The sequence below is a fragment of the Antedon bifida genome, chromosome 2, assembly GCF_963402885.1.
Source record: "Antedon bifida chromosome 2, ecAntBifi1.1, whole genome shotgun sequence".
Taxonomy (NCBI): domain Eukaryota; kingdom Metazoa; phylum Echinodermata; class Crinoidea; order Comatulida; family Antedonidae; genus Antedon; species Antedon bifida.
In genome coordinates, this window is record NC_136227.1 from 18,165,128 (window position 1) to 18,453,485 (window position 288,358).

Genomic DNA, 288,358 nt, shown 5'->3' on the forward strand with positions numbered 1-288,358 from the left:
TTTCTGGGTTTTCTTTAAACAGGTGAAAACTAAATAAATAATGTATAGAGGGAGACATATCTATTATTATGGCGTATTACCGTATCGAATTTTCCTAAATAATCTCCATCACTTTAATATTAACATTTGTTACTGACTAGAATATATAAGGGAAACATGATGATAGTTAGCATAAAGTTATGTATCATAGTTTATTTACTTTGTGGACCTGCCATAGAGTTTCAATTCAGTTTCATTGTTTATCGAGTTTAATGTGATTTATTATTATAATATAATGTATACCGGTATAGTTTGATATTCCCATCTGATATATATTATAATGTTTTAGAACGAAAAATAGGCTAACCTTCTTCCAATATTAAGCCTCCAGGGTTTTTTTTTTACAAATCGGTATCAGCTTCAACTGTGGATGTATTGTTATTATTACATTGCATTTCATGTGTGCAATTTCTTTAGTCAACCTTTTCTGTTCGTAGATGTTTTATTTTTGCGAAGACCAGGAGATATGCAAATGAGGTGATCATTAATCTCAGGTCATGAGACATGTGACATTACAATCAATCGCATGCGCATATCATTTCCCGTGACGTCCTTCTAGGTCCGGGTAAAACAAACTAAAAAAACCTTTGTAAATGATGTTCAACAAGTAATTTGGGCGGTAAGCAGGAAATATTAAAATGCAGTTTAATGAATCCATAGGAAATAGCAAATTAGTTAAAATCAAAGGCAATCAGCAATACAATCTTAAAACAAGCTTATTTAACCTATACACGTACATATCTTACAATTTCCAAAGATTATTGCACGTAAGAAAGTTATGACCATGTATTTTGTATCTACGCAATGAATCACCAAAATAAATAAAAATAATAATACATCTTCAAAACTGTGAATATCCATGATATGCTGTCACGAACAAAATGTGTGTTTTGTAACTACTATTTTGTTTTTATTAATTATTAGCTTTCAAGTTCAATGAAAAATAATAATGTTTTTTTTTATTTCTAGCCGAAATGAATTTTTAATATTTTAAGAACACCATTATTTTAATCATTTTTTAGACGATAAAATTCAATATTAATGCATGAAATACTACTACCGTTTACTTCTATTAGGCCTATATTATAAATCCAAAATGCTGTAGGTATCAGTGGCTGGATCTCAATGGATATATAATATAATAATTAACTAATTTGAAACAACGATAAAGTTGAAGAAATCTGTGAGAATGAGAAAAGAACACCCCAACTATACAATGAAAGCCCAATGGTTTAAACATCTGCATAATAAGCAGAAGGTCTGGGTTCGAATCTCGGTTGGAGGGACTTTTTTTTATTCTCACAGATTTCCTCATCTTATTCTTTTAAATTAATTAAATTTCAGTATATTACCGGGCGGTTTAGAATTAATGCTCTATGCCTAATGGGTCTTCTAATTGTAACCCTGGGTTATTATTCTTTGATTACTTTTTAAGGTGGGTCATTATTAGAAGGGAGAGGGAGGGGGGGGGGGGTACTATTACAGTAGTGGGTTACTATTACTAATCTTAGTTAGGCACCTGAATAGTAACCCACCCCAATTTTTCCGGTCAGCAACTCATAGCAAAATAATAAAACAGTACGAATAAACACATTTTGAACTCTAACTTTATTTTATAAACTCAAAAACACTCAATACTCCGCCACTCCCGAGATCAACATGCATTATCTCCTTATTTTCAAAATACGGCTGCATCATAAACGACCAGTCTTCATAATGTCATTTTGTCAATAGTTTTGTGACTCTAATAATAACCCCCATGTGTTACTATTAGAGTAGTGGGTTATTATTATAGATTGACTTATAAGGTGGGTTACTATTAGAAGTGGGGTTACTATTAGAATAAGGGTTACTATCCGTAGATCCCGCTTCGTGGCAAAAAACACTGATAGTTGATGGCGTATCAATTTAATCTTAGTGTTGACATTTTTTAAAGATACATTTTACTTTATAATACAAATATACCGGTAATACTTTTTGATGCTTCGACTTCTTAAAATAATATAATGATGATATAAATGTATATACTATTATTATATACATTAATATAATAATATCATACGTATTTCTTAATATTACTTAAAGATGTATTGTCCCCCAAAAACATGAAAAATGAAGATTAATTAAATCAGACTTTGAATATGTTATTTTGTAGTTTTAATAAAGTTAATCACTTCCATAAAAAAAAAACGAAAAAAAATTATGTTTTCACTTGTAAAATGACAAAATAAATGGTTAAATTCAACCAAATATCCATTGGCTGGCAGCCAATTTGACCATTTTTTGCTTTAAATTACATTTTTTCAGGTAAATACATTTTTTTTCCAATCCAATTTTTGGTGAAAGTGGATAACTATTATGTTACATTAAAATAGAATATTCAAAAAAAAATGTTTTAAGAATTATTTTTTCAGGGGGACAATACATCTTTAATATTCAACCTTTAACTTGTTAATAAATATTCCTAAATACGTTTATATAAACAATTCAAATTGCAACTAGTTATGTTTCGTATATTGTACTTTTAGGTAGGCTTAGTTTCGAGGTGTTGTGTGTATGTGTTGGCTGGATTCTGATCCGTTGTAAATAAAAGTTAAGATAATGGGAACTATTAATAGAAGCTAGGTGCCAACAAGTAGTGAAAATCATCATTTTAATGAAATGAATATTTTAAAACCAAATTTGAAGTGAACAATTCAAGTTTTAGATTTATTCGTTTTTCTATTGCTCTCTATCTCGTGCTTTCATCTTTATTCTGTTTTTTATGTTGGACTCAAGTAAAGACAAATTTTGAGAAAAAATTTCCATTCTTGAATTGTGTTAAAGAATAAACGAAATTCAAATAATGATGATTTTAACTGCAAAGATGATATATGTATGGTAGAATGTTTTTGTTAGAATGAAGTTTAGAAATATCTTCTAATCAAGATAATTAACAAGAAGAGCGAGTGAAATGTTTAATAAATGCCAAGTGTCCACGAAGACCTAACAGATAATCTATCAACGACAAGGTAATGACCTTATTGCGAACTCACACCAAACTTTGATGCTACCAAATTCCATTACATATGATTCACAATTCTGTATATTACAATATTTCACCTTTTTCTTAGTATTATGACCACCTACTACAGTTACATCATAAAATTACCAACTTGTGATTCATTGAGGTTTTTCTTAGAACATGTTTTTTGCATCAAGATTTTTTAATGAACGAAATATAATTGTTATATTTCGTTTTATATATACTTATATTATGCCTATGCCTATTGAAAACTTCATCAGATGTCTTAATATTCTTTAATTGTTTTGGTTTAAGACGTAAAAACAATGAAATTAGAAAATCATGTATTAATTTATAAGAATTCGTTAATAACAAACTAGCACGTAATGCATGTAATGTTAAACTTGTAATTACAAATGTACACTCCAACATAGATAACATCTGTACACTATTAGATAGGTTTAATAGTTTATTCAAAAGAGGTTTTATATGGGTTTGGAACGAATACAATTAGGCTATATTTCTTAGACCCCTTTATATTAGTTTTGTTTTTCAGCAACGAAAAACCTTCGCATTAAGGTTGATGTAGTTGTTGTAATTTAGCGCAATAAGGACGTGATCTTGTAGACAACAGTAACACCACGTAATGGAGAAGATGAAAGACAACCATGCTTGTGCGAATGGTCATGATCTTACCAAAATTTAGAAACCATTTTGTTGTAAATCTGTCAAGTGCAGAACAGAGGAGTGCTGATGTTTATATTCCTGACACTTTGTGCATAGTTTCTCAGTTCACAAGCTCTAAAAATGTTGATACGAATTTATCGTTTACTGATTTTGTACAAACGAGCATTTTTATGCTGCATTCTCTATCATTATTTAAGATGGAGGCCTGTATACTCTAGTGCTACTACAAAAGCAAAATTTAAATGTTAAAAAAAGGTGTGTTATTATTAAATGAATTAGTAACCGAGTACAGTTTTGTATTTAACTAACGAGCATAAATGTATATAAAATCAACATACAATGAAAATCAAAACTATCGAATTAGGAATTACTTTATGTCTGCATTTTTAATTTCATAACACATTAATTGAGTTTAATTGTATCATACAGTAGTATCATTTCTTTTTTCTGAGATTGTTTTAAACTCAATCCTAACCCAATCTTTCATTAGCAATTAAGAATCACCCACCTTCTCGAACTAGTAGACCTAAACATCATATTAATGATATCACTAGAAATTTGTATTTTATAATGTATATTTGTGTTAGTTACGTCGACCTGAAATATACTGTAATCATCTTCTTGTTTTGATTCGCTGGCTAATACAAGTTCACCTTCTACTAAAACACACGTTTTTATAGTCAGTTTTCTGTCATTACTTGAAACTCAGATGTGTTAACCTATTTGTTTTAAAGTTATCAATGTTTCTGTCATTACGTAGGATTTAGATAACCTATTCATAAGTAACCAGTGTTATTTGATTTACACACTGTAATGTTTCTTTAACATAACATGTAGGCCTAGTCAATGTAAAATGATGTGAGAATGAAATGTTTAATTCTCCTTAATACTTTCGTGTACTTTAAAATAATCTCCCGTGAAGCAATGTGTAATGTTTACTCAACCAGTGCCGTAGATAGAGAACGGAACAACACTGGTGTAGACATGTTCGGTATTTCATAAGAACAAGCATCATCATGTTATTTTATGTAGGCCTACATTATTTGTTAAAACACATTTATAAAAACAAAGTAATAATGGTTAAAAAAGGTATATTTAATCTTTCTGAAAGTGCAATACCCGGATTGCTAAAAGGAACATAAAGGAAAAACTGAAGCTGAACCCGGCCAAAAGGAACGTTTAAGCCTGTTCTGGTAGTTATAATAAAAACATGCTTTTGTTTTATTGATTAAAATTATTCAAATATACACATTTTTGCATGTCTGTTATCTAAAAATGATAAAATAATACACTATTTTAATCCTACTTTTTTATTAAAGTTGTTCTAAGTATTTTATCTTTAGCATTGGACGTCTTTGTTGTAATTATACTGAAAATGATAGACAGACCACGTAAAATTGTACAACGTATCATTTAACGCCATGTTCACTGATTTACGAGAAGTGTATCTTAAGGAAAAGTTAAAAGTACTAAGAGAGATCCTACGCACCCGCTACATTACTGTTACAATTTTAATAGATCTGACATTAGACGCCAAACGCCAATCTATGTAGAACAGACTAACTGTAGTGAATGAATCAAACAAATTTAGAAGTCCTTTGTTGTAAATAGCATTAATATGTACAATTCTAACGTTCGACGATAAATATTTGTTGTAATTTTTATTTTAAATTTTAAAGATGTATTGTCCCCCAACAATATGAAAAATGAAGATTAATTAAATCAGGCTTTGAATACCTTATTTTGTAGTTAATATAAAGTTAATCACTTCCGTAGAAATAAATAATAATAATAATAATATTATTTAATTAATTAATAATAAAATTAATAAATAAAATCCATTGGCTGGCAGCCAATTTGACAATTTTTTGCTTTAAATTACATTTTTTCTAGGTAAACACATTTTTTTTAGATCCAATTTTTGGTCAAAGTGAATAACTATTACGCTACATTAAAATGGAATATTCAACAAAAATGTTTTTAAGAATTATTTTTTCATGAGGACAATACATCTTTAAGCATTTTAACAGTATTTTACAGAGCCTATGGCGTTTTTCAATCTGCATTTTTTAATAGTTTTTAACAGTATTTTAACATTGCCTTTTGCAATTTGATGTAATTTTAATTTTTGGTTTTATTGTCTTAATTATGCCAAGTAAAACGAATTTCCATTTTAAAATGGACCAATAAAATGTCTTGAATCTTGAATATTTGCACTAAATGTGTAAAATTATTTCAAATTTACTATTATCAGTTTTACTCAATTAGCTGGCTGTTTTGTTGGAGTTAGCAGGTAATTTTAGAACTTTCTGACTAACAAAAGTTATATTTACTGGAGAATATCTTATATAACAGCTTTAAATCAAATGTTAATGATTCATTCTTGTCTTGATTCGTAATATCGATATTTTAGCAATTTTAACACATTTTGTACCAGATAGTACAACATAGTTATGCTTTGAGATAATGAACATAAACCAGCAATAGACGTGTGACATATTTATTAACATAATTCGATGATAATTTAAATTAACAAATATCTTCAAAAAATAGTTTAATGGAAAAACGCAACTACTATAACTATATTTAAATTCACTTTTTAAAATAACAATACTATAAAAGATGTTACAACTTGTTTGTCATAATTAATACATTGAAATACGTTCCAGTTTATTATGATATCCTTATCCCATACAAATGATCCTAATTCAATATACATTTGAAGAAAAGAATCTAAACTTTGCCTTTGCTAAATTACAAGCCTTGTAGAATTACAATATCTTCGTAACGTCTTCGATTGACGTCCAGTAGTTGATATATCTATGTTGGTCCTTCTATATGAAAGCAAACACATTAATCACAATGATATATTAAGCTCAGGATTATCTTACTGATTATTAATATACTTGATGAATTGTCGAACCTCTCGGAAGCATAATAAATCGTTAAATTATAAACCTTGTTTCCGTACTTTGATTTAATATCCAAACCATAAAAAAATAAGTCCCAACGGACCTATTTCAAAATTGTGAATCTACGAGTTATTACAAATTGCATAACGTAATATAGTTTATCGACAAAGTATAACTAAGCTAACCTAATAGAGTTACATACTTTCGATTATAGTCTTTCACTTTTGTGTCCATTTCATCAACTCTGTCTTGTTTTCTTTTCACTTTATTTGTAATCATGAATTTTGGAAATAGAAGAAAAACTGTAAGAATATGCCTAACGTTTTGTTTCATACGCGTTTCCTCACATGATATATTTTAAAGTATACTGGTCATGTACCCATGAAGGATACCCGACGTCGTTCATTGGATCAAATCACTATACGAAAGCCATACTTATTATGGTCTCTTTCATTTTCCAGTAATACTGTTTGTCAAAAAGTTCGACATGAATCCGATCTTTGTGGAACGTATCTTGAAGAGGATCTTTAAGTTTAGTATCGTTATAAATACCATGAAGGTTGAGAAGTATCAACTGAGTTTTAAAATGTTGGTATTTGGTGATATAGGCATGTAATATTTCTAATTGGTTTTAGTAGCTTTCACTATTAATCTCTAAGTCTAATAACGGAACAAATTAATTATTTGTATTTACTTTAAAATAAGTACTATTTCCATTAGAATGTACTGCATTACTGTTTTTTTTTATTATGCCTACTACTCTCATGTTGATGTTGAAACCATCTTACTTCACCAAATTTAAATTGTATTTATATGTTTGCACATTTTTCTTTAGTCGATTCTCGTAATGTTCTCTATTCAATTGAGAATATAAGATAAACTGTATTACAGAAGGTTGACGTTGTCACCTATTTCGTTTTCGTTGTTAATAAATAATTCTACTTGAACTTGGAGAAACTGTCTAAAATCATGATTTTTCCATCTGACCTAACTGCCTATAACTTGTATTTAATCTACGTCAGAAAAGTGGATGTGCCCTTTTTCCTACAATATAATTTCATTATTTGTAATGAAATGTCAAACTTTTCACGAATGATATATCTAGTAGCGCTTACTTGTCTTGTTAAAATAACTAATAAACGCAAGAATTATTGCTTTAGTTTAATGTTTTCTCTTTTAAAAACATTGCAGTTCGACTGGTTTAACCAATCAGTTCTAGCTTTAAAGCAACCAATATAAATACATTTGCAAAAGCCAAAGATTGTGATTTCAATCAACATACAACATAAATAAATAGTTTCAGAAGCAACATTGCTATATAATGATTGACTTGATTTTGAAACATCTGTCAGGTCAATTAACCTATGGAATAAAAGTATTTGGAATCCAACTCTGAATGTTGCGATTGTACATATTATAGTTAAAGATATATTGTCTCCCTGAAAAACAATTTTTTAAACTGTTTTTGTTGAATATGCCATTTTAATGTCACAAAATTGGATCGAAAGAAAATTATTTGCCTGAAAAAACTGTAATTTAAATCTTAAAAACGGTCAAATTGACTAGAAGTACAAATGGGGTTTTGGTTGAATTTAACCGTTTATTTTGTCTTTTTATAAGTTTTTTTTTTTACAGAAGTGATAAACATTCATTTACTGGGAATGATTCTCAATCTTATAAACTTCACTCATCCAATCTTTACTTTTCATAAAACAAAACAAATGAAATAGCAGATTTGTTTCTGAATTTAGAATAGATTTAAGTTGTAATAAAAAATAATATTAAATTTTGGTTATTAAAGTAGTTGATTGTTTGACTGTGTTGAAGGATCCTTCCAAAACGGAATTAACTTTAACTTATATCACAGAACTGTTCAGAAAAAAAAAATTAAATTAAGTTACAAGACTAGGAATTCGTGGACATAAGCCCAGGGGCTTAAAATAAGTTATAATGAAAATGTAATTAAGTTAATTCCGGCCAAGTTAATGTTTGCCCAAGTATTTTCTGAAATAGTCATTAGGGATTCATAAATGAAAGAAAACATTTGAGACTGCTTTCAAACATGCTGTAACATGTAATTCAAATTTGCTGAATGTTATAGGTCAAATGAATTTGGACCATGTTTATTTAGGCTTATTAAGTGTTCCTAACTCACTTAACCTTCTATTATGAAGTTTAATTATTAAGTAAATTGGTAAATAACATTCGAAATAATAAATGTTAAAGGCCTAATGTTTGCAATAATAATTCACATACTCCAAATAGTGATGTGAATTTTTACTATTTCCTAAAACTGTTATGAAATATCTTACAATAGAACACAGATATGAACATTACTGACAAAGTAAGTAAATAATAATTTGATTGCTCATGAAATATCTTAATAATGTTCAGCAATATACAAACCAGAGGAAGGCTTTAAGCTGATAAAACTCTTGACTCGCTTACGGTATAACACATCAATAACAGCAGTTCCTTGTTGTTATAATTGACACTGTGCGAGAATCGTTTGTATAACAGACATTTTGGAATGCAAATCTTAAATTCAGCCATTTTAAACGTATTTTTGTAATCAACAACCACCGTTGTAAACTAAAAGTAAAAAAAAGCTACCGGTTTAAAAATATTTTCCTTTTTATTTTAATTATGTTTATGCTACAATGTTAAATTAAATTTTTATTGAGTTTACTTTTGCAGGATTTTTTTAAACCCGAAGTTCATATTGATTAGTATTACAAATTTTAATTAAATTTTAAACTGTAATACACTGTTATTACATATTAATGTTCTAAAGAAATGTACGGATTTTATGTTGAGATCATGCTAACTTAGCTTTATTAATTTTTCCTAAACCATTTAACCTTATTTTGTTAAATATAATTAACCAAGTCAGGTCCAGTTTAATATTAGCCACAGTTTTCAAAAGTGCTCTTTTGGGATTTATAAATGAAAGAAAACATTTGAGACTGGGTATAGCATTATGTACATGTTATTTAAATATGCCGAATGTTATAGGTCACCGTGGAATAAGACTACATGCAGTAACATTTAATTGTCCGTATTCATAATCTTTTTATTTAATTTGTAATCTGCATACACCATGGGACAATTTCAAATCTAATATAGTCAGATTATGATAATTATATAAAATACAATTTCAAATTGTATTAAATTTGGTATTCCTAATGTGACAAACAGGAATTTATTTAAGAGATATACGTTTGTCATTAATTGAACTTGATCGTGGCAACGTGTCTGTCGATACTCGTGGATATCAATGTCTCTTTTCATTACCTAAAACATATCATTATACTAAATAATCATGAGTTGTTTGATCTCTTAAACTCCCACTGGACATTTACATTAAAGGAACATATCATAAATGTAGTAGGCCTAATCATACAATAAGTTAACCAATGCATTATGCGACTTAATAGTATGAATAAATCAAAATAATTCAACTTGTATTTATTCTAAAAGCGATTTTAAAAGATACATACGCCTTGTTACAACGTCATCGACAACCAATTTGGATGTCACTCTTGGGCAGTTAAACAAAATAATACATGTGTTTACATTTAATTTTAAGTTAAGTTTATATATTGCATCTATTGAATGTCCTAAACTGGTAAGTCCTATTAAAAATAATAAAAATTACTGGATAGATAGAAGAACAATAAAGTGTATAGCTTTTTATTATTATTGATTCCATGCTTAGAAACTTGTACTTAACAAGAGACTATTTAGTTAATTTAGATTGTGTTGTCATCAACTGTGTATCTGCTACAGCTGACCACTCTAAGTTAGTAGTCATCTATAAGGAACGACATATTTTAGACGATAAGAAGGGAAATTGGTTTTGGATTGAATACCGTTCCGCATTGTCACAAGTTATTATATTGAACACACGCCAGAAAGTGATTTGGGCGCTAGAAATATGACTGACTGTCTGCCTATTACAGCTATTTCTCTATAGTTTCCTTGAAACCACTGCTTGTATCACTGGGAATTTATAATTTTCTTTGCAAGTTTCTAGCCAAGAAAATATATTAACCTTTACCCTCGTCCTTATTTCACCAAAGTCTAAAGTTACTTGTATTATATATTATTTCTTTCTAAATACTTACTACCTGCAAATAATAGAAGATGTAAGTTGTTGAATACTCTACTACATTGTGTATTGACTTTCTTGACAAAGTTTAATATAATAGATAACTTGATGTAACTTTTAGAACACATGTTTGTATATAGTCCAGCATGTTTAGTTGTTACGAAATTGTTCGAGTGTAATTTGATATTGTTAAAACTACACAAAATTAACTAATATTCACTAACTAACACTAAATGAAAAGAAAAATGTGCTTACCAAATAAAACTACATAATTCTGAAAAGCGTACTTTTCTAAAGTTTTCAGTAAAGTTTACTTGAAAGCCCATTCCGTTTTAAACAAAAACATCGTAGTTGTGTATAACTTTGATACTTAATTGATCAATTTATTTGAATTCTTAAAAATTAGTTGTCTAAATAATCTTCGTTCACTGTACTTTTATTTCAGTGTACTGATTACATATGGCATATCCGTCAAATACATTGCCTTTTTGGATGAACTGGAGCGTAGCAAATTTGTTATCTTCCGCCGGTACTTTGTAGAAGTGATTGCGACTAGAATAGACTCACTCAACAATCTAGTGAATTCACATGTGTAATCTATACAGTCATTGATTAACATACAAGTGCATCAGTCTTCTCGTTAGAGAATCAAATATGTCTAATTGCTTCGATGAAGGAGCTTCAAGCCCACAAATTACTAATACATTTATTTGTTTTTTTTCTGTTTTTTTGTTGTAAAATGTTGATTGTGTGTGAAAATGAACAAGTTATGAGTCAAGCTAGACCGTGATAGTTGAACCGAAACATTCTTTTACGAATGTTGCTACATCCTGCGTTGTTATTGTATTTCTATTAAACTGACAATTAGCATTAAAACAGGTTATTCAAGTGTAAGGCAACCCTCAGGATTGTTTTAATTTGTTTCATTTTTTAAAACATTTCAAAACATAAGGTACAAAATCAATAATAATACAGACATTTCATTTTCAATCAATAATTGAACATGACATTATTGATCTAAATCTCTAAATATTAAAAAAGAAATAGATTTGAACATAAGCATGCATATTTTGTGGAAAAGTTGTATCGAATTTCACTTAAATTAAAGTTCATAATTAAGAGGTAAATCCATTCCTTCCCGACGAAGACAGGTGGTGGACAAAACCTGTCTAATTCGTCGGATGAAAATCGTTAAAGTTAGCACCTAGTTATTCTGAGTCTTTAATCTATTAGATAGGCCTAAAGACTTTGTTGAACATGGTTCTACACGGTTATTCTATGTACCACTTTTATGAGATCATTACAGTATGTATTATTAGTGGTCTTGGAATGGAAACAATTCTTAGTTTATTTAACAATGATATGGAAAATGACTAATCAATAGGGTAAAAATTAGTTTGCCTAATATTTAATGTAAACAATCTAGCAACATAATCTACACTGTAGAACCTATAGAAGAATTATGCCTTTTTTCGTTTAAATTATCTTTGTTAAGTGAGAAACAATTAATGACTACGGTATTCACAGGTATTTAATTGCTTAACCTATAGACCTATATTAACGATATACTAAAACTATATCTGTTTTTTTATGATGTTGCATGACTCTAAGTTTCTATTTTTGTTAGAAAATTTAGAAGTAAAACTTTCAGTTTTATAAACAGAATGTTAGGAATTCTGTGGGTGATATCTATTGCAACTGAAGCGATTCATTCCAAAGCTATACCTATGCCATAAAGCATTCAAAAGTTGCCACACATTGAACCCGTGAATGAGCCCAAGAGACACTTCGAATTTAACAGGTTCAATTAAAATCAACTAACAAAAACTTCAGAAAATCCACTGTTACCATAATGAAGATTGTTAGCTTTTAAATAATTAAAAGATGATCTGTTTATGTGTTGTGTTTATACATTATTTGTTTTGTAATTATGGCCTAAGCTCTGTGAACAAATTTCATGTAAATTTTATGTGATAATATATATATATATCAATTTTACCAACTATATGTTTCCTTTTATACTTTTATAAAAACAAATTGAAAATGGATTGATAAGTTTTACAATAAAAGAAAAGAAAATCATGTTAAAGCATTTATTAGCGATTTTGTTTCTCTTTTGTGATAAAAAATGGATATGTAAATAATATTACAGTCTGAGGTCAATAACGTTAATAGATAATACTTTGACATTTTATTAAAAATCTCTATGTCTAAAACATACATTACTTTTATGATAATAATAATTTTAAAATAATGTGAAATATTCATATTGCGTTGGCAGTGATTGATGTGTTAAACATCGTATGTTCACTATATATAGTATTATTAGGACATTTGGTTTTGCTGAATTTGATCTTTGCCTATACATTTATAACTATACAACGTAAAATAAAATTACTTTTAACATATATCAGTCTGTTTTTAAATGTTATAATTATTCTTTACAGGTTAGAAATATAGAGTGGAATCCTGAAAGATAAGATGGTCAACATGCCACCGGCGCCAAGTCAATCAATGTTTCAGATAAGGTCAAAAACAAATTACTATGAAAGAGGGTCTTTGCAGGGTTTCACCACTCAAAAAACGAGCTCATAAATAAGTGACATCTATGAAGACCGACGTGTCGTACTTAATGGTATATATGAGTGTATTGTATATGCCTAATGACAGAATTCACCATCGGTTTGTTTTCTTTACTCTACTATAACGAAACTTGGACACAGCTTGTTAAACTGTTCGTGCTATCAATATTCTTATCAAGACACATTTGAAATACCTTAAGTCCACGCTCTCGCACGCCAATGTAAACCTTAGTGAAAGAGGCCAAATAGAGGCATTTCTTGTAAAATACAAAAAAAATGTTCCAAATTTCAATAAACGAATGATCGAAATCTACTTTGATGCTAATGATATTTTAACGGGTATCAGAAAAGAAATGTATTATATTATTTTAAATATATAATAGGCCTGTAAAACACACAAAAAAAATACGTTACATGAACAATAAACTGTTTACTTTTAAATAAAAAAATATCAATAACTGATAACATTATTTGATCATTATTATTGATATTTTTGTTATTCTACAGATATGTCCTATAAAGTATTATGTCTCCAACGTGCTTTATTTATGCTTTGAAATCCACTTTTAAAAGTAGATTTAGTATAATAAAACGGTAAAAAGACTACTACGAAATGTTTGTAAATTAGACTAAAATAAAATAAAATACGTTAAAAAAAAGAGCAGTATCCCATGTAATGTTATATTTCTTTAGAGAAATTGCAATTGCGTTGCTGCGATCCAACGCGTTAAGGTGTTAAACTAAACTGGTAATAAATGTCAACGGTATTATTACAAAGCAAGAAAGTGGGTGCTGAAATACATAGATTCATTCTATAAGTAAAAACGACGTTACCTTACAAAGAAAACATGTACATTTCAACAAGTAAATAGGTTTAGTAAAATACATAATGTGTAACTGGACTAAGCGTTGATAACTTTAAATTTGATTGTTTTTTTTGTTCTTCTATCACGTCATTGTCGGTCGGAACGTATTGTACTTGGAAGATATTGTTAACGGAATGTAAATAATAACTTCATTTATGTTTGAAACATTTGGTGGTGGTGATGTTGATGGTTGGTGTTAAGGCTAAACTTATGTCATGTCTTGTCGAAAAATTAGCAAAACGTTTATAACAAATATCTCTTCACACAATAATTTGATTTGTAATAAATGCCCTTAGCGTCATTGGTAAAATCATAGAAATTCCATGTCTGCAAATCTACTTTGGGTTTTTTCATTTACTATATAAATATATCAAATAAAACCTTCTTTTTTTTAAATGTAACAACATCGAAATCACGTTTGTTTTGCTGTTCCGTTCAGCAATTTCTTTCTTGAACTGACCTAATAGATAATCATTTAATTATGTGTATTATAGATTTATTAATACATTCTTTAACTAATTTGACATTTATTAAAAAAGAAAAATCAAAACTACAATACAATATGACAAACTCCTAAATATTACAATACAAAGTGTTCGTTAAGCCAGTGTTCCATTACCGAATATATTTGCGCGAATCGAACATTCTTGAGTTATGATTTGTTGCGCATTTTTCCACGTCACAAAAAGTAGATGAAAATATTAATACGCATACGCAGATTCGCGCCAATGAAATCGCTTAAGCCGATTTTCCACTAGGCGAATTCGTATTTGGAAGATGAAAACATGAAAACGCATGCATTAAATTCGTGCGAACAAATTCGCCTAGTGGAAAACCAGCCTAAGATGGATATTAAGTCTTTTGACTCAATACTGTAGTGTATTCTAATTCTGTACTGTTTTGATATTTGTTTTTTTGATTATTTTAATATGTAGGTTGAGATCTTTGAAATGGTTAATGGTTTTGTTTGCATCACCTGTGATTGTGAATACCTCCCCTCAAGTACATTAAAAGTATTAAGGTTCAATAAATATCACCTGTTTAGATTAATACAACTCATGGACAGTCGGTGTATGTTGAACTTACATCAACACCTTGTCGGGGTTTTACAACTGCTCTACCACAATCACTGAACTCTTAATTCGTGGGTTATTGTATTATCAATTAAAACGAATTCCCAATTAAACCGTAAGGTAATAATTTATCATTGATATTGATTGTAAGAAGGACAGTTCCGTATATTCAAAGATAGCAATTCATCTACAAATGTAAGTCAAGTGTAACCGTCTTAATTGACCAGAAGTAATAACTGTCTATAATTAGATTTGTAAGTTACAACATCAACAATTATTGTATCGATATAAAAGAAAAGATTCAATTGCATTTGTTTTATTACCCAGTAAACTTTTGTCAAAAATCAGATGTTGTTATTTTGTTTGTAAGCCACAAAATATCTAGTATATAACTGGGTGTGTCTCTATGCCTGTGTTAATTTGTTCGGTTTTCATACAATAGATAGGCCTGCCATATTGAATATAGTGAATACTGAAATACTTATATACTAATTTGTCCACCATCTTCACAAAATAACAACATTGTCAAATATTAGCACGATATCAAACAAATATATGTATAACCAATAACACAATAATATATAAAATACACACACATTATTGTACCAAACTCAACTTGTAAAATGCGGTTAAAATAGCAAATCGCATAAAAGATGAAAAAGTTTAATTTTACATAGTCTTATATTATAATTTGTAGCATGTTATCGATGGTGAAACATACTTAAAACATGAAATGCCTATTCATCTATCACGAATTGTTTGTGTGTATTGAGTATTATATTTTTATAATCTTTTTTCTTAAGCTAGATTTCTATTTCAGCATTTTTGCACAAATAAGACGTTTCTATATAAAATAGATTATTAACGTTGTATCGACGGGTCGTATTTTATATTATTCAAGTACGTTGTGATAATCCTTTTTTAAAAAGAATGCAGGACATCTTTATGGGACAAAATGTTAAATCGTGAACTCGACCCAGGGTCATTAGCGGGTAGCAATTGCTGTGTTGAATGATATGAATGGTGACTTCAACTTGGATTTGTTACTGGTTGTTTATATGAGGTTGAATTAATCAGGTCTGGTTTAATCAAAACTGACTTTTAACCCTTAAGAAACCTTCAAAATATAACAAAAAATAAATCCACCCATTGTTAACTGTTTTTAGAATTTTCTAAGCAAGGTGTTGACATAAACACAGCAGATTGTATATCTTGAAGATAATAATTGTCGACAGCATCTTAGACCTACAATTAACAGAAAACAAGTGGGTAAAATAAGGTTTACGCACTAAACAACTGTAATCATTTATTATACTGTAATAAATGCATTGTATAATTTATCTATTTTTTACTTTATAAATGTAATCGAAATACATTTCCTATCAATGACTAGAGACATGACACTGTGCTTATGTTTCTTTAGATTGATATTATATCATAAATCAAGTATGGTAAGCCGTACTATTATCGTCACGTAAATATATGAAAACAAAAGAAGTTGGACAGTTTCCATATAATCACTACATTAGTGACATAGGCCTGAAAGTTATAACAAAAGAGCGTATTGTGAAACGCCGACTCTCATTGTTTGTCGCTCCAGAGGCCATGTGAGCGCTAAAATTACTGGATCTTGCCCTATATGAGGTCTTCTTCCAATTAAAGACCACTTTAGTACGGCCCGGATGGTTGCTTTTTTACCTGCCTTCTACATTTAAAGACTCCCTAAGGGTTTAGGTGAACTCAATTGAACATTTTCCATTACATTTTTAATGACCACACAAAATGTATGCATTCGACATAATATAGTTGTTATTATGATTATACATAGAAATATATTTGTACTGAGATGTTCATGTTTTGTGTAGACCTATAATAATGAGCAGTAATAGTAATATTATTACTATTATTCATTTTATGTATTACTTGAATTAAAGAAAACATTTTGCTTTTATTTTCTTCTTACATTTATTTTAAATAGGGTTAATACTGCCATTTCATTGTTGTCTTTGGTTTCACTGTCATCCTTAATTGTGTATAGTTGAGAAAATACAGTATAGTGATTATGATCCAGAACAGATACACTTGAGGACTGAACCATGGGTACACACAAATTGACACGACATGCCGGATCATCTAGATTTCCCCCTAGTATAATTTAAAGACACTTCTAGTGCCTGTCTTTAATTAAAGGGATTCTAATTAAAGACCAAACCTATATTTAAGACCTCTAAATCTGGGTCCCAAAAGTGTTCTTTAACTGGAGGGAGACCTTGCTTTTATATATGTTTTAGAATGGAGGGATGTGCATTAAGAAACCGTGGTGGAGGATATTAAAATGGGTAACTATGTTTACTATATGCAGTCCAAAACAAAAATTGATATTTATTTGTTTATTTCAACATCCTTATACAGGATATCTGTAATTAAATGCAATCCGTTTGGCATCAATTCTTTTGACATTTTAACATGTTTTCCCTAATTTTTTAAGCTTAATTAACATATAGTTTACATTAAAAATACTCTCAAAATGGGAGATAGGCCTACATAAAAAAACGACGATAAATTTGGTTTTATTTATTTTCACATCCAGAGATATTCAGCTTTAGAGTTTGAGATTTAAAAAAAGTTATTATGGTCGAATTACCAAGTTCATTAACCTTTTGAAAATACGACTACAGTTGAACCTCGGGACCGGGAAAAGTGGCCGCTGATAGAGGGCCAAAATCTCAAAGCTATGCACGATATTTTTCGGCGTTCTTAACGCAACGGGCCACTAAATTCTGCAGCTAATTGTATTTTATTGTTTATGATCAGCTGGTTTAGTATTATTTATGATTTTCAGGCAAGTTTTAAAGCTTTTATCATATGAAAATGGTCTGTCAAAATATGTGTAGTTTTTCTTTTCATCTAGTAATAAAAATATTATAAAGCACAATAAGTATCAAAATTGTATTTTTGTGGTCAAAATTCAATACGAATTTTCCGGGTGGCCGCTTACGGGAGGTACCGTAATTTACCATACAAAAAAAAATGTTTAGTTTTAAAAAATGGCCGCGGCGGCTTACGGGAGGTACCAAATGCACTAATTTGATAGGAAGAACAAACGGGGTTTTGAAAGTACGGCCGTTAAGAGAGGTGGCTGCTATGGGGAGGTGGCCGCTCACGGAGGTTCAACTGTAATTCTAATCAAATACCAGATGTAAATAATATTAATTATCACTTTAAAAATAATTATGGTTTTGTTATGTACATATTTGCTGATTGATAACTGTTAACTGTTCCATTTGTGATCAGAGCATAATGTGAAAGAAAAAGAAAAAGAAATAAATAGAACACTGAAAAAATATAAACCAGTTAAGATCTTCAAATGTTACCTTATACACTAAAAATAATAAAAACTACAACAGTAAGTTTGAGAAGGAATTGTATTATAGATGTCATTTCGTGTGTTCCCATGCCTTAGTATTAGTAAGTTGTGAAGTTCATAATATCCAGCACCGGTGTAAGATCCTTTACATGTGTGACTACATTGACTAAATATTTAACGTTGTCGTTCTTTGTAATGGCATGGATATATAACAATACATGCCTCTGGTACCAAAGATCCACCTTTACTGCCACCTAGTACGCCCTCTAGACTTCGGCTTAATGTTATCCCTATGTTGAATTAAATGCTAACTTTGATAGGCTATGCTTTAAGTCCGGGTTGAATACACATGCTTTCCTTAAAAATATTGAACGAATTATAATGGAATATTGGTTTATAGATCATTTTTATTAGCTCATTAAATTTTTAAAGTAATGAGGTTCATTTTAAAAGATACTTACAAACAACTGACATCATTATAATGATTGTATTGTGACAACATAAGGCGAGTAGAAAACATTCTCGTTCTAGCATTTGACTATCTTGATAGATATTTGATGTCCTAAAAATAAATAAATCCTCAGATACAATATGTATCATATGGTGATGGATATCCGAAAGGCCATACTTCGTTGAAACAACGGTTCTCGTCAGATTACCGAATTTAAGTTGCTTAAAGGTGATTGTCGAGAACCTAAACAAAATTGGTTAAAGAGACACCAGTACCAGAGGTATGTATTTTAAAATCTCCTTGCCTGTACCAAGAACGTTGACGTTTGAGCTTTGAACGCCCGGTTGCGTTCGGGAGACTGCCTGGGAATACTGCGTCGGGTGCTGAGACGGGAAGGGAAACGGACATGCATGTGATAAGCATAGGTTCGAGCATTTGTACTATACTTGATTGTATCAAGTTAAGATGCTTAACTGTCATTGCTTCGACCTTCGGATGGGACGTAAAGTCGTTGGTCCCGTGTACATATAGTGCAAGTTTAAGAACTCATAATATTCGAAAAAAGATTAGGGGATCATCTCCAAGTGTCCTGATCTGGTAGGTGCTGTAATCAGCTGGTTGCAGTGGGTTCATAGATAACCTTCTCCAAATTTCATCAGTTTCCTTAAAGCTTGAAAATGATAATTACTATATTTACGTTTACCTTTAATGTGTTGTAGAAGGGTTAATCCACAAGATAAATTGACTGTTGTTATACCGTAAACAGAGAACGTGTATGAGCACTGTAACAATTGCCACATCAACGCGAGACGAAATAAGTTTAAAATATAAATTTCGTGAATATGAACTATATAGTAACATTTCTGGCCTACAATTAAATAAAAGTAAACACAAAGGTATGTGGATAGGTTCAAAGTATGGTAACGATACATCTTTCAATATTACTTGGACATAAGAAATAATCACAAAAAACTCGGAGAGTTTGTGCGACAAACAGGAGAAGATTCTTGGAGATGGCTTAGGAATGATTTTTTAAAGAAGGAGACAGAATGTTTGATACTAGTAACTCAAGAACAAGCTTTTTAAAGAGAACGAATGCGATAAGATACAATATGGATAAGACTTCAAAAACACCGTTATGTAGATTGTGTTGAGACTCTACTGAAACTGTAAGACATAATTATCAGTGGATGCAAGATGAGAGTATAGAAAGCATCATGACAAGGTAGCATTGAGGGTGCACTGGAAGATTTGCAGAAAATTCGGAATAAAATGTACTGACGATTGGTATGGCTATCAGCCATTAGCAATCCCAGAGAATAAAAACATTCGAATTACTTGGGACATTACAGTTTACACTGATAACAAAATTAAAACACATTTGATATTACTATAGTAAAGGAATGTAGGCCCAAACATGAGTGGACATTGGTTGACATAGCTGTGCCAGCGGACCAAAACATCATGAACAGAGAGAAAGACAAGGTAGAAAAAACCCCCAGAAACTGGCTTTTGAAATCAAGAGAATCCACAGAGAAAAAGTTATTCCCATCGTAATTGGCGCTCTTGGAACAATTAAAAAAAATGCAAAAACATGGAATGAAAAATTAAATGTACCGGACATTGTAGGGAGCGCTCAGATGTCGGCCACCCTAGGAACAGCACACATATTGAGAAAGGTGTTATGTCTCTAATCTGCGGGAATCAGTTGAGACTTGACCAACAATCCAGAAGAACACTGGAGATAACCAATAAAATATCATCACCACCGAAAGTGAACTGCCATCCAACTTTTCTAGACTAGAATTTTCCGTAGATTACGAGTGTGGTAATCGGTCAGGATAGGAAGCGTTTTCGAGATTATAAGGGGTCAAAGTTCAAAATTGACCAATTACAAAAATGTATATGTATTATAAAATCAACAGGCAAAGAACATTAATTCTAAACCGCCCGATGATATACTGAAATTTAATTAATTAATTTGAAACGATAAAGATGAGAAAATCTGTGAGAATGAGAAAAAGTCAAAGTGATTGGTCAATATTGACATTTGAACTTTAATTGCAAAGTATTTTTTTTCTCTCCATATATTTAAATTAACTACTTCTTTGGTGTGTTACATAGTATATATTTTAAACATTTTATTTTGACATTTTCTTTTACATAACTACTATTATTGTTTTGCATAGTAACAATTATATGTTATTTTTGCCTATTAACGTTTAAACGTTTCTTTTACTTGATAACATTAAACATTTTTTTAAATTATAAACATTGTAACATACAAATAATAATAATTATATTAAGGGAAGGGCTAAAAAGTAGTTTAAACTAATCAAGTTCATTGAACATTGAAATATAATAGTTATATAAATAAATTAGGGCTACCTTTCTAAAAAATTATTATACATAAAACATTTTTATTTTATTTTTAAACACCATCAATATTATCACTAAAATATCACCCATATCTAAGCTCTAACTCATTTAAGAAATAATTGAAAAGGTCAGGTTTTGAAGCCTATTCATAAAATGTCAGTCTAAATTTGTAACTAAAAATGTGTCAATCTTTGTGTTGATTAATATGAGTGTACAAGGAAATAGCAATATATAGCAGTTTTAACTTGCGTAAAAACAAGCTAAATTTTCTCTACCTCCCTACATGAAACAACATATGATTATAATCATCTTCCTTGTTACAGAGTTTACATAAGGTAGTATTAGATCATTTCCATTTAAACAAATTTTTTTGACATAGTATAAAATTCATCAACTTTCTTTGGTAAAGCTCCAATAACCATACATCCAATGCAAAGTATTTTTTACAAGATGACTGAATAAATATTTATAACCATACAAATGTATTAAAAGACCAAATTGAACCTCAATAAATTTGTTATTTGTTTGAACTGGATGGCAATTTGTCTCCCTTCGGGTGGTGATTCCCCCTCGTGCCACCGCACTATTATTGCATCTTAGGAATAGTAATGAATAAGAAACATAACCTAGCCTAGTGTTATCACTGCATTTGGTGTTTGGAAAAATGGTAAAATGGTGCTCAATCTTATGTTTGGCAGGAGCGGTGTGCATGAGGTAGAAACATGAGCAGTAGTGTACTTACCGCCCGTGAGATTAATTTAAAATGGTGGAAGCACTGCGCTGATCACATGTGCTGCTGTCTTGATTAGCTAATGACCCGATTGACAAAATTGTGACGTAGGAAAATGGCCGAGGAGTACTGAAAAATTGATCTAAAAAAAACCTTTTCGTACAAACTTGCCGTTCTAATATAGACTAATGGATAAAGATAAATTAAAAGGTGCTAATATCGGACTTGCGGTTTAAAAAGAGATAGAGGAACACATTTTGGCTTAGTGCTATTGTATTATAGATAATAATAGAACGTAAAAGTTTCAAAAGAAAACTCTGCAACATGAAAATATAATTTTATAAACACACTATAAACTTATTGCTTATCAGATCCTTTAAAGCACACTTAATTGTATTGAACTATCGTTAAAACCTCGAAAAAAGGCCAATGGGCTTCCACTTTTAGGACTCTTGTGTGGGCTACTTTTCAAGATGGGCTTCTTTCCAGATAACGTTTGCAAACTGAAATGAATGCTGTACATTTTGTGAATTGCTATTACAATAAATATGGTTTTTGAGACATTCTCTGCTAATTTTACATATTTGCCAAGGAAGCAGACAAAAAGAGGATAAAAGATGCAATTTGGAAATATTTAGAATAAATATATAAGAATTGTTTTTCTTTTCGATTTAATATGGTTGTAAAAACCTTTTTACTGTTTAATAGTTCCACAACATCATTTTACCATACATTTTAATTCATTTTATCATGGACATTGTGGCTAAAAATATAGTGATATAATAAAAGCATCTTATAATGAAATGCAATACACAGTAATTACGTTCTTACAAAATAAACCTTTTTTATATGTATCGATTGCCAGAAGTTTAAGTGTTTTTTTAGCATTCACATTAATTTCAGCGTAAAAAAATGTTTTTTTTTTAAATGCACGTACTGCAGGACTATAATAGTTATTGTCGTTTACAGAAACGAATAAATAGACACGATGATTTATCTAGTCAACTAAAATTAACACCCTGGGAATTACTTCCGAAAGAGAAACTTGTCACAAAATGAGTCTTTTTATTTGGACTCATTTAAACAAACCCAATTTGTGTTTTGTGTGTAGCATTAGGGTTGAGGGATGGGGAAGAGGATATGGGTACAAAGAAGAACAATTTTTAAATATATTCTTTATCTACTCAGTAACGAAATATGTTTTCATGTTTTATAGGCCTATAAACAATATACCACTTGATACAGTAACACATTTGCTATTTATTAATTTGTTAAAACTGTCACTGTCATAGTCGATTGAAATAGTATAGTACATGTAACGATACACCACTGCAACTTTTATATTTTTGGTAATTTTAATTAATACAAACATTGAGAAGCAACTGTCAGTAATAAAGTTTATTTGTATATTGTGCGTTTATGTAATATAACAGTGAGCCTACTCACACAGTAATACGTTTATTTGTACATTGATGTGTTTATATATCTAACACGAACAGAACCCACACTCACAGTAAATTCAAATGGCGACCAAAAATGGTTAATATGTATTTACAGTAATGTCCAAGTATTGCAATACTGTATCGAAAGGTCTATATAGGTTTTAGGTTAATTCCCCAAGGGCCAATACATTTACCTACAGCCGGATTTCAACTATTTTAATAAAAAAAAACTATTATCGTAAAAGGAGATAGGTAAATGTGAAGCATCTTCGTATTATTTTGTGCTGGTATATTTCAAGATGGATATCCATTAGACAGTCTATAGCACGATCGAAAATCGCCCCTATTTGGGGCAAATCGTTGAACCTAAAATCGTTTTAATTGTCAATAAATAATTATCTAACTCAATTTAATTAGTAAACAGGGTTAAATCAGGTGGTTAAAATACCGAAAGTACGAACCAACTTTATAATAATATACATAATAGTAAACATTCTAGAAGTAACGCGCGATTTACCGAAATTTGCCCTACGTAAATTTATATATAGATTAACAGACTACATTGATACAACAGATTAAAATTGTCAGTATCAAGAAATCGCTGAGTTTTCTTTTTTAAATTCAACCTTATGCTATCGAGTAAATTAAAAGCATCAACCGTCAAAAATGTTTATATTCAATCACATTATTAAAACGATTCGAACTTAAGCGCATGGCTTAAAATATACATTATGAAATTAAAGGCTTCTGAAGATTTACTTTGAACATTGAATGGATTTCATATAAAGGTATTGCTTACTGTAAGCTATTAGGCCCGTTTTGAATGTACACACATTTCCAGAGTGACATGCTTCAGAAAACATAGACATTCACTTAATTCTTTCATTTCGACAAAAGTTATGTGATTAGGCCTATGTTTCTTATATTATCTCTGAAAATCCGGCTAATTATTACAACTCAGCATGTTGTGTTGATGATGATGATGATAATGTCTTGGTATGTTTAGCTAACTAATAACGAATTTACAACGAGTGTGTAAACTCAAGTATAAGTTCTTTATTATTAACGATTTGTATAATAATCGTTTAAATTGAATAAAAGGTTTTTAACTTAAGTTTTGTCATTTTTCTATAGAAATTGTCAGAAACAGTTACTCGGAAAAAATTACATCATTTTAAACTCAAAACAGTTCGGTGAACTATTAATACTATTATTTGTTATGACCTTTTTGTTAAATGACCTATATTTTGGTTGTCTGGTTAGCCAGGACGCAACTAGTCGGGAAACGGGGGTAATTTTCTTTTCCGAGAGCTGCCACAGGGTTTGTATCTAACTGGACTGTTGTAGGCATTTCGGTAAATTGCGCTTAAAAGTTCGAGGAAAAAGTGAACACTCGCATAAACACAATTGTCGAAAGTAGTACGGTATTCAGGGTCTGGGTTAGTAATGCTATTTTACAACATTTTATAGTACCAAGTTTATTATCTAAACAGCAGTCAAATTGTAGAATTGTTGTCATTTGTTTAAAGCCTAATGAGCCAGCTTGGAAGTGACAATTAATGAATAATTTCCAAAATCCCCATTGAAAAAAGATAAAGTAAGTTAATATTATAACGTCTGCTTCTGCCAATTCTTCTGTTTGTATTTAATTGGCTGGAAACCTAGAAGCTGTGTTTGGTCAACAATATTCATCAATATCAAGCAATTGTTCGATGTTTGTTTGTTGTATTTCTTTATAATTGTTTAATTTTTATTCTTTTTCTAAACTCAACAATCTCAACTTCTGTTGCATTTTGAGTATCTATACTGAATAAATAAAATATAAATTAACAAATTTACATTTTGTTCAACATTATACAATTATATGTGTCTCTTGTGGTATATCGCAGTGCAATTTTTATATTGTATTTGAAAACATAATTATACCAATAAAACTTACCACATACATTCTTAATGGCAGAGGTGGATGGAGAAGAAGATGCAGAAGAAGCCAATTAGGTTCTCCGGGTTTGTATAAGCTTGTAGAAGCTCCCTTTCTAATTTATATTGGTAATCAAAGAATCGGTAATTGACAAATGATTGTGGGCCCAGGCAGACCAGAAGAATGTTTAACTTTATTCTTCTGGTCTGTCTGAGTCTGAGTGAGTGGCCGAGCGGTTAAGACAGTGGAACCGTAATTACGTAGCCATAACATCGGCAAGGGTTCGAGGCTCACTCACTCTATGGTTCTGGTGGTAGAACGAGTTTTCTCGGATCGATAATGACTTCAAAAAATGACTTAAAAAGTACGTTTGGGGAGATCAGATACAACCTGGAGCATAGCAAAATAGATCGCTGATATATTGTTATGTTTACAACGTAGTTAGGCATGCTAGACTAAATAAATTCCATATAGAGGATGTCCACTGTCAAAATCTTGATATTGATAAGATTGGATTGGATAGCTACTTTAGTACAAGAAATAGGAGCAAGTGAGCATAATTCCTGCTGTCATAAACGATTTGCCAACAGGGCGTGTAAAGGCTCTTTTAACCAATGGGGTGTGCCTAACTTAACGCTGATTCATCTCATTCGGCTCATAGTTCCCCATCAACGTGCATTTTTTAAGAATTCGTCATCGTTTCAATAAATTCAACCGAATGAAAATTGAAAATATCTTCACACTTGTTTTGGTACGACCATACTAAACCATTTCACTTAATTGTTACGGATGATTTAATGTAAGGAGTGCACATTGGCAAGAATAAAACTTTGGATTATTTATTTAATTATTAAAACTATATTTGAAATAACTATCAAAAATCCAATGATAGCATCAGCAGAAATCACTGGTACTGTAGATTTAGTGTGGTTAGTTCTCTTAGAAAACAGCAACGTAGAAATTGACTAAAACAATAGTAAAATCCGTGATACATTTCAGTAGCATTTAAGTCAATTGCTATTCCTACTGTTTACATTTACTTTTCTTTATGGTTACATATAAATATAATAATGATCAGTCATTAATCGATGTTAGTGGATAAGTAGGCAGTTTTTGTTCTCATTTGATTTAGAGATAATAGAGATAGTTAATTATAATGAATACCGTAGTCATTATAGTGTTGAATCATGTTGCGTCATGTGTCATAAGAAACAAAATGCCTACGTGTTTAACGTTTCATCTGAAAAGACAGTCTTGTCTGCATGTCCCTATGCAATATTATTTTATTTAGTATAACCGGGGCTCTTCAGCAGTCTATATTTCTGACATTCATTTGAGGGCGTTGTAAGTTTCAAGAATGTTGGTTTGAGGAACAGCAAAGTCAAGATCAGAACACATGACATAAACAATGACAGGAAGTTTAGAACAAATTTGGGTATTTATAATTACTACACAAGTTATTTGAATAGTAGAAACAAAAACTGCTCAAAATACGTTTTGACAGGAGATTAGAACATTTTCATTCTATTATGGGATAACCATTTATGTTATCTTCGAAAAAAATATTTTGTGTTTTTAATCCAATCAATTTGACGTCATTATCAATAAGAACAATAAAATCATTGTATCTTTTGTTTTACGTAAGAAAAATGCATAATTTCTAGTTATAATCGATACTTATCGTGCTATTGTTGTATACAAATCGTTTACCTTGCAAAGCCCACATTGTCTTTCTCTAGTCCCCAATGTCTATCGATATGTCCGTTTTTTTAAACAAATTTCAAAAGCCTCCAGTTTTGTTATATCTTATCCAGTACTTGTTTGTTCTCCTCTCCATCTACGAAATCAGCAATATTCGTCGGTAAAAAGAAGATAAAAATGAATTTTACACCCCACCCTCTAACAACAAAAAACAGTTTATTTAAAACAAAATGGCATAACAGGCGTACACTACGTGATTCCATTTATGTTGATTCGATAAGGTTAATCACTGTATTTTTGGAATTTTTCATGGGTTTGGAGTATACGAAGTACGGCCTATTCTTACAAGTTCTATCCATTTCTCGTTTAGTATTTCCACGGAGAAATAATTTTGTCCATCGTATTTCAAAGCAATTTCTTTTTGTGTGCTTGAAGTTACGTTTCAATTATAGTTTCGTAAGAATAATTCATTTACCAAGCCGTAAATGTTTGGTTATCGCAAGATAAAGTACTGTATGGATTCTAAATGTGAATATTATTATAATGTGTTTTATTGCGATTCCTGTGTGGTGCACGACGAAACCCATTTTATTGCGATTCCTGTGTGGTGGACGACGAAACCCATTTGATTGTGATTCCTGTGTGGTGGACGACGAAACCCATTTTATTGTGATTCCTGTGTGGTGCACGACGAAACCCATTTTATTGTGATTCCTGTGTGGTGGACGACGAAACCCAATTTATTGTGATTCCTGTGTGGTGGACGACGAAACCCATTTTATTGTGATTCCTGTGTGGTGCACGACGAAACCCATTTTATTGTGATTCCTGTGTGATGCACGACGAAACCCATTTTATTGTTATTCCTGTGTGGTGGACGACGAAACCCATTTTATTGTGATTCCTGTGTGGTGGACGACGAAACCCATTTTCTTTTGTGTCCTTTTTATAAGGAACTGAGAAAGCTATCCCCAACCTAAAATGATTTTCATGTTTATAGAATACTTGTATATTATTATTAATTTATTTAGATAAAGCATTTTAAAAAAAGAACATCCTAAAAAACAGATTAACGTACATAGAGAAAATGGTTTATTAGCAAAAAAAATATAGTTTCTATTCTACTTTACCTACATATCGTGAGAATTTTTAAATAATATATTAAATGCAATTCTACTTGATTCAGCCCATGGAGCTGTCAATGTATGCAGGTCTGAGTGGATGCAGTCTTCAAGGTACCGGGGTAGTGGTAACCAGTCTGTAAAACTTTCTCTATGAATTGGCATAGGACGTATATTACGACGAATGACACATCTACATAGACGCTGTAAAGAAGCTGGTTCTTGCGACTCTTTTAACAGGATTGTTTTAAGTGCTTTCAGCATCGGTGATTGCAGCAAAGGAGGAATGTTCCCTTGGTGAATGTGAAATTGTGAAGTGTCATTCATTAAATCAATAAGTAAAGTAGGTTTTTGTATATTACAAGGATTGTTAAGAAACGCTACAAATGGACTAACACCATAACAGTCTTTAATCATGACGTCACCACCAAATTGCAGTAACAGTTCCGTAGTAAAATCAAGTCCTTTTTCTGCTGCAAAATGCAAAGCTGTCCTTTGATAAATATCTTTAGCGTTTGGATCTAGTCCAAATTCAAGAAGTAACCCGACTATATTTTCCTTGTGACTAAACGAGAAGTGGCAGATGTAGTGAAGTGCTGTCCATCCTTTAGACGACTTTGCCATTAAATTTGCATTACACTCTATGAGTGCTTCAATGGCGGCAAGGCTGCCATTTTGAGCTGCTACAAGAAGAGGTGTCTGTCCATCTTCGTCATCAATTCGGTACTCTAAGTCTGCACCGCATCTCTGTAATGTTCTGATGGCATTAGGCACGTTGTACTTACAAGCCCAGTGTAATGGTGTGTACTTTCCATCAACTTTGGTATCAAAGTTTGCACCATGTAAACATAGGTGTTCAACAGTTACACAACAACGACGGTCTATAAGTCTCAAATACTCCACGTAATTTAACATATCCGGAGAGCAATCCTCAGGTATACTGTCGTATGATATAAGTCCTCGTGGCCAATAGAGAACAGCTAAATGCAAAGGTGTTCTTTTATGTTTATCCAATGCATTTGGATCTGCACCTTCCTGAAGGAGTAGCTTTATGATCTTTGGACGACGGTAGACAACAGCAACATGAAGAGCTGAACTTTCACGAACACTTTCTGCTGTTGGTGAATGGAATCCAGAAGGTCCAAAACATTCTTCATATTGACTGATCTTCTGTGCCGGATCAGCAATTCCGCCAAGTTGATGCTCATTGATATTTATTTTCCGGTGGTTTTCAAGAATGTGCTTGCATTGTTTAAACTCACCTTTGATTATAGCAATGCGAAGATGTTCAATTGAAGACGATTTAAAGTTCGGCTGTTGATTTCTTTTCTCGATTTCGTTTACTTGTATTTTTTGACCGACACCATCGAATCGTTGAAATGCCATTTTATATTCATAGGATTTTGTAATGTTCGTTTCTTTTGCCGTTGAAGATGGAACATCGTTGTTCTTGTTGCAGATGAGTAGTCGGTAACATAGACAACGTGTTGCCAACGACGTCATGTCTACGCGAGCGTTGGCTAATAGGTTCCTAACGCAACGTACGCGCGTATACAGCTTCCACCAATGAAAACGTTAAAGAGGGTAGTGGTTAATAATAACAGCAAGATGCTTTTCTTTAATATCATGACAACATCTAAGAAATATTACAACAAAACTATTAATCTATCAAAAGGAAGTATCAGTATACGAAAATTAGTGATATCCTTCAGATTACAAGCAAGGCTCACTACTGGATGGAATATGGATCAATAATTATTCATCATTTCCTAATAATATTCTCCACAAATTTGAACATGAAAATTCAGATTGCTGATACAGTACTCTTTATGCAAAATAATTATACAATTACAAACATTTTTGAAAATCATGAAATAATAAACAATAATGTATATTTATCTGGTATGTACATGTACTTTGTTTTATACATTTGTAACTTATGATATGCAAATTATTTCTTTCCGCTTTTCTTTTTCCCCTTTTTTCCTTTCTTTTTGTTCTTTGCTTTAAGGGCTTTTCTGCATTTGTATGATCTCCAGAAAGCTTGTACAACAGTTGCTGCTTTGATCATCAAAGACAGCTCTCGTTCCTCTCGTTCTTTTTTCTCTTTTGCAATTCGTCGCTCCTCTACAATTGTGTTGTATTCTGCCTCAAGTGTTTTGAATCTCTCTTCAAGTTCATTCAGCTGCGATTTTTCTTCTGTATAAACAGCATCTACGTCTTCATATTCATCCTACAATAATAACAAATTAAAAAATAATAGGTTTGGCCAGAATATCAGGATTAAGGAGCTTTTAATTTGACCAGAGTCATGTTCAATACATTTATAGGGTCACTATAAATCTGATAAACTACTTTAAAACTTAAAATTGATTTTAAGTAAGGAATTCAATCTTACGGTTTAACTACGGTATTAGAATGTAAAAATGCCATTAGAAGTTATGTTTATGTTCTATTTTCTTTATCAAAGTTAAATACAGTAAATCAATTTGTTTAACTTCTTCATTCAAACATTTCTGGTATAATATGCTACATCAGAATACTGTATCTCTAAAAACATAAGTTTTATCAAGTTTTAATGACAGAGGAAAAAGTGTTCAGTGATCAAGTGAGCACTTGCATCATGCATAAAATCAAACTGATTAGATTTTCCATAGCAATGTTTGCAGCACTGTTGCGTCATCAGTTTCCACTTGTGATTACGCAATACGGCAACTTGAGTCTATATGTCACTGAGTTCTAGTGGAAACCAAGCTTTAACTCCAGTGCATGTGAACACAACCATAACAAGGGATTTTAAGACTAATAGCTACACTATTTTAAAAGCTGCTGGTAAAAGAAAGTTGTTTCATCCTAACTCACCTGTCTCTCTCCCATATCTTGATCATATTTTTGAATCCAATTCTCAACTTCAGTTTCAATCTTATATTTTCTCTGTAATAATATAGAAATGTGTGATTTACATTACAATTTTGTGAAAATACAACATAAACACAAGAGCAATTTTTAGATAACTCACAGTTTATAGAAAAAAACCACCATCACTAAAAAATAAAAACACTGCAAACTAAACTGATCGGTTGTGAGAACTCTGCGTCAAATAAAGGCAGAGGTTTAAAAATATGAATGAAAGCAGATTGTTGTTGTGCATACAGTAGGTTGTACACTAACAATAGAACATTGTGATCAGTGTTACAAACCAATCAGTGTAACAGTGTTCTGATAGCTTCTGAGTCTATGACAAATTCTCAAACAGTAATCACTGACAAAGTCAACTGGTCTGTAGACAGCTGCAGCGGAGGATCATATAATTACGATGCATCTACATTTGAATCATAGAGCATTAAAGTGCATGTTAAGGTCATATATTGTTTTATAACATACCCAAGTAGATTCTTGTTATTTGATTGGAGGATTGTGGGTCATGTGATATTCAATAAATGTTCTATTATTCTCCTCTCTTAATTACCTTATCGAGAGTGCAATGTCATCATGCGAGTATTGCATTTTGCGTGTTCATTTTTGTTAAGCAGTAAGCAACCATACACACATCATAAGGCTACTGTATGCTGTCGTTGACTGATTATGTTCAAACAACCTGTAGTGTGCGCATTGTTCTACTACAGTATGTGTCCAAAATTGAAGTGCTGCCTTTATTAATGGTTTAAGTATTTGCCTAGCCTCTTGTTAAAAGCAGTTGTATTATAAACAAATAATGAATGTTTTATGTTTTATATAAGATAAAAATTTGTTCTATTTTTAGTGGCGTGCAGCGCGACTCTACAGCTCACTATGTCGGTTGGTCGATCGATCGATCGATCGGTACACACTAACTTGAGCACGCGCTTGCAGCCATGTATGGCTTTGTTACCTTTTTTATTTGTACCATTGCAGTCATAAACATTCATTATTTTTACAGTATATCATATGCATTACCTTTCGTAGTGCAAGCTCACTCTTGCGATGTTCAGCTGTCAGATTCGTTAACTGAGTCTTCAAACCTTGTAGTTCACCAGTTAGCTTGGTCTGTTTGCCTTCAGAGTTCTTCATATCAGCTTGCTGTTGCTTTTCAGCTTCCAGTTTGGTTCTCCTAATATGCTCCTCGGAGAATTTCTCTATTTGGTGTAGATCTGATTTCAGCTTTCTGATTTCATCATTTCTTTTCGTAATCTATATGAATTTAAAATGATTCATTATTTTCATTGATACAGTACTGGCTGTATCTTAAAGTACAGTCACAGTAATTTAATTTTTTTTTTTTTTACTGTAGTTGGCACTACTAACTATACTTTCGCACCTCTTGAAATCACTGGGCAGCGGGTGAATGTTTCTAAATTTTGTTTAATAAGCTCAAGAGATTGAGGTGCAAAAGTACAGTTGAACCCTGTAGTCCACATAAAGAAAATACCAAGTAAACAAATAACTAATAATGACGTCGCATCAATTAAATTAAACTGTTATAAATTTTAAATCAGTCAAAAATTTTCACACACAGTAAACCAACCTCAGAATCTTTTTCATCAACTGCTTTGTTCAGATGTTCTTCTAACTTCTTGATCACTTCTGCATTCTTCCTTTCTCTAACGGTTATTTCTGTAACATATTCTTTTTTCTCTTTATCTTCAAGAGGAGTTGTGAGCAGTTTCTCAAGAATGAACCCTTTTAGTTCTACCAAATGAGTGATCATTGTATCCGACATTTCATCTCTAAACTGTCCTTCAGAACGTATGCTTTTCACTGCAGCAGGATTCATACTGAACAGTCGTAAGATGTTCTTACATGAGAAGTGTAAATGTTTCTCCAGAAGTTGTACAGTATGCACAAGCTCATCGTCTGCTTGTCCTGTTACTTCATAACCTGCTTCACTCATCGTGATATGGTCAGGAGAACTTTCATTATTTTCTAATTTTGAATGCATGCTTTGTTGAGATGACGTTATGCTTCTCTGCGAAAATGGTGTAGATCGCTCACTTTGTGGGGACGAAGTACTGTCAATTGTTTTTAGAAGTGAAGATTTCTCCAAATAAGAATCTTGTATCTGTGCATGTTCTCTAATTGCATTCACCAATTCAGAACCAAGAACAACACTAAATCTGTCAATTTTTTTCTGAATAAAAGGTAGCAAAGTAACAATTTCAACTCTCTTGATACTTTCATCAAGTGATGCCAAAACACGCTGAGACTCAACTGTTGTAAGTTTCTTTTTGGCTGGATCAAGAACACGCAATGGATCAACTTTATGGTGTTTTTCCTTTAGAGGTTGCCTAGGTCTAGAAGCTGGTTTAGCATGTGGTAGCTCAACACTCTCTGCTGTACGTGGTCCCTGAGACCGGACTTGATTTAATAGTTTGAACGTCTCCATCACTGCCATATCTGCAAACGACATCTTGCTTCTTCCCTGATGATAATAATAAGGTTAAAATATCATACCTAGGCTAGGCCAAATAGATTAGTTTGATTAAACAGAGTATCTAGACTAACTTTTAATCTAGTAGGGCCTAACTACTTACCTTTTGTGTTCAAAGAACGGCTAAAATGAAATACAGTTCACGAACCAAACCGGCAGCCCTCTCCGAGTTTTTGGAGGCCGATTTGTTTACAAAAAAAAAGGTACGCCTAACAACTTTCTTACTTACGCGAGAACTACTTTGTATTTTCTTTAAATAAAAGTCACTTTTATAGTACGAAATGTTTATAAACATGACCTAATGCACCCATATACATACCTTTAAAATTATAGACCTATGTTAATTTAAAAAACGATAATATAATAATGATTTAATAGTTTTAAATGCCTAGGCCTGCTAGTTATACAATTGTAAAAAGGCATCTCTTGGTGATCAGTGGTTGCTAAGGAAGTAAAATGTAGCTAGCTAGATAGATAGAGGCCAAAGGTTAAGATCTGTCATTGAACTTTTGATTACGCGATTATCTAGGAGCCTCAGTAGTGTGTACTGACGTGTGTGTACGTACTGCAGTAAAACTTGAAAACACACACACCTCAAGCTGCCTAGGGCCTAGGCTATCATTATATGCCTCCTAGTTAGGCCGCTATATAATTTATATTAAAATGACAAGGGCTGAAGAAGAACGCGAAATAGAAAGTCCATTACTTGAAAGAAGTAATGGTGTGTTTGGTAGGTATTTGTGACAAAACAAACGTCATTTTTTTATATAACTCCATGGTCCATGGACCATGCATGGGCTAGCTAGCTATCTAGCTATGATATAGGCCTAGGCTAGTATAGTAGTACTAGGCTAGTAGCAATAATAATGCCAACCAAAGGCAAGGAAGGGAAGACCTAGGGCTAGACCTCTACACTACACAGCAGGGGGAGCGAAGTAACCCAGCCAGCAGCAGCAGACCAGCAGAGGCCGGGCATACAACCGGGCATACGATGATGATGCCCACCACCATCCACCTGCATGATATTTGTAATAATAATATGATGATCTAAGCTAGGCTATAGCCTATAGGTCTATATAATATACAGGCTAGCTAGGCCTCCTAGCCCTACCTATTGCTACCTATCTATTGCTAGGTTCTAGCTAGCCTGGTGTAACAACGCCATTAATTAAAATTAATACGCACTCTTTTTGTACGATTTCTGTTTTACAACCTTTCTTTAAATTAATAATTTCATCATATTTTATTCACTTCATTCAAATCGAAAATTGTGTTATACGAGCACGTCAAAAAAAGTGACAGTCTACGCACATGTAAGTTAACAGAATGGTGAAAATATAATTTAAAATTAATATAGATCGTCAGAATGCTTAGGAACCCCTGTTTTCAGGGAATTCCCTGCTATTTTGCATTTCATTTTTTTTTATGTATCGTATGTATGATTTGTTATGAAATTAAGAGAAAGTCGGCATTAATTGCAAAATAAATTTTAAAAAAATAATTTCGACAATCAAACAAACTATGACATTTTCCTGTGCCAAAATAACAAACTTAACATTAACTTCTTTGAAATGTTCATATATTAAAAGTTAAAAGTATATACTTTGACTGTGCATAATTTTTTTAAATTTTTAAAGATGTGATCATCAAAAATTATAATTCATTGCAGTATGTAACAATCCATCTGCACCAAAATGGTTACTGCATAGTAAATACATGGTGGAATCTTTCTTCAACTTTAAGTCAGTTGTGTATGGCTCGGTGGTCTGTGCTCGTGTCTATGGCATTCAAGATAGACTTGACTCGATAGAGATCGACTCTCACCTTGGGAAACGAAATAAGATTTTTTTATGATCCGTATTGTTTGTTCAATTTTATTTCTTAGTGTATAGATTATACACATGATTTATAATAAAATGTAGATAAAAAGTAACTAACTGTATGTCATTATTATTATTATGTATATCTACCCCTATATAGCGCCCCGTATGGGGTTGATAAAATACTAATGTGCTATTATATCGGTGCATTGCAAAGTGGTGGGAGGGCTGAAATTAAATCATTAAAACTGAAGCATATGATGAAAACGTGGTTTTAGTGTAAAAAAATGAAGGCACTTAGAAAACTTGAAATGCATTATGGGAAGGCTAAGACCCCTGTATAAGCAGCTGGAAAGAAGAATACTCATTTTATTGCCAAAGGGAGACCTCTCAAAACACCATAACATTACTTTAGGCCTAAGGAACATCAACAATTGCAATATGGAACCAATTTTGCAATGAAATTGTGTCAATCTTGTTTGTTCATATGAATCATATACAGTATTATGATGTGGGAAAAATTAAGTTTGGATGGGATGCTGTTAGCGAATTTCTAAGCATGCTAAATTCTTTAATAGTTATTTTGAGGTTGGGAACAGAACATAAATTCGCAATAATGGAACCTAATTTTGCAATGAAGTTGTGTCATCTTGTTTGTTCATATACGGTGTGGGAAAAAGTTTGGATGGGATGCCGATGAGGTGAGCGAAATTCTAAGCAAGCTATTAATTAAACATAAAATTTATTACTTCAAAATCGTAAACATTATAATTTAAATTCACAACTAGACATGAAACTCGTCACTTTGACGAGTTAGTTATCCGCACCACGACAAACGCCACGTGCACGTCATACGTTGGAATATTGCACACAGATAAAGATTATGGCATTATGACAAGAACTGAAGAATATGATATGCTGTTAGTGCTGAATTCTGTCAATTTTGTGTCATATAGTATATACATGCAAACAGTATAAGCTGTATACATATTACATACAGTGTAGAATAGGTGAAATTACGGGACCCGCCATTTATTCCAATTTTTAACATGGCGACGGTATCAAAATGAAACACTTAGATAGCAATTTCAGAAGGAAATTATCTCAGGAACAACACATTAACGCGTAGAAGAAATTTGAATACGTAAAATATAGATGCGCACCCTTTTAAATGTGATGAACTATTACGCAAAATATGAAAATACGACTTTTTTTATTCAACTGGCCATATGATGACGTCACAACATCCGATTGGAAAAATGTTTACATGAATTCGTATCTACAATCCAATAGCTTCCAGAAAACGTTTTAATCGTGATTATCACATTTTATTCTTACGAGCTATTACAGATTAAAATTTACTGTAAAGATCAAATTAATGACCCACGTAATTAAAATTTTTAGGCATGATGACGTCATAAAAATTAAAATATTTTAATCTCATGCTAAAGAAAGTTGATTGACCTACACAATATATAAATGTAGGAGAAAAAGGAATACAGATAAGCGTGATGCGCTCCATTGAATGTGATGAGCAATAACGAAAGAGACAAAAATCCTATATTTTACATTCGTGTGGCCATACGATGACGTCACAATGTTTTTTTAGCCTTATTGATGCATGATCCGATATCTACAACTCATCAACTTCTAGATTTTGTAATAAAAATAAACGGTTAACGGTTTACTTTAGAAACTATGACTGTTTAAAAAAAGACATAATTTTGACGATTTTTTAAGCTTTTTCATAAAAAACGCGCACGAATTGTCTAATTCAACGTGTTCGTATGGCGTTATTTAAACTGGAAAAGGTCTAAATTGTTTTCAAAATTACTAGGAAAGGCTTGAAAAATATAATTTAAGAGAAAAAAATATGTTTTTAACGCTACGTGCGCACCGCGCGCGTAAAAAATTGCGCGCCCGTGGGAATTTTTGACATGCTCAAAATGACAAGAAACGCGTAAAAAGTTGATTAGAAATTAATTTTGCGCATTTTGAAATTTTAAATGCGCGTGCGCGCGTAACTTCTTGTGAAACATGCCATTTTTAATCCGTAGAAAGTTTGCCCCTGATATGACTTAAATTTTGTCAAAGTGTCAATACTAAATGACTTTTGGTTTTTAATCTATGATCAATCATTGAAATTCATAAAATTGCGCGTAAGTCACGTTGCGCAACTATGACGTCATTCAAAAATAGGAGGTGCACAACTTCACGTAAATGCCCATATGTTGTCAAAGTTATGAAATGTTATGTTTACACATTTTAGAGGAACACGACTCACAAAAAGGAAGGAAGGAAAGAAGAATAATACAGAAAAAAAATATTGATCTCATACAATAACAAGGAGTTATCCGCTTGGTATACCAAGCGGATAACTAATAATGTGATGGAACCTAATTTTGCCATAAGTCGTGTCATCTAGTTTGTCATGATGTGGAAAAAAGTTTGGATGGGGTGGATGAAATTCTATAATACATAACACTAACTATGTGAAGTCGGGAACATTAGAATGTACTGTAAATTCGCAACTATGGAAAATAATTTTGCAATGAAGTCGTTTGTTCATTCACAAAAACAAAATTTGGATGGGGTGGACGAAATTCTAAGGAAGCTATATAACTTTGAGGTCGGGAATATTAGACCTAAATGGAACCTAATTTTGCAATGGAGATGATTACATGCATTAATTTCATCTCAGTTGTTCGTTTCATCTATTCATACATCGTACATAATGTGGAATATGTATGCTCTTATACTTTGTAAGTTGTGTTAATCAAGTTAATATATTATATTTAATATGTAATAAGATGTACGTTTTATATTCCAAAATCCAATCGTACGTCAATTTTTCTTTTCACGCGGCTACTCGCATAACGATTGGCGCATATCCGCGTGAAAACGACACATTGATGTTCGATTCGCCGGACCTGGACCGTGCCGGAACAGGTGTGAAAAGACTAGACTAAGCTTAATAATAATCCTTTCACGATTTTAACAATTTGCGCACTTTGAATAAGGATTTCCATGTGCAATTGGAATCAAATACAGCTATAGTATAGGATCTAGGGTTTATAATAAGCTATTAATATTTTTCAACAATCAATGCTTGTTCATGATATCATTTTTAAGCGTTCTTTTCTTTTTAATGACTCCATTCAATTTAACTATTGCATATTCCTATACCATGTACAGTACCAATGCCTTGGTGTTTAACATTTGCTTCAGTCGACCCAAATGCTGGAATAATAGTCCTGATGAAATTTGTGTTATATCTAACAAAAAAAACGTTTTTCTTAAAGTTAAAAAAATACTTTTTTCTATATATTAATTTCTTTTAATAATTTAAGAAAGTTTTTTTATATACGTAATTTTATATTTTCTTTTTTTACCTTTTTAAACCTTATTATTACATTTCATTGTTATAGATTATGTTTCTATCTTTGCTGCAATTGGAGGAAATACATTTTTATTTTATTATTAGGTTATATGCATTAATGCATATAACCTCTTGATTCTGTCAGGATCTTTATTCATTTATTTATTTATTTATTCTTTCCTTAGCACTATTTTGTCCGTGAATTATCTTGGCATCAGTTTCATCTAGCTAAGTCAATTTTTCAGAGTATATTCCTTATGGCCAGGAATCGATGTGGTTATGTTTTCACGGTGCGCAATCAATCATTACGCGGTCTACGCGCGATTTAACGAAATCACGTTTGTAATCATATCTTCACAAGCATGAATCACAATTAAACAAAATTTGGTACTTATAAATGTCAGATCATATTTCATCATATGGCAATACAATTACGTGCGTAGCGCATATAACGCTTGCGTACGCGCACTTAAAATGTTCAAAATTGTCAAAATTTATTTTCGATGAAATTAGAGTACGTTTCATCCAATTTTAGGCGTTTAAAAAATTGCCATGAGTGCGCAGATTTTTGTACGCGCACTGCGCGTTAAACGTTAATGCGCACTCTTTTTGCCCGATTTCTGTTTTACAGTCTTTCTTTAATAATATCATCATATTTGATTCACTTTTCAACTCGAAATTGCGTTATACGAGCACGTCAAAAGTGACAGGCTACGCACGTATAAGTTAACAAAATGGTGAAAATATGCTAAATTTTTAAATTAATATATATCGTCAGAATGCTGGGGAACACCTATTTTTTATTTCATTTTCTTGAAGTGTATGTATCATATATGTATGATTTATTATCAAATTAAGAGAACAAAAGTTGATTAAGTCTTCATTAATTGCATATTAAATTTTAAAAAAATAATTTCTACAATCAAACAAATAATGACATTTTCTTAGGCCGAAATAACAAACTTAACATTAACTTTCTTTCTTAAGAAGTTCATATATTAAAGTTAAAAGTATATAGTTTGACAGTGCATCATTTTTTTACATTTTTAAAGATGTCATCATAGTAAAAAATAATAATTCATTGCGGTATGTAATAATCTATTTGCACCAAAGTGGTTAACCTGCATAGTAAATACACGGAGGAATTTTTCTACAGCTTTTAGTCAGTTGTGTATGGCTCGATGGTCTGTGCTTGTGTCTATGGCATTCAAGGTACCGAGATCGAGTCTCACCTTGGGAAACAAAATAAGATTTTTTTTTATTATCCGTATTGTTTGTTCAAATTTATTTCTTAGTGTATAGATTATACACATGATTTATAATGAAATCTAGATAAAAATTAACTTATGTCTTTATTATTATGTAACAACAAATGTGGTTTATGACATTATACGCATATGGATCTTTGATCGGATTGTGATACCGGCTATGGTGTTCGCGTTAGCAAGGTCCTACAGTATCATATATTATAAATAATTAAAGATTCTGAGAAAATCAATCAATCAATATATCTTTTAAAAATCAATTATCTTTATTTAAATCAATGCATATAACCTATAATTCGTCATAGTGACGAATTAAATCTAGTTATATTTAAATTCTTCGCGATCATATATGTTTAAAGGCAAATAAAACCAGTAACACACAAATCTTTTAAAATTAGATTTGATTTAATTTAATGTTTATTCATATTATTGATTATTTATAGGTATTTTGGAAGATGAAGAAGATGAACCAAGCGTAAATAACAGAGTTAAAGCTATCAAAAACCGATGGGAACTAAACTATCAAGAGGCAGCAATTTATTTACAGGAAGGAGAAAATAACGAAAGATTTGATACTCATCCTCAAACCCAAGATGCACTGCCTGCATACTTAATTGTTCATAACATTTGGTTTTATATTATTGATATGCTTGCTTCTATTTTAATAATGGGACTTGCTTTATGTGAGGCTCCTGCAGTAAAAGTCTTTGAAGTTACTGAGTATGTAAGTCAAGTAGTAAATAATGTATATTTTTTCCATTGACAATATGACATGGTTATGACTTGTTTCTTTTGCTTATAAATTTCCTTTCAATTGGTATTATTTTTTTTAAGGAATAAACTACAAGTTTGTTGATAATCCTATAGTACTGTACAATGCATTTGCAATAGTGGATGTTAATTAAATGGGTATTAAGCTATCAGCATGGTCAAGCGTGCAAGTATTAGTTTTATATAGGTACCAAAGACCATGCATGTAGTATTTACTATTGGCACTGTTGACTGTGCAAATAGTCAATAAGGTTATCAGCATGGTCAACTGTGCATTCAATTCTTTTTTAAAAATTATTAATTGAACTGTTATCTATCAAATAGTCAACCGTGCAGTATTTACAAATTTCCCAATAGTCAATTTTTGGCAAAGAGTTTTCAGCATTCTCAACTGTGCATCTAATTCCTTGTTTCTATTTATGTTGTCTATCAGTACAGTCAGATAGAAATATTTACAGGTGGTAGGTTGTATGTGCCGAATAATCACTTCTCATAGCATTGATAAAAAATTAACATTTTATTACATTATTGTATTCTTTTAGGTGCATGGTTCATTGGAACTTTTTGGTTTATCAATAATTGCTCTTGGTTTGGGGATGAAAATAAGATGGCTGGGATGGAAGCAATTCTTTACTCACAAGCGAACAGCTGTTAAGGTACAGAATTTTTAATTTAATTTATCTACCAGAATCATACATGGGAGACCCCCTTACATTTATGCATTTTGGCTTGGATCCGGCTCCTGCCAACCAGATGTTATCAGTTTGTATTAGAATCTTAAAATATAATTTAAAGAATATCAGTTTAAATGTATCATTCGTACGGCTTGGCAAAAGCCAATTTGTTAACGACCTATGACCATACTTGCTAGTTTACCTCTTTTTAAAAGAAATATTAAGTCCAATTGTATTATTAATCATATTTAATTTATATTCAATTAATATAATATAAGCCAAGCCATGTGGTCACATTATTACGTTTTTTCATTATGCATTACCTTTTTGTTTTGTATTTCGTTTGTTTTGTCCATAGGGCCCTCATGAGACAAGGTAATAGGGACTTTTAGATTTTCATGTCAACTGCTAACCTATTACGTCATTTTTATGATATGCGCATGCTCTAGGTGACTGGCACATCAACTGGCAAATTTGAGCACTTGTTCAGTGGCATTTTGGCTTAGGGTCATTCCATGCCAACTCAACAAATTTTCTGAAAATCATGGTTGGGTACCCCCTCAGATTTTCTTGAAACTTTCATATAATATGCAACTATATGTCTCACGAACACACCAAAAATTTCAGTTGCCAACTCCAAGTCGTTAAAAAGTTATGGCCATTTGAAAATGTGTCATCTGTAGAATTTTTGGTCTTAATAAATTACCTTTTTGTAAAGTTACATTTTTAATTAGCCATATTTTAAAAACTATTAAAGCTAATAAGCTGAATATTGATACACTAACATAATTTTGATCATAGATTAAAAATATATAAAAAAAAAGGCTGTATCTCAATTATAGCCATATTTTAAAAACTATTAAAGCTAATAAGATGAATATTGATACACTAACATAATTTTGATCATAGATTAAAAATATATAAAAAAAAAGGCTGTATCTCAATTATTTTCCGAGATTTTGGTCCCTAGAGACCCCAATTTATTTTGTTGCAAACAGTTTCGGCAATTTTTACCCCTTATTTAAATATGAAAATACATTTTTAAATTGATTTTTTCCTATACAATGTTAATATATGGTGCTAAATGTATCCATACAAAAAAGTTCATCATATTAAAAATTCATCCAAGGGGTACACTGCGCATCAAAAAGTCACTCGGGACACAAAATACAAAAAATCATTACTTTTTCGCTTTGAACTTTGACCTTGTGGGCAATTATTCCCAAAGTTGAAACTCATCATATAAGTTCATCAATGCATGATTCAGCTATGTTCCAAATACCAATTTGGTGTCTTTATTCCTTCATGTCCAAATATGACTATTAAATTAGGGCATTTTGTGTATATTTATAGCAATTTCAATGTAAAACGTGCTCGACAATTTTCGGAAGATCATAATTTCAGTATTTTATCTCCTAGTGCTTTCAATACATTCAATTTTAGACAATTTTTGGCCCTGAATCCATTTCTGCAACATTCAAAGTAACAAAATGAATAGTTTAAAAGATATACATGGTCAAAAATGGCTCAAGTGCATAAATAGTGTGCACATATTGCTACCATCGCGATATTTAAATGGACATAAGTTTTATACTGAAACCCCTAGAACATCACAACTTGTTATCCTAGCAAAACTTTTGATCCTGAATCCATTTCTGCAACATTCAAAGTAACAAAATGAATAGTTTAAGAGATATACATAGGCAAAAATGGCTCAAGTGCATAATTAATTTGCACATATTGCTACAATCGCGATATTTAAATGGACATAAGTTTTATACTGAAACCCCTAGAACATCACAACTTGTTATCCTAGCAAAACTTTTGATCCTGAATCCATTTCTGCTTCATTCAAAGTAACAAAATGAATAGTTTTAAAGACATAAGTGCTCAAAATGTGCACAAATTTGATCATTATCAAGTAATGTATGTCACGTCTCTCTCTCTCTCTCCGCATGTATACTGAAACACCTGTACAGTAGCTGCTCCTCCAAAATGATACAATGTTTAGTTTTTAAGATAATACAGTAAACCAAAAGAATGAATCAAATGCAGGAGGTACATTATTTATTGAAGTATTCATTAGACTGCTGGTGGGCTTCTTGGATGTTCATGAATTTTACATAGACGTACGTCCAGGCCATATTTTCTTCTGATCTTTCAAGTATTGTTCCTCTAATGTTCCATTCTTTATCATAAGTACTTTTATAAAAAGATGACTATATTTGAGAGGGAACACCACTACCTATATTAACATTGATGTATACATTTTGTTAGGAAATTTATCATCTCAGCCCGTTCAACTAACGTTATGGCGTACTGTTATGTTATACATAATGTACGTCCATATAACGACAAAAAGAAAAGAAAATTAAATGAAATGTTCATGATTTATGAATTATTTTTTATTCATAAGGCTAAAAAATTATAGTTCAGCTAAAAAAATGCAATTACGCAACTAAGAAAAAATGAGTTGTTGTAATTTTGTTATGGACGTACACGTCACACCTAAAATTTACAAATTTTGCACAGCCAGAATTTTTTAATTTCTAAGGAAAAATTATAATAATTATGCATTTCCTTTTTAAAAACATTAAAATAAATTGCCCTATCATGTTAGAAAAATCATTTTACATTATATGTTTGTAAATTACATTATATGTTTGTAAATTTAATTTTTGGCAAAATTCAGAAAAAAAATGGGAAAAAAACAAATGTACGTACATTATTATTCAACAGACAAAATATTTGTTTTTTCTGATTATAATTTATATATAAAAAAACAATTATAATTAATAAAAGTTCAACTAATAATCTTTAAAATGACACCATTTATGATTTTTCAATGTCAATTTAAATTTTTGTTGCACTGGGTGACATTTTGCTGCAGTATAAAACTTATGTCCATTTAAATATCGCGATTGTAGCAATATGTGCAAATTAATTATGCACTTGAGCTATTTTTGCCTATGTATATCTCTTAAACTATTCATTTTGTTACTTTGAATGTTGCAGAAATGGATTCAGGATCAAAAGTTTTGCTAGGATAACAAGTTGTGATGTTCTAGGGGTTTTCAGTATAAAACTTATGTCCATTTAAATATCGCGATTGTAGCAATATGTGCACACTATTTATGCACTTGAGCCATTTTTGACCACGTATATCTCTTAAACTATTCATTTTGTTACTTTGAATGTTGCAGAAATGGATTCAGGGCCAAAAATTGTCTAAAATTGAATGTATTGAAAGCACTAGGAGATAAAATACTGAAATTATGATCTTCCGAAAATTGTCGAGCACGTTTTACATTGAAATTGCTATAAATATACACAAAATGCCCTAATTTAATAGTCATATTTGGACATGAAGGAATAAAGACACCAAATTGGTATTTGGAACATAGCTGAATCATGCATTGATGAACTTATATGATGAGTTTCAATTTTGGGAATTATTGCCCACAAGGTCAAAGTTCAAAACGAAAAAGTAATGATTTTTTGTATTTTGTGTCCCGAGTGACTTTTTGACGCGCAGTGTACCCCTAGGATGAATTTTTAAAATGATGAACTTTTTTGTATTGATACATTTAACACCATATATTAATAATGTATAGGAAAAAATCAATTTAAAAATGTATTTTCATATTTAAATATGGGGTAAAAATTGCCGAAGCTGTTTGCGACAAAATAAATTGGGGTCTCTAGGGACCAAAATCTCGAAAATTAATTGAGATACAGCAATTTTATTTTCATATTTTTAATCTATGACCAAAATTATGTCAGTGTATCAATATTCAGCTTATTAGCTTTAATAGTTTTTAAAATATGGCTAATTCAAAATGCAACTTTACAAAAAGGTAATTTATTAAGACCAAAAATTCTACAGACGACACATTTTCAAATGGCCATAACTTTTAAACGACTTGGAGTTGGCAACTGAAATTTTTGCTGTGTTCGTGAGACATATAGTTGCATATTATATGTGAGTTTCAAGGAAATCTGAGGGGGTACCCAGCCATCCCATTTGTTGAGTTGGCATGGAATGACCCCTTTACTCTCTGGCACTGTAAAAGTTTACCAAAATCATGGCGGAGAATGATCTTGCGATGATTTTCTGAGAATGTAGTACAGTAAAATTATATTATGAAACTGTGAATTATTGATTTTTATTGGTTATTTTAAATGAAGCTTTTAATAATACAGGTTATGGCCTGGGTTTTATCACTAGGACACCAGTCTTCGTTTAGGATCTAGGCTAGGCCTAAGCTACACACTTAGCCTGGCCTAAGTCTGTGTACTTCCACCGGCCCAGCACAGTGGAATAACTCCACGGTCGAGCGCTACTAGAGATTGCAAGGTCAGATGAACCCAAGGTCATTACTTCATACGTTCAGTTGGACTTAATCTAAATGTTCATATATCTGTCGACGAGTATCAGTTGACTATGACCCATGTGGTTCATGTTCACTAAAATCTAAACCTCCCTACTGCCTTCTAGTTAGTGACCCCTATCGACAGTTTTTTTACTATTATTTTGTGTATGTCATGCCCAGATTTATCCTTTAAACTTTACATTAAACAAGCAACCTTCTGTTTTTGACTTGACTTAAGGCATCGGCACTGGTGGTAATTTAGTCTGCATTGCCATCTGTTTCATGAGAGAGAATAATGTGTTTTTTTTTCAGGCAATGTGCTTATTCATCATGTATTTAGAAGCTATCGTTGTTATTATAAGGCAAGCATCACATTTTCGTGTAACACGAGCATTGCGGCCAATATTTCTGATTGATTGCCATTTTCTTGGTGGGGTACGCCGCGTGCTGAGGCAGATTTTCCAGTCACTTCCTCCAATCGCTGATATGTTGGTTCTTCTCTTCTACTTCCTTATCATCTTCTCTGTTCTTGGTGAGTTTCTTTTCTTGGTTTTTAAATATTTATTTAATTCTAAATAATCTATGTTAGTTTTGTATTGTGATTAATTGGTTCTATCAAGCAATATCAAGCCCTACCAAGCGCTACAGTATAAAGTTGAAATTATATGCAATAGGATATATTAGGCATTGATTAACTTTATTTGTCATACTTGTAAAACCATATACAAAAATAATAGATAATAAATACAAAGATAATAGAATCTTAACTTACATTTAAGATAGTTTAAAATACTCATAAAAACAATATATGTTGAAATATTTAAAATACTGAATTAAAAAAGTTTTCTTGAATTTCAAATTAATGTGGAAGAACACATTTTGTTGTGAATGAGCCTCCATTTTGAATTAAAGATTACAATGCTAATGCATATTTTTATCAATAAATCCCACTTGACTTTTTTGATTTTCATGTCAATACATCATGTCTGTTTTCAACATTTTTTTAATGACAAAATCAGTTTAGTTTAAAGGAGGATTATATTTCCTATAATAATTTACACTTTACACTGGTATTGCTTGTTGCTGCTTTGTTTATTTGATTAAACACAGGTATGTGCAGCTCATGTGTATGTTAACATACACAGTAATTAAATAGTTTTGAATTTTTCCTTCATCTGCCCAATTCACAAGGTTAACATTACAGTCAGCTGTGGTGTCTAAAATTATATCTGTCCATCTTCATAATATTTCATATTTAAGTGAGTAAAGCTGCAAAATGAGACAGTAGAGAGGTTGGATGCGAAAATATAATGCTTACAATACAAAATAGTGGCTTTGCCATGCCATTTCTAAAATGGTCAAATATTTAATAAATAAATAAACACTACACATTTACCTGTATTATACATAGCTAAAAGTCACCAGCTCTTATAAATATACTAGCAATTATACCCGCCCCAGGGCGGGTTTCAAAATTAGTTTAAAGCCTTCTCAGTGCACCCTATACCATTATTTCCCCCACAATATTTTGTAAAAACAAATTCTTCCCAGGACAAATTTCAATTCAACTTGAGAGGGGTATACATAGCTATGATAGGCCTATGGTTTAAGTACGTTGTAAACTGTGTAAATGAATAGTTGTCATATTGGCTAATTAAAATATTTAATTTTGATAATGCGTCCACCAGCCTTCTTTCTCCTCTCACCATCCCAGCCACAATCAACAACCTCCACTGGACAGTTCAAATGTAGTCTTTTCTTTTTTTGTATAGGATTTTACTTATTTGCTCCAATGCCAGGTAACCACTACTTTAGTACAATAACAGAAAGCATTATCAGTCTGTTCGTTCTTTTTACAACAGCAAAGTAAGTAATATGTCAAACAGTAAATGTTGCCTAACGTTTTCACATTAATTGATAGATTATCAGGATAACATTAATCCCATATTTGTTTTTAATGACTTCAATATTCTGAAATATTGTTGAAGTGAAGTTTGTGAATATCGAAGGTTATCAACCATTATCACCCAATTCAGTCCAGACATCCAATTTAGTTTACCTTTTTTATAGATGTTCTCATAAATAACTCCCTCTATTTGGTTATAAAACACAAAAGGGATGAACATTTGTAAAATTTTCTGGTTTTATAAGAGTGTTAAACATTTTTCTTTTCTTTCACTTAATATTTTCACTTTCAATTAGGATGAATTTTAAAATGTTAAGGGCGTTTCCTTTAGCTTTAGTGGATGTATATTCACATTGTTTCAATTTGCAGTTACCCTGATGTGATGATGCCAGCTTATCACCATTCACGTTGGAGCGTCATCTTCTTTGTCATCTTTCTTGCTCTTGAACTTTACTTCTTGACAAACTTGGTAAGAATTTAAAGATATCGTTTATGTAACTAAATTAATAAACATGCCTCTTGCCTACATAAATACTATACGTACTAATACAAATGAAGATATTCTTAAGGCCAATTTACACAGAAGAGCGGTAACGGTAAGCAGTAATAATAAGCGGAAAACCGCACACGGTATTTTCACAAGATCAAATCATAGATTCTATGTTTTCGTTTTCCGCTTATCGTTACCACTTACCGTTACCGCTCGTCTGTGTAAATTGGCCTTTATTGCTTTATTGACAAGAAACATTTGTATCCATGCATGTAAGTTACAAAATGAATTTTATGGCTTTTATTTGTTCAAAGATTGAACAGGCACTTTTCCCCACATTAAACACATGTGTACACACCTTTCAGAAAGGAAAAAATTATTATTTTCCAATATAAGTATAGTGCATGTTGTTATGGTGATCTTGATTCACATGAACAGAACATGCTGAGCATCTTTCATTAAAGTAAGGGATTATCCTGGTGTACTTTTTCATCCCGGCTCCTGTCGTGGACTGACAAACATAGAAGAAAAGTTGTTTGTGATATCTAGTCCGCTGTGCTTTATATAGCGCATTATTATATCAATTTTGGTGAAGTGCCTTTATTTAAAGCCCTATACCAACATACAGTAGAATCCTCCTTTGGGACACCTCTATTCAAGGGACACTTTCCTGTGAAACAACCAACCATACGCAGTGGACACCTCTATTCAGGGGACACTTTCCTGTGAAACAACCAATCATACGCAAATATGAAACAATATATATTTTAATACTACGACCAACAATACGCAGTGGACACCCCTATTACGGGGACGCTTTGAGTGTGCTAAATGACAATACAATTTAGGTTTTTTGTATGTCCCCTTAATAGGGATACCCTATTCTGGAGCACTCTTATTTAGGTAGACAATTTTTTTGGGTCCTGAAAGTGTTCCCTTAGTAGGGGTTGTACCGTAATTATATACAGATACCTGTCCAATGTACAGGCATCATCTTATCAAAAATAATATACTATATAGTACAATGTATGCACAAATCTATAAATGGATATATAGTGCCGAGAGACATTATACAGCATTTATATTAGAATGAAGAGAAAGTTAATAGGCATACTGTATTCTTTATATTTCAGTGTCTCTTGTTTTAATTCTAAAAGCAATCAATTTTAAATTCAAATTTGCAGAGTCATTGAAAATAATATTTGTGCTCACTGTAAAATGAATTTTTTAAAAACATGTAGTAAAAAAAAAAACACATCAGAATCTCGTTAATATATTAGTTTGTAATAGACATTTATTGTTTATTGATTAATAGTATTATGTCAGTCGTCTGGTAAATTGTCATATTTTGTAAAAGCTTCCAAAGTATGTTAATATCATTTCCGACTGACGAACAGTGTCTTAGTTGAATCTGGTTGAATATTCCTGCAGTCTTCTGTTGTTCAGTTGAATGTCTTAATTTATGGTGGTAAGAATGTTTGGGGGTTTGTCTTTAAGATGAACAGCAATGTATGTTTTCTGGTGGTGTAGGCCTAATTAGAAAGAAGTAAATATGATTGCAACTTCATCCTCCTTATTTGTACCTCCTTGTAGGCCTACACCCCTTGAAAATAAAGTACATAAAATGAACTATTAAAAATCAACAAAAATAACAAAACATAATGTTAGCATAATGTACTTCACAATATTTTATATCATAAAAACCTACCAGGAGCTATTAAGAAATTAGAAGCCTCTCTTAGTCAGACATTATGTCGGCCTAAAAGTGAGCCGATTCATCCCATTACACCTGGGCAGAATCATCCTGCATTCAGCTATTGCCTATATAGCAGCTTAGGAATAGTAATTAGTAAGAAACATAACCTAGCCTAGTGTTATCATTGCATTTGGTGGTTGGAAAAATGGTGCTCGCAATCTTATGTTTGGGAGCAAGAGGTAACATGATTTAAAAGAATACTTACTTACCGCGCGTTTTATTTGAAATGGTGCACGGCAGCACTGTCGCTATACTATAACTACAGCTGCTGCGCTGATCACATGTGCTGCTGTCTCGTCTTGATGTTCTAATTCGGCGTTTGGCAGTTGCAAAGAAATTGTCCTAAAAACACATTTTTCGTACAAATTTGTCGTTCTAATATAGACTAATGGATAGAGGGGAATTAAAAGGTGCCCAGCTCGAACGGCGCTAGTATCGGACTTACGGTTTATTAGAGGAGATAGAGGAACAAGTTGTGGCTTAGTGCTATTATATTATAGATTGGCTGATACTATTAGTGTAGGTAATGTAATAAAGTAGCGATAGGCCTGACTTTTATTCTAAAATGAATATAAATGTTTAGTACCCCTGTATACCCTACAAGTAAATCTAGATAGACAAATACAAACAGCTTTTTTACCCTAATATTTCAGTTGATTTTTGTTTTGTTTTTTACATCCAAAAAATGGAAGAAATTGATCACAAGTTTGTAAATTACATACACGATGAAGCAAACTATGTATTAACAGGTCCTTGTAATAAAACATATTTATAGTGGTACCCTTTTTTACCCCAATATAAATAATATACCAACTACTAAAAACAGTTACCACAACATTTATATTAACTAAAATATCTCATCAGCATGCGGTGTAGAGATATTCAACTGGTTGTAAATTCAGAGAAAGAGTTATGAGTTTAATAGATCTCCTCAAAATAGGTCATTGAGTAGTTTTTTGTAAAAGTTTTGTTTTGTTTTACTGCTCTTTAACCATTATCTTTTCAAAATGTGTGTTGATGGGAAAATATTTAACAACAGACCATTGCAAATTTCCTCAAATTAGGACGTCACTCAACAGCCCCTTACTGATGCTCCTCTAGACCGCCGTCCACTTCTAGTATGGCCTGACATGATTTGATTTGGTTGCATTTAGACCAATTTGGTCAAGGTTTTATTAACTGGAACTGAGAACTGGTGAGAGAAACCAGTCAAAAATTGGCCAGATAATGTCTATTAGTGTCAGATCCACTAAAAACTGGTATGTTGAGGAGAGATATATTTATTAGGAATGTAATTGCGTTTAGGATTGTACTTTTTGTAGTTAACAGATTACTGTATTTATTTTCGTTTTTATAATTAGTTATCTTGTCTATAAACATTTGCTATCAGAGAGCTTTCACTATCTTGATTGAGAAAGCTAAGCTAAGCTAGGTAAGCTGAGAAATTTCCGTTCTCGCTCTGTGTACATGGATAGAAATGCTCTAATGCTCTTTTTTTTTTATTGTATATACAAATTATTTTTATAACTTATAAATATTATCTGTACTTTTTTATTGTTTTTAATATTGTTAATGTATTTTAACTGCAGTGTATTAACACAAATTTTTATTTTTATATAAATTAGACCAATAAAAGATGAATGAATAAATAAACCGGGCAGACCTAGCAACCTACTGCAAGTATACACTCACTAAATTCCCTAGAGTTTGCAATAATGTAACAAATTCCACAAATAATAATGCTTTTAATGTGTGTGTCTATGTGAGTATTTTGTGAATAATTTACCTGATGAGAACTAGCATTTGATTGACAAACAGTATCCTATTTTGTTATTTTTACAAATTTTCTGACCAAGCATGAAAAAGAACAAAATACATCCAGAAATTAAAAGAACAAGTTCTGAGAATGTAGCAAACTAGTCAAATCAATATTGCAACATATCACACTTTCCAACTCAAATTTTCAAACTTGCAACTCACATGTTTAAACTTGCAACTCACATTTTCCAACTTGCAACTGGCATTTTCTGACATGAACATGGTTTCTCCCTTGAAACAACATCTAAAACAGGTAGATTAAAAATACCAACAGTATTGTTTAATAAAATTATGTAAAGTGACGGATCCAGGATTTTTCAGACATGGAATAATATATAATATTGATAGTCTGTCTAAAAACAATAAAGTTCGGAGCAAATAAAATGTCACAGTTTACAGATGACATTTTTTATATGGACATGTATTTGATATCTTACTTTTTATGTTGGGACATTGCCCTTCTTCACATTAAATGTTGAAACATTTGCCAACTTCAGGTTATTCATTCACACTTAGTTATTTCCTATGTTCATTTATTTCCAATCATTCATTAAATTAATTATCTAATTAGCTTTAAAGTGTCGTATCCTTTGTGGATGAATAGTATTTAATTAGGCTTCCTCTGGCAACCTTCTCTAGACCCATGTTGTTGATATATTCACTCATGTAAGTGTAGGCTTGTCCAAGGTTACACACCATGTTAACATGCAATCTAGCCTTTATCCACACCATTGCAGCAGGAATATGATATCTAATAGGGTGTAGACAGCCTACTAGCTGCAATGGATTATTGATGCTAAATATAATGTCATCAACGGATTAATTGTGTTGTAAATAGACACTGCTATCACTTTGGCAGTATTATATTCATGTATGATCACAATGTATAGTTTTTTTAAGCCTTGATCGATCACATTGGACTTAATTTGGTCAAAATTACCTTAGTCGTAACCTGAGAAAGTTGACCAAGAAAAGTCCAATCAAAACACTGGCTACAATTCCCTTAGGTTTAATTTTACCCTGCCTGTCCTGTAGAACTTTCTATGGTCTTGGTAAAACTATTCAAGTTAGTGGCTAAAAAAATCAATCCGAACAAGTGACTCTGATAACACACGACCATCATGTGATTCAATCAGAGTATGTAATGTCACTGCTAAATTTATGTACAAACCATGGTAAAACTAACTGTGTAAAACTATCCAAGTTTGAACAATGGGCGCAAATGAAAAGGCATAACTGAGAATGCAAAAGCCCACAGAACCATGATTTCAAATTTTGTCCTAATTATAGACAGTCTTTGAAATAATACTTTGGGTTTTTCTTTAATCTAATTACAGCTTTTGGCCGTTGTGTATGACACATTTACAGGAATTGAAAAGAATAAGTTTAAGAAGTTGTTTATGCACAAGAGGACAGGTGCTGCCAAGGCATTTCGTTTGTTGTGTAGTCGCAAGGTAAAATGTATAATATGTATGTCTTTTAGAGCTCAATAATATCTTTTACCATCTCATATGTTTTTGTTGAAATCAGCTCACTAAATTTGATATTGCTAGAAATGAAAGAAATTTAGATTAAGTTAAGACCATCATGGGAGCCACGGTACAGAAGCAGTGTTTGTAACGCATGAGGCAAAGCCCGAGTTGTCCAATGCTCTGTAATTGCATTGGGTTGATAATGCCCCTTAAGCTCTAGGGCCTCTTGTTTAGCCACTGAGCACTCATAGTCATTATGCCACTGTGCAGAAGGCTGTCCAAAAAATATGTTTTCCCCCAGAAATTCTGATTGATTAAAATAGAATGTAGTTTAAGATTTGTAATTCACCTTTGAACCTTTGGAAATTTCTGTTGAGAAGTTTCTTGTTCTCAAAAATTTAAAAGATAAAGATTTTAAGATTGCAATTATTAACTTTACAAATTTGTTCCCTACAGCATTTGGGTAAACTAAGCTTTACTCATTTTCAAGGACTCTTGCGTTACTATCGTCCAAGTTTGAAGAAATACTCTGTGTTGCTGGCTTTCAAAACACTTGATAAATCAGAGTCTGGTATTCTAAGTCTTGATGACTTTTATGATGTGTACGAAGTAACTAAACTCAACTGGAAATCTGTGGGAAATCAACGAATGTGGTTTGAGACGCTTCTAAAGCCTTTGGATTTTCCATTCAGATGCATCTACAGGCTTATCAGTTCCAATATTTTTAAATGCTTTATTTGTAAGTTTTGATTTGCATTTGAAATAACTTGGTTGATCCCAGTGTAGCCAGGATTGTTATAGGGTTTAATTTTCTTCTTCAAAAGGGGCAAACAGTCTCATGAGCTAGGCTAGTTAGGCATGTTTACACTGACAGTCACTTCCTTCCAATTACTACTTCTTATTACATACAATTGCTAATCTTTACTAGTTTTAAATGGGCACTTCAGGAAAAATGGGATTTGTTCGACCTCCCACTTACCACTACATGTTTGTAGAACTAGCCTGTCAGTATTTTTTTTCATGCCAACATCATCACCATGCATTCTTTAACTATCACTAAAAATATTGAGAAATAGAAAATGTATTACCATCTTAAATTTAAATACGTTATATATACTGTAAATTATGTAGCCAGATGCTTATACCCCTTTTACACCGCCGAGCTTATAACAAACCCGGGTCGTGTCCGGATAAATTTCCATTTCACACCTGATTCATTAACCCGGGAATGACACGGGTTTCGTGTATTTACACTGCAAAATACCAACCCGTGTAAATGTTCTAGATCATTCGAAATATCGCCCTCTCACACACGAAGAGAGACCCTAGTAACGGTCTGCTCATTATAACTCCTACAACTTTTGTTTTATGCCAATACACACAAAAATTGAGTCTACTCGTGAAGAATAATATCTTGAAATAAAAATGAATAATAAATAACCATAAGTTTTATTTAATAAATAAGCGAATAAACAAAATCAATCTTATCTTAATTCCATGTAAATTAAATACTATAGTGAGCGAGGATAGTAAACAAACGGGTAAAGATACGCTGAGCGTTTTACACCGCAAACACGGGTTCATCCCGGGTGCGTCCCGGGTTGACTTGACGCTGAATACATTCCGCATCACTTACCCGGGTGGTTCAGCGATCCGGGTAACTTTTTACGTCGTTTACACCGGCCTACATTTCCGCATTTTTGCGTCCCGGGTACGACTCGGGTTATACAATTCCGGATCAACTCCGCATTTTTACTGGCGGTGTAAAAGGGGTATTAGAAAATGTTTGAATCTTGTGCAACATGTATTTGATCAATGACTTGCATATATTATTATTATTTAACTACAGTATTTAATAACACTTAATATAATATTAATGGTCTATTAAAAAATAATCAAAGTGTTAGATATAACAATGTGTATGGTACAGTTTAATTTTATTTATTTGTAGACTTGGTGATTGCCAGCAATGGTATCCTGTTCTTTGTGAGGACTATCCTGATATCATGTAAGGTTTAAAGTGTCAGTTTATTTTATGATTGTTCGCCAATTGATGTTAGCCATAAAAGTCACTTGTTAATGTTAGCCATGCTACTTTTCAATTACATAAGCCAATACCCTTTTGAGTTGTACCAGCCAATCAAATGATAGCTCTATATTTTAATCAACCAACCGAATAGCTTTTAAATGTTATAACTAGTAGTTGTGATTGACCAATAAGAATTCAACCCTTTACTTTAGTAGCAATAATTAGTTCCCACATCCTTTATCTATTGAATAGATTAATTAATCTAATCAACTAATTTGATCAAATTAATGGTAGTTCTGACACATCATATATTATAATTATATATATTATATATTATTTTTTGTTTATTTATTAAATTATAGTACCATATCATATAATTACAGTATACTCCCATGGTGCCATGTTCAATAAATGTTTACTTTTGATATAAGATTTTTTTTTTAAAGTGAGGCAAGCTATTATGATTTTACCTTTCAAATTTGTTAATAATGTATTACCTTATTTTTCACTAATTGCTTGTTCAGTCACAAAAAAATCTTCAAATCTGAAACTTGAGGCCAAATGAATCAATGTTTAGTTATAAAATGAATAATTGGCAAAGTAACCAATTTCCATTACTTGTTTATTCTATGAAATTAGTTTTTTAATTGATAACTAATAAATTTTTTTTTTTTTATAAGTTTATAAAGATAGTAATGATCCTGATTATATTAAGAATCAACTGAGCCAAGTCATGTGGTATGATTGGATGTTTGTTGCCAGTAAGTACCAAATAATTTTGTTTATCGATTCTAAATTCTAATGCCTGTTTCTCACTAGACTTTTCCAAAAAAAAAAAAAATTTCAATAACAATATGCATTGTTACTGGTATATAGCTATAAAAAAAACCAATTACTATTAAAAATTTCAAATTAAAAATAAATGAGTATCTTAAACGATTGAATGCTCTATTCAATTAGTTGAATATGAAACATGAATAAAAAACTGAAAATATTCTTTCCATTCAACAAATACAATACAATATTTGTTTTAAACCTATACTGTTTAAATATAAAGTAAATATATCATGTATGATACCACCAAACTTTTGAATTAAATTTGATGAATAGGCAAACTGCCATAAAATATTGTGGCATGTTTTGAGAAACTATTCTCATCATCAGAACTAGACTACACCCATTTCTACACCTAGAGTACTTATGTACCAATAACACAGGTTGTATTTAAATGAGGCAATAATTAGCTTGATAAAAAACTTGGTAGGCAGACAACAAACAGTCATATGGAAAGTTTGACGCCTAAGTTATAGATTTGGTTGTTCAAGGAAGGTTTCTTCCATGTGATATGGAGGGATTCCTTGACCATCTGCAGAATCCAGAATGGTGAAGCATTCCACATCAGCGAGGGCCTTACTGAATCCTGCAAACGTTGACAAATGTGAGAAGCCCCGTCTCTGAAATGTTCACGTACCCACATTGATAACAGTCTATTGGTTTCACCAATATACATGGAACTACATCCTATACATTTGATTTCAGTTCTGATAATGAGAATAGTATTCTCGAAACATGTTACAGTATTTTAAGGCAGTTTGCCTATTCATCAAATGCCTCACAATTTTGATTTTAACTCAAAAGTAAATATGTATTAAATAAATCCGCTGCTTCATTTGAATTTAACATTCAAATTGAAATTAATATACATATAAATTTTAGATACAAACAATTCTTATGATTATTTTTTTTTCTAGTTTATGCGGCAGAATGTCTTTTGAAAATAATTGGCCTAGGGGTTAAAGGTTACTTCAGATCTGGATGGAATGTGTGAGTTGTATATTTTTTATTAAAATATTTGAAATAAAATTGTATGTTTGATGGCATGTGTCATCCTTCTGAAGGCATTTCTGAATACAAATTTTCAGATGGTATTAAAGTTGTATTGTCCCCCAAAACATGACAAATGAAGATCAATTAAATCAAATTTTGAATAGACCATATTGTAGCTATAATAAAGTTGTTCACTTTCGCCGAAAAAAAATCCGAAAAAATTATTAATTTCGCTAAGAAAAAAGCAAAATAAGTTAATCAATTTTCCCAACTTGTCAGCTCAAAAATTAGGCCGATAGAGCTAACTCATAAATATGCATGATATGTTAATGAGCATCGACACAGCTGGGATCTGATCTAACAAACATGGATGATGCACGTTGTATACAACAGAGAGATCGACGCGCGGCTCGACTGGGGGTTTCCCCTGATCGTATGTAAAGCTAAGCTGTTAATTTGTCGGTAAGTAGGCCTAGACGGTTATTTTAAATATAATAATTATATATATAACGCAAACTAGACAGACGTTTGTAATAACAGGAAGGTAATTAATTAACTTAGCCTGGGATTTTTCAGGGCTAGGCCTAGAATAATACTACATGCATAGGCCTAGGCTAGTAGTAGTAGTAGAGCAGGCAGACTGCTGGGACAATCGGGTCCCTGCAGAAAATGCCCAGCTAGGCCCTATACATTGTACTCTTCATAGACTGGCCTAGGCCAGGCCATCAATCCGAAAGTACAGCCAAAAACATTTTTTCAGGGAAAATGGTTACAATACAACTTACAACAAGCCTGAAGTTGAGAACCTTCCTCCAGCAGCACTATACAAGTAGACAGAGGGGAAAAGTCAGCTTAGCCATTTTACAACACAAACTACTGTTCTTCACCATGTTACTCTGTACTGTAGTAAGTCAAATATTTGTTTTCTCTTTATTAAGTTGTAATGTGTTTTACCATAGAAAGTTATTGTACTTATTTGTCAAAGCAAGCAATTTCACTAGCCCACATTTTGCACTAAATGTGCATGATCTAGGCCTATTTCTAAATACCAAATTCCAGGTTTTCGTACTTTGCCGAAATTAAAAACTTAAGATTTTGTGAAATATTTAACTTATTTATACATCATTATTTAAAAAATTTTATTTATACTTTATAGACATTGAGCTGATGAAGACTGGAACAGAGGTCACAATCGTACTTCATAAAGACAACTGATAGACTCTGTATTGGAATATGATTTGATATTGCAAGACAAATATTTGTGATGCTGCATTCGGCCAATATGTTCCTGTTCAGCTTGTAAAATGTTGTATAATTTTTTTTATAAAGCAATAATATTTGTACAATATATTATTTTGTAAACATAACATTCAATAAGTAAAAAATACTACTACAACAGTACACAGAATAAATTCTTCAATTTTACTTACACTTCATAATGTTACTGTAAATATTACAGTGCAAAAGGAGTTAATAAAAAATATATATATATACAGTTACAGTATATCTTATTGAATTCCTGTATTGTTTTTTGTGTCAATTTGTCTACTAATATCAATGTGTTGATTGTGGCAGTAATTACGGCAGCTATAGTCTTCTAAGATCGCTCATATCCATTACAAAGTGTCATTTTAATAGTAAGAAATGTTTCAATAAATTGTGAATGTTGCCACTGTACGATACATTTTGTGTTTCTCACTACTTCACTTGCTCTTATTGTTCAATCAATGTTAATACCTGAAAAAAAAGAAGACATTTGTGTCAAAATATCTGCAGAAAATATTTTTAAAATACTGTACAGTAAACATCCAAAACAATATTTAGATTTATTTGGTAATTTTCTCTGCAGAATAGATAGTTGAAATCCTAACAAATTAAACCAATTCATCATGATGGAAAAAAAATTATAAAACAAAAATACATCCCTCCTGGTGGTGGTCTAGCCCTAGCTAGCAGTGTACTGCCTAGCCTAGGCCTACTACCTCTACTTCTAGAAACAGGAGGCAGCAGTAAGGCTACTCAAGACTGCCTGCCATGTGGTTGTGCTAGTATGTAGTAGACTAGTACAGTAGCAGAAAATTCGGGCCTAGGCCTAGCTAGGCCTCTCCTGCTAGCGAAACAAAAACTCACCTAAATGAATAAGATTCAACATAAAAGTTACCAACTGCAGTTCTACTTAGTAGTCTGCTAGCTATAGTTTTCGTGTTTTCTTCAAGATCGTCTGGTGTCACTACTCGACTCTCTCTATGCATTGCTATCGTCGCGTTGTTGGCTGTTCTGTTTGGTTAGGAGAACCATCATCCACATGATGTATCCATACAATATGAATATTTATGAGCTAACTCAGGTCAAAAGTTAAATTAAACCGGAACACGTTTGTCTTCCAGACAAATAGCTTCCGGTTGGTTAATTTTTGCTTTAAATTACGATTTTCTCGAGTAAATAATTTTTTTTTTCGATCCAATTTGAGTTCAAAGTGAATAACTTTTATGTGCAATTAAAATGGCCTATTCAAAAATATTTAAAAAAAAAATGTTTTCAGGGGGACAATAAATCTTTAAAGCATTTGTGCCACTGTACCATTGGTCCAACTCAACATGTGCTTCTCAATCAACCTCTTGAAGGATCTCACTGAATATAAATCTATTGTATTTTTTTTGCATGTACTAAAAAACCAGAAACTGGTCGTGAATTGGTTACTTATCGGCCATTTTCACGACAAAACTTTTGTGAATTGGAAAAATAAAGTACAAATAAATACTTTACTGTAAACATGTTATGTTATAAAGACTGACGCACATACCATCGTATTAAAATGCGCATGTCATGGAAAAAACCAAAATTACAAATTAAATTACATTTACTGTATACAGTAAACGTGTCGTGTGATAGAATCAATGATGTGAAGGGCTATATGTTACTGTATAGTAAACGTGTCGTGTGATAGAATCAATGATGTGAAGGGCTATATGTTACTGTATAATCGTAGTATTAACTATTAAAATAATACCATACTTGCCTATACCTTCCTTCTATCATGGAGGAAAAGATCCATATGATCAACGGCATCGTTGGTACTAGTATTTGCTTTCACTCAGTAGTATCGAATAAAGTTTGACCACGCCCAGGCATCATGGTACAGTACTTTTTAGTAATATAGAAAGCGACGTCCTTTGTGTTTACCTACAGTACGCGATAAAGTATGTAAAAAAGCTATTGCTTATCAGTGTAATAGGCGCGCATGTACTGGAAATTGTTATTTGACCCTATGACCACGCCCAGGCATCAATTGTACAGTACTGTATTCTCACTTAGCAATAAGGGTATAAAAAGAACAAAAAAAAAACATTTTTGACACAATGTGTGCATGCAAAATACCGTCTGTACAGGGCTAAGAAAAGAGCAATTAGTGAAAGCATTATTTTTAAAATGTCTATCGTACCAGATTGAAACATTAAAACAAATGTATTTATGTTATATATATATCGCTATCTTTATTTCCATATAACATAAAAATACAATATCAAAAATTTAAGTGCCATGGCAACCAAAAAGTTGAATTGGAGCACTTATTTATAATTTGTTAAAATACAGTATAAGTATAAAAGCCATACATAATAAATATTGCAAGAAGAAAACAAAGCAAAAGTGCCTCAGCAACACGTAAAGCACTACACATAGAAAGGCAGCGCAAGGACCAGAGCAATGCCCCCAACCACTGCAAGCAAGGACCAGAGCAATGCCCCCAACCACTGCAAGCAAGGACCAGAGCAATGCCCCCAACCACTGCAAGCAAGGACCAGAGCAATGCCCCCAACCACTGCAAGCAAGGACCAGAGCAATGCCCCCAACCACTGCAAGCAAGGACCAGAGCAATGCCCCCAACCACTGCAAGCAAGGTCCAGAGCAATGCCCCCAACCACTGCAAGCAAGGTCCAGAGCAATTCCCCCAACCACTGCAAGCAAGGACCAGAGCAATGCCCCCAACCACTGCAAGCAAGGACCAGAGCAATGCCCCCAACCACTGCAAGCAAGGTCCAGAGCAATGCCCCCAACCACTGCAAGCAAGGACCAGAGCAATGCCCCCAACCACTGCAAGCAAGGTCCAGAGCAATGCCCCCAACCACTGCAAGCAAGGTCCAGAGCAATGCCCCCAACCACTGCAAGCAAGGACCAGAGCAATGCCCCCAACCACTGCAAGCAAGGTCCAGAGCAATGCCCCCAACCACTGCAAGCAAGGACCAGAGCAATGCCCCCAACCACTGCAAGCAAGGTCCAGAGAAATGCCCCCAACCACTGCAAGCAAGGTCCAGAGCAATGCCCCCAACCACTGCAAGCAAGGTCCAGAGCAATGCCCCCAACCACTGCAAGCAAGGACCAGAGCAATGCCCCCAACCACTGCAAGCAAGGTCCAGAGCAATGCCCCCAACCACTGCAAGCAAGGACCAGAGCAATGCCCCCAACCACTGCAAGCAAGGTCCAGAGCAATGCCCCCAACCACTGCAAGCAAGGTCCAGAGCAATGCCCCCAACCACTGCAAGCAAGGACCAGAGCAATGCCCCCAACCACTGCAAGCAAGGTCCAGAGCAATGCCCCCAACCACTGCAAGCAAGGTCCAGAGCAATGCCCCCAACCACTGCAAGCAAGGTCCAGAGCAATGCCCCCAACCACTGCAAGCAAGGACCAGAGCAATGCCCCCAACCACTGCAAGCAAGGACCAGAGCAATGCCCCCAACCACCGCAAGCAAGGACCAGAGCAATGCCCCCAACCACTGCAAGCAAGGTCCAGAGCAATGCCCCCAACCACTGCAAGCAAGGACCAGAGCAATGCCCCCAACCACTGCAAGCAAGGACCAGAGCAATGCCCCCAACCACTGCAAGCAAGGTCCAGAGCAATGCCCCCAACCACTGCAAGCAAGGACCAGAGCAATGCCCCCAACCACTGCAAGCAAGGACCAGAGCAATGCCCCCAACCACCGCAAGCAAGGACCAGAGCAATGCCCCCAACCACTGCAAGCAAGGTCCAGAGCAATGCCCCCAACCACTGCAAGCAAGGACCAGAGCAATGCCCCCAACCACTGCAAGCAAGGTCCAGAGCAATGCCCCCAACCACTGCAAGCAAGGACCAGAGCAATGCCCCCAACCACTGCAAGCAAGGACCAGAGCAATGCCCCCAACCACCGCAAGCAAGGTCAGGAAATCAAGAAAAATACATAATGATATAATGTTCGCTGTATTTACACTACAGTACACTAGATAGCTAGCTATTTCATCTATGCTAGACCTATATGTGTATTTTAAATATATTTGAATTTCAAATTGTGCATGGAGGTTTACTCATCTTCTGTAAACAACAATCGTAGTTAGTTAGTCATTGCACACACTCCCACATGCGGACATAACTCATTTTACTGCCAAATGATTTACTGCACCAAATGTGACCCTTTGATAGCCTACAGTTTCTAGTACAATGCCTTCTGTGTGAGTTTGATTCTCCAGCACAGATAAATGAGTAATTCATTAATCATAATTAATGTTATAAGGCTCAGTACATGTTCTAGAATTGTTTACTAATTTCTATTTAGTTAAGTTTATCAGTTCTTCTTTAAATCAAGACTCACTTTTAACCTGTACAAAACAATCATCCTAACTTTGCCTTAAATCCTTAATTTTTCTTCATATCAAGTAATAAAGCATACCAACCAGAATGCTGTTGGGAATTTTTATGCATAAGTAGGTAGTAAGACATTTCTAATACAGAACTTATTAATTCTTCTAATAAATATTTTAGCTTTTTAAGCAAAAACAGGATTTTGAGGAGGATCATTCCATATGTTTGAAGCAAGATTTAATCTTTTCTCCAAAAATCAGCAATTATATGAAAACATACCATTACCACCAACTAAAGAAGCCCTGAACAACATGTTAAACATTATTTACTCTTTCCTGGTTGAACGGCCTGCCTATCATCAAGCTGGTTTTGTTTGGCCCAATGTTTTAATCAATTGCCTAAACACTTATCTGTTATTTAAACAATAAATGGGTCATACATTGTTCTGATTATTCAATCATACAGTAGCTCCTCCTTCCCCCCACACATTTTTGAGGGAAGGTCCCCTTATTTTCAATGCAAAACACCATGTTTTATACAGTATGTATATTTGCTGTAATATTGATTACGAGTCCAATTTCTAGCAATATGGAGTCGTAGTTAACTCAAATTATTAAAAGCAAATATTATTATTATGTGAATTTATCACATAATAATAATGATGACCTCGATTATACAAAACATTTTTTTTTAAATTTTCTTTTGTATAGGAACCATTAATTCTATAGATAATGCAGAGTTCAACATTGTAGTAGTGTAATTCTTATCTTTGCACATAAATTTGTAGGCTACATTATAGGCTACAGTTTGTGTAATAAACGGGAACCCCAGTCTACTTGACAAGGAGCTAATTTTAATCCCCTGAAAAACATTATACCGGTATCATAAAATGAGTAAATTTTTCAGGTCTATATTCCAAAAGTTTGTCTAAGAAGAAACAATCCTTAAACACAATAACACCACTGCATCCTTACGTAGTCTTATTTCATTCCTTCTGAAGGAAGTTCGGTACAGAGATTTTTTGTGACTAAAAGAGATTTTTTACCCAACCATGGTGAGGCAGAGGTAGTAATGTCTCTTCACCAAGTCCATCAATCCCAAAACACAGAAACCAAGTACTAGTAATTCTAAAGTAACTGAAGTAATAATATTTGTTCATATCAGTCGTTTAATTTTCTGATAAACTGTGGACACGTACAATATAGTTTATAATTATTTAGTCTCCTATCAATTAAATTCTTTGACATGACTATATTGATGTATAAACCGATTAAAACAACCTACAATAGCTGAGCGAGCCGGGCATGTTGATAATCTTAAGTTACATAATAATTTTATTGCTCGGACCGATTCCTTTAATAACTCTGTATTTAACTTTAAAACTAAAAAAGATTTTTTATTGACACTTGGTAAAAGGTTAATTCTTATCAAGGGTCAACTTTTTGTGCACTAAAAATGGCATGTTTTACAAGAAGTTATGTACGCATGCACATTTACAATTTCAAAATGCTCAAAATTATTTTCTACAACTTTCTACGCGATTTATGACATCATTTTAATTTAAAACACGCGTTTTAGTTGAAAAAGTTTAAAAATATTGTCAAAATTATGCCTATTTTGAATCTATTATAGCTCCTCAGGATCAACAGTGACTCCAAACTTTTTTAACTTACACTATAGACCCATTCCCTACGTTTTTTAGATCAAATTTAAGGTCACAAACTACATTTAATATAAATATAAATACTATATGGTCCTATTGAGAAAATATTTTTGTTTTCCTTCTGTAATTCACCCACTTTTCGATTGCTTGTGAGGCCAAAATAAATGGAAGACTCCTAACTTTTCAGAGAAATATTGGGTTTCCCCCCAATTTGTATCAACGGAGTCTGGCAAAAACAGAAACACAATTAATGCAGCAACTATACAACATAAGGTTAGGCCTATAGCTAGTGTACAAAGACCGCCCACGAGACATCACCGCGAGATACAGGGAGTGCATTGTTTCTTTCTTTTTATCATAATTTACCATAAAACGTACATTTAAGACAAGGAATTACCTAGTTTAATGTTTTTAAATGTAATATATATGCATTATTTCTACAAAATGTCACAAATTGTAGGGAATGGGTCTTTAATATGTAAGCAGATATGTTGTAGATATGAATTCATGCAGTTGTGAAGTCATCGTATGGCCACACGAATGTAAAATATAGGATTTTTTATCTCTTTCGTTATTGCTCATCACATTCAATAGAGCGCACATCGCCTATCCGTATTCCATTTCCCAGAGATTTTAATATTATCTAGGTCAATCAACTGTCTTTCGCATGAGTTAAAAATATTTAAATTCTTATGACGTCATCATGTCTAGAAATTTAAATAACGTGGGTCACTTATTTTAATCTTTACAGTAAATTTCAATCTGTTATAGCTCATCAGAATAAAAAGTGATATTCATGATGACGTTTTCTGGATTGTAGATACAAATTCATGTGAACATTTTGCCAATCAGATGTCGTGACGTCATCATATGGCCAGTTGAATAAAAAAAGTTGTATGTTCATCTTATGCGTCACATTTAAAAAAGAGTGCGCATCTATATTTTACGTATTCAAATTTCTTCTACACGTTAATATGTTGTTGCTGAGATAATTTCCTTCCAAAATTGCTGTCTTCGTGTTTCATTTTGATACCGTCACCATTTTAAAAATTGAAATAAATGGCGGATCCGGTAATTTCACCTATTTACACTGTATGTAATATGTTTACAGATTATACTGTGTACAGTATACTGTATACTATTACTATGACACAAAATAGACAGAATTCAGCACTAACAACATATATGTATGTATGTATGTATTATACCTACAGTAACCTAGCGTTTAATGTATATTTGTGTATTTAGTTGTAATCTTCTGAATTTGTATAGTATATCTTTTTTTTTGTATATTTCATGCCAATTTCAAATGAATTTCCATTAATATTAATATGGACAATAAAATAGTATCAGTATATTATATTCTTCAGATCAGGTCATAATGCCATAATTTTTTTCTGTGTGCAATATTCCAACGTATGATGTGCATGTGGCGTTTGTCGTGCGGATAACTAACAAGTTCATATCTTCTTATCAATTTTTGTAATATTTTCTTAATACAATGACCATCATCATCACCTTTAAACCTCCGCATTCAACTGATACATGTATTTTTGTTGTAAAACAAATTATTGATTTATACAACCGTTACGGTGGGTATCCCAGTATATGCTTGTTCCCTTGACTCAAGCAAAGCCTTTGATAGAGCTAATAACTGGACGTTCTTCTCATCTGATAGTTTCCCAGTTACAAATGGTGTTAGATAAGGAGGTGTTACAGTATGTGTCTTATATAATATCTATGTTGAAAATGAATGCCCATTGTCATTGAATATGCATTGCGGATACACTTTTTTATCGTGCTGTGCTAGTTCAAACAGTCACTGTCATGGACAGAGTAGTGAGTGTTGGCTTCACTGACAAGATGTGACCCTAATGAGAGAAGTCCATTCATTATTTAAGGCAGATTTTAGCATGAAATGGGTGCTATAAATATGGGGTATTATTATTATTTGTTAATAGTAATTTTGACTTGTATTTGTGAGTTTAAAGTAGCTATACAGTAGGCTTATACAATATTGTAATTTCAAGTTTTAAGCATTACAGTACATTTCGGAATTAACTTCATCCATTTGCAAATTAATGAAGGCCCATTGTCAATGAAAGTATATTTTTTCTTTTAATCACATTTCTCAATTTTTTAAACAATATAAATTTTCACATCAATACTGTTTTTAAATTAAGTGATCGATGGTAATCTTTAATTTACTGATATATGATAAACCGTATTTAGATCTATCTCCAAATTAGCCAATTTATTTGGTTCCAAATAAAATAGGTTCAGTTTCATTGTCAATAAAAGTATATTTTCTCATTAAAACTACAGTGCAGTTGATGCAAGTTGATCATTTACAAATTACCGCCTATCAAACACACACAACAAAACATTACAGGTTAACTTGTTATAACAGTTGGCTCATCATGGATTTCTTTTTATTAAGCAAAGGCATTTGCTTAATATTATGCCTTACACCAATAGTACACTCTGCCCAGTACAGTATTGTTTCGAAACATGCTCTTTTGGGCTGGAAGTATAAATTACAAAATATCAACCGCGTTCAGTGTTTATTGGAGTGTTCAAGAAAAATCTACTGTTTGTCGGTCAACTACAGAGAAGACAATTTAACCTGTCAAATCAACACACTACAACAAGATGAAAACAAGGTTGAAAATTTCAAACAAGTTGATGTATATAGATACTTTGAAAAGGTAAGATTATAGATCAACAAGTAACATAATAGTTAGAATGTCATATATGTCAAACATCCCAAATTCCATTTCCACATTGTTCATTTGTGCCTAAATAGGAACTTAAATGAAAGAAACAACATGCAGTAACTGTACCTCGTCAGAAATGCTGAACTCTTTCAAAGTGAATAGTGATGTTCTTTTTTGTTTTACCAGAGTGCTTCTTTAGTGTTGTCTGTTACAATAGCCTGAGTGCTAATAATAAAAAGAAACTTGACCATTATAGTTAATGAAAACTACAAGTAAAGTAATAGGTAGAAATGTCAATGTTATTGATGTAATATACAGGCGAGATGTTATTAGCCAAGTTAAGAAAAAAATGAAGGATAGCTCACACCTGTTAAATAATAAATTATGTAGTTAATAATTCAGGTAGAATCCGGCCATTAAAATGCAATACTACTCGATGTAGGAAATCAGTTGTCCACAACTCAATACATGTCTCCAACTCAACATTTCAAAGATGTTAAGTTTTTTTATCCCTCTTGTAACCATGTACGTTTTCTAATTTTAGTGTTTTTATATACATTGTATTGATATTTATTACTGTTAAAGTGTTAAGTTTTTCTGTTTTGTGTGTGTAATATAGGCATCAAGGACAATTTCATGTTTACCTTATTGTGGTCATGACAATAAAGATTTATCTTATCTTTATATCTGTTTGCTTTGTGCATAAATATTATGCATTATTTTGCCAACATCATTTGAATAAATACGTTGTGTACCATATTAGGATAAAATTTCAAAACTTATTAAATAAAATATTAGGAACATTTCTAACTGGTTTTTTTTTCTTTTTATAAATTAAAACAAAATAATGTTTCAAATACATGCTTAATGTATTAGTTTTGTTTTTATTTCAGGTCTTGAATCAAGATTTTAAGAAACGTAAGTAATAATAATTAAAATGATTTATTTTTGAGAGTTCAGTCCCATAGTTTCTGTTTCTAATACTACTATTATTATAACATTACTGGTATATTGTTTGTTGAAACTTATTCCTTGTCATATTTCAGATTATGTGTATCACAATTCAAATAACTTGGTTACACTTGAAGATGCCTATGAGGTATGTAAACAAAATTTGGGTACTCTAGCATCCTACCAACATCTTGAAATATTTCAACCTTGATTGGACAACTGTACTGAAGGCTGGCTTATAAGTGGTGAGATTGCATTCACAGAATTGACCGGTGACAAATGCGCATTGAAAATACCAAATCTACATGCTATCGTCTTTCCCTGTAAGTCGTATCTCAGCGGATACTATTGTTACAAGGAGTACAATCACTCTTTGAATATTGCTGATAATATTTCACCTGACCAGCGCATAATTCGAGTGACCGTAAACGAATCAAAAAAACTGACCGCTAGTGAATCTGAGGAGTGTTGTAGAAACCAATTTGGTGGTCGGCTGGCGACTCCTTTTGAAGTTTATGAAACTTGGAAAAAAGGTGTAGATGTTAACACATTTGCTTGGTTCTCTAGAGGTCTGGCAGGAAACGCTGTTTCTCATAATATTCCCTCTGAATACTGGTATTATAATACTGCTAATCAAATAATATTGGAAGACCCTGAACAAGAATATTTTGGCATGTGTTACATTCCTATTGAAGGCGAGATCCTTACAAATCCATACCCTTTTCCCGCTCATGGTGTTGTGTGTGTCAATAGCTTTTCTATTTGCAGTCTTGATTATTATGAGGCACAAAACAGATGCATTGGCCATGGAGGTAAATTAGCCACAAGAGCACAAGTTCAGGCTGCTTATGAATCTGGACTTGATGTTTGTCGATTAGGGTGGGTTGAAAGTGAAGAAGTGCTTTACCCTGTTACGGTTTCTAGACAAGAATGTGGTTTATTTGTAGGTATTAGTTCATATGGTGTCCGACCACTTAACGAAAGCTACTGTGGCTTTAGTTATTTCTAAACAAACACTGGATTCCAGAATCACTATACAATGAAAGTATATAGAAAGTTTACATATCTGCATGTGGCCTGAATGATTTCAAGACAGTACTGTGTGTGGTCAACTAATTCTATCAACCAGTCATCCATGAAGATCTGATGATGACTTCCATAACTGGACTGGGTAACGGGACGATTTATAAGCATAAAATAAGCTTTTTTCCCCAAACTTTATAAATAAAGACTGTAAAAAAATACTAAACTCTATAAAACAAATTTGAAAAATTGACTTGTGAAATTTTCTCACCATCCAATAAACATTCATTATTTGTAAAAGAGTTCAATGCAATTTCAAATTAAAATGTCATTGCAGAATAAACTGAGGCAAATGTACATTTATATATAAAAGATGTAAGAATTAGCTAGAACAACAAATTTGAAATCTAAATTAAATACAAAAAAATACATCTTCAATATCATGAATATACAAACAATAGATCTGGCCACTACACCCTCAAAGGTGTAGTACTAATAGACTAGGATATTAATTCACTCACAGCTCAGTGTATATTTACAGTATAAGGATAACTTTGACCATGGAGAAATAAGTTAGTTTCTCCATGCTTCGACCAATGATTCCTTGTACAATACCTTATGCTATATTTGTGTATTTAACAAAAAAAAATAATTGTTATTACTTGGTTTAGAATCAGAAGAATTTTACATTTGTAAAAAAATATCTTGTATCTTGTATTGTAAACACATAGATTGTAAACAATTAATTCAGCATAACTTTGTTTGGATTAAAATAAATGACAATAAACTGTTGAAGACGTCTTTTGTGATTCTATACATGTAGGTACTGAGTATATATTTACCATTTCAGCAAATAAATCCCATACATATGTTACTATTGAAGTTAAAACGGTTAAATCAAATCAATGGTACAAATTACAAAAATAGATGGTAAATATCTTCTTGATGGTTTTCGTTTTCTTCTTTCAACTTTTTCAGAAGACTGACAAGCTGTAATTCGACAGACTGACACATAGAGGGCCAGTTAAAGGGTCATATATGTAACTACTCAGTTGGTGTGCGCCTTTGTCTCCGTTGATCTTTTATTGTCTTCATATCCAAATTGCCTCTTTATGCATCGGCAGTGGTGTCTCATTCTCTGTCAATAATTGGAGTGGACTGTATGACCTGCTATGGCTGATTTACTTAATTCTCTCTCCGATTTTCTGCAGTTTTGACTGTAATTCTGTATCTGTTACTTTTTCGGTTTCTTTTTCGTGTTCTTTTAATCTAATTCCAACGCATTGACTCGTTTCATGTATTAGTATGGTCGCAATTTCTGCAAGGTCAACACAGTTAGCTACCTATGCCTTGTAATTGGTGTAGTGAAGGATTCATGGCTGTGTGGATGTCAAACTGAACACTTTGCTAACTTGGTCAGGCAAACCAGCAACATAAGGGATGACAACAAAACTTATCTGCGATGTTAACTTTCTTCTTGGATGTTTCTTTTTGTTGTACTGTATTTGTTGTTTTGCTTGCTTGAACGGCCAACTAGGGTATCTGCATCTGGCTAGTGCTGATTTGATTTTTCACCTCTTCTGTTTTTCTATCCTCGTCTGAAGTAACGTGTTATACGGTCGAAAAGTGTTTTTACAATGCCATATTTTTTGTGTACTGGATGGTGAGACTCAAAGTGTAAGTATTGGTCAGATTTATCACGTTGCCGAACAACAAAGGCCCATTTACACTAGGACTATAACAATTGAAAATAAATAGATAAGCATGCATTTTTCTTACATAAAACAAAAGAAATTTGAATGGTTTTTCCTAGAACTATATAGAATAATCATTTACACTGTCTTAGATAAAAAAATATTTCTTAAAACCCAGCCAAATGACGTCATGATTAATAAAAACGATAAAATCGTTGTATTGTTACGATATTATTGATCTTCAATCAATCATGACATCATATGATTGGAAGTGTGAAAATATCTTTTTCATCAATGGAAGCACAGATGGTTATTCTATAGTTATTGGATGAAAACTTGTTAGTTTTCTTTTATATGAAAACTACATGCATATGTACAGTATTAATTTTATCTAGAGGTCAGTCTGCAAAATGCAGTTGTGTGGGTTTTGTTCTGGATTTGGTAGCTTTTAGATTCACCGATTACTTTCCTAAACGCTTAAGAAATCTCATTTTGATTGATCCTTGTCTTAAATGTATGTTTTATGGTAAATTATGATAAAAAGAGAGAAACAATGCACTATCTAAGTGGCTCACGAATGTCCTCTTGACCGTCTTAGGCCTAGTTTAGCTAGACTCAATTGTGTCCTAGCTGGTAAATAGCGGTAACGTACGAACACCGTACGCTAGCTGTAGGCCTAGCCTGACGTCTCATTGCTAAATTAATTGTCTTTCATTTTTTGGCAAAATCTATTGATACAAATTGGGGAAGACTTACTGTATTATTTTCGCTGAAAAGTTACGTTTTTTTTATTTGTTTACCTTTCACACGATCGATCGAAGTGGGTGCATCACATCACAATATGAAAATATCAGCGGCCAATGCATGTTGGGATTTATAGCTGGCTGCTATAATTATTAGAATCGCCTTATTTTTCACATTTTTAACCGTTTAAAAATGAATAAAATTATCGCAATAGGTTCATATGTATTTTTACATAAAATGTAGTGTGTGACCTTCAATTAGGTCTTTTAAGTTCCATATCATAAATTCATACACTTAATGTATGTATTCAAATGAAGTTTTATTTCATTTTGTAATTTGTTGTGTTAAATTCTAAACATTTGGTTCTTAAATCAGTTCATTGCTGATTGGTAAAGCATGAATATAGGCAACTCAATGCATTTATATAACCACTTGAGTGTTTTTGTTTCCAGACAATTGCGCACTTGCAATTTTTAAAATGGACACATTGACAGATAGTATGAAATGCTGTGTGTGCCAAAATATTTATCTTTTTACCAATATTAGGTTGAATCACTGTCTAATCTAATCATGCTTTAAATTTTTTCCCAGATTTGATTTTGTGATCACTGTATCTGCGATTGTTGGTGTTTTGACTAGCATATTTGATACTGACCTTTATTATGTTGTGGTTCTACGACCTTTGAGGTTGCTAAGGTAATAATGACTAAATTATTCAAAATACAGACAATAGTCAATTTTTACTATTTTGGTATCGTTGGATACAACACAATTTATTTCATTTAGGCCTATTGTTAAAATAAAATTAAATAAACTAAAAATCATTCATGAACTAATAAACTGTAAGATAAGGTCAAGATGAGAAAATGTTCTGCAGATAAATGATAAAAATACTGATAAGAATAATGGTAACATAAAAATGATATTGATAAAACATACAGATTTTACTAGGTCTTCTTTGTGATAAACATATTTTATCATACAAACCTTTAAACATGTTAAATTTTTAAAGGTTATTCAAGGTAAAAAAGCGTTATCGAGATGTCTTGGCGACTGCGTATGTGTTGCTTCCCAGATTGTGGAGGTTTGTTCATTTTTAACAATTGTTTATTAATAAAAAATATTAAACATACAGTGCCTCACATGCCACTAAACATCAATAAGAGGCAATATGGATATCTTGCTAGGGTTCCTAAATTTGCTTTCAAATATATTAATATATTTTTTATATTTATTCATTTGAACGTGGACCTTTTGTATTGGTGGCAGTCCATGACAATCAGTGTACTAAATAATTATACAATAACAATGCACACTGAACATTATAAAATATACACACACTTACTGTAAGTGGAAGCATTACAAAAAAAGCAATACTAACAATATAATTATAACAATATAATTAGATACTTTTATTAATTTACTAAAAAAGTAATAACAATATACTTCATCAATTGGACCATACATTCATAACAGCAGAAACATAGCCCTCTTTGGTAAGCTAATCATTTACCCTTAGGATTAAAACATTCTCTAATATCTAATTGATAAAGGACATTATTTTTCACCCATTTGGCCCTTCAACCTATACAAATCTAGAAGAAGAGTTTCTATCCATATGACCTTACAGTGCACTCATTAAATTAACAAACCTCTTTTTAAAATATTTTCCACAGCGTTTGTATAGTGTTAGTAATTATGTTTTACTTTTATGCTATTATTGGAATGGAACTTTTTCATGATCTTCCTCTTGAGAACTGTTGCCAGTAAGTATAAAATAGAATTATTATTCTCTGTTATTTTATAATTTTTCTCTAGTCAAATGTGGTTTTCTTAAGCTCTGTCTGCACTATCAAACTAGTTTGCATAAAAAAAGTGTGATGTGCCTAAATATGGTATTGATATGCCCATGGTAGTGAAATGAGATCATCATGTAAATAGGCACATCACATTTTTGAATAAATGCATTTGTGTACCTACATGTACATTAAAATGTGAATCTGTCAAATTTCAATTTACTAACAACGATTGTATACAGCGGAAATATTGTTTTATTAACATACAAAAGTGCTATATCAATCCTTTCCATTTGATTAGTTGATTTTGTATCTTGTGCCATTCAATATTTGTTCTACTTATCAAGTGATATTTAATGGTTCTAATAAATGGTCCTATTGCACATTCAGCTTTTTGTATGAGTTTTGAGAAGTGTGTGCAATTCATGCGAGAGTTACTTTTGGGCGTTAACAGTCAACCTTACAATTTATTGACAATTTTGGACCTTAGGAAGTTCTGGTTGTTTGTTAGAGTTTCTTATTTTAACTCTTTTAACACATGATTATATATATATTGACCATTCACTCTTTTTTGTCACCATCTGTCTAATAAATGGAAGTAGAACTGTTAGTGGTATTCTGTCTTTTTATATTTTATACTTTTTTTATTTTATTTTTTTCAGAAATACTTCTGTAGAAAATTACTACAGCAACTCAACGCAATTTATGGAATATTTTTATCTAAACAATTTCAATGATATTATTTACAGTTATGGTAAGATTTAATCAATCATTCTATGTAAATCTTTGAGCAGTAGCAAGGTAATTCTGATATTTGCTCCTAAATTTCAAAATGTGTTAATTGTATGACAAATGTCTTCTTTGACAGTGACCTTATTTGAACTTATGGTTGTCAACAATTGGCATATCATTATGGTAAGTAAATTTATTAATTTCAATACAATAATGATATTTTTGTAAATTATGTGCTTATTTAAAACAGGCCCATTGTTGCTCATTATACAAGTGAGGATTTAAAATATTATAGGCTATGTAATCTGGAGACTGTACTTTATGTTAAAATGGAGTCGAGGAATATGTATACATGTATCACAGGGAAATGTTTTGAACAACATTTGAACAGTAAAATTTCAACCAATACATTGTAAACCACATCCCACCAAGTTAAAGCAGGCAACATTCTGTACCCTGAATACAAATACTGCTTCATGTCTGCAGTTGATAATATACCGTAACCATTAACCCATCAGTTAAAACGTGGGATATTGTATTTAAGTACTGGTTTAAATATATTTTTAAACAACATGGCATTGAAAAACCAATAAAAGTATGAAGCTAAATTATATTTGATATGCTTTAACTTTATCCATTGCTATTTATTTTTCAGAATGGTGTAGCTGAGGTGAGGAGTGAATGGAGCAGAGTGTATTTTATTGTCTTTTATTTGTCTAGTATGGTAAGGATTTCAAATTACAAAACATTTGAATCTTTAATATATCAATTGCTCTATACTATTTTGTTTATGAATTTATTTTTAAGGTACAGATAATTTGATAAAGTCCGATCAATTATAAGTTTAATGAAGCCACTAAAAATTAATTAATAATAATTAATTAATAAAAATATAACTGTAGATCATATTGTCACATTATAGAAGTACAATTTAATTCATATAACTTTCTATATTGTTCATGCATTAAAATACTTAGCGTATTCAAATGAAAACTACTGTATAACTGACAATGATTTGAAAGTGATTGCTTATTTGATACTGTTTACAGTATTGAAACTTGTTTTGATCTATTTTAGGTTGTTGTTACGATAATAATTGCATTCATCTTGGAAGCGTTTATCTTTAGAATGCAGTATAAACACAACGCAGAGAACACAACTGAACAACAAGATATTAACACCAATGGTATTAATTTACTTTATTTATGCATCTTCAATCTTATCTTTTGTAAGAAACCACATTCCTTATTCCGAGAAATTGACTGCAAGGTCACATGACCATACAATTATGCATATTACCTGTTTGGTTTTCTCTCCACCATGGGCCTACACTTTACCCACCCTAAAACAATACAACAACATGAGAAACCTGTTCAGTAATTTTTTTTTATATTTCAAAATCACCATTTTCCTTTAAAAAACCACTGCACAGAGGTGAGATTAACACCATGTGTTATTATCATTTTACACAAATTTATAATATTGTCTTGTTTAGCTGACGCAGTTGTTGAATTTGAGGCTTCAATCACTCCGACAGAAATTGAAAAACACTTTCCAGATGCCATAAAGGACCTTAACGTGATGCTACTTCTACAGCAACTTAGAACAACAGTAAGTTAATTTTATAATTCTCTATCACTTGATTTCATACTTATCAATTTACCTTTATTTTGATCATTCTGTGTTATAGTACACCTGAGATTCATTTGATTGGAGGAATGTGTGTCACATGATATTTAATAACTGCTCCATTAAATTCCTATGTCATCAGACATGCAATTGTGATGCAAGTTGTACGTTATAATTATGTGTGCTCATTCTAGTTAAATTTAGCAACCATGCGCAATAAATCAACCTGTAGTGTGCGCTGTCTACAATTTTACTTTTTCGATTGGTTTAGGTCTTTGACTTTAAACTAGGTGTGTTATAAAACAAATAATGAATGTTTTATAATCAGTAAAAGATTTTCACCTTTTCATAATGAAATGTACAATTATTGCACTCATAAACATCCATTATTTGTATATTGTCTGAATATCAAAACAATGCTTAAAGCTCTGTCTACACTATCAAACTTTATGTGACAAAAAAGTGTGATGTGCCTAAATATGGTAGTGATATGACATCATCATGTCCATATATGGGCACATCACATTTTCTTGTCACATAAATAAAGTTTGATAGTGTAGACAGAGCTTTAGGTCATTGTAAACCAGATAACCAGCCTATAGCCAACATTTTCCCAGGGGTTTATTTTTCCACAACAGGGGAAACAATTTAGGCTAATTTCCTTATACAATCATTGCTGGTCTAGCCAGAAAAATACTCTTCATGAAAAGGTGTACAGGCCTGATACAGTATATCTACAATTTAATGTCAAAGACATATAACATATAATATAAAGATATTTCTTTCTAAAAATATTTTGCATGTTCCTCACAATGGGACTTAAATCCCATAACGTCCAAGGCCACCAAGCCTCGCTCTGATGGATGAACCAAAGTTATGATATTTTTAAGGGTTTGCGTCATCAGAGGTTTCGGCCAATGTTTTATCTAGTCAGATAGTAAAAATTTGATCAAAAGTATAATATTCTCTAGTGTATTCAGTTCAGTTACATCAGAGAAGGGCAAAACATTTGAATACTTGATTCACTGTTTAAACCATTTTAGTTAGTAGTCAAATATAATATAATAGCACCCCACTTTTTACATACAATTGGGCTGCTCAAATCTAGCCCTATAGCCAGGCCATCATTGTGAGATCAGTGTTCCAGAGTGCTAGTTGATTTTGATGATTAAAAGTGTTATTTTTTACCAGGGGATAACTACATTCAAGGGATATCGACAGAGAACCAAAGCTGACTTAAACAAAACAATGTATGCTGAAGAGATGAAGGTATTGTAATGTAATGATATAGATTTATAATTGAAAAATCAACCTTATTATCACAATTCAATTGAGTTCAATTGACAATTGCTTGGCCTACAGTAATGTTGATTAAACATCCTCCTTTGGAATTCATTCTATTATTTATTTATACTATGCAATTGTCATAACCATTAGACCACTGGGGCTTTCATGGTATTGTTCAAACTCGATTGGATAGTGACCCTCTAACACTCTTGGCGTGGTACGTCAGAAAAGCACTAGATACATGTGGCTGCATTGCACTTAGTATACTCTTAACCCAACACTAACCATCATGTTTTACCTACTTTGTGTTAAAGGGTTAGATCATAAAGGCTTCCTCTACATTCTTTAAGTATACAAATATTGACTGGACAGGGGAGCGTGGTGGATAGTATTTATAGCCCAAGGGGATTTAGAGTGTATAACATACAAATATGACAGAGTTTATTGAGTATACAAATAGATTGTTTATGTTATGATTGGAAAAATCCCATCCTATAACTTAACTCCTAATGTTATATATTGTTGGGTATTGATTTTGTACACAGTTATAATAATGACTACTGTATGTATTGACAGGGTAGCAGGTTATGTGCTTTATGTAACTAAAGACCAACTTTGTTCAATCAAATGATATTCTGTGTATGATAATTATCCATAACAGGAATGGATACAAGAGAATGATAGAAAGCTAGGCCAAGAACTGCGAATATTCCTTGGAGAACAAATCAATCTACAGTCACTTAGGCCATCTCCTGAAGGTAGAGATCGTTCAGATAGCCCAAGTCATTCAACGTGTATGAGGCCTACAACGACACAAGTCACAGTGCACGCTCATCATTCAAGTATTGACCATGAACAATCGCAAGTCATTTAGCAAGAATCTAAGCAAAAATTCTCGCTTATTGAATTGAAAACAATCACTTAACCACATGTATTGTATATTTATATATAATAATGTAGTCAGTTAGTATTCAGTATATTTGCACTCGCATACAGTAATTGTGGTCGATATGAATGCTACCATTACTAGACTGGTACAGGTATGTGCAATTGCACTACATCTATTTTAATAATAGATTATTTTTTTCAATGCAAATTGTGCTTCTAGTATTACTGTCCTCCTCAGTCCTCAGTAAATAAAAGTAAGTGTTTCTTCAATGCATTGCATTACATCTCACTGTCCTAAAAAAAACCCATTGAATTCTATCTTAATTTACTTTATTAACCTAATTGTGTAACACTGGGTCCGCCCATGAACTGTATTCAAATAATATTTTCTGAAATACTTTTTATTCAGCTCACATTTTCACCATGTCAAACATTATGTGCAAGTCACTTTGCAGATGATTACAAATTACTTAATAATAATAATATAAATAAATGTTGGTTTATTAATTTATGAAGGCGGTTGTAGCTTTGCATAGTGGAGTTGTTGCTTGATTTTCAATATGCTTGGCTACCTTCCCATGTCATAGGTCCAAATCCTCATGACAAGAAGCAATGTTAATGTACTTTAGAACTTGTGTTTATGTTGCCAAAATTAAATATTGGGATGTTTTATAAACAAAAAATGTTCAAACTATAAATCTAAAGCATCTATAGTATGTATTATAATAATATAAAGTAAACTTTATTATAAGATAAAAGGTAGAAATGTGTTTTGTTAACATTCCACGTATTGTTATTATTTTCTTTAAGCTTATAATTTCATAAATTACAATCCAGTTTTAACATTCCCTTTTAAAGCCTATTGTGAAAATCTATTAGAAATTAATTTAAAATGGAAATGATATGACTTATACTGAATGTGTGGTAAAATAAAACAGTGAAATGTTTCCTAAAAAATTATAGATAAATATAAAAAGGAAGGAACACCCAAAATGTTTTTAGGTCAGTAATTTATATTGAGAAATATACTACCTTTTGTTTTTTTCTTTTTTTTTTCTTTTTTAAAGGACTGACCCAACATCGACAACATAAATGAAATTTAACATGCACTAGATGTTATGATATATTTTCACTAAATGATTTAATAAGAATTTCATATTCTAGTTTTATGATAGCTTTATAAAATAAGGCCACGATGTAATATAGGCCTACTGTTTTAATACAGCATACTATTGTGTTCTGTTTAAAATGCATTTTTGCCACGTTTTTGTCTATCAGGCCTATCACTACAGTGTTATTGAGGTTATTTACCTTTGTGTACCTGACAAATGGTATATATGGTATATTGAACAATATTTTCATGTGCAATATTTATATTCTAATGCTAACAAATATTGTTACATATTGGACACATTTACAAGTAATATGAAAATAGTTTTTAGTATCATATCAAGTGTATAAAGTGTATGTATTCAGTAAAATAATTTAGGCATAAGGCAGCCTATAGGCTCTCCAATTATGTGTATCCATGTAATGGATAGAATTGTGTACTGTTAGCCTTCTAGGCTGATATAGTTTTGTGCTCTGCTAGTTTCATATTGAACATTTTAGTTATGAAATGGAATTCAGTAACAGAAAGAGAGATTACATACTTATCATAATTTGTACAAAAACAAAAGAGAGGGATTTATTTATTTTTCAATAAAAAGTGCTATTGCTATGCCGCAATATTGGTGTACCTGTAAAATATATCGTCAGTTTATTATTGATAAAAATATATGGAATTCACGAACAAAATTATGATTTAGTAAATTTATATTAGAAACTGAATGGGAAAAGGTACTGATGAGGAAGTTGGCCATTTAAATCTATTGCCCAGTTTGAAGCCTTTAGGGCACAACATTTTTTAGAACCGTGCATTGGAGTATGAGGATCAGTAGGACCTCTACCAATTGATGTGTGGAGTGGAGTAAATAATCACAAAAAAATACAAACAATATCAGCTGAAACATCCTCGCTTGAGAGCGCTGAGTTAGTACACACAGCAGGTATATTATGTAGTTGTTTTTTGATAACAGAGAACTATCACTTATGCCATCCTCGTATATAATTAATTTCGTACGGAAAATACATTTATTGATTATATCATTAGGTAGAGTATCATTCTTATAATTAATTATCAGTAATATATATAATTTTTTAAATGTTAGGAATATATTTTAAAATAACTATAAATAGATACATAATTTCACAAACACGAGATGTTCTTTTCTGCCTGAAACCTAGGCCCCTAGTAGGCCTCCTTCTCCTCTGCTCTCACTTCGTTCGTTTCGCTACCTGATCCATGCAGGCCTAGGCCTAGGCTAGACTGGATATTAAGATTGCAAGCCAAAAAGGTAGATTTAGAAGCATATTTTATTGATTACCCATCATAAGTGTCACCCTTAACAGATAGTTAAGCTATGTTTGTAGGTCATAGCTTATTTTAGACAATATTTTAGCCTCCAAAAAGGGCAGATTAGGGCCTAGCTAGGCTAGGCCTAGCCTTAGGCTAGCCTAGGCCTAGGTAGGCTAGCATCTCTCTACTCTAGCTAGTAGCCTAGGTAGGGTTAGGGCTACTAGGCCTATAGCCTAGGCCTACTACTAATAGAGCTAGCCTAGTCTAGCTAGGCCTAGTAGGCTACTACTACTAGTACTACTACTACTACTAGCTAGGCTAGGCCCACCTGGTTAGGCCCTACTAGGGAACTGGTAGGCTAGCTAGCTAGGCCTACTTACTAGCTAATAAGTAGCTAGGCCTAGGCTAGCCTAACTAGCTAGCTCTATGTATTCTAGTTAGAGCCTAGGCCTAGACTAGTTTATTAGGCCTTAGTTTAGGCTGATTATGCCTGCCTAGGCCTAGTTAAATAAATAGGCATATAACCAGGCTCAGTCTAAACACTCTAGGCCTATCTATATGAGACCTGTGCTATTAATTATAGGACTAGGCCTAGGGCCTTGCTAGCTAGCCAGCAGAATGGTATAGAGAGGCATAGGCCTAGCTAGGGATAGGCTGGGGGGTCATAGACAGCCTATCTATATAAAATATTAGTGTGTAAAGTTGATTTCATTGCTAATGGCAAGGTATTAGGCCTGTTTATTTTCAGGTTGAAAGCAATGGGTAAAGAGAGATTCAATTCTACAACAAAAGAGACAAAAGTCAAACTCAAACTGATAATTAACAATGTTTCCAGTTAATTAATGTTAATTATTTTGATAGATTGTAGTGACCCTAACTACCTTACTGTTTGTGTATGGCTGTAATATTATATTAAATGTCATCACAATTAGTAAGGTTGTGAGGCTTCACAATTTCAAACAACTCTTCTTGTGTCTCTTCTTCATGTGGATGGATTAAAAAGTACTGTGAGTATTGTACAGAAGAACAAACTCTTTATATGAATATATCATCATCAATCGCAATATCAAATATAATCAGTGTAGTCAAAATTTGATAACTTAGCATGCATCTTATAATATCTACATCATCAATAATTAATATTAATACTCTACATCACATTGTTGGATATGATCAGTGTACTGTAGTCATAATTTGATAACTGAGCACGCATCTTTTAATATCTACATCATCAATAATTAATATTAATACTCTACATCACATTGTTGGATATGATCAGTGTAGTCATAATTTGATAACTGAGCACGCATCTCTTAATATCTACCTTATCAATAACTATTAATAATATCCTATATCACAATTTTGGATATGATCAGTGTAGTCATAATTTTATAACTGAGCACCCATCTTTCAATATCTATTTCATCAATAATTATTATTAATAATCTATATCACATTGTTGGATATGATCAGTGTAGTCATAATTTGATAACTGAGCACGCATCTTTAAATATCTACCTCATCAATAATTAATATTAATAATCTATATCACACTGTTGGATATGATCAGTGTAGTCATAATTTTATAACTGAGCACGCATCTTTAAATATCTAAATCATCAATAATTAATATTGATAATCTATATCACATTGTTCGATATGATCAGTGTAGTCATAATTTGATAACTGAGCATGCATCTTTTAATATCTACCTCATCAATAATTAATATTAATAATCTATATCACATTGTTGGATATGATCAGTGTAGTCATAATTTTGATAACTGAGCACGCATCTTTGAATATCTACCTCATCAACAATTAATATTAATAATCTATATCACATTGATGAATATGATCAGTGTAGTCATAATTTGATAACTGAGCACGAATCTTTAAATATCTACCTCATCAATAATTATTATTAATATCATATATCACATTGTTAGATGTGATCAGTGTAGTCAGAATTTGATAACTGAGCATGCATCTTTTAATATCTACCTCATCAATAATTATTATTAATATCTTATATCACATTGTTCGATATGATCAGTGTAGTCATAATTTGATAACTGAGCACGCATCTTTTAATATCTACCTCATCAATAATTATTATTAATAATCTATATCACATTGTTGGATATGATCAGTGTAGTCATAATTTGATAACTGAGCACGCATCTTTTAATATCTACCTTATCAATAACTATTAATAATATCCTATATCACAATGTTGGATATGATCAGTGTAGTCATAATTTTATAACTGAGCACCCATCTTTCAATATCTATTTCATCAATAATTATTATTAATAATCTATATCACATTGTTGGATATGATCAGTGTAGTCATAATTTGATAACTGAGCAAAAATCTTTTAATATAGATACATCATTATTAATTAATATTAATAATCTCTATCATACTGTTGGATATGATCTGTTTAGTTTTTTAATATCTACCTTATCAATAACTATTAATAATATCCTATATCACAATGTTGGATATGATCAGTGTAGTCATAATTTTATAACTGAGCACCCATCTTTCAATATCTACCTCATCATTAATTAATATTAATAATCTATATCACACTGTTGGATATGATCTGTTTAGTTTTTTAATATATACCTTATCAATAATTATTATTAATAATTTATATCACATTGTTCGATATGATCAGTGTAGTCATAATTTGATAACTGAGCACGCATCTTTTAATATCTACCTCATCAATAATTAATATTAATATCATATATCACATTGTTAGATGTGATCAGTGTAGTCAGAATTTGATAACTGAGCACGCATCTTTTAATATCTACCTCATCAATAATTATTATTAATAATCTATATCACATTGTTAGATGTGATCAGTGTAGTCATAATTTGATAACTGAGCACGCATCTTTCAATATCTACCTCATCAATAATTAATATTAATAATCTATATCACATTGTTCGATATGATCAGTGTAGTCAGAATTTGATAACTGAGCACGCATCTTTAAATATCTAACTCATCAATAATTATTATTAATATCATATATCACATTGTTAGATGTGATCAGTGTAGTCAGAATTTGATAAACTGAGCACACATCTTTTAATATCTACCTCATCAATAATTATTATTAATAATCTATATCACATTGTTGGATATGATCAGTGTAGTCATCATTTTAAAACTGAGCACCCATCTTTCAATATCTATTTCATCAATAATTATTATTAATAATCTATATCACATTGTTGGATATGATCAGTGTAGTCATAATTTGATAACTTAGCAAAAATCTTTTAATATAGATACATCATCATTAATTAATATTAATAATCTCTATCATACTGTTGGATATGATCTGTTTAGTTTTTTAATATCTACCTTATCAATAACTATTAATAATATCCTATATCACAATGTTGGATATGATCAGTGTAGTCATAATTTTATAACTGAGCACCCATCTTTCAATATCTACCTCATCATTAATTAATATTAATAATCTATATCACACTGTTGGATATGATCTTTTTAGTTTTTTAATATATACCTTATCAATAATTATTATTAATAATCTATATCACATTGTTCGATATGATCAGTGTAGTCATAATTTGATAACTGAGCACGCATCTTTTTTATCTACCTCATCAATAATTAATATTAATATCATATATCACATTGTTAGATGTGATCAGTGTAGTCATAATTTGATAACTGAGCACGCATCTTTTAATATCTACCTCATCAATAATTAATATTAATAATCTATATCACATTGTTCGATATGATCAGTGTAGTCATAATTTGATAACTGAGCACGCATCCTTAAATATCTACCTCATCAATAATTATTATTAATATCATATATCACATTGTTAGATGTGATCAGTGTAGTCAGAATTTGATAACTGAGCACGCATCTTTTAATATCTACCTCATCCAATAATTATTATTAATATCTTATATCACATTGTTGGATATGATCAGTGTAGTCATAATTTGATAACTGAGCACGCATCTTTTAATATCTACCTCATCAATAATTATTATTAATAATCTATATCACATTGTTGGATATGATCAGTGTAGTCATAATTTGATAACTGAGCACGCATCTTTTAATATCTACCTTATCAATAACTATTAATAATATCCTATATCACGATGTTGGATATGATCAGTGTAGTCATAATTTTATAACTAAGCACCCATCTTTCAATATCTATTTCATCAATAATTATTATTAATAATCTATATCACATTGTTGGATATGATCAGTGTAGTCATAATGTTATAACTGAGCACCCATCTTTCAATATCTACCTCATCATTAATTAATATTAATAATCTATATCACACTGTTGGATATGATCTGTTTAGTTTTTTAATATATACCTTATCAATAATTAATATTAATAATCTATATCACATTGTTCGATATGATCAGTGTAGTCATAATTTGATAACCGAGCACGCATATTTTAATATCAACTCATCAATAATTAATATTAATAATCTATATCACATTGTTGGATATGATCAGTGTAGTCATAATTTGATAACTGAGCATGCATCTTTTAATATCTACCTTATCAACAACTATTATTAATAATCTATATCACAATGTTGGATATGATCAGTGTAGTCATAGTTTTATAACTGAGCACGCATATTCTAATATCTACCTCAACAATAATTAATATTAATTGTCTATATACCAATATCGAATATGATCAGTGTAGGCCTAGTCATTTGATAACTGAGCATGCATCATTTTATATCTGCTTCAAATATTAATATTGTCTTAATATAATAAGTGGTTTGAAGGATGTTTGCAGATGGCCTTTTTTGCATTGTAAAGTTTACACTTTAAAATCTGTCAATTTATCCAAAAAGGTCAAACTTTGACCTATTTTAATAAAATCATTTCATAAGTTGTCTTCTTTTATATATTTAGTAGTGATAATCAATATTAAGTGGTTTGGACGATGTTTGTGGGGTGTTTTTATAAAGTTTGCATTAAAGTTTATGCAATTTACATGGTAAAATATGTCAATTTATCAAAAATTGACATTTTTTATCCCAAAAAAGTCAAACCTAGAGCTATTTTAATAAAATGATTTCATAAATTGTCTTCTTTTATAGTTTTAGTAGTGGTATAATCAATATTAAGTGGTTTGGATGATGTTTGTGGGGTGTTTTTTTAAAGTTTGCATTAAGTTTACGCAGTTTAAATGGTAAAATCTGTAAATAAATTTTAAATTTTAAACTTTATCCAAAATTGACATTTTCACCCTAAAAAGTCAAACTTAGAGCTATTTCAATAAATTTATTTCAAAAATTGTCTTCTTTTACAGTTCTAGTAGTGATATAATCAATATTAAGTGGTTTGAATGATGTTTGTGGGGTGTTTTTTTTTAAGTTTGCATTAAGTTTATGCAGTTTACATGGTAAAATCTGTAAATTTATCCAAAATTGACATTTTAAAACACAAACTAGGTCAGAAGCTTGTAAAAAGTGAAAGAAGTCATTATATTTTAATATTGTTTGGTCTACCCATAGTTATAGGTAATAAAGATGCCTATCATAGTCAAATGGCAATAACTGATTAGCCGAGACCAATGACATTTAAAACAACTCCTACTTAAAATTCCCTACTTATACAGTACAGCAGCTTTTTGATTGGCTGCAAGTTTAGTTTTCTGTTCGTTCATCAGAAATGGTACAACTAATTATTAATCAACAAGATTACTGAGTTCTTTAGTATTTCCGACACATTTCCTTTTTAATTGAATTATTAATTTAATGGAAATTCGTCATAGGCCTATTATAGCAACATATCATTTCTGGAAGAGTATTATTACGGTCTGTATGTATAGATCGATGTTAAAACACACGTCCTCATTTATCACATTATTCATTCACTGCACATTTATTCTGTTAAGAAGAACTGGGACCCTCAATAGAAGCCAAAGCATGTCTCATGATGGCCCCTACAATACATATGAAACATAAAAAGATATGGAATATTTTTATTTTTACAACAGCACACGTTCATCATAAACGATGCGTTCTTAAAAGTATAAATTTAAACAGCAAACGGATACAAATCAATAGGGTGATTAGAAACAAAAGAATAACACATTTTCAAAACCCATCGACTTGATCTCTCGTATACAGTAAATTTAACAAAATCACACTGATCATATCCAACATTAAGTATTATTAATTATTATTGATTAGGTAGATATTAAAAGATGCGTTATATCAAATTATGAATACACAGATCATATCCAACAATGTGATATAGATTATTAATAATAATTATTGATGAGGTAGATATTGAAAGATGCGTGCTCAGTTATCAAATTCTGACTACACTGATCATATCGAACAATGTGATATAGATTATTAATAATAATTATTGATGAGGTAGATATTAAAAGATGCGTGCTCAGTTAACAAATTCTGACTACACTGATCATATCCAACAATGTGATATAGAGTATTAATAATAATTATTGATGAGGTACATATTAAAAGATGCGTGCTCAGTTATCAAATTCTGACTACACTGATCATATCGAACAATGTGATATAGATTATTAATAATAATTATTGATGAGGTAGATATTAAAAGATGCGTGCTCAGTTATCAAATTCTGACTACACTGATCATATCGAACAATGTGATATAGATTATTAATATTAATTATTGATGAGGTAGATATTAAAAGATGCGTGCTCAGTTATCAAATTATGACTACACTGATCATATCCAACAATGTGATATAGATTATCAATAATAATTATTGATGAGGTAGATATTAAAAGATGCGTGCTCAGTTATCAAATTCTGATTACACTGATCATATAGAACAATGTGATATAGATTATTAATAATAATTATTGATGATGCAGATATTAAAAGATGCGTGCTCAGTTATCAAATTCTGACTACACTGATCATATCGAACAATGTGATATAGATTATTAATAATAATTATTGATGAGGTAGATATTAAAAGATGCGTGCTCAGTTATCAAATTCTGACTACACTGATCATATCGAACAATGTGATATAGATTATTAATAATAATTATTGATGATGTAGATATTAAAAGATGCGTGCTCAGTTATCAAATTCTGATTACACTGATCATATAGAACAATGTGATATAGATTATTAATAATAATTATTGATGATGCAGATATTAAAAGATGCGTGCTCAGTTATCAAATTCTGACTACACTGATCATATCGAACAATGTGATATAGATTATTAATAATAATTATTGATGAGGTAGATATTAAAAGATGCGTGCTCAGTTATCAAATTCTGACTACACTGATCATATCCAACAATGTGATATAGATTATTAATAATAATTATTGATGAGGTAGATATTAAAAGACGCGTGCTCAGTTATCAAATTCTGACTACACTGATCATATCCAACAATGTGATATAGATTATTAATAATAATTATTGATGAGGTAGATATTAAAAGACGCGTGCTCAGTTATCAAATTCTGACTACACTGATCATATCGAACAATGTGATATAGATTATTAATAATAATTATTGATGATGTAGATATTAAAAGATGCGTGCTCAGTTATCGAATTGTAACTACACTGATCATAATACTGTACACATAGTCCTATGCAATTAGACATTGATTTAGTAGTACTACATATCATTTGTTATATTAAGAATGTTGTTTCAGTGTTATTAAAATACTTATCGAATTTTTTTTTAAATAAAAATATTAGTTTTGGTACCTATAAATTTATATATTATAATAACATGCTAGATGTTATAATAATGTGATCTTTATTACAACTAAGAAACAATTATATACGAGGATGATACACACTGATAGCTCTCAGTTATCAAAAAACGACTACACAATATAGCTCCACACAGTAGAGAGAGTGCTCGAGAGAGGGCGTATAATTACGGTAATTATTAATCGATAACAAACTTGATTTCTACATTTGTTTCCAGCTTTTAAAAAGTAACATGAAGTACCGCTAAATTGTAGGTATACTATTATCTCCTTTCTGTATTATTCGTTTTAGGCCTAGGCCTACTGGTGTCGACGCTAGTTTTAGAGATGATTAGCTAAGCCTAGGCTAGGCCTAGCCTAGTCTAGAGTAAAGGAGCCGGTTGTGCCTACACTATCCTACTACTAGCTAGCCTAGACGAATCCCAGCCTAGACTAGGCCCTAGCTACTCTACTTCTTCCTAGTCCTAGGCCCTAGCTTAGTAGTAGTACTAGGCCTACCTAGGCTCTAGCCTAGGCCTACTTACTTTCTAGATAATCCACGCACTAGACCTATAAATAAGGTGAAATAAAATAAATAGAAATAAAAATGCCTTGTGCAATGCATAATAAAATATTTTTTAATTTCTTCTTTTATTACACAGTTCTTTGGAAGTCATTTACTGAGATAAAAAGTGTCGTGCTTAAAAAGAAAAGTTATTCTTTTCAAAATGGCAAATATAATCGAAGATGATGAAGTTGACGTTATTGAGGATGACTACATGAACTCTATAATTAATTTACCTCCAGAGGTCCAGCAAGCAATACAACAGGTAACATTTAAATTATCCATATAATATTTATAATGAATTTCCCATTTCAGTTGCTCCTAATTGACTTACAGTAAGATTTTTTATGTGAACATCATAATTTGAATTCAATATATGTGCTACTGTATCACAAGGGGAGACAAATGCAAAATCTACAACAAACCATTATTAAAGACTAGAGCAAGGAAGATTTTCTTTACACTAAGACCAATTAATGAATGGAATAGTTTGATTGATGAGGTTGCCAATGCTCCATAAATGTTTCAAGAATGAACAGGACAAATTTTTTCCAAACAATACAAATACTCAATAGTTTCACAATTTTGCCATCCAGGTAAGCACTAAATATAGTGCACATCCTCTCTACTTTATTTCCAGTTTCTGAGAGCTTAAAAGGCGAAAATGCTTTCAACCAAAGTAAACAATTACAACTAAATCCCATAAAACTGGAAATCACTTTATCAAAACTTAATAATTCAACTGCATTTAAAATCGGTATTCACTATTTTCAGAATGTATTATCTAAATAAAATTATTATTATATCATAAAAAATGCATAAATTTGTTCGAAATCAGGAGGCGAATCCAAATTGTTGTTGGTGGTAAGCAGGTGATGTAGAATTGTCTGAAGAATTGTCTATACTGATAGTAGAATCCCTCCTATGCAGGGGATACGCCATATTTAGGAGACACTTTGTGAAATGAACTTTGGTGTCAATTTCACAATTGACCCACAATTGACCATTATGAAGGTGTTCCCATTGAGTTCTACTGTAATAACAGTAATTGATAAATACCATGGACACAAAATAAAACAATAATTTGTTAACTTTCAACAGGTATTACCAAGCAATGATCCGTTGGACAGTCCTGATTTTAATGCTGTTGAATACATTAACACATTATTCCCTACAGAGCAGGTATGTATTGGAATACAGACATTTTGCATAAAGCGTGTGGAGGGTCGGATGTATAAGATAGAAAATGTATAATTCATTCAGAATTGAGCATTGTTCTACAATTTTAATCATGTACAGTTTAACATCTTTTCATACCATTTTGTATGTTTTAATAAATTCTTTAAAATGTTAAATAGAGAGTGATTACTGAAATATTGTTGCTAAATGTGTTAGGTAATTTGAGTATAATGTACTTATTATTACTTTAATTATTTTAGGAGATAGAGTTCTGTGATAATGTATAATACAAACTGAAATATTATGATAATGTTAAAAATGTATTAAAATAATTTTGTGTATAGGTTAATTAAAATTGGATCATGTTAGGATAAAATCTGACCAGTTTGTTGAACTTTGAATTTCAATACAAACTTAACATTTTACACACTTGTAAGCAAAATATTAAATTGTAAATCCTTTGTTTCAAGTAATTAATAAATAGAATTAATCATCCGTCATAATATTTTAATTTTAGTCTCTTGCTAATATTGATGAAGTAATCAACAAAATGAAAACCAAGATTTATCGGCTAGATGATAACATTCGCACTGTAGTGCGTGGACAAACCAATGCTGGTCAGGATGGTAGAGAGGTATAACATTTTTTTCTTTTTAATGTACTTTATATGCACTCTGTGAAAACAAGTCTAACTTTAAATGTCAAACAATCAAAGTATTACTACTATAGGTACGGTCAACCTGTGTTTAACCATCCTTCAAATTTACTTGAAACCTAATCAGGAACAGTGAAATAATAGTAGCCATAGTCCCAGTAATGGAAGCCAGTTGTTTGTGTTTTGTGACCATAGAAACCAGTGAAATTATAGCCAGTTGAGTTGCTAGGCTAGTAAAACAATGTAATGTTCATGTTTGTATTGATGAGTTGGAGATGAAATAAGCAACTAGTTTTACTTAGTTTCTTGTGCAATTATGGTTGCCAACATCTTCCTTGAATTGATACGAATATTATTATGTACAATATGCATTTTGTTTTTATGGTGTTTTTACCAGTTATGAATGGTTTATTATTTATTATATTTATCTTTCCTTGTCTTGACTCAATTCCACAAATAAATAGAGAGAGCAGATTGCAAATATATTGATAGCATTACTCATTGGTGTTTGATAATCTTATGTCCAGCAGCCCAATTGCATCAACATTTCAGAAGCTTAGGGAATTTAGTATTTGTGAGTTACAACCCTGACACTAGGTAAGAATTGAACCTTGGGAGTGAAAGGCAATCATGCTGACCACCAAGCTACAGCGGCTGTTAATGTGTTTTTTTATAGGCCTTAGGCGAGGCACAAAAAGCTATTCAAGAACTATTCAAGAGAATTAAAGATATTAAAGAAAAGGCAAATAAATCTGAAGAAATGGTAAGTAAATGTTGACCATTAAATAGAGATCTTATTTTGGTCCATGGTTTTCGTGATCTATTGATCACATGAAATATATTATTTTGTTAAATCTGAAATACATAAACATGGTAGGTTGTCTCTTGGTCATTCAGATCTTCGTTTGAAGAATAAAAAATTGAGCTACCAATATATAGCTCAAATTATAAATGAGCTCTTCCACTTCCATTTACTCACGTTTTAAATGAGATTTTAATTAGAGATAAAGAATGTTTCTTTCAATTATTCATAATACCATTGATGCTTGGTATTATGTTGGGGGTTTTTTCAAGATATAATCAATTTTCTTTGTATACAAAATATATACTGTTATTCTTTTTGCAGGTAAAAGAAATAACAAGAGACATAAAACAACTTGACCATGCAAAGCGCCACCTAACAGCATCAATAACCACATTAAATCACCTTCACATGCTTGTAGGTGGAGTTGATACTTTAGAGTAAGTAGCAATAGACATCCCTGCTTAAATCAGTAAGGATTCAGTTGTTTTGTTTTTTTACATTTAGTCAATTGCCGAGGATGATGACCATAAGCACTATTCACTATCTATAGATGACATAATTAAGTCAACAAGTCTTTGGGATTTATTAGAGTTGTTGTCATGACAGAAGTCTGAAGTTTTTCAGGTTATTCCCGATTTTGAATGCAGATCTTCACCTCCCTGAAAATTGGTTATTTCTCCCTGAAAATCTGGACGATTTAGGCCTAGGCTAGCTAGGCCTAGATATTTGTCATCTAAGTTCACTGAAATGAAACAACATTTTCCCAAAACAAACATGCTATTTCACAATTAACACTCATGGCACTGTTTATAATTGACATTGTATTGTTGTATTGATATGTCACTTGTAACAATATGTGTCAGTAGAGTCTGGTGATGAAAAAGGACTTGGATTTTATTACATACAAATATACCACGCTTGAAAGGTGTACCCACTGAACATAGGCCAGTAGGTATGCCTAGGCCTAGTCAATTTGGTATTGGATATCCCAGATGACATACGCTCAAGATTTTTTGTATAAGTTAATATTAGCTTATATAGCGCCCTCTATATAATTGGTTATCTGCAACAAAGTTGTGGATAACCCCTTGTGATTGTTTTTAATTATTATGGCACGCCTTTTATTGTTTACTCAAGATTTTTTTTTTTTAACTTGAGACCTCTGTCATGAGCACAAATCTGACAATATTTGAACCCAGACACCTGGAATTGGTAGACAAGCATCTTATTCACCAAGCTACAACTCCATTTCTTTATGAACGAAAGTGGGTTATTAGATTTTAAGACCGGGAAATTAATTATTTTACTTAAATAAATTTTGCAACTTTGGATACTTGTATTTTATAGGTCTTTGACAAGAAGAAGGCAATATGCAGATGTTGCCAATCTTTTACAAGGAGTTGTCAATGTTTTAGAACACTTTAATAAGTATATGACCATTCCTCAAATTCGTCAACTCGCTGATAAGTAAGTTTTAATATACTTTCATTCAATATTTCATGATTAATTTTTATTTTTAAGAGATGCACAGTCAATATTATAGAAGGGGTGGGTGCGACTGGCTCCAATATAATCAAAGCTTGAAATTCTTGCAACAATGGAATTTTTGGCCTAGCTTTCCAGTATTTAAAAAATTATTTTTTGAAATAAACTACTTAAAATTACTATTTAATTGTGGATGTATTCCTCTGCAATCAAATGAATAGTGTCAAGATTGATTCAACACTTCCGTATTTCTGCTTCAGGTAATTTCCACCTTTTAACCGTGGTGTAGCACACAATTAGTGTTGATGACAATCTAGAGATATTAGATCATACAGTAATAATTCAAAATCAATTTTTAGAGTAAAGAAAATACAAGGGGAACTTGGTGTGCAGATTTTATCAGATTTTGAAGAAGCGTTTGCAAATGCTAGTAAGGTAATTGTACAAGCTCTTTGGTTTCATCTTTACTTTATAGTTATGACTATGAATGTATAGGATTTGATAAGAAGTGTCTTTGATTTATGTGAACTGGGAAACCTCCCGGTACTATCGTGACTATGTCTTTAACAGACATGTTGCCAGAGACGTCAAATGTAAACTTAAACTCTGAAATTAACAAGAATTAATTCATGTTCATCATTTCTTTTCAGCCAATTGGAAATCAGAAGCAGCTTACTGAAGCATGTCTTGTTGTCAATGTTTTAGAACCTAAAGTCAAGTAAGTTTAAAATCAGTATTGAACCCTCTGTGAAACATTCATAATATATAATGGTGTAAAGAGAGCATGCTGGAGCAAAATGAAGCTTTGAGAATCATAGCATAGTTTTGAATCTTGTTGGTAGAAAATAACAAATTACATGCTTGGTTGATTATGCTGATAGTCCCTTTCTAAATTTAGGCTTTAATATATTTTACTCATCTGCTGAAATGCAAGGTAATATAACTGTACTGTCTGTTTGTTATACTAAAAATTAATTAATATTCTATATTAGAAAAGATCTTTTAAAATGGTTTGTGAAGCTCCAACTGTCTGAATACCTTCACTTGTTTCAAGAAAACCAGGACATAGCTTGGCTAGATAAAATAGACAGACGATATGCCTGGATCAAGAGGGCGCTAGTTGAATATGAAGAGAAGTATGGACGGATGTTTCCTGCAGAATGGCAAGTCAGTGAGCGAATATGTGTAGAATTTTGTAATATCACAAGGTAAAAATATTAAATTAATTATATAATGAAATTCATTACAGTACAGTTGAATGGAAGGTCGACGATAAATATATTTGAGAAATCAAATATTAATTATTTCAGGATTTTAAAAATTGTACAAAGACATTGTGTGTGTGTTAAGTCTACAGCGGATACTAAGTTGCCTAATTTGATCAAGCATGATTTTTAATAATCCAAATGCCATCTTTATGTCAATGGCTTCAGATGTCTCTATGAAGACGGTTACTTGAACCAGTACCAGTTATGTGATATGTCCGTTTACAGAGATGTTATTGCAGGGAGGTTAATGGTTTTTTTACCTAATTTAAGGTGACACACTACATTTTATGTAAAAATAAATACTATATGGACCGTTTGCAATATTTTTTTCGTCAATTAATGTTAATTAATTTTTTCGTCAATTCATGTTAATTAAGTTGATTCTAATCATTTTAGTGGCCCGCTATAAATCCCAATCCCAATCGCGTGCGGATTGATATTTTCATATTGTGATGTAATGCAACTCAACCGATCGCGTGATAGGGTAAACAAACTAACTTTACCAGTTAGGCCTACAAAACTAAGCCTAACTAAGCTAGGCCTAGAAACGTCTATGAGAGAACTTTCGATGCGAGCTACTTAGGTAGTGCATTGTTTTTCTCTTTTTATCATAATTAACCTTATAACGCACATTTATGACCTGGTTTAATCTTTTTAAAGGATTATTTTTACAAAACGTCGAAAATTGCAGGTCTTTGAACAAAACAAAACAATTAGTGAATAATGTACCACTAGCCTACATACTAGACATATTCAATTGCATGTTGCTGCTTACACTGCAGGACTTCCCTATCAACGTTTTAAAAAATATGTAACAATTGATAAAAGCACATGTAAGTACACAGTGTTGATTGCCACGATTTCGTATCATCTCTCAATGCAGGACATGTGAAAAATGTGTGCACCGTTCCACTCGCTTGTGCTACACACGGTTCTACCACTTTCGCTTGCAATTGTGGCATAATGTAATGCTTTGAGGCAGAATTTCATCAGTCCTGTTTAGTTAATGATATGCTTTGTTTATCATTGGCATATATTATCTTTCTTCTTTAAGAGATGAGCTTTCTAAATTAATGCAGAAACGTTCAACAGAGATAGAAGTGAAGTTGTTGCTTTTCTCCATACAAAGAACCACAAACTTTGAGACGTTAATCACTAAAAGATTCTCCGGTACGACACTGCTACCACCAGGAGAGGCAACCTCACCAGTTGATGTCAATGTTCTAGAGGAAACCAAAGAGGATGAGGATGCTGGTGTAGACAATCCATTTGAAGAGGGTCAAATTGAGGTGAAGGTCAGTACATAGAATTATATAATAGATGATAGAATTACATAATTCAGGCAGTTGTATAATATACCTCCAATGTCATTTATTATTAGCTATAATGGTCAGTTGCCAACTGGATGAGACAATCGACATGGTCAACCATGCATATGACATTTAGTTCTCCATAGGGATGGTGTCAGTTTGTATTAGTATTGCATGGTTGACTGGTTTATTTGGTGTGGTGGCTATGGGCACAATTCAATGCATTATTGCCTATACTGTACATATATATCTTTAATATGATGAATAATTCTACTGTACTTCTCTAAATATTTCATCTTCCTATGCTATGCTTTACAAAATTCATCTTTTATTTCTTTTCATGTTACCCAGAACTAATAGTCATTAATTTCTTTATTTTAATGAAATGATATACAGGATATATATAAGCATATTGCAAGTATTTAATTTTTATATATACATTAATAAAATATTGTTATTTTCTTTAGACTGCCATGAAAGCACAACAGTCACCATTTCAAGGAATTATTTCTGGATGTTTTGAATCACATCTTCATATATACATTCAGTCACAAGATCAGTAAGTGATATACTTAATGGATAAATACTTTTATATTTTAAATATTTTATTTTTCTTGCACCAACAACACTACAATCTTCCCATTGTTTAGATTAAATGTAAGCACCCCAAATTTTGTAACTGGTGTAGTAGTAAAAGTTATCACAATGATGAATACAGTAAGCTAATGTTTTGCTTTGTAATTTTAAAAGATTGTAATGGGAATAATTACTTTTGTAATACGTACAATTCTATTACATCGAATAGTTTAAATAAATTCAAATTGAAAAAAATAGTTATTATAAATAGTTAAATATATTGCATCACAAGTTCTGACCTGTGATTATGATACCAAATTCAAGAATGATAAAGTGAACATTCCAAAGCATGTTTGGCCAACCCAAGGGTAAAAGATTTTGGGATAATACTTTTGTAAATGCCAGTGTTTTGTTTTTAAAGAAATCTTTCAGAGTTGATTGAAAGGTTTGTAGCTGACTTCAAAACAAATGGTCCGCCTCGAGTAGAGTCAGAACAGGGTGGAGCTATTTTTCCAAGTTGTGCTGACTTGTTTGTTTATTACAAAAAATGCATGGTACAGTGTTCACAACTAAGTACAGGGACGCCTTTGCTGTCTCTTACCTCAACATTCCAGAAATACCTGCGTATATATGCCATGAGACTTCTAAGTGGAACCTTGCCAAAGTGAGTATTTGAATGGTCAATAAATATGTTACCTGTATCATGATAAATTGTAGGTAGTGATACCAAGGCAATCAAACAACAGGACGCTGAGCTTGCTTGCAAAGGCTATCACAACAGACTTTAATATGTGAATTTATATGCCAAATTCTTTTATTGCTATTCAATTTTACTTTAAAAGGTCCTATGTGGCTGATTTTTTACAAATATGAAGTTTAAATAGGCATATCATTTTTTTAATTGATTTGAGTGAAGTATACACCACCCTTTGCAAAAAAGCAGTATACAAATCGTATACATTCAAAAAGTATACTGTGTATACGGATCATATACGATTTCACTGTTTACATTACTTCCACTCTGTTGCTAAACAAAGAGTTGGTGTCGTATACGTTTATCATACGGACAGATACGTTGTTTATTCATGATAAAAATGTCATATACGGAACAGTATACTAATCGTATACGAACTACTGACGCTCCCTGAAGACGATCAAAGGAGCGCTTAAAATAGCGCTCCCCAAATGTTTATACAGTGCGTCATAAAAAACAAACAAACAATATCTCATATATTTATAAACCAATAATTATAGCTCACATAAAATAAAATCAAATTATTTGTGGAATAACAGTAAAGTCCATAAACTGAATTATTTAGTATGTAACACAGCAAAATGGCCACTCCATTAAAGGCAATCCGGATCACGGTCCCAATTCTGGACCACTTTTTAGTATAATTTTCAGACCTGCTAGTGTTAAAAGATAGGACAGAATTTTCAAAAGCCGGCAAGCAGTCTTAAAGTAACAAGTAAACTGAAATTGCATTTTCTCGATAACTACTTCATTTTTGTACAAAAGGCAAGAGTTATAATTTGTGATTTGTAATTTCAAAATATAATTTGATTTAATTTACAGGTTTTATAATACGAGTAGTTTTAAAAAAACCTATTTCTTTTAAAATTCACTTGTTTGTTGGCGTTTCTATTCTATTGTTGTCAACTGATACTATTGTTAGATGAAAGGCTTGTTACATAACCATTACACCAAATTCGCATACACATATTAGCCTAAATCACACACAGCATAAGACACACACAAATATATATATTTTTTTCCAGAGAAATCTTCTCGGAGTGGCTTTCTTGTTTAACTTGTGTTTTTGTAATTTTTCACACAATCGCTTACATTTAGTACAATGATTTCAATGTCAGAAAATAGTATCCACATTGTTTTAAAGTTAAAAAATATTAAAGCAAATAGTCATTGTCTAAAAAATAAATGTTTTGCTGTATCAGGAGAACCTCTTCAAGTCTGTTAACATCGTTGAGCAACAACACGTCTACAGGTCCGAGGATTGATTGTTAATAAAGGGGGGATTTAGTTTCCACCCGGTCTTCTAATTATGCGATTTACTGTGCATGCATTTACATGTAATCTTGTATAGTAATAATCAGACAATTCCCATTACTACAAAAATTAAATTAAACATTTTAACTAAAAATAGGCTTATATTCTGTACTATACAAAAATTAAATGCAAAATTCAGGTTACAAACAATCACCCACAATTGAACCAATTCAACCCACAATCATTCCCCATGAACACTTAATTAGCATCAATTAGTATGTAGAAAAGAGATTGATTTAGATTAATAAACAATGTCTACCTGCAAAAAAAGGAATTGGACAAAATTGGAACATCCAATAAACAGGAAAACACATAAAAACTGTACTGAATTGTTTTACATTTCATTAATTACAGTATATACAATAATTTATTAATCATCAACAATGTTATTTACTAAACTAAACCTAACATATTACAAAAAATCAATTGATTCAATGGAATTGATATGTTGTCTAAAACTTAAAGGCCAACGTAAAATGATAAACATGGATTACAGTATATTTATTGAGGCCTGATAAGACGTCTTGTCTGTTCAAAGTCCTACCGACAGACAATCCTGCCAACGCGCTCCCTGACGGCTCAACTCAGACAGCCCGACCCGACTATATTGCCTGCGCTTCTGATTGGTTGAATTCAAGATTACGCAACACACCTTGCAACGCGTGTGCACATACAAGTCACATACAAGTAATATGCTCACGATGACCTAAAACTACCCCCGATGCTATCTCACGACGACCCGTCTTGTCTTCAGACAAGACATCTTGTGGGACCTCGTCGTACGACGCTGTCTGAGTTGGCCTTTATACTGTTTGTTTCATGTAGGCTACAGTAGATTGTTCATGCAAGCCGAAATGTTGGGAAAAATAATTCCATTTGACATACACCGCACCACTTAAGAAATTACCATGTGTGTTCCTGCGAGCCGAACGATTGTTGTGGACATTCCATTTGACGTACACGCATCCTTCTTGTAAGAAATTACCATGTGTGTTATGATGCGAGTCGCCGCAGCGTGAATTGAAAAAACAATTCCATTTACGTACAAGCACCCCTCTGATAAAAAATGACCACGTGTGTTTATGCGAAAAACAATGCCATTTGATGTACACGCACCTCTCTGGTGTAAGAAAAAAAATCCACAAAATAGAATTTAAAAAAATCGTAAAAATATTATGTTTGGCAAATCGGATTAATTAACATTTTTCATCATCAACAGTATAGTAGCTAGCTCGCTCAGCGGCGATTTTGTTGACAGAAATTAAACAACGCTCGTCTTACGCCCGGGATTTACCACGTGTGCTTCGCTCTCTAGTCAAATTCCATTGCCGTATCGACAGTTTCACAATCCCCTTCGTGCTATTAATTTATTACGTAAACTATTCGGTACAGATTTGCATGCAGGTACGATTTCGTGATTATTATTTTTTTTTGCAAATTACCTTCATACATTATTAAATATATACAAAATTAACATTAAAGTATAGTAAATTGAATATTATTATATAAAACAGTAAAATTCAAGTAACAAAGTTTAGCTACCAACGTACGCTATCGTCATGTGCTGTTTGCAAAAAGTGAGACAGTCCCTTTTCGCATTCGTTCTCGTATATCACGATGCAGCAGTTTGGGTTGTATACGCGTCGTATACAAATGGTATATGGAGGAACTTGTTTATAAATGATCAAATATGCTGTCGTATACGGTTCATATATGCTGATTATGCGGGCAGGAACTTCCGAATTGATGTATACGTTTCGTATACAAAGTGGATGTCCTATATGAAATATAAACAAAACATGTAAATCGTATATGTTTGTATACGGCTTGTAAAGGGCAAATTTCAGATTTACCAGTACTTTTAAGTTTTTTTCTGTACCGTAAAATTTCATTTTGACAATGTTGACATTAAAATACATAAAACCAGATGATGTGTTTACTCACTTTATTGTTGTGTTTCATTAATTCTAGCATTGATTAATTTATATTGAAAGTGGGAAGGATTTTAGATTAAATCAAACCATTTTGGTACTACCAGTCACATAGATCCTAATGAAATGTTGTGGAAGCCAATTGGCCAATGGCAAGGCAATTGAACGTGTATGGGCGGGGCATAATCGTATCAGAAACCAACCTTTCTGTTTGATCTAGGAAAGATAAATTGAGTTGCAGTACGTGTAATGTATTATAACATACCTGATTGTACTCTTGCAATTTGCTATCTATAACTGTTTAACTCCGCGTCCAAAGTCGGAACACTGCCTTTTTTAATTACCTAGTTTTCCCAGCCTAGTCTTTATCAATGATCAATGAACAGTAGGTGTGTTATAAAATAGATAATAATTGTTTTTTATTTAGTGAATGGAGAAACTATTTCATTTGATGAAAGATTTACTGGTCTATTTAACTCGGTTTCACCTTGTTAAACACAGCAGTATATCTTTAAACTTATGAAATATATTCACCATCCAACTCATAAACATTCATTATTTGTATATTATTTTCAGAGCCGTAGTGAATACACCAAGTGTGTCATCTTTGAACATCTCAACATTATTAAAAGAAGGACTTAAAGACTCGTCTACAGAAGTGACAAGATTTACAAGTAAAGAACAGTTCCTGGTTTGTAGTATCTTGTGTACAGCTGAGTACTGTCTTGAAACTACACAACAGGTTAGATAGCTTTGAAATTATTAGTATAGTTATTAGTAGGACCCCTCCACACTATCTACTGAAACATATATTTGACACTAAGATCAACCCCTATTCAGTGACACCCCTATTAGGGGACACCTTGTTAGGTCCTAAAAGTGTTCCCTTAATAGAGGCTTTATGTACTGATTTTAAGCATTGAGTGTTTGAGTATTCGAACAAACCTCCCTTTTTCCAAAAGTGACCGGCAGCAATAGTAAATTGGCTGAAATACTGTAGCCTAGCTTTTGGGGAAAAAACGAACCCCTCTAAAAATCCTGGCTTCAGGCTTAAATCATTTGAATGCATTTGTTACAGCTTGAGGGAAAACTAAGAGAGAAGATAAATACTGATTTACGAGACAAAGTGGATCTGACAAATGAGGTTGACCTATTCCACAAGTAAGCATTTTGTTACACCTCCATAAACGAAATACACAAACCAATAAAATAAATGTATATAAATAAAATAGGAATACATTACAAACTTTAAACAATTCTAATGGTCTTCATCTAATATCCTTTGGTGATTAATGTTTATATTTTCATGAGATGAAGCAAAGTGAAAAGGTTTTTATTTTCACTAAAAGAAATTATTTGTTCCATTGCACAAACATTCATACATCTAGTTTTAACAGAGGCTAAAACACTTGAAAGCATCACTCCAATTTCGAATGCCGAGTATAATTATACAGTAGATGACGCACACAACAGGTTGATCGAACAGGATCTGTCACCCTAACCACTTATTGCATGTGTTGTTGGCCACAAATGGTTACACTTTTTGTTATATTCACAGTGTTATAGCCAACTGTATTCATCTACTGGTACAAGATCTTGAAGCTCTTTGTGAACCTGCCTTGACAGCTATGAACAAAGTCAACTGGTCAGTGGTGGAGGCTGTAGGAGATCAAAGTAGCTATGTCACTGCAGTCACCTCGCATATTAAGCAAGTTCTACCAAACATAAGGGATAATTTAGCATCGGCTAGAAAGTATTTCACACAATTCTGTATTAAATTCGTCAAGTGAGTATTTAACTTGTACATGTATTTATGAATGATCATGCAAATGTGAGAGAAATCAATAACACAAAATCGAAAACAATTCAATGAATTACAAATCAAAATTCAATTACAAAATAGGGTGACTATATGGTTAATAACAAGGTAGAAGGCTTCACCTTATTTATTTCTGTTTTTCCATGCCCTTTTAATTAGGAACTTGGGAAATAGTATCAGCTTGAACCAGGTCCATGGTACCAGTATCAGATAGCTCAAACAGTATCAGCTTGGACCAAGTCCATGGTATCAGCATCAGATAGCTCAAATAGTATCAGCTTGGACCAGGTCCATGGTATCAGCATCAGATAGCTCAAATAGTATCAGCTTGAACCAGGTCCATTGTATCAGCATCAGATAGCTCAAATAGTATCAGCTTGGACCAGGTCCATGGTATCAGCATCAGATAGCTCAAATAGTATCAGCTTGGACCAGGTCCATGGTATCAGCATCAGATAGCTCAAATAGTATCAGCTTGGACCAGGTCCATGGTATCAGCATCAGATAGCTCAAATAGTATCAGCTTGAACCAGGTCCATGGTATCAGCATCAGATAGCTCAAATAGTATCAGCTTGGACCAGGTCCATGGTATCAGCATCAGATAGCTCAAATAGTATCAGCTTGGACCAGGTCCATGGTATCAGCATCAGATAGCTCAAATAGTATCAGCTTGGACCAGGTCCATGGTATCAGCATCAGTTAGCTCAAATAGTATCAGCTTGGACCAGGTCCATGGTATCAGCATCAGATAGCTCAAATAGTATCAGCTTGGACCAGGTCCATGGTATGAGCATCAGATATCTCGAATTGTTTATTTCACTTACCTTTTTATCAGCTGCCTTTTGTTGCTTATTGCAATTTCCTATAGGTAATTATTTACTCAATGGTTCATTGTCTGCCTTTTGTAAAAAACTTCCTCTCTCATTCTATTCTCTTACAATAATTAAACCATGGAACTATATACTTTAAACGTTCATGATTAAACCTTTTATTTTATCGTTTTATCTATTATCTTCTAATACTATATACTAATTAGTGTCCATTTTTCTTACGTTTTAATGTATGCTGTACATAATGTGTAGATTATATTTTACTAGTATTGTTGAAATAAAGTTCAAATTCTCAAATTTACAGTGGTATTGAAAATATATATTGTATCTTATACATTTTTAAAATAGCTTATATCAGCTGCTGCTGCAGATTTTTCCAACTTTCGTAAGTCCTTGATTGACACCAAAATGTTTAAGGTGATGACATTTTGTTTGCTGCATTGATCTAGACACAAAGGAATTCCTTTTGACCTTAAATCCATGTCGTCTATAAATTTAATTGTTGGGGCTGTGGTGCATCTTACATCGGGGAAACTTCCCAACATGTAAAGACAAGGACTCAAGAACATATGAGTAGGAATAAAAATTCACATACAAAACAATAATAGCCTAGGTCAATAATTACAAATTAAAAATAAATGTATAATAAATATATATAAAACAAAATAACCCATCTCTTAATAAACAAATAACTTGTTACAAAATCCATCTGAATATTTAAATACTCAGCTGTATAAAGGTATATATTACTAGAACGTTAAATTGCACTGATGATGTTGTTGGGCAGAACAACAAAACAATTTTTTTTTATCAAACTCAAGTTTATTTTAATTTTTTTAAGTTGTTGAAAGTTCGGCAACATTATTCACCTTAAACACTTCGCTGTCAATCACAGACTTACGACCGTTGGAAAAGCTCTCGAAAAAAACTGTAAAAGCAACAGCTGATTTAAAATATTAAAAAAAAATATATTGTATCGTTCTCAGAGAAAAGGAAAAAAATGTAGAAAATTCAAATAATAATGTTTGGTAAAAAGTATATAACACCTTTCCACTAACAATTTTAAGTGGCAAGATTTTAAAACAGGTCGAGTACAGTAGGACGTGTTGCTTAGAATAGAGTGGGTACTAGGTAAACAGAATTTAGGCTAAATGACTTGTACAGTGACCCTCAACTACTTTTACACAACATAACTTGATACAAAAATTTATATTGAAACTTAGATTTATAAATATTTCACTAATTCATTCTACAGCTCCTTCATTCCTCAATTTGTAAACCACTTGTACAGATGTAAACCTATCAGTACAGTAGGAGCTGAACAGTTACTCCTTGATACTCATTCTCTAAAGACAGTTCTACTTGACCTTCCTTCCATTGGGTCACAGGTCGCCAGAAAAGCACCAGCTAGGTAAGTTTAAGCCAATACCATTTTCTCACTTCATAAATTAATAAACATTTTCATCTTATGATTTATTCCACATTTTTTTCGTGCCACACCTTTAGGCAATTATATTCAAGAGGACAGAAGTATTAGGAAACTGTATTACAGAATTATGGAAATTGTAAACTCGAACTGGGCATGCTCAAACCCCAAAGTACATATGGGAGAAGATAGTCTATGAGATGTATACAGACAGTAGACCTATTCAATAAAAATGTTTTCGTTTTGGCTGTCAACATAGCCATTTATCATATGTTGATAATATTCTTCAGTATTTACTTCAAAAACATTTTTTCATAATATAATATTATTGTTAGTGTTTCAAAATAGAAATTCAGTTTTGTTAATTCTTTTCGTTTTATCTTTCAGTTTTACCAAGATAGTAGTCAAAGGGATGACGAAAGCAGAAATGATTTTGAAGGTTTGAATGTTTTCAAATCACTTTTTGATCATATATCATTAAAAATAAATATATATAAATAAAAAATAAATAAAAAAAATAAAATAAATGTGGCTTACACTACAAAAATCAAACAAAGTGAAAATGTGGCTCTTTCTGTCCATTCCTTGTGTGCCAGCAATTTCTCTAATTCGTCAACTTTTAATGTACTACAGAGAAACACAGATCTCTGGTCAACTAGAAACTCACTCAAAATCCTGCAACAGAGGAGTTTTGCAGTAAAAAGATATTTAATACTGCTATATGGATGCTATGTGTTTAAGACTAAGAGTCTACCTTTCAAAATTACGTCCCAGTGCATTCCACCAGAGTGGAGTGCCTTCAACCTGGTGTTTTAAACGCATTCCACCAGAGTGGAGTGCCTTCAACCTAGTGTTTTGAACGCATTCCACCAGAGTGGAGTACCTTTAACCTGGTGTTTTGAACGCATTCCACCTGAGTGGAGTGCCTTCAACCTGGTGTTTTGAACGCATTCCACCAGAGTGGAGTGCCTTCAACCTGGTGTTTTGAACGCATTCCACCAGAGTGGAGTGCCTTCAACCTGGTGTTTTGAACGCATTCCACCAGAGTGGAGTGCCTTCAACCTGGTGTTTTGAACGCATTCCACCAGAGTGGAGTGCCTTCAACCTGGTGTTTTAAACGCATTCCACCAGAGTGGAGTGCCTTCAACCTGGTGTTTTAAACGCATTCCACCAGAGTGGAGTGCCTTCAACCTGGTGTTTTGAACGCATTCCACCAGAGTGGAGTACCTTCAACCTGGTGTTTTGAACGCATTCCACCAGAGTGGAGTGCCTTCAACCTGGTGTTTTAAACGCATTCCACCAGAGTGGAGTGCCTTCAACCTGGTGTTTTAAACTCTGGAGTTTATTATATTAATTCTTATTTTTTCCATTTGTTGTTCATTCATTTAGGTTGTGATGTCTCCAGCTGATCCCATTCAAGCATTTGTTGATAATTACCTCAAATTACTAGATGATACAGATACATCAAATTTCCAGAAAGTTCTTGAGATGAAGGTATGATTGTTGAATTTATCTTATTTTTAACTTCTTTGTTAATCACATAAGGTGTGTTTCTAGAAAAATATGTTTTAAACGGCTTTTCAGAGTGTGTTTTTATCCCAGTGTTATCTTAAAATTTGTTTTAAACCATGTTTTGTGGTACACCTTATAGTTACAATGCAATTAATTTGCTATGGTTGTCATCACCTACACTTACTTCTTTTGCTTTGATATGTACGCAATATCAGTAGGATTATGCAGAGAAATGTAAAATGACATGAGATAATGTCAATTTCCAGTTGACAAAGTTTTTTAGGTTGTAGTTGATGAAGACAATTTTACTTTTAATCATCCATTCCAATTAAATAAAATAAATTTTTTTTTTTTTTTTTTTTTTGCTTTTTAAAGGGGCTTAAGAGAAGTGATCAGAACATGATGTTGGAGCTATTTAAAACTAGATTACCATCACAGACAACCACTGGCAGGGGACAGCATGGAGCAACAGCAGCTCGTGAAGAAACTAGCAGAATTAAAAGATTGGAAAAATTGATTAAAAAGAAATTATAAAAAATGTCTCTTAGAATACTGAAATACTAAAACTGAAATTTTCTAAAAAATGGAATTTTTGAAAGAAATTTGTTAAGGAAGTTTCATTGGGTCCTAAATTCTTTCCTGCTAATTGAATCTTTACGGGAAACATTGATTGAAACAGAAGAGCGTCCAGTTTTTTATATTTGACTCTACTTACTTTACTTTATCCATTGTCAACTTTTTTTTGTTAAACATCTACCAATAAAGTAATTTTGGACAAAAGAGTAAATATTACAGTCGTATTTTGATTTGCAATTAAAGAATATTTTACAATTTATTATTGTATTCAATTGCAAATCATTCTTAATTAAATGTAAATAAAAACAACTAAATTGTTTAGTTATATATTTATTATAATGCAGTTAAGTGGTCATATATGTGTATAAGAATTACCAAAATTAGTCTTTCTGAACATAAAACTAACCCTCCCAATATCCCACAACAATAACAAATGAATGGTGAATAATTTAAGCACACTGACCTATATACCTCTTACCAATTAGGTACAGGGTAACAAGGATATCTGTGAATGTATCATCATGATTGAGGGCCAAATAAGTCTTAATGTCTTAATGAAATTAATTGTAGGCCTACAATATGTATGTGTAATTGATAAGTAATTTATGATTATATTAATAATGCATTAAAAGTTCTAATTCTGTTCAAATTCATATGAATACTTTTTTTACATATACTTTTTTTTTTTAATGTGGGAAATGGTTATTGGAATAAACAACAGTACAGTTATTTTTTTGTTTCATTTATTTTGTTCCACAAAACAAATTGCTGTAGCACTTAGATGATGTCCAAAAAAAGTATAATGTAGGCTGGTATGTTGTTTATATGAATGTCGTGTATATTTTTTGTTAAAAGCAAACTTTGACTTTATTTCATATCTTGATAATATAAGGAATGAAAAAAAATATGTTGCCATTTTTTCTAAAGAAATTTAAAGGACCAAATTCAAGATGGCCGCCAATACTCAAATAACCCTATTTAAAACCAGAATATCACCAATAACACAAATTATGAATGTGGAACAAGTCCGTTTTGATGGTATTACACATTATACAATCTTAACTATGTATAGCGATAATCTGTCGGCCATCTTGGATTTCAAAATGGCCGCCACTAAAAAATAAATTTAAATAATTTTTGTTGTTTCAACACAATGTTCTAAAATAGTCACTTCTCATAGGATTGTCTAAATATAAGGCTGTCTAAAGTTGTCAATGTTCTCTATATAATAGATATATAATACCCCTACTATGACCCTTGAATTACCTAATCGTTCAAAGTTGGAGTTGCAAAAGTATGGAACAACTTACATTGATATCAAATATTCAGCAACAATTAATTCTAAATCTAAATTATAGATCTCATTTCTTTTCATAAAAGTGAAACTTGTATTTCAATGTTTGTATCTCAGACAGGACCACAATATAAAACAAGTGTATTTATACCTTACTGGCAATTATACCCGCCACAGGGCGGCTTTCTAAATTAGTTTAAAGCCTTCTCAGACCCCAGTGTCCCTATACCCGCCAACCTCCACCCCTCTTCAATAACTTCCCACACTCTTTTTTAAAAACAAATTCTTCCCAGGACAAATGTCAATTCAACTTTAGGGTTAGGGGTATACATAGCTATGATAGGCCTATGTTTTAAGTACGTTGTAAACTGTGTAAATGAATAGGTGTCATATTGGCTGATATATATAATTTAGCTACTGCGGCCCCCAGCCTTCTTTCTCCTATCACCATCCCAGCCACAAAAACAAACTCCTCCCATGGACAGTTCACTAGTACAATTCCAATCACGTTATACTTCATTACGCCAGTATTTCCGCCCCTCCTCCTCCCTCCCAACACATCCCAGATACTGGGTGATTGTGTTTAAGACGTTTCCAGTACAAATTATGTTAGCCATCACTACCAACACATAATCCCTCAGTGCCTGTTTTCAGATGTAGTTTAAAACATTCCCAGTACAGTTTCGGTCTTGGTGACAGGCATACATCCCCACCCCCTTTCCAGGGCTAATTAAAATACTTTATAACAATTTCCTACCACACAGTTCTGGTCAATTTGATAGCTTACTACCCCTAGCCTAAGCAAAATTAAATTCCCGGTACAATTGCGGTCATTTTGATACCCCATATGCATGGTTACGTGCTGAAACAGAACTAACATCGAAAGTGAGGAAAAGTGGGCCATTTTGACCACATTTTGGCCCAAAATGCTTGGTTCCCACTAGAGACGCAACAAAACGACGTAACGCAACGTAAGGGATTTGACCAATCACAAGCGATGGATTTATTTGACGGTCGCTTGTCATTGGTCAACTGGTTTGCGTTGCGTCTACGTCCTTGCATTGCGTCCTAGTGGGAACCAAGCTTAACTTAGATCCTAGATGGCGGATGATGTTCAAATTAGAACTTTCCCGGTACAATTCTGGTCATTTTGATACCCAATATGTAAGGTTATGTGCAGTAACAACAATTTGTATAACGAACAAACAAACAAATGTACAAACTCTCTAACTTATAATATAGATTGTGAAATCCTGTATAAATATGGTGTTCAATAATAAATGCGTTATTGCCATGTAATTCAATGTCTGAAACTTCAAGGCCATGGTCACCAGTATGGTTGGTAAGTTTTCAACCTGTCAACTTTTGGCAGAAGCTTGAAGAAAGATACAGCTCATTCACAAGCTTCATGGGCGGCATTAACTCCCACTTTTCATCTTCTACAATCTCAACCGATTTCATTAGATGTACCTTAAAGTTGACCACCATTATACACTGGTTTGATGAGTGCACATGGTTGTGGTATAAAAACTCATGTACTAGGGAAATACAAGATAATGCCTGGTGATGACTCTTGCCCGAGATGAGTGGAGGTGGACAGAGATGACATCAAGAAGCAATTATTTCGACCTGGTGAATTATATGGCTTTTAAACATGTAGCATTGTGAAAATAGTGTTGCGGCCAGTGCTTTTGTTGTATTGTATGACCTATACAAAAGTGACACAAATATCTTAAAAACTCTGCTTTCTCTCTACAACTTCTGACACTTTTCTCGAAAAAAGTCAGACAGAGAAAATGATTCTAAGTGACGTATCATTTTGTTTGAAAAACGCTGATCATAAAGATATTAACTTGAATACAGAGAGATGTGAAACTATCCCTATATTATGTCAGAGACACAAGACAACGATATCTGCACACATGGAAAGTACACATGCTTTTATAAAATATTATTTCTTTGCTCATGACCACCTGAACTATGGCCAGTTACTTCCGCTGTATCACTTTCAACAGATTACTGATATTGGAGTTTATGAGACGACATGTATGTGTGACAAAGGGAATTGCTGGATTTACATCAATTGATCAAGGTCATTGAGCATGGTATCATTGGAATAACACAAATTAATAATTTCATCAGAGCTGGCAAATCTAGTTGATGAGTTTGAAAGCCAACATTTAAAGAGAGATGATATCTTGATTAATGAAGAATGCTGCAAATCTCACAGAGGTGTTTGTTGGCCATGGCATGATGACATTGGACAGAAAATGTTTGAGGCATTGGTAAAAGTTTTGTAGAAGGCAAACTATATGGGATCCTAAGAAAAGGATGAATATTGGCAAAAAATATATATGACGGTGAATACAGGTGACAAACTTATCAAAGTAAAAGAGGACTCCAATAGAGATTCTTTGTCGTATCACATAGTCAGCTGGTACAGTACTGTATATAAGAACGTATGAGCATTTGGGGGTGAAATGAGGTATTGATTGCAGTACTTTTGCCAATTTGTTTCTGAACAAGCTTGTTGGGATCACAGATCAGTCTGTTGAAGTTTGATGGATACAATAGTAGAGAACGAAGGAAGGTCAACTTACTATATTGCATGCATAATATATATGCATTCAAGACAGCGCACTGATTAGAAATATTTCATTTGGCAGAGTTAGTTAAACACCATGTTGTCACAAGCATATCATTTTGTGTCATTTCAATCTAATTTAATTTAACTTACACACGTTTTAATAAGAAATTTAACCCTTTTTAAAAAAATGGCGGCCATTTTGAAATTCAAAATTGCCACCATTTTGTGTTAATAACCGTGTTGTTGTCATAGGCCTATCATTTTATGTGATTTCAATCAACGTCATAACTTGCACATGTTTTAATAAGAAATTTAATCCATTTTTTTAAAATGGCGGCCATTTTGAAATTCAAAATGTCAAAATACTAATGAATATAGGTTTATAATAATTTTTATATAGCAGAGAACCCATATAGCATTAATTTTAACTTAAAATATTATTCATAATGGGTGTTACTTTGTCCAATATGGTACATTTATTGGATATTTTACGTATTGGCGGCCATCTTGGATTTGACACCCTTAAGCTTTTTTAAAAAAATGGCAACATATTTTTTTTATTACTTTACATCCTAAAGACACTAAATCAGCTGGAATTTTGCTTTTAACAAAAAAATGACACGAAATTACATAGTGGCCTACACTAGGCTATATGTATTACTATTTCAGATAAGATAAGTCACTTCTTATACCCACATTCTCAAAGAATCTATAATTATAATTATTCAGAAAGCTATCAAAAATGGAGAGAAATAATGTAACATAAATATTGAGTAAAGCTGCTTTCACTTCATGCCCAGATTCAGTTCGGTGCCCTGAGAAAAATATTGTGGAAAATGAGTTCAGTGGTACAGCATACAGTAGGATCGTTACACCAAATTCGTTCGATTTGAATCTGGTAAGAAGCCATTTGTTTTCTGAAATTGTATGATTTTTTTCTTTTGTCCAATCAGCAGAACATGAGCATGAATTACCTTGCTTGACAATGGATAACCAAATTTGTGCTCGATGTGCAAGCATGCTCAACGCTCACGATATTTTTCTCAGGGTGCATGCCAGTGCAAGGAGCGATGTGAAAGTAGCTTGTTCAAACTCGATTGGATAGAGACTCTTTAACACTCTTGGCGTGGTACGGCGGAACAGCACTAGTCCCTTAATTTTACGCACACGCACCAGATATCAAATTGATATGCCCTTATCTTTCAGTATTTAATTAACAAAGCGGGATCTTCAAAGAGATACTTATATATATATATATATAAACACCACACAGGCACAGAACAATTTATAAATTGCCCGGTGATATACTAAAATTAACATTGATTAATTTGAAACGATAAGATGAGGAAAAGTTACTCCAACCAAGATTCGAACCCGGAACCTTCTGCTTGATACACAGATGTCCTAACCATTAGACCACTGGGTCTCCACTGGGTCTCTTGGCTTTGTGAATTGCCAATAGCAACTCTTTCACTTTGACATTTAAAGTACAAACATACTCTACATCTCATGACAATTCTTATTTTTCTGATAAGGATTTCAACACTGGGTTTTAATACAGTGAGTAAGCAACACAAAGCTACGTCTGATCGTTTAAACTGTATTACATGTTTTCCATTTAATGTATTTATTTGACCAAAACTTTAACAAATGGATCAGAAAAGATCACTATTACAGTAACTCAAGGCAGTAATTCCAATCATACAAATATAAAAATACATGAATTTAGTTTTTTAAAATAAAATGATTCTATTGGAATATGAATGTATTAGGCTATACTATAATTTTAAAATATAAAAAATAATGTAATTGAATATTATCAATTATATAAAAACAGCAGGACTGTATAGCACACTTGCAGCAACTTTAAATTGTTTACTACACAAATAATACTGACTATGCCCAGGGAAGAGTGACATTACAATGTAACTCTTGCCTGCTGCCAGGCCTATGGTCAAAGACACTATTGTATATAATACTGTAGAAAGTAATTTATTGTACAAAAGTTAAGCCTTGCATACGTTTTGTTAATATAAACAAAGGCATACAGTACTGTATTCTACTAAATACAATTACATATACAATATTGACTATAAACAAAAGGATTTTTGTAGCACACCTACCATCATGCCAATTAAATTCCATCTCATATTTCTTACAAACAAAAATATATTTCATTATAGATAAAGTATAAACTAATTTATTATTTTTTTTATTAAAAGAAACATTTTTTTTACTGCACACAATAGCAGTAAGTCATCTCCCAAATTATTAGGGGTACTTTCTATTTATTTATTTTTATACTGTACTGTATGTGCCATGTATTGTTACAGTGCGACCCAGAACATTTACATTTATCTATGTTGACATTTATTTATAGAAAAATAGTATTATTACAATGTACTGTACATATCTGTATGTATTTGTACCACAAATTATTATCACAAATATTAATATTTATTCTAAGGAATGTTTAATATTCTAATTTATTTTAAACAAGCCATTTCACGAGAAACTGTAATATGTTCAAATAGGCTATCAATTTGAAGCTAGATACCATAGTATAGGGCTAGTCTTTCATAAATACGCCTTAAACCTGATGTGTTATAGACTGTTAATAGGATATGTACAAAGTACTTATCTTGCACTAGGGACTTGAAACATATCTACGATAATATACCAAACTTTTATTTAAGGATTCCTCATATGTGTATAGAGGTTTATATCCCAACTCTAATTTGGCCAAGTTAGAATTGAAATATACAACTGAATTAATAAATTGTACTACACGTCTAGTGAATATGGGACGAAATATCTTTAGTGGTTTCGTAACCCAAGCAGCTAGCTCAGTAATAAATGCCAGTAGGTATAAAAACCAATAAGGAATTGTGTATGAATACGTCTTTACACCTAAGTTTTCCAAAAATGGATGTAGAAATGCATTCAAACTAGAAACTGGCGTGTCATCAGTAATGAAGTAAGCTTGACCTGTAGGACATACAGGATTGCGAAGTGCGTTTGCAGCAAGAACATGGGCATAACCAACATTACCCGCATATATGTGTTGTAGTTTTGACGACTCGTTTGAGATACGCATCATCTTTCCTTGCTTTTTGGCAGATTTTAACTGCTTGCTAAAATTTGGATCGCCTTCGCCATAAACAGGTGATATGCGCAAAGCACATGTCTTTAGCTCTTTGTCATTCGGGAGAATGTGATTGTTTGCTTGTAAGATGACTTTCTCTGCTTCAGATTTGGTGTGGGCGTATGGCCCAAAGTGGTGCGATGATGGAATCCAAAGTGTTGATTCTGTTCCATTTATGATTGGTTCTTCACCAATAACAACATCAACAGTACTTGTGAACACCAAAATATTGATACAGTTGTCAATACAAGCTTTAACAACATTCTTTGTTCCTTAAAAATAAAAAATAAATATGCAAGCTCCTATATATAAATTATCATTTTTAGATAGGTGGACACAATGCAAAAAACTGTTTGTGTAAATAACTATCTCGGATATCTACCTTATCTTACTGTAGATATTCCGCAAAAACAATGTTTGAAACCATTATACAGTAGTTGAACTTATATATGGTATTTCCATATTTGTTTTTTAGCAGAAAACAAATGTATGTTTTTTTTATTGTATATGTAAAATTAAATCAATAATGAATACTGTAAATTAACTGATTTTGATAAATACAGTCTTTGATAAAGTCACTTTGAGGAATTTGTAAATTCACATTCGTCGTATCATTTAAAAATGGTTTTAATTGTATTAAGGATACAAATAATGATATACCTGTTAAATTAACCAAATTGAGTGCCTCGACATTTGGACATGCAGTAACATCCACTTTGCCTGCAGTGTGGATAACCATTGTGGCACCTCTGCATGCTCTACTGATATCATTCAGCTGGGTGATGTCTCCACAGATGTGTTTTACAGGAGTATGACAATCTTTCACTAGAAGCAAGGTACATTATAATGATTAACTATTAATTGAGTAATTAAACACCACTACAGTACTTACTTAATTACAGTATAACAGCGCTCACAGCACAAATGTTATCAAAATAGTGCATACTTGTTTCAGAGGCCTCTATACTGTAGGCTTTGGGCCAGCTGCTTTAAATAATAAGTCCAAAAAATTTTGCCAATGAGTAAAATGAGACTAATGGGTAAAATTTGATGTTCTCAAAACAATGTTACAATTTTTGTCTAAAATCATGTATTCCATTTCCAATTTTTCAACTGCATCCAGCCTCTTTAAAATTTCAGGAAACTACCACAAGAGCTTGATGCTTTAGAAAAATTCAGAAATTTCCCCAGACACAACATTCCAGTTAATAAAAAGACATAGTAAAGACATTATTTAATGGCATACCTTTTAATTCATTAATGCAGCAAAATTGAGAAGATAGGTCAAATACTCGGACCTCTTTAACTGGAAACATTTCTTGAATTAGGAGATGTTTGATTACATGTTGACCAACAAAGCCACATCCACCAGTAACCACGACAACTTCTTCATCTTTACCCATGTTAATATTTACTGTAATGGTATTAAAATCTGAAAAAGGGAATTCTGTGTATTAACATAATTATGTTACACTCCTGTTAAACTGATCTGTTGTAGGCAACATCTCACCATTCCAGACTATTTCAATGGACAAAGACATAGGCCTAATCAAATTTAAGTCTTCTTTAGCATAAGGTGTTTACAATTTCCAATGCAGTTAAAAAAGCATGAATGTGCGATACTCGGGATACAGTATCTCAGTAAATTTCAATATGTTATAGCTTCTCAGAATAAAAAGTGAGACTCGTGATTAAAACATTTCTGTAAGCTGTTGAATTGTAGATACGAATTCATGTAAACATTTTGCCAAGAGGATGTTGTGACGTCATCATATGGCCAGTTAAATAAAAAAATTCAGATTTTCATCTTTTGCGTCATAGTTCATGACATTTAAAAGAGTGCGCATCGCGATTCTATGTATCAGAATTTCTTCAACATTTTAATTTGTTGTTGCTAAAACAATTATCTTCCGAAACTGTTAAGTGTTATCTTCATGTTTAATTTTGATGACATTATCATGTTTTGAATAAAAGATGGGTCCAGTAATTTCAACTATGCTACTGTAGATTGTATGTAGATATATACAGTATTATACTGTATCTACTAAGGCACAAAATAAACAGAATTCAAATTAGGTCAGTGCTGTAATCTTTTTCTGTTCGAATTTTCTAGTGTACGTGAGTGGATAACTGTGCGGATAACTAACTTGTCAAAGTAACGAGTTCAAATCTAGTTTTTAATTCTAAATACAATTTTACAAATCGTCTCCGATTTTCCTCTATTCTTTGTCATAATTTTCTAATTACATACATTTTTTCACAACGAAACAGGTCTCCATCAGTTGTACTATAAGGCCTAAAGATATATAGATTTTGTTATTGATTTGACATGTTGGTAACTTGTTGGATATAACAGTGATATCAGCATTTACCCGGTTTTCGTTGTGTAATTTTAATTGCAAGAGTTAAAACTGCTTAATATATTTTCCCTTACCGCCTCTTTACATACTCCATGAGTGGTGCCTGAAACATGGTTTCTGCCTTGATTGTGGCAGTAACCAATTAATCCAAATTTGTTATGGATACACATAACGAGAATCAATCAAATTATATTATGTTTTTAAATTGTTGCTCTTGTAATTTTGCACAGTATTGTATAAGTTTCGAAATAAAAAAACAAAGGTGTGTCAGTTGTTTGTATAATTAGACCAAAATTCACATTGAGATTCTTGATTAACTTTAAGTATACTGTATTGATCAAAATACCATTTTAGATATAACTCGATCATACATTATATCTGTATCACAAGTTATCTGAAATTAAATAATGTTGTTACTTTGATATTCAAATAGTCTATCTAGAAAAGAAGCCCATACTATCTTGAAAAGAAGCCCGAGTTCGAGGTTTTACGGTATATTTATTTATTTGGAATAATAATAATAACTTTGCATTTTGTGACATACAAGTCCTGTAAGTGTAATGCAGTAGAATACACCATAACACGCCTACATCAATTGCATGAAATTGAACAGCGACCCAAAGAGAGTGAAGAAATTAGACAGGTTGAGAAGCTAAGGTTTTATATGATTTTGAGAGACAACTGAAGTTGCCTGCAATTAATCTTAAATGCACAAAGCTTGCCTGATACATGTGCTATTAGTCAATTTAGCTCTAAGCAGGATCTGTTAGAAAACAGGCAGAGGTTTGGGTCAGATGGCCAACAACCTATTCAGAACGTTTTAAGTGGACATACTGTAACTTGCAATCTAGTGCTTGTGGTGCTATTCCACTGGGCCGATGGTACGTAAGCTTAGGCCAGGTTACAGTATTATGGGATAACATTGGTAACTTGCTTAGCCTAGATCTTTAATTTTCTTAATGAAGACAGGGCCCAAATCTGTATTAAGAGCTTTATTTAAAATAGCCACTACATAGCAGAAAATCATTACCAGATAATTCTTTATTTTTATTGCGTATGTTTACTTGTACTCGGTCAGAAAACAAGCGGCAATATGCCACTCAACACGTTCTGAATTTGTTAGTTGACGTGTCAGTTGACTTGCGCATATCATAAACATAACATCTTGGTATACTGTAGTATCAGTTGACATACTGGACATGAAATTCGAAAAGTCCCTTTTGGTTGTCTTAGCCGCTTATCAAATCAACACATGAACCTCAAACACAATACAACGGTATATTCATCCCAATCGAATACAACAATTGTCTAAAAAGGCATCCTCCTGTACTAGCATGGAAGCATAACGGTTCTCTGCTATTTAGACTAATTGGGACCTCAAAGTATCACTGTTGTTAAAGATGCATCCCCTCCACTACAGAGCAACTTTTAACTATGATTTCAGGGGTAAAGATTTACCCTGAAAAGGTGATTATATACAAACCTATAAATGATAATACTTTATACTGTATATCCAAGTCATAGGTGGTTGAATATAAAGACCATTTTGCTGGCTCCTTTATGATACAGTTGTTTATTTCAAATACAATGTTTGGTATGATATCACATTGTCAACATTGTGCAAACAGATTCCTTGAACACTCTACACAACTTGTTGAGGAAAATGGTCAATGTAGAATCCGTGTGAAGGAACCCAGTATTTTTCTCACCAGTACAGGTTTGGTGCTCAAAATGTTCAATTCTCTGTAGTGTTTCATCTGGACTGAAGAGACAAATAAAGTTATCCCGGAGTGAATAACTTGAATGTGGGATATGGAGCAAACTGAATTCCAGCTGCTGTGGTCAACTACCAACACCAACCAAGTTTGACAGGCTTACAGTATGAGCAATTTCCAATCTTTTCACTGGTCATGGTAGGTAGGGTGCTTAATTAAACAGAGAGTTCCGCTTGGCCTCCCAATTTTTTTTTGCTGGGCATTTAACACTACGATTTTTTACTACAGCCCTAGTCAAGCCTTAATAAAAAGAGAATATTCAATTTAAATCGACATTCATTTAGCAAAATACATACAGTACGAATATATTTTACAAGTCAATAATTACAACCAAAATTTGTTAATATTAATTATCTTATTAGTTTTACGCTTAAAAATACAAATTTGAACTACCAAACACCAAGACGTTTGGATCTTTTAAAAAGAAGTTATGGTACGCGCAGGAAGGATGGATCCTCTCACGCGCAGTCTAAAGTGGATGGAACAGGCCGAATTTTTGGGACACTCTGTGAATCATGATTGTGGATGATGGTCATTGCTGGTGGGACTGGTGGTGTTTGGTCAAAATGAATAGTTATTAAATTTTTTTTTATTTACAGGTTCCGAAAAAGATGCGTGTGCTTTGTAAAAAGTGTGTGTTGCTCTATGAATATAATAAATGTAAACCATACAAATAAAAGTGTTTTTTACTGGCATATAAAAAGAACGTCAGCATCTCCCCTTTTTAAAAAAGGGATTTCATTTATAATTTCCAACCCTAGGATGAGTTTTAACAAGGCTCATCAAACATTAGATTGCCTTGGTTAATACATTATTACACACAAATGATCTTTGAAAACGCCGGTAATGATAACCGTGCAAAGGCGAGCCAAAAATTTGATGCTAAACAGTTACTATGCGCTAAACAAGTAGGCTTATCTTTTTTTGTTATAATGTGGTCTTCTTTTAGTACTTAATGTATTAAATTTCAATAAACATGCGATGCCGCATGATGCATTGTTGCATTGTTTAATTGTTAGAGAAAGAGGGTTCGATCAATCATGCAGAGATTATTTTTTTCCATCCGCCGCGGAGTGAAACTATTTTGGCAGCTAGATGACTCCATGTTGGTGGTCGTATTGAGTAAACAATCAATCAATCAAATTAAAACACATTTCTTCTAAGTATCGAATTACTTGTGCAATTAACAGATTGAAATGAGAGAAATGTCTAAAAACGGTAATTCAATTATTAATAATTAACAATTAAAGCGGTATCCAATACTGTTGACACAGTCCTCTATTGAGCTTCACGTGTCACACGTTGCTAAAAAAAAATCAGGGATTCCCCTTTTTATGTAAATGGTGACGTTTTTTTAATATAAAATATAGGCTTAAGCTATGTTTAAGTAAAAGTGTAGGCCTACGTATCAGTCGGCAATGAGGTTTTTAATTTTAATTTAATGTGATAAGCATTTTGAAAAACTGGATATACTAAGGCTTGGGTGCGGCACAACTGGGACATGAAAAGCGGGCAATTCTGCCGAGAAAGCGTCCAACAGTTGGAATGTAGGCTATAAGGCTTAATTTAGGCTAGTGTCTTACCGTAATCATTAATAACAAGTAGCCGATAAATACTATGCAGTGTCTTATAAATACAAAGGTATTATCATACTTTTCTTATTTCTGCATATTATTATACATACCCCAAACAAGGTTTCTTATAAACACATTTTTCATGTTTTTTTTCAACTGTATTTTTTTCATTTCTTATGCACTTGAGTTTCATGTCCCAAACATATTGGTATACCGGTTGACAGTGATACGTATCAATCATATATTGTGCAAAATTAACAGCACAGAGATGTCCTTGTTATCGATATAAATATAATGAAAATACTAGTAACTGTAAAAAAATTATAAAATATCTAAACTAATTTCCGACATTTAAATAACACAATTTGAAAAATAAAACGAAAACAGAAAAACCACTTTATTTTCAAAAAGCCCACATACTTCTTGGCACCCTGTAAAATAAATTGTACAAAAATGTATTAGGTTTATAAAACATTCTTACATAACGGCGAGTGGAAAGTTTGTTTGCTGAAAATGATTGATATACATTTTCTTCATTTATATAGATTTACTTGATATTTTTTAGCAACTAGATTATTTATAATAAAAATAAATATTTATTATCAATCATTATTATCAGAGAAGGACTGTGTCTTTTCCAAATGGCCATTTCTAAACACGTTTAAATATTGTATTAGGCATATAATAATTTACTTCTATTTATAATATGACTGTAATTAATATATTATATAGAGAATATACGTATGTCTTTTATTATGCAAACAATTACGTAAAAGAGAACAATTTATTTAAAAACAATAATTGTTATACTTATACTGTGGCAGATATATCATGTCGTTAACAACATACTATTCGATCACCTTATTTTTATTTCTAATTTATGTCCATTATAGGATAATATTATGTGTATAATGATTATTGTTGAGGCAAATCACGTGTATATTTTTATTTCTAATGTTTAAAATAGTTTTTAGTAAAATGATCTTTTTTATTATGCGGATGGTTAAAAGGCGAGTTACTGAAATAAACCCCCGAATAAGCCATATCGGAGATGCGCCTTCTATGATCGTGCAGCTGTTTCCTCTAACAGTACGTTATTTTGTTGAGGGGGATTCCCCTTTTTAAAAAAAACACGCACTTGTTAACGTGTCAAATCATGGACAAAACACATACGATCGTTGTCCATGGCCAGGTAAAGATGACATTTATTACTAATAACCATACGTTTGAAACGTCTATAGGCCTCCTCCTGCACATGTTTTTGTGAAACTATGTATATAATTTACGTATACATCGGCGATATTATAGTTTTTAATTTGAATATCTTTTATTTCTTATTTATAATAATCATTTAATGTAAATAATTAAGTAAGTAGGCCTACAACTCAGTGTCTCACATTCATACGCCGTTCGTAAATCTAAATGTTTAAATATCAGTGCAGATTACCGCTTTGAGAATTGTGTGCATCTTTATTATTATTATTTAGACCGGTAGTCCTACTGTAGACCCGGTAGATTGATTTATAACGGCATATTATCTATATATTTTATTATTATCCTAAAACCAACTTACGTCAGAGTGGCAGATATCGAATGCAAAAATCATCATCATGCATCATCTTCCTTTATTGCATAAACCTCATTGAGATGGTATCCACTTGCAGGTAGGCTATAGAACGAGTTTTGTAATTAACTGTGATTAAAAAATATGCAATAAGCGCGTCTACTTGTTTTAACTATTAAATTATTTCTTTAAAAAATCTTTTCAAAAACTTGCACAATATTTCAATAAAACATTTTTAAAATGATTTTCTAAACAAACAGATTAGGCCTACAATTCATTGAAACCTGTAAGATATGACTGAAATTATTATTAAATTAAATTATTTATAAATAATGAGATAAATATTTATATATATATATTTAAATAATAACGATTGAGGTTAAACAAAAATGTCAATAGTAATGTATTATTAGAAATTCTATATTCAAAATGAACTAAAAACATGAGCGTTTTCATTAAAAATGTATCTAGTGCGCCACATACAAATTAGCGCGACCAAAATAAAATGCGACCGATATCAAACATAACTAATATGATTAAAAGCGTATCTAGCGGCGCTCCATAAAAAATACCGAAAGTTGATTTTATTGCAACCGATTTCAAGCACGACTGATTTCAAGCCCGACCGATTACATTTGACACCCCTTGGGCAGGCCTAGTCAGCATACTCAGAAATCGGTCATTTTTAATGAAAAAATGCTCATTATGTTTTAATTAATTTTGAATATAGAATTTCTAATAATACTATTGATATTTTTGTTTAACCTCGATCGTTATTATTTTTTAAGTACAGTAAATATAAATATTTATCTCATTATTTAAAAATAATTTGTGTTTTCATTTTATCTTACAGGTTTCAATGAATTGTAATGTGTTCTTTTAGAAAATAGTTTTAAAAATGTTTTTTTTCTTTTATTGAATATTGTGCAAGTTTTTGAAAAGATTGGCATTCCACTGTTTAAAGTTTTTTAAATGTTTAAATAATTTAATAGTTAAACAAGTAGACGTGCCTATTGCATATTTTTTAATCACAGTTAATTACGAAACTTGTTCAAGTGGATACCATCTCAAATGAGGTTTATGCAATAAAGGAAGATGATGCATGACGATGATTTTTTAATTCGATATCCGCCACTCTGACGTGAGTATGGTTTTAGGATAATAATAAAATATATATAATATGCCGTTATAAATCAATCTACCGGGCCCACAGTAGGACTATGATGTACAATGGTAGATGTGAGAATAATGTATGGATAATAAAAGTGGACACGATTCTCAAAGAGGTAATCTGCACTGATATTTAAACATTTAGATTTACGAACGGCGTATGGATGTGAGTTGTACTTACTTAATTATTTATATTAAATGATTATTATAAATGAAGAAATAAAAGATATTCAAATTAAAAACTATAATATCGCCGATGTATACGTAAATTATATACACTCATTGTTTCACAAAAACATGTGCAGGAGGCATAGGCGTTTAAAACGTATGGTATATATAAAACGTATTATACGTCATCTTTACCTGGCCATGGACAACGATCGTACGTGTTTGGTCCATGATTTGACACACTAACAATTTGCATGTTTTTTTAAAAAGGGGAATCCCCGTCAGCAAAATAACATACTGTTAGAGGAAACAGCTGCATGATCATAGAAGGCGCATCTCCGATAAGGCTTATTCCGGGGTTTATTTCAGTAACTTGCCTTTAACCATCCGCATATAATGATCAATTTACTATAAACTATTTTAAACATGAGAAATAAAAATATACACATGATTTGCCTCAACAATAATCATTATATAATTAAAGACACCTTCCCTAAAAGTTTTGTAAAAATAATACATATATATTACTATAAAAACATTAAACTAGGTCATTCCTTGTCTTAAATGTACGTTTTATGGTAAATTATGATAAAAAGTGAGAAACAATGCACTACCTAAGTAGCTCGCGGCGATCGACCTCTCGTGGACGGTCTTAGGCCTAGCCTAGCTAGGCTTAGTTTTGTAGGCCTAGCTGGTAAACATCGGTAACGTACGAACATCGTACGCTAGCTATATACCTAGCCTGACGTTGTATAGTTGCTGCATTAATTGTCTTTCTATTTTTGCCAGACTCCGTTGATACAAATTGGGGAAAACCCGGTATTTTTGCTGAAAAGTTAGGAGTCTTCCATTTGTTTTGGCCTCACGATCGATCGAAAAGTGGGCGAATTACAGGTGAAAAAAAATATCAATCCGCGCGCAATGCATTTTGGGATTTATAGCGGGCCGCTATAATTATTAGAATCGACTTATTTTTCACATTTTTAACCGTTTAAAGACGAAAAAAGTTATCGCAATAGGACCATATAGTATTATTTTTACATTAAATATAGTTTGTGATCTTAAATTAGATCTAAAAAACGTAGGGAAGGGGTCTTTAATATTATCCTACATAATGGACATAAAATATAATAAAAATAAGGTGATCGAATAATATGTTGTTAACGACATGGTATGATATATCTGCCACAGTATGCATAAGTATAAAAATGGATACGCTGGTTTACGGACTATACATTGTAACAATTATTGTTTTTAAATAAATTGTTCTCTTTTACGTAATTGTTTGCATAATAAAAGACACAGACGTATTCTCTATATAGGCCTAATATATTAATTACAGTACATACAAATAGAGGTAAATTATTACCGTATATGCCTAATATAATATTATGCCTAATATAATATTTAAACGTGTTTAGAAATGGCCATTTTGAAAAGACACTCTCCGAGACCTGTGGAATAAAAAAAAAATTAATGATTGATAATAAATATTATAAACCAAATAAAAAATATTCACATAAATAATACAGTTCCTAAAAAATATCAATTAAATCTATATAAACGAAGAAAATGTATATCCCGCTAGCATGCATCTCGCTCCATTCAAAATAGCGTGACCGATGTCAAACGCGGCCGATATCATCAAAAGTATAGCTCTAGCGGCGCGCCATACAAAATACCGGAAGTTGATTTTTTTCGCGACCAATTTCAAACGCGATCGATTTCAAACGCGACCGATTTCAGACGCAATCGATTTCATCATAAACCGTCAGAACTGTGGGAAAAAATTACACCTCCAATTAACTCACTAGGCCTTCATAGCACATGACCTAGGCCTATATGGTATATCATTATTTAACAAATTTTTACAATTTTGAAATAAATAGGCCTACAAATCACACAGACAAAAATGTAATAATAGTAATACACTACCTAGGGCCTAAATGCATTACTGGGCTAATTGTAGTATGTTGGTACTACGGGGCGCAACGGTGACACCCTATCAATTTTAAGGTGTGGTATTCACAATAAGTTAGTTAACAAGTTTGGAGTCGAAAAGAAGTATTCATCTCTTCTGTATGCCATACAAACAACTAGGCCCAGGGCCTACTATAATACTAATAGGCCTAGCCTTGGTGGGACAGGACCAAATACTGTATATAATATTAGGTGGGACCAAGACAATCAAACAATTGATTGATGGGAACTAGTACTTACATTGGTAATATCATCTCAAAGTCTTCTCAAAATCCTTTGTACTGTACCAATAAAACAACTGTCTGTTTTGCGATAGACAGATTTTGTTTTGTTTTTTGCGCCCCGTACAAAACATCAACATCGTGTCGTCACCAAAATCTGTGAAAATGACGTTTACACAAAGGGTTGCTTTGGGTTAAGTTAAATTTCATGTTTCAACAACTCCAAACAGCAATGGACCCTGCAAATGGGGAAAGAAATACATTTATGGTATGTGTCATAATGTGTGGGGTAATTTATTTAGCTAAAGTTTACTATTAGAATCCTAGGCTTGTTGTGTCCAGCCTCTTCATCTCCATCCAAAGTATGCAGCCAAAAGGGCTTCTAGGCCCACTATACTATACCTCTCTCTGCTGGGAGGAAGCTCGAACTGTGGGCCTAGGCCTAGCCTAGGGCCTAGTTCTAGGTGGGGGACTAGGGGGAACGGGATGCTAGTCAAGTCGCCCCATCGCAAAGTCGCCCCAAAACAAAGTCGCCCCAAAACAAAGTTGGTCATCGCAAAGACGCCCAACAACAATGCAAAGTCGCCCCAACGCAAAGTCCCCCAACGCAAGTCGCCCCATCGGATCACAAAGAAAGTCGCCCCAACACAGTTACTTGTCGCAAAGTCCCTAAACGTTAAAATAGCTTACACGTGCATAAAATTACCTAACTGATATTCTTGCGCAATTTTAACACAAAATAATACGGAATTTGTACAGTTCAGTAGGCATAAATAAAGGGGAAGCCCCGCCATGTAGTACTTTTACAGTAGTAGTAGTCTCTGGTCACAGTACATTGATCAGCAATGCTGCCATCAGAGAGGAAGCCCTGACATATAATTACTCCATGTCGCACGCACTAAATGATGCGCTAGCTCACAGGGTGGGGGGAACCTCCGTAATTACTCCGAATTTTACGATGATATATTATTATTAGTTATGATTATTGTGCTGCTGAAGGCGACTCACAATTTCTGAAACCAATTGGAGCTGCGCCTTCTGGCAGCTGTTTCCTCACAGCTGCTATGTGTTTCTGCTGACCAGGGATTCACCTTTCTAAAAAACATGCACACGATATTGTACGATGGTTTTTCCATTGTCAAAATGTAGCGTCTTAGTTTTACTAAAATACCTGCATGTTAAAACGATCATATCGGCGATGAGATCTTTTTTTTTTTAGTATTTTTTATTTCTTCATTTTGGACTGTCATAACCATAATAATAATATTAAATAACAATAGACATAATGTATACTATACTAAATGCAAATGATCAATAAGTAGCCTATAACACTCATTGTTTTATAACTCTGTTTGTTTTAACTGATCGATACGATATGCCTAAGATCTATATCATTTATACATTTATTATTATATTATCCTTAAAAATGAGCTGCCAGAATAATACACTTTCGTTCCATTTCAGTTACAAAGGAAATGATCAAATCGGTTGCATTTTATTTTTGTGTTGCAAAATTTTTTTTTGTGTGGTGTGCTAGGGCCTATCGTCTATATAGTAAATATTTTGCTATTAAGTTAACTTTATTTCAGATAATATATTAAATTTTCTCTGAAACCATCTTCAGGAACTTTTAAAGTAACAAATTGACAACAACTATTTTTACAATGTCCATTTCAAAAAGTATTTTTTGTCCTTTTTTCAGGACCCATAAAAGAAAAAAAGAATCAATTAAATTGGCATTATGATAAATATTCATAAACCCAGAAAAATAATCTACCTAATAAACACATTTTGAAAATGGTGAAAATATTGCAGATAGCACAAAATAGCACTACCAAACGAATTTGATAAAACTTACTATACAGTAGCTAGCGACTATCCATACAAAATACCGGAAGTTGATTTTACTGCAACCATTTACAACTAACCATGAATTGCACCAGGCCTTTTGGATCCAGGGCACCAGAGATACAGCTTAGAACCAAATATTAATAACTACACATGTCACGTTTTAGGTAGATCCCATCTTTAACTAACCCCCTGTCCCCAGCCTCCGCTTCAACCCTCAATTGTGACAAAATGAAACATTCCAAATTCGTTAACATACTACGTTGTTGTGGCCTAGGACCAGTGATTATAGGTAAAATAAAACAATTTCAAGAAATTCAACAACAAAAATGATTTGTGAAAAAGTGTGAAATTTTAGGTGCACGGCGGGAGAGTTTGGGTAAAATCAAAGCAGAGCCAGATGCGTGGGACTTGACATGTATGTAACTATAACAATAGACAAGTAAAAAGAGGAACATTTAAATATTTTTATCATGATGTTGAGACTTACTAAAAGAGCAAGTGTGTCTATTTGAAATGTTGCTATATTTTAACATTACAGACACACCCTTCTGTTAGAATCAAAGGCACTGAGCTAGAATGGGCAGCAGGAGTATGTAGGATGGAAAGCTGCGAGGGTAGCACTTCAAAAGGACAACATATGCATTGTCCATTTTGCCCTGTGAAGTGTGTTTTTACTGACATGTTTATACTGAGGGCACATTATAGAGTAAAACATGTTGATAAAGGAGTGGACTTTGCAGGTGAGTATATAAACAAGAAAGAACCTGTTTCTGTCATCAAATGACCTAAGTACTGCTGTAAGTACTCCAGAATGTATTATTTGTTTCCCCTATCATTCTAATAAAGCAGAAACTCATGAGTAATTTATGAGATTATATAGAGCTGGATAGAGAACATGTATGTTTAATAGTGTATGTCAAAAGTGTTCTGTTGCATAAAGCAGATGTCAAATAATATACAAATAATGAATGTTTATGAGTGGAATGGTATAAATAATGGCATGAAGTGAATGATGAAAGGTCTATTTATTTCAGTTTTGTCTGGCAAAAAATATAATTTACAACAATAAAATACCGTATATATTTTTTGAAACCAATACAATAACAGTAACAGAGGATCTTGCAAGAGATTACTTGTCATGTAAGACCCATAAACGATAAGAAACAAAATCCACTTCAAGAAAAGAAAAGAAGGTCATGACAACATTTAAATACGGGGAACAACTAACAAACAAACTGAAATTGTCTCATTATATATATTAATGTGCACATGACCCACAGCTTAATACCTTATCTGAAAGACTGTGCGCTATCAACTATGTACCAACTACCACCAGAGATTTAGCATACTACGCAATATGCTGCTCCAATGTGTATGTCGGCATATAAGAAAATCTAATACATGTTAATGTACAAGCAATTACTTATACAGTACAGTATATTATAAGTAATTGCTTAGTTTGAATAATGATTTTTTTTTAAAAATAGGTCTCCGAATATTACGCTGTTCCAACAACTGCTTTATTCAGGGAGTTATCAAAGAAGAGAAAAAGTTTAAAGGTGCTCACTGGCATTGCTTTCGATGTAAAAATGCATTCAATCGTAAAGATGAGGCACTCAAACATTTCAAGACACATTTTAAAAATCCTGCAACTACATTTCAAATACAGATAGCACAAGTATGAACTAAATATAGATTTTTGTTTGATAACAAATATATAATCAAATATTTTTTTTAAATTATTTATTACCCAGTATATATATTTCTTTTGATATATTGATCACAGTCCGAATAAAAAAAAGAGTAGTAAAATTTAAATTTAAAACGCATTTCAATGAACCTAAAGCTCATTTGTGAAAGTGCAGTACTGAAAGGTCTTCTGTTAAAATACAACATACTATATACAATAGTCATCTCAAGAATATACAAAGAAAGGAAAAGAGCTTTTAACATATTTATTGATTGAACTGATGTTTAAAAGTTTATGTGTTGCTACTGACACATTGTTCGTGTTATCTTTGTTGATGTGTTACACTCATTCATCTTTCAGGATATTAACCAGCCCAACATTATTGACATGTACAACAAACAGAGCGGTCCAATGAGCTTTAAAATGTATGCTAAGATGAATGCACGGTCCAACTTACAACATGGATTAAACAGCTTTTTTCATGTTGAGCCTACAACACTTGAAATTGATAAAGATGAATACATTATATCTGAAACACATGAAGGAACTGTTGGTTAGTTAATAGGAAGGCTTCGCAACCTTGCTAATATGAATGAATAAAATTCATCACAAGTACCTCTTAGTCTTTATAAACCAGTATTCGCATAGCAAAAAATATTGAGGGTGCACTTGTATTGTACTTACTAGTTCTAGCGTAAAATGAGAGCGAGGAAAACTTCTATTTATCCAAAATAAGTCAAATTGAAAATTTTTAGTAAAATACTTCCAATAAATTGTTTATTGTAATCATAATTAGTATTCTTGATTCAATGCAAAATGTGATAAAATAGATCTTTAATTACAAATAGGCTGATATTCAACAACACAAATACACTTTTATAGTACAAACTTAGGGGATCAGCTTAAAAGTTTGACAAATGTAGTCGCATATCTGTTTTCATATTTATAAGGCTGCAAAACTTCCCCATTATTAATCAAATCACCTTGATTTCTTACAATATATAGAGTTATGTTCACATTAAACAAAAAAAAACTACTGTCAACTCTCTGAAAACCAAACCCATTTCTTAGGTCCAACATTAAAAACACATTCAGAATGTCACAATTTCTGGAAAACCTGACAGACCAGCTTGAGGGTGTCCGGTATTGGAATAGTTGACTAAAATTTTTTTATTTTACAAATTAAGGCAAAGTGTCATTTATTTTGTAGTAATATATGTTGAATACATTTTTTTACAAATATTTTTTAAATAATGTATTTTAGTGTATTTATGTCTTTTAATTACTGTATTGTTTCAGGTAGTAATGGTGAAATAGTTTTGATAACATCTGAAGAAACAGGTGAAGTGAGAAAATCAGAGAGAATAATAGAAGAACTGCAAAAGCAGATAAGCACATTAAAAGAAGAAAAGGCAGAAATGGAAAGGCAATACCAACATAGGGTAGGAAGACACAAACAGACCTCCCAAATCTCCTGATAATGGCGGGAGTCTCCCAATATTTCTTGTCATCTCCCGGTCTCCTAAATCTAATAAACCAATACAAATTCTCACAATATGTATAAATTTATAATTTTTACTACTCCAGATATTGAGAGAATATAAAACATACTAATATCGGTCTGTAAGATGTTTAAAATCACTTAAATGTTGTTAAATAAGTGAAATAATGAGTTTACACATTTACATAACTCCCAATATATTTACGTTTTTTGTACCACCCTCTATGGTTTGACCCTGTTTTCTTAAAACCTCCCAATATCTCATTTTTCCAAGTTTGGAAGTCTGTAAAAACATCACTACTAAATTGTATGTCAAAATGTTTTCATCTGGGACTTTCTATGGGTACCCCAAGCACTACCGCTGAAGTGCGCACAAAGTTTGTTTTCCATAGACAAATTTATTAATGTGAATCAGACGCATAGCATTGGTATTTCCATCTTCCTTTCTGCAATGACTTCTAGTTCCTTAAGTTTCTCCCTTCAACACAATAATTTTGCCAATCAGTGATCAGGAAATGAGTTGTCACGTGTTCATAAGCAATCTTTCGAAACAAAAAGCTCAATAGATAGGCGATGGAAATGAAAATTGCAGCTACTTACTCTTGTAATGAAAAGTGTAATGTGATTATTTTCTCTGTGAAACATTGGATTTATGTGACTAAATACACTTGTGGAAAGCAAAACTTGCAAAGACGCTTTTTTGTATTATTGTTCAAATAATCTTACTACTTGTTTATTCATAAATTTTTCACAGATTGAAATGTTATATGAAGAAAAGAAGTTGTTACGTGAACAATTGCAATCACTTCAACAGGGGATCTTGAGTAAAATGCCAGCCTCTGTTCTTCTAGAGTCACAGTTCATTGCTCGAAGTTTAGAGCAACAATTCAAAGACTTTGTACAGTTTAATATGAGTAAACTTAGTCAATGCTTTCTTGGAATGACATCATCTGACATGACAATGAACCTCATTGACAATAACCAAGAAGGACTTTACAATGTTACCATACAATCTCAAGAGCCATGTCAGGAGTTTGTTAATTCAGATAGCGAGCCTTCAGATGACCTTGTTCAGAATGTCATTGGAAGTCATGATTGCGTCCACATTGGTGGTGCGACATCAAATGCTATTGGTCACCACACTGGTGGTACTACAAACACAGTAAGTCAGCTTGGAACCGATGGAAACATATCTGTACAGGATTTTGTACAGAGTGATGTTATAACATCAGAAGAACTGGTACCATCTGTGTTGACATCAAATTTGCAGCAAGTCGAGGCATCTCAAGAATTTGAGCATGGTTCCAGTGAAGGAACTCAAGATGAACAACCAGATATAGTAATACATCAAGATCCAACAATTGTTTTGAATGTGGGGACAGATCACAATAATCCAGTTGAGGAAAGTACAAATAATATGAATGCGATTACTCCATCTACTGACAATGGAAGCATTCACTACATTAATGAAGAAATCATTAACATTTCGTCACAGTTCCAATTGTCAAAGACCAATCAAAAAGAAGGAACCATGCAAAAAAGAAAATCAAAAGGTAGAAGTACACCACCTTTGACAAGAAAAAGATGCAAAATTAATTAACTCAGATAATAACATTCTGAAGCACAGTATGCTTACAAAATTATCATTTGCCTTCAATGTAAACAATATATGATTATATATATATATGGTTATTTATTAAAGCAAATTGAATAGATTACAACAATGGTGTACTTTGCCATGACTACCCTGTAATTATTATCAGATGAAGAAGAGATTTAAAAACAAAAAGGACACGTCTAGACCACTGGATTACATTTTTGTAAATTGAAAGTTGAAATTTTGTACTAACTTTTGATACAAAATGTACAGACCTTGCAGCTGTGGAACTATGCATAATATTACAGTATTAGTTATTAAAAATAGTTTGTTTGATAGTTTCATTGTTATTTTGTCGGGTCACAACTGGATACAGAAACTATTCCACGCAAGAAGCCAGTGATAAGCCCGTATACAAGAACTATTCAACGCAAGCTAGTCATAACTGGATTTTCTACTTCCTGCCCCTATACAAAAACTATCCCACACTAGCCATAACTGGATTTTGTACTTCCCGCCCCTATACAAAAACTATCCCACACTAGCCATAACTGGATTTTGTACTTCCCACCCCTATACAAAAACTATCCCACACTAGCCATAACTGGATTTTGTACTTCCCGCCCCTATACAAAAACTATCCCACACTAGCCATAGCTGAATTCTGTACTTCCCGTCCATATACAAAAACTATCCCACACTAGCCATAACTGGATTTTGTACTTCCCGCCCCTATACAAAAACTATCCCACACTAGCCATAACTGGATTTTGTACTTCCCGCCCCTATACAAAAACTATCCCACACTAGCCATAGCTGAATTCTGTACTTCCCGTCCATATACAAAAACTATCCCACACTAGCCATAACTTGATTTTGTACTTCCCGCCCCTATACAAAAACTATCCCAAACTAGCCATAACTGGATTTTGTACTTCCCGCCCCTATACAAAAACTATCCCACACTAGCCATAACTGGATTTTGTACTTCCCGCCCCTATACAAAAACTATCCCACACTAGCCATAACTGGATTTTGTACTTCCCGCCCCTATACAAAAACTATCCCACACTAGCCATAACTGGATTTTGTAATTCCCGCCCCTATACAAAAACTATCCCACACTAGCCATAACTGGATTTTGTACCTCCCGCCCCTATACAAAAACTATCCCACACTAGCCATAACTGGATTTTGTACTTCCCGCCCCTATACAAAAACTATCCCACACTAGCCATAACTGGATTTTGTACTTCCCGCCCCTATACAAAAACTATCCCACACTAGCCATAACTGGATTTTGTACCTCCCGCCCCTATACAAAAACTATCCCACACTAGCCATAACTGGATTTTGTACTTCCCGCCCCTATACAAAAACTATCCCACACTAGCCATAACTGGATTTTGTACCTCCCGCCCCTATACAAAAACTATCCCACACTAGCCATAACTGGATTTTGTACTTCCCGCCCCTATACAAAAAAACTATCCCACACTAGCCATAACTGGATTTTGTACTTCCCGCCCCTATACAAAAACTATCCCACACTAGCCATAACTGGATTTTGTACCTCCCGCCCCTATACAAAAACTATCCCACACTAGCCATAACTGGATTTTGTACTTCCCGCCCCTATACAAAAACTATCCCACACTAGCCATAACTGGATTTTGTACTTCCCGCCCCTATACAAAAACTATCCCACACTAGCCATAACTGGATTTTGTACTTCCCGCCCCTATACAAAAACTATCCCACACTAGCCATAACTGGATTTTGTACTTCCCGCCCCTATACAAAAACTATCCCACACTAGCCATAACTGGATTTTGTACTTCCCGCCCCTATACAAAAACTATCCCACACTAGCCATAACTGAATTCTGTACTTCCCGTCCATATACAAAAACTATCCCACACTAGCCATAACTGGATTTTGTACTTCCCGCCCCTATACAAAAACTATCCCACACTAGCCATAGCTGAATTCTGTACTTCCCGTCCATATACAAAAACTATCCCACACTAGCCATAACTGGATTTTGTACTTCCCGCCCCTATACAAAAACTATCCCACACTAGCCATAACTGGATTTTGTACTTCCCGCCCCTATACAAAAACTATCCCACACTAGCCATAACTGGATTTTTTACTTCCTGCCCCTATACAAAACTATCCCACACTAGCCATTACTGGATTTTGTACTTCCCGCCCCTATACAAAAACTATCCCACACTAGCCATAACTGGATTTTGTACCTCCCGCCCCTATACAAAAACTATCCCACACTAGCCATAACTGGATTTTGTACTTCCCGCCCCTATACAAAAACTATCCCACACTAGCCATAACTGGATTTTGTACTTCCCGCCCCTATACAAAAACTATCCCACACTAGCCATAACTGAATTCTGTACTTCCCGTCCATATACAAAAACTATCCCACACTAGCCATAACTGGATTTTGTACTTCCCGCCCCTATACAAAAACTATCCCACACTAGCCATAACTGGATTTTGTACTTCCCGCCCCTATACAAAAACTATCCCACACTAGCCATAACTGGATTTTTTACTTCCTGCCCCTATACAAAACTATCCCACACTAGCCATAACTGGATTTTGTACTTCCCGCTCCTATACAAAAAACTATCCCACACTAGCCATAACTGGATTTTGTACTTCGCGCCCCTATACAAAAACTATCCCACACTAGCCATAACTGGATTTTTTACTTCCTGCCCCTATACAAAACTATCCCACACTAGCCATAACTGGATTTTGTACTTCCCGCCCCTATACAAAAACTATCCCACACTAGCCATAACTGTATTTTGTACTTCCCGCCCCTATACAAAAACTATCCCACACTAGCCATAACTGGATTTTGTACTTCCTACCCCTATACAAAAACTATTCCACACTAGCCATAACTGGATTTTGTACTTCTCGGTCAAACGAACAAGGTACCAATATCTTCATGCATGTCTGTCGCGGTCTCTGCTGCATATGGAGCCATGGAGTCAAAAAGAAGAGGATAAAAATTTTCGTCACTGTCATACAAATTTTTCTCTGCATATGGTCCACCAGACCTGATCCTAAGGAGGTCCCAGCATTTGCGCTGGATTAAACATAACAAATAAGTGAATTAGGATATCTTGTTGATGAGTCATCGAATGACCAATTTTCTTCCGTGAACATTCATACTCTCTAAGCCAAATACAATGAATTCGGTTTGAGTCCATGTTTGTTTACCTTTACCCAGTTGCTCATTTCATTTATACAGTTTTGAAGACGCTGAACAGCAAGAATGTTTCTCCTTGCTTCTTGATGTTATATGCACAGTATATTTGAGTCTCATCGGCATAAATACGGAAAAGTAAATTTTGCTCACGAATGATTATATACAAATTAGTGCAGCCATTACAAAAATCTTTTTACTCTCTATTACCACCAATACCAATGATAATCAACAAACTCGGTACGTCTCCCATTTTGCATGGTCAAGGATCGTTTGAAGCCCACATAATATTATGTAAATGACAAGTTAGGCCTATATTATTGTATTCAAATTATTGCCGGAATTGTGGATTAAAAAAATATGCAATACGCCTCCATACTGTATACTGTATGTTGATTTTATGCAAATTAGGGTTTCCATTTAACCAAATAAATCAAGATATATTACCAAATAAAATTATATCTCGACCAATCCCACTCTTTCTCATGGTGGTTAAGATACAAACGACTGGTAGGATAACTACATTGCTTGTTTTTGTTTGTTTGTTGGTTGTTTTTTTTGCATTAATTTGTCACGGACAACGTCAGCAGATAATCCCATACATTAAGGAATTGCTGAAACGCATGAGAGGTAGGCCTACGGACCATTTGTCCGTTCTGGTAGGCCTACGTCGTCCATGCTAAACTACAAACAACAAATTGTTGGGGAAGGTGCAGATTTGACATCATCCTACCAGAAGTTGATCTTCGCCTTACTCTCTGTCGTGTGGATTTAATTAAAGACTCACATCGATCATGTTAAGCTCTGTCTACACTATCAAACCAACAACAATAGTTTGATGTGCCCAAATGGTAGTGATATGCCCAAAAATTACATTTTGTTGGCACATAAAGTTTGATAGTGTAGACATAGCTTTATTCACCATGTTTATACTTAGGCCTACGTATGAATAATACAAAGCCGAAGCCGTAGGCCTATACGAGGAAGAATTGGATGAAAAGAGACACAGGATTGTTGGAACCAATGTTCCACTAAACTCGTTAATTTTTTAAAGCATGATGAAGAGGAAGATGTAGAAATTAAATCATTTTGGATGAAAATAGATTATGAACAATTTATTACGACATCTTGATTTTAAATTTCATTATTTTATTGCAGTATTTTTAGATAGTGTCCTTTCAGTTTCTACAAATTGGCAACGTGTTTTGGCTCAAAGTTTTTAAAATGTTCACAATCATTCTATTCTTTATCATCTTATAACGAAAAGTTTATTTTTGCGTAATAATATCACTAATTTGCATAAAACTGATATTTGTTGGTGACATATAATGGAATCACTCCAACAGTGGTCTTAAATGTTTGTTGGCATTGAAAACACGGGTCTAGAAAGTGTTTTGACCAATAGAGAAAAGTTTGTTTTTGTATAATGGAATCACTAACTTTGCATAAATTCATTCACTCTATAGATTCAAGATTCAAGATTCAATTGTCACATAATATTACATACATGGAATTTGTTTTCCTGAGCTTAGAAACATAGATACAATACAATTTAAAACACAATATGAAAACGTAACACCTTAACTAATTATCTTGAAAAATGTACATTGCCCAATTCTACCAGAAAAAAAGTCTATTATAACAATACTATTTAGTGGATGAGTCACATCTTTAATTATCCATTCTAGTTTATTAATATTTATTATTATAACACTAATTTGCATAAAATTAACATAACTCTATGCCTAACTGTTATTGACACATCCCCCATAATCCTTAAAATGATCATTCACCATGAAAATACACCAAATTTCTCAATGGTTGGTCGAGATATACTACTGGCAAAAGGTTGATACCGAGCGGGACCCTCTTTTCTACGATTTTATACGTTATCTTAGGAATCGTAGAAAATATACGAAAATTGTTAGTTATAGGGCCTATACAAAAAAGAAAGTATACGACGGGTGCACGAAGCTATTCTACTTCGGCCAGTTCAATTCTCTATTGATCCATCCGGCGTCGTTTTCCGTGTGAATGTAGCTGGATGATTTGTTATTAATACGCAGGTACGGTATTGCACCATAACTTGATGACCTTTAATTAATTAATTAAATAATTAACAGTATATGCACAACTCCATGATAAAGGCCTCCGATTACTAAATTTATATATCTATTTATCAATATGTTAAAATAAACACATTTTAAAAACAAATCAATTACAACTAACAGTACAGGAGCTGTTTTATGTTTGTAGGCTAGGGCCTACAAATGGTTGCAGAGCACATTTGAGAACTAATTAAATATGCAGATGATACTGTTATAACTGGATAATAAATTAATTTTTGAAATTGATAAATTTGTACGGTGGTGTGATATCAATTGTGAACAGATACTTCTATTTTAATTCTATATTTAATGACATTTGTGACTTACAAGCTCCTGTCATCAAAATAAAATATAAACTACATTACCACCATGAGTAAATCAAGATATTTGTCTTTGCGCCGGGAAGCCAAATTCCTCAGAGAAAAAGCTAAAAGCAGCAATGTTATAAACCACTCTTTATTTTATTTATTAGTGTTTATTTAATTATTGACTGTAACCTCAATGTAATATTTTTTATATTTTGTTAATGGTGGTCTCTGCCTAAAGTCTATTCCTAGACGTATTGTGACCACCATCCACATAATATATATTATACTGATTTATAAAGAAATGTATTATTTGTGGACAACATCAACTTTTCGACTGGAACTTTTATAAATTATATATAGGGTAGATCTGGGCAAGTGGGCCACTTAAGGCATTTTTTTAGTGTAACTAGAAAAATATTTTAACAAATTAATTGAAACTTCACAGGATAGTAGAACAGACCCATATGGTGGTTTTTAAAACAAAAAAAAATTATGGCGAAGCATACTTTAGGTCACAGGTCACGAAGTCTACAGTCTGTCAGCGGCCCACTTACCCAAGTAAAGTTAGGGTAAGTGGGCCGCTTTAAATTTGTGTCAAAATGTCTTAATTTACTGTACAACTAAGTTAAATAACATCATGAAACAATGTTTATGAACAAAATATACCAGATTTAATGATATCTAAATTCAAATTCATTATAAAAAGCATTATATTTGCAAATATCAATACAAAATTGATCATTATCGCTTATATACAAAGTACATTTTGGTTCAGGACCATTTTTTTAATGATTTTGCCAATAATAAATATAGTCAGTGTCCTTTTATCAAATTTAGTCCAAGCAGTTATTGCAAACAAACTGTGTGAGTTCAGTGCTTTTGCCATATAGGCCAGTACATGTTTCATGAAACCACAGTTCACATGTTCCTTTGCATTGCCACCAATCATCGTCCCCCTCTTCATCGTCCCAATAATAGCCATCACAATGTCCACAAAAATCAGAAGGTTGCTGCTCTGTTGGTTCCTGGTTTTCATTTGTTTTTTTAGATTGTTTGCTTTTCCCCTTTTTTTGCTTTTCCAGTTTTGCTTTCTCTCTATCATCACGTTTTTGCTTCTTTTCTTTTTCCTTTTCTTGCCGTTTCGCTACCCGTTCCTCCCTCTTTCGTATCTTTTCAGCTTCTTCGTCCTGTTTAGATTTTTCCTTGTCTTCAAGTTCTTTTAAAATTTCATCGGAAGTCAGGCAGCGTGATTTTGTGATTCTTCTGGACTTCTTGCCATTGAATAATTTATCAACACTAGGTCTCTTGAGGATATTGTCAAACATTCTTACATGAGATACATGATCCGCCTGCTTAGATGTGCTAGGCTCCATAATGGTGGGCTCATCGTCCACTGGCCGAGGAGCAATAACAGTGAGTTCATCGTTTACCGGCTGAGGAGCAATAACAGTGGGTTCATCGTTTACCGGCTGAGGAGCAATAACAGTGGGTTCATCGTTCACCGGCTGAGGAGCAATAACAGTGGGTTCATCGTTTACCGGCTGAGGAGCAATAACAGTGGGTTCATCGTTCACTGGCTGAGGAGCAATAACAGTGGGTTCATCGTTCACCGGCCGAGGAGCAATAACAGTGGGTTCATGTGCGTTTACAAATACAGTTTCTATTGTGGAAGCTTGCATGTGTTCTAGTTTCACTTTGCTCGGGTCGAACGGATAGATACCGGTAGCTTCAAAGCCACTAATGGCATTTCCCATTGAAAATGAATTGTAGAAGACCTCCTTAAAAATTCCACAAAAGTCATATCGGGTGATTACTTTCCCCGGATTTTTCTTCAGGAACGCCTCACAAGATCTGTTGTACTGTGCTTTTACAGACTTAAATACACATTTGTCCAGGGGTTGAAGGTGATTGGTCGTATGTGGTGGCAGACAGTATAAATGAATGTCATTCTGTCGAGCAGTTTTTATTGTTGTGATACTGATGTGTGAAGCATGACCATCAAGGACAAGTAGAACTGGGCGCTTGGATCCTATTTCTTTGATAAAAGATTTCTTAAACCATGTTTCAAACAAATCCGTATCAACAAAGGACGACTTGCTTACACCAAAAAGTGTATTGGGTGGAGCATTAGCGGTGAGGCTGTCACTCAATCTTTGACCTTTAAAAATTATGAATGGAGGGAGGAAGTGACCGCTAGCACTTGCACATCCAAGAACCGTCACATTTTCACCACGGTCACCACTAGTCTTAGACTGCACAGTTCGCTTTCCTTTCAGGCTGACAACCTTTGAAGGTGTGTGAACTAAGCTGAGTCCAGTTTCATCTGCATTGTAGATTTGCGATGGTTTGTCTTTAATATTTAAACGATCCATAAGTTCACCTAGTTTTACAAAATGTCCATTGATTACATTAGGATTTAGCATAATAGCGCGAGCGGCTGAAAGGCCTTCAGGCTTTCGTAATGATAATTCTGGATGGCGTTCACGAAATCCACAAAACCAATCAAATCCAGCATGCTTCTTCTCCTTGTTAAAAGGATGAGGGCGTCCAGTCTTTTCTGCCATCTGAAATCCTAGTTGACACACATCTTTGAGCGTTAATCCAAAGCCTATGCTCTCCATATGCAAAATGTAGTCCTTTAGTTCACTTTCCTCTGCCGCTGTTAAAACCGTTGGTCTAGATGCACGTGCAGCTATATCAACTTTCCCGCTAAGTCGTCTCTGCAGAGTTGTCCTAGGGACTCCATACTGTTTTGCTGCTTGTCGGACTGTTAACCGAAGTGCCTTCACTTCCTCATAGGCTGTCAACATTGATTTTGAATCCCATTTGCCTTGCTTTCGCACACGATTTTTTGTAATTCCGACCATAGTCTACAAAAATTGAAATATCGAAAAATTATTATTTTTATATTGAATTGTATAGAAAAATAAGTTATTTCTCTAAACATTATAATACCCTATTACACCAGGTAGGTATTGATTGTGTAAACTGAAAACTTAAATAGTTTGCTGATTAAAACATACATGGCCCACTTACCCGAACTCATTTGGGTAAGTGGGCCCCTTTTAGAAATAATCAAATAAATACATTTAAAAATAGAAAAACAGTATTTAAACTGGTCAAAGTTGAAATAAAAATATAAATGCATTCATATAAATCACAAGAATTATTATTAAAATGGTTACAATAAAAAAATTAAACAATGTATGATATACCACTTTACATTAATAAATACAAAATGGCCGTTCAATAGTAATATAAAACATTACTATAAACTTGAGTGAATATTCTACCATAATAATATGAAAATATGTATATTTTTGGGGAAAATATTTAAAACAAATATATATTTTAGTATGCTGATACCATAAATCTAATTTATTTTGGCAAATTAAGCCTTATTTTATGGGACTTTCAAAGCCACTGCAGTGTAGTTACCATAGCAAAAATTATAACAACTCCGCCACAACTAACATGACTAATTTTTTTTTTAATGAAAATTCTTAAATTTAAAAATAATAATTTTAGCACCTACCTCAAAAAAGCTGGCCTACATATGTATCTTGATGTGTGGTAAGAAGCTTGTGACCAAATTTCTCAAAAATACGGTTAAAATCAAACAAATAATATGTACGCTCAAAACCCAAGAATAACAAAATACTAAGAACTGTAAAATACTCGAAGTAAAGCAGATATTGAAGCAACAAATTGTGATTTTTATAGATTTAATTCAGCTGTACACGCACAAGTTTGGTATCAAAATAAAGCTAACAAAATTGTTTGTTTAAATTTTGAAACTCCACATTAACACCTATATCACACGTGAGAGGGCGTAGCTATAAAGGCAGAATGGCCCATTTGCCCAGATGGCCCACATGCCCGGATCTACCCTATCATAATATTACTTATAGACAACCAATTTTACAACTCACTCAGAAATTGCACGATGCAAAGAAACTTAGCGATTGCATTTTTAAAGAAAACTATTTTAACGTAACTAAAATAATTTTAATATTAGAAGTTGTCCTTAGCATTTTAACTTTTAATCTAAATTGTAGATATGGTAACATGACGAAAAAAACAAAAACAAAACTTGAAAAAATAACTTGAACGTTCAATTAGGAAAGCTGCTACTAAACGTATAAGGTACCAACCGAACTCAAAAAGTTATTAAGATTATTCAAGACAAAACAAATTCTCTAAATTCATTAGGGCCTATATAAATTTTATAGATCTGGCATAGATGTGTACCACCGCGTACTCGTACTAAGATAAGATTATTTTTACTCAAATTCAATTTTTTTAACAATCAATCTTTTGATAGGCCTATAGGCCTAGCGCCATTCTAACAGTCATTGCTCAGATGCTGAACGGCGGCAATTTTATTATTTACCGTAACTCATTTGTATTTAATTTATTTTTACTGTTTTATCTATGTAACTGTTAGCTCTGTATGTTTCAATGCCAAAGCACACATTTCCAAAAATATTCACTATGCCTAAACTAATTTTTACCGGATATAGGCCTATATATATAAAACCAAAGGCAAATTACTGAAAAAAATTATTGTCATTTGTAAAAATGTTTTGTAAAATTGAAATAAATCATAATTTAATGAATACTGTATTACAAATAATTATATAGGCCTATTTTAATCTTTAGCAAAATCTTCTGATATAAAATTAATGAAAACAATTAAAAATAGTCACAGTATAAATACATAATACTAGATTATCATTATTTTTAAATAAGGGATAAAAAAAGTCAAGTTCAGTACCATTAATATTTATACAGTATAACAACTACTACTGATAAATATTATTTATTTATTATGATAAATAGACTAAAACTATTCAACCATCACATGCGCAAGTTAAATTCACTTTTAATGGGCTATGCGCACACCCAGTCGTCGTTTGATCCCTCTCTGTGTGTGTGTGTGTTTGTTGTTCCAAGAATTTCTCTCATCTCCTCTCGCGTTTTTGCGAAATAAAAATACCAATTGAATTGAAAAGCAGGAAGTAGGTTAGCCTAGGTTTACTTTATTATCCTAAAAATTTTGGAATATTTAAATGTGTGTTAATTTAGCTTGAAGAAAGGTGGTTAGACATATTGATTTATAAAGATGTAAGTGTGGTCGTTACTTATAGTAAAAAGGCAAAATTGTATTGCATGGCGAAGAAATGCTTGGTGAGTACTGCACTGCTGCTGCTCTGTCTAGCCTCGGCTCGAAGGATTGCGAATTCGTAGTAGGCTAGGCCTCACATGTCAGGCTAAGGAGAGGCAGAGCGTGAAATGGATATGGCGAATGGACATTTGTCGGATCCTAGTGGATCAACGACTGTCAACAATATGGATTCAAATGATTTTGTCTCCCCATGGCCGCAATGGCCTGCATTTTGTGAGACTGAAGCTCATAAGTCTGCAGTTATTTTTGCCAACTGCTTTGGAGAATATGTAATGGATCAGCCAGAACTGAGAACGAAAGATAAGGCAAAACAGTATGCAAACAGATACATTAAACACTTCTTAGAACACTTTGAACATGAAATAAACAAAACTCTGGGTAATGTAATTATTGAAAATCATCAACCAAGTCCACATTTCAACCGGAATGAGATTCCACGCTCTCGACAAGGGAGTTTTCAGTCATTATCACCATCTTTGCCCCCTCCAGATTCATCCTCACTTTTAAATCACCCAAATGGAAATGGAAACGTGATAAACTCTGTAATTCAGTCGTCACATTCTCAAGATGACCTTTCTTCTGGGGCACGAATTAAGAAATCTGCGTCACGTAAAATGTCATTTAGAAAATTTGGACATAACATAAGAAATAGATTTCGTAAACAAAGTTCAGGTGATGTTGATACTAGTCGTTTTCATCGTACTAAGGATTCAGATATTGTTGTAAGAGAAGGAATTGTAAATAATTTAACAGGAGAGGATCAGCAAGGTAGAAGTCAATGGGAAAAGTCTCGACTGCTTCTGGTAAGCAGACCAGAAGGACTAACGTTGGAATTTTATGCACCACCAAAGGTAGGATTTTTTTGTTTTTAAATTTGCTTCTGACATATCACAGTTAAAAAGATTTGAGGTAGAGACTTTACGCAGATATTTTGGTTTTGGTCTACAGGCTTCCTTTAATCATGCACGTACCAAATGGTCTCCATTTTAGTAGTACTAGTAGTGATGATGGTGTGTTGACATGCTCCCACTTGAGGGCAGGATTCATGGAATATACCATTATTAGCTGATATACATTGTTAATAAATGTTTATATTCGAGTCATGGCTCTTTTATCAGACATTATAGTAGGCCAATGTCAGTTTATCCAGGTAAGCGGCACTTGACTACCAACACCACCTTTGGTTTGTATAATTCTTTCCATTAGTGTCCTTTATTTGAATAAACATTGCAATACCAAATCCTCCTCTTTTAGATTAACAACTGTCTGTAATGTAATTTGTCTCAAAACTTCTGATTGCTGCAGTAATGTAGTATTAAGGTACTGTAACCGTTGTCTCAAGATGATGGTGAGGTGAGTTTAAAAAACAATCATCCACGAATGGAACCTCTGGTTAAAACCACATCACACTACTACTAAAAATGCCAACCAACCGGTCTACAGTAAAATAAGACAGTTTAAAAATTTGTATTTTATGAAAGTAGGTGAAGACGGTGGTTGTTTACCGTACCTTTACCGGCCAAGCTATTGATACAGTACAGTACTGTATCTCTAAACACTTTATTTTTATGAGTTAATAAAAAGGGTTTTCATTCTTTATTTTTAACACTAAATTTCACACAAAATGTCAGTAGCATTTGCCATATAATAATAATATAATATAATTTGCCGTATATCAAAATAAATGGTACTCAAGCTGTCTGTATGATGGTTCTTAATACTGTAAATGGTACAGTATAAAGCAAAATTAATCATGTATCTAAATTAAATATTTATGTACCAGTTATACCTAGTCTACATTCACACAATGTGTATTCTGTATACTGTAGGCCCTACAGTGATACCTGACCTTATACCGGCCCACCATTTCCTGATCTTTCCAACATTTAAAAAGGCAATCCTTGTGCTCTAATCCTTGTTTTTTCCAAACTTTTCCTGTTCTTAGGTTTATTCAAGAATATTATCTTAAAAGGAAGTGAACTATGAAATATTTGTAAAATTATTGTACACTTCTTATTATTGATTATTACACTTACTGTATACTGTTAGTACATAATTAAACATGCCTACAATCTACTGTACACAAATAAACTATAATTTTTAATGGATGCTTTGTTATAGTAGTAGTAACATTACAAGCAGAATGTCTCGTACTGTACACTTTTAAGTCTAGATTTTACTGTAAAATGATTCAATTTACAGAGTGAATATAATAAACACTTAAAGTGGATCTAGAACGATTTATGTTTTTAAGACATTATCCAGTACTGTATGTTTGTGTTCGTGTGTTTACCGATTATGAACCGCAATGTGGTTGTGGAGTTTTCTTTAAAAATAGTTTTACTGTAACTTAAAATGCAGTTAATTGCAATTGGATGAACACTACCTGTTGTACATTCCATTTCCACACCCAACAGAGATAAGCAAAGACTTGACACCTGATACAAAGCTTTCCCCCATAGTGTGATGGAATCAATGTCTTTATTCACTTGCAAATTAAGATGGTATGCAAACCTTTTGATCTTCATGTACAAAATGTTAAAGTTAGACTGATATTAGTATACATGTTTGTGCAATAAATGAATGAAATTTATATTACAATACAATTTGATATCTTTCATTCATAACTACTATTACAGTAAGGGTAACTATTACAATATAATGCTAATTTAAATATTGTTCAAGTCATTATGACCCGAACAATTATAATGACGTTGAAGCCTACAAGATGCCTTGTGCTTTACACAGTGCGCCATGCATACATTTTAAGAGCTCAATTTAGTGATGACAATTGTGTCAGTCACTGATTGAGATTGCCAAATGCTAACTGTACAGAAAGAAGCTGGGATAAACAAAATGCATTGTCACATTGCATGTTTATTTAAATAATGGGGAAATGCCCAAGTGCTATTATGAGTCTGTTTAGCAAACATTTTGAATTACTTGTTGATAACAAACACTATAGTTGACAATACAGTATGTTGACAATACTGTATGCTTTGTAAAGTGTAGTTTAAACAATAATTATTATTGTATCCAGATTTCCTTGAATTCACTATGTAATTTTTAAGTCTACTTCATGCCTTTTTGGTATATGATGACTATGATTAAATCTATCATTCCTTTCCCAAAAATGCTACTGTAGCAATCTTCTTAAAATTCTAAATTTCTTTAAACTAAGGCTATATTCAGACCCATGGCATTATAGCATTTTAGCGTATAACGTTAATAGAACAGTACAAACCGCAGAGAAAAAAATGAGGTGTTCAGACCCACAGCATAGTTGCATATTCATGTGCTCTTATTGTACCCAAGTATTTTCATGAAGGAAACAAATTAATTGTGATTGGTCAGTTGAAAATAACCCTAACTTGCTAGTTGATATCGAATTTGTTATTGGTCGCCTGTTGTACAGTAGGTAGGAATTACATTGTCCAGTCTACTGTAGTACAAGGTGCATTAATTTATTTCAATTAAAAAAAATAATGGTAGTCAGTTTGTTTACAGTTGTATTGTTTGTAGTCTACAGTAGTTAGTCCTTATTCTGGCCTTTTTTGTTGATAATACAGGATGTCAGCCTAAGTCAAACCTTGTTTCACATCATAACAGGAAACGTTCTGATTGGATACAACGTTGGAAATTACAGTAACGTCGTACACTAAAACGGTACTAACCGTTTTCCACTAATACGCTACAGGGGTTGTATGATGCGTCGTACAATAATCCCCAACTGTTCAGACACATTTTTATTATATATAATATATATAACGCCATGGGTCTGAACAGGGCCTAAAAACATTTTTCCTAAACTGGTATGTCCAGTAGCGTTGTATAATTGATTTGTGTGTCCATATGTAGTAACTTTGATTATTGTGCAAAAATAAATAAACAAAAAATGTCATTTTCATTCCTTAAATTTTATTGGTTTAATATTATAACTAGAGGGTGAGCTTGCTTTGCTCGCTCCCCCTCTAGGAAGTGTAGACGATTGTTCTCGGAATGATAATGACTAATGAATAAATGGGTTTAGAAGGACGTTCTGGCTTGGACGTTTTCTGTCGGTTAACATTATTAAAATGCTTGATATTCGTAAAACTAAACCTACTATGTTTCACAGTGTCTTAGATGATTAATAACATTTTAAAGTATAGTGTTTATTGTTTGGTAGGGCTCTTGTAGGGCGGAGGTGGGGATTCGGAGTTCATTCGAGGGAGGTGCTGGGTAGCCTCTTCAGTCTAAGACAGTTCTCCCGGAGGGCCCAGTGTATACAGTATATATGATGAGTTTGTGACAGTGGCTGTGTGAACTACAGTAGTTAGTACACCGGGGTAACCCCCTATTCATCTCGAAAGATGTACTAGGTTATTTATTTAAAGTGCACAGAGCCAGATGTGTACACTGGACCTACCTAGTTTAATAGTCATTACCTGAGAAGACTCGTTCTACCACCAGAACCATGGAGCGAGTGAGCCTCGAACCATTGCCGATGTTAAATGGCTACGCATTACGGTTCCACTTCCTTAACTGCTCGGCCAATCACTTGCTCTGGGACGGGTATACTTTCTACTGTACTGTAGTCTTCACTAATTCTTCACTTTGTTTGTCTACTATATCCAGCTTTATTCAGAGACTAGGGGCAGATTGCTATAAAACAGTCTTAACTAATGGTCTTAACTCCTTGACTTGGCTTTATCAGATAGATGGTCTTACTAAAGCCACCCCTGTTAAACCATTGCTATAAAACAGTCTAAGATAAGACCGCGTAAAGTAACAAATTGAGGGCGTACTTTGCGCGTAGAATACCAAATAAGGTAATGTTTGTCACGCTTGTTCAATTCACAATCATAACAGTACTGTACCTACATTTCTACGCGAGAAAATCTATTCTAGGCCTATATAAGAATAAAATCACCGTTATTATTTGATGTAACACTTAAAACTCAACAAGTGGTTGTCTTTAACGATAAATAATACGTAAAAGCAACAAAAAGAAAGGTTTAAGACTGTTTTAAGACTCCTTCGAGTACTGTAGGCTTAGATTTTAAAGACCGCTTACAGGTTAGACCGCGGTATAGCAATGGTCTAAAATAAAGACTACTTGCTACGTCACGAATTATAGCCGGCTAAGCGCTAAGACCGCTTATAGCAATCCACCCCAGGTCTTTAATCAAACTTGGTGGGTTGGTGCAGCTCGGTATAAGGGTCTGTTTCTGCTGCATAGAGCCGAATAAACTGTTTATTTCAAAATAGATTTAAAATGTAATTTTATATTTTACTGCATTTCTGCTAAATTTTTGCTCCAAAATAGCCGTTTAAATCAGTGGCTGGTCGTTGACAGAAGTTGTTAGCATTACCCAAATGTAATTATTTAGATAATTATCTTCAAAATAGTTATATTTATGTCAATTTGATGATGTCATCATGTTAGAAATTGGATTTAAAAGATGGGTCTCGTAATTTCATCTATGCTACGCTGTATACAGTATGTGGCACATGCAAGGGAAATCAGACATAAGTCGGAATTTTCAAAATTGAGATTTTTACAAATACTGAAAGTACATAATCCAAGATTTAAAATGTTGAAAAAAATATCTTGATATCATGTCTACTTCCAGAGATATCACAGTCTAAAGTTTTGGCTGTTACAATCAGTGTTTTGAGAAAAATGCTTTAAAGTTAAGTAACAGGAAATGACAGATACAAAAAAATAAACAGGGCAAGTTTACGCCTTATCAAAAGGGTATTTTAATTGTTTTATTTCAATGAAACTTCGCACCTTTGTTAATTAACTATTGTTCTATTGTTATGCAAAATTTGCATTAAAAACAATCCACTAGAACACTTTCAATTTAATAAGCATAAATATGATAGGTGTTACCACACAAAATGTTAAAATTTATTTGTCTCGAAAAATAGAAAAACCCCAAGGTAATGTAAATAAATACTGTTTCAGCTATCATTTTCTGTAAAAATAAAAAAAAATGAAATTTTTCAGCCTTTTTTTTTTATTGTTTTTGGCTGTCTCTACAAATCAATACATGCGACTTATGTCCGATTTCGCTTGCATGTGCCACATATTGTATAAATACAGTGTATTCTGTAAATACTGTAATATGCTGTCAGCACTGTAAACATATTTATTTTGTGTCATACTGATAGGATGGCATAATAATTGTCGCCGTTCATATTTTAAATGATTTATGTGCATTTTCGTTTGCGCGGATAACCCAAACTCGTCAAAGAGTTCAGAGTTCAAATCTAGTTTTTGATTAACATTTTATTGAGCCCTATGTACAGAATACTATACCAGCACATGTAACCTGTTTGTAACAAGATTTTTTTAGTGAATAATAAAATTTCACATTAAACCTTCGTTTTTAGTTAATGCATTCATCTGGTGCATCGGATTAATACACCATTCATATCAGCTTTTACAATTTCATTATAAAACAGAGGTCCCAACTTGAAAATGTGAGATCTCGGTAATTAGAATTTATGAAATCATACGATATGTTCAGACTCCCCATGGTTCATTATAGGCTCTAGAAACTAAAGACCATTTGGATTAATTCATAAAATGGTCATATTGTACACATTTACAAGGTATATTTAAATATTAGTGAGGTACAGTAGGTTTTGCAACGCTACAAAAACAGATATGCCACGCATACATATTTGTTTTTGTCAGCCAACGAAATATTGAGGGCACAAAAATATGAATGCGATAAATTTGAATGAAGCGCATGTACAGTACTGTATGTATTGCTTGGTTGCTTAGGAACATCAAAGCAAGTGAGGACTTAAAAAAACTGCTATGATATTATACTTTTAATAAATCTAAAATTATATTATAATCATTCCTGATTACTCGTTTTGTAGTTACGAATATGACTAGTGATATTCGTCAACACGAATACGCTTTACGAATATGAAATGGGGATCAGCTCAAAGGTTTCACAAATGTGTGACGTATCCGTTTTTGTTACCATATTTGAAGCGTTGCGAAACCTCACTTATAGTTATACAGTATGCAATGAAAGACGTACATGAGGGTTAGCCTCACCACACAGTGCATCATAACTGAAGAATTGTGGGGATTTTTATTTTCGTGGAACATTCACTTTATAGTAGAAGACCCCTGATTACGATGTAAGGCAATCAAATAAATGAAATTATATCACCTTAAAAAAAAAATAGGTCTGAAGTATAATTATTTTATTAAAAATACCAATGTTTTGTTAAATATAAATGATATATTACGACAAAGAATAATGATATTTCAGTCTGTGTTATTATATGGGTGTGTTTTATACACAGGTGCGACTTGTACACCGAAATACACCATACAGTAATATTCTTATACTGTAATGCTTACTGAAAGACCTAAAAATATTAAGCTAGACCTTTTTTAAAATTTAGATAATTGATTAGCTAGACTTTTTTTAAAGGTTTTATGTTATTTCAGAGCTACATCCAGAGAGACAGTGTAGTATACCATGCAGTTTAGAAAATGTATGATTTATGATGATATAAAATGTTGCTTCAATAAATTCTTTACAATACTGTAGTCAGTCTAACAAAACTATAAATCATATTCTACTATAACTGTTCATTAACTTTATTGCACAAAAATGGTTGGTGGTAATATTAATGGTGGCCCAATTAATTAATGTAATACATAAACAAGATATAAATCAGTATAAAAATTACTATTTTGCCTGTCCACCACAGTGGCTGCATGAGCCAGTACACAACAGTACAGGGTAACCTTCTACTCATCTCGAAAGATGTATTTATTACACTGGACATATGGTTTATACTTGTTCTACCACTATATTTGTTTGAGTGGGACTTGAACCCTTAAAGCTATGAACACGGTTCCACTGTATAAGATTAAATGTGCACTTATTTCGGCATAGAACTCAACGCAACTCAACTGAAAAGAACTACAGTAGTTGCGCGAGAGTACTTACTGTATGTCGACTTTCGAGCAACTCGAAAAAATAGAACATTCAGTTGAGGTCAGTTGTAGGCTAGTTAAGGTCAGTTGCGTTCAGTTGCTTGGAGCGTTTTATGTCGACACGGTTGAGTTCTGTGTCGACATACCTAGATTACTGTAAGACAATTCACCATCTGCAACCAATTTCTTTGAGGAAAAGTACAGTACAGTATATGCAGAAGCAACGATGAAGATGAAAAAAGCTGTAGTGATTCATTTCACATTTGCTATCTACAAAGATCATCGATAATTTGTTCTTTTAGTGTACAATAGGCCTAGTCTAGTATACAGGTTACTGTACGTGATTTTTTAACCCCAACCTTGTGTGTGCAGTTGTTGAATAATATTACCTTTTTAAAATGTTAATCTATTTTTTCCCCAACAGTCATCAAAACCAAAAGCAGGAATATACTGCTTCCTGATAGAAGAAGTTAGAGAAACAACGGAGCTTGAATTACCTGGAACGAAACATGCTTTTGCTTTAAAGGTAAATTTACTCGTCATCCAGAAATGTAAATGTCTACTATATATCATGCCTAGCTTTACCTGGATAAAGTGAAATACTATTCAAGATGAAGTAAAAATCTTATGTTATATATACATTATTTTGAAATAATTTTTTTTCAGTTAAAATGGTCAAAAAATAACAAATCCTCCATTTTCACTATTCAAGAACATTATGTTAATTTTACCAAATTGAACAAATGAAGACAAATTTAACATAATACTCATTATTAGCAACTTGACAATAAAACAAATGAAGTTTAATTTTAGTTACTTTTTAAATTTTTAATTAAATTGGTTTGACCAATTGTACTTTTAACAGTTTTAAAGAAATTTATGTTTAATTACAAAAATTAAAACGTGTCATGAACATTCAAATTACTCTTGGTTAGTGTCTCATCTTGGTCAATCTTGCCAATTAAATGCAAGTTTAATTTGTATTTTCACAAGTGGGTGACACCTTTACTACACATGCTTTAAATACTATTACAGTACAAAAGACCTTTTGTACAATGTTGTATTCACATCAAATGTCATTCTGATTGGTTTAAGATGTGGGAGGGAGTGATCAACAAAGTCTGCAATATCCAACGTAATATCTAATAACCCTTTCTAGAGTATAAGGATCCCTATGTCACTAATATTAGTAATTTGCAAGACTATTTTTTGCTTTTAATTACAGTTTTTCGGGCAAATTATTTTGTTTTGATCCAATTTTTGGTTTTAAATAAAGGAATATTTACTATTATGTGACATTAAAATGGTATATTAAAAACTATTTTTTCCAGGGGGATAATCAATACATCCAACTATTGCCTCATTGAAGTACAGTAGGGAAAAAATAAGTGCCTGCAAGATTTTGATTCTGCCAGGGCTACTGTATAATTGTATTGTACACAAGTACATTACACAGACATACATTGCCAATAATTTTGATTGGGGGCCAAAATTGTTAACATATAATTGAAAACATTTACACACGGTTTACAAGTTGCTTCACATTGTTTCACATTCATGAAAAGCCAACACAATGCACCACACACCCTCATAAAAAACATACCATAATAAATAAAAGTATTTTTTATTTTACTGAATTTGATTCTTTACTTCCGATGATTTCAGCAAGCTACAGTATCCGTATCCTGGCATTTTAATTTTTTTGTCTCACAAGTTGCTAAATTGTTTTTTTTTATTGTTATTAATATTATATTATTATACTGTTTATTTCACTGGTCAGACAAACAAAATTCATTGTAACTGTAGTGTAAATCAATAGAACTTTGAACTTTTAATTGAGAGCTTTATTTACTATAATCTGTACAGTATCTATTTTTTTCTCAAGTTCTTTGTCGAACTTCCTTTTGCATATATGTATGGTAAATTATTTTATGTCCTCAATACTAACATTTTGATTTCACAAAATTAAAATCTAATTTAAAAACACCATTAATGTAAAATTCAAATTTATATTAAATATTACATACGGTACAGTACTACTACAGTCATCTGACATCGTTTTATATTTGTCATAATTTGATATTTCTGTTGTGTTAATAGTACAGTACTGTATCCTGCACCCACTGATAGAAAAAAATCATATTTTATTTTATTATCTGTATCTTTCCTATTTTGAATTTTTTTCTTTAAACTTTTCTCTAAACTCAACATAAATGTTGCAATGGAACAGCAGCCGGACATGTCGTCCATGAGGAAACGGGCACAGCATACAGGAGCCATACACGGATTACTTCATGTACAGTAATAATGTGTTGTTATACTGTGTAGTGTTAGTTTGTTGTATTTACTGTTGTTATATCCTGTCTGTGTTTTGTCGTGATCAATATCGTATACAGTATTTTTATTTTCATTTATTTTCCATTTAATAAAGTGTCCTATATTTTTAAACACTTTTTATCACTTACATGTAGATTTTGATGGAAAACCTACTGTATTAGTACTCACTGTTTTTAGGTGCTCATGATATATAAGTCGCATTTATCTTTAAAGCATTTAAAAAATCTATTTTTATGTGGTACTTTAAAGGACAACTTTATCGATATGGTTGAGTGAATCCATCACATCATCACATACGTCATGCTTCTAGCTACCTCGGGGTCAATAGCAAAGCGTGACAATTTCTAGTAAACACACGTTTTAATAAATAAATTGTAAAAAATATAAATTTTGAATTTTGCCTATCTGCATATTTGTACTGTATTCAAACATTTTGGCAAATTTAAGCCTAATGCAGGTCAAATTAGCAATTGAAATATATTAATAATAATATGAATCCAAGTACATTAACAATCAATGAAAACTCATGAGGTAGATTTTGCTAAGCACACTTGACGTCACAGAAATTTACAGCGACGGCTTCATGGTGAACGCGTGTTGTGATATTGTAAATCTCGCAATTGTTCTGAGATCATATGTACTGTACTGTACATCCCTAAGTTGTCAAAATAATATTTTTCTTGGTAATGTTGTCCTTTAAGTTTAAAAATGTTCATATATCATCATACTTGTCTTATCTTACTTAAACAAAATTACGGAAAATCCTACCGTAGTATTAAATTAAAAATTAATTTATAATGTCCTTATTATATTGTACATTTTTAGAGATGTTTTGATTGATATTGGCAAAGATGTGTTTGTATAGTAATGCTTGACTGTAGAAGGAAAATGCATGTTTTCGCATTATATTTTCAGCAGTTGTTTTTGTTTAATTTGTCTCTCTAAATATCAGTGCCATACACCTTTGAAACTGTTACCTACAGTACGTGTAACAGTAGAAAATGTCTCCTTACACTTTACAGTACAATACAAACAAGGGGAAAAAATACACCTTCAAAGAGACACTTTGTTTAGGTAGAAGTACAGGTACAGCATAGTTTACAGTATGATGTTGGGTGGGAGAGAATATTTCTACGTGTTGAAAGATTGACTGTTCTATTCAATAAACAGGACTATGAGATTTGATTGAAAATATTCTTCCCATTGAATGATACAACACAATTACTATTGTACAGTATGTCCATCTTAAATTGAATGTTAGCTACAGTACAGTAAGCCAAACATTTTGCTTTAGGGTCTGTTTCTGCTGAAAAAATAAAAATTGTTTCTAAGTACCACAAACCACAGAAATAATCGCGTTGCAACTGAAAATGTTCTCCGACGTTAATCGGTTATCTGGTAATTGCTTTTTAAAAATCACGTCATCCATACCCACAGCGCAGTTCAAGTTATGGAAGGCCGATGAGAGTTGGTTTGTTTACATCCTATCGCTGCCTAAAACTCTCACATGTAAGATTAATCCGGATTAAAAATTGAACTCGTAAAGCTATATTATTTGTAAAATAAACATCTAGTAGGCTAGGCCTACTACTGTACCACATACAACAGAATAATGATGTTATATTAATAAGGGTACGTCGGCGAGAAAAGTTTGTTTCGCCGTTCGGCGTTGGTTCTAGGGGTACTCTTCTAGGGCCTAGGCTAGCTAGGCTATATATTTCTACCGAAACAACAGGCCTAAAAAAGGACATGCAAAACATCGTTAGCCTGGACTGGTGGGATGTAACGGTGTACTTGTAACGCAGAATCTTAGAGTCTCTCGGTATAATTCTCCCCCACAAAATAATAAAAATCAAATGTTTAACATTTGATTGTTATTCGGTCCACATCGCTGATCGTCATCGATCGCGCAAATAAACAGCATGCTTTGTGAATAAGGGTTGCCATACTCTAGAGGTCAAAGTGTGGTCAATAATCGCTATTTGTGTTGCAGTCTCAAAACTGCTCCGCAATAATCGGTTAAAACAAGAAATAATCGATTAAAACACGCAATGGATTGAGTGTTTTTAATCGGTTATTTTTAATCGGTTATTTTATTTTGCGCCGTTTCTGCTGCCCAAAAATAATCGATTAAAAAAATAAACGGTTAATAATCGATTATTTCTGCTCAGCAGAAACAGGCCCTTAGAAACAAAGCAATTTCAGATGGTGCACACTACTGGTTGGATGTTTATAGTGAATATTTTCACTACCCTACCTACAGTATAAAATTCTCTAAATTTCAAGTTTCTGCCTACAAAATGCATGTGTGCTATTATAATAATTAATATTTGTATATGTGTGTGTGTATGTTTGTGTTATTGAATTTTTGTTATGTTCTTTAAAAATCATCTAATTTCCTTTTTTCGCACCATTTAAATGATGCTACTTGTTTTATGTTTTGCATTTAATTTAGATAAATTAATGATGTGGGGTAGGGAATTAAAAAATAAAATTTCAAAATATAAATAAAAGGTACCTATTGAGAATGCACTGCTGTATGTTCAAAACTGTACAGTATGTTTTTTACACAAATTGCAACTAACCTAACAGTACTAATACTATTCCAAGGAAAATGACCAATTATTCCAAATTTGGCCTGAAATTGAAAGTTATTAAACTTCTTATCGTAATCAAAAGATGCTGTGCAAATAGATTAATAGGCTATAATGGTTAAGGAAATACTGTACTACAGTACTTCAATGACAAATTTAAAATGATCTTCTTCTGTATAGCTGCATTCGCACAGACTAAGCACCAGGGTGTATGCAAACCCAGGTTCATCGAATCAAGTGAGTTCACACAGATGTAAACCAAACTCTCATTCTATTTACTTTTTATTTGTGAATATTATACTTTTTTTATTATAATCTGGTTATGATGAAGTTTTGTAATGCTTGTTGTATTTTATTGATTTTATCAGTAGTTATTGTTTCTAAAAATATATTGTAAGTTCACAGCATGGGCTGTCCAGTATGGTATGCTTGAAGCACCAGTGCATCATACTGTACCTACTGTACAGTAACTCATTGTCTATTTCGTGCCTAGATAAACCTGGATAAATCGGCAATAGCCCTTTCTCCTCGAAGAGCAAGATATACCTCGAATAGTAGAAATTTTCATTGAACACCCCTTTCCACAAATGCTATAGTCCACAAATCACTATCATTTTTTTATTTCGAGACATAGAGAGTTTGTACAGTGGCTGTTATATATATATATAAATCCAAAGGCAAATTACTGAAAAAAATGACAATGCTGTGGGTATCAGTGGCTGGATCTCAATGGAGATACAAATAAAAAAAGCGAAAAGCTAAATCAAAACGATAAAGTAAACAGCCAGAAAAGTTAGCAGAGCTTTCGGGCAACATATATACATATATTACATAGCCTATGTAAATATGTGAACGTGATTGGTTGAAATTGGTTTTCTATTAAGTTTTCTATTAAATGCTCCCGCCTCAGACATCGGGTTCTGAGGGTCCGCACATTGTCAGGAGTTACAATAGCGACTAGACGGATGGTCACGCTGTGAGGAGTTTGTTGCTTGAGTGTTAGGGGCCTGCGGTAGAGGACCTAACAGGCACTAATTAATCGCAGCCTATGGAGGTGCTGCTCATTCATTTGAACACTGCTCCTCCATTGAAAACGCAGGATAACGGTGACCCCTGAGAGCTCTTCCAAGGAAGAAGGTTCCTCAGTATTCCTCCCCTCATATCATACCAGTTGGTACTGCCTTTCCATATTACATCAATAATACAAGTGTTGTCGCTGGTATACGACCATGATCTTTCCATACAAAGATTAGAGGAAGTTCATGGTGAGAAGACTTGCAGGTTACTTGCGGGGTTCGTGCAGTGCTTGACCAAATTGTCATCCACTGCAGGGACAGGTGGAGCGTCTCGTTGGTACTACCAGCCCTGATGCTTAATGTCGTCCAGCCAACTAGAGAATTTCTTAAAGTGGTGCACATGCCAACTAACCTGAGGCGGTACCTCAGGCCAATTATGTGCTGTGGTGTCCATGTGTGAGCTGATGTGCTCATAGTCAACAACTGAAAATTGTGAGTTATGCGCTTTATCGGTCACTCCTACACCACCAATTCACATGCATCAGTTGCATGTGGTTGCATAGGTGTTGTATACAGGTAGTGCCAGCATTCACCCCATCGTTATCTCCATCTATCTTGTTGTTTATCCAGATAAGCTAGGCACGAAATAGACTACACAAACCAACAGTGGGGTTGATAGTCTATAAGTGCTAGCTTACCTGGATAAACGCCCTCCCACCGTCCCCTCAGACAAGAAGTCTGGCGATGGGGAGGCTCCCACCTGAGGGCATAGTTCATGTACTATACCATTTGTGGAGGGGTGTTCAATGAAAATTTCTACTTTTCGAGGTATATCTCGCTCTTCAGGGAGAAACGGCTATTGTCCGTTTATCAAGGTAAGCTAGCACTTATAGACTATCATCACCACTGTTGGTTTGTGTAATTTTAATCCTGTATTACTTTATATTGACTTTTATAAAGACTACTTAAATTTGCCATTAACATTACAATCTAAAAAATAATCATGTAAGAAGTTGATCAGAGAATTATCTATTACCAATGTATCTACATTGCATGCTATACTGTAGCATGCATCTGTAATTTAATCTATAGTACAGTACTTTACTATAGATTTCTAATATTGAAAAGTTTAAGCTATTACATGCTATTTGTAGCATTCAGTAATCATAATTACCGAGCTTTCAATTTTGTTGAGTTTAGCAATTTGTAGTCCGACTCAATTCGGTCGATTCTACACTATAGGTCTAGGAACTGAATTCTGCTAGTTTATCAGTACACAAGTGCAATTCAACCTTTTTTAGGTGTATAGGGTCATCGGGCAAAAAAGAGTTGTTGAGCTGGACAAATGATGTCATCTGTAAATGTATTAAATGTCACTAGATTTTCAAAAATCGAAAGCTCCTTATTATTCAAATGTTGGTTTTATTATTAAATGAATTCATATGAACAACAACGTTGCCTTTTTAGGCTGAGAATAATCTTGAATTTGTGATGGAAGCTCAGAGTATTGAGGACATGCAAGCATGGCTAGCCAGTATACAAGAGTCAATGAAAGCAGCACACAGAGGAGCTAGCTTAGATCGAAGGTAATTTTACAATTTTCTTTTATTAATATTAATTACACAAATTATCCAAAAATTAAGAACACTAGTACCTATTACACATCACCCAGCGAAACACACTGGGACATACACACAAGATATTATACAAACAAATAATTACGGTTTATGAGTACAGTGGTACAAATAAGGAAAGGTTCTTCACAAAGCAAACTAATAGCAATTTTGTATCCTTGTTTTATAGGCGACCACTTCCCTCTGTTCCCGTTGATGAGAACCATCACATGGACTCACAACCGATGAGGAACAGCTTAGCAGTAGAAATTCCCACTGATGGTAAATATAAAATGACTTCTTTTAATATTTTTTTAGTTTGGTCATGTACAAAGTCTCAAAATGTTCTTGTCGAATTTTGAGGACATTTTATGGATAGGTTAAGAAAGAGGGCGGGCGGTTCTCAAATAAAATGAATATGTTTCTGCTATGTAGGTATTCAACTTGAGATCATCCATCAGTGTGAGAAGTATTCATAGAACAGACTTCTATTCAGATCTCTTGCACATCTCCAACAACTGATGGGGCTGATTATTGTTTTTCTCATAGACATATCTTAACAAATTTCAATTGTATTTCCGTCTTATAGGTTCAAGTCCAGATCGAAGTCCTAATACATCACCCCCACCACAAATACCACCCAGAGAGCCTTGTCCGCAACGGGCATCAAGCAGTGCAAGTTCAGAGCAAGCTATTACACCTATCACAGCCCCAGGTATAGCATGATACACTAAACAAAATGTTGAATAATCAACTTGAAAGTATTATACATATTCCATGCAATGATTTATACAGTATCAAGGAAAATTAGGATACTGCATATATTCAATTGCTTGGTGCATGTAAAACTCAAGACACAGAATAGACCAAACTGTATACTATTTGTGTGATTATGAACAAACTGCAATTAAACACAAACATATTTTGATATAGTAACCACTCATGAGCTACAATTTCTGATATCAAAATATTGACTAGGTTTTTAAGGCTCCCTAAACCTTATAAACATAGTCAATATTTCTTGTATGTACCTAGATCATACCATCATATGAAGCTTGTTTTGCCACTACATGAATTTATTCATACAAAATTTTAAAAAAAAACCAAAAAATATAAGACTAGAGCGAATTGGTATATTTTACTTAACTATAAAAGAAAATAAAGAAAATAAAAGAATAAATATTAAGTTAGAAAAAACTTCAGAAAAAATGCTTGAGTTTCTTTTTTAATATCAATTGAGCAATAAATACAGAAACACGGTTTACATATAATTTGAACTTTAAACTTATTACATTAAAGTAATTATTTCTAATTCGTGAGGTATTGAGTACTATGTTTTAGGACCTTGAAAACCTATCATGCCTGCTAATTGTCTTTTTAGGGGCTTAAAATTCTATGATTCAGTAGGTTAAACCACTCCATTCAGGTATAATTTCCTATAACTTTTTGTTACACTACCGGATGTAGTTATCAGGAAATCAATTGACAGCAACTTGCACATTTTGTTATTGTTGTTATATTTGGTTTTATCCTCATATACATACTACTAGGCCAGTAGTACTTCCTGGTTTGATAATAATATTTAAGTTTATTGTTATCACTGAGGTCTCTGAGTTTAGTGCTAATATAAACAATAATAAAGTACAGTAGTCAGGCCTTACAAAATTAAACCCTATACGAATATGCTGCAGTCCACTCATGAACCATATACAAAATATATGAACTTGACCCTTGTGGGATTGTTAGCTTACCAAACTTTACAAAAGATTTTTTTCTGACTATTTTTATCTATTATTTGTTTTAAAAATAAATTGGCTTACAGTATTCAAGCTTCTAATATTTGCCATCTAACACAGTCCCTTGAATGCTTTTGTCAAATAAATCAATTAATAAAAATAATGGATGGTTTATACTGTAATGTAATCTATATTACATTTGTAAACTTTTGTTGTTTTGATTGCATAATTTAGCATAACTGTCCAAAGTTATATAGGTACAGTAGTGATTTTAGCTCATCAATATTGAGATATTCATAATAGAGGGCTCACTTCATCTAATCACTTTTATTGAATTCTGTACATTACTCATTTCTGATTTTCAGAAAGTGTTGTATCATCAGAAAAATGAGAATGACAAAGATATCTCAAAGATTTCCATGTTGAAAATAAAGAGTATTTAAGGTTTTAAATTTCTAAGGTTGCTTGACTTCACCAATACAGTATGTCAATTTTCCAGAAAGAATTTTCATTCCGTATACAGAACTTATTTAGAAAAAAAAATTGGATTCAAAGAAACTTACCTTTAAATACAAACGTACAAAGCAAGTACAGTTGAACCTTCATTTTATGTACCGTACAGGAACGGAGGGCATACGTAAAATCCAGGTTGACCTTAAATTGACCCCCAAATACATAGATCGTAGCTAAAAAGTCTGCCGTGTTTGCCCACTTTACTGTGTACAGCATGCAGGCAGGTGGTCACTAGCTAGGCCTTGCCTAGACTAATCTAGGCCATGCTAGCAGGCCTATCAAGATGTGAGGCCTAACTACAAAAGTAAAGTATATACAGGCTGTGATGATGTTTAAATAAAATATCAATGTTCTTGTTTTTTCTATCAATAAAAACATTCGCTGCTGTAGGAGGAATGTATGTGTGTAGCTTGTCTCACACACAACACAGCCATGGCTTTGTGCTTTGTTGTTCTTAAATTGCGCCCTCAATTTAAGAAAATGATGACGTCATCAGTCAATTTATCGTACGTAAAATCAGGGTACGTAAAACAAAGGTTCTACTGTATTTGCTATATTGCATTATACTCTTTTTGTTTTGTAGAAGGCATGGTGTTAGTAAGTCCAGAGAATGACCATGTGTTAGCTAGCTACCCATGGTTCCACGGTACCTTGTCACGTATTGATGCAGCTCAGCTTGTACTACAAGGAGGCCATACATGTCATGGTGTGTTCCTGGTACGACAAAGTGAAACAAGGCGTGGGGAGTGTGTACTTACATTTAATTTTCATGGCAGGCCCAAGGTACAGTATTACTTATTAATTCATATAAGGAATATACAGTAGAATTTTGTTAGTGGGGAGATTCTAAAAGCTTAATGCAAGATACGCATGATGCAAGATACAATGTAAATTAGCTTCTGTTGTTTAAATGAAGCATGGAAAGAATGATTGACTTCTATCCACATCATTGACCAACTGGCTTCCTCCATCCATTTCAATTTTTAGCTACCTCCTTGATCAGCCCTTTTCTGAGCATTTCCTAAATAATTTTTTTTTCTTTTGAATTGGAACTCTTCTTTTTTTATGCCCACAACGCAAGAGAAGTTTATTCTTATGCGTTCATACTTTAAAGTAGGGAAACCCATTTTGGTAAATTCTATAGAAGGTTTTGTTGCCCTACTATTCACTAAAAATGAGTCAAAGTAAGCCAAATTTTAAATGCTAGATTGAATAAAAAAAAACAAGGAAAATTGGAGTGCTGGATTGACCATAAGGCCTAGAAAATTTGCTTTGTTCAAGCACCACCCTCTACTACTAATCAATTTGTGGGACTACGCTGAATAGCAACATTTGAAATTTCAAATAAATATGAATAGATGAACAAATAGAGATGATATCAAGATGAATTTTGTATTTTTTTATCAATCTTTAGCATTTACGTTTACAACTTGATCCAGATGGAAAATGCAAAGTTACACACATATGGTTTGACAGTATATTTGATATGCTCGACCACTTTAGAACACACCCTATCCCGTTAGACAGTCGTGACGGATCCAGTCAACCGGATGTTTCCCTCACAGTTTACGTACCAAACACTATACGTCCAAGAACACCCAGTTCGGCGGAAAGCTCCGATGGCAACGTATCGTTCAATCCTGACGGCATGCCGATGTCGGAATTCACGGCACCTGGCAATAGCTTCTTCTTACCGATCAATGATCAGATGGCGAGGCCGCCGGCAAACGGTATTAATACAGATGCTGCCGATGACAATCATAGAGGAGGGCGTGCTGTGCGAAATCAGTATGCATTTGTATGATAGTGTTTTTCTAAGTGTGTGGGTTTTATGTAATTTGTTGCCATGCTAGGACATATTAGAATACATTGATTGTATTGAAACTGAGTTTGGAACGGACATACAGACAGACAAGGACAGGTCTATGCATCAGTTGAAGTTGGTAGGATTGCTCTTTGGGCCGTTTAAGGAATAATCCATTTAATTTTACTATAAAACATAAAGGACAATTTATTGAAGATAATAATAACAGTGTAAACATTATTAATACTGTTATAACATCTTATTATTATATGAGGACTCATTGCAAAGTGAGTAGCATTATTGTTGAGGTGCAATTGAATGTTTGTGTTCGCCAACTTCCCACAGTTTGTTTTTGCATCATGTAGTTTGTTTCCTTTTAGTGATTACATTTATTTATACAGTATTTTAATCAAATTACTGCTAATCTTTAGGCCAAAATACAGATTAGAGTGTAGTCTGAGAACATATTAATTTTAATATGAGACATATTTTAGTGATGAAACGTTGTCTTCTACACTACTACTTAAACGCTGCTTGTAACAAAAATACTGTAGCACTTCTATTACAAAATACATCCTGGCAAATAATTCTTAGAATACACATACACATTTTGGTAATTTATTTGTGCATGCATTTTTGTTTGTGCAGTGGTATTCTTACTGGATAGAAAATGTTTACAGGGCATTAAAATACCAATACAGTACAATTTTATTTTTACAGTCTGAGAAATTATTAACTTAAAAATATTATAATTTTATCATAGCAATTGGCAGCATACAATAATATAAAATTTTAAAATAAACAATATTTTCTTAAATATATTTAAATGAATCATAATATATACATCATAATATGTTTTACCGTAGAAAGTGATATATACACATCATACTGTGATTATTGATATGAGAACACATTGAATTAATGTCTAGTTTTACCAAATGATAAATATAAGACATTAAATAATATTAATAAGAATAAGTATTAAATAATTAGTTACATTTTTGCAGGTAAACATTCTTTTCGATATATATGTTGTGATCAAAAGTTTTAACTAATTATTGAATATATGCACCAACAGTGAGTTTTCATGCTAAGAATAAGTATTGATAAGATGTGATCATGGATATTAATAACATGCAATTCAAAGCAAATTATTTGAGAAAGTATTGCTCACTTTGCCTCCTTATGGTATATCCCAAGCAAAAACATGCAACGTAAAAGTACTTAGACCAATTACTAGTGATAGTTGAAATGATCTGTCATTGCTTGCGTTGTTAGTATATCCTAGTTGTCAAGTTAAATCATCATTTCATTAGATTTCATTAATCACCATCAAATACCAAAATCAGGGAATTCAGGGACCTCTTTTTACTGACGACACAAATTCACTGATTATCAAATTTGTCAATGTTGCTTATAACAATCATAATCAGGCTCATGTAAACAATATCGCAGTTCAAACTCAATTTAATCAAGTTAACTTGTTTTTGTTGCAGCTAAAAATTGAAAATTAATAATTAGAATATTTTGCATTCAAATACCAAATTTTATTTGATATTTACGTTTAACAAACACTCAATTTCCCACAAATAAAAATGAATGATAATAATTTGCAAGTTGAAAGGATAGCTCTGGGTACAACATTTCTATTATCTTTGCAACAATATTGATTATAAACTTACTTTCAGACAACAGTTAAGCATGCTTCGTCCATTCTTTTTTAAAGTGGTAGTACCAGACTTTTTTCTTGCTTAAAAAGTCCTTTAACACCATTTTTTTTTAAAAAGGGCTTGGTCTGCTTCTCCGGTGTCAGAAAGTATTAGTGTTGTTATCAATGTTGTTGCAAAGGTTTATATTTGATAAATAAACAATAGAAATGTTAAAGCCAGAGCTACCCTATTAACTTAGATAGCACAATAAGGTAACATTAACCACAGGCTTAAATTGTATTGATAACTATAGTAGCAATTTAATATTACCAAATCACAAAGAATGTCTATTTTTTACAGTATGTATAATAGAAAACAATTAAATATTGTAAAATTATGTATATTATCTATTGGCAAGGTGAACACCCATAGTGAATAAATATTCATGTAATTATGTTTTTTAAGACATTATTAGAATTATTGTAACTCAGTTACATTACGCAAAACAATTAGATTTGCTTTATATTTTTATTTTAGCATTCATAAGCCACAGTACTTTTGAATATTGGTTATCTCATGATATTGATAGTATACATTTAATCGAAGGTTGATTTGCAAAGATATTGTACGTATAATGTATAAATTAATTATTGTTTCATAACCTGAAATATAAACATAGTTTTACATAATATGTCCATTAATGGAGTTTCCATGTTATATTAGCTTGTGAATGTTTTAATCATCATCCTCATTAGTCATGTAAATCATTGTCATCTTCAATCATCTTCACCATCATAACTATCTAAATCATCTATATCATAATTATCTTTACCACCATCATAATCATCTCTATCGTAGTCATCTTCACCATAATCATCTCTATGGTAGGTATTATAATATAGTAACATCATTATCATAATAATCTTGGGATAACATGATATAAGTCATTCAATCTGTTGTTATTCACAATCTTTCCTTGCTATAGATTTTATATTATTTTATAGAAATCCATTATTGGCTATTTAAAATTTAGAAGTCAAGTTGGTTCAGTAATTGAATAAAATACAGGAAATAATTGTTGTTTTATTTGGATGATGAAAAACAATAATATAAATTAATTTAAAAAACTATAGCCAAGATCTATACATATCAAACAATGTTTCCACATACATGAGAGAAAACATATCAAATCAGACTGTGTTTTATTGTTATTTTTAAATACTGAAAGTTTATATATATAATATTATAATAAGTGTTATTATTAATATTTATTACAAATATTTTTATTGTGTGTGTTAATATATAATGTTATGTTATTTACCATTAGTAGAAATATTAGTATTAAAACTATACATATTTTTGTATTTAACCTAACTTGTTACAACTATTGTTGCTAAACAAAGTGGACATTTTGTCCAATAAGCAATTGCAACTCTGTAGAGGATAATTGGGCTTTAAAGTGAAATTCATATTTTTTCCTTCTAAAAGTATTAGTTATGTTAATTATTATAGATTATATTACATTTATTTAAAGTTTCGTGACTTAAAAAATGCTTTCACACCAATCCCACATGTGGTCTGGTGACCCGACACAAACAATATAAAAAAATAAGAGTTGTTAGTGTGGAAGTAAGTTTAGATTTAGCTGGCAAGTACACTACATATCTTTTTTTTGTTTTAGTTTGTGTATGTTATTGTTAAAATGTTAGGCTTTTTTTACTGAAATATTTAGTTTGTATGTCCCTTTTAGTTCTTTTAAAAATACAAATATTTTTCTTTGAAATAAACTAATAAGCTGCAATTTAATTTGTTATTACATATTAAGCTGCTTTCTTTAAAGCTATTTTATGTTGATTTATGAAATGTATGATTTTATTTATATTATTTTTATAATGTTTCCTGTGTTTGTTTAAATATATAAATTGCAGAATGATGAATCGAAATAACATGTGGACAAGTATGGTGAATGTAAACAACTCAATCAGTATATAATAGTTTGATGAAGTGGTTCGTTTGAGCCAACATAAGACAATAAGTAGATGTGCAATTAGCCTATAGAATCCACAATACGGTTTATCATACATACCTGTTTCATGTTATTTTAATTATTTTATAATTGTGTTTAAAAAGAATGTTTCATTTTAGTTGTTTTTTGCATTCCTCTATTGGTCAACAGTAGTCAATATAGAACTGAAAGAAATTGACCTTGGACCACTAACGAACTCTGAAATGTCTACACTAGCTTTCACCACTTAAGATGTCTGGATGTCTGCAAAGCTTTGTCCAATTGATCCCTTTTAAAGTTCTGTGTAGCAAATCTATCTGAACGGTATACATAACTTTGAGCGCTACGCATCTTTCAGGAAGGTCTTCAGTAACTTTGACCACCAAATATCTTTTTGGTGGTCTTCAGTAACTGTGATTACTAAAGATCTTTTTTGGTGGTCTTCATTAACTGTGACTACTAAAGATCTTTTTTGGTGGTCTTCAGTAACTGTGACTACTGAAGATCTTTTTTGATGGTCTTCAGTATCTGTGACTACTAAAGATCTTTTTTGGTGGTCTTAACTAACTGTGACTACTAAAGATCTTTTTTGGTGGTCTTCAGTAACTGTGACTACTAAAGATCTTTTTTGGTGGTCTTCAGTAACTGTGACTACTAAAGATCTTTTTTGGTGGTCTTCAGTAACTGTGACTACTAAAGATCTTTTTTGGTGGTCTTCAGTAACTGTGACTACTAAAGATCTTTTTTGGTGGTCTTCAGTAACTGTGACTACTAAAGATCTTTTTTGGTGGTCTTCAGTAACTGTGACTACTAAAGATCTTTTTTGGTGGTCTTCAGTAACTGTGACTACTAAAGATCTTTTTTGGTGGTCTTAACTAACTGTGACTACTAAAGATCTTTTTTGGTGGTCTTCAGTAACTGTGACTACTAAAGATCTTTTTTGGTGGTCTTAACTAACTGTGACTACTAAAGATCTTTTTTGGTGGTCTTCAGTAACTGTGACTACTAAAGATCTTTTTTGGTGGTCTTCAGTAACTGTGACTACTAAAGATCTTTTTTGGTGGTCTTCAGTAACTGTGACTACTAAAGATCTTTTTTGGTGGTCTTAACTAACTGTGACTACTAAAGATCTTTTTTGGTGGTCTTCAGTAACTGTGACTACTAAAGATCTTGTTTGGTGGTCTTCAGTAACTGTGACTACTAAAAATCTTTTTTGGTGGTCTTCAGTAACTGTGACTACTAAAGATCTTTTTTGGTGGTCTTCAGTAACTGTGACTACTAAAGATCTTTTTTGGTGGTCTTCAGTAACTGTGACTACTAAAGATCTTTTTTGGTGGTCTTCAGTAACTGTGACTACTGAAGATCTGTCTGTAAGTTCTATAGTAACTTTGTTTTGGCCATATATAAATAATAAAATTATAAAACAGAAGCTAAATCTAGAGATGTCTGAATTGAAGGGTTTTAGTTGTGTAATACCGTAAAACCTCGTAAACTAGCTTACTTGGATTCTTTTCGATGTTTTACGGTATATTAACATTGAAGTGGAAGTTATGTACACCTAAAATTTGTTACTTTTTAATAATTAAAGCAAGAGTAGATTACGTTAAATGTGTTATATTTTGACCAAAATATATAATATATAATATATAAAGTATTATGCATTGATATTCCAATAAATGTAGATAATTTAATACTTCGAGTAATGAATATTCAGATTTTATTTTATTATTTTTTGTTAAAATACAGTAGTTGATTATTTTATGGAAATATTTGGTGTATTTGCTTTCTGTCTTTGGAGTTTGTTGATCAAAAATAATTATGTGAAACCACCTATACAGAATTAGACATCTATGTGAACCAAAACATAATTAATTTGATAAAATAAACCGTTTTTAACAATAGCTAAGGAAAGGTATAAGGAAAAAGTTGTTTAGAAATTATAGTGTATTCAAGGTAAATTTTCATTCTGTTATTGGAATTTTATCTATTTTAATTAGTAGTAAGTAACAATATTAGTTTAATCATGATATTTTCTTGTAGCAGATAGTATTGGCAACAAAATTGTAACTCTTAAAATGTATACATTATACTGCAATGGAGAGAGCAGGGCGGTGATGGTCAAATATGGTTCGTGTAATTACATTTTTACTAAGATTATTAGTGAACCATTGTAAAGTGGAAATTATAATAGTATCATCGCTATTGTTAATATTCATATTTTTGTTGAGATTAAACTAAATTTGAATATAGTATCACCTTTCTCAAAGTATTCGTTTGTAGTGTGGTATTGATTTTTGCTTAGAAAGTATAATTATAGCATAATTGATTAACTGAAAATAATATTGATATTAAAGATCTTTTAAAAATTAAAACGTATTATTTTATGAATGAATTTTGATTACATCATCTATAATAAAGCCTATAACAGGTTCTGTTAGCGCATGCGTAACTGGTGCTGACCCACATACAAATTTATGTGAGTTGATATTGATAACCAGTCGGGCTTCATTAGGCATACCTCATTCCCGCCGTTTGTGTGTGGAAAACTTAGGGTAACACTTTTCCTACCAATTGTAGTGTGTACAGATGGATCGCAATGTCTGGAAATTAAATGGGTTTCATTTACAATCAATTGGCGTTAAGGAGCGGTGGTTCCTAACCAGTAAAGTGGTTGTAGCACGCGGTGTAATACCATTTCCTGGGTTTCCCTCGTTTATTCATTCATTCAATCTTTTATTTCGGAACAGAAAAATAACAATTACAAAACACAATTTAAAAGTGATTGAGTTCAGTATGACCCGCTCTCATCTCAGGATACACTGTTTCATCTGGAGAGCATCTTTGACACTTATTAGACAAACATTATCTACTAACGAAAGTCTACACTGGTACGTAAATTAATAGCCTGCTGGTTTTCCTCCCTTCCTATCATCACAATAAGCAGTTAGATAGTTGTTGGATTTCCTCTTAATTCCTTGTACAACACTCGAACTAGAGGATTGCTTTACTTCGTGTAGTCTTGATTCCAGACCATAGAGTATTTCCTGTGGAAAAAGTTGTAATCGACATTCATATTTAAGATAGATAGATCTGTAATCCCTAATAACGGTTCAAACGTCCCCAATTACCTTTTCCTAACACCGTAATTATTTGCTACCGTTTAAAACATAGTGATGAATCATTGATGCGTTTGTTAAAGTAACCTCCATTTCTTGTATTTTGAAGTTGCAAGAGGGGTAATTTACTGTCTCGCTGAATTGGCGGCCTAGTTCATACAGGAAGAGTCACTTTTAAACCACGAGGAACTGTCACAACTCAGAGATGTTGTTATAAATAAATAGGGGGTGTCCGAAAAAATGGGTTCAAGTTTTTATTCTCTTATTTTTGTATTTATATAATGTTTATTAATTATAATTTTTTTGTAATATCACGAACTTGTGTAAAAACAATCGATGTTGATTAACCGATTTGTGCTGTATACTTCAGTCTCGTGAATAAATATAGTTTATATATATAAACCTAACATTAATAATATTATAATGCACTGATATCTAGTTTAAGAATTACCGCATTTACCTTGCTGAATTCCTTCTCGTATGCAATGTAGGTCGGCACCAGTTGGTGGTGGATTCTTGGTTCTTTTATTGCATTTTCAATGTTTTTGCCAAACCACAAGGTATTCATTGTCGCCTAAGATCGAAATCAAATATCAGAAGAGTTCTAAAACTAAAGGCAAAAAAACACACTACCAATAAACTCGGTGACAATCATATGTCAGCAAAACCGCAAACATATAATGTTTCTTATGTATATTTATATGTTTAAAGTCTCGATTTTTAAACATTTACCTTTTAAAAATGTAACTATTCACATTTTCTGATTTTTATATGGTACCCCAGTGGAAATAAGTCAGTACCTTGTTACGCCGACTTAACGGACCACCACCTCAACACAAGTGGCATCCCGACAGACTTACCCATAAGTAACGGACCACCACCACAACACAAGTGCCATCCTGACAGACTTAGCAATAAGTAACGGACCACCATCACAACACAAGTGGCATCCTGACAGACGTACCATTAAGTAACGGACCACCACAACACAAGTGGCATCCTGACAGACTTACCAATAAGTTCCATCCTGACAGACTTACCAATAAGTAACGGACCACCACAACAACACAAGTGGCATCCTGACAGACTTACCAATAAGTTCCATCCTGACAGACTTACCCATAAGTAACGAACCACCACAACACATATGGCAGTCTGACATACTTACCTATAAGTAATGGACCACCACCACAACACATGTGGCATCCTGACAGACTTACCAATAAGTAACGGACCACCACCACAACACAAGTGGCATCCTGACAGACTTACCAATAAATAACGGATCACCACCACAACACAAGTGGCATCCTGACAGACTTACCAATAAGTAAAGGACCACCACCACAACACAAGTGCCATCCTGACAGACTTACCAGTAAGTAACGGACCACCACCACAACACAAGTGGCATCCTGACAGACTTACCAATAAGTAACGGACCACCACCACAACACAAGTGGCATCCTTACAGACTTACCAATAAGTAACGGACCACCACCACAAAACAAGTGGCATCCTGACAGACTTACCAATAAGTAACGGACCACCACCACAACACAAGTGGCATCCTGACAGACTTACCAATAAGTAACGGACCACCACCACAACACATGTGGTATCCGGACAGACTTACCAATAAGTAACGGACCACCACCACAACACAAGTGGCATCCTGACAGACTTACCAATAAGTAACGGATCTCCACCACAACACAAGTGCCATCCTGACAGACTTACCAATAAGTAAAGGACCACCACCACAACACAAGTGCCATCCTGACAGACTTACCAATAAGTAACGGACCACCACCACAACACAAGTGGCATCCTGATAGATTTACCAATAAGTAACGGACCACCACCACAACACAAGTGGCATCCTGACAGACTTACCAATAAGTAACGGACCACCACCACAACACAAGTGGCATCCTGACAGACTTACCAATAAGTAACGGACCACCACCACAACACAAGTGGCATCCTGACAGACTTACCAATAAGTAATGGATCACCACCACAACACAAGTGGCATCCTGGCAGACTTACCAATATGTAACGGATCACCACCACAACACAAGTGGCATCCTGACAGACTTACCAATAAGTAACGGATCACCACCACACCATAAGTGGCATCCTGACAGACGTACCCATAAGTAACGGACCACCACTACAACACAAGTGGTATCCTGACAGACTTACCAATGAAGTTCCAGTAGTTATCCTTGTACCTCCCGACGCTCCTATTACCAAACGCACTTTTTCCTCCTCATCAATAAATATGGATGGGCACATAGATGACATAGGCCGTTTCCCAGGCTTGATAAAATTTGATGGTGAGGCAGGTACACCAAACGTGTTCCGTGTACCAGGTGTTGAAAAATCATCCATCTCGTTGTTGAATATGATTCCTGTCCGTGTCCCACGAACTTTAGAGCCAAAACTTTTAACAAACATATAGAAGCTATATAAGTAACTTGCAACAGACTTACCAATGAAGTTCGTGACAACTTTATGGCGGTATTAAAAGTAAAATAAAACACCAAATTCAAAAGGAAGATACATTTGTAAATATTATTGGAAACATGAACGTTACGAGAATAGTCAATATTGTCTATCGATGTGAAGAGATGGGGACAATTTTGTATATTATTTTGTTTATTCCAGCTTTATTGACTTTTTTTAAATTTTAAATAATTTTCCCTTAGCCACTTTTGGTGGTTTTATTTGCTTAAACTGATTTCTCTGTGTTGGATTAAAGCGAAGATTATGGATTAAGGGTACCGTTTTTGGTACCCTTGGTGTATTACTAAACATTTGAGGAAGCCAAATGGCCAATCAAAATTCAGTCAAGCGTTTAGGGGGCGGAATGTGATTCGAAACTAGAGGTAAACCCTTTGATCTGGGCGAGCTCAACGTCATGTTGTTAGATTGCCTTGTTTTTTAAGGTGACCTTCTTTCATGTTTAGTGTGGCTTTATTTGCGCAATTAAACTTATTTCTTTACCATGGCTACGTTTTGATTTTGTAAAATGTATTTGATGAACCAATACTGGCCGTTAGAGTGAGCGTTACTTTGTTTTAGTATTACTATTTGTATCAAAATCGTCTTACTGTGTGTTAATTGTACTCGTCACTGACACCGCCATGCCATCTTCATCCACAACAGATAGATGCGCCGTCCCGAAATCTTCATCATTTGCAAATAAAGGTCCATAGTATGACGTGTTGTGCGTGTAGTATGTTATCTTACTTTCCAACTCTTTTGCATATATGTCTGAAGTCATATTCTTAACGAGCTAAAATTAGAAAGATTATAAATTTATTGTTTTTTTACTATAAGACTAATCTAAAAAAGGAAGTTAAAGTTAGTGAAATGTAGAAATCATCTATATTTCATTATTTTGACAACGTCTATAAGCCAGTTTAATTTGAGGCGTTTTTTTATATACAATAATTAGTCAGTCTTTTGCATATATGTCTGAAGTCATATTCTTAACGAGCTAAAATTAGAAAGATTATAAATTTATTGTTTTTTTACTATAAGACTAATCTAAAAAAGGAAGTTAAAGTTATTGAAATGTAGAAATCATCTATATTTCATTATTTTGACAACGTCTATAAGCCAGTTTAATTTGAGGCGTTTTTTATATACAATAATTAGTCAGTCATTAAAAAATAAAAGCAGACTAGGCTACAACATCGCCAACGATACAAGACCACCCAAGATAGTACTTCTAGCAAAAACGGGGGATTAAAAGTACGGTATGAATACCGTATTCTGAGGATATATTTATGCAGCAGAAACTAAATTTCAATATATACCTCGACAACGTCAACATAATCCTCATCTCCAAGTGCTGATCGCTTAGCGTATGCAAATTTAAATGCTTCTACAATGCGATGATATATTTCCACCTTATCTTCCAAACTGTCTTCATTAAAGTTGTATTCTAGAATATGAAAACGTTAATTAGCTGTATAAAACCATGGACTAAAGAATATTCTTTCATTCATAATATTCCTCCAAAATCAATACAAATAAAATCAACCTTTTGCATAATATTGAAATCTGGAATCTCTAATTCAATTTATTTAAAAAGAAATAACATGTGTGTGAATTGGACCAATGTATTCTATCAACAGGATGCTGAGCTCATGAGATCAAGGGTTTATCTGTGGCTGCGGCAAAATCATTTCTGCACTCCATAGTACACAGTACTGTTTGAATTCGTATTAGCAAACTAGTTTGACAGAAAAATGTGCCCAAATATGATAATGTCATAACGTCATCATGTCCAATGGGTATATCAAATTTTTTTGTTTTATTGTGTACACAGAGCCTAACACAATCATATTTATTAACAATAACGTTATAATACTTAATCCATCTGAGCTAAAAGAACAAACTTTAATAGACATATTGAACGTTGACAGCTACTTTGAACATAAAAAGAAAACACAGCCTCTGCCAATATGCGCAGACGAATTCGAAGCTAAAAGAAACTGAAATTGTATTAGGTTTTAAAAGTACTACTACATTAATGTTCTGCACCACGTAGGCCTACTTATATTACCTTGAATGTTTTAACATACAATGTTACTATAGTTAGCGTTTTAAATGTTAATATTCTCCTCACAAACCTAAAGAACTTGTTAAATATTGCAACATATAATAGCAGACCTACTCATTTTATGTTACTTGAACCGAACCCAACCCTCTAATCTATCATAATCTCATACATTATTCATGATTACTACCTTAACGAGTTGTTAGTTAAGAAATACGTACAAAAAAACGTCACAGTGGCATTTGTCTGATCCATAAGGTGACATTCTCTGTTCAATGAATAATATGAGTGATATTTTATTCCAATTTAAACATAAATGAAAACTAATAATAATATAATAAGAATAATACGATGAAATATGATATCATAAAATGTAAGATATTCAAATTTCTGTAGCATGTAACTATACACTGTAGGCCGTATTATTATTATTTACAAAACACAATATAGCATTAAAAATTGTGTTTTTTAATAAATTCTTAATAATTCTCTATATCATAAATAAATACAAATTTATGTAATTCCTAAACATTTAACAGTCACCACCGATTTTAAGCGTACCATATTGAATGTGTGTTGGTAGCTATTTGAACATATTTCTATTTGCTAGAGACCCAAGAAGTGGTCAGATAATTATTGTTTACAATGATGGTCAACATTTGATTGTGTGGTGATTATATACAATAGATCCATTCCCAAGTAGAATGGATCCCACAATAATTACCTCCGCCAAGGAGGTTATGTTTTCACCCCTGTATGTTTGTGTGTGTGTTTGTGTGTGTGTGTCTGGAGGCCACAGTTTTTATCCGATTCTCACCAAATTTGGCAACAATGATCTATGCCCCAAAAGCTCGGACGAGTTCGAATTTGAGGGGAAAAGGTCATAGTTCAAGGTCACAACTAACAAAAAACTATTTTACTGCCTAGAGACCACAGTTTTTATCCGATTCTCACCAAACTTAGCCACAATGATCAATGACACATCATATAATTGTGGTTAAATTTTGAAGGGTCAGGGTCAAAGATCAAGGTCCACAAAAAAACTAAAAAAAAGGAAATAAAAAAATAATTTAAAAAAAAATCTCAGTGGGACTTGAACCAGCGATCTCAACTGTGAGAGGCTGGATACATAACCATTACACCACACTGTCATCCACAACTTTGTAGTGTGCAGTTAACATATTTACACTTAGAACTAATAAAAAAAATGTAAAAAAAAAATATTCAGGGGGCATTTTATGTAGGGAATTTTACAGTAGGCGGAGGTTTGTACTCTCGGAGTACCCTCTAGTTTAGTTTGTTTTTAAGTTCATTATATATCTATATTATAAGTGAGAGAGTTTGTACGTTTGTTTGTGTGTTTGTTTCTTTGTTCGTTATACAAATTGTTGTTGACTGCACGTAACCTTACATATGAGGTATCAAAATGACCGCAATTATATCGCGAAAGTTCTAAACTATATTTGAAAACCATCCGTCATCTAGGATCCAAGTTAGGGGCCAAAATGGCACACTTTTCCCCACTTTCGATGTTTGTTTATTATACAAATTCCTGTTTCTGCACGTAACCATATATGGGGTATCAAAAAGACCGCAATTGTACCGGAAAGGTTTTAAACTACATTTCGAAAAGTCCGAGGATTTGGTGGGACAGGGGGTGGGAAGGTAGGTTGTGGGAGTTAGGGTTGAGGGGATAGTGGGGATTTTGCTTAGGCTATGGGTAGTAGGTTATCAAATTGACCAGAATTGTGGTAGGAAGTGTTTTAATTATCCCTGGGAAGGGGGTGGGAGTTTGGGGTGGGGATGTAGGCCTATCACCATGACCGAAACTTTACTACATTTGAAAACTATCACTGAGGGATTATGGGTTGGGCATGATGGCTAATATAATTTGTACTGGAAACGTCTTAAGCACATCACCCAGTATCTGGGGTTTGTTGGGAGAGAGGAGGAAAGGTGGAAATACTGGCGTAATGAAGTAGGCCTATAACATGATTGGAATTGTACTAGGAAAAGTTACTACATTTTAACTGTCCAGGGGAGGAGTTAAGGTTTTTGTTGATTGTGACTGGGATGGTGAGAGGAGAAAGAGGGCTGGGGACCGCAGTATCAAAATTAGATATTTTAATTATCAGCCAATATGACACCTATTCATTTACACAGTTTACAACGTACTTAAACCAGGCCTCTCTTCAATTGAAATTTGTCCTGGAATTTGTTTTTAAAGTGTGGGGTGTTATTGAAAAGGGTGGAGGTTGGTGAGTATAGGGAGATACTGGCGTCGGGTGTTATGTACCTAAAAAGTTTTAAACTAATGTTGATACCCGCCCTGGCTAGTATAGATATATCATCTCTCATTTGTGCAAGTCCAGCGCATTAAAATAGAAAGTGGTAAATTCTTACTTTTTGTCGCGTGCAACGCGACTCTACAGCTTACTATGTCGGTCGGTTGGTCGGTAAACACTAATTTGAGCACGCGACTGCAGCCATGTATATGGCCTTGTTTTATTATCATCGAAAAATTTACAAATGCAAGTAAATTCAGCTGACCACAACAAAGTTCGTATATCGAGTTCAAGAAAGTTTGTACGGGCTTTAAATTTGAGGTTGATATCCAAGACATTAGTCTGACCTAATAAATACTTTTCATAATTTGGTTCTCATTTATATTTTGCACAATCACATCAGGTTCAGTGTTGAATTAATCCAACAAATTACACCTACAAAGATTATCTTTTATAATACATGGTCATTTCCATTTTAAATTATCCTGAACTTGCATAATGGCCTTAAAATAATAACTTCGGCCATCTAGTATTCACCATTTTTGCCGACCTAATTCGCCATACAAAGCAACATTTCTGGGCCTTTTGGAAGGTTACATCTTCTAAATTAGTGTGTAATATACTATACGATACATCAAGTCATATAGCAAGAATAGAAGACAACAGATGACCAAAAGATTGATAGAATGGCAGCCGAGAATAAGCAAAATAAGAAAAGGATAGCAAACACGAAGATGGAGGGACGACATCATATCTTATACAGGTACAACTTTGGTCAGGACAGCACGGAACAGACAGAAATGGCAAATGCATGAGGGCCACATCCGACAGGGGATGCTAAAGGTAAGGTAAGTATACGATACGATACGGCATACACTTACTACACATTCTCAAGCTACCGTAACTTACATCAATTGTCTGAGAAACATGCTGTATTGCTAAAAACCAAGAAGACAACAACATGGAAAAAATATCTAGTGACATTTGAGTTGAGTTACACTATTATATAAAAATAAATTCTTAAAGTCGTTTGTTTTTTTATGCAAGCCTTACTCTACCTGATCTGTTACTAGGATATCTCTATGGAGCAGATGTGTGTGGGATTTTGTAATAAATGTTGAAATTATCAATAAATTTGACATAAATTAAACCCTTTTTAAGATCTTATTTAATGTATATTTGTCATTTGAATCAAGATGTGGAAATATGGAATAACTGATGAAAAGAACATTATAAGCCTACATGAGTGACTCTGAATATATTCAAACGGTGGAGAAAATATATTGTTTATTATTTAATACGTTGGCCTAATTCATATGGTCCCGGTGAAGTTGGTAATAATGTCTGTAATAATACTTGTCTGTAATCTTTATTTTAAATATTTTATTTATCTTCCACTTCATTATTGGAGATAAGGTTAGTAAGATTCGCAAATTTCTTATGATAATCCTGATAAACTCTTTGATTTTGTATTATATTTAGTAACGAAAATAACAACATGTAAAAGTTAATATAGAAGGTAAAGGGAATAATATATTTAGCTTTTAAAAAACTATTTCCATAATTGCACTATAAAGTAAGTATGTAAGTACTTTATCAAACCCTTAGTGTGTAAGTACTTTATCAAACACTTTTTTGTTATCTTAAAAGCAATATGATTTGTAGATTGTTAGCTTTGTGTTATTAACCAATCTAATTTGACAAAGTTCAATTTGGTTTTGTTTAATAATCAGACTAGACGTATTTTTTAAAAATATAGTTTGTATCTGTGGACTTAGTTCCGAAACAACCAGATAAGAATGATCACAGAAATAAGTTTAATAAAATGAATGACCTTTCTGCCAAATTAGTTTTGGTTTGTAAAGCGATAGATATAGACCTACGGGTGGAGTGAACGTGACCTAATACAAATTTATTGTGGAAACGTCCTTCAAATATATTTAGTGCCAAGTTAAATATTTGATATTTGATTAAAATGTTTATATGATGTATAATAATTGGGTTAATCTGACTGAGTTGTCGATTTGGCTCCTCGAGAACGTACCAATAAGCATACTGTTTAATCACTAAATAAAAGTATGTTGCTCAGCATAATCACTCAAGTAAAAAAGAGAAGAAGATATGAGAATCAGCTGCCAAATGCAGTCGATATCTTTCAGGAATACTCAGGCTATGTATTAAAGTTATTCAGTTTATACACATAGAGTTTTCTCAAATAATAAATATAATACATAAAATAAACATTATACAGCGGGTTTCCGTTGTGTCTGAAACTTTAGCACTGGTTCCATCAGAAAAAAAAAATAGAATCAAACTTATGGACAGAGACAAACAAGGGTTGGGCTACAGGAGGCATACACAAGAGACAAAGTAAGACATATAATAAGGTAAAGTTAAAAGGAGTTTGAAAATGCTAAAGTTAAAAGTAAAATATTTATATTAATTTGTGCTTTGATAATTTTGTTTTTTTGTGTATTTTGATTTAAATATGATGAAACTTGATTAACAAAAGACTTGTGTAGCTAGCTGTAGCAAACAAACTTCCAAACAGAGAAATGTGTTTTGAAATCATATCATAAAACACTATATCCACCAGGAGTAAGCTAGATGATGGATGAGGTTTAATGATAATTAATTGATTGATTAATTTAGTACAATTGATTGCTCTAACCATCTAGAATATTTAGTATCAAAGCCATGACTGCTCCACTTGACGGTGGTGGTAAAGAAAACATTCGAAGTGACTTTTCTTTATTTGTCGTAGTGATGGTGATTGATATAGGTTTTCGTTCTTTACATGAGTAGTTATTCAAATCCTCTAAGTTGATAATTCCATCTGAAACAAATAAATACGAATTATTTATAACTTTGGTAAAATTTGGTGTTTTGCCACCTACGCGGTAAATCAATAACAGGCTGAACACGCGTAACATATATGTGGGATCTTGTTGAATGTTTCAAAAGTATCACACCATCTTCCATATATTATATTTCATCAAAAGATGAACTGGTGATGAACACTCAATTCTCAAGTGTCCGTGTTCAAATGCCTGGTCTGGTACGTAGCATATACAGGGGACCTGAATTGTTTTTGCCGTTTTCTGTTCCGTTTGTTTTTGATGGATTTTTTGTCAAAGAGCTATGGAAATGGCGCCTACAATAAATAAAAGCAAAATGAGTGAAAGTTTTTTCAGAGCCATTAAAACCTACAAATACGAGTTTATGGCACTGGTACCGGCAGCAATACCTCTATCATTAATATCTTTTACAATGTCTTCAGCTAATTCTCCTTTGTAAAATTCATCCCCTCCTTCGTTTGCAATCCTCTCGTACGTCCTTGCTAATTTCAATCGGTACATAGTATCTCCTTCCTCAAACAATCGTCCATCGGGGTGCACAAACACTTCACTGTAAAAAGAATGTCAAAATAGGAATTTATGGCAAATGCACATAAACTAAATAAATTAACAGTGATGATGAATACAATCATACAATGAACATCGAGATAGAACTAAGTTAATATAACACAGGATAGTAAAAACAAATACATTTAACACAAATAAACACTGAAAAGAACCGCAGTCATACAAATGAATGCTGAAAACAATCACATTATACCAATGAAAACAAATAACAAATAAAGCACGGAAATGAATCGATCGCACAAATGAACATGGAAAGAATCGGTCAAACAAAATGAACATGGAAAACAATCGGTCATATAAATGAAGATGTAAAGGAATCGGTCACACAAATGAGCATGGAAAGGAATCGGTCACACCAATGAACATGGAAAGGAACCGGTAATACAAAATGAACATGGAAAGGAACCGGTCACACAAATGAACCATAGAAAGGAATCCGTCACACAAATGAACATGAAAAGGAATCCGTAATACAAAATGAACATGGAAAGGAATCGGTCACACAAATGAACATGGAAAGGAATCCGTCAAACAAAATGAACATGGAAAAGAATCGGTCATATAAATAAACATGGAAAGGAATCGGTCACACAAATGAGCATGGAAAGAAATCGGTCACACAAATGAGCATGGAAAGGAATCGGTCAAATAAATGAACATTGAAAGGAATCGGTCACACCAATAAACATGGAAAGGACGATCACACAAATGAACAAGGAAAGGAATCGGTCATACAAATGAATATGGAAAGGAATCGGTCACACAAATGAACATATAAAGGAATCGGTCACACAAATGAACATGGAAAGGAATCGGTCACACAAATGAACATGGAAAGGACGGTCAAACAAAATGGACATGGAAAGGAATCGGTCACACAAATGAACATGGAAAGGAATCGGTCAAACAAAATGAACATGGAAAAGAATCGGTCACACAAATGAACATATAAAGGAATCGGTCACACAAATGAACATGGAAAGGAATAGGTAATACAAAATGAATATGGAAAGGAATCCGTCACACACATGAACATGGAAAGGAATCGGTTACACAAATGAACATGGAAAGGAATCGGTAATACAAAATGAATATGGAAAGGAATCCGTCACACAAATGAACATGGAAAGGAATCGGTTACACAAATGAACATAGAAAGGAATCCGTCATACAAATGAACATGGAAAGGAATCGGTTACACAAATAAATACAAAATGAAATAGCCACATTCAAATGAAAAAGTATTATTGATTAATTTTTAATTACATATAAAGATGATCTAAAAGGAAGTTAGACGAAAATGAAAAATACCACAAACTAACATCTGCAGTATAAATCAAAATTATTTATTGGTGTAAGCTGTAAATTTGTTAAGTTTTAGATTTCATTATGAAAAAAATTCCAAATATTAAAAACCATTAACATAAAAAAAAATGAAAAAAAAAAAACAAACAAAAAGCACACACACATACAAATATGATTCCGAAGTCGTGTTTCCACAAAATATCAGATATAAAAGTTTGTGTCCTACGAGCGCATCATCTAATTTCGAGTAGTAAGTGCACATTTTGTGTTGATTTTAAAGTCCGTTTTATTTAATTCTAGGCCTATAACTTAATTCATATTCATACTTTATCATTAAAATGTTTTAATCTGCCGACTGAAGATTATGCGCACCATAGATTAATATTCACACAGCACAAAGTGCAATATCCAGTATTGCGCTTTTATAATACTTAATCATCCCATTCGAATGATTATTAAGGCAGACAAGACCGTGCGGGGCACAGGGTATGGCTAGACCATAAAATCGCCCAAACAAAAAAAATTGCAAAATATTAAAACCATTGAAATAAAAAAAAATGTAAATAGAAAAAAAACACACACACAAACAAAACGATTCCAAATGGTTTGATACATTGTTGAACATGAAAACAACTTAACAATTCGTGTTTCCGCAGCAATGTGTTTTTCATTCGATTTATGTCCACTTCTTGATTTTATCTGTATCAAACAATGAATACACCACGAAAAACACGAAACGAAACATAGTTTGGTATTTTATACTTTCGTTAGTGTTTGCGCGCATCATCTAGCTAATTCACACAGCACAATTTTTCTTTAGCGTCTTTTATTTTCGTAAAGTCTGAACAGTAAAAAGTAAAGTTCCATATCCAGTATTGCTTTCATTTTTTAGCTTGCAAATATTTTAAAGTGAAGGGACAGTGTATAAAAAAATCAATGGCCATAAAACAGTTTGATTCCGAATTTGATTCTTGATACAATTTGTTTTTATTTGATAATTTGTCAAAGTACTTTTATCAGAGTGCGCTTTTATTATACATGCAAAGTATAGGCTTATAACCACATATTAAGGCAGAAAAGACCATGCACGGGTTACTGCTAGTTTTTTTTATTTGTACAGTATGTTCATTGCGTGTTACGTGTCTGGCTAGTACTTACCGAGATAATTTGGGGTCTAAGGTTATCTTGTATCAGTTTACAGGACTAATAGAGATAAGTCCTGATTGTTTGTAGACAAGCTTCGGTAAAATGGTTAATTATTGTAAAAGATACTAGGTCTACACTTTGTAAATTTGATAATTACAGATTAGGTCATTGAAAAAACCGATCTGTGGTATTGGTTTTCACTGTGAACTTTTTCCATTACAATAAAATTAACAAGATTTTGAAATAAACCAATGCTTTTTTCTTGTTGATGTCACAATAATAATTTCATCTTATGGCATGCTAAGTTGCCAACAACTACTACGGACCTGTAACATTTACTCTTCTATTAATACAATTATCAGTTGCCTTCTTACTGCTACTGTATACATACCTTAGGCTAGGATCTGCCTCTATGATATCTTTTTTGCCTCTGATAGCACTTGCAAGGGCCTTATTGACGGTGAAACCATTTCGAGCTAATTCAATATTGGGAACAAATAAATTCTTCCACGGCAGACGACCATGCTTCTTGTGTACAGTCCAATAGCCATTTACTTCACCAGGAACACCAATAGCTAAGCCACCTAAAATATTTGATTACAATTACGATATTTGATTATTATTTATATTTGTGTACATTTTTCGACTAAAAAGGATCGAAAATATGATAGGAATAATGAATGAATGAATCTGCAGAGCTTAGTTCACATAACTTAACAAAAAGTTGAATCTAAAGTTATTTAAATCATATAGATCTAGTTCAATTTAAAAATTCATATAAGAAATAAGAACAATTTATAATAACCATGGATTGTAGATAAGGAGCTTTATACGTATAATAAAAAGGTAATTTACGAAGATTATCGTTTTTAAATAAAACATGATGTTGTCAATGTTAAACTGAGCCTTACCATAAACTGAAGCATCTGTTGTATCGTTGACAAACATGTTTTGGTTTGCTTGTCCTGGCGCTTCTTCACGGAAGTCAAATGCGTACATTCTGTAAGACTGGTCTTCATTCTTCTTGTCTGCAATGATCATGAAACTACCACCCCCAATGCCAGCACTATGCGCATTGTGGAGTCCTACACATAACAGTGTTGAGATTGCTGCGTCAACTGCATTCCCCCCTTGTTTTAATATATCTCTATGTCAAAAAAAATAATAATTTACGTTAGTATAATATGTGTCCTCTGCAAGTACTATTAATTGGTGACGTTAAGCCTGTTCATTTTCTGGATACTTTAAAGAAACGATATTAGGTTCACAGTTTTTAATACTATGAAGAAAAAATTAAATACTGATAAAAAACATAAATAAAGAATAATAATAACACATTTTCAATTTTGGTAGAAAGAAGTTAAAGAGAAGAAAGAGAAATGTTATGAGTTTGTCATTTAGGCACATGCCATTTTTCCGGATAAATCAGTGAGCCGTCTCAAAATTCGATGACAGATTCTCGAGTATTATACATTTTTGAAATGGTCTTTACATGTAACACACACATTACACTATGTCACACACGCAGTGTATAAGAACATGTATGGTGCCACTACGATTTGATCGTTATGATCACGACTTACTTGCCTATCGTTGAGCACTGCGGATTGTCTGAAGCAACCGCAGCATATTTGTATTCGTATGATTCCCATTCACGTGAAAATAACGTTCCAATAATGACACCAGCAATCACTCCAAGACACAATAAGATAAGAACTGCAACTTGCCATTTATTTATTTCTTTTTTCCTAAGACAACAGCAAACCACATTCATTAATCACATTTTGTAAAACATCATAGATCCCAGATGAGAAAATAATTTCCTTATAATACAATTTCTATTCTAAACTACCGTACAGTATTTCTACATAGACAGTTTCTTTCCATCTGTGAGTTTGTTGTGTGATCAAAATGCCTCAACGATCGACGAGAGCAATTGATCGAAACGTCGAGGAGCTCAAGAGTTCTTTTCAGAATTACTGTACATTACAGTACTCCATTATACAAAATATTAGGCCTACTAGCTGACAAACTGACAATTCCCCAATTAAGCAAAATCAATTGACTGACCTCTCGTTTTCCGTTGCTGGAACAAAAATCTGGAATAGTTTGCTGAATTAAAGACTTTTTATTTCAATCATAGAGCAAAATAAGTAAGACTTATTTATTTCCACCATGTTTCAACCAATGTATGATTGTAAAGCGCTGCTGATCAGGGCCTATTCTAGGACAGTCACATATTATCATAGAAATGTGCGCTATATAATAAAACCAACTTTGGGTCCTCATGTAATATCATTTTTATAATTTATTTGATTTTGATGGTTCCGATACCTCAATCTCTTTCTTGTCATTGGATTTTGTATTGAACATTTTTTTTGTGTTAAAACATTAGTCTATCCGGGATATTTAATCGGAATTTAGCTGACTCACTCCATGCTGACTCACTCCACTTAAACGCTAGACGTGTTGTAGCTTATCGTATCAATATTTAACCTCGTGATTTTTATTTTTCATTTGTAAGCACATATGCACCGATGAAGGGCTAGTGTTGCCCGAAAACTCTGCTAACTTTTCTGGCTGTTTTAGGCTACTTATCGTTTTGATTTAGCTTTTCGCTTTTTTTTGTATCTCCATTGAGATCCAGCCACTGATACTCACAGTATTGTCATTTTTTCAGTAATTTGCCTTTGGATTTATATATATATATTATATTTGAAACGATAAGATGCGGAAATCTGTGAGAATGAAAACAAGTCGCCCCAACCGAGACTCGAACCCGGACTTTCTGCTTGATACAGCACTAGTCCCTCAATTGTACACACGCGCACCAGAGATCAAATTGATATGCCCTCATCTTTCAGTATTTTATTCACGAAGCGGGATCTCCAAAGAGAATTTTTTTATAATATATATAAACACATCAGGCATAGAACATTAATTCTAAACCGCCCGGTGATATACTGAAATTTAATTAATTAATTCATTTGAAACGATAAAGATGAGGAAATCTGTGAGAATGAGAAAAAGTCGCCCCAACCGCGATTCGAACATATCTACTTGATATGCAGCTGTCCTAACCATTAGACCACTGGAGCTTTAATGGTATTGTTCAAACTGTTCAATTAGATAGCGACTCTTTCACATTCTCGGCGGGGTACGGCGGAACAGCACTATATAATATATTAAATATTATATAATAATATATAATGTAATATATAATAATATATTAAATATAGGCCTAATATTATTATGATATATATTCAAAGTCATATACACAGACCTATATATATATGACTTTGAATATATATCATAATACATTTTTTTAGTTTTTTTTTGCTGGCGGGTAATGAATCACACAAGTCAGATTAGGGCTGCCGTTGACAAGTGATAATGTAAATAATTATTTTTGATTGTATACAAATTATTATTGTGCGGGCCGTGGTTATCTATTTTTCTACGTTAATATCCTTTTATTGTACAGTGTGTTGTTTCCTTTTTGGATTTATTTCTGTCTCATTTTCAGTTATGGCAAATGTATATTGTATATTTCTTTTATTCCTGTTCACCCAGGCAGCACTTGCCAGTTTTTATACTATGACGTTATCCAAATTCCTTCACTTGCACTGATGAAGGGCTAGTGTTGCCCGAAAGCTCTGCTAACTTTTCTGGCTGTTTACTTTATCGTTTTGATTTAGCTTTTCGCTTTTTTTGTATCTCCATTGAGATCCAGCCACTGATACCCACAGCATTGTCATTTGTTCAGTAATTTGATATTCAGGTTGAAAGTATCAGACCGTTAGGATAGAGTGCTCAATACCAAGGTAGAGCGTAAATAAATAAATAAAGTAACAGCAGAAAACTTGGTTACTTCATTATTTTAATCGCTACAAATCTGTTTCGTATGACCAGCATGTAGCTGGCCGCACTCTTCATGCGAAATATAAAACATAAGTGACACAGTTGTATCATAGGGCTTAATTGAAGTGAGTACAATAGCCTATTGTTTCAATTAGATAAACTATTTGGATCTGCAATTTTAGTAAGAACTTTTTCCAATGCAAGTAGAAATTAACTCGTACTTACGGTTCAGTGAGCATAGCTCTGGTTGACATATAATAATATACTTTCATATATACATAAATTACATCTTTTGTTAATATTTGAGTAAGGTTTGCATTTCTTTATAATTTTCCATTTAATTGAGTAATTTGTTTTAGAGTCTTTAAGTGTCCATATATATTTACTGAGTTCCGTTGCGTTTCTTAGTTTTTCGTTTCGGAATGAAGACGTATGGTTTCTGTATCTGGTTTTAAACTGGTTTTCAGTTAGTCCAACATATATATATATATATGTGTGTGTATTGTAATTATTCACTCTTTTTTTGTTGTTGTAATATACTGATTGCAATAAAGATTATTTGAATTTAAATCACTGACAACATGTGATGCAAGACATTGAAGTGGAATTTGATTAAAGAATAGCTGTTTGGATTTATGTGTTTATTTTTGGTTAAATCTTCACCTCCCAATATTGTACAAAAATAGTCGCAAAATAATATTTGTTTTAGGCCTATCCGTTTAAAATGTATATTTATATCATATACCATGTAATGTATTTTTATTATGCTTTTCAACTTTGTATATGATTTTAACCATATATTTAGCCTTTATTTGAATAAACCATAGGGCCTAATAACTTCCTCTTGGACTTTCTGTTGAGGCGGGCCATGTCACGAGTAAGCTTCAAGTATCGACATCATTCTCTATTTAAGGCCTAATAATATACCAATACAAATTTGTACAAATGGAAATAACCAAACTTACTTATTATTTCCGTCGCCAGTCTCGTTGTCTTTCCCCATGATCGGAGAACTATTTCTTTTGATCTATTGTCCCATGCAAAGTATATCCTTAAACACTAGGAACTGATTGTTAGTTGTTGAAGGTGTTCTGTTAATAAGTAAATTATATAACTAAGAGTAAACGTAGAATACTGTACATAATTTGGAACATGAAGGCGCCCTTACTGTTTTAATATTTATCATTTACGGCGTTACGTTAATAATAAAATATAAGGTAGTGGATCTTGTTGAATGTATATGAACTACTTGTTCTATAATGAAGATTATGGTGAGACAGACTAAATTAAACTGTGAAGTCAAGAAAAATCTATATATAGATAGTATAATATTAAAATCTGCAAAATTTTAAATTATATTTAAATGGTTGACAAGAAACTACTTACGTGTTTGATTCAAATTAGCCGCTTTATAAATACAGGTTATTATTACAATTATTACATTAATTATAAAAACCCTTAAAACAATAGAAAGTTTAACCAAATAAAATAAAATAAAAGTACTAATATAAGTAAAAAGTGTGTGCACCTGTGCCGTATACTGTACGCGTCTTCTATCTAAGTAAGAAAAGAGAGTTTGTAGGAATGTGGTTGTTGATTACACAAATTATTACGAATATTATTACTGCTTCACATGTACCCAATGACCAGAATTGTATTGGAAAGGTTTATCAGTATGACATTTCCCACCATCTCGAATCCAATAGGAATAGCGCTGCTAAAATGGCGTCTAAATAAAAATGCGCAATTGTACTGGGAAGGTTTTTTTTAAACTACATCGCGGTGAATTAATTTATTCGCGTTATGACAACATGCGCGCTCTATAGTAGGTATCTATCTATTTTTTGGTGCACCTGTATATTATATTCTGCCACTAATAAATGAAATTGTTGTTACGTGTAATTGTCCAACCATTCTACAGCATACTATTAATTGTAAAGAAATCAATGTACTATGTATTTCATTTAATCACTGTTCAAACAATTTTTATTTAATATTGCTAGATTTTGGCACAAAATATATTACTTCATAATAATTATTCTATCAATCAAAATTAAACTAAAATTTGAGAACATGGTTTATACGATAAAACTGTCAAAAGTCATTTTAACCATTAACAACATTTTGGGGAAAACTATTATGGGAAGTACTTTGAAGAAACTGTATGTAAAAATTCTATTTCAGATAGATGCTGCATAAAAGCCTAATATTTACTTTAGGTTACATAATGTTTTAAACGTACATCCCTGACACAGTAAAAAGACAATTGTTATCTGTAAGACATGGATTAACTTTAAACGTAACATTATCATATTCGGTCTATGTTTTCCATTCAAGGTTATTAATAATAGCCGCGATTTACTATAAATTAATTCATATGCTTAGCACCCATCATGCAATAACTATAAAACTATAATTACTTATTAACTCATTTTAACATTCATAAATTGTTTTAATAATCATTGCAAATTTCCACCTGGTAATAATTAAATTATTTAATCACAAACCTATTAAATATAAAATAATTAAAAGTTTTAGCACCCATCATCCCCAACAAAATCAACATTACAAATAATTACTGTATACTAACTAATACTAATTATTACTAATATATTGATATATATATTTTTCTAATAATCATAATTATTATTCATTGCACAATTTTCACAATACCTATTAATTATACGTTATATATTCAGCACCAATCATGCTTTGCAATTCATATTTTATACAATATAAAATTTCAATTTCAACCATAAAATATTTACTAATGCTCTAATTCATATAAAAAATGAATGTATTATTCTAAAATAGATTTATAAATTGCACCATATTCAAACTCAAATTTATCCAAAAAAATGGTGGGTGGATAATCATGACACAACTCATTGTTGTTAGCCAAAAAAAAAAAAAACACAAAAAAAAACAAATAAAAAAGAAATTGAAATTGTCTGCACCTGTCACTGTGAAATAAGGAATAATATCAATTACATTTTTTCCATTTGATATAATTTCATTAATACCTATGTCAACGTGCACCTAACGAAAACTAGTCGCAATTTTACCCATACATGACACAATTTTTCAGTTGCATTTAGCTCTTTCCAGATTCAGAAATTTAGGAACATGTTCAACTTAAATAAACTGCACTTATGTCGACATATTTTTCAGAACTGTGTGGTCAGTAGTGGTCAGTTGCTTGGAATGCTTATTATTAACAAAGTTGAGATAATTTTATTTGATTTCAGTTCTGTGTTATCCAACTTTAATTAGGATGGAATATGTTTTGGACAAAACAGTGGAATTAATTGATTCTGTATATCATAGTTTTTCTTGTTACTGTACATATGGTACTACACAATTTTGCATTAAGCTGAGATGGCAAAAAATGTTGCATTGGATTGCAAAACAGAAAAATCATTTAAAAAATGTACTCTTCAAAAATATCTTAAATAACTAATTATTCATAATATTTAACATATAATTACATTGATATTATTATATTACAATTTCTTGGCAAGTATTCATTACTAATAAAATTACTAAAAAGATTTACAGTAAACCTATCGATAAAATGTATTTATATATTCGGAATCATAAAAATGTTGTTGATTTAATACTGGTCAAATAGAATCATACAAATTATTTTCAATTATTGATTTCCAAACAAGGTGTACACTTTACATGGAACATGTCAGAAACACCAACATTTACAAATTCCAAGGCCATAGGACCCATTCGTAAGCATTATTCGACCCTTTTTTTCAATATTGATTTAAAGACGTATTGTCCTCCAAAAACATAAAAAAGAAAGTTTAATAAAATCAGACTTTGTATATGCCATTGTGCAGTTTTAATGAAGGTTTTCACTTCCATAGGAGAAAAAATGATAGTAAATTAATGATTTAAATTAAATTCAAGTAAATAATTTTTGTTTTAATCGATTTTATTTAAATCCAACTATTATGTGAAATGGCATAATCAAAACAAAACCAAATAAACAAAAAACATTGTTTTTTTCAGGACAATACAATATATTCCTTCTCTTCTGTTTATATATTTCACAAAGCATGACATGCCCTATATGTTAATGTAAAAGGGTCTAGATTAGATACTTGAAATGATGATGTACAGTACCTTTATAAATCTGTAAGTTAATCATACAAACATAGATTTTCAATTTTATCAGGATCAACTTGATATTGAGGATCTTCATCAATATCATGTGGCTCAAGCAATTCAATGAAGAAGCTGACAGTTTTGGTTTTGGTCCAACTGTATGTGTTATCAAACTTGACTACATCTGAAAATATAAACATAAAAGTTATAGAGATATTCTAAGCCTGTTTTTGAAGGTCATTGTTAGTCATTTCGGTGGCAGGTTATGAATGTCCAAATTAATACATTTATAATTTACTGACCAGAGTTTATTTATTGATTACAAGGGTTAGGCTTTATTATAACACACCTAAGTGAATTCTTGTCAATTGATTAGATGATTGTGGGTCACATGATATAAAACTAAACTTGATGCAGCACACTCGATCATGCCTTGTTATGTAAATTGAGTACTGCAATTTTGTTTCGCACGTTCATTTTTGTTACACAGTGATCAACCACACACACTAGGCTGTTATTAACTGATCAGTGTGTGCCGTCTATAGTTATTGTACCCCATGTCTAAAATTGGAGCGCTGCCTTCTCGAATGGTTTAGGCCTTGATCTAGCCTTTCATTAAAAGTAGGTGTGTTATGAAACATACAATGAATTTTTATATTCGTGAAATGGTACAAATAATTTAATTCGGTGAAAGATGAAAACTACTAGTAGTACAGCGACATACAAGGATTCTACTTTTAAATAATTTACTTTATTTATTTATTTCAACAATATTTTACGAGGGTGGTTCATCCAGCCGAAGCTGATCATTAGTGACCCTCACAAAAATAGAAAATATAGACAACAAGAGAACTTAATTCTTTAAGAACTTACATTGTCCTGGTTCATCCAGAATGACCTCTCCATCTTCAGGCACCATGTGACTATTGTAACGTTGAGTTTTCTGTATAACAACTTTTTCATTTTCTGCACCTACACGTTTGATGCCAAATGCGATGTCATGATCATGTGTTTTGAATTCATATCTAAGGTTGGTAAACAGATGAAACAAACATTTGTTTTTCTTAGGATCAAAATAATAATGCCTAAATGTAATGTTGCAAAAGTACAGTATCAATAGAAAAACATAATTGGTTTTTTTTAGCTGATTTTGTTTAAATTGACCACAAATGTATTATACTTTAATTAGAGGTAGCGACAGGAAAATTACTTTACAAAAAAATTGACCCTTGATTTGATCAAATTTGGGGTGATCAAGGCTTGACTATGTTTCATTTTCAATGGAAGTTTAATTTTGGCAGGATGTGTGGGTTAAAAAGGAATAAAATAGTGCCACTATATTAATGAAATACAGTACTACTATAAGTTACTCGATATTTTCTTTTTCTTAGCAAAGTGAGATCATTGGTTTTTCAGTAGATGCAAACAAGAGGAGAATATTATCATGGCCTCCATGTATATAGCATAGTTTGACTGTTTTCCTTAGGTTTTCAATGACATATTTAGTACTGTGGATTCGTAAACATTTTAATATGCGTTTGATTCCTATGGTGGTGTTCTCGAAATTATGAGAACACCACCTTTACTAAATGTTGTATGAAGTGGGGCATTCTTCATATGGGAACATGTACTGTGTTTAGATCATCAATTGATACCTACCTGATGACACTTCCAGGTTTGGCCACATTATACTTCAGCTCAATCATAGATCCTCTAGATATTTCTTTGGTAATTAAATTTTTGCTTGAAAGTTCACGATCCTTTAAGTAACATGACTTAGGAACATCTCCACCCATCTGAATCTAAAAAAAAGAGTGTGGGTATGCTAGATGTAGTGTATAAATCACAAACAATTCAAATACAACTATGATGCAGTGCAGGAGCTTTCAATTTACAACTGATGACATAACTGGGTCAGGTCAATTGATGCATCTTCAGTCATCACCTGGATCTAGAAACCATCAAAACTGTCTCAAGGTGAGGAGTGAGGAAACACACCCCAATACCCCTGCAACGTATGTTGGTCATCAGTCATTGGTTGTCGCAAGAAAGCTTCCCAATACTACTTGCTGCTTGTTTTGTGTATACAAGTAAATGAGTGAGTCGCAGTGGAACGTAATCTATAGCCATAATAGAGGTAACTGATTTTATTGTTCTAAAATATGGACTATAAACTGTAGGTCTATTATGTGCATTATAAAGAACCTAGTACATTTTTCAAGATAAGTAGGGGTTTACCCAGGTATACTTGCACAAAACCATTATCATGGACAGAGGAGAGAGCTCCTTCATTGGCTCCACTTACACAAATGAAAAAATGGTGGAGAAGTATGTACTGTAGTTGAAAGGTGAAATAACGCACATAATTACAATGAGTTGCAACTGAACTGTACCTTGCTAGCACATGTCATATTGCCATCAGGATCTGTAGCCTTTCCACCCCAGAATGCTGGCAAAACAGCTTCATCAACTTGGGTTAGTAACACTTCCTTCCAATTACCTACACAACATAAACATAAATATGTCAATTACATACACAAAAACCTGAATAATTGTTACATTTAACCATGGATTAAGAAATAGAAGGATATGCATCGACGGTGACATCAAACGATTTTCCAATGCGCTTGCCTATACTAAAGCTGCTGCCAATCAAACAAACACGCTCATTGAACTCTGTGTCTCTACCGCGGCCCTCTATAGTCGCGACTTTGCGATGGGCCGACTTTGTATTGGGCGACTTTGTATGGGCCGACTTTTTATTGGGCGACTTTGTATGGGGCGACTTTGCGATGGGGCGACTTGACTGGATCCCCTCTATAGAACGCTGCAAATCAACTGTTACATTTTTTGAGAACAAAACGTAGCCATGTAGAAATCGTATGCGCAGTCTGATTGTTCTATTGACATGTCTGCGTCGATGATTAATTGACAACAACAATATATTGCTGAACAATTCTGTTTCAATTTCATCACAATCGAACTATGAAATGTTCACTTTCTTAAGACCGGTAATTTTAAGTAGTTGGTAATATTAATAAAATATACAATTTTTATATTTGAATTATCATATTGGCCTTCCACCTCCTGCCATTAAAAATTGCGTTAATCTATAGAATATTAAATTATGCATTTGACCATGTATGTTGTTACCGTGTCTTCAAGTACAACAAACGTGTTTTTAATATATGGCTAAGCAGTGGTTTCTTCATAAATCTCCTTAATTATCGATGTGATTATATTTAAATTGTAGTGCCTTGTGATTGGCTAGTGGTTATGTCATCCACATCACATCTAATCACCATACCTAATTAAATGAAAACTGTGATCCCTGATCCGGGATTGGCTGGCTATGTATAGTTGCGATATGTCACCACTGACTCTACTACTCTAGGGCTCGTTTCGTTTTGAAAAGTAGACGAAAGGCAAACTTATTACTTACCATGAACAAACAAAGCATAAAAGTACCTTTTCTATTACTGTATCATTAATCCCACAAGAAGTAGACAACGATTAGAATATAGATCATGATTACACGTAGCTACTACACTTAAGATTAGCCTACCAATAGGCCTACCTAGGCCTACAGTATATCAATGTCGGCAAATCATAGGGTTTACTAGTAAGCCTAATAGGCCTGGGCCGGGCCTAGTATCCTTGCTGATTTTGTAATTTTACATGTAGGCTGAGACAACAACTAGTTGTTGTCTCAGATGTAGGGCTACTACAGGTCATAAAATGCTACTTTAAGGTCATAAAAACATTAGCGTAGATCAATCGCGGCAGATTTCGAACATGGCAAAATTAATGTTTTTTAAACCCAAAGGGTACTACAATTTACAAACAATTTGTATTTAATCTTGTAATTACATTTAATAATAATCTTGTAATATTTCAGGGAGATCGTTTAATTTGAATTCAGAAAAGTTATATTAAATTCGTCGCATAAAGTTTTGTTCGTCACCATAGCAGCTAGCGCTAAAAATATAAAATATTAATCATGCCACCAAGATAAGAGTGCACGAAAGCATAGCCAACAAGGTTAAAAGTTGTTGAGCATGTGCAGTAAACAATATATTAGGTTTTTAACATTGTAGCGATCCGCGCTCTGTAGGTTATGGAAGCTTTGATCTCAAACTGATGCATATCCTTCTATTCCTTAATCCATGATTTAACACACTACTGACATTGAATGAAGTTTTTGATGCTGCATATTACATATTTAACCAAGTCGGGTTGCCAGGCAGATAGGGTAGGGGCACTGCAACATAGCCAAAAAATCGACACAAAATATAAACAGAAATGAATTAAAATCGAGGCTTTCCTCGACATAATAATTTGTCTTTTTCGAGCCGAATCCCCGCGTACCAGGTTACTACCATGAGTATTGACCAATCACAAACACTCTTTCGTCGCATCTAAGGAAGGTTAAAGACACTTACTTCCAAGAACATGTATTTTCTTTCTTGTGTATTCCTGTAGGAATGGTTTTACAAGTGAATAAGCCAGAGGAAAGAACTTGGGAGCTTTAATAATGTAAACACTTCGAAGTGTTTCAGGATAATGCTGCTCAAACATTGTGATTACCTGGAAAATAATGGTATTATAAAAAAAGATAAGAATTTAATATTTAAAAGACAATACAGTAGTAAGTAAATAAAGAGAGTCAACTTTCAAAACTTACATTTAATGATACAATACAATATACAAATGGCATAAAAAAATAGTGGGTGCTTGTTATTTAAACATACAGAAGACATTACAAAACAGACAAAAACAATGTGAAATAAAATATGGCTAATGGGGACTCTGTAAAATTAAATTGTAATTTACTAAATCCAATCTTTGAAACATTAGATCAATCTAGAACAATTAATTGATTCATCATTATTTAACATGTTGTATTGTTGGAAAAGTTAGATGGATGTGAGTTTTGAGTGGTATTACTAATCAATATGGCAGAGTTCACATTGAAATGTCAAAGGTCTGGAAAATGCGATAGAAAAATGACAGAAATAATATTTAAAATGTTAGTCTAGTTACAAACTTCTGAAATAAGTCTAAGACTCTACTGACTATTAATAGAACAATCATATTTTGTTAGCTGTTGATGTTGGTACCATACCTGGTTAAACAAATCAATGCCTGGTTTCCAAAGGTGATGAAGGCCAAGTCTACCAAGATCCATAATGTATGTCATACCTTCAATATGTCTACCAAGCTAAAAAATGAACAAGTAACTTTATGTAATTAATTAAACTATATTCTATTAATCACAAAGGTAAAAAATATGACAAAAAAATGTAGTCTCAAATTGAAATCAACTTTGTATCTGTTTTACTGCTACTATGGAACACGGCAAGTTGCAGGGAGTCTGGTTAAGACACAAAGTGATTCAGACAGCTAGGAAGTTTATGAAACAGTGAATAGATACTATAAAAATAAATGCTCATGTAATCCCATAAGTCATTTTAACTTTACCCTTTTTGACTGTTCTTCCATATCTCTGTACAGCTTCTCTAGCATGTAAACATTAAACTTAATGAGATCACTGCCTTTGCATGAATACACAAGACCTGGTTAAAATATGAAAAATAAATGTTGATAAACTTAACTTTTAAATTGGTAGAAAACTAAATATTAATTGAGAGTTTGGATTCTCCCTTTTTACTCACCATTGCAAGGCTAGAGCCAAATTCATGATAATGATTCTAATTTACATGCCTACCCACCCATTTGTTGTGAGACTCAAATGGACCCTACTTTTTCCTGAAATGCCCTTTTTAAACTGGAAACCAGCAGTGATTAATAGTTCCAACAATCGTAGCTTAAATTTGTTCTCACTTTGTAAAAAAACCCCTGTAAAAGTCCTATCAAAGGCTTGCCTTTCTCACGCTTAAAGCCTAAAATATAACATATTGCTTGAAAACACAAACATGATATAAGGTAAATGAAACAATAACAATATAAGGAGTTATATACTTGTTTCTATATATAAACACATTAGGCAATGAACATTAATTCGAAACCGCCCGGTGATATACTGAAATTTAATTAATTAATTTGAAACGATAAAGATGAGGAAATCTGTGAGAATGAGAAAAAGTCGCCCCAACCGAGACTCGAACTCGGACCGCCTGCTTGATATGCAGATGTCCTAACCATTAGACCACTGGGGCTTTCATGGTATTGTTCAAGCTCGATTGGATAGCGACTCTTTAACATTCTCGGCGTGGTACGGCGGAACAGCACTAGTCCTCAGTTGTACGCACGCGCAACAGAGATCAAATTGATACGCCCTCATCTTTCAGTATTTTTGTTCACGAGGCGGGATCTCCGAAGAGATACTTTTATATATATAAACACATTAGGCAATGAACATTGTTGTTGTTTCTTGTTGTATATCTTGTTTCTATATATATATATATTATGTTTGGTTTCCACTAGAGACGCAACGCAATGACGTAATCCCCAGGTAAGCGATTTGACCAATCAAAAGCTATGTCACTGTCACTTGTCATCTAGCTCACGTTATGTCTACGTCATTGCATTGTGTCTCTAGTGAGAAACAAGCTTAACTTGGCATGTATGTTTATTTGACCTCTGAATAGTAAAAAAATATTATAAATTATTGACCTTTGGCATCAATGTTTCCAACTGGAAAAATCCAGACTGGACATCCATGCTTATCGTAACCTGGACTACCTCCAATATAGTATTTTGCAATAACCTACACCATGTAAAAAAGACAGAAATATTTTATATAACACATGTTATTGTACCATTAAAGCCTTTCGGTTAACAGTCGATGTATACAGTATTTTTAACCATGTCCTGAAATAAATTTAAACACCTACCTCTGGAGTGGTATAGGTGTCCACAATTGTGTCTGCATTCATTCTAGCTCTCCATTCCAAATTCTGTAAAGAAATAAAATATTCTTTTTTTTTAAAGAACAAATTCATATTCACACTTAAAAATTGTTTGTTTATTTTTTCTTCTGTTTGAAAGATTATACTTTTTTTTCCATAGCTGCACGGTATAAAATAGTTCTTATTCTTGTACCAATTTCAATTTTGATGAGAAACATTATTGATTGAAGAGCATGCTTGAATTTCTAACTTATTATTATAACAATAATAACATTCTGGATTTATTAAGCGCTGTACATATTATTACCCAGTCATTTTTGGATTAAACACGTATGGAAACATACTCCCATAATACAGCTAGTAATCAGTGCAGTTGTGCCTTAACCTTACAAGGTACTCATTTGCACACCTGGGTGGAGAGGGGCAAACGTAAGTAAAGTGTCTTGCCTAAGGATAAAGAAATATGATGAGCATTGAACACACTGTGCCACACGCCCTTATTTGATGGTTTGATATTTTTTCTAGAGGGTTGTGTACTTAAATAATTCTTATATTTTGCATATAAGCTTAAAAATACCATGCCTTGTCTTTTAAAAATTGCAGATGTGCTACAAATTGCACTCAACACATTCATGGGTGTGCTACAGTAGGTGTGCTGTCTGTATCTTAAAGTGAGTAAAAATTAGATTCCCGAAACGTGTTGTGAAACGTCATCCGACTGACAAACCTTGGGTTTCCGCTCTGACGAAATCATTAATTAAAAAGAGACAAGACGCTTTTGCAAATAACAAGGAACACCTGTGGAGATTTTTTCGTAACAAGGTAAATACAGTTATACGTGCAGACATGAAGGACTACTACGCTAAAAATGTTAGGAACCTAAAAGGTATGTCTTCCACTGAGTGGCATAAACACATTCGTACCCTCTCGGGGCGATGTAAACAAATAGATATCGTGTTGGATAACGCTGAAATTGTGGACTCAAAAGTTATTGCTGATAGTGTTTGTGCTCATCTGACCAATGTCAATGATTCACTTGAGGCATTAGACAGAAAGATATTACCAGCCTTTCTTCCATCGAATAAACCTCAACAAGTAGAGCCTTGGGAAGTCTTCATGCAACTGAATAAGGTCAAACTACGCACCTCGTGTGGACCCGATCTGATATCTGCCAAGTTTATTAAATCTTTTGCGTATGAACTTTCCCTCTGCTAATATCGCTTGGATTGCTGAATTTCTGAGTTGCCATGTTCATCAAGTTAAATATAAGGGCACCTTATCCGATAAAGTTGTTGTTAACGCTGGAGTGCCTCAGGGCACAAAATTAGGACCAATTGTCTTTTCGGCAATGATTAATGACGCTTCCGGTAACAATAATGATCAACTGATCCAACACTATAAATATGTTGATGATCTTACATTTGTAGAATCCTGTAAGATTAGTCAATCTTCTGTACTTCCAGGTTGTGCATCTAGTCTTTTTGCTTGGGCCAAGAAAAGCAACATGAGACTTAACCCTAAGAAATGTCACATTATGGACGTTTGTTTTTCTAACAGACCCCCTCCTCCTCCTAATATCATCCTTAATGATCAGGTTATTTTCACACGTGAATGTGTTAAACTGCTTGGCGTTTTTATTCAGTCCAACTTAAAGTGGGACAGACATGTTGATTACATAGTTAGAAGAGGTAATAGCAAACTTTACTCTTTGAGAACGCTTAAACGTTGTGGTGTTCCTTCTGATGATCTTGTGTCAGTGTATGTAGGTGCGGTACGACCAGTTTTAGAATATGCGGTACCCATTTGGAATGGTGGTCTTACAATTGATCACATTAATGCAATCGAACGGGTCCAGAAACGTGACTGTAGAATTGTTTTGGGTAGGAATTATACTGGTTATGACGATGCTTTGGTCACGTTGGTCAATTGTAATACTGTGCGTCATAGTAACAGTCCTCTACCTTATTTGATTAACTTAATTAACAAATTTAACTTGTGAGTTGCGCCCTTCGTTCCCTTTTTAAATTGGTATCACTTGTTTTAATGTTATCATGAAATGCAATTCAGCTTGGGATGCATGCGTCTCTATATGCTGCTATATTTTAAGGATATTTTGTAAATTTGTTGTTTCATTTTTTTGAATAAAGATATACCAGTCAAAAACAATTAAAAAAAATAAGATTACCAAATTTAAAGTTGGATTACTGCAGAGGCATTTTAGGCTAGTACTCTGTAGAATTTTAGGAAACACTCAACTAGTAAGTAAGTAAGTAAACATTGGATTCTGTTCCAGACTTACTTAAATAAACAAAATCTACTAGTGAAAAGAAATCATATCATTTTATTTAACAACAGATTATGGTAAATTAAAATGATAATGTATTTCTAAATAAAAAATTTAAATGATAATAACTCTCTTTATCATTGCTGGTTGCAGATTGTGGATACACTAATCAATAGATAGCTGTTATGTCAATACAGATACAATTTACATTGTATACTCCATAGTTAATCACTGCACTTTGCTCAACATTATAGGGCGGAGACAGGGTTTAAATCTGATAAAGTTTGGCAATATTTATTGAATGCTGACGAGTTATACATTTATTAAATTAAACAGTATATAATATAACTCAAAAAATGAATATAATGCAAAATACAATTATTGTCAATTACAAAATGCAGAACTTACTTTCCTAAACATTTTCTCTGCACCTTTTAAATCAAAACTTCTTGCTAAAATAAAGAAAACATTTTAATCAATAAAATTAATATTTTATATCTTACTAAAATCAAATTTGAACAATACCATGAAAGCCCCAGTGGTTTAATGGTTAGGACCATTTCAAGCAGAATTTTTCAGGTTTGAATCTCGTTTGGGGCGGCTTTTCTCATTGTCACAGACTTCCGTATCTTTATCGTTACAAATTAATAATGAGGCAGTTTAGAATTTGTCTGTGCCTGTTGGTTTAATAATTAAAGACCCCTTCCCTGCAATTTTGGACGTTTTTTGGAAAATAATACATATATATCACTTTAAAAACATTAAACCATGTCATTCCTTGTCTTAAATGTACGTTTTATGGTAAATTATGATAAAAAGTGAGAAACAATGCACTACCTAAGTAGCTCGCGGCGATCGACCTCTAGTGGACGGTCTTAGGCCTAGCCTAGCTAGGCTTAGTTTTGTAGGCCTAGCTGGTAAACATCGGTAACGTACGAACATCGTACGCTAGCTATATACCTAGCCTGACGTTGTATAGTTGCTGCATTAATTGTCTTTCTATTTTTGCCAGACTCCGTTGATACAAATTGGGGAAAACCCGGTATTTTCGCTGAAAAGTTAGGAGTCTTCCATTTGTTTTGGCCTCACGATCGATCGAAAAGTGGGCGAATTACAGGTGAAAAACAAAAATATCAATCCGCGCGCAATGCATTTTGGGATTTATAGCGGGCCGCTATAATTATTAGAATCGACTTATTTTTCACATTTTAAACCTTTTAAAGACGAAAAGAGTTATCGCAATAGGACCATATAGTATTATTTTTACATTAAATATAGTTTGTGATCTTAAATTAGATCTAAAAAACGTAGGGAAGGGGGCTTTAATAAAAGCATTTTGATATTTGAACCTTATTTTAGGTTTTCAGCCACTTCATAAGCAAACCTCTACATTTTTAATATAATTTAATAATCTTAGATGGCTTTAAAATTATCTTACCTCTCAAAAATCGAAGCAATGTATGATCATCATGTTTCGCTGTCATCACATCTTTAACATTTTCTTTAAACTGAAAATAGAAGTACATAAAAAAATATTTTTAAAATATTATGCATGCAGCAGTTAGGTGTTTAAAGTACGCAAACATTGTAAGTTCTGTTAATTAATGTTATTGCGGAATTTATTTCAAATTATGAGGGACTATTTGGAAATTACAAGAGGAAATTGCAATTGTAAAATGTGCAAAGTGGTTCAGATATAGTAAATAGAAGTTTAAGTCAAGCCATAAATACAACTTGAGGTCCTAAATTAAAACCACTTTGTTGCCATTTTTGCCAGCTGTTATTTAATTCATTTCATGACGTACCTGTTGCAAACGCTGACTTTGTTTTTCATTCAAATCTCCTAGTCTTCCACTCATCGTCAATATGTGAATTCCTTCTTCAAGAATTGTCAAAGATAGAAAATATTGTAAAATATTTGTTATTTTCTTAATATGTGTTTTGAATAACCTCAAACAACCAGCTGCTAGATCTAGTCTAGGCTAGCTAGGCCCATTTAGATAGGCCTAAGTTAAGTAGCTAGCTGATTAATGGATGCTGCCCGTCTGCAGTGCTAATAAAAGCTATTTTAACTTAATGTGGTTGGTAGAAAAACAATTTTGAAGAAAAGTTGTCTACGATCTAACTTTCATAAATAACTCTCCACACCAGAAAACAAACACAAAAGACTCTACATTTCCCAAATCAAAACAAACCCTGCAGATTGGCCACAAAAAAAAGTGCCTGGGTTTTTTTGGAACACACCACTGTGTTTGCAGGAGGTTTAAATAAAATTGTTTGCAAATATTAAAAGAAATCAGCAAACAATTTACTTTATTAAATTTAAAATTATAATTTGTTATAACTTTTTATATTAAGAAACAATATAAGACAGGGTTAAGTTTAACATACGTACCTCTACTATCACGAAATAAATACAAGAACCCTCTTTTTCTTTTATGTCACTAGGCATTCCCTGTTTGTTGAGGGCGCCATCACAAAACATGTACGGTCCGGCGGAAATCGCGCGAAACTTAGTTTATTAGTACAGTAACAAAAATACAAATCCCTTGTAAATTCCCAAAAGTTATGGCTACTAAGAATACTGAAGAAGGTACTTCTAAAATGTCAGGAAAGTCAGGTTTACACATTCCATGGTAAGAAAGTCACAAACTCAGTGACACCGCTGTCTGTGACTAGGCCTCCTAGCCTAGCTAGATGATATGTGTGTGTGTAGTATAGACTAGTGTAGTAGGCCTATTAGGCCTAGAGGCCCTAGCCTACTACTACTATACTAGGCCTAGTTTAGTTACGTTAATGTTGACTAGCTAGATAGGGAGGATCCTTGAATTCAAGGTAAATTCAAGGTACTTACTCACCGTACACCACTCTAAATGAGTGGCGCAAGAGGCTGGTGGGCCGGTCGTGGCCCTCTATTTATATCAGTAATCTTTTCCATTGATTGTAAACCTCTAATGAAACTTTGTATTTATTCAGTATTTTATAATAATAATAAATTAAATTTATAAAGCGCTTCATAAATAATGACAGAAACAGCACTGTACATAAAAATAACTAACATCTGGTCAGCTTAATCTAACTAAAACAATCAATACCAACAATGTATTCAACTTCTTTTTTCAATATTAGTCAATATAATTCAATTAATTTTTATTGTTATCATTACTGTAAATAATCACTGTTAAGTATATATTTTACTAACAGTTACCCATCCAATGGACGGGCACCATCTTGTATTGATTGTAAGGTTCGGGAAACAAAAAAGTACAGTAATATATTACAATCAGGTTCACTCTTCCCTGGTACAATACAGTATACACAAATCTGTAAATGGATGTATAGTGCAGATGTACATTATACAGCATTTATATTAGAAAGATAAAGTTAATAGACATACTATATTCTTTATAATATTTCAGTGTCTCTTTTGTTTGTAATTTTAAAAGCAAGCAATTTTAAATAGAAATTTGCAAAGCCATCACAAATAATATTAGTAGGTCTATTCACTGTAAAATAAATGTTTGAAAAACAAGCAGTCACAAGAAAAACAGAATCTTGTTAATACATTAATTTTTAATATACATCTGTATGATTTTATTTGTCCTTGTTTTGTTTCTGTAAATATATTGAATTAATAGACGTTTATTATTTTATTTTTTTTTGTCTTGTGTGAGTTCATCTCACGTTTATTTAAATTCTCAGTGATGATGATAATAAACAAAACAAAAGAAATACGATTTGTCCAAAAAGATAGTTTTAACAAGAAAGATTTTAATCATGTATTTTACCGCCATTTTTCATTTTTACATTTTAATTAACATCATATCTAAAATTTTAAATGAAAACAAATATGGTTAATACTGAATTCAAGTATCTTATTATGTAAATATAACTGTATTTTAACTACTTTAAACACTTACTTTAATTGTCACAAATGTACTTATATGTAATATACAATATATCTTTTTGGACAAATCGTATTTCTTTTTTTTTTTGTTTATTATTTTATTGATGAATATTATTATGTCAGTTATTTTCCATTTTTGTATAGGGCATAATACTGCATTTCATAATCGTAGATAGTCATGTTATTCCCCACTGGAGAACAGTGACTTAGTTGAATCTGATTGATATTCTCTTTCCTTGTAGGCCTTCACCCCTTGAAAATAAATTACATAAAACAGACAATTAAAAATCCCCAAAAAATAACAAAACATAATGTTAGCATAATAATGTAGGCCTACTTCACAATATTTCATATCTGAAAACCTACCAGGAGCTAATGTCTTCTCAGACATTACATCTGGCAGAAAATGGCAGAGGATTACTTATCGCAAGCGTTCGGCAGTTGCAAAGAAGTTGGTCTAAAAAACACATTTTTCGTACAAATTTCCCATTCTAATATAGACTAATGGATAAAGGGGAATTAAAATGTGGCCCAGCTCGGCACTAATATCGGACTTGCTGTTTAAGAGGAGATAGAGGAACAAATTTTGGCTTAGTGCTATAATATTATAGATAATTAATATTTTTTTTAAAAATCACTGTAAATACACGTTATTATAATACCAAAAAAATGTACGATTGATTGAATAAAGTTCACATACTGTATAATCATCAACTAATAAATAGGCCTAGGTCTAAAATTCCAATTTAATTAGATATTTATATATTGAGAAAACAGCACTATTGTATTGTAGTACAAACAATAAATGATAAAAATTTAAGGCCTAAGTTGAAAAAAAAAATGCTTTCATTTTTGTGGAAAAAATGCTAAGCCTAGTGTGGGTAAAGATTTGTTTATGCTGTTCCGGCTTAATCCTCCCTCCTGTGTATTGAAAAATAATCTTTCTTATTTAGGGTGGAGAAATATAGACCAATCAAGCTGTCAGATGTAATGGGTAACCAGGAAACAGTAAGCCGATTAGAAGTGTTTTCTCGAGAAGGCAACGTTCCAAATATCATCATTGCAGTAAGTATAGTTAAAAGGGTTTACAATCGAAACCCTGTGAAATGGCCGCCAACTGAAACGGCTGCCAATTGAAACACTGAATAAAAGTGTATGAAACGCCGCTGCAATCAAACGACGTGTGGTTCAATACAAAATTGTTTTACATTTAAAAAAAATTGAAATGACTTATGACATGTAAATTAATAAATATTAAAGATGTATTGTCCCTTGAAACACAAAAAAAATGAAGATCAAAATATTCTAAATTTAAATTGGCCATATCAAAGTAATACTAAAGTTATTCACTTTAAGTTGAAAATTCGAGCCAAAAACAAAAATTTTACGTATTTAACAGCTAAATTAATTTGATTACATTTCATCTGGAAAATCGTCGCGAGCAAAAGTAAACAAAGATTTCAAACCACGAGTATGCATTATGCATGATGCTAATTAGGATTGTTTACAATTGTCATGGTTGAGAAGGTATTTTCACACAGATCGCGAGGAAGATTTATGATTATGCATACAGAGTAGCCAAATAAGCGCGTTGCATTATGAGATATGTTTTGATCGAAAACTTTGACTGGAAGTCAAAGTTATTTTTTGGACCAAAAAACGTCTGTATTTCAGTTAAATGATTTTTTTTTTCGACTTTTTTTTTGTGAAAGTTAATAACTATTATGATACTTCAAAATGATCGACTTTTTTTTCGAAATCTTTTTTTTTTTTTTTTTGGAATTTGACAAAGGGACAATACATCTTTAACAAATATATGTTTTTAATTTTTTATGTATATGTTTATGGTATAATAAATCATTTTCAGAACATTGTCGGCAACTCAATTCAATATTACCAGTTACCACTCCTCTTAAATACTCTGCTCGCTTCACTCCACTATCACACTTGCGATGTTGCCATCTATCACACTCCTCACATAGCAGTCCTTCTTGATTCTCGATAACAGGTTGTTGGCATTCAATACAAGCGTTCATGTTGATAATTGTATACAATGTAATGTTCACTTGGGGAAAAAAAGCACCAAAAAGTGTATGGAATTTTTATGTGCAAATAATAAATTATTGTCTTTATGTAAATGTTAAATGACGCCAATACGCGGAGCTCCACAGATAATATGACTAGGCACGGTTAATGCGCTAACATCTAACAGAAATAGAAAACAATTAGCCCCCGCGAAGGGTGTTGTTGATACACATAATAGTAAAACAATAGGACACAACTTTATTTAAAATGCTTTGTTGGCATAATATTAATACATATATAGCATGTTTGAATATTATTACACAATTTCATATGTTATTGAATTCACTATGGACCTAATAAATAACAATATAAATAGCTTTACTACATAACATATATATTAATATTATTACAGTACATTCGTATTTGTTTTGCCTAAATTTAACTTTACAATAATTGACGTACAGTATTTGTTTTAATACGTTAAATAAATTTATATTGCGCTTTGAATGGTGAATGACATTATTTTAATAGAAACGTAACTAAAAAAATATGTTTATTCTTTGATTTTATTCTTAAACATATATTGGTTGGTTTCATAGGCTTTAATGTACGTTCATAATACACCAATTGGCTTGTTGTAGCTGCGGCGGTATTGGTGTCCCATAGAAAATGTTGGCGGCCGTTTCGGTCACAAACCGTTAAAAGTTAGCATTAAATACTCTACCAGACACATGCTGTAAATTTGTACAGCTGCCACATGTGATACATATGTGACGCTGTATTACAGAATTTGCCTATGATACTGGACATACTATATAACGCCATATGTGGAGGACACTACACAAGCAAGAATAGAACAAGGTTATTAACTGTTTGAAATTTGTAGAGAGTGTTTGGTAGGTGACGGGTTATAGAACAGTGCAAAACAATGTGTGGAAAAAAGTTCAACATGCAGGACATTTTCCTAAACAATTTGTACAAACACAATCTTTTTCGCAACTTATGTGCTTGTCATGGAGATACTGTATAATCCAGCATTTGTAACGATACATGCTTTTGTAATACATACATTGGCAATATATTCCAATAAATAGCATGCATTGCCGCATTTTATGTTATTATGGATCTTGGTTTTATCATTCATTTTTCTTTGTCAAAAAAAAAAATCAGTAATAAAGAAGTTATAGTTTGAATCGATCTTGTTTTTATATTATTCTATAAAAAACCTTGCAAAATAGTATATACCTTGTTATTTAATTAACAAAGCACCAATGTTAATTTTATTGTTGATCTCTTCTAGGGTCCTCCTGGAACTGGTAAAACGACAAGCATTCTGTGTTTGGCCCGCAAATTGTTAGGAGTAGCCTACAAGGAAGGTGTTCTGGAACTGAATGCATCCAATGATAGGTAGCATGTTTGTTTTTCTTGTGCATATACATTTTCACAATAGAGTACTGTAAATACAATAAATAGCATTATCACTAAAAAAGGACAGTCACATTATTTAACAATCCATACACAATAATAATATTTAATAATAATAACATATATCTATGTCATGAAGTTTAGATGAATGGACTTAGGTTAGATACTATCAGTGGATGGAGATTAGATCGTGCCAGATTACTCTACATGGAGCGGATGTTATTATGATTTCATCCATAAATTGTTATTGTAGTGAAAGTAAAGCGATGGCGTGGTACACCCCTTGGGCTATTTTTTAAGATAAAAGAAACTTTATTTTTCTTCGTAAAAAACAAAGAAATGTCGTTTTTCAGCAAATCCGATTTAAAGTTACATATATAAATGGACTAAAAATGACAAAAAATGTAAAAGTATAAAACAGTAAACATTAAACATCTATAAAAAGGTTAATAAACGTATAGTTACAAACTAGATTCTAGAGACATCAGTGTTAAAAATATGAATAGAGCTTGGCACAAAAGAATTTGTAAAACGACATTGCACATTACGTGGTGGACAAAGTCTAATACCAGACCTATTTAGGTTATAACAACAATGTAATGGATACGTTGGGTCATTCATAATTTTATGTATTTTGAGTGCAACACGTTTTTCGTAGTTTGAGATAGTGGTGTGATATTACGTTTATTGATACGCTGAGCAATTTTTCTTGACCTATCAATTACCTAGCAAGTAATTTTGAATTGGCGTTCCATTTCAGCTTATCATTTACTATAGTTCCTAGGTATTTGTGGTTGTGGTATATGCAAATTGGTATTTTTCATGGTTTCCTACATTATATTTCAATTTATCAAGAACAATTTTTTCTAAGAATTTAACAATATTTGAAGTCAAAGCAATTGAAATAAAGTCCTTCGGTTCACATGGCTTATTTGTCTTAGGCAGGGGAAGGGATTAACGATGTTTTCCATACCGAGGAAGGACACCATTTTCTACAATCATGCTAAAGATAGGTTTGAACACATATCATATCTGTTTACTATATGTTTTAAGTAATCTGAATATTTAATCTTTCTAAACTCTGTTATTTTCGAGACTATCCTTATCATCAAACCTACAAAAAAAACCTCTTTAATTGTTCAACAAAGTGTTTGTTACAATCCATGTTTTGTTTCTTTATATCCTGTGACTTTTCTCCATAGTCTTCCATGCTGATCTTATGTTGTTTCCATTAAAGTTCTTTTCTAACATTTCTTTGCATTTTGTCTTTGCTTTTTTAACGTTTGTGTTGATTTCCTTTTGTATTTGACTTACTTTTATGAGGTCTTTCAACTCTTTATTGAACCATGGTTTACTATTTGGGTAGGTTTACTCTTTGTGTATTGTTTTATAATTTTACGTGGTATAGTTGAGTCAACACAAAATTGATGTATGCTGTTTCTGTATCCACTCTTTCATCTACAGAGGAACTGTTGTTAGCGAAAACTAACCAATCGGTGATTTCCAGACTTGCTTTATGAACGTTCAGTGCTCCATATCTATCTTTCTTTAGTTGTAGTTTTAAATTGCTTCAGTTTTTGTTTGTACAATTGCCATAAGAAAACATTATCATGGTCTGAATTACCAAGTTTTGCACAGATCTTTGAAGAGTAGCTTTTGGGAATGTTTGCATAGCATAAGTCCAAAATGGCATTTTTTCTTGTAGGCTCATTTACAATTTGTTCATAATTTGGCAGAACATTTTCTAAAGTACAATGATTAAAATAACTGACAATTATTTTGGCAGAATCCGGGGAATTAGCTTCTAGTTCTTATAAATGTGGCGATATGTACTCGCTAGCAACGGTGGCGTTGGCACTTGGAGGGATATATGTATAAACCGTGACAAAAATTTGTGGAATTTCCCAGAGGTAGAAGACCGATTTTTAGTACTTCGTAGTCAGGGGTGCATATTTTATTTTTGATGCTCCAGTTTTTGCAATAATTCTGTTTTACATATATGCGTAGTCTCCCGTCCTTTGATTTTCCGGATGCAGATGTATGATCATTTCTAATCAAAAAGTGCGTTTCTAATTCAAAAGGGGTGTCAGAGATATTATCATAAAGCCATGTCTCTGCGACTACAGACACAGGTAGTATACATCTGGTACAATATCTACCTACAACCCAATTTGTTTTGCAATGATTGTACATTTCCAGGTGTGATTGATGGAAGTGGTAATTTAAGGTCATGTTTATTTTAATCGTGGGTGTATGCCTCCTTTTCTCCCCCGTTTTCTAATTGACCGACTCTAGGCACAGCTTTCAATCAGTAGCTTAGAAGCTCATCACGCATATACGTTCTTCGTTGTGCTGCTGGGTGATCGGCCTAAGCTTACTTGAGTGATCCTTGTTCAAAATATAGTGAAAAACCAATATACACAAGACATGTTCAACATACAGATGATTAGTAATCCAATACACAAAACGATGACACAAATTAAAATGGGTAAAAGGTTAAAACACATGTTACTAACATTTGCTAAGGCAATCTCGAAAAGGCTGACTTGAGCAGCACCACCGAAAAAAAAAACAAAAAAAAAAAACCACTCAATAATAGTCACAGAAAAGAGTTGAATAATGCATACAAAAAACAGAAATTTAAAAACAAGATTACCAAAATCCATTCCATTTATATACTTTATATCATTTGATGCATCATGCAAGAATTATGTTTTTTCACAAATGATGGGCTAGGTTAATTTAGGCTAGTAATAAGTGGTTGGTCAAAGAATATTGTCTTTTTTTCCCTCCAAAAACATTAATGACACTACTACCATTTTGTTTTGTTTTCAGAGGTATTGATGTTGTAAGAAACAAAATCAAAATGTTTGCACAGAAGAAAGTAACTTTACCAATAGGAAGACAAAAGATTGTTATTCTCGATGAAGCTGATAGGTAAATTAGTCGCAGAAATAACCAAAAAGCCTAGGCCTATAGCCTTAAGTCATTTATACTGTGGATGTTCTCTTGTGTCTCTGAGACCTCCAAAGGATTTGAGAAGTAAATTGTCTACTAGACTGCTGGGAATATTACTTTAAACAATTGTAAATTGCGCAAGAAAAGTTGAACAAGTTTAATATTTAGTAATGTTTATACCTGCTACCATTGTGATTTCACTTTCATTTGGTTTCTGGTTCCATTCTGAATCCATAAATCCTTGATTATCATCTTTAAATTGCATCCATATCATACACTTCACACATTACTTACAGTATATTAAAAACAAATGTCAACTTAAGAAATTCAATGTAACACCATCATTGGAATAAAATAAACATTATTATTATTTGCAGTATGACAGATGGCGCTCAACAAGCACTTAGACGTACCATGGAGATCTACTCAAAAACAACACGCTTTGCGCTAGCCTGTAATACTTCTGATAAAATTATTGAGCCAATTCAATCCAGGTGTGCTGTTCTGCGTTACTCAAAGCTTACAGATGCTCAGCTCCTCAGTCGATTATTAGAGGTATGTGAGGCAGAGAATATATCATATACAGATGAGGGATTGGAAGCTATCATCTTTACATCACAAGGTGATATGAGACAGGTATAGTGTAGAGCAATCATTTTTCCATAATTTAATTTCAAGTGAATGAGAATATAAGAATTAACATTTTCTTTATGCCTAGCTTACTGCCTTTGGCCTATCACTCTAAAATGAGCATTACAGGTGGAATATATATATACCCTATCACACATTGGTGTATTACATGGACCTTTCCAAGATGAAGTAACTCAACACATTTTTTAGGCATTGTTCTGCTTAACTGGGATGAGAGACTGTAATTTTAAATATCTGACAGTTTATCATTTTTCTTTGTCAGAAAGAAAGAGGAATTGCATTTTCTTTGAAAAGAATTTGGTATTGTATTGTATGCTGGAATTAATAGTTGTTTAGTTTTGTGTGTCTTCTCTATTTGAAATGGAACCTAAATAACCTATTACATCTGTTAACAATGAAATCTTGCAGTATTTTATGTATATTTATTTGTTGTAGGCACTTAACAACCTCCAGTCAACCCACTCAGGATTTGGGCATGTAAGTCCAGAAAATGTATTTAAGGTATGTATGTTGTTACTCTTTTGTGTTTTTAAGTTTCATGATAAAATAGATATAAATGTTACTTGAAATCATGTAAAGTATAACTTTCAACAATAATAACATTTAATCATTCAATTTTCAATAAAATATCATTACAATAATTACCAATTTTATTACCATTAAAGATATATTGTCCCCCTATTTTTTTAATGTTTTCGTTGAATATGCCATTTTAATTTCACATAATAGTTATTTACTTTGACCAAAAATTGTTCGCGAGTGTTCTCAATGTACTTATTACATGAGAGTAGGAAAAAACATCTGACTCCCTGCTGCAAAGCTCCAAACTCCACAGTAGTTGAACACAATTGCATTTCTGTTAGTGCAGTACCTGCTGCTAAAGCGTGATTCCCACTAGACTGCAACATAATGCAGCGACGTATTGACGCAAAGTGTTGTATTGCATAATCACAAGTGGGAACCGACGACGTAACAGTGCTGCAAACAACGCTACGGGAAATCAAATCAGTTTAATTTCACACAACAACCGCAAGGCAAGCTTTACTTGGGCTCGAATCTAACCCCTAGACATCAGTGCAAACTCGGTGGTCTAGATTTACAAACGCCAGGCTAGTGATCTAGAGCTGGTGGGTTCGAGTCCCAGGCTAGTGATCTAGAGCTGGTGGGTTCGAGTCCCACCCAAGAATTACTTACTTAACATGTAATTATGTCTACCTCAGAACACTTTTAATTCAATCATGTATGTTAATTATTATGACAGGTTTGTGATGAGCCTCATCCGTCTGCCATACGAGACATGTTAGATCATTGCATAGCAGGCAACATTGATGAGGCCTACACCATAATGGCTCACTTCTACCATTTAGGCTATGCTTCAGAGGACATCATAGGCAATATTTTCCGTGTCTGCAAAACTTACAATATGGCTGAGTATTTAAAACTAGAATTTATCAAGGTTTGTATTTTCTTTATTTAAAATATTGTAAAATAATCTAAACCATTCTTTATTTATATATTTTTGTATGTTATCAGTATGAAGGAATTTGATTCAACTTCAATTCAAGTACTGTAAACTAGTATTGTAAGCAGAAGTGTATTGTTTACTTGAAATACCTAACAGTTCCAACCTCAACGTATCCACGCCCCCATTCAGAGACTAAAAGCCTTCTGTAATTGTGTTTAAAACTGGAGACTGTAAATTTACTTTTTAACTCCAGATATTAGGTCCAACATAAAAATTGACAACAGGGCTTAAATAACAACTTATCAGGAATCAAATTATTTATCCAAATACTACTGTTATGTTTATGACCTTCAGCAGTTTATTTAAAATAGAGAACATATATGAGAAGGCAAAATATTTTTAGAAAAGTGGAACATAAGCAAAGCTGTCTGTAGCTTATTCAAATCATAAATGTTTAGAACGTTAAACTTAAAAAACACAGCATTAAGACACAAAAAAAAAAAAAAAATTTTTTTTTTTTTTCTGGTGAAAATTTATGTTGGAGAATTTAACAGTAGGCGGAGGTACAGCATGCACTCGGAGTGCCATTCTAGTTTGGAATGTGATCTATAAGATTGCCCTGCACAAATACCTAAAGCACGTTTTTGTACTTTAAACAGGCCTTCAGTATGGGTAGTCTTATTACTAAGCCATGGGCACAATGTGTCAAAATTATCTATAGTATACAACAACAAATTATCTTAGTATACAACTTAAATTCATATATGAGAACCTCTACATTTTTGCTTCATAGGAAATTGGATTCACTAATATGAAGATAACAGAAGGAATGAACTCATTACTTCAACTTGCTGGAATGTTAGCAAGGTTATGCAAGATATCAATGTCAACAGGACAGTTATGATAAATATACAATGTATAATACTGGTGGTGGATGTTGCCTCAATTACCTATGGAAAAAAGAATGTGAACACTACTAAATAAATAAGTGAACCACTCCTAAACTGTCCAGTCAAATGTGCTATCAGACTACAGTATATAAATATACTTTGCCATGAACGTTTCTGGTTAAAACTAAGAACAAAGGTGCAAGAAGTAGAAGGCCTACTATTTCCGAGGCACCAAGGCCCATAGTTTTAATCAAAAACCAGTATATTTGCTTAATATTATGGAGAAAACATTTAAATACTGTTCCACTTAAATCAAATGTTGAAGAAAAATGTGGCCATGTAAAAAGGCAAAGTTTGAGTACAGGTGTTATAAACGGTACACTCACAGTTGTGAGTCATTTTTCAATAATTAGTGAATACAGTACCTTTCTAGTATTTACTATATTATTGAAAGTGCTGATGTTACAGTCAACTCTCCTAATTCCGAATTTTTGAAATCCGGAAACTCTCCTAAAACCAAACTTATTGAGGTCCAAAAGGTCCTAAATTCATTTTATCATTAGACAACATTCAGAATACCAGACTTTATGGAAAACCATAAATATTAGGCCAACCAAAGGGTGTTTGGTATTGGGAAAGTTGACCAGGTAGTAGAATCTACATTTAATTATGTGATGCTCTATCAAACAATCACTAGATAGTAGATGTTTGAGCCAAAATATATAACTATTTGTATTCATTTGGTGGTTTGTTTTATGTACTGTAGAAGATGGTCACAAGATTTCCAGAAAAGTTTTACTTGTGATACACTACTCATATACAGATATTCATTACATAATACTCCATGTTTAAAACAATTAATGTATGATTACTTTACTGAATTTCTACAGTTTTTAATAGATTAACCGGCTGAGATCGAGAACACATTGCTTGTACATTGAAGGCGGGCGTTCTTCAAAGCCAATGTTAAGAATAAACGTATCTTTATGTCATATTTTGTTGAGGCATTTCTTGTGATCGCGGATGATCGAAAGGTCTAAATTGTGCAGCATCTTGTAATTATAAATCGAACATAGTCCAGTCGATTGGGGTCCCGTTAACATTGTCTATCTGATCAAAATCAATAATAAAAAAAATATACAGTGCATGCTATGAATGGGAAAAAAAATTGGGACAAACCATAAAAAAACCACACAAAAAAAATACACCTACAGCAAACGTGTCATGTGATAGTTTAAAGATCAGGTGCAGCAGAGATATTATAGTTCACTATAATATCTCTGTGGGTGCAGGCAACTACAATTTCAATTAATCATTTCTATAATTATCAGTAGTTTTCCTAATACGATTTTATTTTTAAATAGGCACTTTCATATCAGTGTAGTGATAGTTCAAAATTACCCTGTTCTTTTGGGCAAAATTAAATGGCCCGGCACCACTGTATTAAATAATGTGGGACACCAGAGAAGAGTGAACACTCTTCCCTGGAAAATGAAACCTGGTAAGCTTCAAATACGGCATCATCTTCGTTACTATAACATGGTGAGAAAATTTTAGGTGTAGGTGTTGTGCATTTTATACACACTGATTTGTTTAGTTTTTACCTGACGCATTATTCCTTCACAATAATTGAACTCGGAATCTCCTCTATACTAGAGCCATGTGTCAGGACCACGGAAATCACTTTGGAATGCGATAAATGAAGTGTTTTTTCTTTATAGGGACGTAGGCCAAACTGTGGGTAAGTGCAGATATTTGTAGGTAGAACTAATAGTCCGGTTCCTCATGTATGAAAATAGGGGTTCCGTAGGATTTTAATGCCCAAAGTGAGATTTCACTTGATTTTACTTTATTATGGTGCTAGGATACCAAAAATGCTAGGTAACACATTTTCACGATCCCGTAACCATGGTAACAGCCCCAAGTTCAAAATGGCGACCAAATGGCCATATCTCCATAACCCTTTGGTCTATTGACAAGATATGTTAAGGTCAAGGGTCAATAGTACAGATAAATAGCATTTCCGGTTACATTTAGTAAAAATGTTCATTACAACGAATATAAATATATTTATTCCGAGTATTTTGATACCAATATCTTGTCAATAGACCGTAAGGGTTATGGAGATATGACCAGAGACTACTGAATAAAAATCCTTGTAAGCTATTCTCTATGTCAAAGGTCAACAACTTTGCTTCCGGACATTTTTTAACAAAATATTGCATTACAAAAAATATAAATATATAAGGTCTGAGCAATTTGAGACCATTTTTAAATGTCTATGACTAGCCGTTTTTAAGATACAGTACGAGTCAAGGGTCAATAGTACAGAAAAATAGCATTTACGGTTGCATTTATTAACAATGTTCTATTACAACGAATATAAATATATATATTCCGAGTGTTTTGATACCAATATATTGTCAATAGACCAAAGGGTTATGGAGATATGGCCATTTTGAACATGGGGCTGTTACCATGGTTACGGGATCGTGAAAATTTGTTACCTAGCATTTTTGGTATAAAGTTAGCACCATAATAAAGTGAAATCTCACTTTGGGCATTAAAATCCTACGGAAATACACGAGGACTCAGACTATAACGTTTAGTTAGAAGTTTATCGAAGAATCTGTGCTGATTATCTAAACTTTATTTCCTTCTCAATCAAATTGGTTTCTCCAGTTGTAGGTGCCCTTACTTAGGCTTATAACCATTTTTATTTGTAGGCCTCAAGATATTTCCTTATTGTCTTTATCGAAACATTATTACAGCAATAGAATATTTAATTTCGTATTGAGAAATACATACGCTGTTTTGTGTTTGTATTTAAAATAAAAGAAGAAAAAGACAGAAATATGTAAAGAATACGATCGACTTTATTTTTATAATACAAAATTATTGTTATATTATTCTTTTATCTGTAAATAGGCCTACCCGTTAATTGCATTATAAAATTAAGTTCTTCAAAAGTAAATCTCACATATGTTGTGGTATTATCACTTCTGATTAAATACCTTACAATATCGGAGACAAAGACTATCCAGTATACACAGAATAGGCTACTACTTGTCAATACAATAGGAACAAAGCGTCACAGGGCGTGTGAGATTCAAAGCGTCAGCTGATTGGCTCCTTAGATCTCGTAGCAAATCCGTAAACGCTAATAAAGCATTCTGATTGGTCTAAACGCCTTAATTAATACATACATTTGGCCACTTTGATAAAAAATGTAACACACACTTTAGCGTTCTTATTTCCAATGTTTTAAAATTGTATACTTCAGAAATTCCTAGATTTTCGTATCTGTACGTTTTTAGTCATTCATATTTACTTGTAATTGATAATTTTCTTTCATTTTTATACATTCTTTTCCTAAATTATTGCCTTTATTGATACCAATATCTTAATAGCTATGTCGCCCTCTTTATATCGTGACGTCATCATGACATAGCGATACAGTTCACCAATTTGTTAATGAATATTCATACAATATTAACATCATGATGACAAAGAAATAATTTTGTCAATAAAATGGTCGCTAGATATTATAACAGAAATATTGATATATATAGTGATAACAGATCAGTTAAAAGGGCAAAAACAGGCCTTATAAATAGTCAGATTCAGAATTGTTAGTCCTTAAGGAAATTAATTTCGGACTTGCCTCGCATAAATAAAAAAATATAAATGCAGAAAATAAAATAAACGCAAAAAATATGATAATAAGGATTAGTAGTTTACATGATTTATTTACTAGCAAATCACCTATTACATATGAAATAACCTGGCCTTTTATAAGTCACTGTGTTACCATGTATCAAATATGCATAATATTTTATACTAATATTATTAGAAAAGTCAAAATATAGTACAACGATCATGGATGTTTATTTCCTAAATGTATATAGTGGGATTCATTTCTAATAAGTATAAACAATAATGAAACTTGTGATTGTGAATTCTGCAAAATATGAAATATAGAAGAATAAACTATATATAGACCTATTTCTATTTCAAAATGTTCTTTTACCAACAAATAGTAAATACATAACAGCATTGTGCATATTATTGATGAAAACAATAGGCCTATATAAATAATAAAATAGTGTGTGGTGTGCAGGGAGTGGGGGTGGAAGAGGTTTATTGGACAAATTGACCCATCCTGATATCGTAACAACAATAAAACAAGATCCCACAAATTGTACACCCCTACACCCCCCCCCCCCCCCCCGCCCCAAGGTAAAAGGAGGTATTTTACAGTAGGCCTACATTTTATTTTCAGTTTACCTACAACTGTGAATCTAGGGAAGGAATAGGCCTACAGTATTATATAATTGTAATCTTTGGTGTAGGCATAATCTTAAACATATTATTGAGATAATTAAAACCCTCTGATTATAATTTAGGGGACAAGAATGAATAATTGAACATCGCCTTTATTTATTTCTCTGGCTTAGCGTTCAATAGAATTTGCAATGAAAATAAACTACAGTACGACTCTTTGTGTGTCATGATCATTATGCAGGGAGTTTGATGTGAATTCATTAAATACGAACGGTAGCGTTCTACGATCGATAAAACTCGTGAAATACTCCATGCTAGATTAACTTCGTTCGCGTGCCCTTTGTCAGCTCCGAGACAATTGCCAGGCGATGGATAATCGTAATAATAATGCTGTTTAATTATGTAGCCTAAATACGAAGTATATACAAATCTCTGATTTATCTTATTGATGTTATAATATACAGCGAATTAACTTAACATTATATTTTACATTATGATATATTTCTATTATAATGATGATGATGATGATGATGATGATGATGATGAAAATATGTAAAATATTGAATCATCATAACATCATATTTTTATTTTCATATTTTCAGAACTAATGTTAATCTACAGAATGTCCTTGTTAGTATTTCCCCTACATTAGATATTACCATCTTCTTACCAGCACTTTACTTTTTATTAAATTCTGTGTAGGAATTATACGGACGTCTTATTTGAATATTATTCTCTGCCTACTATATAAATATACACATAATGTACATTTGCTCCGGCGAAGGGAAGCTTGACATTTCACTCTTGTTGTTTACGTTATTGGTAACCAGCAACTCACGCAATTTATGGATTTATATTATTATTATAGTTATTTGAAAATTATATTTTATAATAATTCTATTGTTATATTTTTGTTTTTATTATTTCTTATTTATATTTTTTAATTGATATTGATAACTGCATCAGCATCATCATAATTTAGGCCTATTTATATTCTTATTATTTGTAGGCATATTACTGTTGATACTATTGTTATTTTTATTATTTGTAGGCATATTACTGTTGATACTATTGTTATTCTTATTATTTGTAGGCATATTACTGTTGATACTATTGTTATTCTTATTATTTGTAGGCATATTACTGTTGATACTATTGTTATTCTTATTATTTGTAGGCATATTACTGTTGATACTATTGTTATTTTTATTATTTGTAGGCATATTACTGTTGATACTATTGTTATTCTTATTAAAGTAAAAGAAATATTACACATACATAATACACACGATTGCTTAAACGTATGTTAGTATGTTGGAAGCGATTGATTGCAATAAACATACATAATACACACGATTGCTTAAACGTATGTTAGTATGTTGGAAGCGATTGATTGCAATAAACATACATAATACACACGATTGCTTAAACGTATGTTAGTATGTTGGAAGCGATTGATTGCAATAAATTCATCTATTATGCATACGACGATTGATCGCAATAGCATATCGACATGCATCAGTGAATCCTGATTACTTTTAGAGGTTAATTGCGAATCCCGCTCTATAGGAAACTGCAGAGAAACGGGAAATACAGTGACGTTTAAATAATCACAAACCAAATGTACTGTATGTATTGGTAGGCTAGGCAGAGCAGAACATTAAAGTGCCAGTTTTCTGTTATACAAATCCACCTTTTCTTTCATCCTCATCATAATCATTGTCCTCGTTATAGTAGGGAGGCCAATGTAAGCTTTTCCATCATGGCCGGAGTGGGGGGTAATTTTCTGTTAATAGCTGGCAACAATTGTGGAATATATCCCTATGGGATGACAAAAAAGGTATGGGTGGATGCCGCTCTCAAATTTCAGGTCAAATGTAATTTTCAAGGATTAGGTCAAATATGGTAAAATAGGGATTTAAGCTGTTTTAAAGAACGTATAAGCTAATTAAAACAAATTTAACCATTATTGGATCATTGACATCGCGGAAGATTATCAAGTTCATCAATTTTTCAACTTACAAGTTTAAAAGTCATTTTCATGGTCAAATTGAGCACAAACCTGTTAAATAATCGGTATTAATAATTTAAATAAATAAAATTTTCGTGAGGATAGCCTGGGGCTGATGGTTATAGTGTGGTGTCAAAAAGATCAGAATTGTACTGAGAAATATTTTAAACTTGAAAGTATTTGAATCACTCCTGGAAGTGGGGAATAAGTCCTAGAGATCTAAATAACCGGAATTGGAATGTTTTAAATTACATTTAAAAACCGTCACAGAGGGGTTGTGGGTTGGGAGTAATGGGCCCATTTTAATCGTGTTTCCCTTAGTGAATACAAGGGAAATACAGTACTTAAAGATATATTGTCCCCCTAAAAAATATTTTTTTAAATTTTTTTGTTGAATATGTTATTTTAATGTCACATAATAATTATTCACTCTCACAAAAAATTGGGTCTGAAAAAAATTTATTTACCTGAGAAAAATGTAATTTAAAGCAAAAAATGGTCAAATTGTCTGGAAGACAATGAGTTTTTGGGTAATTTAACTGTTTATTTTGTCTTTTTATAGGTGAAATAATTGTTTTCCCCCGTTTTTTTTCTTATGGAAGTGAACAACTTCATTAAAACTGCAAAATGGCCTATTCAAAGTCCGATTTTAAAAATCTTTATTTTTCATGATTTTGGGGGACAATACATCTTTAAATATTGATTGAGTAAAGTGAAATACTTAATATTTAAGGGAAATATATGTGATTGGTAAATACGGCCACTGAGTTTAGTTAGCAAAACGCAAAACAAAATACCGAGTGAATGATCAAACGATCGGCGGTTCCGCTCAAAATACGTGTGTGAGGAGGAGGAAAAAAGTACGATCGTTTTGGTCATTGGTAGCATACTGCATGAGAGTGTCTTTTCCGGCGAATTAGAGGTGCCTTTTATCTTAAATGTTATATGTGCGAGAGTACCATTTCCGCCCATCTAGGGGTGTCATTTAACAAAATTCATTTCGCCTCAAATACATAGTGTCCGATTTACACCTGATGATGTTGATGATGATGATGAAGATGCAAATTTACAACCAAAACCGCAGCTTCCATCTTTAATCAGATGTCAAAGGTTAGGCATCGCGGATTTTTATTTCTGCGCTATAAAAAATATTCCACCAATATCATCAGATTGAATCACCTAACTACCGAAGAAAAGTCAAAATTATGCGAAATTATGCAATATTTTTTAGAAAATTAGGTTTCTTTGTGGTGGTGATATTTCTTGTACAAACTCTGTACTGTAGGGCCTATGTACATTTAAACGATTATAGTAAAACTGACTTCTTAAAGAGTTTGCGTGCGAGTTTAGCGTTCCCGTTTGTGACTTATTTAACTCATCTCTAAAAGAGGGAATTGTTCCTAAAATGTGGAAGGATGCCACAATTTCCTCAATCTCAAAGACTACCCCTGCCTCAATCTCTAAATTAAGACCAATATCTTTGACATCGATTCTTGCGAAGGTATGCGAAGGATTTGTTCCCAACTGGGTTATGGAAGATATAGGTAAAGAAATTGATCGTAACCAATTTGGTGGCAGAAAAGGATAATCCACAGCCCATTGTCTAATAGAAATACTCGATTTGTTTTTTAAAGGTACAGACAAGGGTAAGAATGTTGGCACCCTTGTTGTGACGGACTTCTCCAAAGCGTTTGACTGTATCGATCATACGTTAGCTATCCAGAGACTCTTCGAGCTTGGTGTCAAGTGAGTTATTGCCATGGATAACACACTTCCTTATACATCTCGTCGCCAACGAGTGCAATATCACTCTGCCTTGTCACGGTGGGAAACGCTTTTCTGTGGCGTCCCGCAAGGCACCAAGCTAGGCCACATAATCTTCATGTTAGTTATTAATAACTCTGGCTAAAAGCTTTATGTATGTTGATGACCTCAGCCTTGTAGAAGTCCGTCCCGCAAATCAACCCAGCCAGATTGGATTGGATTTTCAAGATCTGTATGCTTGGGCAACGGACAACCGTCTCGGGCTCAACCCCAGTAAGTGCAAGGTTATGCAGGTTTGTTTTATGAAGGAACCGCCTAACCCTCCTCAACCTCATATCGCCGGGGTGGAGCTCGAGGTGGTGTCTGAGACCAAGCTTCTGGGCCTGACTGTCCAGTCCAATCTTGGCTGGCAGTCCCACCTTAATGATATTATTAGTAAAAGTAGTCGACGGCAATGCATTCTATCACGTCTCAAACGGTTTGGTGTCCCGACTGAAGATTTGATCTCCGTGTATACGTGTTATGTTCGCCCAATAAGTGAGTACACTGCCCCGGTTTGACATGGCAGTATAACCAAGGAACCTACCAATTGGAGCGCATCCAAAAGAGAGCATGCCGCATTATGGTTGGTGCGGATTACGTATCATACACGGAATCATTGAAGCAGTTGGTACTCCATACCATGACCGAGAGACGTTACCATCTATGCACATAATATGGCCTTACGGAAAAGTAATACATACCAGGTCCCCAAAAATAAGACAAATACATATGGAAACAGTGCAATCCAGTTTCCTATTCGCTGACTCAACAGTATTGATTAAATAATAAAGAAAGTAAATGGATAATGTAATCAGCTATTAATTATTTTGGCATATATTGGAAATTTCTTGCAATTGTACTCATTTTATTTTTATTTATCATTTAATTTTGTATATAATGTTTCTGTAAATGTGTAATTGTAATTATTTACTTCTCTGAAGTCGACTGATTTAAACCTTAATTAAGAATTAAATGTAAATTCTGCAACTTAAATAAAAGACTATATTTGTATAGTGTAATTAAGCAATAATGTAAATGCAATAGCAATAAGACTATATTTTTACATACTATGTGTTTACATTTACATATTATGTGTAATTGCGATAATTTTGTTTAATGATGACCATTACTTTACTTGTATTTTGAATGTATATTGTTCCTTACCATGTCATTCAGCAGATTTTCTGCAAATTGGTTTTTTTTTTTTTAAATAAATAATAAAAACAAAATAAGACTTTCAGTGAAGTATAGTTCATATTACCTAGCAAATCCCCTATAGTTTTGAACAGAATGAGATACTTAAAAACAGGTGTGTATATATAATTATATAACTTGAATTATGTTTTTAATGTTGTTATTTAATTTCATTTATTCTTCATCAGTAGCATACGTAAGTAAGTTTATGTTTTTTTTCGTCCTGATTTATCTATTTTAATGCATACACATAACCATTGTATCTGAAATTGATTGCAATGTACCATGATATCAATCATTCTCTGTGTCAATGTAAGTATAACTATGTGATTCAAGATCATTAGGAACCTGTGAAGCTGTTGAGTGTCTCCAATGACCATATACTTCTGTAGTAGGTACACGAGGTAATGAACGATCTTGTACTGTATGTCTTAAAATAACTCCTTCTCTTGTCTCATAATATACTTCAGGTTGAGTTACTTCTTTTCCTAAAGAATCAACTATTATAGTGTTATCATTACGACACAAACAATAATGATATACGGGAACCAGAACAACAAGTACAATAATAATAACAACACCAGCAGCAATGATAATAACAACATCTAAAGATAAACTAATTCCTTTTTGAGAATTGTTTATGTTTGTTTTACTCGATGGTTCATACGAATTATCTGAGTTAATGATAGTATTTGAAACTGTTAATACTACAGACGATGATACCTGTCCAATTTCATTAGTAGCAGTACATGTTATATTTGTTCCACTTTGTTTTATTGAAGGTCGTAAAAGTTTAAATGTTTGTCCAGTTTTGTCTACAAAAATATCTTCATCTTTTATTAGAGGCACTAATGTCCAATGGTATTGTGAGACCGGTGGATTAGCAAACGTTTGGCAGAATAGAATCGTCTCTCTTCCAGGTAACACTGGATTGGTGTGTTGTATCTTTATCTCAGGTTTATATTGTATATTCAGAGGTTTCATTGAACATGATTTGTGATAACTTGAATCAAATGATGAATACTGGTGACATTCGTAAACTGCTCCATTATCATCTTTTGTAGCGTTCATTGTATGTTGAACTGTCACCAAGTTTTCTGTGTTTGGTTTTGATATTCCATAATTGCGGTTTTGTGAATTTCGAGTAAGTTTTAAAGTTACAGGTGGAGTAACCTTCTCTGAAACACACGACATTGATATAGTAGAACCTAAGAGAATGTCAGCTGTAGGTTGGTAACAAATAGGATATTCCAGAGAAGGCAGAGAATGTACAATTAACTCCGCTTTTCGTGAACTTTTCAATACAATTCTAGAGTTCAATGACATAACAACACATTGATAGAAACCGGCATCACTTCGCAATACATCTGAAATAACTAACGTCGTTATGTTTCCGAATGACAATTCATCGTGAACTTTAGTGATTCGCGAGTTTTTTTCATCGAAGAATATTTCTGCGTCATCTTTATACCACGTAAGCTCTTCATTTATTAACCCACTAACCACGCAATTCAAAGACTGATCCTTCCAGAGATCCACATTTCTGTTTAAGGGTTCATCTATAAACTGGATAACAGAATCACAAATTACAATCCACGTTGTCAGTAACAACCAAAATCTCAAAGGTAACAACATTGTTAATTTTTATTATCTTCTTACAAACAGACAGAAATTGAACAAGATATTTAAATATCAATACGAATAGCATAACTCACCGGTTATGACGTTGTACCAATACTTTTTAAAGTTATGTTTCTCGTTTCTCCAAAATATATGCAATTTCTTTTGTATACAGTGTTTCATTTTTTCTTTTCTCTTTTATCATTAAAATAATAAAAGTGATCCAAATTGATCTAAGGAGGTCCTTCAAAAGAATTATGGACATTATAAATGTTTCTAGAAATTGTGAAGTTTTAAAAAGTAATAACAATTAAAATCTCAAAGTTTTAGAAAAGTATTATTAATGTATTAATTAAATTAAATATTTTAAAATACGTTTAATGATGGATATGCAAGAATATGCCCTTTTGCCACACAAACTACTGTAGTGTTTGAATAGTCCAAGAAATCATGGATGGATTTATATATTCACTGGGTTGATAAATCATGCACATATCCCGTGGATATACTAGTCGAACTACTATGCTCCAATTGCGTTGTGGATGAAAAAGGTGACTTGTTAAGCGCACCTTCACGTCACCAGGCGCCTATGAACATCCAATGAAAACTAATTCGAAACCTATAAAAAAAAAAACACCACCGGTACAGTACAAAATCAACAACCACATAATTGCATTCCTTTCTTAGTTATGTGAGTACCTAGAAAAGCAAAAATGAATATTGCCAACATAACAAATTAGATCAAATCAATCAAGTTCATTGCTTCAAAAACGAATATTGCAGATCTGTACCTATGTTCTGACCAATCTTTGCAAATTTTTAAAAGCTTTATGAGTTTTGCAGAACCATTTATTTTATATAAAGTAAGCTTAATTTTTAAAAGTCTGATTATTAATTTGCTTAATTTATACAGTATTATAATTAATAAAAATCATACGAAATGTCATAACATTACTGATCAAATAACGTGATTACTTTTATAATCATCGATATCACATAGTTGGGATACCTTTGCATCCATTATATCTCGAAAACGCTTTCTATCCAGATTCGTAATCTACAAACAATGGTCTAGAAATGTGTTCTCTTTCGGTGATACTCCCTTCGTCTGCCACTGGACTATATAGAGTATGCCGATGTTGTTTGGCATCCGGATCTATTCATCTATCGTATTATTATGGGGACTAGATTTAATATATGATCATTCCAGAGCTATTTGCAAATTTGATTCTCTCGCTGAAAGGAGAGCAAAGCATTTGCCAAATTTGCCTTTACAAATCATTCTGCTGATTTAATTCCTCCCACTAGACTCCAATTACAACGCTAGAAAATTACGTAATTCTGACAAATTCTTTCAAAAGTAAAACTAGTAAATTCTCCAATAGTCCTATTCCGTTTTATACACAGTTACTCAATAACCCCCTTAATTTTCCACTTCTGGCTGTCTGCTCGAAAGCGATTCTTTTGGGTTTTTTTCCCAATATCAAATTTTAGAGTTTAGGTTTTTTGTAATTGTTTTGAGATTTTTATATTTGTATATTTTTGTAAAATTACTTACAATTTGACCTTTGGCCACGATATATAATTTATTTTATGTGGATTATTATAATAAAGGTAACACACATTACTTCCGAAAAATCCACATCTTATATAAACATAAATTGTACAGAAAATGAAACGTATAGCTAGACCTGTATTCAGTTAATTAAAATAAATTAAAGAAAGAAGTTAATAATATAAATTTCTATATGCAAGAAGCTAACCAAGTAAATGCAAATTGTACTTTATTATAATGGAATCGGAAACTACTTTAATAATTATTATTTTATTGTATCTCATTCTAAATCAGGACCACTCATTAATAAGATGAACTTCATAAACTAAAATTGATAGTTAAACTACGTAACGCTCCGTAAAGTATCAACAACATGTTGTTCAAAGCCTACAAAAATTATGCTTTATTAGTTTATTTATTAATAACTTAATTAATCGTAAAAGTTATTTTCGGGGTTTTTTTTCTTTATCTTTTTTCTAATTCTCGCCACTTTTTGGTCTTTTTGTCTAACCTTTTTATGAAGTCAAATTTGCGAAGCGTAATTTACCCGCGATGTTATGAAATGCTATGATTTAAAGAAGTTTGCCTGGATAACCTCCTACAAAATGAAAACTTCAAATCTAGTTTGTTTGCACTTTCTAATCATTTGGAGTAAATAAGCACTTTGTATCAGTGAGATATAGTTAAAATTACCGAGGTAAATCTCATACCGGTATTGTTTTGAACACAAATGTTGTTAATAGAGAGTATATAGAAAGAAATGGTTGATTTGAATCATTTTTTTTTATTCAATAAGATTTTTATTTCTGCGCTATCAACAATTATCCCACCAACATTTCGTTTTTTTTCTCCATCAGCAGTTTACCAAACAAAGTCTGACTGATTTTTTAAAGTGGAAATATGTGGAATTCGGTACTTTTTTACCATTTTAAAAGAATCTATTTTTTCGTCGTGATTTCTTCTATGCCCATTTTTAATGTATGCACGTTTAACCAACTATTGTATCTGAAATTCATGTTTTCAATATATTATCGTAAAGGTGACGTCGTAAAATTGATTACAGCAATAAATAATGTAACTTCAAACCGATATGTACACGTAAGAAAAGACAGTCTTGCAAAACATTTCAGTAACAATGATTACAAAGAAAAGGAATAGCATTACTTCGTTATCATATTATAGGCGAAAACGTCGAAGCATAATATATGGTAATTTATTTTATTCTACAGAAAATATATATTCTCGACATCAGAGATATCTACAAGGAGAATAATTAAATCCAATTTGAATATAGCATTCTTTAGAATGAGACCTAAATGTGATTTTTTTATTATTAGAATGTTTCATGATCTACCGTATCAATTGAAGAAAATTTGATATCAGATCGTGCCATATACCCCTAAATCAATCATTTTCAGTGTCAATATAAGTATAACTATGTGATTCAAGATCATTAGGAACCTGTGAAGCTGTTGAGTGTCTCCAATGACCATATACTTCTGTAGTAGGTACACGAGGTAATGAACGATCTTGTACTGTATGTCTTAAAATAACTCCCTCTCTTGTCTCATAATATACTTCCGGTTGAGTTACTTCTTTTCCTAAAGAATTAACTATTGTAGTGTTATCATTACGACACAAACAATAATGATATACGGGAACCAGAACAACAAGTACAATAATGATAACAACACCAGCAGCGATGATAATAACAACATCTAATGATAAATTTATTTCTTTCTCAGAATTGTTTATGTTCGTTTTACTCGATGGTTCGTACGAATTATCTGAGTTAATGATAGTATTTGAAACTGTTAATACTACAGACGATGATACCTGTCCAATTTCATTAGTAGCAGTACATGTTATATTTGTTCCACTTTGTTCTATTGAAGGTCGTAAAAGTTTTAAAGTTTGTTCAGTTTTGTCAACAAAAATATCTTCTTCTTTTATTGGAGGCACTAATTTCCAACGGTATTGTGAGACCGGTGGATTAGCAAACGTTTGGCAGAATAGAATCGTCTCTCTTCCAGGTAACACTGGATTTGTGTGTTGTATCCTAATCTCAGGTTTATATTGTATATTTAGAGGTTTCATTGAACATGATTTGTGATAATTTGAATCAAAAGATGAATGCTGGTGACATTCGTAAACTGCTCCATTATCATCCTTCGTCGCCTGTAACGTAAGTTGAACTGTTACCAAGTTTCCTGTCTCTTGCATTGGTATTCCAGAGTCTACAATTTTAGAATTACGTGTGAATTGTAAAGTTACAGAAGGGGTAACCTTTTCAGAAACACATGACATTAATATAGTAGAACCCAAGAAAATGTCACCTTTTGGTTGATTACAAACGGGATATTCTAGAGACGGAACAGAACGCACAATTAATTCCGCTTTTCGTGAACTTTCTAATACCCTCTCAGATTCCACTGATATAACGACACATTGATAAAAACCGGCATCACTTCGCAATGTTTTGTCAATATCCAATGTTGTTATATTTCCGGTGGATATTTCACTGTGATCTTTAGATATCCGTGAGTCTTCAACAAAAGCTATCAATCCACCATTTTTAAACCAAGTAAGCTCTTCATTAATTAACCCACTAACTACACAATACAAAGAGTGGTCCTCACCAAGATCTACTTGTCCGTTTAAGGGTTCATCTATAAACTGAATAACCGCATCACAAATAACATAAAACGGTGTTATAACCAACGCAAAACTCAAAGATAACAACATAATTCAAATCTTTTATTTTTATATAAACAGGTATAAGCTAATGCAGAAAATGATTATTAGCTATTTATTCATAAATAAGATTAACATAGACATGTTCAGATAATGATTCAAATTTGTGCCTATTAATTTATAAGTTATGTTTCTCGTTTTCGAGATATTGTGAAAAACATTATTTCATAATTTATAAACTATACCCAAAAGAGGATTTTATAAATTTCTTCGATATGTCTTAAACGTAGATAATTAAATCCAATTTGAAAACTGTGTTGAGGTATTTAACAATATAAATTCAATAGAAGCTGTACATATATTATTAATAAACATACTAAAGTGATATTTAAAAGCATGCTGAAATGTAATTTGTATAATCTTACAATAATAATCTAATTCTAAGGCACACTCAGGCATTTATTTTTGTTGTGTTTTGTTAATGTAAAATAAACGATTAAACAATTTACATGTGAAAACATGCATTTGGTTAGTTTTGACAATATTGAATAAACTTAAATTGATGAACGACATACTTTTCTATTTATTTAAACACAGTTCATTTTACCTAAGTCTGATGTGTTAGTTATTGCAATAGCTGCTTTAAATTCATCAACGAACCATAGAATGAAAACGTAAACACATTCTGGTTGGGGCTAATAAATCTAAATAAAAGAGAATATCAAACCGTCTGTATAATGCTTCCGGTTGTCTTTGCCAATTGGTAAATCAATGTGCTTTACGAATATAGACAATTTATTAGTTCAAATAACAATATTCAATTATTATTGTTCAAGATCAGTAACAAAAAAAAACAGGAACCTAGATCGCTATGTACCTTGACATCAATCGTTTTCTGTGTCAATATAGGTATAACTATGTGATTCAAGATCATTAGGAACCTGTGAAGCTGTCGAATGTCTCCAATGTCCATATACCTCTGTAGTAGGTACACGAGGTAATGAACGATCTTGTACTGTATGTCTTAAAATAACTCCATCTCTTGTTTCATAATACACTTCAGGTTGAGTTACTTCTTTTCCTAATGAATCAACTATTATAGTGTTATCATTACGACACAAACAATAATGATATACAGGAACCAGGACAACAAGTACAATAATGATAACAACACCAGCAGTGATGATAATAACAACATCTAATGATAAACGTATTCCTTTCTGAGAATTGTTTAAGTTTGTATTACTCGATGGTTCGTACGAATTATCTGAGTTAATGATAGCATTTGAAACTGTTAATACTACAGATGATGATACCTGTCCAATTTCATTAGTAGCAGTACATGTTATATTTGTTCCACTTTGTTTTATTGAAGGTCGTAACAGTTTTAATGTTTGTCCAGTTTTTTCTACAAAAATATCTTCATCTTTAATTGGAGGCACTAATTTCCAACTATATTGTGAGACCGGTGGATTAGCAAAGGTTTGGCAGAATAGAATCGTCTCTCGTCCAGGTAACACTGGATTAGTGTGTTGTATCTTTATCTCAGGTTTATATTGTATATTCAGAGGTTTCATTGAACATGATTTGTGATAATTTGAATCAAATGATGAATGCTGGTGACATTCGTATACTGCTCCATTATCATCTTTCGTCGTGTTTTTTGTAAGTTGAACTGTTACTAAGTTTCCTTTCTCTGTCATTGGTATTCCAGAGTTTATACTTTTAGAATTACGTGTAAATTGTAAAGTTACAGGAGGGGTAACCTTTTCAGAAACACATGACATTGACATTGTAGAACCTAACAGAGTGTCAGGTTTCGATTGATGACAAAGGGGATATTCTGGAGAAGGTAAAGAACGAACAATTAATTCCGCTTTACGAGAACGTTTCAATATTCCTCCATACGCTAATGATATAACAACACATTGATAGAAACCGGTATCACTTTGCAATGTATTGTCAATAACCAATGTTGTAAAATTTCCAAATGATACTTCATTTTGGACTTCAGATATTCTAGATTCTTCTTCATTTAACATCATCAGACTTTCATCTTTATACCATGTAAGCTTCTCATTCATTAACCCACTAACAATGCAAGAAAAAGAATGATCTTCTCCAATATCAACATATCCGTTTATGGGTTCATCTATAAACGTAATAGGTCCGTCACAAATTACACAACCCGTTGTCATAATCAATGTAAGAATCACTGTTAACAAAGTGCTCATTTTACTGTATCATTTCTTACGAACAGGTAAATAATCATGCAAAGCTATTATGCCAGTACCTACAGAACTATTCAGTAGTCTATCGGTCATGACGTTGTACCAGTATATTACAAAGTTGTGTTTCTCGTTTTCTCAAAAAACTTTATAAAACATCATTATCACATTATATACTTAATGAAAATGAATCTAAGGAAACGCTTATAAATGTTTTTCTATTAGAAGTTAATATAAATCTTAAATATTGTATTGGATTATACAAAATATTACTCTTTTAGATAGCATTTACCACAAAAACAACCCTAAAATATCAATTTGCACCAACGCTGATGCAGGTTGGATTTTGCATTGACTATTGTTTTAAATAAGCTATTATTACAATTGTCATGAATTCAGTAAAATAAGGATGAAGTTCTCAATATTCATAAATTGGGGGAACGTAATTCGTAACTCTAAATGAGTTCACAGTACCTTTCACATTGAATTTACTCCATGGAGTCATACATTAAGGAAATACGTTTTAAATAACTAACATTTAATTTGGAAAATGTCCTGCATAATATTTTAGCTCTGATGCACAAAGCTCAATACTGTTTCTTATTATCATCATTAGTTACAAATCACATACCTAAGTATGTTATACAATCAACAATTTCGAGGACAGTGTGGTTCGTAACTTACAATAATAAGAAATAATACCATACACTTGAGTTTTATAGAATTATACACAATATATCAATTCATAGCAAAAATATCACACACACATTAATGAGATTATTATATGTACACCAATAGCAGAAGGAGCCATGGGAACCATGTTATTAGCGTAGCTGAGACAATTTACCTTTTTATCACAAATAGTAGGCCTATCCCAATAATTGGACTCTCTTTAAGTTGTGTATTAAGATCGTCATATATACTGTAAAGCAGCGGAGACATTACACCCATTTGACGCACACCGCTAATAACAGAAAAAAATGGTGAAGAAACACAATTTTCCCATTTAACAACAAATTATTGATTACCATACCAGTGTCGTAAGATATTACCTACAGAGATACACCTCTTTCAATTAAAACTTTAAACAAAAGTTCAAGTTATATTTATACAAAGTATGGAGGAAATATTTATGATTCCAACATGTATAAAGTATGTCTCAACAGAAAATAAAAAAACTCAGTGGAGCTATATTCAGCAGATTTCTGTTAATTGAAAATACTAAATGGTACGCTTGCTTCGCTTCGTACCATCTAGGTCGTGCCCAAAAATGGTTCTCGAATGCACAGTAATTTTAGCGTAAAAAACTGGCGATTTTTAAAAGTACGCAATGCTAAGTTGGTACCATAGGACTATACATGTCATTTACATGAACGAATAAATAGACACGGTGATTTATTTAGTCAACAACTAAACTTAGCATCATGGGAATTACTTCGGAAAGAGAAAACAATTTGGTCAAACTTAAACAAACCAAATTTGTATTTTGTACATAACATTAGAGTTGAGGAATGGGGAAGTGCAAAGAGGAACAATTTTAGATATATTCTTTATACACTCAGTAACGGAATTGATTTGTTTTCATGTTTTATAAATAATGTACCACTAAACACAGTAAAACATTTGCGACGTAATACTTTATTGAAACTGTCACTGTCATAGTCGATTGAAATAGTAAAGTATTATGTAACGATACACTACTAAGATGTTTATATGTTATATATTATTAATAATAATAATACAAAAAACTGTCAGTAATAATGTTTATTTGTATGTGTTCATGTATCTAACAGTACCCACACTCACAGTAAGAAAAACAAGGCAATATAGATGGCTGCAGTCGCGTGCTCAAGTTAGTGTTTACCGAACGACCGACCACCGACCGACATAGTGAGCGACTAAAAATGGTTTATATTTATTGTCAACATTTGTTATACACTATTTTAACTAACTTTTGCAATACTATTTATGTCTACTATTAAAATGTAGGTCTAGGTCTTATCTACTTGTGTTATACCAAATAATGATGGTAAAAAAAGGCTAAGAGATTAGAATGTTCCATTTATCCCCAAGCAAAACGTTTCTATAAACGTATGTTGGTCTAAATCTATTTAGTACATAGTATAGTATTTTTTTTCACGCTGCTGCTTTAGCCAGCTACGTCCCAAGAGGACTACTCATTCAGAAGCTGAAAGCAAGCAGTAGTTATAGTAGAGGCCGACGTTTTTTTTTTTTGTAAACTAGGACACGTCATGCAAAGCAGTCAGATAATCATTGAATTATTATCAAAACAGTCCATTAAAGTTTTTGTTTGTAATAGGATACTCAACACTTGAAGTATCTAGGCTTGATGAAGTGACCCCCAGACTTGACAGTGACCGAAATTGAGTCTGTTTCATATCAAAGTAGGAATTCTTTTTGTATTTTACTTCAAATACAAGTTATTCACTTCTGTAACAAAAAAAATAGTATTTATTTACGTATAATTAACGTAACGAAACGTTTAATTATAACCCAACAAGGCCAACAGCCATTAAGTCGCGTGCTACAATGCATAGTGATACCGGACCGACAGACAGACCGACAGACCGACAGACAGACAGACCGACAGACCGACAGACAGACCGACCGACCGATATAGTGAACTATAGAGTCACGTCCACGCGACTAAAAACCATTGTCTGACAGACAATTTAAGTATTTTTTGCTTTAAATTACATTTTTCAGGTAAATAATTGTTTGGTTAACGTGAATAACTATTATGTGACAATAAAATGACACATTCTTTAAAACTCCCAATTTTGGACAACTTTTTATAATTATTTTCAGACCTGCTAGTGTTAAAAGATAGGACAGATTTTTTCAAAAGCCGGTGAGCAGTCTTAAAGTAACAAGTAAACTGAAATTGCATTTTTTCGAGAACTACTTGTTTAAAATACTTCATTTTTATACAAGAGGCAAGAGTTATAATTTGTGATTTGTAATTTTAAAACATAATTTGATTTAACGTGCACCTTTTTTATGCGAGTAGTTTAAAAAACCTATTTCTTTTCAAATTCACTCGTTTGATTTTCGCGTTGCTGTTCTATTGTTAGTCAACTGAAGCTATAATTAATTGAAAGGCTTGTTACATAACCTTTACATCAAACTCGCATACACATGCTTGTAGTGAAATTAGCCTAAATCACAAACAGCATTAAGACACACACAAATATATATATATTTTTTTTTTCCCTGAGAAATCTTATGTAGGAGAATTTTACAGTAGGCGGAGGTATGCACTCCCGGAGTGGCTTTCTATTTTAAATATGGGTTTGTCTTCAACATCATGATTCTGTACTCGAGCCGTTTTCAGATTTTAAAAACAATTATTTTTAGAAGGAGATAGGTAAATACGTATTTTTTAGCATCGACATCCATTAGACAGTACACCACGATCAAACACCCATAATTGGCGGGAAATCGTTATCAATAACTAATATTATTATCTAACTAATCTTAATTAGTAAACAGTACCGAAAATATGAGCCAACTGTATCTGTAACTGTATACCATCGAGTAAAAATTCTATAAGTAACTGACGATTTACCTAATTTTTCCCTTATGTAGATTAATATGATCCTAGACTTACTTTTAGCTACCTTCCTATCAATCATTTTCTGTATCAATGTAAGTATAACTATGTGATTCAAGATCATTAGGAACCTGTGAAGCTGTTGAGTGTCTCCAATGACCATATACTTCTGTAGTAGGTACACGAGGTAATGAACGATCTTGTACTGTATGTCCTAAAATAACTCCTTCTCTTGTCTCATAATATACTTCAGGTTGAGTTACTTCTTTTCCTAAAGAATCAACTATTATAGTGTTATCATTACCACACAAACAATAATGATATACGGGAACCAGAACAACAAGTACAATAATGATAACAACACCAGCAGCGATGATAATAACAACATCTAATGATAAACTTATTCCTTTCTGGGAATTGTTTAAGTTTGTATTACTCGATGGTTTGTACGAATTATCTGAGTTAATGATAGAATTTGAAACTGTTAATACTACAGACGATGATACCTGTCCAATTTCATTAGTAGCAGTACATGTTATAGTTGTTCCACTTTGTTTTATTGAAGGTCGTAACAGTTTTAATGTTTGTCCAGTTTTGTCTACAAAAATATCTTCATCTTTTATTAGAGGCACTAATGTCCAACGATATTGTGAGACCGGTGGATTAGCAAAGGTTTGGCAGAATAGAATCGTCTCTCGTCCAGGTAACACTGGATTAGTGTGTTGTATCTTTATATCAGGTTTATATTGTATATTCAGAGGTTTCATTGAACATAATTTGTGATAACTTGAATCAAATGATGAATGCTGGTGACATTCGTATACTGCTCCATTATCATCTTTCGTCGTGTTTTTTGTAAGTTGAACTGTTACTAAGTTTCCTTTCTCTGTCATTGGTATTCCAGAGTTTATACTTTTAGAATTACGTGTAAATTGTAAAGTTACAGGAGGGGTAACCTTTTCAGAAACACACGACATTGACATTGTAGAACCTAACAGAGTGTCAGGTTTTGATTGATGACAAAGGGGATATTCTGGAGAAGGTAAAGAACGAACAATTAATTCCGCTTTACGAGAACGTTTCAATATTCCTCCATACGCTAATGATATAACAACACATTGATAGAAACCGGTATCACTTTTCAATGTATTGTCAATAATCAATGTTGTAAAATTTCCGATTGATACTTCATTTTGGCCTTCAGATATTCTAGATTCTTCTTCATTTAACATCATCAGATTTTCATCTTTATACCATGTAAGCTTCTCATTCATTAACCCACTAACAATGCAAGAAAAAGAATGATCTTCTCCAATATCAACATATCCGTTTATGGGTTCATCTATAAACGTAATAGGTCCGTCACAAATTACACAACCCGTTGTCATAATCAATGTAAGAATCACTGTTGACAAAGTGCTCATTTTACTGATATCATTTCTTACGAACAGGTACAGAATCATGCAGAGGGTTGCGAATCTATTATATCAGTACCAGCATGAAAATCCTGTAATCTATCGGTTATGACGTTGTTCCAGTATATTAGAAAGTTGTGTTTCTCGTTTTCCTAAAAAAACTTTACAACACACCATTTTCAAAATGAATCTAAAGGAGTCATTTATATAATGATTTTTTTCTATAGGAAGCTAATAATAATTTTAAATATTTTATTGAATTAATCGGAATACTACTATTTTTGCATTATAGCGATTGAATACAATTATTGTAAATGTTAAATAAAGTCATCAATTCTTATTAGAAGCAATGTTATTAACAATGGTTGGTGTATAAGGTTGTTTATGTAAAGTATGTCTCAACTGAAACATAATAAAACAATAGAAATTACTAAACTAATTTCAGCAGATATCTGTTGATAATTACAAAAGAAATAGAAATGATCCTAGATTTCTAGGTACCTTGACATCAATCATTTTCAGTGTCAATGTAAATATAACTATGTGATTCAAGATGTGAAGCTGTTGAGTGTCTCCAATGACCATATACTTCTGTAGTAGGTACACGAGGTAATGAACGATCTTTTTACTGTATGTCTTAAAATAACTGCATCTCTTGTTTCATAATACACTTCAGGTTGAGTTACTTCTTTTCTTAAAGAATCATTGTATGTATCTTCACTACTGTATTATAGGAATATTCAGTAATATAAGATATCACGTGTATCACATGTGGTGCTTGTATCATGTAAGATTACATTGGTTAGGTGTTAGGTTATTGTCTATACTATAGGCAATATACGTGACACACTTGTGAAGTTGTATTGCCGAATATTCCTACGATATAGGAGAAATCTAGACACAATACCAAGAATCGGATTATAATTCTAAAACTGTCGATCACTAATTAACAGACGTAGCCTTAATTGCTTGATGTACTTCTTTTTTATCGTTTGAAATGTAATATATGTTTTCCTATTGGAAGTTGTGTTTAATTGCTATCAATTAAAATGTTCATTCAATAGAAGGTGTAATAGGAATTATGATACTTGAAAGAACAAGCATGACAATAAGAAAAACATTTAAAACATATACTTAAAAATGAATGATACCTTCAAAGTAATACCTATAAAATGTCGATACCAAGAACAATATAAAGTAAATAATTTAATAATTTATTTAGCAAACTGTAATAATCGAAACCAGTGTTGTTGCTCTTATAGATGCTTTGATATCAATCATTTTCAGTGTCAATATAAGTATAACTATGTGATTCAAGATCATTAGGAACCTGTGAAGCTGTTGAGTGTCTCCAATGACCATATACTTCTGTAGTAGGTACACGAGGTAAGGAACGATCTTGTACTGTATGTCTTAAAATAACTCCTTCTCTTGTCTCATAATATACTTCCGGTTGAGTTACTTCTTTTCCTAAAGAATCAACTATTATAGTGTTATCATTACCACACAAACAATAATGATATACGGGAACCAGAACAACAAGTACAATAATGATAACAACACCAGAAGCGATTACTATGATAACATCCAATGATAATTTTTTTCCAGTCATGTTATTACCTGAATTTTGATTTCGTAGTTTGCCATTTTGCTCATTACTTTTTTAAATAGTCGGAGATTCAACTAATATCGTAACGGTTGATGATGATTTACCGATTTTATTTATAGCAGTACATGTAATATTTGTTCCATTGTGCACTATCGAAGGTTTGATTATTTTTAGTACCTGTCCAGTTTCATCAATACTGTAGTCACTTTTTGCAAAGTTTGGTTCAATTTTCCAATTATAAGTCCCAACAGGTGGGTTAGACGATAAAATCGTCTCCCTTTCTGGTATAAAAGGATTGGTGTATTGAAGCTGTATTTCTGGTTTATATTGAACATCTAACGGGCCAATAGAACACGTAGATTCTGATTCGGGAGCTAGTGGTGAATTTTTTTTTTATCAATTAGTACGGTTAGAAGTGTTGCCAAACTCTTTCGTAACAGTATTGGATAGTCAGTACATGTACTGAGTATATTCAGTGAAATTACTGTACTTCGGAGTATTGAAAAACATCCGACAAATACATTGTTTTATTTGTTAAAATAATATTTTTTAATCATTACTATGATTAGAAAAAACAATTGTTGCATTTTAATCATTCTACAGAAAGTCGGATTATTATTATCATTATTATGATTAAATCCAATGACCCGTAACCTACTTCGTTTGTGGCAACACAGGTTATATTAGTACCAGTTTGCTTGATCTTTGGATTTAATAGTTTTAAATTTTTTCAATTCCATCATCAACACAGGGTAACCAATTATTTTTTCCTTTTTAACGGTTTCATCTAAAGGCTCTGTTGTAAATATTCCTTTACAATTTTCCAAATGCGACAATAATATAATTCAAAGAATTAAAATGGAACTCATTCTTAAAACTACTTGAAAAGTAATGACGATTGCCTGCAAAACCGTATGTCATTATTGTTTGATACATAATACATACCTGCATAATAACTTATACACATTGTTAACTATTCATGACATGGCTCAACAAACTGACAAATATGATTACAAAGAAAAGGATTAGCATTAATTCGTTACCACAATTAGATGAAAACGTGTTATCAAAGCATACTATGGTCCTCGACATCAGAGATATCTACACGGAGGATAATTAAATCCAATTTGAATATTGCATTAAAGTAATTAACAATATCAAATTAATAGCACATTTATTAATACATACTAAAGTTTTCTTTAGAATGATGCTTAAATGTGATTTTTTTTCATCTACCGTATCAATTGAAGAAAATTTGATCTTAGATCGGGCCATAAACCTCGATATCAATCATTTTCAGTGTCAATATAAGTATAACTATGTGATTCAAGATCATTAGGAACCTGTGAAGCTGTTGAGTGTCTCCAATGACCATATACTTCTGTAGTAGGTACACGAGGTAATGAACGATCTTGTACTGTATGTCTTAAAATAACTCCTTCTCTTGTCTCATAATATACTTCAGGTTGAGTTACTTCTTTTCCTAAAGAATCAACTATTGTAGTGTTATCATTACGACACAAACAATAATGATATACGGGAACCAGAACAATAAGTACAATAATAATAACAACACCAGCTGCGATGATAATAACAACATCTAATGATAAACTTATTTCTTTCTCAGGATTGTTTAAGTTTGTATTACTCGATGGTTTGTACGAATTATCTGAGTTAATGATAGAATTTGAAACTGTTAATACTACAGACGATGATACCTGTCCAATTTCATTAGTAGCAGTACATGTTATATTTGTTCCACTATGTTTTATTGAAGGTCGTAACAGTTTTAATGTTTGTCCAGTTTTGTCAGCAAAAATATCTTCATCTTTTATTGGAGGCACGAATTTCCAATGGTATTGTGAGACCGGTGGATTAGCAAAAGTTTGGCAGAATAGAATCGTCTCTCGTCCAGGTAACACTGGATTGGTGTGTTGTATCTTTATCTCAGGTTTATATTGTATATTCAGAGGTTTCATTGAACATGATTTGTGATAATTTGAATCAAATGATGAATGCTGGTGACATTCGTATACTGCTCCGTTGTCTCTTTTCGTTGCGTTTATTGTAAGTTGAACTGTCACCAAGTTCCCTGTCCCTGGTGTTGGCATTCCAGAATTTATATTTTGAGAATTACGCGTAATTTTTAAAGTTACAGGTGGGGTAACTTTCTCTGAAACACATGACATTGAAATTACAGATCCTAAAAGAATGTCAGATTTTGATTGATAACAAAGTGGATACTTTGAAGAAGGTAAAGAACGCACAATTAATTCCGCGTTACGTGATGTTTTCAATACCCTTCCAGATTCCATCGATATAACAACGCATTGATAAAAACCTGCATCACTTCGCAATGTATTGTCAATAACCAATGTTGTCAAATTTCCAGTTGATATTTCACTATTACCTTTAGATATCCGTGATTCTTCTTCATTATTGAAAAGTATTCGATTACCATCTTTAACCCAAGTAAGCTGTTCAGTCAATAAGCCACTAACAACACATGACAAAGAATGGTCTTTTCCAAGATCAACTTGTCCGTTCGAAGGTTCATCTATAAACTGAAAAAACGCGTCACAAACAACCAAAAAATATGTAAGCGCAAGACTCAATGGTAACACCATATCAATCTATTTTATTATTTACTTCCAGATAAATGGTACGGTAGACAAATATAGTTTTATTTTTTATATCAGTACCAGTAACAGGAATATTGTCAGTAGCCTACCGTTATGACGCTGTGCCAATATATAACAAAGTTGTGTTTCTCGTTTACATTTCAATTCTGTTTTTCATAGTCAGATCTGACAAAGTATCTCGAATCTATGACATTCGTATATACAGTAGCTCAATTTTCATATTTGTTTGCGTTCAATTTAAATTGAACTTCTACTAAGTTTCTGTCTCTGCAGTTGATATTCCAGAGTTTACATTTTGATAATTACTAGTAAATTGTAAAATTACATGGAGGGGGAGGTGGTAACGTTTTCAGAAACATTTTGTAGAACCTAAGATAATGTTACCTTTTGATTGACGACCAATGAAGGTAGTGAACACACCAGTAATTCCGTTTTACGTGAACTTTACAATACTCTTCCAGATTCCAATGACATAAGAGCGCATTGATAAATATGCATCTATAGTAACAAAGGTAGTTAAATTTCCGAATGAATTTCTGTGGATTACAGACATTTGTCATTCTTCTTCATTGATATATATCTGTCCACCATTTTCAAACCATGTAAGATTTTTATTCTTGAATCCACTAACAATACAACAAAAAAGAATGATTCTCTTTCATATATAAACTAATAGCTTCAACACAAGAAGGTAAGAATTACTGTTAACAAATAATATTGTCATTTTACTGTACCGTTTTCTTAAGAACAGGTAAATAACCATGCAGAAGATTGAGAAGCTATTATATTAACTAAAAGTATTACTATTTTTACATTGTGGCTGTTGAATTAAAATATAATAAGTAGGCCCTAAGGTATTTAAAGATAACAATCTATGACGTATGTTTATTAACAATGATTGCAATGGTTTTTAAAAGTATGTACCAACAGAAAACATAACTACACAAAGGAGATACTAAGCTAATATTCATCAGATATCTGCTGTTTATTGAAAATAGAAATGATTGCTAGGCGCCTTGGTATATCAATATTTATCAATATAAGTAAAACTATGTAATTCAAGATCATTAGGAACCTGTGAAGCTGTTGAGTGTCTTCAATGACCATATACTTCTGTAGTAGATACACGAGGTAAATGTTGTGATTTTAGGTTTTGTGATCGGTGGGAATGCCTATGCGAGTTTCGTCTTTTGGATTGAATACTCGTAGAATATTACTATATTACTATACTATATTACTATAAGCCCTATCCTGATCACTATCTTTGTCAGTTGTACTACTCTCATAATTACTAGAGCTGTAGTCCATGAGACTAGAGCTTCTAAAAGAGTTACTGAAACAATCCTCGGTCAGTAATCTGCGAAGCTTAGACATAGATCTAGTTTTACAACCTTTAGTACAATGGTGACCCTGTACATTGAAACTAGAGTCTAAAACTTAGTAGTTATAATTCACTAAACTTTATTCACAACATCGTAAATAAAAACTTTGTATCATTGTGGTTTTCTATTGGACATAGTAGTCCTTACAGTATCTTATTCTAATAATATAATAATTAATAGAAATTATTTTATATTTCTGTTTTAGTTATAAAGATCATTAGATAAATTGCTGGTCTTTTATTATATTATTTTTTATTACTGTTATGTATATGTTAAGTGGGGATGTGGATAGAGGTGCTTGTCACCTGTTCATCCCTTTCTTTTCGCTGCTTTTTTTGTCTTGTGTTTTTGTATGCAGTGATAAAGTTTAATAAATATATAAATAAAAAAATAATAAATAAATAATGCTTTTATACAGTTGTATTAAAGCATTACATTGATTAGCAGTTTGTCAAGATCTCGTACAACAGTTGATAAATGATTTGTCTGTTTAAAGATGTATTGTCCCTTGAAACACAAAAAAATGAAGATTGAATGAATGAATATTCTAAATTTAAATTGGCCATATCAAAGTAATATTAAAGTTATTCACTTTAAGTTGAAAATTCGAGCCAAAAACAAAAATTTTACGTAATTAACAGCTAAATTAATTTGATTACGTTTCGTCTGGAAAATCGTCGCGAGCGAAAGTAAACAAAGATTTCAAACCATGAGTATACATTATGCATGATGCTAATTAGGATTGTTTACAACTCGTCATGGTTGAGAAGGTGTTTTCACACAGATCGCGAGGAAGTTTTATGATTATGCATACAGAGTAGCCAAATAAGCGCGTTGCATTATGAGATATGTTTTGATCGAAAACTTTGACTGGAAGTCAAAGTTATTTTTTGGACCAAAAAACGTCTGTATTTTTTGACTAATTTTTGGTGAAAGTTAATAACTATTATGATACTTCAAAATGACCGACTTTTTTTTCGAAATCTTTTTTTTTTTTTTTTTGGAATTTGACAAAGGGACAATACATCTTTAAGTCAATGCAACACATTTCAGTTCACGACGATGATGATAATAATAATGAAGATAATAATGATGATAATAATAATAGTATATGATAAGTAGTTTTGTTACAATACCTCAATTTCAATATAAATTAATAAACATAAATAATAACCAAAATGTATTGATTGATTTCATATATACATATATATGTAACTATCTTGTTATCAATCATTCTCTGTGTCAATGTAAGTATAACTATGCGATTCAAGATCATTAGGAACCTGTGAAGCTGTTGAGTGTCTCCAATGACCATATACTTCTGTAGTAGGTACACGAGGTAATGAACGATCTTGTACTGTATGTCTTAAAATAACTCCTTCTCTTGTCTCATAATATACTTCAGGTTGAGTTACTTCTTTTCCTAAAGAATCAACTATTATAGTGTTATCATTACGACACAAACAATAATGATATACGGGAACCAGAACAACAAGTACAATAATGATAACAACACCAGCAACGATGATAATAACAACATCTAATGATAAACTTATTTCTTTTTTAGAATTGTTTAAGTTTGTACTCGATGGTTCGTACGAATTATCTGAGTTAATGACGCTATTTGAAACTGTTAATACTACAGACGATGATAATTGTCCAATTTCATTAGTAGCAGTACATGTTATATTTGTTCCACTTTGTTCTATTGAAGGTCGTAAAAGTTTTAATGTTTGTCCAGTTTTGTCAGCAAAAATATCTTCATCTTTTATTGGAGGCACTAATGTCCAATGGTATTGTGAGACCGATGGATTAGCAAAAGTTTGGCAGAATAGAATCGTCTCTCGTCCAGGTAACACTGGATTTGTGTGTTGTATTTTTATCTCAGGTTTATATTGTATATTCAGAGGTTTCATTGAACATGATTTGCGATAACTTGAATCAAATGATGAATACTGGTGACATTTGTAAACAGCTCCATTGTCATCTTTCGTCGCGTTTAATTTAAGTCGAAATTTTACCAAGTTGTTAATTTCTTGTTTTATCGTTCCAGCGTTTAAATTTTGAGAATTACGTATGAATTGTAAAGTTACAGGTGGGTTAACTTTCTCAGAAACACATGACATTGATATAGTAGATCCCAAGAGAATGTCAGCTGTAGGTTGATGACAAATGGGATACTGTGGAGAAGGAAAAGAACGCACAATTAATTCCGCTTTACGCGACTTTTTCAAAATTATTCCAGATTCCAATGATATAACAACACATTGGTATAAACCGGTATCACTTCGTAAAGCATTTAAAACAGCCAATGTTGTAATATTTCCAAATGATATTTCATTGTTGGTTTTAGAAATGTGTAATTTAACGTCTTCGTCCTCAAAAAGTAATTGTACGCCATTTTTATGCCATGTAAGTTCTTCATTAATTAACCCGCTAACAACACATGTCAAAGAGTGGTCCTTTCCAATATCAACATATCCATTTAAAGGTTCATCTATAAATTTAATAAAATCACCACGGACCACAATAAACGTTATCACAAACAACTTAATACTCAATAAAAAAAACATTGTCAATGTAGTTTACCTTTTTCATACATACAGATACACTATCAGATTTAAAATGAGAAATCCAACTATTATATCAGTGCTTTTACAGTACCGATTAAGACATTGTATCAATATATTAAAAGTTATGTTTCTCGTTTTCTAAATTTCTTTAAAATACCATTTTGAATTTTTGAAACTATAAAACATATATCTAATGTCGTTCATAAAGTTGTTACTTTCGGATGGAAGTTAATAATAACTATTTTTATAATAATAATTTATTAAAATATTAGACACTTATAAATAAACGCTATATTTTGGGCAAATATTGTATGAGGTTAAACAATCTTTATTCCCTGTTGACCGTAGATTATGATGTTGGTTTGTAAATAGTTAATCAGCTAAAACATAGGAAATTATTAAAATATTCTTAAGATTATAGTAATAATTTTCCCGTCACATATCCGAGTCATGTTGCGTTCAGGTTTAAGCATATTTTTTTATTCGCTTCAAATGAATCATTCATGGTTTCGACATACGATATTGATATTTAGACCCACCATATCGGCATTTATTACACTCAAGTGGCATGGATAGGTTTTTGTACAAATTCACTCACATTTTAAAACTGCACTTGCCTAAAAGTTGGGAGAATTTAAATCAACACTGAAAGATTAGAAGTATATTATAAGTCAGAGCGTTTCGGAATATCTAAAGAATATCAAGCCGTTTATTCATTCTGACGATTTGAGTACAACCAATTTTTGGTAACCTGGTTGAATAACAACTGCCAAACTGACAATTCTTTTACATTACATGTATTGATGTTTGTGTATTTATTTGTAAAAATCTCACTGTAAAATATCGTTTGTATCTATCTCTTTATGAATCACTGTTTATTGAATTAATAAATACAAATAAAAAAACACATTATTCATTTGGTTAATAATAATTATAGCAAAATATAAATTATATCAGCTGAAACAAAGTTGATATCATAGGTACAGTACTACTCAATCATTTTCTGTATCAATGTAAGTATAACTATGCGATTCAAGGTCGTTAGGAACCTGTGAAGCTGTTGAATGTCTCCAATGGCCATATACTTCTGTAGTAGGTACACGAGGTAATGAACGATCTTGTACTGTATGTCTTAAAATAACTCCTTCTCTTGTCTCATAATACACTTCAGGTTGAGTTACTTTTTTCCCTAAAGAATCAACTATTATAGTGTTATCATTACCACACAAACAATAATGATATACGGGAACCAGAACAACAAGTACAATAATGATAACAACACCAGCAGCGATTACTATGATAACATCCAATGATACTTTTTTTCCAGTCATGTTATTGCCTGAATTTTGATTTCGTAGTTTGCCATTTTGCTCATTACTTTTTAAAATATTCGGAGATTCAACTAATATCGTAACGGTTGATGATGATTTACCGATTTTATTTACAGCGGTACATGTAATATTTGTTCCGTTGTGCACTATCGAAGGTTTGATTAGTTTTAGTACCTGTCCAGTTTCATCAATACTATAGTCACTTTTTGCAAAGTTTGGTTCAATTTTCCAATTATAAGTCCCAACAGGTGGGTTAGACGATGTCTGACAAAATAAAATTGTCTCCCTTTCTGGTATAACAGGATTGGTGTATTGAAGCTGTATTTCTGGTTTATATTGAACATCTAACGGGCCAATAGAACACGTAGATTCTGATTCGGGAGCTAGTGGTGAAGTCTGATGACATGTGAAAATAGCTCGATTATCTTCTTTTCTTGTTTTTAATAGCATTTGTAACTTTTCATTTTCTACAAACGAGACACCATTTTTAACTATATTCATATTACGAGAAATTGTTAAATTTACAGGAGGTTCAACACGTTCTGAAATACAAGAAATTGTTATAACTGATCCAATGGCAATGTTATCTTCATGTCCAGAACACAGTGGATATATTGATGACGGTTGCGATAACACTGTAAGTGTAGCCTCCAATGAACGTTCCTCTATTGAATTTGTTTCAGTTGATATAACGACACATTGATAACGTCCCCTGTCAGATTTTAAAAGGTTATTTAAAGTCAAAGTTGTTAATTTTCCAATCTTGATGATGTTGCTATATCCAATTGTTATTCTATTATCATCTTCCTGAGTTCGTATTAGTACTCCATCTTTTAACCAAGCCAAATTTTGTTGATTATCCATACCATTAACTATACAGGAAAAAGTGTGATCCTTTCCAAGATCCACGCGAGCGTCAGAAGGCTGATCTTTAAATTCAATTGTAGCCTTACAATGGTGTAAACAAAACATTGCAAAATTATTTACTAAGAGAAAAAATAAAACGTTTCTTTCCATTTTGAAATGTTCAATAGTTCAACTATAATAGATTTGCTCATTGCTCACCTATGTAAGAGGTAATAAATAGCGTATGCCCTGCATTTTATAAAGTACTGGTATTCAGAAAGGACACAGCAATACAACAAATTGTTACACGTACTTAAGTGTCTTTGAAATGAAATAATACTTAAATTTGTTAGTTTGAAATATTGTAACTACTGTGTGGAAAACAACATTCAAATGTTTATTTTATTCAGTTCAAAATAAACATTACTTTTACCTTATTCGAAGGTTCTTTTATATTTTTTATAGGCTACATGGTTATTATGAAAAACATCAAAAAAGGCTATAATTACACACATGTTTCCCTATTCATTTCCATGTAATTTTTAAAAAAACATACAATGCGTTTTTAATCGTAAAGAAAAAGAAAAATTGTAAAGAATTAGATTTAAGTTCCAAATAATATTACATAAATATGTTTTCAGAGTCTTCGAAAGTGAGAGGTTGACCCATTCATTTTTTGCGTAATCTATATATAAATTATGGTTAATTCTGACATAGGCAAGCACAATGGAAAAACTTCTCAGATGTACCGCGAAACGTAGATTTGATAACATTAGTTTTCAGTTCGACGCTATTGTTCCATATTTCTATCATAGGAAGATATTATAAAGAGTTTTTTAACAAAATTTATGATTTCAACAGTAGATTTTCGGCTCAATTTCAATTCTTCGCGGTCAAAGTAATTTTAGGGTTTACGATGAGTTCACCTTGCAACAACCTGGTTTCAACTATTTTCTCTCTTTTATACACAAGGGAGCAGTTAAAGTAATAGATTTGACCCTAAAGGTGACTGGAAACAGGCACTTTCCATCAATCAATACAGTGTCCCTTTGGAAGACAGCAGAAAAAAACAGATAGTAGGACTTGGGCTTAATTTGGCCATTAGTCATAGCCATTTAAGTTTTTTGTTTATATTAGGAACGGGCCGCGCGTATGAAGGTACAGTAGTTAAAAAATAAAAATTATACTGCAAATTAATAAAGATCAAATTAAATATACGCCATAAAGAATCGGAATATATTGTGGGGAATAGTATTATAAAATTACATAGGGAGATTTGATGATAAGACATTTTGTTTAAAATCGAGTGAAATCCCGATAGCTGAGTTTTATTAAGTAAACTGGCAGGAATAACTGTAGGCTATCTGTGTCCCATTAGAACCGAGATGTCTGCCCATGTTGCAAGCCGTAATGTCTTCATTCTTGGGCCGAAACGACCCACTCTGTCACGGCAGTTAGTTTCAAAAGATGTTTAAATTAAATAATGTATTAATAATTATTATGATTAAGAATCATCTGCTTATTTCATGCACTTTAAGATTTCTTGTAGCTTGGGGATCCCCAGAAACTTCAACGTGAAAGGGCGAAAGAAACAACATACACTGTACACATGCGTTTTAGATTTTCAATAAGTTACCTCCGCCAAAGAGGTATGTAATCGATCGTTTACCTCCGCCAAGGTGGGTATAGGTAATCGATCGCGTTTGTTTGTTTGTTAGCAGAATTACTCAAAAAGTAATTACAAGATCTTTACCAAAATGAAAATACTGATAATTATATGGTCAAGAATTTTGGAGGCTACGGTCCCAATTGACCACTTTTTAGTATTATTTTCAGACCTGCTAGTGTTAAAAGATAGGACATCATTTTCAAAAGCCGACGAGCAGTCTGAAAGTAACAATTAAACTGAAATTGCATTTTTCGAAAACTACTTGTCCAAAAAACTTTTTGTACAAGAGGCAAGAGTTATAATTTGTGATTTGTAATTTTAAAACATAAATTGATTTAAATTACAGGGTTTTTTGATACGAGTAGTTTAAATAAACTATTTCTTTTTAAATTCACCCGTTTGTTTTTGGCGTTGCTGTTCTATTTTTAGTCAACAGAATCTATTTTTAGTTGAAAGGCTGGTCACCAAATTCGCATACATGCTTGTATTGAAATTAGCCTAAATCACACACAGCATTCAGACACACACAAACTTCCAATTTGTTTTGAGTGAATCCCAAATCCGTCTATACAGTTTGGTAAGATAGATTTAATGAAAAGTAATAAATCGTTTAAATGGGAAATCTTTTAATTTAATATTGTAACAATTTTTCTGCTAGCATAGCTCACAACGGCTAAAGTCCTATAATATAGTTTGATAAAATTCCTCTGTCTCGAACCTCGTTGAGTCGAGCGTCATAGACCACAGATCGTAAGATGAGTTACTATGTGACCCGTGGCATACATTATGATTTAGTTCGTCCTCTAAGAGGGCGGATCTAAACTAAAGTTACTGACTTTTGGATCTTTGTAGGAAAATTAATAGTATAACAAAAATCCACAAATTATGGATACTGGCCAAGTAAATTTAGTAGTCAACGTCATTTGTAAAGAAACACAATCAGGTCATGTGTCTGATATATAATACATTTCAATAATGTTAGTTAATAAATAAAACGAATTATTGAAATTCTGTTTGTAGAATTCGAAAAATAATATATGCTACAAATACATTATTTGTAACACAATTATATTCATAGTGTAACAGACTACCTAATAGAAAATGTATCAAACAATAATCAAATTATTATGCCAACTTAAAAGTCTCTATATAATTTTTCCTACCGATCCTAATTTGTTCAACTTCAGTCTACAGAAACTACGAAGCGGATTTTTAATGAATCGGTACGGTTAGAAGTGTTGCCAAACACTTCTAATAGTACTTACGTAATATTATTGGATAGTCAATACATTACGTCGGAGTATTGAAAAACATCTGACAAATACATTGTTTTATTTGTTAAAATAATATTTTTTAATCATTACTATGATTAGAAAAAGCAAAAACAAACTGTTTATTTTAATCATTATCAGTGTCAATGTAAGTATAACTATGTGATTCAAGATCATTAGGAACCTGTGAAGCTGTTGAGTGTCTCCAATGACCATATACTTCTGTAGTAGGTACACGAGGTAAGGAACGATCTTGTACTGTATGTCTTAAAATAACTCCTTCTCTTGTCTCATAATATACTTCAGGTTGAGTTACTTCTTTTCCTAAAGAATCAACTATTATAGTGTTATCATTACGACACAAACAATAATGATATACGGGAACCAGAACAACAAGTACAATAATGATAACGACACCAGCAGCAATGATTATGATTACATCCAATGATAAACCAATATCGCTTTCCTTACTTTGAAATTCGTTACGATTTTCATCATATGTCGTCGATCCATGTTCAGAATCCACCTGGTTATATGACACATGCAAATTTACAGATGATGACCCGTAACCTACTTCATTTTTGGCAACACATGTTATATTAGTTCCAGTTTGCTTGATTTTTGGATTTAACAGTTTTAAAATTTGTCCAGATTCATCTATATTGTATTCATCTTCTGACAGTTGCGGATCAAATAACCAGCGGTACGAGGTTACAGGTGGATTTGAAGAGGTTTGACAAAATACAATTGTCTCACGACCTGGTAGTGCTGGACTAGCGTACTGTACAGCAGTATCTGGTTTATATAATACATTCAAAGGACCCACAGAACATAATGTGTAGTTATTTTGTACTAAAGTTGATTCTTGTTTACAAGTAAACACAATACCGTTATATTGTTTTTTAGCTGTCATGCTTAACTCTAACGATATATTTTTTCCATCTTCCACAAGTTGTGTGTTTTTATATCGAATATCTATTGGATAGATCCAATCTAACGTTACTGGAGGTACCACTTTCTCCGATAAACATAATAATTTTAAATTTGATCCAGCAATGATCGGTATTGTTTCTAAAATACAATATGGATACTGGGACGAGGGAAGTGATTTGACAACGAGAGTTGCAGTTCTTGATGAAGCAATTTTTTCATCCGTTGATGATTTTACAACTGCGCAATAATACTGACCTGCATCACTTGGGATAATTCCAGTTATTAACAGAATACTACTTGTGCCACTTTCCTTACTTTGTATAGTTATTCTTGGTTCTTCGTTCAACCTCCTTCCACTTCGAAACCATTGCAGTGATTGATCACTTTCAATTCCATTAACATCACATTGAAACCAATGGTTATTTCCCTTTTTAACGGTTTCATCTGAAGGTTGCGTTGTAAATGTTCCTTCACAATATATTTGCTCCAAACATGACGATAGAAATAAAAGATACAATGTGGATTTCATTATTGAAACAATTCCACAATACATGTTTACTGTATTAAAATGTAAAACGTACTGCCTTAAAAATCATGATTATTTAGATACGCACATTATTATTGACAGCGTCAACTATTCCTGGACTTGTTATGAAGGCTTTACAAAAATGATGTTGTGGTACGCGTTTTAGTGGGTTTTTTTTATATTTCCTTTCAATCAATCCAGCTTGTATTTGTATCTTTAGGTGTTTAACAATATATTCAATATTTTAAAATAAAGGTAAATTATTATGGATCTAAAAGCACAATATAGTAAAGCAATTTGATAAAAATGTATAATTCATCATACGATTTGAAAGAATTAAAAATAATAGCAAAGTAACTTCTCAATCGCACAGTATTATTTTGTTTTAAAGTACAATAAGATAAGCGGTTTTAAATAATATATGAACTTGCTAAAAATGGAGAAATAATGTGGTACTTTATGGATGAGCGTTTTTCCAAATTATATTTTAAATATGTTCTACTTTGTTTCCTTATTTAGGTCTACAAACCCAAATACGATTAAGTTATTTATTTTATTGTATGTGCCTTCAAGAAACGAACATTTTATTTGGCACACTAAGAAATGTTTATGTTTTAGGCCACTAGCCTAAAGAATAAAATCTTCCTTTGAGGAGATTTGAACTTGTTTGTCATTAAAAGAGATGAAGAATTTTATTTTATTTTTAGAAGAACATTTAACATTCTTGTCAATTTGGGAGCCAAAACAGTATAAATATTATTTATTGTGACTGTATGATAATTAGGACTAACTAAAACATGTATTGATTGATGATAGAAAGTTTGCTTAAATAATACTTGTTCATTACTATAATACAAATTTTAAGTAGGCTGTTAATACACGAAATGGAAAAATTATTGTATAAAATTATAAAAGCTTGTTGAAGAAGAAGCGTCTTCAGCTGGATAATAAAAGAATCCAACGTAACACTGCTTGATTGGAATTGGTAGGGAATTGAACAGCGTTGGAACTGCCACTGCATCTTTAAATAAATGCGGTTTGAGAGCTATTCGAAGAATTAAATCAACCATGGGAAACAAAATAGATATGAATATATACTTGTAGTAATTTTGCATTAGAATTCAATTCACATTATTTAAAGCACGAATACTTTTTTTAATGAACCTTATTGTATGTGAATAAACATTTTTCGTATTTTTATACAAGTGTTTATATATAATTGTTTTCCAATTTACTTTATAGCCAAATATAGTTTATATCAATCATTTTCTGTGTCAATATAAGTATAACTATGCGATTCAAGATCATTAGGAACCTGTGAAGCTGTTGAGTGTCTCCAATGACCATATACTTCTGTAGTAGGTACACGAGGTAAAGAACGATCTTGTACTGTATGTCTTAAAATAACTCCCTCTCTTGTCTCATAATATACTTCAGGTTGAGTTACTTCTTTTCCTAAAGAATCAACTATTATAGTGTTATCATTACGACACAAACAATAATGATATACGGGAACCAGAACAACAAGTACAATAATGATAACGACACCAGCAGCAATGATTATGATTACATCCAATGATAAACCATTATCGCGTTCCTTACTTTGAAATTCGTTACGATTTTCATCACCTGTCGGCGATCCATGTTCAGAATCCACCTGGTTATATGACACATGCAAATTTACAGATGATGACCTGTAACCTACTTCATTTGTGGCAACACATGTTATATTAGTTCCAGTTTGCTTGATCTTTGGATTTAATAATTTTAAAATTTGTCCAGATTCATCTATATTGTATTCATCATTTGACAGTTGCGGATCAAATAACCAGCGGTATGAGATTACAGGTGGATTTGAAGAGGTTTGACAAAATACAATTGTCTCACGACCTGGTAGTGCTGGACTAGCGTATTGTACAACAGTATCTGGTTTATATAATACATCCAAAGGACCCACAGAACAAGATGTGTAGTTATTTTGTACTAAAGTTGATTCTTGTTTACAAGTAAACACAATACCGTTATATTGTTTCTTCGCTGTCATGCTTAACTCTAACGATATATTATTTCCATCTTCCGTAAGTTGTGTGTTTTTATCTCGAATATCTATTGGATACATCCAATCTAATGTTACTGGGGGTACCACTTTCTCCGATAAACATGATAATTTTAAATTTGATCCAGCAATGGTCGGTACTGTTTCTAAAATACAATATGGATACTGGGACGAGGGAAGTGATTTGACAACGAGAGTTGCAGTTCTTGATGAAGCAATTGTTTCATACGTTGATGATTTTATAATTGCGCAATAATACTGACCTGCATCATTTGAGATAATTCCAGTAATATATAGCATGCTACTTGTTCCACTTTTCTTATTTTCAATAGTTATTCTTGATTCTTCATTCAACATTTGCCCATTTCGAAACCATTGCAGTGATTCATCACTTTCTATTATATTTACATCACAAGAAAACCAATGATTTTCTCCTTTTTTAACTTCATCATCTGAAGGTTGTAAAGTGAATGTTCTTCCACAGTATGTCTTCGAGAACAATGACAGAATTAATAGAAACAAAATGAAATTCATTTTTTAAACTATTCCAATATATTCTATTTATAAATGTAATAGGAAATATAACGGCGATTGCCTTCAAACCTAATTTATTATAATTCCGATACACCCTATTTATAAACATTGGTTATATTCATGGAATTACTATAAAGGCTCTACAAAAAGTTGTTTGTGTTACGCGTTCTAAAGTTGTTTACACTTTTCTGTAAAAGATTCCAATCTTTTTGTCAGTGTACTTTCAGGTGTTTTAGTAATTATATTTACCCTCTAGGATTATATTACAATAAAATAAAATTCTTATCAATGTTAACACATATAGTTGACTAATTAAATTAATTTTAATACTAGACATACACTTTTGCAGACATTGTAAAACGGTTCAACATTGCCAAAATAGATTAAAGTAAATCCCAGACAATTTTTGATACAAAATTGACTGGGTAACAGTCAAACTGATTCCGTTACTTTATGAGACAGACGTTAAATTTAAAATACTCTTGATAATTTGAAATTTTTCTCAACAAGAAGGATTCTGAGTTTTTTTTAAATCGAAACATTTTAAAAAGAAAAATATTTATATTGTCGTAAGTTTGCATTATATTTTTTAATGAAATAAATAATAAATTTAAATTATGAACTAAAATGATTTTTTAAGAATGTATAATTTCCTTTGATGGATATTATGTTCAATATAACCGTGTTTCTCGTCTCGTGAGCCTAATAACTTAACTTTCTATTCATAGAAAATGGATATCAATCATTTTCTGTATCAATATAAGTATAACTATGTGATTCAAGATCATTAGGAACCTGTGAAGCTGTTGAGTGTCTCCAATGACCATATACTTCTGTAGTAGGTACACGAGGTAATGAACGATCTTGTACTGTATGTCTTAAAATAACTCCCTCTCTTGTCTCATAATACACTTCAGGTTGAGTTACTTCTTTTCCTAAAGAATCAACTATTATAGTGTTATCATTACGACACAAACAATAATGATATACGGGAACCAGAACAACAAGTACAATAATGATAACGATACCAGCAGCAATGATTATGATTACATCCAGTGATAAACCAATATCGCTTTCCTTACTTTGAAATTCGTTACGATTTTCATCACCTGTCGTCGATCCATGTTCAGAATCCACCTGGTTATATGACACATGCAAATTTATAGAGGATGACCCGTAACCTACTTCATTTGTGGCAACACATGTTATATTAGTTCCAGTTTGATTGATCTTCGGATTCAATAATTTTAAAATTTGTCCAGATTCATCTATTTTGTATTCATCCTTTGACAGTTGCGGATTAAATAACCAGCGGTATGAGATTACAGGTGGATTTGAAGAGGTTTGACAAAATACGATTGTCTCACGACCTGGTAGTGCTGGACTAGCGTACTGTACAACAGTATCTGGTTTATATAATACATCCAAAGGACCCACAGAACAAGATGTGTAGTTATTTTGTACTAAAGTTGATTCTTGTTTACAAGTAAACACAATACCGTTATATCGTTTCTTAGCTGTCATGCTTAACTCTAACGATATATTTTTTCCATCTTCCATAAGTTGTGTGTTTTTATCTCGAATATCTATTGGATACATCCAATCTAACGTTACTGGAGGAACCACTTTTTCCGATAAACATGATAATTTTAAGTTGGATTCAGCAATAATAGGTGTTGTTTTTAATATACAATAAGGGTATTGAGGCGAGGGAAGTGATTTAACAACAAGAGTTGCAGTTCTTGATGAAATAATGTTTTCATCGGTTGATGACTGTACAACCGCGCAATAATACTGACCTGCATCACTTGGGATAATTCCAGTAATATATAGCATACTACTTGTCCCACTTTCGTTATTCTCAATAGTTATTCTTGGTTCTTCATTCAACCTCTTTCCATTTCGAAACCATTGCAGTGATTGATCACTTTTAATTCCATCAGCAACACAGGGAAACCAATGATTTTTTCCTTTTTTAACGGTTTCATCTAAAGGTTGTGTTGTAATTATTCCTTTACAATTTTCCAAATGCGACAATAATATAATTAAAAGAAGTAAAATAGAACTCATTCTTGAAACTATAAGAAAAGTAATGACGATTGCCTGCAAAACCGTATGTCAATTATACACATTGTTAATTATGACATTAAGATTGTGGCTCTATAGTAATTGTGTTGTGTTACGCGTTTTAGTGTTTGCAATGTTTACTCATGTCACAGCCTTCATAATTATTAGTATTTTAGTGTATTACTACTTCTTTTCAAGATATTTTTTTTTAAATTTTAAAACATGAATGTTCAAAGCAAAAGAAAAATACATTAAAAAACTTAACACATATGCAAGGAGAACAGTGACAATACACACGATTATAGAAACCCCTTAAATATATTGCCTATTAATTGACTAGCCTGGAAATTGTATATTTATAATTATATAAATCTAGTAGTGAAACTTGACAAATTGCGAATGAATTAAGCATAAAGCTGATATTGAAACTGTAATTGTTTTAAAAAAAAAAATTAATAACTATACATACATAATTACATAAATATAGGTAAAAAAATATTTTTAATAGGCTGTGAACGTAATAAAGATCTTTCTGGTAAAAAAATAATAAGTCAAATGCCTTTAGATAAGAAGAAGTTTAGATAACAACTCTGAATTAATCATTCTTGACTATACATGTTGCTCTTAAATCCAGACGTATTTCAAAATCTAAGGCATGGTTTCCACACTAGAGACTCAGCGCAATGGCGTAGACGCAACGCAAGTGTGTTGACCAAACAAAGAACAGTTCGAAAAATCAATCGCTTATAATAATAATATTTATATAATAATAATAATATTTATTCGGCAAAAGTTTATAAAGTACAATTCATCTTGCCAGGAGCAAGTAATAGGCATGAGCCCAAACAGAAAACTGCTCTTACTCCATCATTACTTATAAAATACAAAAATAACAAAACTAAGTAGCACAAATTAAGTCAAAATAAAACAAAACAAAACAAAGTTATAATAAGATACACCAATTAAAAATAAGCTGCATTGAATAAACAATATAAACAATTACAACTTAATATTTTGAGATCAAATGTTTGGTGAGTTGAGATTTAAAGTCTGAAATTGTAGCACATTGTTTAATTTCATTGGGAAGTTGCTCCCATAATCTAGGGAAAATAACAAACGATGAATTTAAAAATGTATTGGTCTTTGCCTTCCAATGTATTAACCGCCCTTCACACCTCTCACTTGATCTCACAAACTCATTAAAGGATGAGGGACAGAGGCCATGCATTATTTTAAAACCTAATGTGAGTCTATACACTTTAAATATATCTTCAATACTTAAAATATTTAGGGTCTTTAACCTATATAAATATGAAGTGTCCCAATTTCCTTCTTTTCTGTACATAATTATTCTAGTGGCCTTTCTCTGAACCCTTTCAAGTCTATACATATGAGATAATTCAGTAGGTGCCCACATACAACAACAGTAAGTCACAACAGGTAGTATTAGTGCTTTGTAAAGATTTAGCATTGCCATCCAAGACATTGCTTTACTACATCTTTAAACAAAACCAAGAAGTTTGCTTGCCTTACTACAAACATAATCTACATGAGAGTGGCATGTTAATTTACTGTTGATATATACACCAAGTAGTTTAAATTCATGGACTCTTTCCGTTGAATCGGAATTGATATCGTAAGCAAATATGATGGGATCTTTACACCTGGATAAACTCATTGCTGCACATTTTGATGCATTTAATGGTAGTTTATTTAAAACTGACCATTCATAAATCTTATTTAAATCACTCTGTAACTTTATACAGTCTTCTAATTTATGAATAGGTCTTGAAATGGTATTGTCATCTGCAAATTGAAAAACTGAAGATTCTATACCATATTCAAGATCACTCACATACAATAAAAACAAAAGAGGGCCAAGAACCGACCCCTGGGGTACCCCTGATATTACATTCTTCCAATGCGATATTTCACCTCTATAGATAACTCTTTGTTTTCTATTTAAAAGAAAATCCTGAATCCATTTATTTAAACCTTTGTTTAAGCCAATATTGTTAAGTTTCTTAATCAGACGCTTATGGGGTACTTTATCAAAAGCAGATGAAAAATCTAAGAAAATTACATCCACTTGCTTACAATTTTTTGCATCTAAACTTTGAGCCCATGAATGAAACGCCTTAGTGAGTAACAATTCAGTACTATAAGCATGTCTAAAACCAAACTGATTATCTGATAATATACTATTAGCCTCTAAGAAATTATTGATTCGGGTACACACAAGTTTCTCCATAATTTTAAAAACAATTGGTGTTAAAGACACAGGTCTGTAACTCTTAAAATCACCTTTAGGTTTTCCATGCAACATTAGCAGTTTTCCACTGTTTTGGTAAAATGCCTTTTTCTAAAGATAAATTAAAAAAGTCGCACAACAACTTATGATTGGTTAATTCACTTACATTGTGCTTACGTCTTGGGTTGTCCCTAGTGGGAACTACTTGATTTATAAAGATAACGGACTACCAATAAACGTATAACCATCTAAAATACAATGGTGTTTATGTCCCTAAAATAAGACATAAATATAATTATTATATGACTTAGAAATATACCTTAATTTAGAATATATAGGAAATACTTATTTTTTAAGAAATCAAGGTACTGTATTAAAGTTTGGTTTTGATTATGTAGGTCTCTAACCGAAATAAAAGAAATGAGTGAATGAATGCTTCATAATCAACAACAAATAATTCATAGCTGTACTTATTTCTGAATAACTTATAATAGATGGAAAGATGACGTAGTTCAACAAATCTCAAACGTATGTACAATGTTAAGGATGAAGTTCTTTAGTGTGAATAAATTAGAATAAATACAATTATATTGTTTCTCATAATGATAGGCATATACGTTAATCATATTCCCATTATTACGTTCTTCAAATTGAAAGTTGCTATCAATCATTTTCTGTGTCGATATAAGTATAACTATGTGATTCAAGATCATTAGGAACCTGTGAAGCTGTTGAATGTCTCCAATGACCATATACTTCTGTAGTAGGTACACGAGGTAATGAACGATCTTGTACTGTATGTCTTAAAATAACTCCCTCTCTTGTCTCATAATATACTTCAGGTTGAGTTACTTCTTTTCCTAAAGAATCAACTATTATAGTGTTATCATGACGACACAAACAATAATGATATACGGGAACCAGAACAACAAGTACAATAATGATAACGATACCAGCAGCAATGATTATGATTACATCCAGTGATAAATCTATGGTTTCACTTGACTTTTGAATTCCAGATAAATCTACATTACTTGCTTTCTCATTAATATTCGACTTTCCAACGTGTAACCGAATTGTTGACGAATTTTCACCAACTTCATTTTCCGCCAGGCAAGTTATAATAGTTCCATTCTGTTGAAATGTTGGATTTGTTAGAGTTAAAAGCTGACCTGTTTCATCTACAAAATACTGATCTCTGTTTAATGTAGGACTAAATCTCCATCTATAATTAGTAACCGGTGGATTTGCAAAGGTTTGGCAGAATAGTATAGAATCCCTACCCGGTAGAATCTGGTCAGTATGTTGAATAATGACAGTAGGTTTATAACGAACGGTGATTGGTCCCACGGAACATGTAGAAATGTTTCCAGGTACTAATTCAGAAGTTTGCTGACAAGTAAAAACATCATTATTTTCTTCTTTTTTCACAGATAATATCAGTTCTAATATGACATATTCATCGTCTTTAAATATTTGAAAACTATCAGTTAGTTCATTCCTATTTTTGTACCATTTTAACTTTACTTCAGGGAAAACGTTTTCACTTTTACATGAGAGTTTTATTGATGTACCGACAAGAACATCAACGCTATCGGCAGGCAAGCATACTGGAAACTTGGGCCTAGGTAACGATTTAACTGTTAACCTTGCACGTCGAGAATTAAATGTTTTTATTGTTTTTAACTGTACTACAGAACAATGATAATATCCTTCATCTTCTATCTTAACAGATTTAATATTTAGAATAGAAACATCAATACTAACGATATTGCTTGTAACAATAAAATAATTTCCTTCTCCTTGATCTGATATTAGTATTCCGTCTTTATGCCAGGAAAATGAATGTCCTAGTGTAGTACTATTAGTAGGAACTGTACACTTGAATTTATGTTTTGTACCAAACAATACTTTAACATCCTCAGGTTCCTCTAGAAAATCGGTTGATGCCAAGCACGTACGAAGGCCTACATTCAATAATGCAATCCTACACAACATACTGAAAATGAACAGTTCCATTTCGTTGATGTAAAACATACTAGTGCACTTCTATAGTAATTGGCTGTTGCGTTTGTGGTTGTCACACAATGAGAGTATGCGGCTACTATTCATTAAACAGTATCTGATTTTCTTTTCTGGCCAAACAATTACTAATTTATGTTTTCTGTACTCTACATGTGTAACTTTTCTTGTTACATATTTGTATTATTTAAATTAAGTCAGCGTTAATAAAGCATGTTTGGTTCGAATTGAGCCGTAATGGTACAGTAGGTATACCAATTACGAAGTTGTAATTCTCGGTATAGGGTTCTAAGTTGAGTGCTGTTGCATTAAAATAATGAAAATATTGCTAAAATATTTTTTTTTATGATTTTTGTATTGTTTGTGGTTTCTTGTTTGACACTATGGTACTTAATAACATTTTTAAAAGCAATAATTTAATTGTATAGCATATTTTAAATATCAAAAAGGCAAATATAAAAAGAAACCTAAATAAATTTAAAATGTTTCTCCTTGATAATTACCAGTCTGTGTCAGGTAAATTCCTTAATAAAAAATGATATTTATTGTTCTAAGCCCGCAGTAAGCTACTATATCACTTTGTTATTTGCTTGTTCATTGTTACGCCCATATAGCCCATAATAGACTCCTTTGTTTTCTAGTGTACCCTTTTTCTATATGTATTCGTTTTTTACCAATATTCTATCAGTACCTGATGATGACCTATGGTCGAAAGTACTCGTATAATAAATATTTTATTTTGAGGCAGAAACAAGAAATTTGTCTGTTTTACTTTTACTATATATATATATATATTGCTTATTTTGAAGACATAATAAAAACCCTTTTATCTCCAAAATAAAACAATGAGGTTATTGCATACAAAAACACAAAAGAGTCCTTTAATTTTTAAGACATGCCACAATGTATTTGATGCTTTTTGTTTAGCTTGTATTTTTAAAGCGCCCTTAATTCTTTCAAATTTAGTAAAAAGTAAAAAATAATCCAAATCGAATTTCATACAAAAACGTTAATTAAATGTAATAGTTTCGAAGAAATAAACACTGCATGTACTGTGAATATTTTATCAGCTTTTACTTGAATCTTAAACATTTTTACAGTCTTATAAATATGATTATTCAAATCTCTTAGACAGTTGGTTTTAACTGACTTCAGTAAGGCCTTCAACAGTGTAGAACACATAATAGCAGTTTCTAAATTAGTAACACTTGCCTGTAGACCTGAAAATGTACACTGCAGCATTAGCTTTTGGTCAATTAGAACCCAACAAGTACGCTATAAATCTGTACTATCTAAGATTGTTAATCTAAATTTGAATAAACTATATGTAAAGTTAGTCCTCTCTCTGTGTATCTGCCACTACTGTGTAAGTTATCACAAAGAAAACAATCTCTCTATATCATGTAAATACTTTTCAGTCCATGATTTACAAATAGTAATGAATTATACAAATGTTTTCAAAGTGACTACTATATGAAAAAGTATAAACTATATATAGGAGAGCGATAGAAGTGACGTGACTATCTAAATTAACATGCTGCAAATATCACTGATGTTCCAAAATATATATATACACAAGTTACAAATCCAATATATAATTTTATCTGGGATAATAAAAGGGAAAAGATAAAAAAAAACTCTAATTGGTGATGTTGAGATGAGAGTCATTAAAATGCCTGATTTTACTCTTCATGTTAGCGCACTCATATGTGGCTGGTTAAAAAGAATTATTAATGATGATGGTGCTAAATGGAAAAGTATTCCAATGTATTATATTAAAACAATATGTGATGTTAATGTTTTACTTAATATGTCATGTTATAGTATTATTGATGTTAATTCAGATAATATTCCACTGTTTTACAAAAATATGATAAAAGCTTATATCAATTTTAACAGAATCTCTAAAAAAAACCCTGAAACTTATAACGATATAACGAATGAGCAACTGTGGGGAAACCACTACGTTAAACTAAAAAATAAATCGCTTTTCTACAAGCATTGGATTGACAGTGCCCTTATTTGTAAGGCTTTAAACTGTCGAGTGTTTTCTTTGACAACAATCATTTTCTGTGTCGATATAAGTATAACTATGCGATTTAAGATCATTAGGAACCTGTGAAGCTGTTGAGTGTCAACTATTGTAGTGTTAACGTTAACTATATTTATTAAAAGTACATATTTAAGGGATTCCTTCAATATATCTTATACGGAGATAATAAAATTCAACTTAAGTAATTAGCAATATGAAATTAGTAGAAGCCTACATTTAACAATAAATATACTAAAGAGATTTTTAAAATGACGCCGAAATGTATTTTTTTACCGTATCCAGTAAAGCTTGATATTAATCATTTTCAGTGTCAATGTAAGTATAACTATGCGATTCAAGATCGTTAGGAACCTGTGAAGCTGTTGAGTGTCTCCAATTACCATATACTTCTGTAGTAGGTACACGAGGTAATGAACGATCTTGTACTGTATGTCTTAAAATAACTCCCTCTCTTGTCTCATAATATACTTCCGGTTGAGTTACTTCTTTTCCTAAAGAATCAACTATTATAGTGTTATCATTACTACACAAACAATAATGATATACGGGAACCAGAACAACAAGTACAATAATGATAACAACACCAGCAGCAATGATTATGATTACATCCAATGATAAATCTATGGTTTCACTTGACATTTGAATTCCAGATGAATCTGCATTACTTGCTTTCTCATTAATATTCGACTTTCCAACGTGTAACCGAATTGTTGACGAATTTTCACCAACTTCATTTTCCGCCAGGCAAGTTACAGTAGTTCCATTCTGTTGAAATGTTGGATTTGTTAGAGTTAAAAGCTGACCTGTTTCATCTACAGAATATTGGTAACTGTTTAATTTAGGACTAAATATCCATCTATAATTAGTAACCGGTGGATTTGCAAAGGTTTGACAGAATAGTATAGAATCCCTACCTGGTAATATCTGGTCAGTATGTTGAATAATGACAGTAGGTTTATAACGAACGGTTATTGGTCCCACGGAACAGGTAGAAATGTTTCTAGGTACTAATTCAGAAGTTTGCTGACAAGTAAAAACATCATTATTTTCTTCTTTTTTCACAGATAATATCAGTTCCAATATGACATAATCGTCGTCTTTAAATATTTGAAAACTATCAGTTATTTCATTCCTATTTTTGTACCATTTTAACTTTACTTCAGGGAAAACGTTTTCACTTGTACATGAGAGTTTTATCGATGTCCCGATAAGAACATTAACACTATCAACAGGCATGCATACTGGAAACATGGGCCTAGGTAACGATTTAATAGTCAACCTCGCACGTCGAGAATCAAATGTTTTCATTGTTTTAAGTTGTACAACAGAACAATAATAATACCCTTCATCTTCTATTTTAACGGCTTTAATATTTAGAACAGAAACGTCATTGCTAACAATATTGCTTGTAAAAATAAAATATCTTTCTTCATATATATCATCTTGATCTTCTATGAGCACACCATCTTTGACCCATGAAAATGAATGTCCTAGTGTAGTACTATTAGTAGAAACTGTACACTTGAATCTATGTTCTGCACCAAACAATACTTTGCCATCCTCGGGTTCTTCAAGAAAATCCTTCGCTGAAGCCAAGTATGTAAAGCCTACATTAAATAATATAATCCTAAAAAACATAGAGACAAGTAAAAGTTCCATATCGGTATTGTGAACAAAAATACTACCAAACTTCTACTATACTAACGATGTCAGTTGCAGTGTTGTAGTAGCAGTGGTCAGAAATTAAGTATACCAATCATTATATATTATCTGGTCTTCTTGTGTGGCCATACAGTTAAGAATTTGTGTTTCCTGTATTTATAAATTTTGTAATTTTTATGGCATATTTTATTTATAATAAGTAAACGCCAATAAGGTTGGTCGTAGTCAAGATGAGTTGTACTATGAAATGCGGTAGGTATTCTAATTACAATGTATTAATTGCAAATTCAGGGTTCTAAATTGAAAAAGTGCTGTATCTAGCAAAATAATGAGAATATTGTGTATTTGATATGATTTTTAAAGTGGTGTATTCTTTCTTTTTACTATTTTACCAAAATTTGATGTTTTAATATAATATTTTAGGTGTTAAAAACAAATATAGTAAGTCACTGCAATACATATTTTTCCTCGATAACGACATCTGCGTCATATATATTTCCTATGAAAAATTATGTTAAAGTTTTAAGTAGATTATCTACATATAATTATTATGCTTGTTTTTGGAAATAACTACACAATGCAAACTATTAATTTTCGGAAATGTACTCTACCTCTCCCAAAAACTGCCCAAACATTGATGACCACAAATATTCCTAGGAACTACAAAACAGTTATTCGTCCATTTCTCATGCTGATTGTCGAGAAGCGGGGTGGGTTGAGTGTAGGGATATTTTGATTTTGTCACCCGACGATTAGACACGTTTCATATCGCAAAAAAAAGGTTGATTTTCATGTATGAATCTTGTTCGTTCACAAGTTAGTGGGCCTACCGGATCCTAGCGGGTTTTTCCTCGTTCACAAAATTATCCGCGGGATTCATTCTAGGGCGCCAAGAGTGGACTCTCGGCTTCCGATCACAAAAGGAGTCTTGATTAGGCTACTCGATGCATTGCAATTTATAGAACCATTACTATCCCATCGTCTGTTGCTTGAAGCATTATTTCTTACAGCGTTTCAGGGTTTTTTTCGGCTCGGAGAGTTGGCATCAAAAGCCAAAGATTCGAAAGTAGTACAGCACAACGATTTAACTCTGAACGAAACAGGGGCTTTAATCATAATACGGCACCACAAAATTGGAGTTGGAACACCCCCCCCCCCCCCCCCTGGTAATGAGCAAATTATTTGAATAACGATGTTTTGTGTAGACTGCGGTGTAGCGCATACAGTCTTTTTGTAGACAACAGGAAGAGCGTGAGCATTGTCACCATAAGACAATGAAATTGGGATTTGCGTACGAGTTATAATGAATTAGGCTGCATTGTTAGTAGAATAGTTATATTTATAAAATAGATTGTTGGTATAATGAATGTTATAGGGTACCGTAAATGAACTGCATACTACGGTAATATTTGTCTGTGTTACAGTGCCACTTGAGAACAGAGAAGTGCCAAGATTAAGAAGATTAAGCTTAGAAAACATCAGAGAAATCACCGAAGAAATTATGGATAAGATGGAATGGAAATATGGGAGTGACATGAACAAAGAGTACTGTATTTCGACGTAAAATTGGAAATGGACTTATGAAGATAATTCACCTGTAATTTGTATTATAGAGATATTTATATACCTCAGATTGGGTGCATCCTTGTAATAAAAAGATAATCTGGATATATATAATAATTATAGTGTTTTATATGTATATTATTCTTGTCTTGAGTCCACAACACACCAAACCCACTAGCAATGTTGCCGTGACAATTGGGTTGAATCCGATCCATTACACAGTTTTCGCATTGGGGCAGCAACACATGCTGCGTCATTAGGCATGTCAGATAGCCTCATTCAACAATTCGGAAGATGGAAATCTTCCGTTTTCAAGAAATACATTCGTATTTCATCGTTCGGTTCATAAGGGTCAGGCCAGTGGTTTTTGTTTGCTTGCTCTATGTGGGAACCCATTCAAGGCTGGGTTTTTGGCGCTGACACCCAGACTCATGTCTCATGTCTACAGCCAATTTTATATGTTATTGTATTTTAATCAGAACTCAAGTAGATTTACAGATATATAGATTTGATGCTTAAGTCAAATTTGTTAACATAATAAGCTAAGCATTGTTTAGAAAGTAGAGTGTAATACTTTGATTTATACTTTGTTTTATAATAGTCTACTACTACTGATATCAGTTATACACTATTTTATTTATTGTTTTAGATGACATAACGTATAGGGCGTAAGCCATTTTATATTATGTAATATAATTCAGTTTTATACTATAAGTGATTTGTGTTAAATATGTCATCTATGTTTTACCAATTATACACATTTAAGTATTCGTCATTATAATACATGACATTTCCACCCAATGATGGTTTATCTGTGTTTTTTATTTGTTGTCCTGTCCGGTCGCTAGAGTGACACAAATACTGTTCCTTGATAATGAAATCTGCGTCAGATAAATTTCCTGTGACAAATTATGTTCAAGTTTTAAGTAGATTATTACATATAATTATTATGCTTGTTTTGGAGATAACTACACAATGCAAACTATTAATTTTCGGAAATGTACTCTACCTCTCCCAAAAACTGCCCAAACGTTGATGACCACAAATATTCATAGGAACTACAAAACAGTTATTCGTCCATTCTCATTCTCTCTGATTGTCGAGAAGCGGGGTGGGTTGAGTGTTGGGATATTTTGATTTTGTCACCCGACGATTAGACACGTTTCACATTGAAAATAAAAGATTGATTTTCATGTATGAAACTTCTCAAATTCGATATTATGGACAGTTTCTTAGTATGGAAGGCCATAAATATATATTTTATTTATTTTTTAATTCAAAGCGCCTTCAATTCTTTTAAATTAAACAAAAAGCAAAACAAGATATAAAAACATAAGGCATCAAAACCAATATTTTTTTTAAACGTTGTAATGTAAAAGTTGAATTGCTAAAATATTTGTTTATAGTTTTTAGATTGTTTATTGTTTCTTTTTTGGCACTCACTATGTTACTTAATAACATTTTTAAAAGCGATAATTCAATTTTATAGCATATTTTAGATATAAAAGTAAATATAGAAAAACTTAAATAAATTAAAATGTTTCTTCTTGATAATTACCAGTATGTGTCAGGTAAATTCCCTATTAAAAATAATGTTTATTGTTCAAAGCCCGCAGTAGGCTACTATCTATATTGATTATTTTGGAGATTATTTCATCTCCAAAATAAAAAGACGGAAGTGTGGTTATTGCATGCATAAACACCAAAGATTCCTTTTAGTAAAGTATGAAACGCCACAATGTATTTGATGCTTTTTGTTTAGTTTGTATTTTTAAAGCGCCCTCAATTCTTTTAAATTCAGCCAAATTTAAAAAGAATCCTAATTGAATTTCATACAAAAACGTTAATTAAATTTTAATAAAACCTGCATGTACTGTGCATATTTTATCAGCTTTTACTTGAATATTAAACATTTTTACATTCTTATAAATTGATTATTCAAATCTTGGTTTTAACTGACTTCAGTAAGGCCTTCAACAGTGTAGAACACATAATAGCAGTTTCTAAATTAGTAGCACTTGGCTGTAGACCTGAAATTGTACCCTAGATCATTAGCTTTTGGTCAATTAGAACGCTATAAATCTGTACTATCTAAGATTTTTAATCTAAATTTGAATAAACTATATGTAAAGTTACGCCTCTCTCTGTGTATCTGCCACTACTGTAAAAGTTATCAAAAAAGAAACAATCTCTCTACATCATGTAAATACTTATACACATGTTTTAAAATTGACTACTAGATGGAAACAAAGTACAGAACCGTACTGTATACGATAACTAGGTGAGCGATAGAAGTGACGTGACACACCCTCTAGTAAATGATATATATTATTACTATTTCCCATTTATAGATGTGTGGTAGAATTAGGCCTATACTCAGTAGTTTAAGTTCTTTGATTTTGAATTAAGAAACTATTGTGTCCAATGACTTTAAACTGACGGGTGCTATCTTTGACATCAATCATTTTCTGTGTCAATATAAGTATAACTATGTGATTCAAGATCATTAGGAACCTGTGAAGCTGTTGAGTGTCTCCAATGACCATATACTTCTGTAGTAGGTACTCGAGGTAAAGAACGATCTTGTACTGTATGTCTTAAAATAACTCCCTCTCTTGTCTCATAATACACTTCAGGTTGAGTTACTCCTTTTCCTAAAGAATCAACTATTGTAGTGTTATCATTACGACACAAACAATAATGATATACGGGAACCAGAACAACAAGTACAATAATGATAACAACACCAGCAGCAATGATTATGATTACATCCAATGATAAATCTATGGTTTCACTTGACTTTTGAATTCCAGATGAATCTACATTACTTGCTTTCTCATTAATATTCGACTTTCCAACGTGTAACCGAATTGTTGACGAATTTTCACCAACTTTATTTTCCGCCAGGCAAGTTACAGTAGTTCCATTCTGTTGAAATGTTGGATTTGTTAGAGTTAAAAGCTGACCTGTTTCATCTACAGAATATTGGTAACTGTTTAATTTAGGACTAAATATCCATCTATAATTAGTAACCGGTGGATTTGCAAAGGTTTGACAAAATAGTATAGAATCTCTACCTGGTAGAATCTGGTCAGTATGTTGAATAATGACAGTAGGTTTATAACGAACGGTGATTGGTCCGACAGAGCAGGTAGAAATGTTTATAGGTACTAATTCAGAAGTTTGCTGACAAGTAAAAACATCATTATTTTCTTCTTTTTTCACAGATACTAGCAGCTCTAACATGACATATTCATCGTCTTTAAATGTATGAACACCATCATTTATTACATTGCTATTTTTGTACCATTTTAACTTTACTTCAGGAAAAACGTTTTCACTTTTACACGATAGTTTTATTGATGTACCGACAAGAACATCAACGCTGTCGGCAGGCAAGCATACGGGAAACATGGGCCTAGGTAACGATTTAACAGTCAACCTCGCACGTCGAGAATTAAATGTTTTCATTGTTTTTAGTTGTACAACAGAACAATAATAATATCCTTCATCTTCAATTTTAACATTTTTAATTTTAAGAATTGAAACATCATTATTTACAATGTTGCTTGTAACAATAAAATATCTTCCTTTATCTTGGTCTGCTATTGGTATTCCGTCTTTATACCAGGAAAATGAATGTCTTAGTATAGTACTATTAGTAGAAACTGTACACTTGAATCTATGTTCTGTAGCAAACAATACTTTAACATCCTCAGGTTCCTCAAGAAAATCCTTTTCTGAAGCCAAGCACGTAAGGCCTACATTCAATAATATAATCCTAAAAAACATAGAGACAAGTAAAAGTTCCATATCGATATTATGGACAGAAATACAACTAGGCTTCTACTAACGATGTCAGTTACAATGTAGTTGCAATCTAGTTGTCGCAGTAATCAGACAGTGAGACTATTCCAATCTTTATACATTATATTATGATCTTCTTTTGTGGCCATACAATTACGAATTTGTGTTTCTTGTATTATGAATTTTGTAACTTTTATGACATATTTTTTTTTAATTAATTTTATTATTTATAATAAGGCAGCGCCAATAATGGTGGTCTTGTTCAAGTTAAGTCGTACTATGAAGTGTGGTAGGTGTACTAATTACAACGTGTTAATTGCAAATTTAGGGTTCTAAGTTGAAAAAGTGCTGTATCTTGTAAAAGAAGAATATTGATCTTTAAAGTGGTTCATTGTTCTCTCTTTCTTTTTGCTATTATTATACTAATTTTACCCAATTTAGTTTTAAAGTGATATTTTAATATATAATATTTTAGGTGTTAAAGCAAATATATATATATATAGCTCTGCTAACTTTTCTGGCTGTTTTACTTTATGGTTTTGATGTAGCTTTTCGCTTTTTTTTGTATCTCCATTGAGATCCAGCCACTGATACCCACAGCATTGTCATTTTTTGTAAATATATATATATATATATATATATACAAACACATTAGGCAAAGAACATTATTTCTAAACCGCCCGGTGATATACTGAAATTTAATTAATTAATTTGAAACGATAAAGATGAGGAAATCTGTGAGAATGAGAAAAAGTCGCTCCAACCGAGACTCGAACTCGGACCGCCTGCTTGATATGCAGATGTCCGAACCATTAGACCACTGTGGCTTTCATGGTATTGTTCAAACTCGATTGGATAGCGACTCTTTAACATTCTCGGCGTGGTACGGCGGAACAGCACTAGTCCTCAGTTGTACGCACGCGCAACAGAGATCAAATTGATACACCCTCATCTTTCAGTATTTTTATTCACGAGGCGGGATCTAAGAAGAGATACTTTTATATATATAAACACATTAGGCAAAGAACATTAATTCTAAACCGCCCGGTGATATACTGAAATTTAATTAATTAATTTGAAACGATAAAGATGAGGAAATCTGTGAGAATGAGAAAAAACCGCACTAGTCCTCAGTTGTACGTTCCGCCGTAACACGCCGAGAATGTTAAAGAGTCGCTATCCAATCGAGTTTGAACAATACCATGAAAGCCCCAGTGGTCTAATGGTTATGTTACGTGTGACGAGAGTCCGGTGTCACATGTCACATGCAAATGAATCAAGTCGTCGGTGGTCAAGTGGGCGAATCAGAATGGAGCGTGGTGGTGCGCGGTATTTTGGAAAGCTGTGCTGGGTTTGTGATACAAAGAAGAGATTCACTCACGAGACAGGACCGGTCGGGGACGCTTGCAGTTAGAACTGTGCTTGAGACTGGAAGCGAGGCAGGAAGATACGAATTGGGAAGTTGTGATGTGTACGCAAACCAACCACTTGGTATCATACGTATTTATAGTTGTGTGGTTATGTATTTTGTGCACCGTAAAAGGAAATAAATGGAGCTCGTGCTCATTGCATAATACTCTGTGTGTGAGTGTCGGCTATTGTTTGTTCCAAACCTCGTTGTTGCTTTTTAGGTATTTCGGCCTAGGCCAAAAGTGGTCGTAACAGAAATTGGGGGCTCATCCGGGAACGGAGTTATCAGACTCACTCGGGGTTTGGAACAAACAATCACTACTACACTATTGTAATTTTCTTAACCATTTGTTTATAATGGAGTTTGAGGCTGAAAAATACCTTGCAGAGTGTGTTTCCTGGGAAAAATTTAATACGTTAAAAAAGCCAGATTTTTTGGCGTTGGGAAGGTATTTTGATCTGCATTTAAAACAGTCTACGAGAAAACAAGTTGTTAAAAATAAATTAATTGAAACCCTTGTAAGAGAAGAATCATGTTTAAAAGAAGTGATTGTGGTTGAGGAAGTAGAGAGTGAAGCTGTAAAATTAAAAGAATTAGAGTTACAAATGGCTAAGATGGAAATTGATAAAGAGAGAATGATGATGGAAATGGAAATGGAGAGGGCAAAGCAAAAAGCAGATGTAGAATTAGAGCTTGGGAAATTGCAGTACCAAATTGAAAGAGACACTATTGAGAGAGAGAGAGAAGTAAAAGTAAATGTTGCTAGTGCGCCTGATGCTTTCGATGCGTCTAAACACATTAGGCTTGTTCCAAAATTTCAGGAAACCGAAGTTGATAAATATTTTCAACACATTTTCACACTGAAAAAATTGCGTATAGTATGAAGTGGCCAAAAGAAAAGTGGACCCTTCTGTTGCAGAGTGTTTTCATAGGGAAAGCACGTGAAATTTATTCGGCTCTACCCCTTCATGAGTGTAGTGATTATGAAATAGTGAAGAAAGCAGTGCTCAGTGCTTATGAACTTGTGCCAGAAGCTTATCGACAAAGATTTAGAGATGCGAGGATACAGTGTGAACAAACGCATGTGGAGTTTGCCAGAGTTAAAGAGCAAATGTTTGATAGATGGGTTAGTTCTAAAGATGTAGAATTGAATTATGATAATTTAAAGCAAATGATGTTAATAGAAGAATTTAAAAGGTGCATTCATGTTGATATTAAAATTCACCTTGATGAACGTAAAATTGATACATAAAAAGACGCAGCAGTATATGCCGATGACTATGCATTGACTCATAAATTAAGTGCGATAAACATAAATAATCCCAATCATGAGGATAAACCACGTGGGATAAGCCTAAGGTATTAACATGTTACCATTGCAAAAAACCAGGACATGTTATGTCTCAATGTTATTTTCTCAAACGTAACTCAAATAACTATAATAACAAATCTTCTCTTCCAGTAGGATGTGCTACATTAAAAGGGGACACCAACAACATTTCAAAAGTAAATAAGCAAATTGAATGTAATAAAACTAATGAAAATTTTGCACCATTTATGTCAGAGGCACGGGTATCGCTAAAAGGTGATGATTGCTCTAAACGCATTAAGGTCATGCGAGATACATGCTGTGCCCAATCTATGATGTTGGAGGGAGCTCTTTCTTTCGGTAAAAGTAGTTATACGGGTATGAACGCGTTAATTTGAGGTGTTGGGATGAATGTTATTAATGTCCCGTTACACAAAATAGTAATTGATTCTGAATTAGTTAAAGGGGAAGCGATAATAGGTGTCGTACCGGAGCTTCCAGTAGAGGGAATTGAGATGCTATTGGGTAATGATTTGGCTGGCGGTAAGGTGTTACCTGAATTAATGATTAACGAGAATTTAACTCGCACACTACAAGAGTCTAATATGCTATGTGAAACTGACACGCCCGATACTGATTGGGAATACCCCGCCTGCGCTGTAACACGTGCAATGACACAGAAAATTGAAGATAAAATGTCCGATAACGATGGATTAGATTTAGAGGGGACATTCATGTCAAATCTGGAATTTTATAACCCAGGTGAAGATATCAAAAAGACAAAGTGCGATACTTCCTTAAATGTAGCAGGGTCGGGTGAACCCAAAAGTAGAAAAAGGGAGCCTTTAAGTACAGAAATGTTGATCAAGGAACAAGAAAATGATTCATTTATACAGAAATTGGGATCTAGGGTGTTACCTAAGGAGGAGGCGGCAAAACTACCGGTCTGCTTCTATAAAGAAAATAACGTTGTTATGAGAAAATGGAGGCCACGTCATGCACAGGTACATGATGTATGGGCTGTGGTACATCAAATTGTAGTCCCGAAAGTCTATCACGACGATGTAATAGGCATAGCCCATGACAACTCTATGTCAGGGCACTTGGGTGTTAGAAAAACATCTCTTAAAAAGGAAGTATCACGCTATTGCCGTTTGTGTCACATATGCCAGGTTGTGGGAAAGCCAAATAAGAACATTCCGGTAGCACAGCTTAAGCCAATACCCGCTTTTGGGGAACCATTCAACAAAGTTATGATAGATTGCGTTGGTCCATTGCCAAAAACAAAGTCCGGAAATCAATATCTCCTTACTATTATGTGCTGCTCTACGCGTTTTCCCGAAGCAGTCCCACTTAGAAATATTAAGGCAGCAACGGTAGCCAAAGCTTTAATCTGACCAGGGCACTAATTTTAAATCAGGGTTATTCCAACAAATTATGTTACAATTGGGCATAGGCCTAGAGCAATCAACATCTAGTGCGTATCACCCAGAGTCTCAAGGTGCTATAGAAAGATTTCACCAAACGTTAAAAAACATGTTAAGGGCATATTGTGTAGAGTTTCAAAGGGAATGGGACGAAGGGGTACATTTAGTTCTTTTTGCAGCCAGAGAATCTGTACAAGAAACATTAGGTTTCAGCCCATTTCAGTTGGTCTTCGGTCACTCCGTGCGGGGACCATTAAAATTGCTGAAAGATAAGTGGCTCCAGGGAGAACTAAATAATGTAAATTTATTGGATTATGTATGTGACTTTAGGCATAAACTTAACAGGGCGACCGTCATTGCTAAAGCAAATTTAGTAAAAGCACAAACTAAGATGAAAACTTGGTATAATAAAAATGCAAAAAGCAGGGTTTTTAAACCTGGGGACAAGGTTTTGGCGTTGTTTCCCATTCAGGGGAACCCAATGCAAGCGCGATTTCACGGTCCATATGAAATCGAATAAAAAATAAACGATCTAAATTATGTCATAAAGACACCAGGGAGACGGAAGAGTAGACAATTATGTCACATTAATATGCTTAAAAAATATGCCGAACATGTTTCTAGCTATGTAAAACCAAATTTTGCGGCTGTAGCTTGTAACAATGACGGTGGCTCTCACAATGATTTAAAAGAGAAGGGTAAGGAATATGATGTAAAACTAAGCAACTCTGATGTAATGAACAATTTACAACAAAAGTTAACTCATTTATCAATAGAACAACAGAGTCAATTAAGTACACATAAATGGAACGGTATCTTTTCTGACACCCCTAGTGTAACAAATGCTGCATTCCATGATACCATTGTTGGGGATACACAACCTATTAAGCAACATCCTTACAGGGTGAATCCAATTAAAATGGAGTATCTCCATAAGGAAATTGAATAGGCCTATATGTTAAAAAATAGTATAATTGAGCTTAGTAAAAGCGACTGGAGTTCGCCATGCATGCTTGTTCCTAAGTCTGATGGTTCATATAGACTCGTGGCGGATATGCGAGCAGTTAATCTTTGTTCAAAAACAGACTCGTATCCAATTCCGAGAATTGAAGATTTAATAGATAAGGTGGGGAACGCAAAATTTGTTAGTAAATTTGACCTTTTAAAAGGCTACTGGCAAGTGCCACTAACGCCGCGCGCCCAAGAAATGTCTGCGTTCTGTACCCCGTTCGGACTTTATCAATACAGGGTGATGCCGTTTGGCCTTAACAATGCGCCCGCGACATTTCAGCGAATGGTAAATCGACTTGTAGCTAACGTAGAAGGCTGCGAGGCGTATGTTGATGACTTGATAGTATACAGTCAAACTTGGGAGCAACACATGCAACAGCTCAATAAAATGTTTAAAGCTTTGTCACAAGCAAACCTAACTGTAAACTTAAGTAAGAGTGAATTCTGTCATGCTACGGTTACTTATCTCGGTCATGTTGTGGGGCAGGGAAGGGTTAGACCCATCAGGGCTAAAGTTGAAAGTATTTATCGGTACCCAGCACCCACAAACAAAAAATCGTTGATGAGGTTTTTAGGGATGGTGGGGTACTATCGGAGGTTTTGTCCCAATTTTTCTAGCGTAGCAGGTCCTCTTACAGAATTGCTTAAGAAGAATGTAAAATTTAAGTGGTCGGATATATGTGAAAGTGCCTTTAGAAAAATTAGAAAAATTAAGTCTATGTTAATGTGTGAACCAATCCTTATAGCACCGGATTTTAAGAAACAATTCCGTTTGTATGTAGACGCCTGTGATGTGGGGATTGGTAGCGTTCTCATGCAGAAGAACGTTGATGTGATAGAATGTCCCGTATGTTATTTTTCTAGAAAATTAAGCAAACATCAAATGAATTATTCGACTATTGAGAAAGAATGTCTTGCACTATTGGAGTCGTTAACGCATTTTGATGTATATCTAAGCACTACCGTAGACCCAATACTTGTGTTCACTGACCACAACCCGCTTACCTTTATTTATAAAATGCGAAATAAAAATCAGCGGTTGCTGAGGTGGGAACTAACTTTACAAGAATACAATGTTGAGATTAGGCATGTTAAAGGAAAGGAAAATGTGATTGCCGACGCTCTGTCTCGTGGGGTGTGAACCATATAGATATTATGAATGTAATGCAACTGAATATAGATATTATGAATGTAATGCAAATGAATATAGATATTATGAATGTAATGCAAATGAATATAGATATTATGAATGTAATGCAAATGAATATAGATATTATGAATGTAATGCAAATGAATATAGATATTATGAATGTAATGCAAATGAATATAGATATTATGAATGTAATGCAAATGAATATAGATGTGTAAAACTAAGAATTATAAAAGTTAAAAAAAAAAAAAAAAATGTATATACTTGTGTGAAAAAAAAAAGAAAATAGTAAATAATACAAGTTAAAATAGTGATACGGAAGAAAAAGTAATAAATGCAATAAAAATTAAAATGTTGAAAAAAAAAATAGATGAATAAAATGAAAACATATGATTGAAATTTTGTAATAAATTAGAGATGTTTTTGTAAATACCAGTGGTTGGTGAGGAGGCACCAGAAGTTTTCCTGTCGAAAAACTAACTTCAAGGGGGAGAGTGTTACGTGTGACGAGAGTCCGGTGTCACATGTCACATGCAAATGAATCAAGTCGTCGGTGGTCAAGTGGGCGAATCAGAATGGAGCGTGGTGGTGCGCGGTATTTTGGAAAGCTGTGCTGGGTGTGTGATACAAAGAAGAGATTCACTCACGAGACAGGACCGGTCGGGGACGCTTGCAGTTAGAACTGTGATTGAGACTGGAATCGAGGCAGGACGATACGAATGGGGAAGTTGTGATGTGTACGGATGGCTAGGCAAACCAACCACTTGGTATCATACGTATTTATAGTTGTGTGGTTATGTATTTTGTGCACCGTAAAAGGAAATAAATGGAGCTCGTGCTCATTGCATAATACTCTGTGTGTGAGTGTCGGCTATTGTTTGTTCCAAACCTCGTTGTTGCTTTTTAGGTATTTCGGCCTAGGCCAAAAGTGGTCGTAACAGTTAGGACATCTGCATATCAAGCAGGCGGTCCGAGTTCGAGTCTCGGTTGGAGCGACTTTTTCTCATTCTCACAGATTTCCTCATCTTTATCGTTTCAAATTAATTATTTAAATTTCAGTATATCACCGGGCGGTTTAGAATTAATGTTCTTTGTCTAATGTGTTTATATATATAAAAGTATCTCTTCTGAGATCCCGCCTCGTGAATAAAAATACAGAAAGATTAGGGCGTATCAATTTGATCTCTGTTGCGCGTGCGTACAACTGAGGACTAGTGCTGTTCCGCCGTACCACGCCGAGAATGTTAAAGAGTTGCTATCCAATCAAGTTTGAACAATACCATGAAAGCCTCAGTGGTCTAATGGTTAGGACATCTGCATATCAAGCAGGCGGTCCGAGTTCGAGTCTCGGTTGGAGCGACTTTTTCTCATTCTCACAGATTTCCTCATCTTTATCGTTTCAAATTAATTAATTAAATTTCAGTATATCACCGGGCGGTTTAGAATTAATGTTCATTGCCTGATGAGTTTATATATATATATAAATCCAAAGGCAAATTACTCAAAAAATGACAATGCTGTGGGTATCAGTGGCTGGATCTCAATGAAGATACAAAAAAAAAGCGAAAAGCTAAATCAAAACGATAAAGTAAACAGCCAGAAAAGTTAGCAGAGCTTTCGGGCAACACTAGCCCTTCATCAGTGCAAGTGAGGGAATTTGGATAAGTGCTGCCTGGGTGGACAGGAATAAAAGAAATATAACAAAAGGAGGCAGGGTGGAGTCTGAATAAGAGTAGAAAACAAAGAAGGTAGCTTGGTAGAGATATAAACATATGTATATATTCTTGACAATGACATCTGCGGCAAGTAAATTTCCTATGAAAAATTATGTTAAAGTTCTAAGGCCTAGAGTAGACTATCTACATATAATATATATATATAAAAAGACTTGCTATCTACAAATAGCTTGAGAATCAAAAAGTCACTTTTGAACAAAAGTTTGCTGAATATCAGGATATTTATCTCAACAAGGCCATATAGATGGCTGCAGTCGCGTGCTTAAGTTAGTGTTTACCGACCAACCGATCGACCAACTGACCGAAATTGCTGAAAACGTTTAAAAACATTTATATTTTTTAAATTTACACTTTTGACGTGCTCGTATAACCTAATTTCGAGTTGAAAAGTAAGTCAAGAAAACAGAAATCGGGCAAAAAGAGTGCGTTATAACATTTAACGCGCAGTACGCGTGCAAAAATCTGCGCAATTTTTTAAACGCTTAAAATTGCCTGAGACGTACTCTTATTTCATCGAAAATAAATTTGGAAAATTTTAAGCGTATTTTGTATTGCCATATGATGATTTATGCCCTGAAATTTATTACATAGTACCAAATTTTATTTAATTGTGATTCATGCTTGTGAAGATATGATTAGAAACGTGATTTCGTTAAATCGTGCGTAGACCGCGTAATGTTTTATTGCGCACCGTGAAAACATAACCACATCGATTTCTGGCCATAAAAAATATACTGTGAAAAATTGACTTAGCTAGATTAAACTGATATCAAGATAAGGTCATATACAAGTTAGTATTTACCGACCAACCAACTGACCGACATAGTGAGCTGTAGAGTCGCGTTGCACGCGACTAAAAACTACTAGTCAGAGAGAGTTGATTTTTTCACTGATTTATTCAGAAAGTATATATTTATATTTCCTCTAATAAAACATTTTACGAAAAAATGACCGTAAATACAACTTTTGACCCTCGATCCAATTGTTCAATGTTTACATACATAATGTGACTAAAATGTCCGTATGCCCCGAATGAAATCCGAGAAAGAATTTCCTTCATGGAAAAAATTGGAATATGGATAGATACAAACTAATTTTAAATTTTAATAACAAGGAAGATGATTATAATCATATGTTTGTTTCATGTAGGGAGGTAGAGAAAATTTAGCTTGTTTTTACGCAAGTTAAAACTGCCAGATATTGCTATTTCCTTATGTAGGCCTACACTCATATTAATCAACAAAAAATTTACAAATATTTAGTTAACCGCTTAATAGTTATTGCTTCATTTAAACTTAATGTGAAGGAAAACATTAAGTTAGTTACCACAAATTGTTATAAACGACTGTACTTTTTGAGAAGATTGAAGAAATTTCATGTGTGCAATAGGATCTTGACTTTATTTTATGAATCTGTTATTTTATCTGTTTTAACCTTGAATGCAATAGTTTGGTTCAACAATTTAAACCAGCAATGCATGAAAAAAGTACAAAGAATAAGTAAATATGCCAAAAAGATAATAGGAAACGATATTAAGAAATCAGATGAAGTTGTTAACAACGCACTTATAAACTTAAAGTTATTATGTCAGATGTTAGCCCCTCCCTTAACCAGTACATTGCGTTAAGCCGGTCTGGGCGCATTACATATCCTCGCTGAAACACTGAACGCCTACGTAGATCCTTTCTCCCATCTGCTATGAGGCATTTTAATTAATAAGTATCTTAGCTGTATTTTTAACTCAATTTGTACTTTTTGTTTCCTCTTTTAACATTTTTATATAACATCTTGTTCTCTGTTTTATGTCATTTTATTCTTTTTTACTGTTTGTGCGACAATGTTTTTAGACAATTTTCAAGCCATCCACGAGTTTGACAAATTGAATTGGATACCCACAAAGGAAAAAAATAAATCAATCAATCAATCAAAAAATGTATGGTAATGTTGACGTGACAATGATGAATATGTATACATAAATAAATGTTGATTTTAACCAACAACAATTTTATTTTTGGAAATGACCATTACCTTCAAATTCATTGCACAGCGATGGGCACAAAAATGGCGCCATCTTTTGCAAATTTATTTATGGGACAATTTGAGGCCAATTGTCACTCCAACCTAATAAACCACTTGTTTGGTTTAGATACATTGACGACATCTTCATGATCTGGGCCCATGGTGAAGATAATTTAGAATCTTTTCTTTTCAATATTAATTCAGCCCACCCAACTATCAAATTTACAGCTACCAAATCCACTAGTAACGTTTATTTTTTGGACACTATAGTGACCATAGAAAATGGTACACTCAAAACTGACCTATACTGTAAACCCACTGATAAAAATATGTACCTGCTTCCTAGCAGTTGTCATCCCCGACACTGTACTAAAAACATACCGTACATTCAATCATTACGTATCAGGCGTATCTGTTCTTCACATTTAGATTTTCAGAATCGTACCGAAGAACTAACCGGACATCTCCGAAATAGAAATTACAAGAAGGAATACATCGAAACTGCTATAAAGAAAGCAAAATATATTCCTCGATGTCAAACACTGACGTACAAACCACGTCAGCCAAATTCGACCAGAGTGCCATTGGTCACAACCTATCACCCTAGGTTGCCTCCATTCAGGCTATTATTGAGGAACATATGCCCATTCTACAGTCCACAGAACGTCTCAGGACTGTTTTTCCGGAACCACCCATTATTGCATTTCGTAGACCTCCTAACCTTCGTGATATATTAGTCAGATCCAAATTTAAGAGTGAAATTAACTATCATGATAGCCAAAATTTGGGCAGTCACCTTTTCGGTAAATCTTGGTTGATTCTACTGAAAAATTTAAGAGTAACCAAACTGGCCGCATTTTTCGGATAAGACAATCAATTAATTGTCTAACCAAAAACGTCATTATATACTGTAATATTTGTGGCAAACAGTACGTCGGGGAAACAAAAAACACTCTCCGTATGAGAATGACACAACACAGATCAGCTATGAAAACATCAAAGCTTAATCAACCTGTAGCTGAACATTTTAATTCAGCTGGTCACTCGATTGCAAATTTCAGAGTTATTGCTGCAATAGACCACGATGTCAAGTGGAGAGACAAAACTCGCAAAGACAAAGAAAACCACTGGGAATTACAACTTAAAACCACAAAACCTTTTGGACTTAACATTTGGAACATACTCCCAGATCGGTAAAATTATTCCATTGACTACCAAAATTTAAGTTTTAATATTAATCACCATTTAAGCTGTTTTTAGTTCCATTCCAAAATTGTTTATATCTCTACCAAGCTACATTCTTTGTTTTCTACTCTTATTCAGTCTCCACCCAGCATTTACCACCCTGTCTCCGTTTGTTGTATTTCTTTTATTCATGTCCACCCAGGCAGCACTTGCCAGTTCTTATGCTATGACGTTATCCAAATTCCTTCACTTGCACTGATGAAGGGCTGTTTTACTTTATCGTTTTGATTTAGCTTTTCGATTTTTTTTTGTATCTCTATTGAGATCCAGCCACTGATACCCACAGCATTGTCATTTTTTCAGTAATTTGCCTTTGGATTAATAAATAAATGTTAAGAAAAAAATATGCCAAGAAATAAATAAGCTAAAATTGAATATGCTAAGATATAATTATGTTAAGAAATGTCTATGCTAAAATGATTATATTAAGAAATGAGTATGCTAAAATATGAATGTATAAGAAATCAATATGCTAGAATATGAATTGTGTTAAGAAATGTTTGCTAAAGTAATTATGTAAAAGAAATGAATATGCTAGAATACGATTATGTAGAAATGAATATGCTAGAATACGATTATGTAGAAATAAATATGCTAAAATATGATTATGTTAAGAAATGAATGCTAAAATATGATTATGTTAAGAAATGAATATGCCAAAATATGAATTGTGTTATGAAATGTATGCTAAAATGATTACGTTAAGAAATGAATACGCTAAGAAATTAATCCGTTAAGTGAATGTGTTAAGAACTTAACATTTAAAGAGTACTGTATACGTTAAGTTATGAATATTATGAAATTAATATATTTTTAGCAATAAAAGAAAAAAAAAAAAATATATATATATATATATATATATATATATATATATATATCGCCCTGTAAGCGAGAGGTTGCAGGTTCGAATCCCGCCAGAGACATTTTTTCATACAACTAAAAAATACGGAACTTTCGCCAATGAGCTATGCTCGACGCGATTATGAGATCATGTTCCGAATATGAGCACTGTTTCTATAATTTACAGTATGATTTATATATAATTTACACAGTGCTACGCAACATCATTGATTTACATATACACAATATTATTTAAAAAACCGTTGCGAATTAAAGTTGGAATTTATTCTGACTTGTTAAGCCTCCACTGATTGTGAGGGCGTTTGTTGTATGAGAGAATGTATCTGGTGGGTGAAAATCTGTGATAATACCATACATGGCTCTGTGGTCTAGTGGTATGATACTCGCCCTGTAAGCGAGAGGTTGCAGGTTCGAATCCCGCCAGAGACATTTTTTCATACAACTAAAAAATACGGAACTTTCGCCAATGAGCTATGCTCGACGCGATTATGAGATCATGTTCCGAATATGAGCACTGTTTCTATAATTTACAGTATGATTTATATATAATTTACACAGTGCTACGCAACATCATTGATTTACATATACACAATATTATTTAAAAAACCGTTGCGAATTAAAGTTGGAATTTATTCTGACTTGTTAAGCCTCCACTGATTGTGAGGGCGTTTGTTGTATGAGAGAATGTATCTGGTGGGTGAAAATCTGTGATAATACCATACATGGCTCTGTGGTCTAGTGGTATGATACTCGCCCTGTAAGCGAGAGGTTGCAGGTTCGAATCCCGCCAGAGACATTTTTTCATACAACTAAAAAATACGGAACTTTCGCCAATGAGCTATGCTCGACGCGATTATGAGATCATGTTCCGAATATGAGCACTGTTTCTATAATTTACAGTATGATTTATATATAATTTACACAGTGCTACGCAACATCATTGATTTACATATACACAATATTATTTAAAAAACCGTTGCGAATTAAAGTTGGAATTTATTCTGACTTGTTAAGCCTCCACTGATTGTGAGGGCGTTTGTTGTATGAGAGAATGTATCTGGTGGGTGAAAATCTGTGATAATACCATACATGGCTCTGTGGTCTAGTGGTATGATACTCGCCCTGTAAGCGAGAGGTTGCAGGTTCGAATCCCGCCAGAGACATTTTTTCATACAACTAAAAAATACGGAACTTTCGCCAATGAGCTATGCTCGACGCGATTATGAGATCATGTTCCGAATATGAGCACTGTTTCTATAATTTACAGTATGATTTATATATAATTTACACAGTGCTACGCAACATCATTGATTTACATATACACAATATTATTTAAAAAACCGTTGCGAATTAAAGTTGGAATTTATTCTGACTTGTTAAGCCTCCACTGATTGTGAGGGCGTTTGTTGTATGAGAGAATGTATCTGGTGGGTGAAAATCTGTGATAATACCATACATGGCTCTGTGGTCTAGTGGTATGATACTCGCCCTGTAAGCGAGAGGTTGCAGGTTCGAATCCCGCCAGAGACATTTTTTCATACAACTAAAAAATACGGAACTTTCGCCAATGAGCTATGCTCGACGCGATTATGAGATCATGTTCCGAATATGAGCACTGTTTCTATAATTTACAGTATGATTTATATATAATTTACACAGTGCTACGCAACATCATTGATTTACATATACACAATATTATTTAAAAAACCGTTGCGAATTAAAGTTGGAATTTATTCTGACTTGTTAAGCCTCCACTGATTGTGAGGGCGTTTGTTGTATGAGAGAATGTATCTGGTGGGTGAAAATCTGTGATAATACCATACATGGCTCTGTGGTCTAGTGGTATGATACTCGCCCTGTAAGCGAGAGGTTGCAGGTTCGAATCCCGCCAGAGACATTTTTTCATACAACTAAAAAATACGGAACTTTCGCCAATGAGCTATGCTCGACGCGATTATGAGATCATGTTCCGAATATGAGCACTGTTTCTATAATTTACAGTATGATTTATATATATATATATATATATATGTCTAATGGTTAGGACATCTGCATATCAAGCAGGCGGTCCGAGTTCGAGTCTCGGTTGGGGCGACTTTTTCTCATTCTCACAGATTTCCTCATCTTTATCGTTTCAAATTAATTAATTAAATTTCAGTATATCACCGGGCGGTTTAGAATTAATGTTCTTTGCCTGATGAGTTTATATATATAAAAGTATCTCTTCGGAGATCCCGCCTCGTGAATAAAAATACTGTAAGATGAGGGCGTATCAATTTGATCTCTGGTGCGCGTGCGTACAACTGAGGACTAGTGCTGTTCCGCCGTACCACGCCGAGAATGTTAAAGAGTCGCTATCCAATCGAGTTCGAACAATACCATGAAAGCCCCAGTGGTCTAATGGTTAGGACATCTGCATATCAAGCAGGCGGTCCGAGTTCGAGTCTCGGTTGGGGCGACTTTTTCTCATTCTCACAGATTTCCTCATCTTTATCGTTTCAAATTAATTAATTAAATTTCAGTATATCACCGGGCGGTTTAGAATTAATGTTCTTTGCCTGATGAGTTTATATATATAAAAGTATCTCTTCGGAGATCCCGCCTCGTGAATAAAAATACTGTAAGATGAGGGCGTATCAATTTGATCTCTGGTGCGCGTGCGTACAACTGAGGACTAGTGCTGTTCCGCCGTACCACGCCGAGAATGTTAAAGAGTCGCTATCCAATCGAGTTCGAACAATACCATGAAAGCCCCAGTGGTCTAATGGTTAGGACATCTGCATATCAAGCAGGCGGTCCGAGTTCGAGTCTCGGTTGGGGCGACTTTTTCTCATTCTCACAGATTTCCTCATCTTTATCGTTTCAAATTAATTAATTAAATTTCAGTATATCACCGGGCGGTTTAGAATTAATGTTCTTTGCCTGATGAGTTTATATATATATATATATATATATATATATATATATATATAAATCATACTGTAAATTATAGAAACAGTGCTCATAATCGGAACATGATCTCATAATCGATATATATATATATATATATATATACCAAAGGCAAATTACTGAAAAAAATGACAATGCTGTGGGTATCAGTGGCTGGATCTCAATGGAGATACAAATAAAAAAGCGAAAAGCTAAATCAAAACGATAAAGTAAACAGCCAGAAAAGTTAGCAGAGCTTTCGGGCAACACTAGCCCTTCATCAGTGCAAGTGAGGGAATTTGGATAAAGTCATAGCATATGAGTTGGCAAGTGCTGCCTGGGTGGACAGGAATAAAAGAAATATAACAATAGAAACAGCGTGTTGAATAGTGGGTGGAGACTGAATAAGAGTAGAAAACAAAGAAGGTAGCTTGGTAGAGATATAAACAATTTTGGACTGGAACTAAAAAAAGCTAAAATGGTGGTTAATATCGAAACTTAAATTTTGGTAGTCAATGGAATAATTTTACCGATCTGGGAGTATGTTCCTAATGTTAAGTCCAAAAGGTTTTGTGGTTTTAAGTAGTAATTCCCAGTGGTTTTCTTTGTCTTTGCGAGTTTTGTCGCTCCATTTGACGTCGTGGTCTATTGCAATAACTCTGAAATTTGCAATCGAGTGACCATCTGAATTAAAATGTTCGGCTACAGGTTGATCAAGCTTTAATGTTTTGATAGCTGATCTATGTTGTGTCATTCTCATACGGAGAGTGTTTTTTGTTTCTCCGACGTACTGTTTGCCACAAATATTACAGTATATGAGATAAATGACGTTTTTGGTTAGACAATTAATTGATTGTCTTATCCGAAAAATGCGGCCAATTTGGTTACTCTGAAATTTTTCAGTAGAATCAACCAAAGAACAAGTTTTGCAAGATTTGCCGCAAAGGTGACTGCCCAAATTTTGGCTGTCATGAGAGTTAATTTCACTCTTAAATTTGGATCTGACTAATATATCACGAAGGTTGGGAGGTCTACGAAATGCAATAATGGGTGGTTCCGGAAAAACAGTCCTGAGACGTTCTGTGGACTGTAGAATGGGCATATGTTTCTCAATAATAGCCCGTAATGGAGGCAACCTAGGGTGGTAGGTTGTGACCAATGGCACTCTGGTCGATTTTTTTGGCTGACGTGGTTTGTACGTCAGTGTTTGACATCGAGGAATATCTTTTGCTTTCTTTATAGCAGTTTCGATGTATTCCTTCTTGTAATTTCTATTCCGGAGATGTCCGGTTAGTTCTTCGGTACGATTCTGAAAATCTAAATCTGAAGAACAGATACGTCTGATACGTAATGCTTGACTGTACGGTATGTTTTTTAGTACAGTGTCGGGGGTGACAACTGCTAGGAAGCAGGTACATATTTTTATCCGTGGGTTTACGGAATAGGTCAGTTTTGAGTGTACCATTTTCTATGGTCACTATAGTGTCCAAAAAATCAACGCTACTAGTGGATTTGGTAGCTGTAAATTTGATAGTTGGGTGGGCTGCATTAATATTGAGAAGAAAAGATTCCAAATTATCTTCACCATGGGTCCAGATCATGAAGATGTCGTCAATGTATCTAAACCAAACAAGTGGTTTATTTGGTTGGAGGGACAGAAAATTGGCCTCAAATTGTCCCATAAATAAATTTGCAAAAGATGGCGCCATTTTTGTGCCCATCGCTGTGCCATGAATTTGAAGGTAATGGTCATTTCCAAAAATAAAATTGTTGTTGGTTAAAATCAACATGACCAGTTTTCGTAAATGAGCTTTAGTAGGCGTTTTGCCTGGAATTTGTATGTAATTTAAAATACATGCGTCGGCTCCTTCTTCGTGAGGGATATTAGTATACAATGATGAAACATCTAATGTAGCCAGAACAGAATTATTAGGTAAATTTTGAATTTGGTTAATTTTGCGGATAAAGTCCGTGGAGTCCTGAATGTATGAAGGGAGATCAGTCACATATGGTCTAAGTAAATCATCCACATATTCAGAAATTTTCTCTGTAGCAGTGCCATTGCCCGAAATAATGGGTCTACCAGGATTACCTGCTTTGTGGATTTTAGGTAGGAAATAAAATCTGCCTGGAACTGGATTGACCTGTGCCAAATGAGGTCCAATCTTAGGATCGATGGAGTGTTTTTTTACCATCACAGAAACAGATTTGGCCACCTTATCCGCAATTTCCGGGGTGGGATCCGTTGTAAGTTTACGATAATGAAGAGGATTGTTTAGCTGTCTTAAGGACTCCTCTTCATAAAATTTGATGTCCATGGCAACAGTGGCAGAACCTTTATCAGCGGGTTTAATGATAATATCATTACGCTGACAAAATTTGGCAATGGCCTGCCTCTCTTGTTTTGAGAGATTGTCACGTTTATCTGGACTCGGGACGTAGTTTTGTACATCCTCCTCAATAGCCTGAATAAATGTTTCTAAAGCTGGACAACGATTATATATATATATATATATATATATATAATATGTGCTTGTTTTGGAAACAACTACTCTTTCACCTAAGTTTCGCAAATTTACTTTACCTCTCAAAATCTGGCCAAACGTTGATGACCACAAATATTTCACGATTGTCTTTTGATTTGACACGTTTTACATCGAAAATAATAGATTGACTTTAATGTATGAAACCTCTCAAATTCTATATTATGGACAATTCTATAATATGAAAGACCTAGATATATTTGTGTTTATTTTTTTAATTCAAAGAGCCTTATATTTTTTTTATTTAAAGAAAATGCAAAACAAGATTTAAATAATTAAAGAATCAAAATAACCATTTTGTTTACACATAAACGTTAGTAATGTAATAGTTAAATTTGTTTTATTAGTGTAAGTTTAGTTCACTTTATAAACCAGATTCGACATGCTTTATGTTAGGCCTAGAAAATGTCAGTTATAGAAATGCTTTTTAACTGAAACTTATGCGCGCCAATCTTTGGATATGTCCATTATTACAGCTTGTCACCTAAAAAAATGTCATGTTTATGCAGACAAAGTACAATATATTCCAACGCATTATTAAATGTCCAAAAACAATATGTAATAATAGAGGGTGTGCGAGAGAATCGTGATATGAGGCATGTGGATTTTCCTTTGTCGCTGTGTAGTAGATTGGCTTAAAGTCACCAGTTTAAGATCTCTGATTTGAAATTTGGAACAACAAAACCATTGAGTGTTTATAATGACGGCAAATTCTCCTAGAGCCTCCTTTGATATTAATCATTTTCTGTGTCAATATAAGTATAACTATGCGATTCAAGGTCATTAGGAACCTGTGAAGCTGTTGAATGTCTCCAATGACCATATACTTCTGTAGTAGGTACACGAGGTAATGAACGATCTTGTACTGTATGTCTTAAAATAACCCCCTCTCTTGTCTCATAATATACTTCAGGTTGAGTTACTTCTTTTCCTAAAGAATCAACTATTATAGTGTTATCATTACCACACAAACAATAATGATATACGGGAACCAGAACAACAAGTACAATAATGATAACAACACCAGCTGCGATGATTATGATTACATCCAATGAAAAAGTTATGTTTTCTTTTGACTTTTGAATTCCAGATGAATCTACATTACTTGCTTTCTCATTAGTATTCGACTTTCCAACGTGTAACCGAATTGTTGACGAATTTTCACCAACTTCATTTTCCGCCAGGCAAGTTACAGTAGTTCCATTCTGTTGAAATGTTGGATTTGTTAGAGTTAAAAGCTGACCTGTTTCATCTACAAAATATTGGTCTCTGTTTAATTTAGGACTAAATATCCATCTATAATTAGTAACCAGTGGATTTGCAAAGGTTTGACAGAATAGTATAGAATCCCTACCTGGTAATATCTGGTCAGTATGTTGAATAATGACAGTAGGTTTATAACGAACGGTGATTGGTCCCACGGAACAGGTAGAAATGTTTCTAGGTACTAATTCAGAAGTTTGTTGACAAGTAAAAACATCATTATTTTCTTCTTTTTTCACATATACTAGCAGCTCTAACATGACATATTCATCGTCTTTAAATGTATGAACACCATCATCTATTACATTCCGATTATGGTACCATTTTAACTTTACTTCAGGAAAAACGTTTTCACTTTTACACGAGAGTTTTATCGATGTACCAACAAGAACATCAACGCTATCAACAGGCAAACATATTGGAAACATTGGCCTAGGTAACGATTTAACTGTCAACCTTGCCCGCCGAGATTCAAATGTTTTTACTGTTTTTAGTTGTACAACAGAACAGTGATAATATCCTGTATCCTCTACATCAACCTTTTTAATTGTTAAAATTGAAACATCATTACCAATAATGTTGCTTGTAACAATATAATATCTTTCTGAAGGCAAAACATCGGTTATTAGTGCTACGTCCTTATGCCATGTAAATGAATGTAATATATTTGAAGAATTAGAAGCAACAATGCACTTGAGTTCGTGTTCTGAATCAAACACTACTTCAGCATCACTAGGTTCCTCAAGAAAAACTACTGAACAAACGCATACACAATAAATATTCAATAACAGAAACTTTAAAAACATTGATCCAATAGTATATTTCATATCAAACTTTTTATTAGTGATGTGTAGAAATGAATTGAAGATTCCTAACATGTTTTGGTCATGGATGATGTTGCGCGAATGATTATAGCCAGTATAGTACTGAATATGTGGTCTAAACGTTATAATTTGTTTAGGCCATACCATTTTTAACTCTTGTTTCTCGTTTCACTCATAATACGTATAAGTCATTTCTTTATTGTCAATTGTATCTGTTTTATAAATGTTTGTGAGTTACGTACTGTGTGCTCTGGGGACTATTCTTTGTACTGGAGATGCTACAAATAATAAAAAATTACAAATGTGATAAGATGTCTTTTAAAGATGTATTGTCCCCCAAAAACATGAAAAATGAAGATTAAAATTAGACTTTGAATAGGTTATTTTGTAGTTTAAATAAAAAAAAAAACAATGTTTTCTCATATAAAATGACAAAATAAATGGTCAAATTCAACCAAAAACCCATTGGCTGGCAGCTAATTTGACTATATTTTGCTTTAAATTACATTTTTTCAGGTAAAAACATTTTTTTCGATTAAATTTTTGTTCAAATTGGAAAACTATTATGTGACATTAAAATGGCATTATCAACCCAAAAAATTGTACAAAATTAATTATTTTTTCAGGGGGACAATACATCTTTAAGTTTTAATTCTACTTTAAGTGATATACGTAGTCCTAAATTTGTTTAAGATATATTAAACACAATCATTCAGTAGAATGAGGTGTTCTATTATTAACCAAAATTTTAGATTTAAGATTCAAGAAATGTTATTGGTCCACTTAAAAAATAGAAATTAGATTAAAAAATACTTTGCAAAAAGCAATACAAATACAAAGACAAATGTTGAAAAAAATTGACCAAAAGTAAACGTCAACAATAATGTAATGACATGTGTAGCCCGAAAAACGTGCATAAATAAATTATCCGCGGAATGATCACATTCGAGGTTGATACAGCGAGTGGTGGCGTCCTATTCACTTTTGTTACAGAAAAGAGTTACGACATTCCGCTCACGGATTTTAGAAAGTCACGTGGTACACTGCAGCCATATTGTGTCCAACTATTCTTATGTAGTACATGGTGTTGAATCCGTTCACAAGGCTTTAACTGTCGAATTTATTATCAAGACCAATTCATTTTGTTATAAAGTTACTGAACTTCATTTTAACAAAATGTAAAAATGATGCCTTAAGTAGAGAGTATGTATGGAGCGCGCAATATTTTGGACACAAAAATTGCTTCTAATTCATTCAATGTCGCAGCTCTGATTCCATACTGATATGCCTTTACCACTAAACCAAACATTTCGGTTGGCAAACGCTGTTTACATAAGGTATTTAATCTATCTCCATGCTTATATAGCGTCCTCTATAATGTCCAATATTGTGTCATAATTATTCTAATTAATTAGTCATGATTTCTGCCTTAGTCTCATAGGTAAAAAAATAATGCGACCGGTTTCGGTCACAATGATTACATGAAGGCCCGCAATATTGAAAATTAACGCGTCAAAAGGCTATAGAGCTCCCGTTAATAATAAGTAATACATACATTTTGTCTGCTCAGAAACCATATGACATTAGGTGTTTGTCATGTTATGCATTGGTTTTATGGATCGAAAGAAGAAGGTTAAAGTGTACCAGTGTTTAGAAGGTGGGGCGACCTAGGCTGCTAATCACATATTCACAAATGTAAGCTTTTCTTTTAGAATGCAATGATCCAAATAAAATATGACATAATTTAAAGTAATGTTTAACTATGCATTTTTTTAAATACAATATCCGTATAATATTTGCCTCAGCTCCGTAAAGAATATTAGGCCTAGCACCTAACTGTGCTGAAACTGATCAATTTACACTGCGGTGGACGACATCACCAACAATTAGCTAAATAACATTTCCTCTTTTGCGTTGTACGTTTTTGTGACAATAAAAAAAACTACCTTGTACCAGCCTACTACAGTATTTACAATGAATTTATTTTCCATTTAGGCCTATGTTTCCAAACATTTCCAAATTAATTAACCAATATTACAATTCGTTTAGGGTTTTGTGTTCTTATCAGCTGATCTAGTCATCTGGTGCTTAATTAACCATGGAGGGATAGGGCCTTACACTTTACTGAGATGTATGTTTAATATAAATAATATGCACATATGCTGAATGACATTAATTGTATCAACTAACAATAGTTTCAGTTGACTAACAATAGAACAGATGATCTGCAAATGTTACGAATGCCTATATATTTAACATTGGATGATTTTGAGATGTTTCTTAAAGAATGTCA

At 32.7% G+C, this 288,358-nt stretch overlaps 16 protein-coding genes, 1 long non-coding RNA gene and 1 pseudogene across 22 annotated transcripts; 7 read left to right on the plus strand and 11 right to left on the minus strand.

Annotated features, from left to right (window-relative positions):
- Nucleotides 1-28,344: 28,344 nt before the first annotated feature.
- Nucleotides 28,345-29,889, minus strand: LOC144835117 (ankyrin repeat domain-containing protein 61-like). Its single transcript, XM_078690161.1, has one exon. The coding sequence runs from the start codon at nt 29,887-29,889 to the stop codon at nt 28,396-28,398; it is 1,494 nt and encodes a 497-aa protein (XP_078546287.1). The 3' UTR covers nt 28,345-28,395.
- Nucleotides 29,890-29,971: 82 nt separating this feature from the next.
- LOC144835120 (dynein regulatory complex protein 10-like) lies at nt 29,972-34,070 on the minus strand. Its single transcript, XM_078690163.1, has 5 exons — nt 33,897-34,070; nt 32,891-33,784; nt 32,323-32,556; nt 31,249-31,320; nt 29,972-30,619 (listed from the first exon to the last, which is right to left on the minus strand). Exons 2-5 carry the CDS (start codon nt 33,770-33,772, stop codon nt 30,338-30,340), a joined length of 1,470 nt encoding a protein of 489 aa, XP_078546289.1. The 5' UTR covers nt 33,773-33,784; nt 33,897-34,070; the 3' UTR covers nt 29,972-30,337.
- Nucleotides 34,071-34,386: 316 nt separating this feature from the next.
- LOC144835076 (two pore channel protein 1-like) lies at nt 34,387-79,847 on the plus strand. Its single transcript, XM_078690100.1, has 21 exons — nt 34,387-34,523; nt 40,701-40,981; nt 41,571-41,684; nt 46,388-46,607; nt 47,848-47,941; nt 48,351-48,450; nt 53,383-53,499; nt 53,974-54,256; nt 55,469-55,525; nt 56,227-56,307; nt 57,298-57,370; nt 72,368-72,472; nt 72,789-72,860; nt 73,453-73,542; nt 74,235-74,326; nt 74,441-74,487; nt 74,960-75,028; nt 75,382-75,490; nt 75,800-75,915; nt 77,125-77,202; nt 77,882-79,847. The coding sequence occupies exons 1-21, from the start codon at nt 34,457-34,459 to the stop codon at nt 78,092-78,094; spliced, it is 2,478 nt and encodes an 825-aa protein (XP_078546226.1). The 5' UTR covers nt 34,387-34,456; the 3' UTR covers nt 78,095-79,847.
- LOC144835197 (uncharacterized) lies at nt 57,481-59,055 on the plus strand. 2 transcript variants are annotated; one of them, XR_013611061.1, is made up of 3 exons: nt 57,481-57,835; nt 58,134-58,283; nt 58,530-59,055. It is a non-coding gene; the product is annotated as an uncharacterized LOC144835197 (long non-coding RNA). The 2 variants fall into 2 exon arrangements; XR_013611060.1 differs by having other exon boundaries at nt 58,134-58,279.
- An 8,609-nt stretch (nt 79,848-88,456) lies between the features above and the next one.
- LOC144858070 (vacuolar protein sorting-associated protein 53 homolog) lies at nt 88,457-107,028 on the plus strand. The gene is made up of 20 exons (XM_078714640.1): nt 88,457-88,564; nt 88,955-89,122; nt 89,959-90,039; nt 90,554-90,670; nt 91,368-91,454; nt 91,818-91,933; nt 92,844-92,963; nt 93,341-93,416; nt 93,632-93,699; nt 93,974-94,189; nt 95,304-95,544; nt 96,027-96,118; nt 96,557-96,799; nt 100,711-100,876; nt 101,213-101,295; nt 101,693-101,920; nt 104,040-104,195; nt 104,598-104,649; nt 105,600-105,704; nt 106,098-107,028. Exons 2-20 carry the CDS (start codon nt 89,021-89,023, stop codon nt 106,254-106,256), a joined length of 2,508 nt encoding a protein of 835 aa, XP_078570766.1. The 5' UTR covers nt 88,457-88,564; nt 88,955-89,020; the 3' UTR covers nt 106,257-107,028.
- A 3,845-nt stretch (nt 107,029-110,873) lies between these two features.
- On the minus strand, nt 110,874-124,218 carry LOC144835145 (3 beta-hydroxysteroid dehydrogenase type 7-like). 2 transcript variants are annotated; one of them, XM_078690200.1, is made up of 4 exons: nt 124,156-124,218; nt 114,571-114,756; nt 113,985-114,149; nt 110,874-113,596 (listed from the first exon to the last, which is right to left on the minus strand). In XM_078690200.1, the coding sequence occupies exons 2-4, from the start codon at nt 114,725-114,727 to the stop codon at nt 112,827-112,829; spliced, it is 1,092 nt and encodes a 363-aa protein (XP_078546326.1). In that variant the 5' UTR covers nt 114,728-114,756; nt 124,156-124,218; the 3' UTR covers nt 110,874-112,826. The 2 variants fall into 2 exon arrangements, with proteins under 2 accessions (XP_078546326.1, XP_078546327.1); XM_078690201.1 differs by lacking the exon at nt 124,156-124,218 and adding an exon at nt 117,168-117,184.
- A 25-nt stretch (nt 124,219-124,243) lies between these two features.
- On the plus strand, nt 124,244-131,117 carry LOC144835112 (uncharacterized). 2 transcript variants are annotated; one of them, XM_078690151.1, is made up of 6 exons: nt 124,244-124,404; nt 126,526-126,727; nt 127,475-127,665; nt 128,038-128,230; nt 128,977-129,119; nt 129,933-131,117. In XM_078690151.1, the coding sequence occupies exons 1-6, from the start codon at nt 124,345-124,347 to the stop codon at nt 130,776-130,778; spliced, it is 1,635 nt and encodes a 544-aa protein (XP_078546277.1). In that variant the 5' UTR covers nt 124,244-124,344; the 3' UTR covers nt 130,779-131,117. The 2 variants fall into 2 exon arrangements, with proteins under 2 accessions (XP_078546277.1, XP_078546278.1); XM_078690152.1 differs by having other exon boundaries at nt 124,252-124,404; nt 126,551-126,727.
- Nucleotides 131,118-141,375: 10,258 nt separating this feature from the next.
- On the plus strand, nt 141,376-164,651 carry LOC144835099 (SH2B adapter protein 2-like). Of its 2 annotated transcripts, XM_078690137.1 has the most exons (8): nt 141,376-142,474; nt 150,008-150,109; nt 151,814-151,879; nt 156,998-157,116; nt 157,334-157,425; nt 157,733-157,858; nt 159,976-160,175; nt 160,807-164,651. In XM_078690137.1, exons 1-8 carry the CDS (start codon nt 141,731-141,733, stop codon nt 161,194-161,196), a joined length of 1,839 nt encoding a protein of 612 aa, XP_078546263.1. In that variant the 5' UTR covers nt 141,376-141,730; the 3' UTR covers nt 161,197-164,651. The 2 variants fall into 2 exon arrangements, with proteins under 2 accessions (XP_078546263.1, XP_078546264.1); XM_078690138.1 differs by lacking the exon at nt 151,814-151,879.
- Nucleotides 164,652-166,314: 1,663 nt separating this feature from the next.
- LOC144835101 (glutathione hydrolase 1 proenzyme-like) lies at nt 166,315-185,665 on the minus strand. Of its 2 annotated transcripts, none has more exons than XM_078690140.1 (11): nt 185,530-185,665; nt 182,287-182,451; nt 181,615-181,850; nt 181,095-181,287; nt 178,075-178,235; nt 177,499-177,663; nt 171,797-171,924; nt 171,086-171,270; nt 170,175-170,415; nt 168,427-168,540; nt 166,315-167,894 (listed from the first exon to the last, which is right to left on the minus strand). In XM_078690140.1, the coding sequence occupies exons 1-11, from the start codon at nt 185,565-185,567 to the stop codon at nt 167,748-167,750; spliced, it is 1,773 nt and encodes a 590-aa protein (XP_078546266.1). In that variant the 5' UTR covers nt 185,568-185,665; the 3' UTR covers nt 166,315-167,747. The 2 variants fall into 2 exon arrangements, with proteins under 2 accessions (XP_078546266.1, XP_078546265.1); XM_078690139.1 differs by having other exon boundaries at nt 168,418-168,540.
- Nucleotides 185,666-188,543: 2,878 nt separating this feature from the next.
- On the minus strand, nt 188,544-200,064 carry LOC144835140 (SEC14-like protein 2). The gene is made up of 12 exons (XM_078690194.1): nt 199,645-200,064; nt 199,278-199,347; nt 198,248-198,291; nt 195,541-195,603; nt 195,320-195,413; nt 194,165-194,259; nt 193,809-193,904; nt 193,126-193,270; nt 191,077-191,183; nt 190,343-190,485; nt 189,557-189,708; nt 188,544-188,867 (listed from the first exon to the last, which is right to left on the minus strand). The coding sequence occupies exons 1-12, from the start codon at nt 199,696-199,698 to the stop codon at nt 188,719-188,721; spliced, it is 1,212 nt and encodes a 403-aa protein (XP_078546320.1). The 5' UTR covers nt 199,699-200,064; the 3' UTR covers nt 188,544-188,718.
- A 258-nt stretch (nt 200,065-200,322) lies between these two features.
- On the plus strand, nt 200,323-212,152 carry LOC144835149 (replication factor C subunit 2-like). The gene is made up of 8 exons (XM_078690206.1): nt 200,323-200,475; nt 202,700-202,811; nt 205,072-205,178; nt 208,032-208,133; nt 208,532-208,790; nt 209,241-209,306; nt 210,067-210,261; nt 211,064-212,152. Exons 1-8 carry the CDS (start codon nt 200,408-200,410, stop codon nt 211,172-211,174), a joined length of 1,020 nt encoding a protein of 339 aa, XP_078546332.1. The 5' UTR covers nt 200,323-200,407; the 3' UTR covers nt 211,175-212,152.
- An 8,467-nt stretch (nt 212,153-220,619) lies between these two features.
- LOC144834442 (uncharacterized) lies at nt 220,620-222,090 on the minus strand. Its single transcript, XM_078689248.1, has one exon. The coding sequence runs from the start codon at nt 222,088-222,090 to the stop codon at nt 220,747-220,749; it is 1,344 nt and encodes a 447-aa protein (XP_078545374.1). The 3' UTR covers nt 220,620-220,746.
- A 5,066-nt stretch (nt 222,091-227,156) lies between these two features.
- LOC144835871 (peroxidasin homolog) lies at nt 227,157-228,720 on the minus strand. Its single transcript, XM_078690990.1, has one exon. The coding sequence runs from the start codon at nt 228,556-228,558 to the stop codon at nt 227,209-227,211; it is 1,350 nt and encodes a 449-aa protein (XP_078547116.1). The 5' UTR covers nt 228,559-228,720; the 3' UTR covers nt 227,157-227,208.
- A 3,457-nt stretch (nt 228,721-232,177) lies between these two features.
- LOC144834443 (peroxidasin-like) lies at nt 232,178-233,514 on the minus strand. The gene has a single exon (XM_078689249.1). The coding sequence runs from the start codon at nt 233,512-233,514 to the stop codon at nt 232,201-232,203; it is 1,314 nt and encodes a 437-aa protein (XP_078545375.1). The 3' UTR covers nt 232,178-232,200.
- Nucleotides 233,515-242,671: 9,157 nt separating this feature from the next.
- LOC144835874 (cell adhesion molecule 1-like) lies at nt 242,672-244,075 on the minus strand. Its single transcript, XM_078690993.1, has one exon. It carries the CDS (start codon nt 244,048-244,050, stop codon nt 242,740-242,742), a length of 1,311 nt encoding a protein of 436 aa, XP_078547119.1. The 5' UTR covers nt 244,051-244,075; the 3' UTR covers nt 242,672-242,739.
- A 2,183-nt stretch (nt 244,076-246,258) lies between these two features.
- Nucleotides 246,259-248,599, minus strand: LOC144858086 (kin of IRRE-like protein 1). Its single transcript, XM_078714641.1, has one exon. The coding sequence runs from the start codon at nt 248,348-248,350 to the stop codon at nt 246,992-246,994; it is 1,359 nt and encodes a 452-aa protein (XP_078570767.1). The 5' UTR covers nt 248,351-248,599; the 3' UTR covers nt 246,259-246,991.
- Nucleotides 248,600-255,694: 7,095 nt separating this feature from the next.
- Nucleotides 255,695-257,487, minus strand: LOC144835876 (limbic system-associated membrane protein-like). The gene has a single exon (XM_078690994.1). The coding sequence runs from the start codon at nt 257,266-257,268 to the stop codon at nt 255,895-255,897; it is 1,374 nt and encodes a 457-aa protein (XP_078547120.1). The 5' UTR covers nt 257,269-257,487; the 3' UTR covers nt 255,695-255,894.
- Nucleotides 257,488-268,105: 10,618 nt separating this feature from the next.
- On the plus strand, nt 268,106-273,574 carry LOC144834444 (uncharacterized; annotated as a pseudogene).
- The last annotated feature ends 14,784 nt before the right edge of the window (nt 273,575-288,358 follow it).

Coding starts and splice junctions, on each gene's coding strand:
- LOC144835117 (XM_078690161.1), bottom strand. CDS start 29,889: ATGACGTCGTTGGCAACACGTTGTCTATGTTACCGACTACTCATCTGC.
- LOC144835120 (XM_078690163.1), bottom strand. CDS start 33,772: ATGTCGTTTGCAGATATGGCAGTGATGGAGACGTTCAAACTATTAAAT. Junction 32,557..32,890: donor TTGATGAAAAAGATTCTGAG/GTTGGTTTACTG, acceptor AAATTCATATAG/ATTACGAAAAGAAATGATGA. Junction 31,321..32,322: donor GTGAGCTTGCACTACGAAAG/GTAATGCATATG, acceptor ATATTATTACAG/AGAAAATATAAGATTGAAAC.
- LOC144835076 (XM_078690100.1), top strand. CDS start 34,457: ATGACAAGGGCTGAAGAAGAACGCGAAATAGAAAGTCCATTACTTGAA. Junction 47,942..48,350: donor GTTCTTTTTACAACAGCAAA/GTAAGTAATATG, acceptor TTCAATTTGCAG/TTACCCTGATGTGATGATGC. Junction 74,488..74,959: donor ACAATTGGCATATCATTATG/GTAAGTAAATTT, acceptor TTTATTTTTCAG/AATGGTGTAGCTGAGGTGAG.
- LOC144858070 (XM_078714640.1), top strand. CDS start 89,021: ATGGCAAATATAATCGAAGATGATGAAGTTGACGTTATTGAGGATGAC. Junction 92,964..93,340: donor ATTCGTCAACTCGCTGATAA/GTAAGTTTTAAT, acceptor ATCAATTTTTAG/AGTAAAGAAAATACAAGGGG. Junction 95,545..96,026: donor AGGGTCAAATTGAGGTGAAG/GTCAGTACATAG, acceptor TATTTTCTTTAG/ACTGCCATGAAAGCACAACA.
- LOC144835145 (XM_078690200.1), bottom strand. CDS start 114,727: ATGGGTAAAGATGAAGAAGTTGTCGTGGTTACTGGTGGATGTGGCTTT. Junction 114,150..114,570: donor CTGCATTAATGAATTAAAAG/GTATGCCATTAA, acceptor CCTTGCTTCTAG/TGAAAGATTGTCATACTCCT. Junction 113,597..113,984: donor CAATTTGGTTAATTTAACAG/GTATATCATTAT, acceptor TTTATTTTTAAG/GAACAAAGAATGTTGTTAAA.
- LOC144835112 (XM_078690151.1), top strand. CDS start 124,345: ATGTTTCAACAACTCCAAACAGCAATGGACCCTGCAAATGGGGAAAGA. Junction 124,405..126,525: donor GGGAAAGAAATACATTTATG/GTATGTGTCATA, acceptor TTAACATTACAG/ACACACCCTTCTGTTAGAAT. Junction 129,120..129,932: donor AAAGGCAATACCAACATAGG/GTAGGAAGACAC, acceptor AATTTTTCACAG/ATTGAAATGTTATATGAAGA.
- LOC144835099 (XM_078690137.1), top strand. CDS start 141,731: ATGGATATGGCGAATGGACATTTGTCGGATCCTAGTGGATCAACGACT. Junction 157,426..157,732: donor AGTAGAAATTCCCACTGATG/GTAAATATAAAA, acceptor TCCGTCTTATAG/GTTCAAGTCCAGATCGAAGT. Junction 160,176..160,806: donor ATTTTCATGGCAGGCCCAAG/GTACAGTATTAC, acceptor ATCAATCTTTAG/CATTTACGTTTACAACTTGA.
- LOC144835101 (XM_078690139.1), bottom strand. CDS start 185,567: ATGGGGAAAGACAACGAGACTGGCGACGGAAATAATAA. Junction 171,925..177,498: donor GATACTAAATATTCTAGATG/GTTAGAGCAATC, acceptor TTCATATTCTAG/AATACAACTTTAATGAAGAC. Junction 167,895..168,417: donor AATTCAGCAAGGTAAATGCG/GTAATTCTTAAA, acceptor CTTTTTCCACAG/GAAATACTCTATGGTCTGGA.
- LOC144835140 (XM_078690194.1), bottom strand. CDS start 199,698: ATGAGTGGAAGACTAGGAGATTTGAATGAAAAACAAAGTCAGCGTTTG. Junction 193,905..194,164: donor TGGAAGAACAGTCAAAAAGG/GTAAAGTTAAAA, acceptor TTCATTTTTTAG/CTTGGTAGACATATTGAAGG. Junction 189,709..190,342: donor AAACCTGGAAGTGTCATCAG/GTAGGTATCAAT, acceptor TACCAACCTTAG/ATATGAATTCAAAACACATG.
- LOC144835149 (XM_078690206.1), top strand. CDS start 200,408: ATGGCTACTAAGAATACTGAAGAAGGTACTTCTAAAATGTCAGGAAAG. Junction 208,791..209,240: donor CACAAGGTGATATGAGACAG/GTATAGTGTAGA, acceptor TATTTGTTGTAG/GCACTTAACAACCTCCAGTC. Junction 210,262..211,063: donor TAAAACTAGAATTTATCAAG/GTTTGTATTTTC, acceptor TTTGCTTCATAG/GAAATTGGATTCACTAATAT.
- LOC144834442 (XM_078689248.1), bottom strand. CDS start 222,090: ATGTTGTTACCTTTGAGATTTTGGTTGTTACTGACAACGTGGATTGTA.
- LOC144835871 (XM_078690990.1), bottom strand. CDS start 228,558: ATGAGCACTTTGTTAACAGTGATTCTTACATTGATTATGACAACGGGT.
- LOC144834443 (XM_078689249.1), bottom strand. CDS start 233,514: ATGACAACGGGTTGTGTAATTTGTGACGGACCTATTACGTTTATAGAT.
- LOC144835874 (XM_078690993.1), bottom strand. CDS start 244,050: ATGTTTTGTTTACACCATTGTAAGGCTACAATTGAATTTAAAGATCAG.
- LOC144858086 (XM_078714641.1), bottom strand. CDS start 248,350: ATGTATTGTGGAATTGTTTCAATAATGAAATCCACATTGTATCTTTTA.
- LOC144835876 (XM_078690994.1), bottom strand. CDS start 257,268: ATGTTTTACATCAACGAAATGGAACTGTTCATTTTCAGTATGTTGTGT.